This window comes from Cervus elaphus, chromosome 9, assembly GCF_910594005.1.
Source record: "Cervus elaphus chromosome 9, mCerEla1.1, whole genome shotgun sequence".
NCBI classification, from domain to species: domain Eukaryota; kingdom Metazoa; phylum Chordata; class Mammalia; order Artiodactyla; family Cervidae; genus Cervus; species Cervus elaphus.
The window spans coordinates 45,380,702-45,652,873 of NC_057823.1; the positions used below are offsets into that span (position 1 = coordinate 45,380,702).

At 56.6% G+C, this 272,172-nt stretch overlaps 16 protein-coding genes, 1 long non-coding RNA gene and 2 other non-coding genes across 53 annotated transcripts; 8 read left to right on the forward strand and 11 right to left on the reverse strand.

Moving 5' to 3' along the window:
* Positions 1-778: 778 nt before the first annotated feature.
* LOC122700084 (40S ribosomal protein S10-like) lies at positions 779-1,406 on the reverse strand. The gene has a single exon (XM_043912684.1). It carries the CDS (start codon positions 1,404-1,406, stop codon positions 867-869), a length of 540 nt encoding a protein of 179 aa, XP_043768619.1. The 3' UTR covers positions 779-866.
* A 16,605-nt stretch (positions 1,407-18,011) lies between these two features.
* On the forward strand, positions 18,012-35,636 carry PWWP3A (PWWP domain containing 3A, DNA repair factor). 3 transcript variants are annotated; one of them, XM_043912685.1, is made up of 14 exons: positions 18,012-18,122; positions 19,173-19,297; positions 19,869-19,954; positions 21,015-21,085; positions 22,658-23,350; positions 24,227-24,328; positions 26,030-26,100; positions 27,410-27,486; positions 27,954-28,014; positions 29,300-29,375; positions 29,662-29,712; positions 30,171-30,607; positions 31,663-31,751; positions 34,270-35,636. In XM_043912685.1, exons 2-14 carry the CDS (start codon positions 19,241-19,243, stop codon positions 34,322-34,324), a joined length of 1,926 nt encoding a protein of 641 aa, XP_043768620.1. In that variant the 5' UTR covers positions 18,012-18,122; positions 19,173-19,240; the 3' UTR covers positions 34,325-35,636. The 3 variants fall into 3 exon arrangements, with proteins under 3 accessions (XP_043768620.1, XP_043768621.1, XP_043768622.1); XM_043912686.1 differs by having other exon boundaries at positions 18,114-18,251; XM_043912687.1 differs by lacking the exon at positions 18,012-18,122 and adding an exon at positions 18,141-18,162.
* A 2,919-nt stretch (positions 35,637-38,555) lies between these two features.
* On the reverse strand, positions 38,556-38,628 carry TRNAF-GAA. Its single transcript has one exon. It is a non-coding gene; the product is annotated as a tRNA-Phe (tRNA).
* Positions 38,629-38,756: 128 nt separating this feature from the next.
* On the forward strand, positions 38,757-44,982 carry NDUFS7 (NADH:ubiquinone oxidoreductase core subunit S7). Of its 3 annotated transcripts, none has more exons than XM_043912690.1 (9): positions 38,757-38,806; positions 39,014-39,113; positions 40,765-40,798; positions 41,700-41,768; positions 42,128-42,245; positions 43,462-43,641; positions 43,726-43,772; positions 44,232-44,320; positions 44,819-44,982. In XM_043912690.1, the coding sequence occupies exons 2-9, from the start codon at positions 39,098-39,100 to the stop codon at positions 44,914-44,916; spliced, it is 651 nt and encodes a 216-aa protein (XP_043768625.1). In that variant the 5' UTR covers positions 38,757-38,806; positions 39,014-39,097; the 3' UTR covers positions 44,917-44,982. The 3 variants fall into 3 exon arrangements, with proteins under 3 accessions (XP_043768625.1, XP_043768626.1, XP_043768624.1); XM_043912691.1 differs by having other exon boundaries at positions 38,768-38,859; XM_043912689.1 differs by lacking the exons at positions 38,757-38,806; positions 39,014-39,113 and adding an exon at positions 39,120-39,303.
* TRNAN-GUU lies at positions 38,761-38,834 on the forward strand. The gene has a single exon. It is a non-coding gene; the product is annotated as a tRNA-Asn (tRNA).
* A 414-nt stretch (positions 44,983-45,396) lies between the features above and the next one.
* GAMT (guanidinoacetate N-methyltransferase) lies at positions 45,397-48,473 on the reverse strand. The gene is made up of 6 exons (XM_043912688.1): positions 48,215-48,473; positions 47,075-47,220; positions 46,894-46,957; positions 46,528-46,595; positions 46,217-46,327; positions 45,397-45,743 (listed from the first exon to the last, which is right to left on the reverse strand). Exons 1-6 carry the CDS (start codon positions 48,393-48,395, stop codon positions 45,603-45,605), a joined length of 711 nt encoding a protein of 236 aa, XP_043768623.1. The 5' UTR covers positions 48,396-48,473; the 3' UTR covers positions 45,397-45,602.
* Positions 48,474-52,004: 3,531 nt separating this feature from the next.
* On the reverse strand, positions 52,005-55,094 carry LOC122700091. Its single transcript, XR_006342723.1, has 3 exons — positions 54,862-55,094; positions 53,400-53,494; positions 52,005-52,338 (listed from the first exon to the last, which is right to left on the reverse strand). It is a non-coding gene; the product is annotated as an uncharacterized LOC122700091 (long non-coding RNA).
* Positions 55,095-55,360: 266 nt separating this feature from the next.
* Positions 55,361-74,452, forward strand: DAZAP1 (DAZ associated protein 1). 6 transcript variants are annotated; one of them, XM_043912694.1, is made up of 12 exons: positions 55,361-55,587; positions 61,906-61,946; positions 62,426-62,592; positions 62,872-62,937; positions 64,203-64,313; positions 65,102-65,150; positions 68,078-68,160; positions 70,303-70,456; positions 71,272-71,301; positions 71,408-71,548; positions 72,150-72,326; positions 72,913-73,520. In XM_043912694.1, exons 1-12 carry the CDS (start codon positions 55,559-55,561, stop codon positions 72,999-73,001), a joined length of 1,137 nt encoding a protein of 378 aa, XP_043768629.1. In that variant the 5' UTR covers positions 55,361-55,558; the 3' UTR covers positions 73,002-73,520. The 6 variants fall into 6 exon arrangements, with proteins under 6 accessions (XP_043768629.1, XP_043768628.1, XP_043768627.1 ...); XM_043912693.1 differs by lacking the exon at positions 72,913-73,520 and adding an exon at positions 73,541-74,452 and having other exon boundaries at positions 55,367-55,587; positions 64,206-64,313; XM_043912692.1 differs by lacking the exon at positions 72,913-73,520 and adding an exon at positions 73,541-74,452 and having other exon boundaries at positions 55,368-55,587.
* Positions 74,453-77,151: 2,699 nt separating this feature from the next.
* On the forward strand, positions 77,152-78,976 carry RPS15 (ribosomal protein S15). The gene is made up of 4 exons (XM_043912698.1): positions 77,152-77,290; positions 77,646-77,731; positions 78,510-78,744; positions 78,831-78,976. The coding sequence occupies exons 1-4, from the start codon at positions 77,288-77,290 to the stop codon at positions 78,942-78,944; spliced, it is 438 nt and encodes a 145-aa protein (XP_043768633.1). The 5' UTR covers positions 77,152-77,287; the 3' UTR covers positions 78,945-78,976.
* Positions 78,977-82,903: 3,927 nt separating this feature from the next.
* APC2 (APC regulator of WNT signaling pathway 2) lies at positions 82,904-104,413 on the forward strand. 4 transcript variants are annotated; one of them, XM_043912700.1, is made up of 15 exons: positions 82,904-82,982; positions 89,639-89,797; positions 89,950-90,040; positions 90,134-90,314; positions 91,108-91,216; positions 91,339-91,455; positions 92,012-92,089; positions 92,245-92,343; positions 92,816-93,206; positions 93,711-93,806; positions 95,726-95,865; positions 96,215-96,292; positions 96,428-96,544; positions 96,849-97,063; positions 99,210-104,413. In XM_043912700.1, the coding sequence occupies exons 1-15, from the start codon at positions 82,929-82,931 to the stop codon at positions 104,122-104,124; spliced, it is 6,840 nt and encodes a 2,279-aa protein (XP_043768635.1). In that variant the 5' UTR covers positions 82,904-82,928; the 3' UTR covers positions 104,125-104,413. The 4 variants fall into 4 exon arrangements, with proteins under 4 accessions (XP_043768635.1, XP_043768636.1, XP_043768637.1 ...); XM_043912701.1 differs by having other exon boundaries at positions 91,342-91,455; XM_043912702.1 differs by lacking the exon at positions 82,904-82,982 and adding an exon at positions 86,498-86,724.
* A 1,888-nt stretch (positions 104,414-106,301) lies between these two features.
* C9H19orf25 (chromosome 9 C19orf25 homolog) lies at positions 106,302-111,341 on the reverse strand. The gene is made up of 2 exons (XM_043912704.1): positions 110,970-111,341; positions 106,302-107,738 (listed from the first exon to the last, which is right to left on the reverse strand). Exons 1-2 carry the CDS (start codon positions 111,097-111,099, stop codon positions 107,512-107,514), a joined length of 357 nt encoding a protein of 118 aa, XP_043768639.1. The 5' UTR covers positions 111,100-111,341; the 3' UTR covers positions 106,302-107,511.
* A 5,634-nt stretch (positions 111,342-116,975) lies between these two features.
* Positions 116,976-123,284, reverse strand: PCSK4 (proprotein convertase subtilisin/kexin type 4). Of its 5 annotated transcripts, none has more exons than XM_043912708.1 (15): positions 123,094-123,284; positions 122,701-122,805; positions 121,242-121,334; positions 121,040-121,168; positions 120,879-120,955; positions 120,694-120,782; positions 120,333-120,505; positions 120,027-120,239; positions 119,592-119,692; positions 119,410-119,513; positions 119,203-119,320; positions 118,720-118,929; positions 118,424-118,548; positions 117,964-118,086; positions 116,976-117,818 (listed from the first exon to the last, which is right to left on the reverse strand). In XM_043912708.1, the coding sequence occupies exons 1-15, from the start codon at positions 123,151-123,153 to the stop codon at positions 117,349-117,351; spliced, it is 2,190 nt and encodes a 729-aa protein (XP_043768643.1). In that variant the 5' UTR covers positions 123,154-123,284; the 3' UTR covers positions 116,976-117,348. The 5 variants fall into 5 exon arrangements, with proteins under 5 accessions (XP_043768643.1, XP_043768642.1, XP_043768641.1 ...); XM_043912707.1 differs by having other exon boundaries at positions 121,040-121,132; positions 123,065-123,284; XM_043912706.1 differs by having other exon boundaries at positions 118,720-118,926; positions 123,065-123,284.
* Positions 123,285-124,534: 1,250 nt separating this feature from the next.
* REEP6 (receptor accessory protein 6) lies at positions 124,535-130,787 on the forward strand. Of its 4 annotated transcripts, none has more exons than XM_043912713.1 (5): positions 124,535-124,929; positions 128,046-128,139; positions 128,217-128,355; positions 128,526-128,694; positions 129,212-129,386. In XM_043912713.1, exons 1-5 carry the CDS (start codon positions 124,815-124,817, stop codon positions 129,247-129,249), a joined length of 555 nt encoding a protein of 184 aa, XP_043768648.1. In that variant the 5' UTR covers positions 124,535-124,814; the 3' UTR covers positions 129,250-129,386. The 4 variants fall into 4 exon arrangements, with proteins under 4 accessions (XP_043768648.1, XP_043768645.1, XP_043768646.1 ...); XM_043912710.1 differs by lacking the exon at positions 128,046-128,139 and adding an exon at positions 127,296-127,332 and having other exon boundaries at positions 124,580-124,929; positions 129,212-130,787; XM_043912714.1 differs by lacking the exon at positions 129,212-129,386 and adding an exon at positions 128,892-129,150 and having other exon boundaries at positions 124,583-124,929.
* Positions 130,788-137,117: 6,330 nt separating this feature from the next.
* Positions 137,118-144,176, reverse strand: ADAMTSL5 (ADAMTS like 5). Of its 4 annotated transcripts, none has more exons than XM_043912716.1 (13): positions 143,944-144,176; positions 142,801-143,122; positions 142,339-142,411; positions 142,140-142,231; positions 141,845-141,905; positions 141,592-141,700; positions 140,132-140,259; positions 139,724-139,835; positions 139,310-139,396; positions 139,020-139,183; positions 138,625-138,739; positions 138,480-138,551; positions 137,118-138,133 (listed from the first exon to the last, which is right to left on the reverse strand). In XM_043912716.1, the coding sequence occupies exons 2-13, from the start codon at positions 142,854-142,856 to the stop codon at positions 137,832-137,834; spliced, it is 1,371 nt and encodes a 456-aa protein (XP_043768651.1). In that variant the 5' UTR covers positions 142,857-143,122; positions 143,944-144,176; the 3' UTR covers positions 137,118-137,831. The 4 variants fall into 4 exon arrangements, with proteins under 4 accessions (XP_043768651.1, XP_043768653.1, XP_043768650.1 ...); XM_043912718.1 differs by having other exon boundaries at positions 137,118-138,125; positions 138,625-138,814; positions 143,944-144,098; XM_043912715.1 differs by having other exon boundaries at positions 138,625-138,814; positions 143,944-144,098.
* A 301-nt stretch (positions 144,177-144,477) lies between these two features.
* Positions 144,478-160,709, forward strand: PLK5 (polo like kinase 5 (inactive)). Of its 4 annotated transcripts, none has more exons than XM_043912719.1 (11): positions 144,478-144,805; positions 156,484-156,597; positions 156,750-156,866; positions 157,505-157,634; positions 157,731-157,818; positions 157,917-158,012; positions 158,637-158,892; positions 158,966-159,092; positions 159,250-159,326; positions 159,467-159,552; positions 159,789-160,709. In XM_043912719.1, exons 1-10 carry the CDS (start codon positions 144,677-144,679, stop codon positions 159,542-159,544), a joined length of 1,212 nt encoding a protein of 403 aa, XP_043768654.1. In that variant the 5' UTR covers positions 144,478-144,676; the 3' UTR covers positions 159,545-159,552; positions 159,789-160,709. The 4 variants fall into 4 exon arrangements, with proteins under 4 accessions (XP_043768654.1, XP_043768655.1, XP_043768656.1 ...); XM_043912720.1 differs by lacking the exon at positions 144,478-144,805 and adding an exon at positions 155,657-155,897; XM_043912721.1 differs by lacking the exon at positions 144,478-144,805 and adding an exon at positions 155,657-155,897 and having other exon boundaries at positions 158,637-158,835.
* Positions 160,710-172,389: 11,680 nt separating this feature from the next.
* MEX3D (mex-3 RNA binding family member D) lies at positions 172,390-181,043 on the reverse strand. The gene is given in 3 exon segments (XM_043912723.1): positions 172,390-174,642; positions 180,197-180,764; positions 180,766-181,043. Coding segments are annotated over 3 exon segments (1,962 nt in total). The 5' UTR covers positions 180,799-181,043; the 3' UTR covers positions 172,390-173,281.
* Positions 181,044-185,961: 4,918 nt separating this feature from the next.
* Positions 185,962-194,777, reverse strand: MBD3 (methyl-CpG binding domain protein 3). Of its 3 annotated transcripts, none has more exons than XM_043912725.1 (7): positions 194,436-194,777; positions 190,122-190,281; positions 189,451-189,588; positions 188,519-188,609; positions 188,076-188,253; positions 187,255-187,452; positions 185,962-187,169 (listed from the first exon to the last, which is right to left on the reverse strand). In XM_043912725.1, exons 1-6 carry the CDS (start codon positions 194,543-194,545, stop codon positions 187,260-187,262), a joined length of 870 nt encoding a protein of 289 aa, XP_043768660.1. In that variant the 5' UTR covers positions 194,546-194,777; the 3' UTR covers positions 185,962-187,169; positions 187,255-187,259. The 3 variants fall into 3 exon arrangements, with proteins under 3 accessions (XP_043768660.1, XP_043768662.1, XP_043768659.1); XM_043912727.1 differs by having other exon boundaries at positions 194,532-194,775; XM_043912724.1 differs by having other exon boundaries at positions 185,962-187,452.
* A 6,987-nt stretch (positions 194,778-201,764) lies between these two features.
* Positions 201,765-204,912, reverse strand: LOC122700103 (cytochrome b-c1 complex subunit 10). The gene is made up of 3 exons (XM_043912736.1): positions 204,756-204,912; positions 202,354-202,497; positions 201,765-201,920 (listed from the first exon to the last, which is right to left on the reverse strand). Exons 1-2 carry the CDS (start codon positions 204,803-204,805, stop codon positions 202,377-202,379), a joined length of 171 nt encoding a protein of 56 aa, XP_043768671.1. The 5' UTR covers positions 204,806-204,912; the 3' UTR covers positions 201,765-201,920; positions 202,354-202,376.
* A 2,663-nt stretch (positions 204,913-207,575) lies between these two features.
* Positions 207,576-240,471, reverse strand: TCF3 (transcription factor 3). Of its 8 annotated transcripts, none has more exons than XM_043912729.1 (19): positions 240,203-240,471; positions 238,230-238,353; positions 235,014-235,086; positions 222,944-223,017; positions 222,648-222,726; positions 220,280-220,347; positions 219,030-219,159; positions 218,723-218,772; positions 217,406-217,508; positions 217,163-217,326; positions 216,952-217,081; positions 216,560-216,618; positions 216,383-216,461; positions 215,585-215,658; positions 215,066-215,224; positions 214,871-214,973; positions 212,501-212,630; positions 212,110-212,345; positions 207,576-209,854 (listed from the first exon to the last, which is right to left on the reverse strand). In XM_043912729.1, exons 2-19 carry the CDS (start codon positions 238,299-238,301, stop codon positions 209,712-209,714), a joined length of 1,926 nt encoding a protein of 641 aa, XP_043768664.1. In that variant the 5' UTR covers positions 238,302-238,353; positions 240,203-240,471; the 3' UTR covers positions 207,576-209,711. The 8 variants fall into 8 exon arrangements, with proteins under 8 accessions (XP_043768664.1, XP_043768669.1, XP_043768663.1 ...); XM_043912734.1 differs by having other exon boundaries at positions 212,117-212,345; positions 215,066-215,227; positions 240,203-240,470; XM_043912728.1 differs by having other exon boundaries at positions 215,066-215,227; positions 240,203-240,469.
* Between the last annotated feature and the right edge of the window lie 31,701 nt (positions 240,472-272,172).

Genomic DNA, 272,172 nt, shown 5'->3' on the forward strand with positions numbered 1-272,172 from the left:
TTATAGTTTCTCAAAGGATATTAAATATAGTTCCCTGTGCTATACAGTAGGATTTTGTTTATCAATTCTATATATAATAATTTGCATCTGCTAACCTCAATCTCCCAATCCTCTCCCCACCCCTCCTGCCTTGGCAACCACAAATTTGTTCCTCTATACCTATGAGTCTGTTTCTGTTTTGTAGATAAATTCATGGAAATGATATCATATGGTATTTTTCTCTCTCTGACTTACTTCACTCAGCATGATAATCTCTTTTCTTTTTTGCTGCACTGCACAACTTTTGGGATCTCAATTCTCTGACCAGGGGTTGAGCCCATGTCCTCGGTAGTGAAACCGAGGAGTCCCGGGCACTGAACTGCCAGAGAATTCCCTAGTATGACAATCTCTAGGTCCAACGATGTTGCTGCAAATGGCATTCTATCATTTTTTATGGCTGAGTGATATTCTGTTGTACACATGTACCACATTTTCTTTATCCATTCCTCTTTTGATGAACGATGAATGTTTAAGGTTGTTTCCTTGTCTTGGCTTTTGTAACTAGTGCGGCTATGAACATGGGGTGCAAGTGTCTTTTCAAATTATAGTTTTGTCTGGATATGTACCCAGGAGTAGGATTGCTGGATCATATGGTAGTTCTATTTTTAGTTTACTGAGGAACCTCCATACTGTTCTCCATAGTGGCTGAACCAATTTGTATTCCCACCAACTGTGTAGGAGGGCTCCCTTTTCTCCACACCCTCTTCAGCATTTGTTATCTGTAGATTTCATAAAAGCAATTTTTTTTTTTTTTTTTTTTTTTTTTTTTTTTTTTTTTTTTTCTTCTCTTTACAGGTTTATTCAACACAAAACAACCTCTTACAACTTTACTGAGGTGGCTGACCACGTCCACGACCAAATCCGCCTCTAAACTGGAACTCAGTTGCTGACCCAGCCCCAGCCTCGGCTTTCTTGTCGGCACCAGGGGGCACGGCACTTCGTCTGTAGGTGTCTCTGTCGGCTTCCCCTCGCGTGAGTCTTGCAGGTCGCTCTCCCTCCAGACCTTTGGGCCGTGGCCGGCCAGTCTCCGGACGGCTGCGGCGCAGGGTGGCGGGCACAATCTCAGGGGGCAGGTGGAGGTAATCGCGGAGATACTGGATGCCCTCGTTGGTGAGGTACCAGTAGAAGTGTCTCCAGGCAAACTGTTCCTTCACGTAGCCTCGTGACTTGAGAGACTGCATGGCTTTCATGACATGAAGATTGGGCACATTCTTGTCTGCCAGCTCCGGGTGCTTGGGCATGTGGACATCCTTCTTGGCCACCATCACCCCCTCCTTAAAAAGGAGTTCATAAATGGCAATCCGGTTCTTTTTGGGCATCAACATCGCGACGGCTGCTGTGTCCGGGGCCGGCGCTGGAAAGGCCATAAAAGCAATTTTTAAATTACAAGCTTTTTAAGTGGTAGAGATTTTGGAGAGAACAAAACTCAGAAAAGAGAGAAAAAAAAATCCATCAAAGTAACTATACAAATACAAACATGTGTAAAATATAAACATACATATGTGTGTATTTTTAAAAATTAAACATATAATTTAAAGGTTGAGGCTGTAGCACAATACTGAATTAAAAAAAACAGGTTTATCAAAACATAATTTATATATCAGACAATTCACATATTTAGAATGCACGATTCAATGGTTTCTGGAAATATTACATTATCAATTTTTTTTAAAAAATTGCGTCAAATATATATATCATAAAATGTGCCATTTTAACCACTTTCATCAGTACAAATTCTTGGTATTTTTTTAAAAACCTGACAATTTAGAGTTAGTCCCTATTTTCAATTTCCTGCTGAAGATAAAGATGTCTTTCTCCCGAGTCAATTGAAAGTGCAAAGTGAAGTGTTAGTGTAAATCAGTCGTGTCTTACTCTCTGCGACTCCATGGACTGTAGCCTGCTAGGCTCCTCTGTCATGGGATTTCCCTGGTGAGAATACTGGAGTAGGTTGCCATTTCCATTCTCCAGGGGACCTTCCCGACTTGAGTTGGCTAGCCATTTGTATATCTCTTCTATTGGCCTACTGCTTGTCTTTTCCTTGGGGACCTCTGGCTCCCCATGGTAAGTGATGAAGCCTTTCCCAACCAAGCCCTGCAAACCTGCTTCCGTTCTCCACTCCGCAGCCTGGCTCCCATCCTGGGAAGTAGGTCAGGGTTTCAGTTCATGGTCTACTTCCAAGGACTCTGGCAGCTGTTGAGAGGAGGGTTGGAAAAATACCTTGGAAACGGCTGGACCATGAGGCTTGTTGGTTTCCCATCAGGTTTAGAGTGACACCAGCCTGTGTGTGCAGGCGGCTGGTGTGTGGGAGCCGCCAGCGCCAGCAGTGGTCCTCAAACCTCCTCTACCCCCCACCCCTACCCCACTGCCCTGGATCCTGCACTCCCAGCCTCTGGCTGGTCCCTCTGGAGCACCTCCTGCTTTCCAGATTGGACAGGAACATGTATAAAGTGTTCTGAGAGGCAGATTGTGTTTTTATTGTTCACGACGGGCCGTCATTGAAGTCTTAGGTCCTTGGAGCCAGAGGGATCTTGAGACTGATTCCTGGGGCTTCTCTCCACAGCCATTGGGTTTCCTACAAGGGCTGGAATAAACCACTGCAATCGTGGTGGCTCAAAACACAGCTTGATTCTCTGACAGTCCTGAGGTCAGGAGTCCAGCTCGGGCCTCATGGGGCTGAATCCAGGCGTGGGCAGGGCTGGTCCCTCCGGAGGCTCCTGGGGAGCACCGGCTCCTCCCTTTTCCAGCTTCTAGAGTCACTGCATCTCTGGCTCATGGCCCCTCCCTCCATCCTCACAGCCAGCAGAGCAGGCTGTCTCCGGTCTCTCTGCCTCTGACCCTCCCCTTCCCTTTTATGAGGGCCCTCACCGTGTGAGATGATGCCTTCACAGGCCCTGGGCCAGGGAGCCGACACCTCTGGGGGCTGAGTTCTAACACCTGCTCCAGGGGCTGGGGACATTCTGTCTGGGCTCTCGGTGCCCTGTCTCTGTGGCCTTGAGACAAATTGCATACAAGGCTCTTGTGAGCTGGGTGGGCCTGGGGTCTGGGGAATGCTGGTTGTGGCCAGCAGGCAGACGCGGGGCCCCTCCATCCCCTACCCTAGCCGCCCCCGAGGGGCCCAGACTGAGGCCCAGGCCTCAGAAGGTGGGTCCTGCCTGGTGTCAGGGGCACAGGCTGGCCCTGGGAGACTGGACGGGGCAGAGAGGCCCCTGCAGGCTGGGTCTGGGGATCCCACCCAGAGAAGGGCTGGAGAAAGCCAGGAGGTGCTGCAAAGGCATCAGTCCATGAGCCCAGGGCCGGGGGTTTGTGAGCTGTCAGGCCTCACACTATGCTCTTTCCTGGCCATGGTACATGACTTCAGGTCGGTCTTTGAGCTGCCCCAGCCCCTCAGCCATCTGGAAACTGGGTCATTTTAATAGGAGCCAATAACAAAGGAGCACGACTCATGGCTAGGTTGTGGGGATCAAGGTGGACCCTGGGGCCTCAGCATTGCTGGAATGTACATAGCCAGGGTTGGGGCCCACACAGGAGATCAAAGCTCCCCCAAAGGCCCTCTCAAATCTGTAGGGGCAGGGGCAGAAAGGTGGCCCCCGGGCAGGAGCCAGCCTAGGACCCCCTCAAAGCTGCAGAGCCCATGGGCACCTGTGGGGGAGCAGGTGAGCATCCTGGCCCAGGAGGTGAGACTGGGCACTAGGCGGGGTCCAGGCAGCAGGAAAGAGCAGGCAGGCACCTGGCCAGCCCTTGAGATCCCGAGCGAGATGCCCTCAGCCCTCATCACGTCACGGGGCCACGTGGAGCTGCGTGCTGGGGAAGAAGGGGAGAGAAGGCTCCAGGTGCCCACGTTAGCTCCCAGCACGTGTGGACCAGTGTCCTTAGAGTTCAGGTTCTGTTATCGGTTGAATTGTGCACCCCCCACCCGCCACCCAAAAAATTCCAAAGCTGAAGTCCTGACTCCGAATCTCAGCGCGGGATCTGTGTGTAATGGGGTCTCTGCAGGAGGCGTTAGTTAAGGGGGGGCTGCCCGGGAGCAGGTGGTCTTGATGAAGCAGGACTGGGGGCCTCATGCGAGGGATGCTTGGACACAGACACACGGGGAGGGGCTATGTGAAGGTGGAGGCAGAGGTGGGGTGAGGCCCTTTACAAGCCCAGGGTGACCAGCAACCCCCAGGAGCTGGGAGACAGTGGGGTAGGGGGAGAGAGGTGGTCCCCGGGCAGGAGCCAGTCTGGGACCCCTGATCTCCAGCGTTGTTCAAGTCTGTGCTACTTTAACTGAACACAGGTGTTGATTTTTACTGTTATTGCAGAAGACACACCTGTTGTCCATGTTCTTCCCTCAGGGGTCAGGGGAAAACCGAGTGTGGACACTGTCATCAGCTCGGTGTGTGGCTTCCCCAGGGGGCCGAGGGGCTGGGCTGAAGGGGACCTGTGAACCAGCCCACCCTAACGCACACCTCGAAGTCCTGGTCCCCTCATACCATCCGTTTGTCACAACCAGCAGACTAGAGATGTTTAGGACTCATACCCATGCTCCGATTGCATTGGCTTGGGTTCCCTGATGTCCGAGGGGTCCCCAGTGATGTCCGGGCCCCCCTAAGCTGTGATTTTTGGTGCCCTGGGCAGTTGGGAGGGGTTCATTGGCTGTTTTTCTTGTGGTTATCAGCCTGGGAGGTGGTTTTGGGGAGGAGTCCTTAGTCCACACCCACCGTTGTGGTTCTCCTGTAAACTCGGGTCACATATCCTCGGGATCCAGATCCTGGAAGGAGACCTCAGGACACACACCCAGCATCTCTAGTGTATTTCACATTGTTGATAACTGGGCTCTTCCGTTTCCTAAACTTATTTCATTCTGGTGTTCTGTATGTTTTACTCATATTTTACGACCTTTAAAAATGAAAGGATGCCACCTGTATCTGTAATCCTAAATGAAGCATCTCCTTCGTCCTGCTTTTGAACTTTAAAGGGAATCATACTATGAAAAAAAAAATTAAAGGAAAACCTCAGATCTCAGAATCTGAAAACAAAAAGTAACATTTTTGTGTCCTTAAAAAAATTACTCAAGTGTTTGGTCATTCATATTAAAAAAAAAAAAGTGCCCTTTCTCGAATTTCAGAAGTTAACACTGCTTTTAATCGCTGGTGGCCTCTCTCTAGGACATTTTAAAGGAAACTGCATGTTCTTCAAACTGAAAAAAGCAGCACTTTAGCTGAGATGAATTTAATAGAGGTTTACCCACAGCCATAGGTCTCACTTGGGCAGTCCGGCCCCCAGGGGATGCTAGGTGACATCTGGGGTGTCTGTGGTCAAGGGGGGCTCCTGGCATCAGGGGAGTGGGCCCAGGGAGGCTGCCCCACACCCCACAGTGGCCCGGATGTCCCCCTAGACATCCTGAGGGGGAGTTCGCAGGACACCAGAGGGGTCCAGAGGGTGATCAGTGGATGTCAGCGGCCTCAGGCAATGGGGCGACCCTATGCTGACAGAGCCCACCCCTGTGTGTATCTGTGTCCAAACGTCCCCTTTTTGTAAGGACACCGTCATGTTGGCTTAGGGCCCTAATTACACCTGCAACAGCCTTATAGCCGAACAAGGTCACACTGTGAGATTCCGAGGCTCAGGTCTTCATGTGTGGACTTGGGGGTCAGGCTCAAGCCCCACCACTGCCCTCTCTTCACACAGTGGACTCGCCACTGCCGAGGGGGTCTTTACCTTGTCAAAGTCACCCAGATTCTAGTCCTGTCCTTGCCAGCATCTTTGCATCAGCACCAGCAGCCTCAAGAGGCAGAAGCGGCATTTAAAAGCTTCTTTTCAACTTGCCACCTCCATCCTGGGGCTGGCACAGTCTCTGGAGTGGCCTGGTGCAGCCCCATGTGGCTGCCTCCCTGATTCCAGACATGGTGCCCCCAAGGACAGGCACCTTCAGGGAGCCCTGGCCATGCCCAGGCCCCCCCCTAAAGCCAGCATGGGGGTGGTGCAGGCGCTGCTTCAGTCAGGCACCTTGTTTTAAGCCTCCGAGGCGCCCAGCTGTGGCCTCCTTCTGGCTTGGAGTCCCAGAGTCCCGCAGTCCCATCGAGGTTACGTTTTCAGAACAGCGTGTGTCCGTTACTTCCGGAACCTTTGGTTGCCAGTAGAATATTGAAAGTGAAAGTGAGAGTTGCTCAGTCGTGTCTGACTCTCTGCGACCCCATGGATTGTAGTCTATGAAATTCTCCAAGCGGAATACTGGAGTGGGTAGTCTGTCCCTTCTCCAGGGGATCTTCCCAACCCAGGGATTGAACCCAGGTCTCCTGCATTGCAGGCAGATTCTTTACCAGCTGAGCCACAGGGGAAGCCTAGTAGAATATTAAGGCCCTCTTCCATCCCAACAAGAACACGGGCACTGTCTCTGTGTAGGGCACTCCGGCTCTGACACGAGTTTGCAGAAACATGACATGCTGCGGGGTTCTAGATGCCTTATGGGGCTTGGTCCCCATGGACCCTGTCAAGAATGCAGTCTGGGGCCCCTAAATTCCCTACTTGCAGATCTGGGTGGAGGTGGGCATACTGGGAACGCCGAGGAGGAAAGGGGCTGGTGGGGGTAGCCAGGGCTGCTTGGAGACCCCCAGTTGGACAGAAGGCAACTGGTCCTGACTTGAGTGTGAGGGGAACACAGTGTCAGAAATGGTGCATCCCCCGAAGAGGAAGGACCTGCCCGTGTCCCCAGGCATCCTGCTCCCCGCCCCACCATTCCCCTTGGGGTGGGGTCACACAGGTGTCCACTCACCTCTGTCCTCCTGCAACCCTGCCGGCTTGTAGAGAGAACTGATTTCTGGAGTGTTGTCCTCATTTTTTAAAAATGTATTTTCAAACTTTTTACTTGAAATAATTATAGTCACAGAAAGGTACACCAAAATACACAGGTATGTAAGGATATGTAAGTGTCCTTGGCACAGCCGCCACCAGTAGCGACACCTGGTAACCATGGCACCAGGACCCTACAGCATCTGGTACCAGAGCCTCAGAAGGAAGCTGATACCAGAGTAAGCAGAGTAACTAGATTAACTAGGTACTAGTATGTACAGATAGTAGCTGAATACAACAGTCGGCAAAGAGCTGACTCATTGGAACTGACCCTGATGCTGGGAGAGGTTGAAGGCAGGAGGAGAAGGGGGCAGCAGAGGATGAGGTGGTTGGATGGCATCACTGACTCAATGGACATGAGTTTGAGCAAACTCTGGGAGATGGTGAAGGACAGGGAAGCTTGGCGTGCTGTAGTCCAGGGGTTGCAAAGAGTCAGATAGTGACTGAACAACAACCGGAGTAAGTGGATGGCAACTAGATTAACTAGGTACTAGTGCACACAGATAGTAACTAGACCCCAGAGTAGCTGCCCTGCAGAGCATCATCAAGTCCAGGATGCTGCTACCGGCCCAACCCCAGAGCCCACTCGGCTCTGCCAGGTCCATGCACGCCTCTGTTTATGTTTCCCTGCCATCTGGTCACATGCACTGATGTAAGTCACAGCTCCCGGGGTCAAGTTACAGGAGGATGTGGGCCCCCTTCCTGCTCCCCCTGCAGGCCCACCCTCACCTGGGTGCCCTCCATCCTGAGCACCACTTCCACCAATGCCGTGGGTGCCCGAGGACCAGGCAGTTCCGGAGTGGCTGGCGGGAGGATTGAGAACACAGCAAACGCACTGTGTGTCTGAAAGTTTGTTCTGATTATCTTTCCTCTGTTTCCCTTGCTCCTTTATATTCTGATGTATGGTGCTGATTAAAGCAGGCATCAGAGCCTAGGATTTTCATACAAAAAAGGTTGGGGGGAGTGTTTATGGAAACATTCAGAGCTACACTGTACCACCGATGAGGTATGTGTTGATGAGCGGTGACCGGTGACAGGGGCAGCTCTGTGGCTGGGCAGAGGGCATTGTGATTGGTGCTAAACCCTCTAATGAGGACAGAGGCTCCCTAACAATGGGAGACGGTCAACACACAGATCCAGGCGGCCCAGGAGAGCTTTGCACACGGGAGATGGGAACGTGGTTGGTCCTCAGCTGGAAATGTGACTTTTCCTCCAGTTGCCATCACTCTGACAGGCGATCATAGAGTTTCACACTCTTCATTGATCAGTTTCACATTCAGAGAATGAAATTCTGGATGGTAGGGAGATAGACACCTCCCAGCACCATCCCACTTTGTTTTGGTAAGATTGTTGAGCGAAGTCGTCTGGTCCTTATCGAAAGAATTAAGAGCCTAAATACACCACGGTTCAGGTCATAAGCTGACCCGTGAACCGTGGCAAATACAAAATATGACTCGACTAAATTAACTAGACGCTTGCAGTTTTCATCTCTTAACCAGATTTATGATGGCCTCTTCTGTCCAATGACAGTTTTGGATGGAAACAAAAAGTAGAACCCAAGCTTCTAAACAGGCCCAGATGCGGGGGTTGGAGACAGGAGAATTTCATGGGGACAGGGTTACAGTTTGGGAAGACAGCAAGCTCTGGAGATGATGGTGGGGATGGCTGGCTGACAATGTGAATGCGCTGAGTGCCACTGAACTGTGTACTCAGATAGTAAATTTAAATTATGAGTGTTTTACCATAACTTTTGAAAACTGCCCCGTATAAGAATTAGACACAGAAATAAATAACCCTTCTCATCCACCCTGAATCTATACCACGGAACTGAGGTTTACCTGCCAGATGAGAGGCAAGTGACAGTCTCTCTGCCTCTGGTGCGCAGCCCGGTTCCTACCGGGGTCCAGCCTGGAGTGAGGACCTGGCCTGGTGCTGCAGTTCTGGGTCCTTCGTGCAGCTGTCGACCGGGAGGGGCAGCCAAGGTTCTAGGGGACTTAAAGAGGCAGAATCCTTATTTTTGCCCAGTGTGTCTTGTGAAAAGTGAAAGTGTATGTCGCCCAGTTGTGTCCGACTCTTTGCGACCCCATGGACTGTAGCCCGCCAGGCTCCTCTGTAGAATTTTCCAGTCAAGAAAACTGGAGTGGGTTGCTATTTCCTCATCCAGGGGATCTTCCTGATCCAAGGACCAAGCCCCAGTCTCCTGCACTGCAGGCAGATTCTTTACAGTCTGAGTCACCAGGGAAGCCACTGTGTCTTGGGTGGAATGGAAACAAGGTTGGGGTGACCCTGAGAATTTGAGTTTTTGGTGCCCCGTTAGAGGGCTGGCTTGGAGCCTGTGGGGATTGGAAGGGGACGGTCAGTGCTGTGTCCGTGTGGAAGAGCTGCAGACAAAGAGGAAAGTTACTGCCTGGAACAATGTGAGATAATATGATAGAGGACCTTGAAGAAAACAAATAAAAGACGGTTGTAGATTACCGACGTCTGGGAGAAGAACAAGGAAACAGAAAAAAAGCAAGAAAACAAACCCTCACAGCGGCGCTTGTTTGAAATGCAGATGACACTGTGCAGCCTGCCCTGAAATGCCTAATAGTTAAAATGAAAGGCTTTTTTAAAAAAATCAAAGGCAAACAGGATGGAAACTCAACGGGGCCTAATCCTTGACTCTTTGTTGAAGAGACACTGCAGTGCGCCGCCCTCTCCTGGTCTGGGGACGCGGGGATCTCCATGGAGTGGGGGATGCAACGACAAGAGAACAACTGAAGGGGGGCCGCGGTGGGGTCACGTTCCCGGCGGGATGTCTGCTGCCCTCTGAGCCGAACAGTGAACACATTGGGAGGTGTCCCACACGGTATGGGAAATGCTTGCTGGTAGGGATGAATTTAGAGAAAAAATATTTTTTATGTGGTAAAATATACATAACATAAAATGTACCATTTTTAAGTGCACAGCTCGGTGGCATTAAGCACGTTCACACTGTTGTGCAACCAGCCGCACTGTCATCTCCAGAACGTTCTCATCTTCCCAAACAGAAACTCTGTCCCTATGAAACACTGACTCCGCAGCCCCTGGCCCCACCATCTATCTACCTCCTGTCTCTGTGGATCTGACTCCTCTAGGACCTCCTGTGAGTAGAATCAGACAGTGCCTCCTTCTGCGTCTGGCTTCTCTCACTGAGCATCACGTCCTCAGGGTTCATCCCTGTTGTAGCAGGTGTCAGAACCTCCTTCTTTTTTATGGTGCAGTAACATTCCAGTGTGTACATGGACGACACTGTGTTTATCCGTCATCCGTCCGTGGACACTTACATGACGTCTACCTTTTGGCTGTCCTGAATGGTGCTGCTAAGAACATGGGTGTGCAGATATCTCTAAAAATTCCCTAATCTCCCTTACTTTGGGTCTGTACCCAGGAGTGGGACTGCTGGAGCATATGGCGATTCTATGTTTAAATTTTTGAGGAACCTCCAGACTGTTTCCACAGCAGCTGTACCTTTTTACATTTCCAGCATTCACGGAAGAGGTTTCCAATTTTCCTGCATCCTCACCAAGTTGTTATTTCCTGTGTTGTTGTTGTTGTTTAGTATTTGCCATCCTAATGGACATGAGGTGGTATGTGTTTTTGAACTCCAATCTTAGTAATATGACCAGGCTCAATATTTTTTACTTCTATAAAGATGGGTTTGGAAATAGGTTAAAATGGGGATTAGAAAGCATGGGTAATTTTCTTATTCCATTGTCCACAAAGGCAATTTTTTTCAAAGGCTTAAAACTACACACATTGATTATCTCATAGTCCTTTATAGTCCTGCAGGTCGGGAGTCTAACATGGGTCTCTCGGGCTGAGATCCAGGTGTGGGCAGGGCTGTGCTTCTTTCTCAAGGCTCTCGTCTGTTTCCTGCCTTTTCCAGCTTCTAGAGGCATCTCTGTCCTTGTCTGGTGACACACTTGTCTCTCCAGGGGTAGCCAGATTGCTCTATAGACAGGCTCTGTGGCCAGATACTGTAGCTGCTGCCCAGTTAGCATTTCATCTGCAGGGCTAGTCCTCGGTCAGGATAGCGCCGTGAGTGGCATTGAGTCCCGAGCCCCGTGAATGACCGTTCATGAGCCAAATGCACACGGCTGGTTACTGATGTGCTTGACTGGACCCGTCTCAGATCTCAGGAAGGAAGGTTTTGGGTGAAGAGGAAAATCAAGCTGTTTGCCAAAATCAGTTTGGGAATGCCGGGAGATGGCAGGTGGGGTGGCTGGGCAGGATGGGGGAAGATGGGGTGAGCTGACATTGGGAGCTGGCAAAAAGACGTCATGGGATATGCCACCTCACCCCAGGCTCTCCCCTCCTCCTGCTGTGGCCCCTGCCTGAAGGGCAATGCTGACCTATGAGGGAAAGTTCAGGGGAGATCTGTCTGCTACAGACGGCTGCCTTTCATTTGTTCAGACACCAGGTGGAGGGCACACACTGGATGCAGGCACTGGGCTTGTCCCGAGGACACCCCAGGGAGTGAGCTGACCCAGGCGTGGCTACTTCCAGGGCTCTGGCAGGGATGCAATTAGTCTATGGCTTCGGGTCTCCCCCGAGGGGCACTCTGCTCCCCTAAGACATGGGGCCATGTCTGGGGACATGTGTGGTTGTCATGTCTGAGGGTGCCCCCAGCATCAAGTGGGTGGGGGCCAGGGATGCTGCTCCATCCCCTATAGTGCCTAAGATACCCCACTCCCCTCAGAAAATGACAGGCCTCAGCATCAGCAGAACTGGGGGAGATGCCACTCTAGTATTAAACTGGTCAGCACACAATAGGATCAGTGCTGAGCAGGGCACACAGCTCCTTCACAGAGGTCAGTGGAGCCATGGATGACACCTGAGGTCAAGTGAGGAATCTGGGCTCCCAGGACAGCTGGCAATGGGGCAGCTGTGGGGGAGAGGGTTAACACAGTGTGGGAAACAGCTCAGTGGCACCTGATGACCCCTTGGGGCCTGGATGGAGGGAGACACGAATCACGGAAGAGCTAGCATTGTGTAACTGGTCTTAAAGCTTTACTTTTTTTTTTTTTTTAAAGAACAATACAGGGAATTTCCTGGCAGTCCAGTGGTTAAGATTCTGAGTTTTCACTGCCAAGGGCCCGGGGTTGGATCACTGGTCGGGGAACAAGGATCCCAGAAGTTTCGCATCAGGGCGAGCAAATAAATAAATGATTTTTTAAATAAAAGAAGAATAATACAGAAGTAACACAGGCCAAAGGCAATGGGACAAAAGGAACAAGGTGGAACCCCACTGGCCCTTCCTTCAGTTCACTCACATCACTCACATCAGCATGAGACAAGCTGGAGTCTATGGGGATGTGGGCACGTTAGGGTTTTGTTGTTTTAATCGGTAGCATGATTTTCCTTGAGCTTTCATGAATTGCAGGCATCTTCTAATCACCATGTTAATATTCATCTTTGTCAGACATGGTCATACCACACACCTGGATACCACTGGCCAGGGTACCTGGGTGCCAGGCTCCAGCCAGCTGGCTGACTGGGTCATGCAGGCTAGTTCTCTGCTTTAGCTGATCCAGTCTGGCTCTGCCAGGATCTGGCTGATCCTGCCATGTGGCGTAGGGCGTGAAAAGGGGACGTTGGAGGTCCCTGACCACACCTGCTCTGCCATCTCCCGGCTGTCTCTCTCTCTCTCTTGATCTCCGTGGGTCCCACCTCTCTCAGCTCCTCTTCCTCTCCTTTCAAATAACAGCTATTTTCTCACACAGAGGTGTTGAGCGGTCTCTCTGTGTGCCCTTTCATCTCGCATCCTCAGGGCCTCGCTCACCATCCCCGAGTACTAATTAAGGTATTTTCCTAAACAAGCCCAGTTGCATCTCTAAAATGAGTTCTGATGCCAGCCGGTAAAATTAATTTCTTTCCTAACCATCCTCTATGATACAATAACAAACGACATGCTGTCTCTCTTCGGCAGGAGGTTAGCGTCTGGGGAAGACGAGTGTGTAGACAAATAATTACATTACAGCGTGAATCAGCGAGGCTTCGCGCAATGGTGCTGTGGTGACAAATACCCCGAAGCTCACCATCTATAAACAACTAACGTCCATTTCTCACGGACACTAGAAGGACTGGGTTGAACATCGTTCTCCCCTAATTCACTTCTATCCAGAATCTCAGAAAGTGACCTTGTTTGGAAACAAGCCTTTGCCGACATTAATTTATTGAGAAGAAGCTGTACTGGATCAGGGTGGGCCCTAAATCCAATAGCTGGTGTCCTTACAAGGGGAGACACAGGGACACCAAGCAGGGAAAAGGGCCATGTGAAGATGGAGACAGAGAGGGAGTGGTGTGTCTACAAAGTTAAGGACAGTCAGAGCCCCAGTAGCTGGGAGGGGGCAGCTTCTCCAAGTTCCCAGAGAGAACCAGCCCAGCCCACGCCTCAATCTCAACATCTTCACAGATGTGAGGTCATGGATACTGCTGTCTGCATCCAGGGGAGCTCATCCACCAGAGCTGACAGGGTCCCTCTGCGTGTCACCGTCTTCCTCGATCTCAGGCCCAGCTAGTGAGGCAGCCAGCATCAGCAGTAGAGCCAGTCCCCAGGGTGGACAGAAAGGGGAAATGGGGACATGCATGCTTGCCATGGCGCTCTGCTCATATCTCATCAAAGCAAGCGCCCTGACCACGTCTGTATCAAGTGGGCAGGATATGGGCATGGAGGAGAGAGGACCACACAGATGAAAACAGTGCCAGTGAGCACCAAGCTTCAGGCTCAGACTGGCTGTGGTCTCAGAGGGAGAACCCAGCTCCCTGGGCTAGGCTCCCAGGAGGGTTTCCTGAAACTCGAGCTGGGATTGGAGGGGGATGTGGCCTGGGGAGCATGGAATCGGAGGAAGGCAGGTGAGGCAAGGAGGGAGCTCTGCCTCAGTGGAGCAAGAGACACCATGCAGCAGGCACCAAACACGGCAGCTTAAAACAACACCTTCTGAAAGTTTTTGTGGGTCAGGGGCTTGGGCACGCATGACTGGGTGTTCTGCTAGGGTCCCCATGGTGACTCAGGTGTCACGGGGGCTGTGTTGCATCCAAGGCTGGGGCCTTTTCCAAGCTTCACAGGTCGTTGACTGAACTTCTTTCCTGGCACTCGGGGCATCTTTTCTCCCTGTGAACCACAGGAGAGCCTCTGTAGCCTCTAGGGGACCCTAGTCTTCTCCCTCTTCTAAATGGCTCCTTCGATCTGGCCAAGCCCAGCCACGATAATCTCCCTTGTAATTAAATACAGGTCAACTGACTAGGGACCTTCACTCCGTTGGGAAAATTCTTTTGCCTTTGCCAGACTATCAAAGGATCACATCACAGGTTTTACCCACACTCAAGGGTGTGAGCCATTGTGGACTGGCTTAGGACTCTGCCTGCCACAAAAAGACACTGACAGTTGGGGGGGGCGTCCAATGGCACCACAGCTAGAGGTGTGGCTGCTGGCACCTGTGGTCCTGGCAGGAGCGTTTCAGGACGTGTGGGTGCCTTTCTCTTTGGGTTTCTTCCTCGGCCCCCCAGGGTCACAGCCAGCCTCCCCTCTATTTTACATGCTACAAGTAAGGGCCCTGAGTAACAAAATACTGCTCTGGGTTACACATGGGTGAGCTATGGATGGCTTCTGCTGTAACTTTTCAGCTGCCTCCCAATATCCCTTCTCCCCCAAATGGAAGACCCCTGTTCTTAATTGGGAAGGTGGTTCCCAGAATAAAGACAGCTCTCCCAGCCTGCCTGCCCCCTAGGCATTACTGGGAGGGTCTGTTTGGACCCTACGTGGGATGTGGGACAGAGTTGGTACAACGAAGGTCTAGGTGACTCAGGCCATCCACTGCCCCTCGACCCCCTGCTGTGGGCAGATTTGGGCCCCGAAGACGTCCACCCCTTCCTCTCTGGAAATTCTGTATATATCATGTGAGATAATAGAGGGGACTCTGCAAGTGGGATGAGGTTAGGCACCTTGATAGGGAGGTCACCCACATGTGCTCAGTATGGATTACTGCTCAGTAACAAAAAGGAAGGCAGTCCTGATTCACGGGTGGGCTCAGAGGCATCTCCCGGGTACTGGGCTGAGGGGGAGAGCAGCTCCAAAGGTTCCGGGCTGTGCTGTTACCTCTATAGAGCATCTCAGGATGACAAAGATGGAGAAGAGTCCTAGAGCCCAGGAGTAAGGCATGGCAATGGGGTAGGGGGCAGTCTATGTGGGCGGGGTAGGAGGAGGAAGCTATGGGGACAGAAACGTCCTGTAACTGGGTTTGTGGTTACAGGAATCTACACAGACTGTTCCCATGTCACTGTCCTGGTTTTTACACTATAGTTACGTAAGCTATAACCTTAGGAGGAAGCTGGGTGACAGGTACAAGGGACCTCTCTGTACTGTTTTTGCAAATTTCTATGAATTTATAAGTATTTCAAAACAATAAGTTGGAAAACCCCAAAAACCTTCCAAGAGCACATCCAAGCCCCAAGGGACTCTTGCGTGTCACTCCACCATCACACCTTGGTCCTGACATCACCAGGCTTCACTCAGTTCCTCTGTGCAGTTGGGCCTGATGCCACACCAGATCCATGCAGTTCCCTAAGCTCTGAAAGCTTGCTCCCAACACATTTAGGCATCAGGTTTCAGGGTTAAATGTTATTTCCTTTATCCTGACCCCCGACCTCCTCACTCCAGACAAAGTTGTCTTTGTTACTGTCAGGGTTCCCTGCACTTTTCTTGTATAAACTTCCTTACAACCTGTATTTATCTTATGGTGCAGTGGTTAACACTCTGGACTCTGCAGCAAGACTTCCTGTTTTTAATCTTAGCTCTGCTTTTGACAAGTGATTTAACCTTTTTCTATCTCGGTTTCCTTGTCTATACTATGGCTGGGCACAGTGATGACCAGTGATTCATGTCTGCTGTTACAATCCTTTCCTCTTTTATCTTAGCTGGGCCTGAGACTCACTTTCACCAAGAGAACATGGTGGAAGTGAAGCCGGGCCAGTTCAGAATTTATGCCTTAAAAAGGACCTGCAGTGTCCACTGTTGTGGTCCTGGGAAACTTGAGCAGTCGTGTAAACCAGAAGTCAGCTTCCCTGAAGGAGTGGGCACCTGGAGAGAGGCAAACCCCACAGGCCCAGGCTCTGCTGAACACAAGCACCCATGTGGTCATTGGCAAGACCAACAGAACAACCACATAGGCGAACTCAGGCCAGACTGCACACCTGTGAACAAACAAATCGGTTTTCAGCTAAGTGTATACATCATGATGCTTTGTTGTACAGTGATAATTCAACGGGGCTTATTATTACACCATCCTTTTAGGGCTCGTGTGTTAAATAACATTAATTATAAAGCACTTATAGTAGTGGCAGCAAAAAGTGTTACAATGTTACTTGTGATTTTATTAAATGTCTTCCCCATAAGGCTGGGATCCCCAAGTGCCATTTTCCTCACCACTGTACGCCCAGTTCCTGTCACCAAGCAGTCATTCAAATCTTCGTTTCAAGAATAAATACATGCCCCAAATCATCGAGACTCACAGTTGCACTAAAGGGCCTCCTTCTAAAGCAGCACAAATGACGCCAGTCGCTGAGAGAACATCCTTTAACAAGATCCATCCTTCTTGGAAGTCTGTTTGGCTTTAATTAAAAAATTTTCCCTTCTACTGGAAAGGTATCATAAACACTTCTTATGACTGAACACAATTTAAAAAATAGCTTCCATTGTGTTTTTGCTAACCAGACCTCTATTGCTGGACATTTCAGGGCTTCCTGATTTTTTTTCCGCGATACAAGTAACATTGCATAAAGCACTGCTGTACATACATCTTTGTGCACATCTGATTATATCCTTATGATATGTCTCTGGAAGTGGAAATTGCGCGGTTGGAGGGTCTGAAGCATTTCTGAGGAATTTGACAGATAACGTCAAGTCATTTGCCAGAAAGGTACCAATTCACATGTCCCAACAGCCCTGAATTAGTGCTGCCCATCTCACAGCCAGCGCTGGGGCAGGGCCTGAGTTCTCTCCTCTTTGTTAACTTGACGATGGGAAGAAAAACATACGAAGTTTGTTACCCGAATCAAAGATGAAAACGTATTTACACACACCCTAGCAAGGGAGCCTGTATCAGGACGGGATCTGTATTTTCTTTTCTAAAACATCTTTATTTGGCTGGGCCGGGTCTTAGTTGTCCCCACGTGGGATCTTCCTTGCAGCATGTGGGACATTTAGTTTTGTGAACTCTCAGCTGTGGCATGTGGGATCTAGTTCCCTGACCAAGGATGGAACCCTGGCCCCCGGCATTGGTAGCTCAGTATTAGCCAATGGACGACGAGCGAAGTCCGCAATCTGGTATTATCTAAAACGATGGAATCGGCGCATCCAAATCGCTAAAGGACTGAGACACCTGCCCCCTCCCACGATATTTCCATTAATTCGGGTAAGAAGGCCATGAAGGGACCCCACTGGTCACCCCGACCTCGTTAACCTGGACTCTGATCCCCGCGGGACGGGCCAAGCGGCCACCTGTCCCTGCGTGGGCTGCACAAGTGTCCACAGCCCCAGGGACCCACCACGTTTGACACAAAACTTCCCAGAACGAGGCGGGCCAAGCAGAACAGGCTCCCGAACGGGCCACCCCGAAGCCCAACTTCTGCCTTTGACGGGACAGACACACTTGGAGCTGAGGTGGGGCGGGGGCCATTTGTGGGGTCGCTAAGTCGCACATCTGACCGCACAGTGTCTTCACATCGACCCCACACGGCGGGAAGGCGGGCCCGAGCGTGGTAGCTGCTTCCCGGGGTCACCGCCCACACGAGTGGGTCATTTGCGAAAATGCACGAACCCTCGTCTGGTGGACGCTGGTCGGAACCGCCGTGGCGCCTCACGTCAGGCACCTCCGGCCTTTGAAAGTTCTGGAAGGCTCTCAATGGTTCCTCCAGGGCCTCGGCAGGAGGGGGCTCGAGGGGCGCGCGGACCCGACCGGCGCAGGCGGAAGGCGGCGGGGCCTGGGCCGGGAAGATGGAGGCCGCCGCCATCGCCGCCCACCCAGCGCAAACCATCGCGGCCCGCGCCCGTCAGTCAGCCTCGCGCGCGCGCGCCCGCTCGTCATTCTGCGCCTTGCGGGGCGGAAGGGGCGGGGCCACGACGCGAACGCAGGCGTCTCACTGGTCGGCGGCGGGGGTGGGGCTTGGCGCCGACGCCAGACTGGCCCCGCCCCCTGCCCGCGGGAGCGGCGGCGGCGGCGGCGGCGGAGGCGGTGAGCGGGAGCGCGGGCGCGGGCGGCGGCGCCTTGGGCGGTACGGGTGCCACCGCCGTTAGGCCGCCGCGGCTTCCTTGCCCCCAGCACCGGGCTCGGGGACGCCGCGCTGGGGAGGCCGAGGGCCTGGTGAGCCCGGCAGGCTGCGCCCCTCGGGCCGGCCGTGGCGGCGGGGCTGGGCCTGGGGGGAGGGGCGAACCCCGAAAGAGGCTCCCCGGGGCGGTGATCCGCCCTGCCGCGGATCTCCCATTTCTGTTCATTGAACCTCTCTGCTCTCTGAACCTTTGCTCGCTGAACTCCTCCTCTGCCTGAACCCCTTCCTCTGCGCCTTGAAGCCTCTCCTTTGCTTCTTGAGCCCCCTCCTCCCTGCCCTGAACCCAGTCTCTGTTGTCTGCACCCCCACTTCGCTCCGTGAACCTGGCTTCCTCTCTCTGAATCGCCTCCTTTCTGTCTGAATCCCAACCTCTCTTGCTTGAATCCCCTCCCCTGCTAATGGACCCACAACCTCCTGCTGTGGTGAACCCCCCCCCAACTTTGCCCAAACGAACCCCCACCCTCACCCCCCAGCTCCTCTTTTCTGTCAGCAGCCAGATAAAGGTTCCTGGTTGATGTAATGAATGGCCCGCAGCTGTCCTCGTCCTTTAAGAGCAGTCGTTTTCCTCCGATTTTATTTTTTTGCGCTGGGGTCAATTGTTAGCTCCCCAAACACGGGAGGGTTGTAAGCTTTGGCCGTTTAAAACGCCTCTTGTGCCGAGGTCAGAGGCAGGCCCTCAGCACGGGGACGATTTATTTAGGAGCCTTTTAAAAATAATCTAGGCGGAACCTTTGGGAGTGAATTTGGCTGAATTTTATTTGTAAAAATAATCCAGGCGCCTCCCCAGGAATCAATGCCAGTCATTTCTTTTTGGTACGGAGCCCCTCGGTACAGGATGATGGAATTGAACCATCTACTTGAGGATCAGCCCTGCTCACCTTCGCCCTTAAGGGTTGTGGCTGCGTCGAAGGGGGAAGCAAATGATGTTATAAACCGCCGTGCAAATTTTGTTGCAGGGCACATCGCGTCAGACCTTCAAGTACTTTGTGCCAAATCATTACCACTTGCCACATGAGTCTAAATCATGACGGATGCCAAGTATGTCCTCTGCAGATGGAAAAAGCGATTATGGCCCGCAAAGGTGACAGCCATTACTCTGTAATTTCAGGAATTAGAAATGACTTTACGGTGACAAGTAAAATCTTTATCAGGAGATACCTAGGAGTTGCTTCAGCAAAATAATTGAGTTTGAACAGTTGGTGCTCAGATCTGTTGGCACTGGTCCTTGCTCCTGGTCTAATGGGGTTTTGGTCGAGTGCTTACAAGGTTACACTTCCGGAAGTGTCTTTTTTTTTTTTTTCCTCACGCTTTAAAAAAAAAGAATTTTAGCAGTGTCAGCTATAGAAAGGCATGTAAGGCTGTAACTCAAGGAAATTTTTGGCAAGCAGCCCTGATAGTAAATAACAGGACTGTCTCGGGGATGCTTTCCAGCAGTGTGGTGGGAAGAGGGCCAGATCTTGAGGCAAGACCCTGCTTCTGGTCTCAGTCTGCTGCTGTCCCTCGTGCCTCAGTTTCCCTGTCTCTGCAGTCCTATCTTATATTCTTTAAGAATCATCCACTGCATTTATGTTTATATGTCGCTACTGCTTGCCAGGGTCAGCTGTGTTTTGTGGCTTGTAACAAGGTTGTGTGTTTTTTTTTTTTTGACATAGGTCCTGGCCGGAACTGAAAAGTCAGCCAAAAATAAGAGGAAAAAGGGATTTTTTCTAAACGTTCAGATACTCTCCCTAGACAAAAAGTTAAGTGTTGTGTTTTTGTAGTCCCCCTGCATGGGATTTGTGATACCACTCCCTCCCCAAAAAAGTGAAGTCTGCTCTTAAGTCTTCTCACCTCTTTGCTTATCAGTGTGGTCACAGTAACCCGAAGAGGAAAACAACCAATTTTATTTTATGTACGTTTGGAAATTGAAGAATCTCTATGTGGTATTGATGTCCAGGGAGATCAGTACAAAAATGGGATGGGTGTAAATTATATGCTGGTAGACTCTCGTTGGGGTTCAGGTAGGCCTGTTTCCTTCCTACAGATACGTTTGTGTGCCTTTCTTTCAGAAATGTGTGACAGCCCCCTGTGTTCTGGGATATTTGATGTTTGAGCCTGTGCTTGTAATAAGAAAGTGTTGTTTAGCATTCAGAAGACAGATGCATGGGGGGTGCAGGGTAGCACGTTACATCCCATGGTGGAAGGACACAGATGACTGGGGACGATTAAAATGGCCCAGGTTGCGCGTTTCTGATGGGCGAATTCCCGATTCTAACTAGAGAGTGAAATAGGGTCAGCCCCTGCTCCTGCATCGCCGGGTCCTCATCCTTTCTTTAGAGCCGATCCTAAGCCTGCTTAGTCCGCAGCTCACACTTTCCCTGAGGCTGGGAAAGTAATTGAATACTTGAGTTTAAAAGGGAAGCGCATCCTTTTAAACTAAAACACACCTGCTGGGCTGTAAACAGCTTTTAGTGACATTATCATCCACTCTGGTAATCTAACAAAGGAGTTATTTGTGCAGTTGAAAGTGGGATGTACCTCATAAAAGTCACAATTTGAATTCATTTTTACTCTTAAATCCAGCCAACCTTTTTCTGTCTTAAAAGGGGAAAGGGAAAAAAAAAGCCACATTCACAAGGGTCCTCGCTGCCTCTAACCTCAGGCGCTTGAATTCCTGGTTGGCAGTGACTCCTGGTTTGAGTGGAAGGGTGCAAAAGAAGAAAACGAATCTGATTCTTTTGTCGTCTAAAGCAAAACACGTTTGCGAAGGTCTCGGTGGCATTGCTGGTGGCGCATAACAGGCGTCCCTGTCCCCGCAGGATTAAGGTGAAGAGCGCGGAAGCCAAGGTCCTGAGGAAGGTGCACATCGAAGACATCGCCTCTTCGTTAGGTGAGAGCGTGTTTTTCCGTCCCAGTGAGGTCTGGCAAGAGCACGGGGCATTCTGGGAGAAAACAGACTTGGCCTTCTGGATGCAGAATGACCCCATTCCCCGTCTCCCCTTCCTGTAAGGAAACGTGATTTCCCTGAACTAGAGGAGCTGTGTCTGTCTGCTGTCTCTAACCTTCTAGAATCTGCCCCTCGAGCCCGTCCTGTCCTTGCCCCCCCCCCCCCCGCCCCCGCAATGGCCAGTGACAGCAGCATCAGGGCCCGCTACCTCCGTCCATGGCCTGCAGCACACTCAGAAGGGGTGCGCCTCCCCCAAGAAAGGGCAAGAGGCTTCTCCTCTTTCTGTATGGTTTTTTTTTTTTTCCCCACTTATCTGTAGTAAGACTGTAAAACGGTTCTGTTGCCGGTCTGGCCTTCGCCCAAGGGTTAAGAAGCAGTTGGGTGTATATTTACATTCTATCACCCAAGCCCAGGGGAGAAAAAAAGTGTGTCACTGCCACCAGACTTTTGGCCATTAGTGTCTGCAGGGCTATGGGGGCAAGGGCAAGGGCAGGGCGAGGCAGACTGGAAGTGGAGCCCTGACTCCCATCTCTTCGAGGGTCAGTGTCATAGGTGAGACAGACCTGGCTGGAGTCTGGCTGAGCTTAACCCCTGGTGCACTGCCCCCTCCCAGACCCACTGGGTGCCCACCTAAGAGCTTATTCCACGTGCAGAGAATTTTCTGTCTTGTGAAAAGATTGCCCAGGATTTCCTAGCAGCGACTGGGAAATAGGGTCTGTTTTCCTGCATTTTCGGGGAATGGCTTTGGCTCAGAGCAGGGTGCCCAGCTCAGGCGCATCCACCACCACCTCTCGGCCGCGCTGATTGTTCGTGCAGATTGTGTTGGGGGGCTGGTGTTTGTGGGCGCTTTTAATATTAAACAGGGCAGAGTCCTGTGCCGAAGGAGGTGTTATTTATGCCTGCTGAGTTCTGATATTGCGTCCGTCATCTTGTTCAAATAAAGGGCGCCAGAGCCGCGCATGGGAATGAATGAATAAACTGTGGTGGTGGGGAGGTCAGGCTGGAATCTCTGCACCTGCGATGCCGTCCATTGGCTTTGAAATGCCCTTGCAGGGAAGTGTGGACAATTTGCTGGCCCACAAAGAGGCTTTTAGGCAGCTGTTCTTACCCACCCCCACCCCCGCCGCCCCCACCCGAGAATACCCTGCCAGCAGTGTCCTTTATTTATTGACCCTGATTGAATTGAAATTGTAAGGCTGAGAGAGGATTTGAGAAATATTTGAATACATTTTGTGGGCGGTATTGTTTTGTAATCTGGAGGAGTATACCAGCCCAGGCAGGGCAGGCTCAGTCAGCATGCTTTCTGGGGAAAGGAAGCCTTGCAGCCCTGAACCAGCAGCTGTGGTTTGATGCCCAAGTCCTTATTCTGGGGAAGATGCCGGTGAGAATCATCAGCCCCTCTTCAGGTGTGAGGATCAGCTTTGGCGACACACCAGAGCTGGCAAGGTGTTGCCGGGCACTGGATCCCGGGACCAACTCATCACCAGGCTTTGTTCCTCTTCCTCTGTCCCACAGCCTCGCAGGACGGGGCTCCCGCTGCACCCCTGGAGGAGCTGGCCTATCGGCGGTCACTCCGCGTGGCTCTGGATGTCTTGAACGAAAGACAAGGGAGCTCTTCCAGGGAAGGAACGACTCCTTGGCCTCCGAGAGTGAAGCCCGTGGAACCAGCCCCCTGGCCTCCCAAGCCTAGCCTTTCCCCATCATTCCTCGAAGACACGATGGGCAGTCCGGGGCCCACAAGGAGGGAAGACGTGTCCCAGAGGCTGTCTGGCCTGCCAGCTGGTGAGGAGGATCTGGAGTGCAGAGTGGACCCCAAGGAGGTGCTCAGGAGAAGCGGGGGCCTGGATGCCCCGGCTGTGTGTTCAGCCAGCGGTGGCGCTCAGGACAGGGGGGCATCCAGGAAACAGCGGGCAGATTGGATGACGCCCCCCAGTAAACAGGGGAGGAATCCGGCACAGGGACCCTGCTCAGGTCAGCGAGCGGCTCCATCCTCAGAGGGAGCCAGCCAGGAAGATGGTGAGACAGGCGCCGGCCTGGCAGCCCTGTGCTCGCCTCCTGGAGGCAGGGACCCGAGTCCACAGGATGGCTGTCCCGCCGAGCGCCTGGGCCTGGATGGTGGCCAGAAGCCGAGGGCTCACATGGGTCCCCACAGCCCTGCTCAGCTCGGCCCCGCAGAGGAGGCGGCAGACACCCGGCCACTGGAGGAAGGTAAAGGCCCTGAGAGGGTGAGTTGGGAGAGGTTGGCAGTGGGTTCTCCTTTGGCTGATCCAGAGCCAGGCCCCAGATCTTAATGAGATCGTTACCAGAACAGATCCTGAGTAGAAGTTTCCTGGAGCCTCTCTCTGTGTCTCTTCACCACGCTCTAAGCACTTCAGCTGCCTCCCACACTTGTGTTTTTATTTTTGTTTGGCGGCGGAGGGACTGGAGGGGCATACGGTGGCCGCAGTACCGCCGTGTCTGCTCTCGGAGGATTAACTCCTTTCTCCTCCCATTGCAGAAGCCCTAGTGCATTCCCGTTAAACTGGCAGGAATCTCAGAAGTGATTAACTCACTTAAAGGCCCCTGACTTTTTCAGGATTCCCGCATGCATGTGTTTTTGTGTGGCTGCAGCCATGCGCTATGGTTTTCTCTGTTCAGATGCCTTAGCATCCCACTTAGTTTTGAAATGCTAATTTGGAGATCTTCATTTCTGCATGGCTAGGTACCTCGCTCTGTCTGCCCACACTCTCTCCGGGTGTCTGCCTTTCTTCTTCCCCTTTCAAGGGGCCCGCTCCCCAGCAGTGGCAGTGAAGCAGGGACTACTACTTTGAAGGGGGCCAGCCCCAGAGCCGCATCCACCCCATATGGCCAAGTGCACCCTAGGGAGGGACAGGCCCCTGGTTCGTTCATCTGCCCTCCGCGCACTTGCGGCCACTTCTGCCCTGTCGCCTCTGTTGAACATGCCTTCACTGAGCGAGGCTGAGGGCAAGTCCACTTTGCGGTGGCTTTGCTCTCTGAGCTGATGTTCAGGGATCAGGGGGTGGTGTTCCCTGGGTAAGTCCCCAGTACTGTGACTGGTCAGGTCTGATCTATCCTTGTTGGTAGCTCGGCCATTGTCTGAAGAGTTAATGGAGCCGAGCACTGTGAATTCTCTCCTGGAGGAGGACGAGGATGACGAGGAGCCCCCGAGAATCCTGCTATATCATGGTGAGTGACTGGCACCTTCCTGGGGTGAGGTCCCTGACGTCCCCGTGTCCTGGGGAAGGTCTCTTCGCTGTTTGGCTTTTGTCTTGAACCCAGACCTCACAGAGAGGGAGCCCTGGCTCCCGTCTCTCAAGGACAAACACGTGTGGGGGTTGGGGGAGGCTCCCAGGACGCCATTCTGAGGGAATGGCGGAGGGCGGCCAAGTGAACAGATAGGCTCTGTCGCCACCGTTGGGTGTGGCCTGGCGCTGCCTCTCAGCCCTCCAAAACAGTGTCCCCACAGCAGGGTGGGCACCCCCCAGGTGTACACAGGACCCCCGCCCCAGCGCTGAGCAGTGCACAGGTTAGCTGCCCTGTCCTCACAGGCAGGGGTCGGACACAGGCCCAAGCATCCAAGCCAGCCATGGGAAGGTTAGTTGCCTTGAACTAAACAGTTGAGGACTGGCTTCAGTTTTCCACTTACCCATTAACCATTCATCTTAATGTAGTCTAGTTTTGTTTTGTTTTTTAATTTTTTTAGCCTGAGATATTTGTACATTCAGAGACTGTGGCCAGAGCTGCACGGGGTGGTCTGGGGGCCCTTCCTGCCTGGCTGGAAGGTTGACCCGCTTTCTTGGGTATTTCCCACGGGCTCTTCCGATTGTTCTCATGGTGGCTGGTTATCCTTTACTGAGAGGGACAGTTGTGGGGGGAAGGGGTCACTCACCAAGCCCTACCCCGCTGTTGGGGGTCTGGATGCATCCAGCCTGGGGTTCTGCAGTGTGTGGGCTCTCCGAACATCACTGGGGTCAGTTCCTGCGGGCACAAAAAGGGGCGCTATACCTTCCTGCAGAGGGCGTGTCTGTCTGCCTGGGGGTCATTCAGTCCCCAGAGGCCCTAGAGTCAGCTCCTTTCTCCTGCTTTTGTTTTCCATTGGGTTTTGGTTGCTGGTGTTTGGGTTGACTGCACCTGTGACTGTTGTCCTGGGTGGCCCTGTGCTTCTCCCGAGGGTGACCAGCTCTCCACTTGTGCCCCAGGCGTCTCCCCTTCCTCCATCACGGCCCCCTGTCCCGCAGAGCTCTTCCTATTGTCTCATGCTGCAGCTCGGCCATGAGCCTCACTCTGGGGCCTGCAAGCAGCCTCTGTTCCCTGCTTGCTTTTGTTACCTGGTTTTTTAACATTGAGTTATTTACTTGTTCTGGGTTTTTTTTTTTTTTGGTTGAGGATATAGTTAAATTTTGTTTAGAAATCATTTGTAGTTACCTTATGATTATTTAAATAGTTCTTTCCCCCCACCCCCCACCCCCCCACTTTTTAAAGCCCTCCAGTTTCTCGGATGAGCTTCTCAGAAATTTACTCCCCGTGTGGGGTCCTCACTGTGTGCCATGGTCTCCTTTCTGTTTATGTGCTATGTTTAAAAAGTGCTTTGCCCTGGAGTAATCTGAGACTCAGAAAAGTGGCAGAGGTGGCATTGCGCCCCTGCTTGTACACGCATGGTCCCCACCAGGAAATCCACGTGCACCCCAGCCGCTGGTGGCCAGCACTTAGGTTCCAGGGTTAGGAGTACACCCTCCCCTCCCGACTCTTGGGTCTGTCACAAGAACCATGTTAACACTGGGCTTGAGCAGCATCTCTGTGGTTTTGTTTTCTCAAGCAGCTTTGTCTGGTGTTCGATATGGATCTAACATGTCTCTCTTTTGTTTTTTTCTTTCCTTTAAATTTTAGAACCACGTTCATTTGAAGTAGGGATGCTAGTCTGGCATAAATACCAAAAATACCCCTTCTGGCCCGCCGTGGTAAGAACACCTTTCTGCTTCCTGCTTGGTCAGTTGGTTCCCTAGCATGCAGCCCAGGGTGCCGCATTCTAGACACTGGGCCTGGACGGGGTTTTCACTGTTTTTGCTGGTGAAACGGTGGGTCCATGAGCAACAGTGTAGAGACGAGTTCACCTAAGCAAGGGGTCTCAGCCTTCCGGTGCTGCTGAGAATGAACCTTGTAGGTCAGGTTTTCACCAGGCAGCTTTAGAAAGTCTGGCTCTGAAAAAATGCCCACTATTTGCTCATTTTAAATATTGTATATTTGAGTTTTTCAGTTTGTAAGTTAGAGTAGGGGTCCACCACATGTGTAATTGCAAGTGTTTGAGGTTTTGGCTGTACCCTCAGTGGGATGGACACCCTTAAACATGGTCGTACCTCCTCCAAGTGCCCGAAGGGTGCTCACAGTGGGTCAGGTGGAGAATTTTTGAGCCAGGGGCACCACCCACCTGCCTTTGCCCCTTCTATTTCTGCCTGAATTTATCCTGTGTCCTCTTCCATCAGGGATAGGATTCTCAGGGTTCTAGCTATAGGTCTTTAATTTGGGGAAGAGGCAGTGAATTGGAAGGTCTCTGCCCTGTGGAGCAGCTTTCTCTGCTGCGGTGAGTCTCGGCTCACACGGTCAGCATGGCCTCCAGGCACGTGACTAGAGGTCTTGAGAAGGACAAGATTAAACCTGCGTGGTGTCTGTGGAAAAAGCTTGGCCGTGCAGGTGAACCTGGCTCCCCTGCAGCTCCTTGGCAGTTGGGACTTGACCATTGGGGCCACTCGCCTCCCTCCAGTGCTTGCTTGCCGGAGGCGCCGTGTCCCTCTGTGGTTGGCAGCGTTCTCCGTGCACCTCCCTGTTTACCAGTTCCTGGGGGAGCTTTTGGTTAACCAGGGCCAGCACTGTAAATGCCCAGTGAGTACAGGAAATGGGGTAGTCAGGCCAGCCACCCCCCGGCTGTGGACCTCCCCACGCTCGCTTTGTTTGTCCCCCAGAATGAGGAGGAATGCGCCCTGAGCCTGAAGAGACTCAGTGGGAGGAAGGGCGCTCACAGCAGCTATGGTTCCTCTTTTATAAAACTGACCAGAACCCACCCTACCCGCTTCTGCTCAGCTATTACAGTGCTGGGAGCCGGGTAGCGCTTGCTGAGCATTTCCTGGTGTCAGCTCTGCCCTGGTCACCCCGGGCCAGCCACCTTTCTTGTCACACACTCAACAAGGTGCCAGCACGGAAGTGTTGAAAATGCAAACACAGCCTCCTAGGTCCTAGGTGCTGGACGCCTTGTGTTCTTGGGTCTGCCTACAGGTCAAGAGCGTCAGGCGGAGAGATAAGAAGGCGAGCGTGCTCTTCATTGAAGGGAACATGAATCCTAGAGGAAGAGGGTAAAGCACCGTTATCTGCTCTGTCCAGTGCTCCAGGTGGGGGGGCCCTGAGGTTGACCCCCGATGGAGCACCCCCACAAAGACTGTATTGAGACACCTGGCCAGATAGTCGGGTTTTCCAGACTGCTTGTTGGCTTCCAGAATCAGCCCTGCCGGACGGCTATGGGCCCCCACAAACCACAGCACAGTTCGCTCCCTGAAGGCCTGTGAGCAGCACCCCGCCGGGTGACCATTCGGTAACCCCCACAGACCTTTATCATGGGACAGAAGCACCGTCTGCCCAGAGCTGATCTTAGAAACACCCCACTGCCAAGGAGGGGGTGCCTAGGGACCCCTGGAGGTACACCTGGGCCCAGGCCTGGCTCCCTGGGGCCGCCTCCCCCATGAGCGGGGGCTCTCCCAGAGGAGGGGGGCTTTTGGGTCATGAGATGGCACCAGTCCCATTAACCTCTGCCCTCTGCTCCTAGTATCTCCGTGTTGCTCCGACGACTGAAGCACTTTGACTGCAAAGAGAAGCAGGCACTTTTGGTGAGTGGGTGGTTCCTTGTGCTGCTCTGAGCTGCTGGCTTGGTGGTTGGTAACCCTGTCCCCATGTGTACGTTCAGACAGTGGCCATCCTGGGAGTGGCATTCGGCCCTGGCTGCTCTGCTGCTCTCCCATCACTTTAGGGTGATGACCTCCCTAAAGTCTCAGCCTCCCGCGAGGCTGCCCACCATTCCCCCTGACCCCGTGCAGGGCGGCTGTTTGGTGATGGACAGGGTGGCCCCTGGAGGGGAGGTGGTAGGGCTCAGGCTGAGGCTGAGGGCTATGAGCTGCTGCCCCCAGATGGGGCCGTGATTCTGTGCACTGTGCTCCTCAGGGAGGCCTCCCCATGGCCCTGTGACTGGCCCGCCTGTGCGGCGGGAGCTGGTGCAGGCAGAGCACTGTGTCTGATTTGAGATAGTGCTTTGTGTCAGCTCCACCTTGATGCCAGGGTCTGCTTGGCCCAGTCAGCGGGTTCAGGCTCTGTATGGGATGAGGCTTCCCTGCTTAGGAAGCAGCGTCTTGGCCATGGTCAGTGAGCTAGGGCCTGGGGTGTGTGGGGGCTGTTTGGAATGTCGGCACCTATGTGGAACCCATCCTTGGGCTCTCAGGAACAATGGTGGGGCGCAGGAGGAGAGCAGGAATTGAGGTTGAGATCATGTGCATTAGATACTGGGGGGACGCCTGGGTTTGCAAAGATGGCATGTGGTCCAAATGACCTGGTGTCTGGGCATCCCTTGGCATTCTCCTGTTTCCTGGAAACGGGCTATGGGAGTGGCTGCCTGTCCTGGGGCCAGACCCCAGTTGTCCCAAGTGCCTGTCAGCAAGCCTGGCCACAGCCCAAGCACTCTCCTCACCCTAAGCTGCCTGCCTGCTCCCATCAGACACCTGTGGGTCTTGGGCTGGTCTCACTGGTCCTCCCAGCTCAGGGGTCTCCCACCCTGGGGGCAGCACTCTTCTCCCACCAGCATTCTGGGAGGGGTGTGTGTTTGGAGTCGCAGGCGCAGAGGATTCTTCTGTGGGCTTGGTCTCATGCACCCCATGTCTCCTCCATCTGCTGGCCCATCGGCTGCAGTGGGGTGGGGTCTCTGTTCCTGTTCTGAGGTCTGTGTTTCTCTCTTGGCCCTGAGGGCTCGGCCCACAAGTGACGATTTTCTGAGCAGCCCTGGCCTCAGACGTGCCTCGGGAGCCCCGCTCAGGTTCCTTCCTGGCCAAGGGACTGAGGACACAGGACGAGGAAGGCACTGCCTGCGGCCTCCTGCTGACAACTGCTGTCCGGGTCTCATTGCAGGATGAGGCAAAGGAGGACTTCGCCCAGGCCATCGGCTGGTGTGTCTCCCTCATCACTGACTACAGGGTCCGGCTCGGTGCGTGGGGCTGGGGTAGTGGTGCGGGCTTCCCTTCACGCCCCTAGGGTGAGCACAGCCCGGCCCTCAGGTGGGCCTCTCCTCTCCGAGAAGCCTAGCTAAGGTCCATCCTGGGTCCAAACAAGACAGTTTCCTTTGCATGTCGCTGGTTTCCATCCACAGGGGCTCATTGCCCAGGGCGGGGTAGGAGTGCTCTGCCTGGTCCTGATCGCAGTCAAGGTATACACCTGGCAGACAACCTGGTACCGTCAGTGCTGTGTAACGGGCTCCCCTCCTGCCCTTGCAGGCTGTGGCTCCTTCGCTGGCTCTTTCCTGGAATACTACGCAGCTGACATAAGTAAGTCCACCAACTCTGCCAAAGCAGGACTTGCTTCCTGGCCCTCAAGAAGTGGCAGTTTCTCTGTCTGATCTCTGGACAGGGTGTGCAATGGGCAGCGCATCTCGAGCCTGAGGCTGACTGTGCAGCCATCCCCGGGTCTCTAGGCCCCACAGATCCCCCTGCTGAGGGGCCCCCATCTGTTGTCTGTACTCGCAGCCACTCACCAAGTGTGCAGAGCTGGGGCATCTGGGTGGCTCCTCTCCTCTACCTCATCCTGGGCATTTTCAGTGGCACTGGTCCTTATGGAGCAGTGCAGATGAGCTGATGCTGATTCTGTGGGGTGGGCGGTGGGGGGCAGAGCTGGGAAGGGCAGCAAGGGTCCTGTGGGGGTTCCTGCCCATGTCGGGTGTCCTGGCCCTTGCCCATGGGGCTGCTGAGGGCGCCCAGTTAGGGGAGGCTGTGCCCTTCCTTCACAGGCTCACCCGTCCGCAAGTCCATCCAGCAGGACGTCCAGGGGACGAGGTTCCCCCAGCTGAGCGGGGGGGACCCCGAGGAGCCTGTGGCTGGGAGCCCACAGGGCAGGCGGCCAGCCTGCAGGAAGGTGCTGCCCGACCGCTCGCGGGCCGCCCGGGACCGGGCCAACCAGAAGCTGGTAGAGTACATTGTGAAGGCACGGGGCGCTGAGAGCCACCTGCGGGCCATCCTGAGGAACAGAAAGCCGTCCCGGTGGCTGAAGACCTTCTTGAGCTCTGGCCAGTACATGACCTGCGTGGAAACCTACCTGGAGGACGAGGAGCAGTTGGACCTGGTGGTCAAGTACCTGCAGGGCGTGTACAAGCAGGCAGGGTGCCAGCTGCTGGCACGCGGGCACGGAGACGGCATCCGCTTCATCCTGGATGTGCTACTGCCTGAGGTGAGTGGCCAGCGGACGCCCTGCATGCGGGGTGTGTATGTGGGGAAAGTATCCCAGGGCGTGCAGGAGGGTGGAGGGGCCTGGTGTCGTTCTCCAGGAATCTTCCCTGAACCTGGTGCCACCTGAGCCTCAGTTCAGAGAGGGCACTGCCATATGGCAACAGAACGTGTGGGACTGTATCAGAAGGCTCAGGAACGCTGAGCTTTATAAGTGCAGAGAATTTAGAGTGTGTTAAAAAATAAAGCAGCGCTGTGAACCCTCATGTGTCCATTCCCATCTGCAGCAGTGGCCTTGCTCCGTATGCTCCTCCAGCCCCTTCTTCTGGACATACTTTATTTTTTTTTTGGACATACTTTAATGTGAGTGTAGAAAGGGTGACTGTGCCCCCAGGGGCACTGGGGCGTCTAAGGTTGTCACAAGTCAGGTGCTCCTGGCACGGAACAGGACGCTGCTCCACTCCCTATAGCCCAGGACAGCCCCATGTCAGCCATGCCCAGGTGAGGGACCCTGGTTGGAACGAGAAGGACTTTCTAAGAATTTTGAAGTAATTGCAATACTCTTTGACCTGGAGGGACTAACAGTGATCCTGTGATTCCAGACATCTAATGTGTATTCAATTTACCACTTTGCGTTTTTTTGTTTGTCTCAGTTAACTCAGACTTTTACAGTTGCTCTTTGTTTGGCGGCCTGCCTTTTTTGGGAGCTGGGGGAGGGCACTGCTTATTTTGCTTGTGGTATCTTAGTTCCTGACCAGGGATTGAACCTGGGCCTTGGCAGTGAGAGCACCGAATCCTAACCACTTGGCGTCAGGGACATCCTGGGTCCTGCTTTTCTTTGCTTTGAGTGCCATGAACTCTCATCTTGTCGATTTCATTTGGGAGCTTCGCTAGGAACAGAGCTTTTGCAGAGGGTGTACACGTGTGTGAGCCTGGCGCCGGGAGAGCCCAGCTCTGGGAGGGCCCTGGTGACTGGACTGTCTACCTTTGTGGTCTTCTCCAAGCCTGGTGTGAGTGGCCATGCACGGCCCAAGCCTGACCTGCACTGCCTTTTTGCAGGCCATCATCTGCGCGATCTCAGCGGTAGACGCGGTGGACTACAAGACGGCCGAGGAGAAGTACATCCGAGGACCGGCGCTGAGCTCCCGGTAGGTGGGCCACGCACTGTGTCCCGAGGGCTCTGTCTCTGCCTGCGGGTGGCTGGGCCTTGGGGCCGCTGGTCCGAGTGGGCAGAGCTGGCCCACCTCGTCTGAACTCATCCTCAGTGCTGACGTCCACCTCCCCCTTGTCCTCCCCTGTCACCTCGCTACCACGGCTGTTTGAGGAAACAGAGATTAAGCGGCAGCTGCTGCCTGCCGTCCCTGGCTGGCAGGAAGAATGCAATGATCAAGATGTTCCTCTACATCCATGGTGAGCTGCCCTGGGCTGGCCTCCCAGCCCCTAATCCTGGCTCTGGGCTGGCTGCCAGGCTGGCTGGGAGCAGGCCGGCCGCGTGGCCCTGACAGGCTGAAGACTCAACTAGGGTCTTGGGCCAGGGCTGAGCAGGCGCTCACAGTGGAGTCTGTCCCTGGTCTCGGTGATCAGCTGGCCACCCCTATAACCACATAGAGAGAAGGTGCTCCCGGAGACTGAGATCCATGTGGCCCCTCCCCAGCCAGCGCCTGCCTCATGCTCGGGCGCCAGTCAGAGGGCATCCTGTCTCTACAACCCAAGCAACTGCACACGTCCCGGGGCGGTGGGGGGCTGTGCGCTGCACCAGTCACTCTCTGCTGCTTCAGGGACATGATCCAAGCGGCTGAGCCTGGGCAGCCAGGGTTCCATTGGGCTGGGTTTTAGTTGTTCATCCCAATGCACCCACGTCCCCCGTCTTCATAATTGCATTTAGGTTCTTATGCACAGGCCATTGAACCTCGACACAGAGACAAGGTCAGGTCTCCTTGTGGGGTCCTTAGGCTGCTGTGTCCCATTTCCCTCAAGGGCATCCCCCTCAGGGTCCCATTTCTTGTTTAGCCTGAGAGGAGCGGCCAGTCAACTACCTGATAATGTAATTTTTTAAATAGATAGTCACTTAAAGATGACTTGATACTTCATTTTCTTTTCTTTGTAGTTTATTTTTTTTCCATTGTGGTGAAATATACATAATATTCACCACCTTCCCTACCTTTAAGCATACATCCTAGTAGCATTAAGCTCATTCACATTGTCGTGTAGCATCCGCGCCATCTCCAGGACACTGTCTCCAAACTGAAACTGTGTCCCCACTAAACACTCACTTCTTGTTTAAGGGATGAGGGTTGTTCGTTTTTGGCTTTTTTTTGGGTTGTTCGTTTTTAACAGACCTGTATTTGATTTACAATATTAAGTTATTTTCAGGGAAACAGCAATTCAGTTATATATGTATGTTTGTGTGTATATCTTTTCTTCTTTCAGGTTCTTTTCACGACAGTTTGTTAGAAGATATTGAGTGTAGTTCCCTGTGCTTTATAGTTAATCTTTGACGTTTATTTTATACATAGCACTCTGCATCTGTTAATCTTTAACTCCCAATTGATCCTTTCCCCAACCCTTATGATAAGCATAAGTTTGTTGTCTATGTCTATGAACTGTGTTTTGTAAAGAAGTTCTTTTCTGTCATATTTTAGATTCCACACATAAAGTGATATCACACAGTATTTGTCTTTCTCCATCTGATTTACTTCATTTAGCATGGAAATTTCCCTGGTGGTTGGGACACCACACTCTCTCTGCTGGGATCAGGTTCCATCTGTAGCTGGCAACTAAGATCTGGCACAGCATGCTGTGTGGCAAAAAAAAACTAGAAATATTTCACTTAGTATAATAATCTCTAGTTGCATCCATGTTGCTACAAACGACATAGTTTTATTCTTTTTCATGGCTGAGGAGTAGTCCATTGTGTGTGTGTACACACCTTTATCCAGTCATCTGGTGATGGACGTTTAAGTTGCTTTCACACGTTAGCTGCTGTCAGTGGTGCTGCTATGAACATTGGGGTGCATTTATCTTTTTGAAGTATAGTTTATCTGGATATTTGTCCAAGAGTGGGATTGCTGGATCATACGGCAACTCTGATAATTTTGAGGGGAGCCTCCATCCTTTTGTCCACAGTGGCTGCACCAATTTATATTCCCACAAACAGTGGAGGGTTCCCTTTTCTCCACACTGTCTCCAGCATCTGTTATTTGTGGACTTTTTAACAGTGGCCATTCTGACCAGTGTGAAGTGAGACCTCATTGTAGTTTTGATTTGCATTTCTCTAATAATGAGTGATGTGAGCATCTTATCATCTGCCTCTTGGCCATCTGTTTTCTTTGGAGAAATGTCTGTATAAGTCCTCTCCATTTTTCAATTGGGTCATTTGTCTTCTGGTTATGAAGTGGTATGGGTTGTTTGTATGTTTTTTGGTTATGGAGTGGTATGACGTGTTTGGCTATTTTGGAGATGAAGCCCTTGGCAGTCACATCATGTACAAATATTTTCTCCCAGTCTGTAAGCTGATGGTTTCCTTTACCATGCAAAAGCCTGTAAGTTTGATTAGGTCCCATTTGTTTATTTTCTGCTTTTATTTCTGTTGCCTTGGGAGACTGTTGACGTTTATTAAAGCACAATTACTGAGTAAAATGAAGTGATCTTCTTTTGTTTTTGCAGGGAAAAAGAAATATTTGATAACCAGCTCCTAGAAGAACGGAATCGGCGATGCTGAAGCAGGTGGTGGCAGTGCTGCATGCCTGCGCTCTGGGGGCTGGGCCGGCCGTTTGCCTCCTTCTGTCTGTGGGTTCTATTTTCCTGGCTCTTGTGGAAGGTATACTTCCCAACAGGCTTTTTAAAGAACAGAAATGCATTATTATTATTTTTTTTTAAACTTCACGTCGTTACCTGTGACTGTACCATGTAGGTTTATAGAAGGTGCACATTTGTTTTTTATGTTAAAAAACATTGTATCTGACATTCAACAGGAGTTTTAAAGACATATGAGTGTGCTGCTCCCGGCACGTCAGTGTGTTTCTCCGTTTGTTTCCCTCCTCTGTGCGGTTCCTCTCACACTGGCTCCTGAGTTTGCTGTGCCTCTGTTCTGTGTTTTTGAGAAAACCCAGTGTTTGTGAGAGGCAGACCAGAGACCTGCTGCTGTCCGCACTCTCCCCTCTGCTGGCACTCGGGCAGGTGAGATGCAGACCTTGAACCTCTCCAGCCACTTTCTCCTCGGTCCCTCTGCGGGTTTCTCCACCCAGCCCACTTCTGGGCCAGTGTAACAATCCCTAGTGGTCATCGCTCCCATCCGGCCTGGCCAAGGTCACTCTGTGTTTGGCCTGGGCTGTGGAGTCATGGCCTGGCACCTGCGAAAACCAGCCCTTTGTCCTAAAGCCAGATCATGGACAGGTGCCCTGCCGCCCGAGGGTCCCAGGCTAGCGGCCCCCACTTTGGAGACAGTTGCCTGAAGGCTGGGTCCTCAGTGCGGTCACAAATTCTGTACACCGCAGATTATTTATTCTAAGCTGACGCGGAGCTGCTTGTGGAAGGAGACAGCCAGGTCCCCACTGTGATGGCTGCACCACAAAGTCTGAGCCCGGCCAGTGGGGAAGGGTGGTTGGGGGGGTTGGGGGAGTGGAGGGGTGAAGGAGTAGGCCCTGGCCGGAGTGGGGTGGTCCAGGAGGAAGCAGGTACAGCCATCACTGCAGGCACCGGGCACCGGCATGTGACCTCTCTGCTGGTTTTGCATGACCCTGAGCAGAGGTGCAGCCGCTGGCCCGAGGTCCGGCTGAGCCACCCTCCAAGGACACCCCAGGGGTGTCCTGGCTGGGCTGGCTTGGAAGGACTCACCCGCTTTTGGAAGGTCCTTTGACACTGAGCCTTCTTGAAGCGGGTCAGGGTGAGAGCAATACGCTCTTGTGGGCAGGGGACCACATGAACTATTCCGTTACCGTTGGGTATTTTTATATATCTGTGTTCTGAGCTCTGCTTGTGAGCTCTGCTTGTGGAACTGAACTATTGGGACTGGAATTAAAGGCCGTTTTGCAGCCCTGCTTATTCTTTTCTGGGACCCGCCTGCAGTCCACCATGTGCAGGCAGTCAGGCAGCCACACTGTCCCCAACAACTGCTTCTGGAGGCCTGTACCCCACTGGGGAGGGGGTTCCCACACCAGGCTGAGTAGGGCAGGTGTCTATAGATTCGCTGTTCCGTGCTGAGCAAAGGTGCTGGGGGCTTCCGCCCCCCCACCCCCTCGTTACCTGGCGCCTCAGCTCTCACCGTGTCTTCTGCTCTGTGGATCCTGAGCATGTCTGTCTTCAAGCTTTGTCCTGCATCCACCAGGGCAGGCGGTGGTGGGTGGGACCTGCTGAAGCCCCCAGGTGGCATTGGGCAGCGGTGAGGAAGCTGGAGCCAGCTGACCCAACTGGCTCACCAGGTGAAGGATGTTCAGAAGTGCCTGCCAGGTGGCCCCAGCTCCCCACAGAAGTCAGCACACTGACTGCTTCTGAAGCATCAAGAAGACACCCAGCACGGGAGTGCAGGCAGGGGCCCCCACCAGCTGGCCTGTGGCCTTCTGCATCCCTGTCCTCCAAAGCCCCAGATACCCTGCACCCCCTCACCTGCAGTCCTCCCTCAGCCATCCTGGGCTCCAGCCAGCTAGAGACAGCTGCCTGCGCCTCTGCACGGCCACCTTGCTGCCCCCGGGTCTGGTCATCTCCCACCTGGTCACACTCCTGGTCTGCCCTCTCTGACCCTCCTTCCACCCAGACCCCAGACCTCATCCGTATGCTCTTCCTACATTTGCTTCACCTGTCTGGCTCCAGCCCGGATGGCGTGAGGGGTGATCAGACACCCAATGGAAGGAGCAGCACATTTCAACAAAACTGCTTTCTGGAGGGGAGTTCCCTGCGTTCACTTGGGCACCTCTTCAAGCCCATCATCATTTATTCGGGAAATTGATTAAAACGAGGAATGCCGGGCACAGGCGTGCGTGCTGAGAATCTCAAGTCGGCTATGCATGTCTGGGCAGTGTGGTCAGGGCCTCTCACCCCTGAGGCGGGGTTTCTCCCTCCTGGCTTTCCTGTCAGGGCACCCCCTCCCCCAGCCCCTGCTTGCCCTCCTCCCCCGCCCTGCAGCTTCCCTCCACCTCTGGCCCCTCTGCCTTCCTCCCTGCTCCTCCTCTAGCCCTGCTCCCCCTCTTCTTCCTCCCTCCTCCCTGCCTGCCCTCTGTTTACTCCCTACCCCATCAGACCTGCTTCTGGTGGGTTGCCCTTTTGAAGGTTCTTCCTGGACGCCCCAGGCTCCTGATCCAGGCTCTTCCCTCCCCATCCAGCGCCTGAGTTATCCAGCCCTGCATCAGCAGTGAAGCCAGCCCCGCCTGCTGGCTAGAAACTACATTCTCCTGTGCGCCACTCTGTGGTCTTAGGAGGTCTCCGGCTGGGGCTGCACCATCTGAAGGCTTGGGTGGGGCTAGGGGCTCGGCTCCCAGGTGCCTGGCTCCCAGGACTAGGACATGAGAAAACAGGAGCCTGAAAAAGCTGTGACATGATCATGTTGGCGATGTATCCACATTGGTTCCTGAATCGTGAACGTGAGTGTAAGATGTTAGCAATAGGGGACACTGGGTGTTGAGCATAGCAAGCTCCGTACTATGTTCACAACTTTTCTCTGATCAACAGTTTATTTATTTATGGCTGTGCTGGGTCTCCTTTGCTGTGTGTGCTTTTCTCTAGTTTCGGGAGCAGGGACCACTCTCTAATTGCAATGTGTGGTCTTATCACTGCAAGGACTTCTCTTGCTGCTGAGCACAGGCTCTAGGGCCCCCTGGGTCAGTAGTTGTGGCTCTCGGGTGCTAGAACACAGGCTCAATAGCTGTAGCACAAGGGCTTAGTTGCTCCAGGGCATGTAGGATCTTCCTGGACCAGGGATTGAACCTGTAACACCTGCATTGACAGGCGGATTCTTTACCAACGAGCCACCAGAGAAGCCTCCCCGCCCCACCCCCCCACCTTAAAATTTTTTTATTTATTTATTTTTGGCTGTGCTGGGTCTTCTTCTTCTTCTTTTTTTTTTTTTATTAATTAACTTATTTGGGTTTATTTAAATTTAAAAAACAAAAATCCAGCTCCACAGCCTGGCCAGTCGTGGGAACTGAGGACTTGTAGGGTTCCCCTCGGCCCCACCTGCTCTTTACTCCTGCATTTGCTGGAGATGGATGGTGAGGGTGGCCAGAGGCCACTTGCCCCTGCCCAGACCTTGATCGCCAGGCTCCCCGACACCCCTGGGCTGTTCCACGCCCGTCAGGAGGGGTCCTGCTGCTCACCTGAGTTCCCCCGTTTGAGCGTCAATTTCCCTATACATAAAATGAGTAGAACAGGTGCCCCACAGGGCTTTGTCAAAATTATGTCAGTCCAGAGGTAGATAGAATCTGTCTGCCAATGCAGGAGTCACGGGTTGGGTCCCTGATCGGGAAGATCCCACAGGCGTCGGAGCAGCTAAGCCCCTGCGACACAACTACTGTCCCGCTCTGCGAAAACAGAAAAGCCTGTGCAGCAACAGACTCAATGAAGCCAAATATACTTAACTTTAAAAACACACACATCGGAGACAAAGGTGTTTTTGCAAACTCCCTTTTGCCGCTCTTGGTGTTCAGCAGTGTTTCTTTTACAATTAGCATTCATTCTAAAAACAAAAAACAAAAAAAACCAATTAGCATTCGTTCTAATCCTACCACTTAAAATACTTTGGAAATCGAGGTAGGAGGGGGCGGTGCTTTGGGGCTGGAATCACAGTTTTGGGGATTGGCGGGACGGGGCGGGGCGGGGCGGACTTGAGGCCTTTTTCCATTCAAGCCCTCCCGCGTTGGCATAAGCCAGTGTCAACATCCACACATTCTTGGTAAACGAGCTGGGAGCAGCTGGATCAGCTCTGAGTCAGAGAAGGCTGATGCTAGCAGCGCCAAAACTTTTGCCGAAACCCGGGATCGAACCAGGGACCTTTAGATCTTCAGTCTAACGCTCTCCCAACTGAGCTATTTCGGCTAGATAGCAGGTGTTGCCCTCATCTCCCGACTCCGCCCCGCTCTGTGCGGCTCGCGCGCAGACGTAGCTCGGGCCGCCCATGCAGGCCGCGCATGCCTCGTAGGGGCGCGCCTGCAATTCAGCCGCAACGCTGTCTCTGTGGCGCAATCGGTTAGCGCGTTCGGCTGTTAACCGAAAGGTTGGTGGTTCGAGCCCACCCAGGGACGTAGCTTACGCTTTTTGCTTCCCCGGGTAAGAAGAGAGTGGGCTACCCTCTTCCTTTTGCCAAGACTCTCCGCGCGTACCTCTGTGTTCTATTTCCGCGTGAGGTGTCCGCAATCGCGCGGCGGTGGGGCGTCCACAAAGGTGGAACGTCCCAACCCGAGTTCCGGTTTTTCCGCACCAGCCGAGCCGCTTTGGGCGACGGCCCGGGGCATCCGGAGCGCTACAGAGGACGGACCGTAGAGGTTGTCTGAAGGCCGAGGCCAAGATGGCGGCGCTGGCGGGTGAGCGGGTTGGGGCGGCGGGGTCTGGGCTTGGGTCGCTCCGGGAGACTTTACCCCCAGCCGCTCGGGCAAGCGGAGGCCGAGTGTGATACAGGCTGCCATCTTTGGGAGGAATTCCAGGCTGGGGCAGAACGGGCCCACATTTCGTCCAGGATGCTGCCTCTGAAATTCCCGGGAAGAGGCGGCGCCGGTGGGTACAGCCCTGACAGGGAGAAAAGTGAGGCCCAGAGAGAGGCTGGGACCCCTGGAGGTCACGCGCCCTGGCAGGGCCGGAACGCGACTCAGGGCAGCCTGCCACTCTGGGAAGGGGTCGGTCACCGGCTGAGCAGGCGTCCTAACCCTGGCTGCTCCAGGGCCCTTTCCTCCTCCGATTAGCGATTAAGCACATAGGATGGATTCCCAGGATTGTAAAGGAAAGTGGGTATCCTGACAGCTGTCAAGATACTGTCTGGAAACCAGGAATCTGTTCGCAGTCCGGGTGCTTCATTAGTCATGCCTGGAAGGCCAGGGTCTAGTGGCAGTTCTGCCAACTGCTGTGTCCTTGAAGGAATGGAGTGGGCACTTTCCTTTACACATGGTTGGCAGCAGTCCCTGTGGCGTAGTTGAGAAATCATTGTCATTTCTGTTGGTGAAATGCCTGCGTCCTGCTAATAATGCTGTAGTTTTGGCTATACTCAGATTTTAAGGAAAGGCCAAATTTTTAGTAAGATGCGGGTGACCATAAAATGGGTATTTTTCCTTCCCGTGCAAGTTCACCGGCCTTCTGAATCCTTACCAGCAGCCTCTTGCTAAGTCTGGACGAGAGGTTGGAATTCCCTCAGCTTGGAGGTGAAAGCCATTTACTGTGCTGTGAATTTATCCAAAGCCCTAAGGTCAGGTTGAGGGGCTGAGGCTGAGAGAGAGGCAGCTCACACAGGAGTCAGGAGTTACCCAGCCTCTGGGACTCCAAAACTCCCAGCCCAGGGCCTGGAGCCTCGCTGAAGTCTGTGGATATGTTGACTTGACACACATCTGTCTGTCTGAGTCAAGGCCATGACAGACACTAAGGGAAGCCAGGGAGGCCCTCGCATCTGGGGCAGGTAGGCACCACACAAGAACATGTGGATGTGGCAGGATCAGGAGGACCTAGGAAGCTAGTGTAGACCCAGGCAGTTGAGCTGAAACCCGTCCCACAAGAAGGGCCGGGTGCTCCAGGCAGAGAGCATGGCAAGTGCAAGGCCCTGAGGCAGGTGGGACACTGATGTGCCTGAGGAAAGGAGCACTGGCCTCCAGTGTGGACTGTGTCGTTGGAAACAGGGGAATGACACTGGACACTGTCTAGTGTCTGCTTCATATTCTGAAAGATGGCTTTTTTTTTTTTGGCTATACCTCACAGCTTGCAGAATCTTAGTTCCCTGACCGGGAATCAAACTCGGGCCCCTTGCAGTGGAAGCACGGAGTCCTGACCCCTCGACCACCAGGGAAGTCCCCTGAAAGATCGCTCTGTACCAAACATTTGTTAAATGGAGTCTAGATAGACTGAGGGTGAGAGAGGGGGATGCTAGGTTCTGGCAGGCAATTGCCTGGCTGGACACTCCCGGCCGGTGTGGCCTCTGATGCTGTCTCAGCTCACTGCCCACTCACTGCCTCCACCCTGTGGTTCTCTCTGCAGCTCCCCGCCTGCTCCGCCCGATCCTTGCTGTGCGGTGAGTGCCTGCCTCCGACTCTGATCCTGACCCTCTACCCATAGCAGTGAGGCCCTGGCCGGGAGGGGCTTAAATGGTGCCAATAGGGTGCCTCAGACTTGGGAGGGTCCTCCAGCAGCACCAGGTTGGGGGCCGTCTGGCCTCCAGACCCATGTCTCCCTGCTCTCGTGCCCTCAACTCAGCCATTACCTGGCACTGGAAGGCTTCTGGTACATTTGCTCAGGCAGCAGCCCTGTGCAGACCTCCTTGGGACGGGAAGGCAGGTGGCTGCCAGGGCCTTGGTGCAAACAAAGCCCAGAAATCCAGCCCCAGCCCCGAGCTTTCAGGGACACAGCAGATCTCAGGGGAGGGTCTTCTGTTTTTTTTTTTAATACCAAAAACATTTTGTCTTGGGTTGCAGCTGATTAACAATGTTGTGATAGTTCCAGTGAACAGTGAAGAGGCTCAATCATATATATACATGTGTCCACTCTCCCCCAAACCCCAGGGGAGGGTCTTCTTAATGGAGGGGAGTTGGGGGCTCTGAGGACTCTGTGGATTTGGGCTGATTTTATTTTGATAGGCTTTTCCCCTGGGAATAAAATAGATAATGCAAAGCAAAGGGAAAGTGGGAAAAACAAGGAAAATTTCAGATGCAGAGCAGGTACTCTCTAGATCAGGGATCAGCAGATTTGTTTCTGCAAAGGGCCACATAGTGGACATTTTCGACTCTGGCTCTTTAAAAACAGCCATAGCCACCAAGAAAGTGAACGGGCATGGCTGTGTGTCAGTAAAGCTTAATTTACAAAAACAGGCGGAAGGCTATATTTGGCCCCTGGTCGGTCCCCCCATGCTGGTCCCGGGGTGACCCTGTCAGCAGGCGCCCCGGGCTCCCTGTCATGTGTGGTCTGTCTCTTGGCAGCTCTGGCATGGGTGCTGCTCTGCAGGTGCGCGGGGTCCATTCGAGCATGGCCGCTGACAGCCCGAGCAGGTAAGGCCGGCCTTCCTGGGAGCTAGCCCCCCCCACCCTTGCCTGCACAGCAGTGGCCTGTGGTAACCCTGGGGCCCTCCCACCACCCAGTGGGGCCATACCAGGGATCCCTGCCCTCAGAGTCCTGCCCAGCCCCCTCCTGCACATCCAGACTGATGGCTGCACATGTCCAGACCAGGAGCTTCCTGACAGAGTGTCAGCCAAACCTGTTTTCCAGTTGAGGAGACCAAGTCCTTGAGAGGACAAGGTCCCACTGGGACTGCAATGAGGCATGTCCTGCCCCAGGCCTGGGCAGCAGGTGGGGGCAGAGGGGGCGCCTGCCTGGCTGACGCCTCCCCATGCCATGTGTCTGTGTCCAGCACCCAGCCTGCCATATCCCAGGCCAGAGCCGTGGTCCCCAAACCTGCCGCACTTCCCAGCAGCCGGGGCGAGTATGTGGTGGCCAAGCTGGACGACCTCATCAACTGGGCACGCCGGGTGAGCCCCTCCCTGTCTCCGTCCCTCAGGCCCCTGCTGCCAAGTGTCCACAGAGCGGGCCAGGCCCCTCTGTGTGAAGACCTGAGGCTCTAATTCTCAAGATCTCTGCCCTTCCCCCTGCCACCTCCCAGAGAGGATGATCCACCTCCTTCCTGTCCTTCTGTCTTCTGTTCCTCTTTTTTCTCTTTTAATGTAAAACCCATGTTTTTAACTGGAAATGGGTGATGAAAACAGTAGCTCCTTCCCAGCAGATATCCTAACTTCCACCCCACCCCCCGTGTTGGCCTTGGGACAGTCTGCTATCCTTGTGCTCATCTGTGTCTCCCTCAGGACACGTGTCCTCTGCCCTAGGACAGGGGCTCCTTTCAGTGCCCCTAGGGCGCCCCGCTGGGGAACAGGCCCCTATTGATGGTGCTGTAAAATGTCCATGTGTGACCAGCAGGGCTGCAGTGAGCGCCCCTCCAGACCCGCAGCTCCAGGGTGGCCATGTCACTGTGGCCAGGCACTGTGGAGTCGGCCACTGTGGGCACCGCTTGGGTGCCCTGCCATGTTGGGCTGCCCTTGCCCTCTGGTGGCCTAAGCCCTGTCACCTGAATTAGCACATTTGCAGGGCAGCAGGGACCTTGGCCAGATCCCAGAATGGACACAGACAAGCAGAGAGAACAGCTAGGATGGTGGGAATCAGACACCACAAGTTGGAGGGAAGTCAGGATGCATCCAGGAGGCCTTCCTGGAGGAATTGGTCCTTTGAGTTCAGGCACTGTTGGGAACAAGGCCCTGCAGGGGCTTAATCGCAAGCTCTAAATCTGTGCCAGGTGTAATCACTGGGTGCTCAGAGCAGCATGTGCCATATTGGAGGCCAGATTTAGGGGAGACTGGGGTTGTGTGCACTGTATCATTAAAACTATTTGCACTTGGTTTTAGGGCTTTTCTGTTTGTTTTTCTTTTTGGTAATGTGGCTGCTGGGAAGCATGGACCCACTGGCCAAACTCACTTTCCCTTCCTGGCAGGCAGTCCTGGGCTGGGGCAGCATGCTCAGGCTGGTGACCAGCATCCAGAATGCCTTGGGGTTTGGAGGTCATGTAGTCACTGTGGGCTAAGGTGTCATCTTTGAAGAAAGGCTAGGCATTTGGATTTTTCTTTGTGAAATCGCCCAATTTCTTTAAATATGGTGGGCCCCTCAGTCTACTCACTGGCTACCCACCCTGCCCTGCAGAGCTCGATGTGGCCCATGACCTTCGGCCTGGCCTGCTGTGCCGTGGAGATGATGCACATGGCGGCACCCCGCTATGACATGGACCGCTTTGGCGTGGTCTTCCGTGCCAGCCCACGCCAGTCCGATGTGATGATCGTTGCTGGGACGCTCACCAACAAGATGGCCCCTGCGCTCCGCAAGGTGGGCCCAGCCCCAAGGCTCACCCTTACTCTCCATCCCCCACCCCCCAGCCTTGAGCCGCACACAGACTCCTGTCTCTTCCAGGTCTATGACCAGATGCCAGAACCCCGCTACGTCGTATCCATGGGGAGGTGAGTGCCCAGCAGGGCAGGGTCGGATGACAGACAGGCCGGTGACACACTGGTCTCTCTCCTATCTCCTTTCTGTGCTGCCTTCTGACGGGGGTCGTCCAGAATGTCCCCTTCTGCCCTGTGACAGCCATGCCCCCACCCCACAGCCTGTCCAGTTCCTGTCTGTGTCCATGGTAGGACCATGGGAGGTACATCCTGCTCTGGGGGGCTGCAGCCTTCTCCCCACCTGGCCAGCTCCTATTTCTCCAGGCTGTGTAGTCATCTAATTTCTTGGTGGAGGTGGAATTGACATACTATAAAATTCTCCCTTTCAAAATGTACTGTTCCGTGAGTTTTGGCGCATTTAGTGTTGTGCACCCATCGTATCTATGGAAGAGGTGTGGGCTGGGGGCTGGGAGGGGGGAGAGAGGTGGCCAGGTTGGTGGGAAAGGCCCTCACAGCCCCGCTCCCCTCCCCCAGCTGCGCCAACGGAGGTGGCTACTACCACTATTCCTACTCAGTGGTGCGGGGCTGCGACCGTATCGTTCCAGTGGACATCTACGTCCCAGGTGAGCCCCCACGGGGCGCACAGAACCCCGTCTCCCCCATTGAGAGGGCTCACCCTGTGAAGCATGAGCAGACCTAGGGTCCCAGAAGAGTGGCACCCCAGCCTTTTCCCCGTCGTCCGTGGAAGGTCTTCCCAGCTGTAGGTCTTTGACTTTACCAGGATTCAGCTCGCTCCAGTCTGCCCCCAGCTCTTTGAAAGGGCCCTGGGGGGCGGGGCAGTGTGGCCTGGATGTCAGCAGGCCGCCCACACTTGTCTCCTGGGTCCCTAGCCAGGTAACGTGGGGGTGAGGGCCGTGGACAGGGCAGATCACCTGGGTGGGGCCCTCCGGGCCTTCCCCCACCTATGTCTTGGCCTGGAAGTCAGTCCTGGGTTCATTCCGTCTGGCGGGCCTGGACCCCGAGGGTGGCCCCGCCCACCTGCCCACCCCCAGGCCCATCCCAACTGGTGTTGGTTGAAGGGGTCAGGAGCTTGAGACACCACTCGCACCGCTCCGCTCTAGGCTGCCCGCCTACGGCCGAGGCCCTGCTCTACGGCATTCTGCAGCTGCAGAAGAAGATCAAACGGGAAAAGAGGTTGCGGATCTGGTACCGCAGGTAGTGCTGGCGCCCGGCCGCCCTGTACATCGTCCCCCCAAGAGGCGGTCAATAAACCCGATCAACCTTCCCTGCGCTCCCGCCCAGCGTGCTCTGTGGGCGGGGCTGGGGGCCTGCGGGGAGGGCGGGGCCTTGCTCTCGTGTAGGGGGAAGCTGAAGCCCCGGGAGGGCGTCGAGTCAGAGGAAACAGGATGATGGGAGAGTTGGGGTGCAGCCTGACTGGGTGGGACCAGAGGGTCTGGATCTTGGGGCTGCCACCCTGTGTGGCCCTGACCTAGTTCCGCCTCTTCTGAGGACCTCAGGTGCCCACCAGCGGGAGGGCGGGACGGGCCATCGGTGATTGATTGTCAGTGTCTGCCAAGGGCGGGACGGGAGATCGGGAAACTAGTGGGGAATGGCCACCGGCTCCTAAAAGCCCTTGTAGCAGATTTCTTTCCTTTTACCATTCTTTAGAGAGGCAGGAAAAGTAAAAGCAAACACACACTTGTGTCCCACTGCTGATGGGCCAGACCAGCATTAGCGTTTATTTCATCCCCAGGTCCTCTGGCAGAGAGGGACAGGGAAGCTGGCGTGGGTCTGGACCAGGGCTGAGGGCTGGAGCCCTCAATTCCGGTCACAAAGGCACTGAGTAGGGGTAGGGGTTCCCGAAACCCAGGTCCCCCAGGCGGCGTGGGCAGCTGGCCCTTGGGCTCAGTGCTTGGTGACCAGGGGCGTGATCATCCGCGGGAAGGAGTAGTAGCGGCAGTCGGCTGGCGGGACCAGCTCCAAGATCTGCGTGCGGATGTTATCCCGCCGGAAGCCCGCCTCCAGCAGGGCCGGCACCTGCGTCTCCTGGCCAGAGGGAGGCGCCAGGTCACGGGGAGTGGGGGGCAGTGGTGACCTCTGCTGACCGCCCTTCTGCCAGGTACCCTGGGGCCTAGGCGGGGTCGGAGGCCTGGGTGTGGGTGTCTCCCGGTGTTCAAACACCACTTCCAGGCTGTTAGGGTGTATCGCCTAGTTCGTCTTCGCAGATAGAGGAAACCAAGTGGGCAAAGGCCCGAGACAAAGGTGGCCAGAAGAATAAAGAGAAGCCTGGGTGCAGGAGGGCAGAGGGAGGGGTGCGGGGACTCTGGGCTGCATCCCTGTATCCCCAGGGCCTGGGGGAGCCACCAGATGTCAGTCTGGAGAGACTGACCTCTCCTGATGTACAAGTGGGCACTGAGTCCACCGAGATCAGCCCCTAGGGCCGGCGGAAGCCAGGGACTCTCCCCAGATCACAGCTGCTTCCCCACCCAGAGTCACTGCCCCGGATGGGGGTGGGGCACCTCAAACATGGTGGTGATGTCCGAATACTTGGTCTTCATCAGCTCCCCCCAGGAGGTGAGGTTACAGTAGGTGAGGACACCCCCTGGCTTCAGCAGGCGGAAGGCATGGTCCTGGGAGTGGGGGTGAGGGTGAACAGTGGTCAGGAAGGGATGTGAGGGTGGGCAGAGGTGTTCCCAGCAGACCTCCCACCTCCTGGCAGGTCAGGGGAATAGTGGAAGGAGAGGTGACCCTGTATGGACAGCAGGTGCCCCCCACGGGGCTGGCCCTCCATCCTGGGGCTGGTAGCCCACATTCCACCATCAGGCCCTACCCGAATGAAGTTGAACTGGTGAGTGTGCCAGGTCTCCTCCGACAGCGGGTACGTATCGTACAGGATCCCTGTGTGGGAGGATGGAAGTCACATGGTTGGGGGGGGCAGCCTCACCGGGCAGGGCTGCCAGTAGGAGCCTCAGGGAGGCCCGAAGTGCCACAGCCACTTGTACGCATCATGTCTCTTCCGTCCTTCAGGAGGTATATGCACACCTGCGTGCCAGGCTCCTGGACGTGCATCCGTCCGTGCCTGCCTCTTGGCTCTGCACCCCAGTGAAACGTCGAGGCTTCATAAGCAGGCAGAGGGGCTGGCAGACCCAGCAGAGCCTCCCCCACCCCCCCCCCCCCAGCTCCCAGAGCCCCTCACCATCAAAGTGACTGTCTGGCAGGGTGGGTGCCACCTCCTCCCACAGGCCTTTCAAGGGAACCACCTTGGGGCAGAGGAGAAAAGAAGGCTAAGTCAGAGGGGGCCCAGAACTCCCATCTGTTAGGAGGGAAGGGGCAAGGCCTTCACCCTGAAGACAGGGACCAAGGGCAGAGACAGGCACCTTATGTGGCTGCTGCAGGGCCCAATCCTGGAGCCGCTGGAAGACGCCCTCGTTGCACTCAATGATCCAGTGCTCCTCGATGGGAGCCTCCTGCACCTTTGTGGCTGCGATGGCCATGCCGAAGCCCACTTCTAGCACCCGGCCCCCTAGGCAGACAGAGAGCCCAGGTGTTAACCCGCTGGGTGGGGCTGATGAGGCCACCTGGAGGAGGGGGCACGGGGGCAGGGCTTTGACGGGGAGAAACATTTGCCACAAGGACCGGGCGGCACAGAGCAGAGGTGGGACAGAACACAGCAGCTCTGAGAGGGAACAGCGTGGGCCTGGGCCAGCAGCCAGGGAGGGTGGCCTACCAGGGAGGCCCCGGACAACGGCCACTGGGCTGGCCAGGCCAGGAGGCAGGACAGACCCTGGACTTTGAGCCCTGGCCCAGGCTGTTTACACTGAGGGTGCTTATCTGCCAATTTGGGCAGTCCCCCAGCCCCGCAACAGTGAAGTCAACAAAGGACAAGGAAGAACCAGGATTCAAGGCCCAGGCCTGGAACAGGAGGGCAGGGACTGATCCCCTTTGGGTCAAAGACGGAGGCAGAGAAACACCCTAACTAAGCAGGGACACTGGCTGTGCCCATTTGGTAGATGGGGACACAGAGGCCCAGAGGTGGCATGCACAGCCTCTGGGGTCGTGGGGATCCCTGAGCACCCCATGGGCTCTGACACCTGGTGCAGGGCCACCTTCGACAGCTGTCTCCCGGCCTCAGCTTTCCCGGAGCTATTCTTAGCTGAGGCGGGCCTCCCGCGACTCCTAGGCAGACTCCAAATCCCTACGTGGGCTTGGGCAGCACCTCGCCAGGCTGCCATTCCCCGTCCTCGACCTCGCGCGGGGTGGGGGTGGGGGGGACCGGAGGCTGAGTTCCGCATCTGAGGACCCATCCCCCGATTCACCCCCATCCCCGAGTCGGGGCGTCAGTGCTCCTGGAGAGGGCTTTCCTGGTACTCAAGGCGCCCGCAGCGCCCCCGGGACAACCCCGCTGCCCCAGCGAGCGGCCCTACATTCCAGGCGAGGAAAGAATGCGCACAGAGACTCCGCCGCGTCGCCGGAGAGCGGGCTGGCCTCGGTCGGCCCCGCTCGCCGGGCCGGGCTACCTCTGGAGGCGGCGGCAGCCGCCAACGCGTGCATGTAGGGGGTCTCCCAGCGCTCCATCACCGGCTTGCCCAGGATCTGCAGGTGCGTGTCCGACGCGTCGTAGGCCGCGGGCGCAGCCCGCCAGGCGGGGCTGCAGTTCTCGCCGGGCGCGAAGATAGGGGTCGCGGCGGGGGCGCTCATACTGCGGGATAGACCGCACACCCTGCAAGCTCCGGAGGGGCAGAGCCGCGTCCCTGCAGGGCCTTCTGGGCAGGGGGCGGGGCGGGGCGGGGCGGGTGGTGGGCGGGATGAAAGGCCCAGGGCACATGGCGCGAGCTCATTGCGCGGCGGCACGAGCGGCCTCTAGCGGCTGTGGTGGAAAAGGCGGCCCTCGGTGGGTCCCGGATCCCTTCGACGGTCCCTCCTCGCTAAGTCTCCAGCGCCTGGCGGGTAGACCAGGCACTGGAGCCCTCGGGGTCCTCACCCTGTCGCTTTCCTGCCTCAGTTTCCTCATCTGTCACCACCGACTGCATCAACATCCCCCTCCTTGCTGGAGTGTGAAGGTCTAAGGATTTTCCAGGCAGGTTTGGAAGTGCTTTAAAGTGTTTACAATTAGTCGTCCTTCAGAAGTGTTGCAGTGGCTTCTTTTATCCTTTTATCCTTATTTAATTTTTAGTTTTGGGCGTGCCACATGGCTTATGGGATCTTATTTCCCTGACCAAGGATTGAAACTTGGATGCACAGTGAAAGCGCCACCAAGTCCCAACCCCTGGACTACCAGGGAGTTCCCTTATCCCTCCTCATTTTACAGGTGGAGAAACTAATGCTCCACAGGCAAAGCTGGCAACCTCACGGCTGTGAGTGCACGGGTGCAGGGACCCAGAACAAGCCCTGACAACCCCTCCTGAGCTCAGATCATCCCCCCCCCCCCCCCCCGCATGCCACCTGAGACCCCAGAGGCCTAATGAGCAGCTCAGGGCACAGAGGCCTCTAGCGCTGGGACTGAAACACCCACCCCAGCAGTCAGCAGTTGCCAGATCCTCCTCCCCAGGACAGTAGGCAGGACAGCCCACCCCTGCTGTCTCGCCCCAGGGCAGCCTGGGAGTCAGCTATGTCCTCTGCCTGCCATGCTGGGACCCGGCCCCAAGTGGAGCTGGGATGTCCTCCAGGCTCTTCCTTTTCCTGTCTGTCTGCACACCGGGGGCCCCTGGGTGTGAATCTGGAACACTCCATCCCTGCCAAACCTTTTGCACATCCCAGTGAACATGTGGGAAAACTGAGGCCCAAAGAGGCTGAGGTCTGAACAAAGATCCATACAGCCAAAGCTATGGTTTTCCCAGTAGTCACGTACAGTTGTGAGAGTTGAACCATAAAGAAGGCTGAGGGCGGAAGAACTGATGCTTTTGAACTATAGTGCTGGAGAAGTCTCTTGAGGGCCCTTTGAATTGCAAGAAGATCAAACCAGTCAATCCTAAAGGAAATCAATCCTGAATATTCATTGAAAGGGCTAATGCTGAAGCTCCAATACTTTGGCCACCAAAGAGCTGACTCATTGGAAAAAATCCTGATGCTGGGAAAGATTGAAGGCAAGAGGAGAAGAGAGTGACAGAGAATGAGACTGTTAGATAACATCATCGACTCAATAGACATGAATCTGAGCAAACTGTGGGAAATAGTGTTGGACAGGGAGCCTGGCGTGATGCAATCCACGGGGTCACAGAGAGTTGGACATGACAGCGAATGAACAACAACAAGCCACGCCCTTCTGTGTCTGCCTCTGGATGGCTGCTAACAGCCCTGACCTGGCTCCAGACTCCTCCCCACAGGCCCTGCCCACCCCCTGCAGAGCTCCTGTGTCCTTCCTGCCCCCAGTCCTTTGCACACACACTCTCCCCTGCCTAGACAGCTTCTCTACTCTCCTGGCCTGGTTGTCTTCTCTTTCTGCTTCATGGCTGCAGCCACACCTCCTCTGGGAGGCACCCCCCTTCCAGGCTGAGTACAGCCCATTTGAAGCTGTTTTATCTCTGGTACCTCTCTTTGGTATTTTACTCACTGAAGGTATTTCTTTAAGGTCTGTCTGACCCACCTGGTACACAGAAAGTGCTTGATTAAATCTTGGGGGTACACTGGTTCTCATATGGTCTGGATGGAAGAGACTCTCAGGAAGAGGCACGGTGAATAGATGTCCCAGGCACCAGGCACCAGGGCTTGGCTCACACTGCTTTTTGTCTCACGTGAGTTCATGTTGTCTAGTTACGGCTGTGCTGGGCACTGTGGTGGGGGCTTTGCAGGCATGCACCCCAGTATCCTTGAGCCACCCATGTACACAGGAGGCACTCACTAATGTCACCCATCAAGCAATGCCCCAGAATGCCTAGCCAGAGACAGGGGAAGGCAGGCTGTATTCATTAGCTATTGTTGTTGTTCAGTCACAAAGTCATGTCTGACTCTCTGTGACCCCATGGACTGTAGCCCGCCAGGCTCCTCTGTCCATGAAATTCTCCAGGCAAGAACACTGGAGTGTGTTTCCATTTCCATCCCCCAAGGGATCGTCCAGACCCAGGGATCGAACCCACGTCTCCGGCATTGGCAGGTGTGTTCTTTACTGCTGAGCCTCCAGAGAAGCCCTCATTGCTATTGCTATATAACAGACTGCCCCAAATGTAGCCGCTTAAAACAACCCAGTTTAGCATCTTTCTGTGGGTCAGATTCAGGTGCAGCTTAGCAGGTCCTCTGCTTCACAGCCTGTGGCATGGCTGCAACTGAGATGCTGCCCAGGGCTGGGGGACTCATCTGAAACCCCAGCTGGGGACAGGTCCACTTCCAGGGTTGCTCACCGGAAGTTGGCTGCATTCAGTTCCTGGCCACCTGGGTCTTCCTGAATTTTCACCTTGGTTTCCAGCAAGACGGAAGTCAGAACCGTTTACAGTCTGGTCACAGGACATCCTCATACCCTGGTCATGTCCTATTGGTTAGAAGCCAGGTGCACAAGGGTAGGGACCCCAGGAGCCTATGAGGTAGGGGTCACTCTCAGAAGCTGCTGCCCACTCAGACGCTAAGAGGAAGCCATGGGCAGAGGAGGGAGTCAGCACTGTCACCTGCAGCTTTGCTGTCAGGAGACATGGAACCTCCCGTGTCTGGTCAGGCTGCCACTTCCCAGTAGTTGCCGGCAAACAGCCGGGACTCCATCCCCAAGAGTGGCTGAGAGCATAGCACAACCTGGCTGGCAACTCAGCCCAGGGGTCTCTGTTCCAGCCTCAGTGGCTGGTGTCCTCTTCTCTCAGTGGAGTGACTACTCTTGCCCCGCTGATGTCTTCAAATAAACGACACATGGTGGTTCCTTGTGTCCACTTTTCTCAAGAGAGCCTAGCGTGCGTGCCCTAGTATCTGCATTTCACAGACTTGGACTCAGAGAAAGAAGGTGACTTTCTCAAGGACACACAGTGAATCAGTGGCAGAGAGGATGGGAACAGGTGTGTACCTGACTCCAGACTGCAGTCTTCAAAGATGTTTTAAAAGAAGGAAAATATTTATTTTCTGATTAGAAAGGTGACACAGTTGAACAAAAGAGTCCAACGTTATAGAGTTGGCAAACTCTGGCCTGCGGGTCACATCCCCTTTCTGTGGTTTTGTTATAGCGTCAGTAGATAAAGAATCTGCCTGCCAATGCAGGAGACACAGGAGATGCAGGTTTGATCCCTGATGGGGAAGATCCTCTAGAGAAGGGAATGGCAACCCACTCCAGTAGTCTTGCCTGGGAAATCCCATGGACAGAGGAGCCTGGTGGGGTACAGTCCATGGGATCATAAAGAGTCAAATACAACTGAGTGACTAAGCAGGCAAGGATGTACGTGAGCTAAGAATGTTTTTTTTACATCTTTAAATGGTTGAATGAAAATCAAAGTATTTTGAGACACATGGAAATTATATGACAGTCACATTGGTGTGGCTGTAAATAAAGTTGATAGTCAAAAAAAAAAAAAAGTTGATAGTCACAGCTATTCGTTTCCATATAAACTCTGGTGCTTTCCGATTATAACAGCACAGAGTCATTGCCACGGACGTTCAGAGCCGAAAACATTTACTGTGTGGCCCTGAACAGAAAGCTTCCAAGCCCCCTTCCAGAGCAGCCCGCAGCTCCTTCCTGGAAAATGAAAGTCACCCAGTTATTCAGCACATATCAAGTTCCTCACCCTGGGGGTCCTGCCCTGGCCCCACCCAGAGCTCAAAGCATATTGAGAGATGGACCAGAAATAAATAATAAGTGCATGTCACCTGGCAGCTATGACAAAACAAAATCCCCATGATCCCTGCCCCCTGTCCAGGTCTCTCCTCTACCAGGCAATGTCAATGCCATATGTTTTCTCTGTACACAATGTTACATATAGTTTTTAAATTAAAAGGGTCCAGTGGGCTTCCCAGGTGGCACTAGTGGTAAAGAACCCACTTGCCAATGCAGGAGACATAAGAGACGTGGGTTTGATCCCTGAGTTGGGTAGATTCCCTGGAGGAGGACCTGGCAACCCACTCCAGCATTCTTGCCTGGAGAATCTCATGAACAGAGGAGGCTGGTGTGCTATAGTCCCTGGGGTCTTGCACAGAGTCAGACACAACTGAGCGACTTAGGACACACAAAAAGGCATTTGTACATCCATGTTCATAGCAGTATTATGCACAATAACCAAAGGGTAGAAATTACCCAAGTGTCTGTCAATGGGTGATGAATAAACAGTATGTGGTCCTTCCACACATAGGGGACTATCACTCAGCCATGAAAAGGGATGAAGTGCTGCCACTCGCTGCCACATGGATGGACCTTGAAGACATGATGCTCAGTGAGAGAAGCCAGACACAGAAGGACACACACTGTTTGATTTCACTCACAGGAGGTCCCTAGAAGTGTCAGATCCAGAGACAGGAAGTAGATAGTGGGGCCAGGGACTGGGGGAGGGGATGGGAAGTCAGTGTTTCATGGGGACAGAGTTTCAGTTTGGGAAGATGAGAAAGTCAGGAGATGATTGGGGGAGGGGCTGCATGACAGTGTGAATGTGCTTAATGCCACTGAGCTCTGTACTGATACATGGTTACAATGGTAACTGGTATATTTTACTGCAATTGAGAAAAGGGCAAAACCTATATTCTGTGTATTGGGTATGCCTAAACCAACCCATGTTAGGAGTTACATTCAGGAAAGTGTGCACATACCTGTTTTTGATTCACTGTTCGCCCTTGGGTGGGAAGAAGGAAGTGAACGGGGAGGAGGGAAAAGCAAGCCGTCAAGTTCATCTCTTCAAAAAGATCTGAAGCAAAAGTTACAAAAATGCTAAAATGTGTTGGTTTCAGTGACAGGTACATGGCTGCTTGTTTTATCTTGAGTAAATGTCTGTGTTTTTATTTTTATTTATATATTTATTTTGCTGCATGGAGGATCTTAGTTCCCCAACTAGGGATTGAACCCCTGCCCCCTGCAATGGAGGGGTGTTGTCTTAACAATTGGGCTGCCAGGGAAGTCCCTAAAAGTACATTATTTTAAGCGATTTATGTCTGCCTTCCTTCATTTGACCACATCCTGTGCATTTCATTCACGCCCTTGTGGTTTATTTATCCAATCAACAATGGACGGACAGGTGAAGTGAAGTGAAAGTTGCTCATTCGTGCCTGACTCTTTGCAACCCCATGGACTATACAGTCCATGGAATTCTTCAGGCCAGAATACTGGAGTGGGTAGCCTTTCCCTTTGCCAGGGGATCTTCCCAACCCAGGGATTGAACCCAGGTCTCCCACATTGCAGGCGGATTCTTTACCAGCTGAGCCACCAAGGAAGCCCGGATGGACACACGGGTTGTTTCCCATTTTCTGATCTTCTAATAGTGGGGTGTGTGCATTAGGGCATGTCTATCTGTTTTCCCACTTGGGCCATGCTCCTCCCTCTCCTGCCAAGTGTTACAGGTTTCTTCTGACCTGAAAAGCTTTGCAAAGTCCCAGGGGAAGGACAGAACACCTCCCTGATGCTACCTGAGCTCACTGCTTTCCCCCTCCGCTGAGCCTCTGTTTCTCACCTGCAAATGGGGACTGATAAGTTACCCTCCTCCCATGGAATCGATTATGCCAACGTGCTTAGCAAATTGTAAAGTGACCTAAGTGAGGTATATTATAAATGTTTTATGTTATACTCTTGGCCTGACACCTGGTTCCTTCATTCCTCACAGTTCATTTGATTTTATGGTGAATCAGTTATATTGTTAGGCTACCAAGAGGCTGAAAAAGTGAGTGAAAAGTCACTAGGCAGCAGGAACCACCATCTGACAACAGCATACAGGTCAGTTTTTATCATATCATGGTCTATGGGTTGCTCCACCTCCCTTGTTGACGCGGTGGGCAGATTATTCTTTGTTGGGGGACTCTCCTGCCCATTGTAGGGTATTTAGCAGCACCCCAAGCCTCCACCCACTAGGTGCCAGTAGCACCCACAGCCAGTGGTGATAACCAAAACTGTATCTCCAGACATGGCTCAGTGTCCCCAGAGGAGGCTGAATCACCCTGGATGAAACCCACCCCTTGGCAGGACCATCCTTGGCACATGGCAGGGGCTCAATGTGTTTTCATAATCATTGGATCTACAGCCAACTGTTGGGTTTGATTCTAGTTTTTCCCCTGAGTGAGTGACCTTGGGCCGGTGATTCAGCCTCTCTGACCGTCGGTATCTTCTGGGGCAGCTGGAGCAGCTGAGGTGAGGGAGCTGAACGTAGGGCCCCCGCCTCCTGCGGTCTGGCGACGTGAGAGCGTGGCCAACATCCGGAGCTAACTCCACCCGCGTCCGCCGGCCCCCACTCGAGACCGAACAAGGAAGCCGCAGCCGCGCCTGCGTCCCGCAGTGCCTAGCCCAGAGCTCCCGGTCGCGCACGCGCCCCGCGCGGCCGCGCATGCACACACGCTCTCAGCACGCGCACGCACGCAGCTTGGCCCGCGCCCCCCCTCCGCGGGGCGGGGTCGGAGCCGGCGCGCGGGACTCCACTTCCCAGCATGCCCCGCGGCGACGCTCGCAGCCGCTGAGGAAGAAGGCCGAAGCGCGGCGGCCGAACGGCGGCGGCGCGGGTCCCGCCGCACGCACGCACGCACGCACACGGGCGCACCCCTGGCCCCGCCCCCGGAGGCCCCGTGCGGGAGCGCGCTCGGGCGTGCGCAGGGCGGCGGCGCGGGCGCGGGGGCGCGCGGTGACCGTTGGCGCTGAGGGGAGGAGGCAGCGCGGCCGCCGCCGTTGCGCAGATCCGGGCCGCGGCTGTGGGGAGGGCGCCGGGGCCAGTGACCTTCCGGAGGCGGGAGCGAGCCAGGGGGCCCGGACTCCGAGCGCCGCCGCCGCCGCCATGAACAACTCGGGCGCCGACGAGATCGGGTGAGGACGCGCCGGCCCGCGCCGCCGCCTCGGCCGGCCCCCGCCCAGACCGGCCCGGCCCGTCAAGGTCACGCCGCGGGGCCGCGCCGAGCCGGCGGCCGGGGGTCCGGGGGCGCGACGGGCCGGGGGTCCCTGGGGTTCCGGGCGCCCCGCTGCCTCGTGGCCTGGGACCTCGAGCAGGAATCGGAGGTCCAGGGAGTCCTATGGGTCGGGTCTCCCCGCCGCCTCGTGGTCGGAGACCCCGAGGTTCAACCGGAGAATCCGAGGAGTCTTGGAGGTCCAGGCGCCCTGCTGCTTCCTGACCAGGAACCCCGAACCTGACCTGGGGGTTCTTGGGGGTCCCCACTGTTTAATGCTTGAGGGAGACCCCGCCGCCTAGCCAGAGTTTACCGTCGGGGCCCCTCGGTCGGAAACCTAGGGGGTCCGGGGCATCCCGTCTGCCCCCGCGCCTGTACTTCCCACTGGCGGGGGGCAGAAGCTTCCCCGCGCCCGTGTTTTCCCTCGGGGACCTCGAACAGGAACCTGGGGGGTCCAGGACGCCCCCAGCCCGTGAGCGAACTTGGCGGCTCAGCGCACGTGGCGGCCCGGTCGCGGGGGGTTCCAGTGCTGCCGCCGCCCAGCTTTCCCCACCCAGGACTCACAGCGGCGGCCCCTCCACCATCCACTCCACTACCAAGTGAAGGTTTGCAAACCGAGGGCCCGAGGGCCAAGGTCATGGGGGCCGGTCCCCGGTCTGCTTGCCGAGCACCCTGAAGCGTCCACCATCTCGGCGCCTCCGCGCCACCTGATCGGGTGTCTGCAACTGTTGTTTTCATGTTGCTCGGGCCCCTTCCTGCTCAGCCCCCATCTAAGCCCCATAGGTGTGTTTGAGATAGAGACCTGGAAACTTGGGCGGTGGACTGGCGGTGGTGTTTCTGAGGTCTTTCTTCTCCTTGGTGCAGCTATTAGTGAGAGGAGGTTTGTTATAGCTAAGTTTTCCCTTTTAATTATAGCCTTGCCTAATGCTAAACGAGCGGGAGAGCAGGGAAGCGCTCCCAGAGGAACCAGAAAATCCATTTCTGCCCTAGTCGAGGGGTTTGGTCTAGTTTTCTTTGCAGAGGCTGGCTCCTATAGCATCAGCATAATTTTACAGTTAAATCCTTTTTGCGAAGATGGCAAAACAGCCTGGGCTGGGTTTCCGTGGCCTTGTGTACATTTCTGAGTGCCTTTCACTTTGAACAGATGCGGTGTTTACAAAACGCTTGATTTGGTGAGTAAGTCATTGTTTGCCGTTGGGTGGCTGGCCAGGCTTTGGCAGCAGGTTACACCAGAAGACAGAAAATGTGTTTGTGGGGTCCCGGATCCAGAGTCCCCACGGCTCTTAGAGCACCAGAAAGAAGGCACTTAGCTTCTAGCCTGGTCTGTTTGGGAGAGAGGTGCAGGCCCTGGCAGTCTGAGTTGTGTGTACGGTAAATGAAAAGTTGCAGCACTTCCGATGGGAAACTAGCCTGTGGGCAGAATGAAAGTTGTAGCCCAAAGGGCCGGACTTGAGGGGGGCCAGCAGTCTCCCTCAGCCAAACGGATTTTTTCCTGACTTCCTTAGACCTGGAGGGGAGGGAGCCTCTAGATCTAGGAGACGTGCCTCTTGTTCTTGAGGAGATAGTCAGGCTGGGCTCCCTGGCAGTTTCCCTCTACAGCTTGTACCAGCCCCTGGGTGAGGGCAGAGCCAGGATCCCCACTGGTTCTGGAAGGTCCCACCCTCTGTACTGTAGACCCACCCCAGACCCACGGGCAACCTGGAGAGGCCACAGAGTTGGTAGCAGAACCAGGATGGGATCAGGGACCTGCCTGGCTGTGTTCCCTGCCCCGGCACCCCAGCGAATCCAGCCAGGCCACCTGACTTCTAAAGCCGTAGATCTCGGGTGTCCCAGGAACTGGTCATCACTTTGCCCCACAGCATCGCTCAGTTTGTTTCCTGTGGGAGCCTTGTTTCTGGCAACTATGGGGAGTGCAGGTCCACCTTAACTTCCTTGTTCTGTTGGCTGTTCCAATGCAGTACTTGTGACCTCGCTGGCTCCCTGACCATGGGCCCTCTTGTGTGTGGGGGGGACCACGGTTGCCCACTCAGGGTGGTTGCCACATGGTGCTCAGAGGAAGCAATCGCCTATGTTGCGGGGATATAACGGTCTGATTGGTCACTGGTGGCACCCTCCGTCCTCTCTGACTGCCTTCACTGTGCTGTCCAGTCAGCCCCTCCGAGTGGCTCTTGGGGGGAGGTTGACAGGCCATGGGGCGGCTCCCCTCTTGGATGGGGACCCACATCCTCAGGAAGTGTGTGATGCGTGGGTGCCACCCCACTGGAGAACTGCGCTTCTGCACTGGAGTCTCTGAAGGCAGACCTTCCCTGCATCTGGATGTGATGGGCTGGGCTTCCAGCATCCTGGTTGTCAAAATGGCCTGGTGGCCAGAGTAGAACCAGGGCAGGTCTCAGGGCAAAGGGCCAGGGGGAGTGGCCACTGTTACATGTAGCCTCACAGGGAGCCGTCGGTGCAGTAGCCTGGTCTCTGCTATGGCCTTGGAGAGTCAACTTGAAGGAGGGTCTTCTGACTGAGGTTCCTGGAGCTGACAGGTTGTGGAGACAAAGAGGAGTGAGTGGGGCTTTCATCTGGTGAATGCAGTTCTGCTGGCAGCCCGTGGGCTGGTGAGGAAGGACCCCGATGTGTCTGAGGAGAGGGTTTTATGGGGACCTGTGGGGGGAGTAGCACTGGGTGTGGGTCTCTGGGAGAGAGACCTGGGCAAGTTGGGGGGCGTGTAGTCAAAGGCTGGAGGTGGGTGGGGGTGCAGGCCATGTGGGGCTCAGGTGACTTAGCTCCAAGGGCTCCAAAGGTGAGCCGACGGTTCCGTGGGCCAGCTCTCTGTGGAGTGGTTGGTGTGGAGCTCTGGCTGGGTCACAGAGTGTGGACCTGGAGCATGCCAGGCCGGCTTGCCAAGGCCTAAGGGAGTGAGCACCCATTGGTGGGGGGTCGTCTTGTGGTGGGAAGGAGGTGTCTCGCGTTCTGGACCTATCCTGGGCACTGCGGGGTGGAACAACATCCCTGGCCTGATGCCCCTGGCGGGCAGGACTGTCCTGTTCAGGTCTCCTGTTTGAAAGAGAGTGCTTTTTGAGACCTGGTTCCCAATGTGTCCAGGCCGCCTGCTCCTGGGGGCTAGGACATGGGTCCAGGGCTGCTTGGACCACCTGCACGGTTGGCTGTGAGGATTGGGGGCTGTTCCACTTGATCCCTGTCTGGTTCCAGACATTGGGGCAGAGCCTCCTTGGTAGAGCAGACTGAGGCTTAGGAGGGTCAGGGAACCTGGCCAAGGTCACTCCTGGCATAGCTGAGCTAGAGTGGAGAGCCTGCACTCCTGGTGAGCTGGCCTGCTGCACCTTGCACCCCTGATGCTCCTGCAGTGCTTCCTCTTGGGGGGTGGTGCTGTGGCCAGGTTTTGGTGAGAGGTCACTGTCAGCTGGGGGCAGCACTCTGGCCGGGGAGAACACACTGGTCCTGTCTCAGGGCACCCAGTGAAGGCCAGGCTAGGGTCTCGTGTGTGCAGTCCCCATAGTCCATGAGAGGTGATCTCACCTGCAGGTAAAGGAAAGCCCAGACTGTGGGGCGAGATCCCTGCATCACCCCTTGTTTTCGGTCATCCAGTCTGTCACAGAGGGCCCAAAGTGGGATGGCCCCCTGGCTGCAGGAAGGCGTGAACACAGGCTGTAGAGGAAGAGAGGGCCTGCCAGTTCGCGTGATGGACCTGGCCTCAGCCCCCTGCCCTCCTTCTGGTGGTGCCTGTCGTCCACCGGGTGGCGCCTGCTGTAGGCAACCCGGTTGAGGAAGCCCCTGAAGGCTGACTTTCTGGCATAAGTGGCACATGGTTGCCCTCAGGAGCCATCCAGGACCAGGTTTCAGGTCAGCAGGCAGAAGACGGGGCATGCTACTCAGAGCCTGCCACCCGGTCACCCCTCTGCCGTTGGGGTACAGGCCCAGGAGCCTGCACTTATCACAGACTACCTGTCTCCAGTCCCAGGGGTGGAGGAGTGGGGTGCAGGGTCTGTGGGGGCCCCCAGCTTCAACTGCAGCTGAGGGATGAATGACACTCTTCAGAGTAGGGCAGCGTTGGAGGGGGAGCCACACAGGGTTAGCTGATCCTTTCACCTGCTGAATTGCGTGTAAACGCCCACCAAGGTCTCAGGTCACCTGGTGCCAAGCAAGTCTGGGCTGGAGGGTGGGCACAGGCCGGTTCCCACGCAGGTGTGTCCGGCTCATCCTGCTCAGTGCCCCTGAGACCGCCCCCGCCACCGCGGATTAGTGAGATCTCCTAGGACCTCCTGTCTGCAGACGGGGAGCAACAGGAGAGAAAATAGATGAAGCCCCAACACAGTGCTGGGCCTAGGCTCTGCAGTTCGTTCCCAACATTGTGCCCTGTGCCAACCAAGCCCTGGCACTTCCTCAGTTTTCACCTCCTAGTTTCTGTAACTTGGGGCCTGCAGAGCAGTGACAGGAACAGAAGTGCAGTCCCCCGCCCTCCTCTGGTGGGCCAGCGTGCCTCTGCGGACACTCCACTGTGTCCTGTTTTCCAAACCCAGTGAGGTGATAGCATCAGAAAGCCCCAATGTCCATGTTGGCTCCCTGACCAACTTGCAGTGCGAGTTCCGGTGTTGTCAGCTTCACAGAGGATGGCCTTTCTCGTCCTTTTCCACTAATGTCTGATTTTGAAATTTAAACACGGGCTGGAGCCTGGACTGGTCAGACCAGTTCCACCCTCTGCAGCAGCGGGGGGTTGGGTGGCTTGGAGGGACACCACTGAGGCCTTCCCATCTTGGTCAGATGCAGGCTAAGCAGGCAGGTATTCCTCTCAGTTGGGGTTTGTCCTGAGTGTTCTGAGGATGCTCAAGATTTTTTTTACTCTCCAAGCTGCTTTTCCACAGCAAGCCCATTTGTGCCTATGCCAAAGGTCTGAGCAGAGAGGTGGCCCACACCGGCCTGGGCCAGCTCAAGTCCTTCTGTCATTTGCCCGCCTTGGTGTCAGGCGCTGGGGTAGTGGGGCACAGATGGGACTTATGCTCCCCAGGGTCTTAGGGAGCAGGAGGAGCCTGCCTGACCCCCCAGGGGTGTGTAGGGGACGGACAGAATGGTCAGGAGGCTGGGTGTGAGCCCCCTGGCCTCAATCCAGGAACGCGCCCTGAATGTATATGGGCGTGAGGGGCTACCACCCCAAGTGGGGTGGGAAAATTGTTTCTTCTACCCTGAGCCTCTCTCCCCCAGGGAGAAAGCTGCAGTGGGAGGGACCCCTGAGTACAGCTGAAGCCACTGCCCTGGTGGGTCTGTCCCTATGCCCCGGCTGCTGGTTCTGGGGGCTCAGTGCAGCCAGCCTCAAGGGGCTGTTTTGTCTCCAGGCTGTGATCCAAGGGGGGATTGGCTGTGGACCAGATAGCGCCTAGGTGCCACTCTGAGAGTGCCAGTTTCTGGGGCACTCCTTTTTCTGGGGCAACAGGCAGGATGGAGAGTGCCCTGCCTTGCCTACTGGTCACACCTGCCCCAGTTGGAGCCCACAGCCCAGGGCATCTCTCCTTTCAGCCAGCCTAAGCGTGGCACGCACTGGTGGGCTCCCAGGTTCTGGACCCAACCTGAGGTGTGTAGACACCAGGCAGGGAGGCTCTGGGAACTGTGGTTTCAGGAAGGCCACCAGTATTTTCCTCTCATATAGTAGGGCTCTGGCTTGAAAGTACAGCCTAAGCCACTCGGCTGAGTCCGAGCTCCAGGGGCCTCCCCAGCGATTGGTGATGCTTCTTACTCATGCCCATGTACTGGGTACCCTCGCTTTCTCCTAAAGCCCCACCTCTGCTGCCCCTTGAGTTTGCCATATGGGGTCTCAGATGTGGACCTTGAAGGTGTTCGGTGTTTGCAGAGCAGTTGGGAAGGGGCTGCGTGATCCCACTCCCGCACTGGCAGGGTTGGAGGTGGCAGTCTCTTACTGTGGTTGAGGTCAAAATTTGTGTGCAGCTCTGGATGTTGTGACTCATACTCCGGCCGTTTGGGCAAATTCCGGTGGCATTTTTCATGCCATACCATGGCCATGCCCCCAGGTGACCACCCTAGGGTGAGCCCGATACGGGCAGCCCCGCAGGCAGATCCCTCTGTGGCCGTTGGCTGTGCCATGCACCTTGTGGGGTCTTGGTGCCCTGACCAGGGATTGAACCCAGGCCTTGGCAGTAAGGGTGCGGAGTCCTAACCACTGGGCCGCTAGGAACATCCTGCACAGAACCCTCCTGACCCTGAATGTTTTCTTGTTGAATTGTAGGAAGCTCTTCGTGGGCGGTCTTGACTGGAGCACCACCCAAGGTAAGTGCAGATGGGCTGTGGGCTTGTGACCTTGCCTTCAAGTTGTGAGAATTAGCTTTTCAATTCTTGACTGACTTACTGTCTGGGTTGCGGGGGGCACTTGATTGGGAGTAGACTGGGGCAGCGCTTTGGAACTTGATCTTGTGCTGATGCTTCTGGTCAGGGAGGGTGGAGACCGGCTTTGAAGGCAGAGGCTGAAGGTGGAGCCAGCAGAGTTAGGTGTTTGTGGTGGTCGCTGTGTTTGGCCTTAGGCCTTGCAGGTGTCCCTCCTTTGGCAGCTCATTCTCCTTCCCGGGGAGACGTGGTGCATATTCCCTTCCTTGGCACTTGTCCTTCCCCCTTTCCCTATCCACCGCCCCCACGTCAGCAAGTCAACCAGTGTAAAGGTTACTGGCTGCACACTCTCCAGGTCAGGCTGCCAGGCTAGTAGCCTGTGACCTGCCTGACTCCTGGCTGTGTGTGTCCTGACCTCTGAGCAGAGACGCTGCGCAGCTACTTTTCCCAGTATGGAGAGGTCGTGGACTGCGTGATCATGAAAGACAAGACGACCAACCAGTCTCGAGGCTTTGGCTTTGTCAAATTCAAAGATCCAAACTGCGTGGGCACGGTGCTGGCCAGCAGACCACACACCCTTGATGGCCGAAACGTGAGTGCCCGGCCCTGAGGAGGCACCTGCCGCCTTCCTGCTTGGTGCCCCTGTGCCCCAGCACTGCGTGGGTGCCAAGGATGGCTTTCCCCTGGGGTTGGGTTACAAGAGTTACAGCTCCAAAAAAAAAAGTTACAGCTCTGCACTTAGACTGGATGCTGGGCCAGGATGTGGCCCGGGCGACCTGATGGGCCTGTACCCCTGACTCTACTGCCAACACCCCCTCTTGTTGGGAAACGAGCCTCCTGTTAATAGCTGGTCCTTTGAAACTTTCGACAGATTGACCCAAAGCCATGCACGCCTCGGGGGATGCAGCCGGAGAGGACGCGGCCGAAGGAAGGCTGGGTAAGGGGCCGGGGCCCCCTCCTGCATGCTTCCCTGGGGCCCTTGCTCAGTCAGACTGAGCGATAGCAGGCCTTCCTGTGTGGCGCTGAGCCTGAGCACTTGGATTGATTCAGTGCTGGAAGCTTTTCATCTTGTAGCCAAGAAGTATCTTATTAGTCTACCTAAGAATCCGTCGCTCTTGGCTGTTTGTTGTCAGGAACCTTGTATTCATCCGCACCGACTGCTCCCACTGCCCCCACTCAGCACTCTGCTGACTGCTGCCCTCCAGGGCTGAGGCCTGTCTATTTTAAAACGCACCTCGGGGACCCTGTGAGCCTCCTGTGCCCCCCAGGGCCTGGCCAGCTGTCACCAGAGTGTTCCGTTCTCAAGGAGAGCCCTACCAGATATGGTGGACTGGTGCTGTTGAGGGCTAGGACCTGGGAACCTTCATTTCTGGCAGGATTCCCAGCTGTGATGGTAGACAGGGCCTCAGACCAGGTGTGTGTGTTTTTGAGTCTGCTAGGAAACATCAAACACAGAAACAGTGGTGCAGCGAACACCTGGGTAGAAACACTGCCCAGGTCCTTCAGTATTCTGCACAGCCGTGCCTCTGTGTGCTGTGTGGGCACTGAGGCCAGGACGCCCAAGGAGACCAAAATCCATAGGCGCTCAAATCCCTGAGCGCCTACAGTTGCCTGATACAGTGTAAATTGCTGGCTGGCGTGTGGCAAATTCAAGGTTTGCTTTTGAAACTTTGGACTTCTTTTTCTCCAAGTGTTTTTGATCCGTGGTTGGTCGAATCCCAGATGCAGAGCCTGTGGCTGTGGAGGTCGGTGTGTGTGTGCGTGCATGCATGCGCGCACGTGTGTGCGCGCCTGCCCACCTCTGCTCGTGTCCCCACCACCAGCACCCCTGCCCACGGCCCCCCAGCAACATAGTTGCTGAGTTCTCAGCTGTGGTGCCTGGGGGAGGCAGCTTCAGGGGTTGTTCTCAGAGGGCGGGATCTGGCCCTGAAGAAGAAGGTGGCGAAGGTCCTCAGTTTAGGAACTTCCCACCAACCTTTGGTCACCAGTGGGGTTGGTGCAGGCCCCGCTGCTCATTCTCCAAGCTGGAGACACTATGTTTGGGGCACTTGGGCCCCTGGGCCCTGTTGGCCTGTGAGGCTCTCCTGGACTCTTTGGTCCCCCTCTGGTGTCTGGTCTGCCTTCAGGGACTGTGCTCTGTATAGCAGGGTGTGTTTGGAGGGTTCCCCACGTGGACTAACCATTCTCTCTTTGTTGAAATAGCAGAAAGGACCCAGGAGCGATAACAGTAAATCAAATAAGATATTTGTCGGAGGAATTCCTCACAATTGTGGTGAGACAGAGCTCAGGGAATACTTCAAGAAATTTGGAGTGGTGAGTCCTCGCCCTGCCCACAGCCGTGATCGGGGCGGGAGTGGCAGAGCCCTGTGTCCTGGGGAGGCAAGACGGCACAGAGCACCCCACATGGCCAGTCAGGAGTGGGAGTGCTTGCTGCAGACAGGGCCGGCTCCCCTCCTAGGAGGCCCTCGGCTGGTTGTAACCCCGCAGTCGAGAGCACTTGACCGCGTCTGGAGAAGTGCTGGACATGGCTGGGTCCCATTCCCTGCCCACACACACACCTGCCCCAGGACAGGGTGTGAGGGGATTGTTTTCCAGAAGAGACTAAAATCTTTCAGAACTTCACGGGGGCTTATATAGGAACTGAATTCTAATAAGGCAGACCGGAGGCAGGCAGAACCTTGGGGGCCTGCAGGTGTCAGGAAGGGAGGCTATCCTTTGTCCTAAGCAGAGGCACGAGGTCACCTCCAGCTTCCACTCAGCACGTGTTCTCTGGCTGCAGTGTGCTTGTCTGGGGGGTGCCTTTGTGTGCCCAGGGCCTGGCAAGGAACTCGTGCTGCCGTGCATGATGTGGGAGTGTGGGGAACATTCGGGCCCAGCCAGGCCAGGGGCACTGACCCTGAGTGGGAGGTCCTGGCACATGGAGCCCTGGGCCCCTGGTGACCCACCACTGGTCCTGCCCCACCTATGAGCACCCCTCGGCCTGCTCGCGGCCCCAAGGGTCTCACACCCCAGGAAGCGGGCCTTTTGCCTCGGGACCTCCTGGCTGTGGGCAGACATGCTGCCTGCCAACCAGGGCCCTCAGACGCCTGTCTCTGTTACAGGTCACAGAAGTGGTCATGATCTACGATGCGGAAAAGCAGAGGCCTCGAGGTAAAAGAGATCGAGTTTGTCCTTATCCTTCCCCCTCAGATGGCAAACTATTTCACACTTAGGTGGTGGTTGTAGCGAGCCTGGCCTCAGCACAGGGCGACTCGAGACTAGCGTAGTCCTTCCCATGCAGCCCCGGCCTGTCTGCTTCCAAAGGTCAGGCGGTACAGTCTTGGGGTCCTTTCATTTTTGTTTTGTTTTTTAAGCTCATTCTTTGGAAGTTTTTCCAACTTGACATGAATTTCAGCATGGTTTCTGTTTTTAAGCGTGTCCTGAAAGATGAGTGGTTTTGTTAAATGGTGAACTTCCTCAATTATGATCATCTCCTATTTGAAGTTCACTCAGTGAAGTCGGGGGTTTCATTTCATGTTGTCAGGCTAGGTCTCCCCCAGCTCAGCTTGAACGTGGAGTTTCTTTGGTGCGTCCCATGCTTTTTTCTTCTTTTCCTGTTCTTTTTCCTGAAGTCTATGGGACAGGCAGGAGGGCGCGAAGCTGCCCCAGCCGCCCACACCTGCACGGCCACATTGGTTTGCAAGGCTGGGACACTGGGCACCCAATTTGTGATCCCTTTGGTTTTTTTTTCTTTTCCTTTTTTTTTTTTTGGCTGCTGCTATTTGTCCCCGCCTCTGTGTTTTGGTTCCTGAACCGCTTTTGGACCGGCCTCGTGAGCCAGTGCGTCCAGTCCGCGGCCCCTGCCCAGCCCCTGGAGGCACTGCACCAGCCGCGCGCCCGCAGCATGCGCCCGCCATGCTGGAGAATAGTTTGCCATTTGAACCTCACCCTCCTCTTCCTCCATGGTTAAGTAACGTACTTTCACCTCATGTTGATTAAGCTGTTAAGTCTTAGTCTTAACTTTACATAGACGTACTTGCTTAGTGATGCACTTAAGTGTTTTCATAGAAAAGTACAGTAATGTTAAGTAAGTTGTTTCTCCTTTTCTCTCTGTGAATTATTTGTGATTAACGATATCTCTTTAGATTTCTCTTCTCCAGGTGCTAAATTATATCACACAGGTACAGGCCAGTCCCGCAGTCAGAGGAGGGAGCGGGCTTTGCTCCAGTGGGGTGTAAACGAAGTTTCAGTGTGTTTCTGTTCCGCTTCCTCAGCGGTGATGTCGCCTTGACAGACAGACGCATCCCTAGAGGGCCCACCCCGGGGTCCCTCCCCACGACTCACCGCCTCTTGCACTCTAAGGACCGCGAGCCCTGTGGCTTCAGACCCTCCTGCACTTGGAGAAAACGTTCACTTTCTCACATGCCGCTCATCACCCATGTTGTGCTCCACCACTTGCCTCCGATTCGGGGGCATCTTGGGACATGGGGTCCTGAGGCTGCTCTTAGATCCCCTGCAGGGCTGCCTGCCATCCTTGGCCTGGGCCCCGGGGTGCGCCGGGCTGCCTGGGCGGGGTCTGGGCAGGAGGGGTTGGCAGGAGGGCACTCCAGGCTTGACCCGCGTATCCGCGTTCTGTGTGGGTCCTGCCATCCTTAGCCGTGGGCCTTGGCGAGTCCCCGTGGGTCCCCCAGCGCTAGGTGGGCAGAGGGTGGGCACCACACCAGGAGCAGCAGTTGGTCAGCAGGTGCCCCAGATAGCTTGTCCCCAGTTTCTCTTCCTGAGCCTTCCGTGCAGCCCCTGTTCCCCCTCCCTCCCTGTCACACAGTCCATCTGAGCATCCGTGCCCCTCCCAGGGCTCGATCCCCATGCACCCGGCTCTGCCTCTGCTCCCTCACGCTGCCCCTCCACCCCCCACATCCCTATTGCCTGGCCTGTCTTCTCTGGTCTGTCTCTTGTTTCTTCTCATGTGGTGTGCGGGCTCAGGCTGTGTGCGTGTGTCATGCTTGGACACACGTATGTGCTAGAAAGCTGGCCCACCCCACAAGGCTGGCGCCCACACTTCTGAGCTAAGCTGCTATTTTTCCCCGTCTTTGTCCTCTTCCCACCTCGGTTCTGCCAGGAGTCTTTCCCCACGGTCCCTGCGACCGTGGACCCACATCCCTCTTTGTTCAGCTTGAGAGGCCAGGATCCCAGGGCTGCCCCATCCTGTGTCCACATCCCTGGAAGCTCTGAGCCCCGCTCCTCCCCTGCACCCTCGTCCCTCCCCTGCGCCCCTCTTCTGACCCTGCTCGGCCCTTCCCTGGCCTGTCCTTTGTTCTGCGGGGTTTTCTGGCAGTTGCTGCCATGAGTGGTCTTAGTGCTCAGCGCAGATGGTCCCCCAGGGACGAACAGCAGCCCGAGGGCTGGAAACGCAGGCTAGCCAGGCGGCCCACCCACCAGACCAGCAAACTTCGTTTATACTGCACTCTCTTGTGTTTGGGAAGCACTAAATTGTCTTTCCCGTTAAAATTGTCCTTTTGATGACATGGTGCCTCTTGCTCTTGCTGCTGACAGCAGTGTTTGAGCTGCTGGAACCCCCTGTGGCCTGTATCTCTGTGTATTTAGTCCGTAGATATGTACAGATATAGACACTGTGTGCATACGTATGGTACTTGGGCAGGACTCCTCGGGCTTACCCAACAGTGTTGGGCAAGCTTGGCGAGGCTCTCACTGTGGTAGAGACGTGCCTCCGTTAACGCTAGAGCAGTGTACGGCTGCTGTCAGCACTAGCTGCCGAGCGATTGCCAGCCGAGGGGGAGGACCCTGGGTTTCAGAAAAGCACAAGTGCACCCATAACACATTTGGGGCTGCCTGCCCGCTGGGCCCTCACCACCCCACTGTCCAGATGGTGGCTAAGATGCGCCCAGGGGTCCCAAGGTCGTCTTTGATTTATAACTGGCCCCAGCGTCTGGGCTGAGATCAGCTCTTGCCCCGCAGCCTCACACACCAGCTTCGCTGAAACCCTTGGTCGATCCCTCGGCCCGTCCCTAATACTGTTCATCATCCTGTTTTGTGTCACAACACCCTGCTACCTTGATTCACTCTTCGTCGTTGGCTAGGTTTTGGATTTATTACTTTCGAGGACGAACAATCAGTGGACCAGGCTGTCAACATGCATTTTCACGACATCATGGGCAAAAAAGTGTGTAGTTGTAGTTTTATTTTACCTTAAGACCAAACCAAGTCTTAGGCAACCTAGGGATTTCACTGGAGAGGAGATCCCTTGGCAGGAGAAGGGCCGGGCGAGTGGTCTTGGGACCCTTCTGTGGGTCGGACCTGGTTCAGGAGCCCCTGGCTCTAGAGCCCCTGGGGATGGCCGGGGGGGTGGGCGGGCTGCGTCCAGTGAAGTCGCGGGTTGCCTCAGGCTTGGTTTCAGTGACCTCTCCTTCAGATGTGTGTCCCCTCCCTGACTGTCCCATGCCGGCCCGGAACGTGCCGGGCCGCGAACCTTTGAGAACTGGTTCCGTGTAAAACTGAAGGCAACGTAAACATCCTGAAGGATTGGTTTCCAAATTGGGTCACTTACTGTGAACTCGGTCCGACCACATGCTCCTGGTAGTTCTTAACTCCATGCAGTCAAGTGACCTCTGGTTGTTTCATCTTCATACTGTGTTGCTGCCTCGGAGGGAAACTCAGAAAGTGGCCTGACCCCTCCTCTCCCCATCCCCCAGGCCCCCGGCTCCTCGTCCCTGAGGCAAGCCCAGTCCCCTCTGCCAGAGCCCCGGCTACCCCATCAGCTGAGACACAGAGGGAACATGGCCCAGGGTGGCCCCTCTGTCCCTTGCATCACAGATGGGCAGCTGGGTCAGCTCCACCTGAGCCTGCTTTGCAGAAGACACAGGCTGTTCTAGGCGTTCATCAATGGCTAGTTTAGGGTTGGCATGTAGATCTCCGGGGTGCGTGCCGTCATGAACGCAGGTTCCGAGGTGCCTGTGTACCCTGCTCAAGGTCCTGTGATGGTTACAGCTGGGGAGCAGTGAGGACCTCCTCAGGGCGGGGTCTGCTCCCAGGGGCAGAGTCCAGCCTCAGCCCTGTCTCAAAGGGCAGGGGCCCACTTGTAATTAAAACCTGAGTACAGGCCAGGAAGAGTAGGTTTGTTTGTTTTTTTTAATCACAAGGGCTGCTTTGCTTTGTAAGCAGGAACCTTATTCCCTTAAGGAAAGTGTGAAGACTCATTAATTTGAGTTCTTTGAAATGTCCTGCTGTCACACCGCCCCGAGCTAGCAGGGGTTTTGTTCCCCTCTGTGGAGCGTCCTTGGGGCATCGGAAGGCGGGGTCTTTGTGCCTCTGTGCTCTCCTTGTCCTCTTACAGAAAGGGGTTAGGCCAAGCTGACGGGGTCCTGAATACACAATGTTTGTCAGACTCCGAGACCCCAAGGACTACTCCAGTGAATTCATTGTCTCTTTCTCATTAAAATTTATCCTACAAACAAGAGCACCTGGGGATTCTTGAGTGCTGATGGAGCCCTGGAGTTGGGGGTCTGCTGTCTGTGGGCCCAGACTGAAAAGGCTGTGTAAGGGGGGCATGCAGCCTTACAGGGCGGGCACCTGGTCCTCCGCCCGCCTTCCGCATGCAGTGGCTCCTGGCACCTCCAAAAGGGAAGGCTCCTGGGCTGCTGACCTAACACAGTATGAAGATTGCTTACTGATTCAAATGTCCATTTTATTGCATGTTTGTTTACTTTTTTGTTAGATGTAATGTAAGATTCTCTTATCACATCCATCCCCTCTGACATTATTTTGAGTTAATTGAGATTCTTTAAGCGTTAGCCTGGGGAAGGTAAGTCTTTTATCTTCCATTAGACATTTTAAATACAAAACCTAAGTAAACCAACTGTGTTTCTCAGGTATGAGCTGGAAGCGCAGGCAGGTGGGGGCTCTGGAGAGGGCCTTCCCGCCGGAGCGGCCAGGAGGAGGGCTGTGCTTGTGGGGAGGAGCCTGGCCTCTGTGTCCCTGGGCCTACACCGTCCCTTACCTTGACCCAAAGACCCCTTGTCATACACAGAACTCTGCAGACTCTTGGTCCTCAGCCCTGTCTGCAGTGGGTGGGGCCTTACATGTTTTATAGTTGGATCTGTTGTACCTGAGAAACATTTTTTTAGCCAAAAAAATTAAAAATTTTTAAGAAAAAAGTTACTAGTCTAAATAAGGTTTATAGTTAAGTATTTAGTTTTAAGTCATAATAAGATGCTAAGTGTAGTCGTAAGTTACCTGAGGGTGTGTCTGAAGGGAAGGGGGCTTGAGACCCCTGACGTCTCCCTAAATCAGAGCTTGGTTTGTCCAGGTGGAAGTTAAACGGGCCGAACCTCGAGACAGCAAGAGCCAAGCGCCGGGACAGCCAGGTGCCAGCCAGTGGGGCAGCCGGGTCGTGCCCAATGCCGCCAATGGCTGGGCGGGCCAGCCCCCGCCTACGTGGCAACAGGGATATGGCCCACAAGGTAAGGGTGCTGCCTGCCCGCCAGCCCCAGGAGCTTCCTGCAGCTCTGGCACCTGGGTGGGCCATGTGGGATACGGGAGCCAGAACGGGGAAGCATCCTCGCCCGGGGCCGAGTGGGTCTGTCCCCTCTGCCACCCCCAGGCGCCAGGGCTGCTGGGGCGGTACCTTCAGGGGAGGTCAGGGGTCATGCCCAGCAGCCAGCTTTGCCCCCAGGGCAAGCACTGAGGCTGGAGTGGACGTGGTCGGGTCAGAATGTCTTCAGAGCTCCACTTGTATCCTCAGAGAAGCAGGGAGGAAACATGAGCCCTGCCTTATGGGCCCTTTGGGTCTGTTCCAGCTCCCCTGGCTTTGGGCTTGCCATGTAGCATGGGTGGACCTTTTACAGACCACTTAGGATGGCCAGGAGCCTCCATGCCCTTTAGAAACCTAGAGAAGGGCCGGCGTCCAAGGAAGAATACCAGTATCCTGAGCTGTAGAGCTGTTTCTGCCTGGCTCCAAGCTTCACCCTGGTCTCTTCAGAGCTGGCTTTAAAAGTGTTTTTTATTGCAAAATGAGCCATAGCTATAGGAAACCAGCTAGTGAGACCGGATGCTCTCACGCCCGTCGCAGGGAAAGAACCAGCACTTGGCCGGAGGACACCCCGAGTCCCCACTCTCCTGGCTGACAGCCTCCCCATTGGGTGTCCCTGGAGCTGCTCTGACGTCTTCCCCCTGCACCTGAGATGTGTCAGGAAATTGGGTCCCTTGGGGGGGCAGGGTCTCCCAATCCATACCTGGTGCTGATGTGGCACACCCCACCCCCCCTGTCTCCTTGCAGGAATGTGGGTGCCGGCAGGACAGGCGATCGGTAAGTCCCTGTTGGAAGAAAACCTAGAAGAGCAGGATCTGAGCAGGGTGGGGCAGGGCAGGCGGGAAAGAGGGCTTCTCTGCCTCACCTGTATGCTGTGTTCCAGGTGGCTATGGACCGCCCCCCGCAGGAAGAGGAGCCCCCCCACCGCCCCCACCCTTTACCTCCTACATTGTGTCTACCCCTCCTGGAGGCTTCCCACCTCCCCAGGGCTTCCCCCAGGGCTACGGCGCGCCCCCACAGTTCAGTAAGTGCCTCGGGCCCGTGGGGGTGGGCCTGGGGCATATCAGCACAGAGAGCCGGCTCCCCACACCTCAGGTGAGGGCTGGACTAACCTTGTCCACTCGGCTGGATTCTTTGTCCCCAGCAACCTGTGTCCACCAAAAGAGGAGTGTCCCCATTGACCCCATTGGGCCGGCAGGTGGGGTTGCTGGGGCATGTCGTTCAGCTGGCAGGAGCAGTCCTCCCCCTTCCGTCCTGCTCCGACCCTGGGCTGAGTGGCCATCTGTGACCAGGGACCCAAGACACTGCAGTTTTGTAGCCCTGCCATGGCATGAGAGCCACCCGACAACCAAGTCAGGCTCCCACTCCCGTCCAGCCCTAGGTCACTTTCATTTCTAATAGGAAAGAGCAGGTCTTTGTTCATGGACACCCACACTTCCAATCCTCCTGGGACCCTGGGCTTGGAACGCGGCCCCACTCACTCTGCCAGGCCACTGGCTGGTCGCTGTCTGCCCAGTAGGGTCATTCCCTGGGCTGCAGGCTGGGCAGCTGCAGTGGATGCATGTGGTCCTGGCGGCTGAAGAGTGTGAGCACCGCGTCTGTGTCTGTCTCCTGTCTGTCCACAGGTTTCGGCTACGGACCTCCACCTCCCCCACCAGATCAGTTTGCCCCTCCGGGGGTTCCCCCACCACCGGCCACTCCCGGGGCCGCACCTCTGGCCTTCCCGCCACCTCCATCTCAGGCCGCCCCGGACATGAGCAAACCACCAACCGCCCAGCCCGACTTCCCGTACAGCCAGTATGGTGAGTGCCTTGCTCCCCATCCACCTGGGGGGTGGGTACCACAGGGCTGTGGGATTGCTTGCAGGGCCCAAACTTGAGCAGGCCTGAGGTGGGCTCTTGGCCAGGGTGCTGGTGTGGAGGAGCATTTGTGGCTCGGCACCCGTGTCGGGGCCTGTGGGGGTGGGGGCCCCAGCGGGCCTGCGCCGTGGGTGTCTGGATCTGCCATGCGCAGGGTGGGCTTGGGGGCCGTGCGGCGTCAGTGGGCATCCAGCTTCACCAAGGGGTGCTCACCAAGTAGGTGTTGGAGACCAGGGTCTGCGGCCCGTGAGAGCAACTCGAATGGGGGTGGGGTGGCATGGGGCTCTCTTGTGCTGAACAGATGCCCCCCCAGCACCCCCACATCTCGGGCTCTTGTGCCTTCGGGGCCTTGCCCGGCTGTGGTCATGTGGGTTCTCGCCTCACCCAGAGCAGATCACCGCGGTGGCGGGTGCAGTGTTGCTGACCCCTGGGGGGGTGTACGAACAACTGAGCAAGCATGTGCCCCCCCACCCCCTGCTCCTCTGCCAAGGCCGCCTGGGGCAGTCACCCTGGTCTCATCTCTCGCCAGGCCTGGGCACCTCTTCTCCAGAGCCGCCAGGCTTCGGCCCCCACTTTGTTTACACTCTTTTGGTCAGGCTGAGCAGTGATGTGGCCTAGGTAGGTGGTGCCTCCTCCTCCATGGTCCCCACTGCCTGCGCCCGGGCCACGGACGGCACCTCCTCTGCCGTTCTGGGCGGGGGTGGACTCGGCGGTGCCCTCGGGGACGGGCCCTTGCCAGGGTGAGGATCTCAACTGGTCACCACCCCACTGGCCCTGGAGCTCTGCCCCCACGGTCGGCACCACCGACCCAGGGGGCCTTGTGGGGCGGGTTGGCCCTGCTCAAAGGAGGGGCAGCACTGTTGGGGTCCAAGCTCTGCAGCTCAGCCTGATCTGTAACGTTTCTTCAAATCCTGGAATCTGCCACGTCCACCCTGAGTTCCACTGGAGAACAAACTTTGTAGGAGTCCGTGGTCCCCCAGGTCTGGCCAGGTGTCTGTGTTTCCAAGCTCGAAGGCCTCGCCAATCGCAAGGGTGCGCCGCAGGCCCCCAGCCCCGAGACAGGGCAGGAAGTGTGGGAAGGGGTCTCGGAGTTACTCTCTTTTCTGTGAAGATGGCTGCCCGGGTCCCACCCCAGCTCACCGGGCTCTTCCCCGCAGGTTACGGACAGGACTTGGCCAGCTTCGGACAGGGCTTCTCAGACCCCAGCCAGCAGCCCCCCTCCTACGGGGGCCCCTCGGTGCCTGGCTCAGGGGGTCCCCCCGCTGGCGGAAGTGGCTTTGGACGCGGTCAGAACCACAACGTACAAGGATTCCATCCCTACCGACGCTAGCCGCGGCCCCTCCTTGCGAACGGCAGGCGGCTGAGACCAGGATTCAAACTTGTGAACTCGTGACAATCACAAACTTGGTGGAAATACCGACTCGACCGTGGGGGGAGGGGGGGAGGCTTTTGGAGGTGGCTGTGGGTACCTGGACTGAGGTTTTTAAATATATTTCTTTCTCTAACCCATCAGCACAATAAAAAAAAAGTCACTGGTTCAACAACAGGGTTTAAAAAAAATTCTTCAGCTTTAATTCAAAACTTCAGGTTTCTTTTTCTTCCTTTTTTTTTTTGGAAATTATTTTCCTGAGCCTTTATTTTACCGTATATTGTAAACTTTTATGTTAAAGAAAAAAATATACATTTACAAATTGTGAGATTTTTAAGAGAAATTTTCTACGATGTATACTCGCTTATTTTTTAATTTAAAACAGGGTTTCCGTCGGCACTGGTGGAGGTGAGGGGCGTTTTTAGTCCCTCGCTCCTGGCTTTGAGGGTTGGGACTTGGTCCAGAAACTCTGGGAGCATAAAGAAGAAATCTACTGAGTGTGTTTTGTTTTTTGTTTTCTTCTCTGCTTTTGTCGACTGGCGTGCCTGGCCATATCTGCAGGTGCGTTGTGGGGCCACTCCCGCCTGTGTCCGCCCGCCATCCAGAACCAGGGGGCCAGGCTGGCCCATCTCCCGTGCTCGGGGCTTCAGGGCATCCGCGCTGACCAGTTTGAATAAAGAAAGTGCGTTTGGACTAGAAACCCACGTTGTGTCCGTCTTTCCCTCTGCTGGGAGTAGCCCCTTCCCGTGCGGGGAGCCGGGTCCTCCTCAGCAAGTATGGGGGTCTTGAGGTCTGGAGCCTGGGGTTGGGGGCCTGCTCAGAGCTGCAGACACCCTGTGAGGGGCCTTGGGCGCTGGGGTCCACTGAGCCACTTGCTGGGTGCCGAGGAAGAGGAGTTTAGACAGATCTGGGTGGGGCTTGCCAGGTCCCTTGCACCCCTGCAGAAGTGACACCTGGACTGTGGCTTCAGGCAGGCTGCTCACCTTTCCAGGCATTGGCTGTGGGCAGGGGTGGTGGGACTCCCAGTTTGGGGCCTGTGGGGTGCAGCTTGTGGAGCTGAAGGTTGTGGTGGTGGGCCAGGAACCTGGGGGCAGGGAGGTGGGGTGGGATGAGCTCCCACCTGCAGAGTTCCCCCTGCCATGTGAAAGGATGGGGCTGTCACTTCACTGTAAAAATCACAAGCAAGATTTTAGGGAAAAAGTTATTTGAAAATGTCCTAGATGGCTCCAGTGTGCTGGACTGGAGATAATGCAATGAACTCAAATAGCCAGAAAGCCCTGCCCTAACCAACAGACCAGCTCAGAGAGCCGGGGAGAAAGGCACCTTCTCCCCTAGACCCAAAATGCCCCTCTTCCTGTCCCTTCTACATGTCACATCTCTTTTAGTCCTCAGACTACTGCTTTCTTGCATTAAATGAATATTTTCTAGTGTAATTCTTTCAATGATTTTTTAAAATTCTTTCAATGATTTTTAATTCTTTCAATGATTTTTTTTCATTGTAGTTTTGAGGTTTTTAGAGTACCATATGCACCTGTTTGGTTGCTTATCATGACAAAATTTAAGATTGGTCATTTTTAACCATTTCTAAGTACACACAGCTCAGTGGCATTAAGCACACAGTCACACTATTGTGCAGCCATCCCCACCATAATCTCTAGAACTTTCTCATCTTCCCAAACTGAAATCTCACCCTCCTCTAGGGACCTCTTCTGAGTGAAGTTATGCAGTATTTGTCCTGTGTTTGGGTTCTCACAGTGATGTCTTCCAGGTCCATCCACATTGTAGCAGGTGTCAAAATGTCCTTCCTTTTCAAGGCTGTGTGGACGAACCACATTGTTTATCCATCATCCATGGATGGGCACCAGTTGTTTCCACCTCTTGTCAATCATGCTGCTGTGAACAGGCATGTGCAAATCTGTTTGAGTCCCTGCTTTCAGTTCCTCAGGTGCACTCCTGTGCACCCAGGAGTGGAATTGCTGACATCATGGAACAACACACATCTTAACGTACCGGAATCACCTTCGGATGGACACTGTTCCACTGAATATTGACAAAGTATGCCTGGCATGTGGTTCATGGGGTCACAAAGAGTCGGACACGACTTAGTGACTGAACCGAACTGAACCCCTATATAGTTCTTGTCTCTTGTCCTGTTCTCGGTATTGTTAGATATATCACCCCTCTATGTGTTGCAAACCTAACACTTTATATAATTCTGTCTGTTAAAGGCTTGCAGGTTCTAATCAGGGATGCCATTTCTAACCATCTGTGCAAAGCCAGTGTCCCACCCTCTTGGCTCAGATATCTGTATGACCTTGTCTCTTACAGGTCTGCCTCGTCTGTGCTCCCTGTTGAGCCAGCCAGAACCCCAGACAGCGCCTCCTGCAAACAGGCACTCCGTAAACACTTTTTTTTTTTTTTTTTTCGTAAACACTTTTAAATATGGGTTTTATTATAGAGGTTATGCAGCACCAATATGAGTTTTCAAAATGGGCAGTGACGAGTCACACGTGCCCCAGTTGAAGAAGGGGCTCCCATACACTAGGCAGTCAGCTCCAGCCTGGGGGTTCCAGCAGTGGAGGGCAACTGTTGTTCAGTCACTCAATAGTGTCCGACTCTGCAACCCCATAGACTGCAGCACGCCTGGCTTCCCTGTCCTTCACTATCTTCCAAGTTTGTTCAAATCCATGTCCATCAAGTCGGGGTAGTATCCAATCATCTCCTCCTCTGTTGCCCGCTTCTCCTGCCCGCAATCTTTCCCAGGATCCTGATGCTTTTCCAATGAGTGGGCTCTTCGCATCAGATAGCCAAAGTACTGGAGTTTCAGCTTCAGCATCAGTCCTTCCAATGCACAGAGTTGATTTCTTTAGGATTGACTGGTTTGATCTTGCTGTTCAAGGGATTCTCAAGAGTGTTCTTGGAAAAGGCAATGGCACCCCACTCCAGTACTCTTGCCTGGAAAATCGCATGGACCGAGGAGCCTTGGTAGCCTGCAGTCCATGGGGTCGCTAAGAGTCGGACACGACTGAGCGACTTCATTTTCACTTTTCACTTTCTTGCATTGGAGGAGGAAATGGAAACCCACTCTAGTGTTCTTGCCTGGAGAATCCCAGGGACGGGGGAGCCTGGTGGGCTGCCGTTTATGGCGTCACACAGAGTCGGAGACGACTGAAGCGACTTAGCAGCAGCAGCAGCAAGAGTGTTCTCCAGCACCACAATTCGAAAGCATTAATTCTCTGGCGCTCAGCCTTCTTTATGGTCCAACTCGCACATCCGTACATGACTACTGGAAAAACCATAGCTGTGATTATGCAGATCTTTGTCTCTGCTTTTTAATTCGAGGTCCAGTTTTGTCATGACGGCGGGGCTCTTTTATTCTTCGGAGACAGAGTTCTGACCTCCGGGCAGCAGACGGCGCGCGTCCTCTGTCGGGAAACCGGAAGCGCCTGCGCGCGCAGGCCGGGGGCGGGGCATTGAGACCCCGCGATAACTGCGCTGGCGCAGAACGAAAGATCCTTTCTGAAGAACCGGCAAGATGGTGAGTGTTACATCCTCCATGTATGTTCCGGGTTCATCCGGTGCCATCCGAGCTCTGGCCCGCAGCGGAGGCCGAGGTCAAGCCGCGAGGCTGCGGGCCTCTCCTGCAGGCCTCTGGAACCGCCGGATATGGGGGTGCGGGGCGGGCTTGCTGGTTGTCAGGATGATTCGGGGTAGGGAAGGCCTGTCTCTGCCCGTTTGACTCAGCCGAGCCCACGTAGCCCGGTGCGTGCCCACAGGCTCCCATACCAGGAGCGCCGCGCGGTTTTCCGCGGGAGCCGCGGGCCTATTGACCTTGCCGTGGGGACTGGGGGTGGATCTTGGGGCCCCGCTCACCCCCGGCCCGGCCCGCGCAGGCGGAAGTGGAACAGAAGAAGAAGCGGACCTTCCGCAAGTTCACCTACCGCGGCGTAGACCTCGACCAACTGCTGGACATGTCCTAGTAAGTGGCGGCAGGACAGGGGGTTGGCGGCTGCAGGGGTCCCCATGGTGGGCTGGGGCTGCAGCCTGACCTGTGTCCGTGTACCGTGTGTAGGCGAGAGGGCGGGGCTGCGTGCGGATAAAAATGAGTCCTTGAGGATCGAACTGAACAGGTTTCCACGAGTCCCTTTTGGACGTCTTGGCGTCCACTCGGACATGTAAAAGCCGCTCTAGCCCGCGAGCCTTACAAGATAGGCTAGCCGCGACTGGGATTTGGCACGTGGGCGGGATTTGGCGACCCTTGCTCTAAGGTTTGGCCAGAGCTGGAAACTTCTAGGCAGGGTGGGTGCGAAGCCCGAGCCCCGGATGGGAAGGGAAGCTTGTGACGCAGGAACGCCCTTTCTCCTAGAGGTGTGCGCGGTCTGGGGCGGAGGGGCCGGTTTCGTAGGGGGCACAACATAGGGTCCTCATCGGCCGGGGGCTTCTCAGGGTGGCCCCACTGCTGGGTTCTTGAGGCTAGCAGAACAGAGCATGGTGCCCGCGAGTTTGCAACTCGCCGAGTCACCTGTTTCCCGGCTCGGCTTCCTCGTTTGTAGATAGCGGAGCGGGGATTCTAAAACTGGAGGGCTTTTCCCGCGCAAACGTTCGAAGCGGGTGTTGTGGGCCCCGGCCAGGCGGGGAACGTTGCTCTCGCAGCTCCTCGTCAAGCCAGGAGTGTTCCTGGTGGGCTCTGAGGCTGGGCCGGGGCTCAGACCGCCCGCTCTGTGTGCCCTCGCCCTAACCCTAACCCTCGCCCGCAGTGAGCAACTGATGCAGCTATACAGTGCGCGCCAGCGACGGCGGCTGAACCGCGGCCTGCGGAGGAAGCAGCACTCGCTGCTGAAGCGGCTGCGCAAGGCCAAGAAAGATGCGCCGCCCATGGAGAAGCCCGAGGTCGTGAAGACGCACCTGCGCGACATGATCATTCTGCCCGAGATGGTGGGCAGCATGGTGGGCGTCTACAACGGCAAGACCTTCAACCAGGTGGAAATCAAGGTGCGTGTGGGCTGCGCTGGGCCCGGGGGTGGGGTGGGGCCCCGCCACCGACCCTCTGCTGACTATCCCGCACCCTTCCTCTGCAGCCTGAGATGATTGGCCACTACCTGGGCGAGTTCTCCATCACCTACAAGCCCGTGAAACACGGCCGGCCCGGTATCGGGGCTACCCATTCCTCCCGCTTCATCCCCCTCAAGTAACCTGCTGGCCAATAAAAGCAGAGATTTCTCTAGTCCTGAGTGCGACCTGTTTTTACTTCCCGTGGGTGCTGTGACCCATCAAGGCTCCCAGGAATAGCGCTGGGCATGATCACAAAATCTGGAAGCTAAGGTGAAAAATGGGCCAGAGCCAGGCAGCATGTGACCTGAGCTTTCCTGGTGTAGACACAGCCGGTCTCAGATAGGTTGAGGCTAGGGATCAGGTGTACTGGGTTCTGTGACAAGTCCTGGGATGTCCAGGGACCTGTGCTGCCTTCCCTATGCTCCAGCCACTCCTGGACTGAAGGCAGCATTTCCCCTTCTGGTGCCCCTCTTCCCAAGTTCCCCCAGTGGGCCCACCTGTGGACAGTGACCTGACCTCCCTCCCCCATGCTCCAACTTCTCCCACCTTGGCCACAGTTCCTCAGTGCCCTGGGCACTCAACCATGCTGCCCATGTCTGTCCCTCTTCTTGACTTCCTTGCACTCCTGATCAGCTTCTAAAGATCTTCCAAAGTAACTCCAGGGCCCAGCCTGTGCATTGAGGCTTCCTGGGGTGTTGTGTGGGTGGGATCACCCCATCTACGATGTTCCCTAAAGTGTTCTTGTCAGGTGTTACTTCCTTCACGATGGCAAAGAAGACAGGTGCATTGGTGAATAGACAGGGTGGGTAACTGTCCAGGCAGCAGTGAGGCCCTAAGGGGTCTGTAACTGGCAGGATGAGGGAGAACATGGACAGGACTCCCAGGTTCAAGCCAGAGCTGGTGGAAGGTGGACACAGCAGGGGTGTGTCCTGCAGATGTTGAGGTGGCCTTGAGACATCCAGGTCTGCTTGGGTTTGGTATGTGAGGGATAGCCAGAGTCTGGGTGTGGAGATGGAGCACAAAGGTGCCTCCCTCTCCCCTCAGTGGCCGCTGCTCTGCGCTCATTTATCTCAGTTTTAACATAATTTGTTCTTACTGTCTGGGGGTGCGGTTGGCACAGCACTGTGGAATCCTAGTTCCCCAACCAGGGATCTAACCTGCTCTCCCTGCAGTGGGAATGTGGACTCAACCAGAGGACTGCCACGGAAGCGTCCATACTGTTAATATCCTGATCTGGAGTTTAGTTGAACAGAAAGCACGGGTCACTTAACAACCTATTGTGGAGAAGGCCGGAGATAGTGTGACAGCACTGAGACTAGTGTCTGCAGTTTGTCTAGTAGTGTCCCTGATTCACAGGGTGCTCCTGTAACTAGGGAAAGGGGCAACCTGGAAGGAACAAGGCTGATAAAAGTAAGCAATGTCCAAATGCTGCAGGACCTCCAGTCCATGCCCCCATCCCACCCAAGCTCCCGTTGGCTGAGTGGGGACCAGTGGGCCTGACCTACACCTGGCAGGAGGGAAGGGTGAGGGGAACGAACACCTGGGTGGTGGTGGTGAAGAGCAGTGAGGGGCTGCCCACTGGTTCATGGGGTAGAACACTCTGGACGGCCCCCTGCACCCAGTCAGGCTTCAAAGGGACCAACTAGAAACTTGGGCCCGTCATGTGAGGCTTGGGTGTCAGGTGAGATCACTAGCTGTCTGCTTCATGGACCTCTGTCAGCGATACAGCCTGGAAGATCTGGGCCATACAGGCCAAGTTCACTTCAGACCAGCAACTGCCTGCCTGGCCCCACGACTCGAGAGGGAGGGCAGGAGTGGGTGAGCATTTGCTGTACCCTTGATTGTCTGTTTTGGGGGTTTACATAATTCAGAAAAACACATGTGCTGAAGTAAGCATTGTTTTTCACATTGAATTCAAAGCGTATATAGAGGGGTAAGTAAGTAAGTGTTAGTCATTTAGTTGTGCCCAACTCTGCAACTCCATGGACTGCAGCCCACCAGGCTGCTCTGTCCATGAGATTTTCCAGGCAAGGATACTGGAGTGGATTGCCATTTCCTTCTCCAGGGGGCTCTTCCCAACCCAGGGATTGAACCTGGGTCTCCTGCACTGCAGGCAGATTTTTTTTACTGACTGAGCTACAAGGGGAGCCCCATATAGAGGGGTACACCTCAGAGCAAATTTGCCCCTTTTTGGAGAGAAGTTTTTTGACCCTGAGCTTGAAAAGCTGTACAAGTGCAGTTTTGGAGCCTCCAGGCCCCTGCAGATGCAAAATGCGGGTACCAGGACTGTGGGCCCCTCCACCCTGCTGGGTGGAGAGGCCCTGGTAGAAGTGGTGATGGGTGTGGTGTCGGGGTGGGCAAGCATTGCCATCTGGCTTTGTAAATAACCACGTATAGATTAGGGGACAATGCAGATTAGTACCGCAAGGGGAACACCTTTTCCTACGCAGCCAGTGATGCTCGCAGCAGCAGCCAGGTGGCGCCCTATTCCGGGAGAACTTATGGAGGGCCAGGGGGCGGGGCAGGACTCGGATGGCCTCTCTCCGGTCCGCTGGCTCAGGCCAGGCCACGCTCCTGCTTTGTCCTGTCTCCTGAACGTATCCTATTGGTTCCGCCCCCCGTACCCCAACCCTGCGCGCCATCTGCACCATCTCAGAGGCAGTTCCGTCACTCGACCCTCGGTTCCTTGTTGGTCAGCCAGCTGCCTTCAGAACCGCTTCCCCAGTGCCCCACTCCTACTACCCTGGCCGTCAACCTAAATGCATGTCATCCTCCTGGAACTTCCCCAGGTTCCAGAAGAATGCCTAGGGTCCGCCGTGGTCCATGAAGTCCCTCCTCCCCACCGCTCCTCATCCTCTTCCGACTAGCTCCCCTCTCCCAGCCTTCCCGCGGGCTCCGCTCTCCGCCCGACGCCCTTCCTGCAGAATCCCAGCACCTGCTTAATGAGGCCAGCCCTCAGCATCCCGGCCACAGCAGCGCCCTCTACTTCCAGGAGTACAGTAGGACATATTGTTCTCTACTTCCCAAGACTTAGCAGAGCTCGCGATAACGTCCCCTCCACCACCCTCACCATCCTCCCTTCTCCACCATCTTTCCCCAACTCCCACTTATCCGGGACCCCCGCAGTCTCCTGCGTCTCCCAGCGCCACTCACGGCCGTTTTCCCTGAAGACACCAGAGGGCGCCTATGAGCAGCGGGCGGGGCGCGTCCCTGCTCTGACCACTGCCCTGGGGGCTTGCGCGGCCTCACCCGCCCCTCCCCCTCCTCTCCCTCACCTCCAGCTCCCTCAGTTCGTTCTGGTTGTTCCTCCTGCCCTTCAGATCTCCACTCAAGTGCACTTTCCAGCAGCCCCTCAGCTCCCGGGCTGTTTCCTCCTCGGCACCCTCCTCTACCCAACATGTTCTCTTGCTGACTGTCGGCCCCTCGCCACCCGATGTCAGCTTCCCACAGACAGGGGTTTTCACTGTTTTGTTCCATGCACAGGGCCTAGCACACAGTAGGTGCTTAATAAGTATTTGGTAAATTACTGAAACCTTGTTTACTAGTGGTGTCGTCCCACCAGTTCCCCCACCCGCGCCCCGCCCCGCCCCGGCCCGTGCCCAGCGCCCAACTCAGAGCTCGCAGCCAGTGTTTGCTGAATGACTAATGAACCGAACGCGCCGTCCGGCCTCTGCGGGGACACCTTCCAAGCGAAGGGCGGCACCACCCCCGTGCCTACGAGATCTCCATCCTCCGTGGGACCCCTCCTACCGCGGCACTTCCCAACACCAACTTCCTCCGCAGCTCTCGTGAGAGCCCCTCCCGGCCTCTAGGGTTTCCCAACCCCGTCGGATCCCTGCCCCTCCCCCCTCCTCCGCTCACGCTGGTCCCGCCCCCACCTCCCTCCCTCCGGATCTCACACCACCCCTCCCAAGTCCTCAGACCTCGAGACCCCAGCCGCCCGCGCGGGTCCTCCAGGCCTCCCCTCTTTAGCCCCCTCGGCTTTAGAGACCCCGCCTGCTTGGATGTGTGACCCTGCCCCGCCCCTTGCTCCGCGCAGGCGCAGACGCCCTGGTCCTCTCCTCCCACCCCACCCCCAGCAGTCTAGGGGCGGGGCGCGGGCTGGTGGAGGTGGCCACAGCTCCATGGGGCTCCTGGGGCTGCTGAGCCTGCTGCACTCGGCCTTCTTCCGGGACCAGGTAGGCCGCGGGGGTCCAGGTCTAGTGGGTGGGGTCTGGCCGTGGGTGCGGCTGGGGCGCGTAGAGCCGCAGCCGGGGATGCAGTGAGGACGGCGAGGACTGTGGTCGTGGCATCAGGAGGCGTCGGGGCACGCGCAGTGAATCTCCGCGAGTCTGGGGTCTTGCGCGATCGCTGTGGAGACCGTTGCCAGGGAAACCGCCTCAGGTCTTTCTCAGGGCTGGGAGCCCCTCCCCCGCGCCGCAGTCAACCTCCCCCAACTCCCGGGTTTGCGCAAGCGCGGTCACCTCGTGCCCAGCGTAAAGCCTCCAAGAAAGACTTCCTCCAGACCCCTCCTCATTGAGCGGACCAGGAGACTGGTGGGAGAGGGAGGCTGCGGCTGGGGCGCGCTGTGCTGAAGCTCGACAAGCACAGGCGTCTGGAGGGACGTGCCACGCCCTGCACCTTTCCAGGCCTCAGTTTCCCCCTCTGGACGCCGAGCGTATGACTAACATCGCCCATGCTGATGTTAATACTAATGTCCATCCCACCGGGCCCGAGAGCTTTGCTACCTCTGACATCCGAATCCTGGGGCTCTAACATCCCCTCCTTAGGAGGAAACTGAGGCTGGGGGATGCAGCGGGGAGCCCCCAAGGTCATGCCTAGAGTTGGGCTGGAGCCTGAGCGTGGAGCGGATACGCCAGCACATGACACAGCCAGGAGGCCGGCGGGAGCTATCCACGGTGCTGACGGGCCGCGCGCCCGGCCCCTCCACTCCCGGGAAACTGAGGCCCAGAACCGCTGTCAGGAGACCGGGATTCAGGGACGCGGCCTGGCCCGGCAGGCTCCACCCCTCTCCCACCTCCAGTGGCATTTTCTCCTCACCTGTCAGGGCCCTGTTCAGTCACCCAACCTGAGCCCATCTCTGTGGTCTCATGACCATCTGGTGTCTTCCTGTTCCCACGCCCCTATCATCCAGCTCTGAGTCGGGGGCCACTTCTGGTTCCGTCTCCAGCTCCTGACACAGCTGAGGCTCAGTGGGGGAGGGCAGAGAATCAAGGCGGCAGAGATGCTCGAGGTCAGGCTCAGAAGATCCAAGAGTGAACCTGACTGTGTGCCGGACCAAGTGCTGAGGTGGGGGGTGGGGAGAAGACAGCCCTGTGCACTAGGGGGTGCAGATGATAGCAGGGATGGAGACTGGGAGGGGACCCCCCCGCTAGACCTGGGCACTGCTTCTCAGCACCTCCCAAGACTGAGCCTGGGGTTCTGGGAGCCTCTGAGGGTTACGAAGGCTCTTGTGGTTCTAGAATTTCCAGTGATGCCACATTCTGGCTCTGCCTCAGAGATTTACAGGGTCAAGTCTTGGGTGATGTCAGCGACATGATGTTCCAGAGGCTTGGGGACAGGGCATTTTGCCTTGGGGTCTCAGCCCTCAATACTTCAGCCACCTGATGCAAAGAGCTGACTCACTGGAAAAGACCTTGATGCTTTGGAAATTTGAAGGCAAAATGAAAAGGGGGAGGCAGAGGATGAGATGGTTGGATGGCATCACTGACTCAATGGATATGAGTTTGAATAAACTCTAGGAGACAGTGAAGGACAGGGAAGTCTGGCGTGCTGCATGCAGTCCATGGGGTCGCAAAGAGACAGACATGACTTAGTAACTGAACAACAATCCAACCCTCATGTGCTCTAGCCTTCCAGGTCAAAGACACACCCAGAGTGGTGAGAAATGCCCAGGGAGGATCTAGTGGGACTCCTGCATGAATTTAGGCAACATGCTTCCTGCCCTGAGCCTCAGTTTGCCCCTGTGTATGAGGATAGGACTGGTCATTGGACCCTCCAAGTCCCTGCCAGCTCAAATGTTCTGGCTGAGGACAGTGCCATCTGAAACTGGGTGGGGGAGCTAAGACTTCATCCCATGGGGGTGGGGGCAGTGATTCTCCAACCCACCTCCCAGTGAACCAAGTGGGAAACTGAGGTCAGAGAGAGATGTGCCCAAGGTTGTAGAGGGGAGTCAAGGTGGAGCTGAAGCTGAGGTCCTGGGCTCTGCCTTCTCCCCACCCCCACTCAGCCCCAGGACTCCTCCATGGGGACTGCCCCTGCTCTAAAGGCCTCATCATTTTCCTGATCCAACCCTACCACCCTCTGTCCTCTGTGGCCCCACCAGATGCCTGTATGCCTCGAGTGGGCTCTGATCTTTCCTGGCTCCAAGCATCAGACCTGCTGTTCCCTCAGCCTGGAAAGCTTTTCCCTTCCTTAATCCCATGCCCAATTCTGATTCATCCTGAAAGGGCCCAGCACCCATGTCCTCTTCTCAGTGCAGCCTCCCCAGCCTCTGGAAGGACTTCTTCTGCCTGCTGCACCCCTCTTCTGAGCCCTGCAGGCTGGGGACAGCAATGTCCAGCTCTAGAGGCTCTGGGACAGTCAAGGTCTGCATCCTCTCAGGGCCCTCAGCATTGTCATCCCAGGATGGGGCACACGGGGCCTCCTGCAACTCACCCAACAGGAAACAATGTGGTCCTTGTGTCCTTGGCTGCCCCTCCTGTCCTGGCCTTCCTCGCACCAGCCCTTGCAAGGGCTGCAGCCACCATCCCATTTTACAGAGAAAGAAATGGGAGGGTCTCCAGGTGAATGACTGTTTGCTCTGGTCCCCCAGCCAGGAGAAGATGGAGGCAGGCTCGAAGCTGTGTTTTGTGGCCCTGGTGCCTCCTTCATAACTTTGGGCACCAGACAGCCTCAGCCGCAGCTACAGATTCAGCTTCTGGGTATTAAACCCTCAAGTGGCCTCCAGGGACTCATTGAGGATCTGATACAGCTGGGGATGGGTACTCTGGGGACCCCAGACCTACCCCTCCTCTGGCTTCCCTTATGCAAGGCTGAATTGTGGATTCTACCTGAGACAGAGTCAGAGAGATTCAGAGAAAGTCAGGGACAGAGGAATGTGGGGAGGGACATGGAGTCACGGAGGTGCTGACACACTCTGCTAAGGAAGCGGGGAGAAATACAGGGTCCCAGGTGCTCCCCAGCGTGCCTGCCCACCCTCCAACTCACCTCCCTATGCTAGTCAGGACCCTCGAGGCCCTCCAGCTGTGTCCCCAGTCCTGGCCTGCCCTGACCCATTGGAACAAGGCCAGGCTGGATCCGTGGGGAAGGGCTTCCTGCCCCACCGCCCCTGGGGCGGCCCTCCCTCCACCCTGAGATTCTGATGTAACACCCAGGACTGGATGCTTTACTCTCAGATTCTTCAGATTCAGCCACTGCAGGTTCTAAGAGGCCATTTCACCCGGAAATGGAGTAGAGGACAAGAGGTCATGATCATTGGGGCGCTCCCTTTCCTTAGGGGGGTTCACCCACACACATACACACCCCCCCCCCCCCGAACCCTAGCGAAGGTCCGACGCCCCGCAGCCAGAGGCGGTCTCCGCCCCGGGCCGCCATTGGCTGTTGCCATGGCACCAGCCCATCTTCCCGCGCCGCCATTGGCCGCCGCGCCTGCATCCATCTCGCATCTTCCCCCGCTCGCGGTGGTCTCGTCCAGCGCCCTGAGCGGCGGCGCCGCCTGGCGAGGCCCAGACCGGGCTTTGTCCGCCCCGGAGCCCCCTGTCAGAGCCGCCGAAATCCCGGAGCCCTGGAACCTGGGCCCCGCTGCCGCCCCAGCCCTGAAAGACTGGGAGCTTGGGCGGGGCCGGCGTAGCAGCGCGGAGGGAGGAAGACCCAAGCCCTCCGCACCGCACCGCAGCCAGCCCAACCCAATGAAATAAAGTAAGCGGGCGCCTTCCTTGGGTGGAGGGCAGGGAGGGCAGCCTCCGCCTCGCCAGGAGTCTCCATCCTTTTCTCTCTGCCTTGCCTGTAAATACACAATGTGGAGACTCCATTTCTTCAGGGTGGAGCCAGAGGAGAAACTGTGTCCCAGGGAGCTAGGCGTCTGCGTCTCTGCAGCTGGTCCCATGCAAACACCCACTCACAGGTTTCAACACCCAGGCCTCCCAGAGTCTGCGGGCTGGCCAATGTGCCTAGGGGGATGCTGCTGCCTCTCTCTGGGTGTCAGTTGAATCAGAGGAAATGCGGCCTCTCGCTGCTCATTCAGACAAACCCCTAGCTGTAGGTGCTTTCCTGTTGGCGATGGAGATGTCTGATGCAGTCCCTCGAGGCAGCCTGGGATGAAGGGCAGGCAGGAGGGCTTCCAGGAGGAGGCTGCACTGTGAGGGATGGCAGGAGTCAGGAGAGGTGTTCTGGTCAGGAGAACTGCATGTGTCAAGGCCTGGGGTGGGGGGAGAAAGAGCTGCCAGGGGCAGTGACGTGGGGCCTCTGTAAAGGAGTCACAGCTTATGCTGAAGGCCCCAGGGAGCCCTGGAGGCATTGGCACAGGAGAGAAATGGGGTCCAGCTTGTGATTTTCCAAGTTCCCTCTGACTGTGTGTGAAAAGTGGATCGTGGGAGGCCAGGAAGGGGCTGGCGAGGATGCCCTGAGAGGGTCCCCCCAGGGCAGAGCTTGGGGTGGGTGATGGGAGTGTGGGGTTAGAGACCCAGGTTGGAATGAGAGGGGGGAGCCCAGCAGGTAGCCCAGCTGCCACGTTCAGTCTGATGGGGACATAGCAGTAATTACTGGGTGTGAGGGGAGTGAAAGGTCTGAAGTTCCACTGGGCCATTCCAGAAGAGCCCGTGAGGGCAGCCTTGGGAAGGGGCTGCAGGCGGGTTCTGGGTTTGGGGAATGGGAGGGTTATGCCCAGGACTACTGCTCCCCCTGGGTGGGCACATGTGGTGGCCTCCACCAGGACACAGGGCCCCCACTGGACCCCAGGGGTCTCACCGAAACTCCAGTCCTTCCTGATGCCCAGCTGGGACTCCTGGCTGAGTCATAGGCAGGATCATTACTGTGGTGGGAGGGGAAGCTGTGGTCTTCGGGCACCAGTCTCCCCCACCTGACATGCTGTCTCACATAGGACTGTCTTGTCTGCCTGTCACTTGTGGTTTGCTCCATGACAGCCATCCCACCTGGCCCTCTAGTCTCCCACAAGACAGGCCTGGCAGATTGAGTTCTCCCCATTTGTCAGATGTGCAAACTGAGGCTTGCAGAGAGGGCAGGGCTGGTATACCTCCAGCACTACCTGGACTTGTGAGCACTTGCAGGGCAGTGTCTGAGTTCCATGCATGCCTGGTGCATCCCCCACCCCCCGGCTCAGCTTCTCTTTCTGGGAACAATCTAATGGTGGTCGCCGAGACTCAGGACTGTGACAAGGTGTCAGATGACAGAGCCAGGCATGCAGTAGATCCTCCGAGTGATTAGAAAGGACTGACTCCATGTCCTGCCTGGGGCCAAGCCCCTGCACCCCTACTCCAGGCTCAGCTGTGCCCTTGGGATCCCTAGGGTGAGTGGGGGGCTCCTTGGTGGGGGAGAGAGAGGAGAATGAGTGAAAAAGTGAATGAATGGATGCGGCCAGGTGGTGGAGGGGGAGGGGAGGGGGCAGGTGTGCCCCCCCCCTGCTGTGGGCAGGGGTGGCTGACTGATTGACTTGGGGAGGGGGCTCCTAGGGAGGAGGTGGCGGAGGAGATGAGCTGCCATTGGTGTGCCTCAGACAAAGGCGGAGGGAGGGGGCATGGGCTGATGGGAAGGGAACAAAGAGGGAAGGGGGGCTGGTGGTGGGATCGCACCGTCAGGAGGGCGAAGACAAGGGAGGAGGCACTGGACAGCTGGATAGACGGAGGAGGTTGGGCCGAGTAAGGAAGGACAGCCAGACACACAAAGAAGCAAGCGGCGGTGGCCATGTGCTGGGGATGGGGCTGGAGGTCCTGGGGGCGACAGGGGCTAGCAGAGGGCTGACCAGAGGGGCACCGGGCCGAGCAGGTAGGTACTCTGGATCCAACCACTGCTTGAATGGGTGTTGGGGCTGCAGGTGTCCAGGTTCCAGACCCCTAGGTGATCCTCGCGGTTCTGGGTCTGTCTGTCCAACTGTACAGTTGCCAGGGCTCCACCATCAGCTTGTCCACCACTTTCTTAGAACCTTCATGGCATTCTTATTGTCCATCATCTGGGCCAGCTGGCAGTCTGTCCACTCAGCCTCTGGGCACCTGTGCTCATTCAGGAGAGGGTCTTGGTTTATCATCTGTCTGTCTGTCTGTCTCTGGCTGTGTGTCTAAGCCTGGTGGCATTGGGCTGGAGAGCCCACCTGCAAGTTTAAATTATCAGGTTGGGGACTACCTTGGTGGTCCAGGGGTTGAGACATAGCCTTGAATGCAGGGGGTGTGGGTTCAATCCCTGGTTGGGAAACTAAAGTCCCACGTGTCGTGGATTTGGCCAAAATTAATAATAATAATAAAATTAAATTGTCAGGCCATATGTCTGTCTAGCTGACTGTCTGTTTGTGTGTCCAGAAGCCCCCACAGTGAGGGCCAGCATCTGTCTGTGTGTCTTGTCTATTGGTCACTTTGGCTGTCTGTCTGAAAACCTGTCCAATGGCTCTGTCCCTCTGTCTCCTGTTGTCCCTGCCTGCCTGTGTCTGTCACCCCATCTGCCAGGTGGTCAGTCCCCCAGACTCCCTGGGCTAGCACCATTCTGCCTGCAACATCCAGCCACCCTGCCTGAGACCCACCCAGGGCTGGGTGGGAGGGCCAGAACCTAGGTCAGGGGCTGCCTCCTCCCCAGACCCTTGGATGATCCCTGTCTCCCACGGCCCCAGGCACTGCAGGAGCTGAAGATGACGAGCTCCGTGGCTCCCTATGAGCAGTTGGTGCGGCAGGTGGAGGCCTTGAAGGCCGAGAACAGTCACCTGAGGCAGGAGCTTCGGGATAATTCAAGTCACCTGTCCAAGCTGGAGACAGAGACGTCAGGAATGAAGGTGTGAGGGGGAGGCGAGGCGAGGCAGAGGACACAGCCTGTGGCACAGGGACAAACACAAGGGATGGGTGGGCAGGACGAGGGCATCTAACAGATGGCCAGACCTGGAGCTCCCAGGCATCACCGACCGCTCTTTCCTGCCTCCATCTTCAGGCAGTCCTGCAGCATTTACAGGGCAAGCTGGAGCAGGAGGCCCGTGTGTTGGTGTCCTCCGGGCAGACTGAGGTGCTGGAACAGCTGAAAGGTGAGGCACTGACCTGGGACTTCCTCTGCATACTGCGGGGAGGGGAGGCAGGGAGAGGTGCTTATCTTCACCTCTCTCTCCATGCCCACTCAGCGCTGCAGATGGACATCACCAGCCTGTATAACCTCAAGTTCCAGCCCCCAGCTCTGGCCCCCGAACCCACTGCCCGGACCCCTGAGGGAAGCCCAGTGCATAGCTCTGGGCCCTCCAAAGAGAGCTTTGGGGAGCTGAGCCGGGCCACCATTCGGCTCCTGGAGGAACTGGACCGGGAACGGTGAGATGGGGGGATCTCCACCCACCTTGTGAGCCCTCCTGCCCCCACCCCACCCCACCCACTGCCCCCAGGGGGCTGGTACCTCAGCCCCCTTCCCTGGCCCAACTGACCTCAACTGGAGGACAAAGAGGAGGGGGGTGTTCCTGCTGAGGGGAAGACTCCTGGGAGACGTCCCCAGGGGTCCCGGACACACAGGCATTGCCAGGGACAGGGCTGTGTCCGGTGCCAGGGCTCAGAGTCAGGCCTGGAGCCAGGGGGACTCAAGGCAATCTTTGTGGAGAAAGGGCTGCTGCCCAAGAAACCTGGGCCTGAGGCCAGAAGAAGGCAGGGTCTGGGTGCCTAGCTCAGCTGGGTCGTGTAGGGTCAGGTAGAACAGCTCTGGAGCAGGCTGGAGTTAACTCTATGCTTTGCTGTCTGACCTCAAGCAGGAACCCTAGCCCCTGCCAGCCTCAGACTTCTGCCCTGTAGAATGGGAATAACAGTGTCTCCGCACCAGACATGAAGAAGTCTGAGCCTCAAGTTTACCCTGTGTAGGCTAGAAAGCCATTATCCAGTATTGCAGAGGTGTTAACCTCTTCAGAGCCTCTCTCCGAGGATCACAGTTTACAAATGAGTTGCCTTTTTTACTTTCAATTAATTTCTGCACCCCATCCCCACCCCAGTCCCAGGAGTGCTATGGGCGCTGAGACTGCCACACTGCCTCTTAAACATGGCACCCAAGAAGTGTTCATTAAAATCAGGGTAGACAGCTCCCGGCCTGTGAGCCCGCGCCCACCGACCTGCCCTCCCCCAGGTGTTTCCTGTTGAATGAGATTGAGAAGGAGGAAAAGGAGAAGCTCTGGTATTACTCGCAGTTGCAAGGGCTATCTAAGCGCTTGGATGAACTCCCGCACGTGGAGACGGTGAGCTCCCCGGGCGGCCCAGGGGTCCACAGGGCCCCGCCTACGGCGGGGGGCGTGGAGCGGAGGTGGAGGCCCCTCCCCTTCCCGGGAGCCCCCTCACGGGGCCCGTCCGCCCCTCCCAGCAGTTCTCGATGCAGATGGATCTGATCCGGCAGCAGCTGGAATTCGAGGCTCAGCACATCCGCTCGCTGATGGAGGAGCGCTTCGGCACCTCGGACGAGATGGTGCAGCGGGCGCAGGTACGGCGCGGGCGGGCCAGTGCACCAGTGGGCGAATCAGAGCGCAGACCTTGTGGGAGGAGTCTGGGTTAGTGCGGGGTTATATACCTGTGGGCGAATCAGAGCGCAGAGGCTCCTGTGGGTGGTGCCTGTCGCAGGGGGCAAAGCCACAGCTAGAGCGGGTTTAGGCCGGACCCAGCACAGAGGGCAGAGTCCCCGGGCGATGGGGACGGAGAGGACAGTGCGAGGAACCGAGTCTGAACAAGACTTGGGCGTTGCCAGTCAAATTGCGGGACCAAGTCAGAAAGTTGAGTGTGTCTGGAGGGTAGACAGGGGTCTAAGTTTTGGGCGGGTCAAGAGTCCGGGGTTAAGGGGTGGACCTTGGGTGGGGCCAGGAAGTGAGTGGAGTCAAGTAACTGGGTGGGGTTTAGAGTGGGAGGGCCACATCGAGGAAGAAGCCCAGGGTCAGAGCCCAGGGGCTTTGACAGTGGGTGTGGCCGATTTGAGCTGAGGGCGGGGCCATATTGGGACGTGCGCGGAGTCGGGATTTCCACAGCGTGCATTTTCTCCCACTCAGATCCGTGCTTCCCGCCTGGAGCAGATAGACAAGGAACTGCTGTCCGCGCAGGACCGGGTGCAGCAGACTGAGCCCCAGGTACCAGGGCGGCGGAGCTAGAGCCCTAGTAGGTGATGACAGCCAAGGCAGTAAGGGAACCCCCAGGGCCCTGCCCCCACTACGTTGTCATGGCAGCCTGAGAGCTTTGTATGGTGCCCCTGGGCGGAAACCACAGGCCTGGCGCTCTCCCACAGGCCTTGCTGGCAGTGAAGTCGATGCCCATGGACGAGGACGCCGAAAATGAGGTCCCCACGCACCCTGAGGATGGTGCCCCTCAGCCGGGCAACAGTAAGGTGAGGGGGAGTCCAGGTCGGGGGATGCTCACAGGCGGGGTGGAGGGATGGCGGCAGCTTGGTTGGGATACACTGTGAAGTGGGTCCTGCACCCCTACTGCATTTGAAGGCCCTTCCTCCCCAGACCGCCATAAAGCTTATCCAGGTGTGGGATGGTCACCCTGAGTTGGAGTGCTTGGTGAGGCTGGGTTGTAGTCTGGAGCCTGGCGTTGGTGTGGCTACCTGTCCTATATATTTGGAGGGCATGCTAGCTTAGGAATACCCGTGATGCCGGTGGGATGGGCCTTTGGCCCTCACGGACTGGGGGCGTCTCTGCAGTAGGGTGTATGTGTGTGTTCTCTGGGAGGATGCAGGGTGAGCGAGGGCTAGCATGATGGGACTCCCTTGTTTAGGGGGAGTCACCAGGGGTTGGGGGACTGTCCCTGGCTGGGGAGTGCAGGCTCCCCACCCTGACATCTCCTGCCCCTCGCAGGTGGAGGTGGTCTTCTGGCTCCTGTCCATGCTGGCAACGCGGGACCAGGAGGACACGGCGCGGACGCTGCTCGCCATGTCCAGCTCACCCGAAAGCTGCGTGGCCATGCGCCGCTCAGGCTGTCTGCCGCTGCTGCTGCAGATCCTGCATGGCACTGAGGCCGGGGCTGGGGGTCGCAACGGGACCCCCGGGGCTCCGGGAGCCAAGGATGCGCGCATGCGCGCCAACGCAGCACTGCACAATATTGTCTTCTCTCAGCCCGACCAGGGGCTGGCACGCAAGGAGATGCGCGTGTTACACGTGCTGGAGCAGATCCGCGCCTACTGCGAGACCTGCTGGGACTGGCTGCAGGCCCGGGATGGCGGGCCTGAGGGCGGCGGTGCCGGTGCTGGTGAGTGCGCATCCTGGGCTCCCCGCGGGGCAGGGCAGGGCAGCACCCTGGGGTGTCAGGGGCCTCTGGCTTCTCCTGGGCACCTGCTTTGTGCCTGGTGCTGGCTGAGGTCTCATGGGAACCTGTGAAGATAGACTGGTGAAGGGACAACCACGAACAACCCAGGCCGCAGGGTAGATGTTCAAGAAACCATGGATTGTAGGCAACCCTCCAAACGTGAGTGCAGAGTTTGAGATTCCTAGCTTTTGTGGCTGATTGCAAAGTTAATTTCCAATGCTGAGCACCAGACTGGGTGAGGCAGGTCGCTCCTTGTTCACTTTAGAGGTTCTGTGAAGGAGGCCCCTCTACTCCGGGAGTGACTCCCACAAGCCCAGCGCACAGCACTTTGAAAAACTCTGGGGTTTTGGCAGGCCTGCAGAGTGCAGACCGCAGGGAGGGGCGGGGACGCACCAGGTAACATCTCCGGGAGTGGGAGGGCTCTGACCATGGTCCTTGTGCCTACAGCGCCGGTGCCCATCGAGCCGCAGATCTGTCAGGCCACCTGCGCCGTCATGAAGCTGTCCTTCGACGAGGAATACCGCCGTGCCATGAATGAGCTGGGTGAGTGTCCCTCATCTACCCTTGCCCCCGATCTGGTCCAAGGTCTCCAGGCCTCCTCCAGTGCAGGGCAGGCTCTGGGCCCTAGTGGTCCTGGGACTCAGGCAATGGGGGTAGGGCTGGGAAAGTCAGGAGCTGAGGTGAATCTAACCTACCAGTGGTCAGGGCGGGGCGACCCTGTGAAATTTTAGGTTTGGGAATATTACATCTTTTTCCTAACGAAGGTCCGTTGAAATGTTGGAAACAGAAATACCAAGGGCACAAATTACATTCATCTGCTTCATTTTACTCTAATACAAAATGAGGCACATACCTCTCACCTGGCAGGTGATCGGAGCACTCAGAAGTTCCCTAAGGTCTCACATGGTATGACAATGTGGGGTGAGGGGCAGGGTGGGGGGCATCTGGAGCAGTGGCCACTTTACAAGAGGGCACAGCTCTTGAGGCTTTCCTCTCTTGGCTGTTCCACAGACCCCTGGGGGTTACCAAGTCCCCTCCAGGAGGCCTGAAAGGTCACTTATTTGATGAAGTTAAGATATGATTTACCTTCTCCCCTCTTGTGGGCATGGTGTGTGCAATGCAATTTAACAGGCACTGGTACTCTGAGGACCCCTGGGCTGTGCATTCTGGGCTTGTAAGATTTCTCCATTTTAATTTATAGTATGGTAAATATTTGTTATTGGAGTATGGTTGATTTATAATGTGTTGGTTTCAGGTGTAAATTGATTCAGTTATATATATTCTTTTTTAATTCTTTTCCATTATGGCTTATCACAGGATATTGAATATAGTTCTCTGTGCCATAGAGTAGGACCTTGTTGTGTATCCATCCTGCACATGATAGCTTACCTCTGCCAACCGCAGCCTCCCACTCCATCCTTCCCCTTTGGCAACCACAAATCTGTTCTCTGTGTCTGTGAGTCTGTTTGGTAGATAGATTCATTTGTCATATTTTAGATTCCACATTAAGTAACATCATATGGCTTTTGTCTTTGTCTTTCACAGAAAATCTCTAGTTGCATCCATGTTGCTGCAAATGGCAATATTTTGTTCTTTTTTGTGGCTGAGTAATATTCCACTATATATATAAATATATAGGCTCCTAGGAGTGGATTTTTAAGATTAAGAAGCAAAAAGGCTTTGGATACCCCCCTCAACTTTGAATTATGTATCTCAACATTTTTTTCATTCTGCTATGCACATTACACACACACAGGGTCCCTTTGGAAGCTTGTGGGTTTGTGTTGCTGAGCCCCTTCCCCAGGATGGCCCCCACTGCTGTGTTCATGAGCAAAAGCACTTCACAGTCCTGAGAAGGATCCCATTGCTGAGCGAGGGGAAGGGCCGTGTGTGTCTGGGTTCCTGTACCTTTTGACCATCACCGTCCACATTCGTGAGAACCCTGTGTCCTAGTGAACAGAGGGTTGTGTGTGGGGGCCATCAGCAATGGCTCCTGAGCATATGCCATCTGGTCCGTCCTGGGGACGTGGCAGGGCACAGCCTCCCGCCCTGCCCTCAGTGGTTCGCCGTCTAATGGTTTTGAGACTTCTTGTTTGGGAAGTTGGGGGGCTTCCCTGAGGAAGTGAATCTTCAACAGAAGGGGACGCAGGAAACTGGGTGGACAGTGGGGAAGAGCACCCGGGCAGAGGGAATAGCACATGCAAAGGCTCTGTAGTTGGACCACGTGTGACTGGAGACTGAGAGTGGAAAGGAGGCAGGCGTGGAGGCACAGGGCACCGAGGGGAAAGGCAAGCCTGCCAGCAGGCTATCTGGAGGAGGTGTCCTCAGAGTCAGGTTTCAAAAGTAGGCTTGAGGAGAGCAGACTGGGGGTGGGAGAGAAGGGAGGGTGTATAGCAGAGTGACCTGTGAGGCGGGATGGCTGGGGGCACCTGACCACCCTTGCACTGCCGGGACCCCCACAGGTGGGCTGCAGGCAGTGGCGGAGTTACTGCAGGTTGACCATGAGATGCACAAGATGACCCGGGACCCTCTCAACCTGGCCCTGCGCCGATACGCCGGCATGACCCTCACCAACCTCACCTTCGGGGACGTCGCCAACAAGGTGCCTGGGTGGGCGGGTCGGCCTCACCAGGCCCAGAGTAGCACTGAGCTGTGGGACAGGTGGGGAGACTGAGGCCCAGCTTCTCCCTCAACCAGGCCACTGTCCTCTTGGCCACACTGCCCTGTGGGCTAGGGGGCCTCTGGGTTGTGGATGGAGGGCTGCGGGGGAGACCAGTATTTGCACCTGCCTGAGCCTCAGGCTCATTTGGGCAATGAAGTGACTGCTCCCCTCCCTCCATGGTGGTGAAGATGGGGGTGGGGTTCAAGCTCCAGCACATTGCAAGTGCTTGGTTAACACTCGCCCCACCTGTCCCCCCCGACATGGCATGACTTCCCTGTGCCCACCACAGGCTGCACTGTGTGCCCGCCGGGGCTGCATGGAGGCCATTGTCGCCCAGCTGGCATCAGAGAGTGAGGAGCTGCACCAGGTATCAGGAGGCTGTGGGAACACTGCGGGGGGAGGTGGAGGGCATCCCCTGCGCTTTGCTGTGTGCCGGCTGCTGCAGGCCTTTAGGGTGGGAGCCTGGCCCAGGCCCACCCTGCCTGCCCTGCCCCGCCCCCAGGTCGTGTCTAGCATCCTGCGCAACCTGTCCTGGAGGGCTGATATCAACAGCAAGAAGGTGCTGAGGGAGGTGGGCAGCATGACTGCCCTGATGCAGTGCGTCCTGCGAGCCACTAAGGTGGGTGTCGAGTGGGGCGGCTGGGAGGCGGGGCAGCCAGGGTGGGCAGGAGGCACTGGCGGCGAGTTCTCCACCTGGGGGGAAACCAAGTCAGACAACCCACTGCTTGGCAACAGGCCCACACCTGGGGCTTCCAACATTGCCGCTCAGAGAACCTGTCATAGCTGACTCCATTACTTGTTAGTTAAATTTGAAAACGCATCTGGGTATCTCACGTGGGTGCCTCTGGGGAGAGGGCCTGGTGAGTGGGCTGTGTTGTCCCCCCTACATTGTTGACCCCCTGCTGCTCCTGCCCTGCACCCAGGAGTCCACCCTGAAGAGCGTGCTTAGCGCCCTGTGGAACCTCTCGGCGCACAGCACGGAGAACAAGGCGGCCATCTGCCAGGTGGATGGTGCCCTGGGCTTCCTGGTGAGCACACTGACCTACAAGTGCCAGAGCAACTCGCTAGCCATCATCGAGAGCGGTGGCGGCATCCTGCGCAATGTGTCCAGCCTCATCGCCACCCGTGAGGACTACAGGTCAGCTGGGGGCAGGGAGAGGGGGTGGGAGGGGTCCCCGTTGGGAGGGGGGAAGGAGGTGTGGGGGAAGGGAGTGGGGAATGCTGGGGTCAGAGGAAGGAGATGTGGGGGGCACTGGGGCGGGGCTTGAGGAAAGAAGGGAAGGAGGGGGGTGCTGGGGGGTGGAGGAAGGTGTAAGGGGTGCTGGAGCGCTGGGGGTAAAGAGGTAGGGGGAGGGAGTGGGGGCATTGGAGTGGGGCTGGCAGCTCCCCCTCTGCAGTAAACTCCCCCTCTGCAGTAAACTCCCCGGGGAGCCTTACCTTCTCCTGCCAATGAGTCATCTAGATGGCCCCCTAGGTGCTATTTTTCGTATAAATATATCCCCAATACTACATGGGATATACTTGTACTACATCTTAAACTAGCTTTGTAAAAATAAACATAATATTCAAGTAATATTAATAATACTTGTTCTTTATTAAAATGTTATTCACTATGTAATAAGTAACTTACTAGGTAACATTAACAACAAGCTTCAATACTTCAACAACAATACTTCACTATGTGAACAGACATAACTTTTAAAAGTATATCCCAAACTCTGCATGTGATATACTTGTACTAAATTTTAAATTAACTCAGTAAAAAATACATAATTTTCTAAATAACATTAATAATAAATACTTGCTCTTTATTAAAATATTCATTAATATTAAGTAAAATAATACCTATTCTTCATTAACATATTTATTTCCTACTATAACATATTGCATACTTATATTGAATTTTAAATGAATTTATTAAAATAAAAATGCACCACTTTCTAAATAATAGTAATAAAAACTTGTTCTTTATTAATTTCACTTATTAATATTACTAATAAGCAATGCTTCTGATATATGAAACTACATAACTTTTAAAAAGTATACATCTAAGTATATCCCAAATATTGCATGGGATATACCTGTGCTGAAGATTTTATCAGTTAAAACATTAAGAAACAATACTTAGATTTCTGTTTCCTTTTAATACTATCTTTGTGTGTGTGTGTGCTTAGTCACTTAATTGTGTCTGACTCTCTGAGACCCCATGGACAGGGGAGCCTGGTGGGCTACAGTCCATGGGCTTCTCTGTCCATGGGATTTCCCAGGTAAGAATACTGGAGGACATTGCCATTTCTTTGTCCAGGGTCTCAATCCAGAGGTTGAATCCACCTCTCCCATATTGGCAGGTGGATTCTTTACCACTAGCGCCACCTGGGAAGCCCCCAATACTATTTTCAGTATATCCCAAATATTACATGGGATAAGTAAGTGTAAGCATTAGTTGCTCAGTTGTGTCCGACTGTTTGCGACCCCATGCAGTATAGACCTCCAGGCTCCTGTGTCATGGAGTTTTCCAGGCAAGAATACTGGAGTGGGTTGCCATTCACGTCTCTAATTACATGGGATATACTGGTGCTAATGACCTTACCCCAGTAGAGAATTCCCTGGCGTGCAGTGGTTAGGACTTGGTGCTTTCATTACCGAGGTCCCGGGTTCAGTCATCCCTGGTGGGGGAAATAAGATCTCACAAGTCATGGAGTGGACAGAAAAAAAAAAAAGTCTTATCAAGCAAAATAAAACATTTTATCTACTACTAATGCTAATAATAAATAGTACTTGGTATCTTTAGAAACAAACAGAAATCTCTAGTATAGGTATATAGAGATATACTACACACTACTATACGTAAAATAACAAGGACCTACTGTATAGCACAGCGAATTCTACTATAGTAACATAGATGCGAAAAGAATCCGAGAAAGAATGTATAAAGGTATAACAGAACCACTTTGCTGTACGTCTAAAACTAACAACATTGTAAGTCAACTATACTCCATTATAGAATAAAAATTTTTTTAAATGAGTTAACTAAATTTGACTTTACCTGAGTATTAATAACGAATTAATAGTACTGTTTAATAGTTTGATATTAATAAAAGCTTTGGCACAAGTACATCCCACCCAATGTTTGGGATACACTTACACTAAGAATTTAGCCCTGTTTTTGAAATTCGAAGTTACCTGGGCATCTTCTGTTTGGATTTGCCCCATCCTGCCGGGGAGGGTGGTGGGCCGTGTCCAGGTTGGGCGGGGCCTGACGCGCTCCGCCCCGCCTCCCGCAGGCAGGTGCTGCGCGACCACAACTGCCTGCAGACGCTGCTGCAGCACCTGACGTCGCACAGCCTGACCATAGTGAGCAATGCGTGTGGCACGCTCTGGAACCTGTCGGCCCGCAGCCCTCGCGACCAAGAGCTGCTGTGGGACCTGGGCGCCGTGGGCATGCTGCGGAACCTGGTGCACTCGAAGCACAAGATGATCGCCATGGGCAGCGCCGCCGCGCTACGCAACCTGCTGGCTCACCGGCCTGCCAAGTACCAGCCAGCGGCCACCGCGATCTCCCCGGGCTCCTGCGCGCCCAGCCTGTACGTGCGCAAGCAGCGCGCGCTAGAGGCCGAGCTGGACACACGGCACCTAGCGCAGGCGCTTGACCACCTGGAGAAGCAGGGCCTGCCGGAGGCCGAGGCCGTCTCCAAGAAGCCCCTCCCGCCCCTGCGCCACCTGGACGGCCTGGCCCAGGACTACGCCTCTGACTCGGGCTGCTTTGACGACGACGATGCGCCCTCCCTGGCCGCTGCCGCCACTGCCGCAGAGCCCGCCAGCCCCGCAGTGCTCTCCCTCTTCCTGGGCAGCCCCTTCCTGCAGGGCCAGGCGCTGGCCCGAGCCCCGCCCACCCGCCGAGGAGGCCTGGAGGTGGAGAAGGAGGCCTGTGGGGAGGCAGCCGTGGCAGCTAGGGCCAAGGCCAAGCTGGCGCTGGCGGTGGCTCGCATCGACAGGCTGGTGGAGGATATCTCGGCCCTGCACACCTCCTCTGACGACAGCTTCAGCCTCAGCTCCGGGGACCCTGGGCAGGAGGCCCCGCGAGAAGGCCGTGCCCAATCCTGCTCACCTTGCAGGGGACCTGAGGGGGGGCGGCGGGAAGCGGGCGGCAGCAGGGCTCACCCACTGCTGCGGCTCAAGGCAGCCCACGCCAGCCTTTCCAATGACAGTCTCAACAGCGGTAGCACAAGTGATGGGCACTGTCCTCGTGAGCACTCACGGCCCTGCTCACTGGCTGCTCTGGCTGAGCACCGAGAGGGGCCCCCACGTGGCCAGGCGCGGCCCAGCCGGCTCGACCTCAACCTGCCCGGCGGCCAGGCTGAGCCTGAGGCCCGGGATGCCAAGGCCACAGACGCCCACGTGCGTACCATCAAGTTGTCGCCCACCTACCAGCATGTGCCGCTGCTGGAGGGTGCCACCAGGGTGGGTGCAGGGTCCCTGGCCCCCGGGGCCCGGAAACAGGCCTGGCTGTCCACAGAGGGCCTGAGCAGTGTGCCTGAGAAGCTAGCAGTCGAGAAAGCACCCCTCTGCCTGTCCCGCTGCAGCTCGCTGTCCTCGCTGTCCTCAGCTGGCCGCCCGGGGCCCAGCGAGGCTGGGGACCTAGACGAGAGTGACTCTTCCCTGGAGGGGCTGGAGGAGGCTGGCCCTGGTGAGGCAGAGCTGGATGGGGCCTGGAGGGGTCCGGGGGCCACCTCCCTGCCCATGGCCATCCCGGCACCCCAGAGGGGTCGGGGCCTGGGGGTGGAGGATGCCACACCGTCCAGCTCCTCTGAGAACTGCATACAGGAGACACCGCTGGTGCTGAGCCGCTGCAGCTCAGTCAGTTCACTGGGCAGCTTCGAGAGCCCGTCCATTGCCAGCTCCATCCCCAGTGACCCGTGCAGCGGACTGGGCAGCGGCACGGTCAGCCCCAGTGAGCTGCCTGATAGCCCCGGGCAAACCATGCCACCGAGCCGCAGCAAGACACCGCCGCTGGCCCCAGCACCACCAGGCGAGCGGGAGGCCACCCAGTTCAGCCTGCAGTGGGAGAGTTACGTGAAGCGCTTCCTGGACATTGCCGACTGCCGGGAGCGCTGCCGGCTGCCCTCCGAGCTGGACGCAGGCAGCGTGCGTTTCACCGTGGAGAAGCCCGACGAGAACTTCTCGTGTGCCTCCAGCCTCAGCGCACTGGCCCTGCATGAGCTCTATGTGCAGAAGGACGTGGAGCTGCGGCTGCTGCCCCCTGCGTGCCCAGAGCGTGGCAGTGGAGGAGGCGGAGGCCCGGGGCACCGCCGACGGGACGAAGCCAGTGGCTGTCTGGAAGGGCCGGTGTCCACTGATCAGGAGCTGGAGCTGCTGCGTGAGTGCCTGGGTGGGTCCGTGCCTGCCCGGCTCCGCAAGGTGGCCTCGGCACTGGTGCCTGGTCGCCGCGCGCTGCCTGTGCCGGTCTACATGCTGGTGCCTGCCCCGGCCCATGAGGACGACTCCTGCACTGACTCGGCCGAGGGCACTCCAGTCAACTTCTCCAGCGCCGCCTCCCTCAGCGACGAGACCCTGCAGGGACCCCCCAAGGATGGTGGGCATTTGGATGGGCAGAAGCCCGCGGGTCGTGCCGCCCCCACCAGGCAGCCTGCTGGGCAGCGGCACAGGGTGGGGAGCATGGGCCGGAGCACAGAGCAGCCCCGGGGGGCTGGCAGGAGCCGGGCAGGGCTGGAGCTGCCCCTCCGCCGGCCCCCAAGCACCTGCAGGGACAGCCTGCGGGACAGCTCCCGCCCAGGCCGGGAGCATGGGGATGGGGCTCTGCAGTCTCTGTGCCTCACAACGCCCACTGAGGAGGCTGTGTACTGTTTCTATGGCAATGACTCAGATGAGGAGACGGCCACAGCAGTCACAGCAGCACCCCCACGGCGGGCATCCGCGATCCCCCGGGCGGTGAAGAGGGAGTGCCCAGCTGGTGCCAGGAAGGAGGTGCAGGCTGTGCCCAAGGCTGCACCCAAGGCGGCACCGCCTGCCCGGGCCCAGCCCAGCCTCATTGCAGATGAGACACCACCATGCTACTCCCTGAGCTCCTCCGCCAGCTCCCTCAGCGAACCTGAGCCCTCCGAGTGCATGGCCAGCCGGCCCCGGGTCCACAAGCCAGGGCTCACCAAGGACCTGGGCCCCGGGGGCAGTAAGGATGGCACCCTCAGCCCGCAGGCCGAGGCAGAGCTGCTCCAGCGCTGCATCGGCTCAGCCTTGCCCAGGCGCCAGCCCCAGGTGTCTGGCCCAAGGCGCCGCCCACCCCGAGAGGCCCAGCCAAAGGAGCGTGCAGCAGAAGGGCCCCGGGAGCGCAGTGAGGAGGCGGCCAGCTCAGACCATGCCTCAGACCTGGATAGCATCGAGTGGCGTGCCATCCAGGAGGGCGCCAACTCTGTTGCCACATGGCTGCACCAGGCCGCAGCGGCGGCTGCCCGCGAGGCCTCCTCAGAGTCTGATTCCGTTCTGTCCTTTGCAACAGGGCAGTCGGTGGGTTCCACCCTGCAGCCCACCCTGCATAGGAAGGGGCGTCAGCCAAAGGCAGAGAGCCAGCCAGGTGGTGCCCTGCGGCCAGAGAAACCAGAAGGGGCCCTCACCCAGCGCAGCAGCAGGCCGGAGAAGCTGCGTGGCACTCAGAAGGCCCCGAATGGGGTGCCGGCGGTGCTCCGGGGACATACAGTGATCTACATGCCCAGTCCGGCCACCCGGGCACAGTCCAGAGGTGCCCCTGGTCCCCGCATTGCGGCAAGAAAGATGGGAGCCCCCAGCCCCGTGCAGCCGGCGGCCCCCACCAAAGCCCCCAGCACAGGGCAGCAGCGGTCTCGGAGCCTGCACCGGCCTGGCAAGATCTCAGAGCTGGCAACGCTCAGTCCCCCGCAGAGAAGTGCCACACCACCAGCCCGCCTTGCCAAGACCCCGTCGTCAAGTTCCTCTCAGACCTCACCGGCCTCCCAGCCTCTGCCCAGGAGGTCGCCCCCTGCTGCCCAGCCTGCAGGGGCCCTGCCCGGCCCCAAGGCCTCCCCAGTGCCCAAGACTCCAGCAAGAGCCCTGCTGGCCAAGCAGCACAAGACGCAGAAGTCACCCGTGAGAATCCCCTTCATGCAGAGGCCCGCCAGGCGGGGGCCGCCGCCCTTGGCTAGGGCAGCCCCGGAGCCAGGCCCTAGGGTCCGGGTGGGCGCAGAAAGGGGCCCTGCAACCCGAGGGGGCCGCCTGGGCCTGGTGCGCGTGGCCTCCGCCCGCTCTAGCGGCAGCGAATCCTCCGAGCGCTCGGGTTTCCGGCGGCAACTGACCTTTATCAAGGAGTCGCCGGGTCTGCTCCGCCGCCGACGCTCGGAACTGTCAGCACCCGAGGCCACCAACCCGACCACCCAGGCTGCCTCGCCCTGCCGCGGCCGGCCAGCACTACCCGCTGTCTTCCTCTGCTCCTCGCGCTGCGATGAGCTGCGGGCAGGCTCCCAGCAGGCCCCGGCCCCGCAGCGGGCCCCCGCGGCCCGGCCCCGCCCCAGCGAGCGGCAGCCTCGGCGCACCAGCTCCGAGAGCCCGTCCCGCCTGCCCGTCCGCACGCCGGCCACCGGGCCCGAGACGGTCAAGCGCTATGCCTCCCTACCCCACATCAGCGTGGTCCGCAGACCGGATGCCACCAGCTCCGAACCTGCAGCGGACGCCACCCGCCGCAGCAGCGCAGGGGAGGCCGGGCCGCTGCCCAGGGTGGCCGCGCCGGGCACCACGTGGCGCCGCATCCGGGACGAGGACGTCCCGCACATCCTGCGGAGCACGCTGCCCGCCCGAGCACTGCCGCTGCTGGGCTCCCCGCCAGAGGACGGCCCGGCCGGCCCGCCGCAGCGCAAGACCAGCGACGCCGTGGTCCAGACTGAGGACTTCGCGGCCGCGAAGACCAACTCCAGCACGTCCCCGTGCATGGAGAGCAGGGCTCCCCCCCAGGCCACGGTCGGCGGCCCCACCTCCCTTCTTGGCAGCGACGTGGACGGGCCACCCGCCAAGGCGCCCGCCCCCACCCCCTTCGTCCCCGCCAGCCGGCACGGCTCCCCCAGCCGCTCCGCCCGCGTCCCCCCCTTCAACTACGTGCCCAGCCCCATGGTGGCGGCCACCGCTGACTCCGCCGTGGAGAAGGCCCCCACCCCCGTCCCCACCAGCCTCCTGGACTAGTGGCCAGGACTGGACTTCCAGAACATCCTCTCCTGGCCCAGGGCCGTCTGGCTGCCCCGAGGGTGGTCCCAGGACCCGCCTGCCACCACCCCCCCAGGGCCCCGCCCTCCGAGCCTCACCCCTGCCCACACGGGCCTCGCACTCACGCGTAGACGCTTGCTTTTGAGCTAAGGAAGCTTCTGGAGGAAAGTAAGCTGCGGGCTGGAGCGCGCGTCACCGCAAGGGGGCGCCCACGAGGCGCCCGCACGGAGACCACCCTCCTGGCACGGGCGGTCCTCAGCGGTGCCCTTCTGGGTTCCTGGCCCTGCCGGGCCCGGCGTTAGCACCACACTTGCTCCCCTCCCCTCTGGGGAACGCATGGGGGTAGGGAGGGAATGACAGTGCCCGCCGAGGTGGGGACGGGGCTGAGAGGGTGGCGGCTGCAGGAGCCTGCCAGGCGGGGGGCGGGGGTGGGGTGGGGTGGGGGCGGAGGCGGCTGCGCATGCGCAGGAGAAAGCCTGTAATTACAGGCAGGGCCGGGTAATTGGTTAACTACGACTTAGCTGGTATGTTTTCCGTCTCGGCCTCAGCTGGGGGCGTGCGGGAGGGGCGTGTCTGCGCCCGGCAAAAAGCCCACCCCAACCCCAGACAGACACGCGCAGGGAGCCTGGAGCACCCCGAAACTGGTCGGGGCCGTTGGGGACACAGGGCGTCCCCGCAGTACTCGTAAGGAACCAGTAGAGGCAGGCGTGCCGGGAGGGTCGTGGCTGAGGAGACCGAGAAACGGAGGGGAGGCCGGGGCCTACCCAACCGCCCAGTAGCCAGGCCTGGACCACGGGACCTGGACCGCACTCTGCGGGAAGTGCTCCCCGCGGGCGCTTGCCCGGTCCCAGGCCTTTGCCTTTCACCCTGAGTCCTTTTCCTTGGATCTGCGGGCTCCGTGGGGCGTGGCATCCTCCCGGGGGCCAGCACACCTGCCCGAACAGCCGATCTCCCTTCCCTGAGGAGCCCGGCTGTGGGCGAGAGCCGGGAGCTGCTCTCAGCCGTCCTATGAATCTGCAGTCACACCGCCCTGCCGGGCTGCTCTGGGGGCCGGGGACAGTGTGCCGGTTGCTATCCCTTCTCTGGGAGGAGGGGGGCAGAGCCAGGTGGAGAGGAGGTGCTGAAGGAGCCCTGCCTCCGCCCTCCTCGGACGCCGTGCTGCCGCTCCTTAAGACACACGCTGCGACATCGAGTCCCGCAGGCCAGGGGCTCGGCTTGAGGGCCAGGGGCGGAAGCAGGACTCAGGAAGGGCTGCACCACGTACTACTCCTGCGGAGTGCGGTGGGGACTGAGCAGGCACTAGAACAGCCACTGCTGACCCTGAGGCCCCTCTCCAAGGCGGATAAGACACTCCTCTGCAAACGGCTGCTCCCATCCTGTCAGTAGCCAGGAGGGGAGGAGGGAGTGGCCTTCTGAGCTCCTTCTCAAATGGGGGGGAGGGGCTGCAGAATGCTGCACCCCATCATCATAGGCGAGCCACCCCTGGAAATGGAATGCTGCCAGCTTGCCAAGCTGTGGGGGCCTGGAGTGGAAGCCCCCGTACTGAGTCCCAGGCTGTGCTCTGGCAGCTGCATGCCTGCTTCCCCACGTGGGCCGTGGGGAGAATTCCCAGAGCTACCTCTGGGTTGAGCATGTCGGCTGCCATGACTGGTGGCAGAGGACCGTCCAGGCTGGCTGCCCCTAGCCATTCTCTCTACAGGCAGGGGCAGGGCCCGAGCCATCCCATCCTGTCCAGCGCTCACCCTGCCACCTTGATCCATCACAGCAGCGGCCCACGCAGCCGTTGGGCTGGTGGGAGCCCGAGACCCTGATTAGAGTGGCTTCCTGGAGGAGGCAGTGCTGGCCATTGCTGGACAATCAGCCTGAGGCCAGAGCTTGGAGGAACAAAGTCCGAGGACCCCAAACACTCCTGTGAAGCCCTGACCCAAGAGACATAGGGCACCCAGGCCAGACCTCAGCCCAGAGGAGATGGACACCACGAGCTGGGTGCTGACTTTGGGGCACTACCTCACCACGCTGCCGCAGCCTGAGCCTGGTTGTCTTGGCTTGTCCCCCTCCCCGCGTCTCCATCCCAGGTGCCCCAGGACACCTGTAAATACGTACAGCCCCCACCCATAAAGCCATCACCTGGCGGAAAGAGGCCGCAGAGCCAGGCGTCTCACTGCACCTTTAATAAACAGCTGTTGAATCGCGCTCCAACTGCCTGCGCCTTAGTCTCCAGAGGGGTGAAGCAGGGTGGGGGTCAGGAGGGGGCTTTGCAGGCCTTCCATCCGGGTCCATGTGCTGCCTGCACAGCCTCACTCCCCACAACCAAGTGTACTTGAGTTTGACACAGGGTTTGTTGTGTGCAAGAGTGCCCTCCCTTGGATGAGGAGGCTGCTCGGTGTCCACTGCTGCTACTGGGGCTGCATCCACACTCTCTCAACACCTGGGCCCCCAAGTTTCCAGTTTTAGAGTCTCTAGGTGTGAAGAAGACACCTTTTCCTCCTGGGATATGCGAGGTGTCCCTCGTCTGCTTTGCGGAGTCCCAGCGCCGCCCTGAGCTTTTGGGACCCTGGAAAGGAGGGGCCCATGGGGGGACTGTCGTCGGAGGCGCTCAGTGGGCTCACCACCTCCTACTGGTCTGCTGCTCTGGTCTTCACGGGACTGGTTTTTTAGGGTGAAAGCCCTTTTCACGGTCCTCACCTGGCCCACCGCCCACCTATCTGCGGGTGAAGGTGGAAAGAGGAAGGGCACTGGGTGAAAGCCGGGGTGGAGACTGACTACCACGTCCTCTCACAGTATCCCCATGTGACTGAATCCCACAGGTGACAGACAGATAAGAGCCTGCCCTGGGGGAGCACCCAGGTCCAAGATGGGGAGCCAGGGGCCCCGAGAGGTGGCACTCACCCTGAGAGCTACTGCTCCTCACACAACCACAGCCACTATGGGCTGGGGAGGACACTGAACACCCCCACACTCTCCTGGAACCTCTGGGCCCCCCTCAATTCACATGGGGATGGCAGAACCAGAGGGGTGGGTCCCACCAGCTCAGTCTGATTGGTCAGTGAAGCAGGGTCGCCAGAGGAAGGGAAGGGAGGATGGATTGACGGTCCTGGACCCCGGGCCTTGAAGGAAGTCCAGTCTGGGCTCCTCAGGGCAAGAGGCCTGTGCACAACCTGGATCCCATCCTCAGGGAGGGGTCTGTGTCCAGTGAGGCCCCACACCGACTGGGCAGGCTGTGTCCCCTGGGGTCTCTGGGTGCCAGGGCATACCTAGGCTGCAGAACAGACAGCCAGAAATCTTCTGGGACCCAGGGGCCAGGTGTCAGGTGAGGTGTGCCAGGCCAGATGCTGAGTGGAGGACCCGAGGTTCTGGTGGGCGGGGTTACCCCAAGGAGGCGGCTGCTGTGCCAGGCAGAGCCACTTGGCCCACCTGGCTGATGTCCCGCTCCAGCTCCTCGCCCGCCTGCTGCAGGTCTGCACGCTTCTGCTCCAACTGGGCACCCGCCTGCTGCAGCCGCTGGTTCATGGCCACATAGATCCGGCTCTGGAGGTAGAGTTGCTCTTGCTGGGCCTCGGCGTCCTCGGCCCTCCCAGAGGGGCCCAAGGCGTCTATGGATAGGATACGGCAGCATCACTGCCCGTTAACCAGAGGACTCAGTTTACCCTCCAGAGAAAACAATGGACTAGAGGGGACAGGTCACAGGAAAGGCTGGATTCCACTGACCCACAGTCCCTCCAAGGGGTGGGTCCTGGCTCCTGGAAAGGGCTCTGACCCTGATCACAGAGCACAATGGCTCTCACCAGCACTCTGAGCACTCAGGGAGATGGGAAGAGGCCAGGACGCACACTTCCCAGTGACCACACTTCCTAAAGGGTACAGGAGAGGGGGGGAGTCAGGACAGAAAAGGCACAGGCTCCAGGGTCACATGGACACACATCAAGGTCCTCCTTGCTCTGCCTGGTCCCCTTGTCCACAAACTGGCCAGAACCTCTGCATTTGATTCAAGTCACTTTACCACCTGCCTAACACCAAGGTGGGAAAGGCCAGACAGTGCAGGTGCACACAGAGGCGGACACAGGCCAGCAGGGGAAGCCCCCTGCTCCATGAATGGCCCCAGCACTGGCCACGCCTCATGGCCCCAACCTCCAAGTGCTGGGGACCTAGGCCTGTGATCCTTAAGCTGGGGCTCAAGCAGCCGCCAAAGACCCAGCTGTGGGCTGTGGATAAATAGGTGCTGTGGTTCCTCAGGCGGCCCCATCCAACACAACGTTCCAGGCGACAGAAACATCCCCAGCTGAGCCCCCCAGCACAGCAGCAACAACAAGGATCTCCTGAGCCTGTAAAATGTGGTCATGTGCAGCAAAGAATAGAATTTTTACTGTTACTTAATTTAAAAACAAATTGTCCGACAGCCACATGTAAGTCAATGAAGTTAGAACCCTCTCTCATACCCTACACAAAAATAAACCCAGAATGGCTTAAAGGCCTAAATATAAGACATGACACCATAAAACTCCTAGAGGAGACCACAGGCATAACATTCTGACATAGATCTTACCTATGTTTTTTTAGGTCAGTCTCCCAAGGCAACAGAAATAGAAGCAAAAACAAACAAATAGGACCCAATCACACTCACAAGCTTTTGCCCAACAAAGGAAACCAGCAGCCTACACACTGGGAGAAAATAATTGCAAATGATGTGACTGACAAGGGCTTGATTTCCAAAACATACAAACAGCTCATACAACTCAATATCAATAAACAAAACAACCCAGTTGAAAAATGGGCCAAAGACCTACATAGACATTTCTCCAAAGAAGACATACAAATGGTCAAGAATCACACGAAAAAATGCTCAGCATTGCTAATTATCGGAGAAAGGCAAATCAAAAACCACAATGAGGTACCACCTCCTACAGGTCAGTATGGCCGTCATTAAAAACTGTACATTAAAAACTGGACTTCCCTGGTAGTCCACTGACTAAAATGCCATGCTCCTAATGCAGGGGGTTGAGGTTCAAACCCTGGTCAGGGAACTAGATCCCACATGCTGCAACTAAGAGTTCGCATGACACAACAAAGACCTGGCACAGTCAAATAAATAAATATTAAAAAAAAAAAAAAAAAACCAAAACTCTACAAATAACAAATGCTGGGGAGGGTGGAGAGAACAGTAAACACTCCTACACTGTTGGTGGGAATATAAGCTACTGCAGCCACCGTGAAAACAGCACAGAAGTTCCTCAAAAAAACTAAAAACAGAGGTACCATATGATTCAGCAATCCCACTCCTGTGCAAATAAATCCAGATGAAACCATAATTCAAAAGAACATGCACCCCAATGTTCACTGAAGCACTAGTTACAACAGCCAAGACATGGAAGCAAGCTAAATGTCCACTGACAGATAAATGGATAAAGAGAAATAAAAAGGGTATGGTAAGAAAAAAAAAGGATATGGTGTATATACACACAATGGATTACTACTCAGCAGTGAAAAAGCACAAAAATATTGTCACTTGCAGCAACATGGATGCAACTAGAGATTACCATACTAAATGAAGGAAGTCAGAAAGAGAGAAATACTGTATGATGTCACTTATTTGTGGAATCTAAAATATAATGCAAATGAACTTATCTATGAAACAGAAACAGACTCAGACATAGAGAAAAGACTTGTGGTTGCCAAAGGGGAGGGACAGCAAGGAAATCAACCCTGAATATTCACTGGAAGGACTGATGCTGAACCTCCAAACTTTGGCCACCTGATGCAAAGAGCCGACTCACTGGAAAAGACCCGACTCATTGGAAAAGACCCTGATGCTGGGAAAGATTTCGTGCAAGAGGAGAAAGGGGCAACAGAGGATCAGATGGTTGGATGGCATTAGCAACTCAATGGACATGAGTTTCAGCAAACTCTGGGAGATGGTGAAGGACAGGGAAGCCTGGCCTGCTGCAGTCCATGAGGTCACAAAGAGTTGGACACGACTGAGCGGCTGAACAACAAACACAAAGGGGAAGGGGGATAGTGGAAAGAATGACTAGGAGTTTTGGATAACCATACGCAAACTATTATATACAGGACGGATCAACAACAAGGTCCTACTGTATAGCACAGGATTTTCAATATCCTGTGATAAACTATAACGGAAAAGAATGAGTATGTGTAACTGAGTAACTCTGCTATAAAACAGAAATTAACATTGTAAACCAACTATAATTTAAAGAAAACAAAAAGACACAAAGAGAACCCCCCCAAAAAGTCCCAATGTGTTTCTCACCTTCTGATATTCCACAAGCCTTATACTGATCCTCTCTACTCACTAGAATGGCCTGAGGACAGGCACTTTCATCTTTTTTTTTTCCCTTTTCTTGGCTGTGCCACGTGGTATGTAGGATCTTAGCTCCCCGACCAGGGATTGAACCCATGCCCCCTGCAGTGGAATCGCAGAGTCCTAAGCGCTGGACAGACAGGGAAATCCCAAGGACTTTCAACGTTCAGATATCACCTCACCACCTCAATGATTAGAATAGAACCTGGCCCATAAGAGGTTCTCAATAAGGTTGAACGAATAAACGAACCTCATAGAGAACACAGTATTCAGACTACAACTGTATGTCGGACCCTGCAGTCACTGTTTTCCGTTTATCTTCTGAACAAGGGGTGGACACTCTTTCTCTGCAAAAGGCCAGACCTAAGTATTTTGGGCACTGTAGGGCCAGACAGTCTCTGTCCTGACAACTTAACTCTGCCAGTGCGTCTCAAAAGCAGCCAGGTGCTTCCCTTTTTGCTGGGGTCTCGGGACTGCCCCTCCCCTGCACGACCCGGGCTCCCCCTACCTTCCCGAGCCAGTGCGGTGAAGACCGGGTCCTCGGCGGGCGCCCCCCGCACGTCCTCCAGGATCTGCTCTACCGTGGGGGGCGCCGGGCGGGTGGGCAGCACCACGCGCTTCTTGGCCTTGGAGCCCATCCCTGCAGGCTGGAAAAAAGAGCGTTGACCGCGCAGTTCTTGCCACCCAGCAAACTCCTACACACGCTCCGGAGCCCCGCTCCCGGCGAAGCCGGTACTGCCTCGTTCCTCCCAAGGCGGAACAGCACGCTGTCTGGGGCTTCAGTGTCTGGCTCCACTCAAGACAAGGTTCCAGGAGAAACTCCACCTGGTCGCGATACTCAGCCGCCACAGCGGCCGAGAGGCCACTTCCGCTTCCGGTCGGCCGGCGGGCCCGCCCTGTAGGCACGTGAGGCGCACTTCCGGCCTTCTCGGGTTCCCGCCCGCCGCGAAGCCACCCCCGCCCCCCTTTAAAGGGGCCACGCCCGAGAGAGTTTCGGTACCTCTGGACCAGAATGGGTGGGGCATCCCTGATAGCTCAGTTGGTAAAGAATCCACCTGCAATGCAGGAGACCCCGGTTCGATTCCTGGGCCGGGAAGAGCCCCTGGAGAAGGGATAGGCTACCCACTCCAGTATTCTTGGGCTTCCCTTGGGCTTCCCTTGGGCTTCCCTTGGGCTTCCCTTGTGGCTCAGCTGGTAAAGAATCCGCCTGCAATGCAGGAGACCTGGGTTCGATCCCTGGGTTGGGAAGATCCCCTGGAGAAGGGAAAGACTACCCACTCCAGTATTCTAACCTAGAGAATTCCTTGGACAGTATAGTCCATTAGGTCCCAAAGAGTTGGACAAGACTGAGCAAGTTGAAGTGGGGTAGTGGACCAGAATGAGGAAGGAAGCAACATCAGCCTCCTCGCGCAGGGCCTAGAAGCACAAAGGGTGGGCGTAGGGTCCAATGCTGGCTTCTCTCACTGCCTAACAAAGCATCCTCCAAGCATCCTCCAAGCCAGTCTTCAACAGTACAGGTTAACAGTATGTGACCCGTGAACTTCCAGATGTTCAAGCTGGATATAATAAAGGCAGAGGAACCAGAGATCAAATTGCCAACATCCATTGGATCATCGAAAAAGCAAGTGAGTTCCAGAAAAACATCAACTTCAGCTTTATTGACTACGCCAAAGCCTTTGTGTGGATTACGACAAACTGTGGAACATTCTTACAGAGATGGGAATACCAGACCACCTTACCTACCTCCTGAGAAATCTGTATGCAGGTCAAGAAGAAACAGTTAGAATCAGTCATGGAACAACAGGCTGGTTTCAAATTGGGAAAGGAGTAGGTCAAGGCTGTATATTGTCACACTGCTTATTTATCGTATATGCAGAGTACATCATGTGAAATGCCAGGCTGGATGAAGCACAAGCTGGGATCAAGATTGCCGGGAGAAATATCAATAACTTCAGATACACAGATGACACCACCTTTATGGGAGAAAGCAAAGAAGAATGAAAGAGTCTCTTGATGAAAGTGGAGAAGAGTGAAAAAGTTGGCTTAAAACTCAACATTCAGAAAACAAAGATCGTGACATCCAATCCCATCAATTCATGGCAAATAGATGGGGGAAACAATGGAAACAGTGAGAGACTTTATTTCGGGGGGCTCCAAAATCACTGCAGATGGTGACTGAAGCCATGAAATTAAAAGACACTTGCTCCTTGGAAGAAAAGCTATGAACCTAGACAGCATATTAAAAAGCAGATCTAGTCAAAGCTATGGTTTTTCCAGTAGTCGTGTATGGATGTTAAAGTTGGACTATAAAGAAAGCTGAGCACTGAAGAATTGATGCTTTTGAACTGTGGTATTGGAGAAGACTCCTGAGAATCCCTTGGACTTCAAGGAGATCAAACCAGTCAATCCTAAAGGAAATCAGTCCTGAATATTCATTGGAAGGGCAGATGCTGAAGGTAAAACTCCAATACATTGGCAACCTGATGCAAAGAACTGACTCGCTGGAAAAGACCCTGATGCTGAAAAAGATTGAAAGTAGGAGGAGAAGGGGACGACAGAGGATGAGATGGTTGGATGGCATCACCGACTCGATGGACATGAGTTTGAGCAAGCTCCGGAAGTTGGTGATGGACAGGGAAGCCTGGTGTGCTGCAGTCTGTGGGGTTGCAGAGAGTCGGACAGGACTGAGTGACTGAACTGAACAAGGCATTTGAGGCCAAGTTTTCTGCAAAATGGGGACACGACCTCCAACCCACATGGCTATCATGGGAACACAAAAGGTGGCAGGCACACAGGGAGCACTCAGTAAATGCCAGCTGTGCCAGCCCCACTGAGGTGACCAGGGGCGCAGCATTCGCGTCTGGGCTCTCCTCCAAATCCACGTCATGGTCGCCTCTCCAGTCTCTAAAATCCCTCCCCTCAGGGTGGGGTCATAGCGCTGGAGGCTGATCTTGGCCTCTCCCCTCTTAAGTAGGGTGGGAACACCTGCTCAGACCAGGGAGGTTTTTCTGTGTTTAGGCAATTTTATAGAAAGTAAGTTAAGGCTTCCCTGGTGGCCTAGCGGTAAAGAATCCACCAGCAATGCAGGAGACCACCAGAAATGCAAGAGACTCGGGTTTGATCCTTGGGTCAGGAAGATCCCCTGGAGAAGAAAATGGCAACCCACTCCAGTATTCTTGCCTGGGATATCCCATGGACAGAGGAGTTTGGCGGGCTACTGTCCTTGGGGTCGCAAAGAGTTGGAGATGACTTAATGACTAAACCACCACTACCACCACCTACCAGTGGTTAGGATTCCTTGTTCTCTCTACCGAGGGTTTGGATTCAGTCCAAGGTGGGAGAACTAAGATCCTACATCCCATAAGCTGCTCTGGCGCAATAAAAAAAAAAAAAAAGCAATTTACATAATTTACAAGTAGTAGTATTAGTAGTATTAGTCACTCAGTCATGTCAGACTCTGCGGTCCCATGGACTGTAGCCCACCAGGCTCCTGTGTCCACGGAATTCTCCAGGCAAGGATACTGGAGTGGGTTGCCATTTCCTATTCAAGGGGATCTTTCGGACCCAGGGATTGAACCAGGGTCTCCCTCATTGCGACCAAATTCTTTACCATCTGAGCCACCAGGGAAGCCTGCAATACCATAAAGTCTACCTCTTTAAAGAGTACAAGTCAGTGTTTTGGGAATATATAGACTGCCGGGGTCCAGCCTCGGCAGGATCCAGGGGGTACCCTCAGGATGAATGGCGTCGGCGAGAGAGAGAGAGAGAAAGAGAGAGAGAAGACACATGAGACCAGCCTTGATAGGGCCAAGTCTGCGAGGGAGAGAGAGAGAAAGAGAGAGAGAGTCACTACAGAGTCTGGCAATCTTTTATTTTTTACCGTGGCTTTTATACCCTAAGTTAGTACATTTCTAAGGGGAAGATAGTTTAACATTATGTCAGCTTGTCCTTCACAAAACCAGGGTGTTTTCTGTATACTTCTTTGTTTATGAGGGTCTTGTACATTATCTTCTGGCCTTGGGGCCTATTAACATTTTATGCAGGTCAGGTGAATGTAAACCTATTTTCTGTTTCTATGGTGACCTTAACTGAAAGGTAGCAGTCTCACAGGGCAACAGTACAGAATAGAAGTATAACCTTGTTAACACAAAAATTAATCCTTCTGCAGAAGTGGTCAGTTGCGTATATCTGAGAAGTTTACCCCACACAGACTCTGCAGCTTCGGTGAGGCAGCCTCTGCCTAGCACTCCTGGCTGACAATTAGCAACTGTCTCATTGGTACCACACTAGGGCTAAGCTCTTATTTTTCTAGATCTATAACTATACTAACAATGGTTTCCATAACACAACCTTAGCACATTAAGAGCAAAAACACAGCAAGCAAAAAATACCAAGGGCATAAACGCATTTGCCAAACAAACTAAAACTAAAATACCCCAAAAAAAAAAAAGCAAAACTAAAATACCAGCAAAGGAGTTTAAATTAAAACACTCCTTTCATCCTGGATAATCTCATAAAATACCACCACCTGCGAAACTTATTGATTAAAGTTCTAAATTTATTTTTATTTGGGAAGAGATTGGGGAAGGCCTTCTGCCTGTGTCACAGAAATTAGGGAGTAGTCTATTGAAGCAAGCATCAGAAAGACAGATATCATCTTTAAGGTGAGCGCCGGCGGCAGCTTTTCGAAGTCCCTGAAAATCTGATCTGCCTTGCCTGTCAGGTTTTCTCCCTCATGACCTTGTCATGGGTAGGGTCTCGTGTGTTGGCTCCCGGCAATAGACAGTGGACGTTTCACATCAGCGGGATCACACACCCTGTGTTCTTTTATCTCCTGCTTCTCTCACTGAGCATCGTGTTCTTAAAGTTCATCTGCAGTTGTCCAGAGTGTCAGTGCCCCTCTCCTTTTCATGGCTGAGTGATGCTCCCGGGTGTGGAGGGACCACCCTGCATTTATTCATTCACCCACGTTAGTGGACATTCAGGTTGCTTCCACATTTTGGCTGCTGTGAATCATACTGCTGTGAACATCCTGGCATAGTTGTTTGTGTGAATGTATCTTTAGTTTTCTTGGGCATTTGCCTAGGAGTGGAATCACTGGGTCCTTCAGTAACTTCATGTTTGTCTGTGGAACTGTTTCCCAAAGTGGCTGCCCCAAACTGGCATGATTTGGGCACTTACCGTATGTCAGGCCAGAAAACTACTTTGGATCCTCAAGAGTATTTGGTGAGGCAGGTGCCAGGTTTAATGCTGTTGCACAGGTGTGGTCACTGAGGCTCTGAGAGGGAGGCCAGATGGCTCTGGACTCACAGTCTGGAGCTAACTCTGGAAGCAGGGGCTGAGCTGGGTGGGACTCTAGGGGTGTGGCTGGGACTTTAGAGGTGAGGGCAGCTGGCTGCTGCTCCTGCTTACAGTGGGTCCAGCTGCAGCCCTTGACCTCATTCCCATTACTTTCCAGCTTGAGGCTGCCCAACCTGAGCCTGGTGGCTCAGCAGGTGCCCAGGGTCCCTGGAGAGGAGTGTCTCTGGGGCTCCTGCAACAAACCAGGACTGCCTCCATGGAGTTCAAATGAAGCCTGTGGTCAAGGCACAACCAGCCTCCACTTCCTTGTGGAAATTGCCTCTCAGCTCTGAAAATCAGAAGGAACGAGGAAAGTGTCCCCACCCCATAGATGTGTGTGAGGGCAGAGGAAGGACTCTCAATAGCTCCATCCATGCCCTCCCTACCCCAACCCCACCCTCCCTGCACTTTGGGATCCTCCTTCAGTTCCAGAGAGGTGGAGAACCCACTTTCCAGATGGGGAAGTGGAGGCCTGAGGGAGTAAGAGCATTGTATCTCCAGTTCATCATTCCCTCAGCCTCCCAAGGACCTCAGAAAAACAGAAAAGTGCAATTATTGGAAGCCGGTAGACAGGCCGTGTGGGTAGATCTGCAATTGTCATTTGCGGCTCACACTCCTGTTAGTTCTCAGCCTTAAAGAGAAACTCATGCATAAGGATGGAAAAGGTGGGACTTCCCTGGTGGTCCAGTGGTTAAGAGTACGCTTTGCAGTGCAGGGGACACAGGTTCAACCCCTGGTCCGGGAAGATCCCGCATGCCATGGAGCAACTAACCCCATGTGCCACAACTACTGAAGCCTGAGCACCTAGAGCCTGTGCTCCACAGCAAGAAAAGCCACCACAATGAGAAGCCCATGCACTGCAACTAGAGAAAGCCTGTGTGCAGCAATGAAGACCCAGTGCAGCCAAAATTAAATTAAAAAATAAAAAAAATTTAAAAAGAAAAAAGGATGGGAGAGCAGTAAGAGCAGGCCAGGACACTTCCAGGGCTCTCAAGGCTTTGCCGCAGCTATCATTCAGGAGCCCACCAGCCCCCACCCCCCAGGGCATGGGCTCTGGACTCCACTGACCCCGACCCCTTCTCCAGGGACAGACATGGAGTGTATGGGACACCCCCCGCCCCCAGCAATCACACCGTGGGGAAGAGAGTGGTACCCCAAGGACCCCACAGACTTGCACCTTCTATTCAACCTTTATTTGCAAATTCTGCGCAGAGGAGGAGGTGCCTGAGAGGAGACTCTGGACAGTGTCGTCTGCTCTGTCTCTCCCTCCCTCCACTCTTGGGACAGGGAAGGGATATCGGCCTCCCGCCTAGTTCCCCACCTCCCCACCCACACCACCCAAACTATGCAATGAGACTTCTCTCTCTTTCTCTCTTTGACCTTGACTTGCCAAGTCCGGGGTGCAGGATCCCACGTGGCCACCCCTGGCCTGTGCCTCCGAGGCTGCCAGGGCCTTCCCGGGGCAGGTTCCTATGGGGCGCCAGTCTGGACAGTAGGATGGGGGTGCCCACCAGGGCTCGAGCAGAGGTGCATGCTGGCTGTCCTTGTCAGCCGGTTCTGAGTTCCAGCCTGCTGCGGGGTCTGGAGTGGTGACTGGAGTGGTCCCCTGTCCTAGGGGGTCCCATCCATGGCAGCAGGCAGCCCATGAGCAGAACATGGCAGAGGAGGGGGCTCCCAAATGCCATGGCCAGCAGGGACAGCACCACAGCCTGGGCTGGGCCATGGTGGCAGGGGCGGGCAGTTGCCATGGACTGGGAATGGCCCTCAGGGGGGTAGGGTCCCGAGCAAGAGCCCTGCTGCTCGTCCAGCATGGACTGCGGAGGGCAGGCAGTGCAGTCCAGCGGGGAGCTGCCTCGGCAGGTGTAACAGGACGAGTGGCAGCTGGAGCAGACCTGCATGGCAGGCGCAGCTGAGCGCCCGGGTCCAGCGGTCACCGCCTGCTGGGTGTGGTTGAAGTATCTTGGCGGGCAGTAGGCGAGGCAAAGGTGGCCCAGGATGTAGGCGGGGCTGTGGCACTCTGCATGAGGGACAGACACGTCCATGGGGCTGTGAGGCTGAGACCTGCCACCCCAGCCTGCCCGCCCCTTCACCCCAGGCTGCACACGCACACTGCCCCTGCTGCCACCTCCCGGCAAATGGGCCATGCCACGCCGGGCACTCACCCTGGCACAGCCCCTCTGTGTCCCTCTGCACGCACGCGTTGCTGGTCACCTGGGGGCCAGAGGGCCGCGCCGTCATGTCCTCAGCCGTCCCATAGAGCAGCAGCGTGTAGCGGTACAGCGTCCCTGGGCAGGGGTTGTAGTGGGCATGGGGAGGAGGGGGAGAGGCTGTTGGCAGCCTGGTCCTGCCATTACAGGCCCCCCACCCTGCCACCCACACCCCATCCTGGAACCCTGGACACAGACGGTGCAGAGTTGCTCAGTACCCTCTGTGGGCTCGGAACCAGACACCTGCTGTGTGCTGGTAAGTGAGCACCTACTTCGTGCCAGTCCTGCCTGCTCAGTCTCTCCCAGGAGACCAGTGGGAGCCCTGTGAGGTAGGGGGGCAGCTAAAGAGGCCACGGGCTCCAGTCTGCAAGGTGGGTAGGGGTGGAGCCCCAGCCAGCACCCAGCTGGACCTCACCTGTGTTGAAATAGTAGCCCTTGTTCTCCAGCCCCAGGATCCACAAGCCCCGCGGGTCTTCGTCCCAGAAGTGGGTGGACATGAAGATCCAGTTGTTGTAGCCTTGACTGCTGACGTCAAAGGGTCTGGGACAGACAGGTGAGGGGGGGTTCATAACCAGAGTCCTGACCGGCACGGCCAATGTGGACAGGGCTGGGGTCCAGCTTGCCTGACCCCAGGGTGCTCAGGCTCCTCCACATGGGGGCACCCAGAAAGGAGGGAGAGTTTGCACCTAGGGCCAGCCTCTGCCCCTGCACCTGATGGCCACGAGGGTGGAGCGGGTGCCCATGGGGCTGGTGAGGGAGATCTCCAGGTCCCCACGGCGGCTGTAGGACAGGGACAGCTGCACCTGCACGTGCTCCAGCGAACGGATGGAGTTGGCGTCGCCGGCGCAGGCCGACACATTCTTCCTCACGCGCATGACTGGCAGGATGGGGCTGGGGGCCAGGGCCTCTCCTGCTGGCCTGCTGGTGGGGGGCCAGGCAGAGTTTGGGCTCAGATCCTGAAGCCTACCCTCCCTCTCCTTGTTCAGACGGGCACACCTCCCTGTGTCCACTCCCCAGGTAGCAATGGGAGGTGTAGGGAGAAGGCAGGTACAGAAGCAGGTGGAGGAGGGCTGGGGGAGGTGGCAGGTAGGGGGAGGGAGAGATGGGCGAGATGGCAGGAGGGAGAACAGCTGTGGGGAGGTAGGCACAAAGGCTGAGGATGCAGGCATCCTGCAGGCAGAGGGGCGCGCTCACGTGCGGGTATGCACGATATGAATGACACATTTCTTCTGGGGCTGCGTAGGCAGCCAAGAGCGAGCCATGCCCACCAGCAGCGCAGCGTCCAGCAGCCCGTAGCCATAGTGGTGGCTCACTGCAGGGGGAGGGGCCGGCGGTCATGGCCCTGTGCGTGAGGTGGCCCCACCCCCCCCAACCCCCCACCCCCGTTGGGCCCTGCCACACCTCGGCGCCCAGCGCCGTTGGTCCTCCAGTCCTCCGCCTGCAGCTGCGCGGGCCTGGACGCTCGGACCACCAAATGCTGCATGTCCCTCCATGTCAAGAGTGGGCTGCAAGTGGGCGAGGGTGGGTGAGCCAGGGCCACGCTGTGCGGCACGGGCAGCTGGCGGGACCCCACCGTCACCTACTTGGCCTCCAGAGCCAGAGCGATCATGCCCGCTGCCAGTGGGGCAGAGGCCGAGGTCCCCGTGTGCTTGTCCGTGCACTGATGGTGCAGGTCTGTGGTGACCTGGGGGGCACAGACAAGGGCTTGAGACCAGTGCCCGTAGAAACCCCACCCTGCTTCAAAAGTCCCAAGGGCTTCAATAAAGAGGCGCCGCAGAGCACAACAGCAGGCCTGGGGCACTGAGGAGGGCCGCCTGGGAGACAGGAGGGCGCATGAAGGGGTGCCAACCCATGGTCTGGGACCCCACTCTGTGTCCGGTGCCAACAGGGCAGCCCTGGGAGGAGGCCAGGTGGGGAACAGGAGGGAAGGCGAGAGACAGGCGTCTGGGTGGGGCAGGCAGAGGCAGGAGGCCTTGGGAGTCTGGCCGTGGGAGGGTGCAGGGGGCGGGGGAGCTCACGATCTGAGGGTCCGTGGCGACGCCGCTGCTGTAGGTGGTGGTGAGTGTGGAGGCGCAGGCCTCGCTGTACCAGGGCACATGGCCTTGCTGGGTGGTGCTGCCCACCGACAGTGTGTGGATGCTGTTGGTGTAGCCGTCGCAGTTACAGTTGTCGTAGTGCAGGCCTCCATTGCCTGACGCCCAGATGAAGAGGGTGCCCAGCCCGCCTCGGCCCTGCAGGAAGGGACCAGCACAGAGGCGGGAGTTGGGGTGGAGCGGGAGCCTTGTGTGTAGGCCCCAGGCCCACCATGCCTTGTACCCACTCACCTTGGTCACGCCACGCCTGAAGGCTTCTCGGGTGAGGATGCCTGGGCCGTCCACCGTGCGGCCGTCGTCCTCGGGGCCCCAGCTGGCGCTGTAGATGTGGATGTGCTGTGGCTGCAGGCTCAGTGACTGGGCCTCGATCACGTCGGTGATGGTGCCATCCAGCATGCGCACACCTGCATGGGCGGCAGCTGCGGCCTCGCTGGACACCCTGCCTGTGCCCCATGTTCTCCCCGCCTGGGGGTGAAGGTGTCGACGATGGGGGGTGCTCAGTTCTCCTCCACCCTGGGCCTGGCACCCTGGCACCACTGCTCAGCAGCAAGGGCGTGAGGCCAGGAGGCTCCCCACCCCCCAGCCTGAGTACCTCCGATGCGGGTGTTGTAGGCGACGCCCGCACCACAGAACCTGTTATTTGCCATCGCCGCCACTTCCCCGGCACAGCGGGTCCCATGCCTGGCACCAGGGCAGAGACAGGAGCCCATCACATCCCCCTGGCTCCTCGTAGGGAACCAGGGTCTGCCCCCACACCCCTGGGAATGCCAGGCTTACCGGTTCTCATCGCTGGGTGTGTATCGAGGTTGGGGGTCTGGGTCATAGTCATTGAAGTCATAGCTGGCCAGGGGATCCTGGGGGAAGGGGGTGGAGACATGAGGGGGCTCCCACCAGCCGGAAGACATGAGGCAGCCCCCACCCCAGCCCTGCAGGCTCACGTAGTTGGCCCAGAGGTCTGGGTGATCTTTCTCGATGCCGTCATCCAGGACGGAGACCACGACGCCCTGGCCCGACAGCCCCTGGCTCCAGACCTGCAGGATGTTCAGGTCTGACTGCATCTCATTGTTCTGTGCAAGGTGGGGTCAGGGTCAGGAGGGCTCTGACATGGCCAGGCCCCACTGCCCGGCCCGGCCAGCTCACCATGTACCACTGCTTGGAGAACCAGGGGTCCGTGGGCACCACCAGGGAGCGTTTCACCCGCCTCTGCAGTGTCTGCTGTTGGAACCACTGCACCTGGTGGTGGGTGGGGGGCAGAGGAGACCACACTGTGGGAGGGACTGGACCTATGAGCAGCCCGCCCTACTCCCAGCTTCCTGTCCTCACACCAGGATGCTTCAGAGGGCCCTGCCTCTTAGCCCTTCTGCAGATTCCAGGCCAAGAGGCCAAAATCTGCTTCCAGGGTTTGGGCAGGCCTCTTCCTGGGTCTGCTGGGGTGGGGGGAAGAGGTGTGTGGGGGCTGAGGGTTAGGAGGTTGTGTGTCTGGGCTGTCACCTCCTTGTCCCATGGGGACCCATGTGATATAGGATGGAGCCAGGGACCCTGTGTTTGCTGGGGCTGCTCTAGGAGGTTCCCGTGTGCCTGAGGCTCTGCCTTGGGAGGACGCTGAAATCCTCAGAGCACCCATTCCCAAGGGACCCCCACACATGTGGTAGTTGCTGCCCAGGGCCACTGTGGCTCACTCTGCCTTTGTCCACATTCTAGAATCCCTCTCCCCAAGACACGTCCATCTCCCCTTGCAGCATCCATTTCTCTCAACCACACTCTTCTGGGTGCAGGACACACCTGTATGGCCATACCCACCTCCTGCCTGGTCCTCTAGCTGCCCTGTCCCCACCACCTCTCTGCAACTCACTCTAGGCATGCTGCAGCATCACTGTCTATGAACCTTCCTGCCCCACTCTCTCTGAGGCCCGAGAGGCCCCCTGCCTGTCTGGCCCCCACCAGCCTTCCTCTGCTGCAACCACAGTGGCTGCTGCACCCAGGGCCTTTGCACATGCCCTTTTGCCTGCCTCGGGCCACTCTTTCTCAGGCCTTTACCCTTACCCCCCTTTTCCTTGTTCTACTCCCACCCCCTGCCCAAACTAGCTCATGTTCCCCCTCCCACCCCTATCTCAGCAATCAGGTCCATCTTCTGCCCATTTGCTCAGCCAGACATGGAAGCTGCCCCTGAATTTTTCTCTGCCCCCCACACCCAACCCATCAGCCAGATCTGGCCTCTATCAAGACCACATCTCCAACCAGCCTCTTCTCTTGGTAACAGTGCTCCTGGCGGGTTTCAGATTGACTCTTGCGAGTCAGCCCCCCAGGCCATCCTCTTTATACTTGGGGACCTTGATGTTTCTGGGTGAGATACAGGAGAGAAGGGGGATGACAAGAAACGCTGACAGGGCACCAGGCCATGGGGTGAGTGCTGCACTCACACATGATCTGTTGCTCTCCACAGATCTTCCCCATCTGGCTCCCGACTGTAGACTAGGGAGCCAAATCCATACCAAGACTCAGAGAGAGCTGGTGACTTGCCCAAGGTCACACAGCCACTCATTACAATTATAAGAATAATAGGAGGTGGTGGAAACCTTTGAGGGAAGGCCAGGCTCACCTTAGGGTCTTTCTTTAGGCGCAGGCGGTGGCCCCAGTGCGGGGTCAGGGACTGCTGGACCACGCCCCGGTGCCGCAGATGGAAATACTGCCCGTCAGGGAAAATCTGGGAATGAAGGGGAGCATGGCTGAGACCTGGTTCCCCTGATGGAGCTCTTTCTCAGGCTGGGGCCAGTCCCTTTCTTACATCTTCCCCCAACCAGGTGGCCTCTCGGGGTCCCAGAATCTGAAGTTAGACAAAGTAGGGGTGAGCTGGGGGTCTTTGATATATGGGGAACGAGGGGGCCCCTCCCATCTGCAGAGATCTGGGGTCGTCCCCTTCTTACATCTTCCCGCCTCCTCCCGTCAATCTGGGTCCCGCCCACCTGCCCAAAGTTGACGAAGCCGAATTTACGCGCCAGGCGATCGACCTCCTGGTAACCCTGGGACACCCGCACTGCCCAGCTGCTGACATAGATGGGGGCCCGGGCCGAGGCCCACCCCACAGCCATGGGGCCAACGAGCGCCAGGCCCAGGGCCAAGGTCAGGTGCAGACAGAGCGCAGTACGGGCGGGCCGCATGGCGGCGGGGGCGGGGCCGGGGCGGGGCCTCAAAAAGCCCCTCCTCCTGGCCAAACCGCCGAGACGGCCCAAGCGCCCGCCCCGCCCCCGGCGCCATAGCAACCCCTGAAAAGCTTCAACTCCCAAGGAGCCTTGCGGCTCCCCCAATGGAAGGGCGCAAAGCTCTAATAGAAGTGTGGGGGAGACACATGCCCAGACCGGTCTTCTGTAGACTCAAACCCTCTGGAGCTTCAGTCTCCTCGTTTGTACAATGACCCGCAATTCTTTTGACCTAGAGGAGCGAGTTCATTGTTGCTATAATTGACTCCGCCCCATATTGGCCCCGCCGACTCCATATACACCCCTACCCCTAGAATAAGCCTTACCTCCTTCCTAATCCAACCAGAATTACGCTTTTGAATAAACCCCGCCTCCTACATTTAGCCCCATGTTCTTGGGCTCCAAAATCACTGCAGATGGTGACTGCAGCCATGAAATTAAAAGACGCTTCCTCCTTGGAAGAAAAGCTATGACCAACCTAGACAGCATATTAAAAAGCAGAGACATTACTTTGCTGACAAAGGTCCATCTAGTCAAAGCTATGGTTTTTCCAGTAGTCATGTGTGGATGTGAGAGTTGGACTATAAAGAAAGCTGAGCGCCAAAGAATTACGCTTTTGAACTGTAGTATTGGAGAAGACTCCTGAGAGTCCCTTGGACTTCAAGGAGATCAAACCAGGCAGTCCTAAAGGAAATCAGACCTGAGTATTCTTTGAAAGGACTGATGCTGAAGCTGAAACTCCAATACTTTGGCAACCTGATGCAAAGAACTGACTCGCTGGAAAAGACCCTGATGCTGGAAAAGATTGAAGGCAGGAGAAGGGGATGACAGAGGATGAGATGGTTGGATGGCATCACTGACTCGATGGACATGAGTTTGAGTAAGCTCCGGGATTTGGTGATGGACAGGGGGGCCTGGCGTGCTGAAGTCCATGGGGTCGCAAAGTCGGACACGACTGAGCGACTGAACTGAACTGAAGCACCGCTTTTCCGATTCCCTCCCTCCTCCTTTATGTTCAGCCCCACTTCCTCTGTTTTCCCTAATAAACATCTTCTTGTTTCTCCAATCAGCTCTGAACTTTCTCCAGCCCCGCCCACCAGCTCCACCTCCCCAGCACTCTTCTCTCCGCCCCCAGCTCCACCCACAACCGCTCAGCCAATAATCCCCCAGCCATGACCCCGCCCCTCCAATCAGCTACGTCCCCCTCCCGCTCAGCCAATCGGTGCCCTCAGTCACCGCGCCCCGCCCCCTTCCTCCAAAGTCGCGGCTGCGGCTGCCGCGGCCCTCCAGAGGGCAATGCGGCGGAGGAGACGGGGCAGGCCCCACCTCCTTTGTCCGCCCTGCCCTCCCATTGGCCAGAGCGGAGGGCAGGAGGCGGAAACCAGCCCGGGGGCGGAGACCCGCTCGGGAGTTGAGCGGTGCGGCTCGCGCCGAAGGAAGGCGGCGCGCAAGCAGTCTAGCCGGTGCACGGGGAGACGGTCAAGTTCAAGCTGCCAGTCCCGGGCGCCCAAGTGCCATGGACGGCCTGCGCCAGCGCTTCGAGCGCTTTCTGGAACAGAGGAACTTGGCCACCGAAGCGCTAGGGGCGCTCGAAGCCAAGACAGGTGTCGACAAGCGGTACTTGGCCACGGGTGAGCCGTCGTGGGCAGCGCTTGGGGCTGCCGCCCCATTTCGCCGACAGGCATAGTGAGGCCCTGGGCTCTCGGGGCCTCGGACCTCTCCCTTTCGGCCGCCCCGGCTGCGGGTTCCAACTCAGGCGGCGGGGCGCTCCCACAGTCCAGCGAGGAGACCGAGATCCTGGGGAGGGGTCGTGGACCAGGACCTTGGTTCTGGCCGCAGTCTCTTCTCGCCCCCTCCGTGAGACCTCAGTCGAGGACCAACCCCCTCTCGGCCCTGCAGCCGTCCTTTGCCCCCTCCTCCCTCCTGGCTCTGGGTGCCCTCCAGGCAGAAGTCCGGTTTTTCCGGTTGTTCTTCTGGTCCTGGGGGAGGAGAGGGCAGGTAGATAGCAATGCCCTGCTAGTCTCGCCACCCTCTTCCCAGATGGACTCCAGCCTGGAAGCAAGCGTAGAGAGCTTCCCGTTTTCCCAGAGGATGCTCTGGATGACCAGGAAGGGAAGGGTCACTCCCACCCCCCCTCCCGAGGTTTTCCTGCTAGAATCACCCCACCCCAAGCTCAACCCCTTGGTCTGCCCTCTCACTCTGCCCCCCTGAGCTGGATTGTTTGACTGCTGCGGTTGGCTTGCAGAAACGTTGGCTGGCGCCCGTGGATAGGGAGTCCAGTCACCCCTAATTGTCACTTCCATTCCAGTCCCTCCTCTGCCTTTCCTCCTCAGTGACCTTGGGTGGCTTCTGCCATTCTCTGAAACTGTCCAGTAAGTGCCCTTTAAGTGCCTCCCCTCTTTTTTGGTGCTTCAGACCCAACCCCCTTCTGCCACCTCTTCTGAGAAGCCCGCCTAGAATGAGTCTCAGGACAGTTAGTTTGGACACTGGGGGAGCGGCTCTGGGTGAGGACATGCCATGTTTTTTTAAGCACCTGTGTACAGATCCCGAGAGTCCACTTTCCTCCCGTTTCCCACCAGCTGGGGGATTGTCATGCCAGGCAGCCCAAGGAAGGATCCAAACCTGTCCCTCCAGGTTGCTGGTGCCCAACCTGGGTCAGCCCGGGACCTCCCCTGGGAGCAAGCCCTTTATCCCCTGCCTGGCTTTCCACATCCCTGTCACCAGTGGGTGGGGAATTTAGGTCATAGAGCACTGGGGAGGGGCCCGTTGAGAGAGGCCTGCTGAGGAGACTGGGGGTCACAGGGCAGAAAAACGGCCCAGAGCAGCAGGGGCTGCATGGGAGGCTGCCCCTGCAATCTGCCCTGTCTAGAGCACCCCACTCCACCCCATCTGCTGCTGATCTCGGGGACCACCCCCGCCGATGCCCCAGGTCATCCTCCCGCTGCTGAGGCTGCAGAAATCCGGATTGAGGGAAGGGAGGCCCTACGAGAGCTACTGCTTCCCAAGTAGCAATCTCCAGGGAAGGGGTGCCACTCCCCCACCCCTGTTCCCAGATGTAGAAACCCTCAGGCCCCACTTGCCTGAGATCCTCTAAACCCTCCTCCCCTCCCAGCTACCAGAGGAGGAAACCCAGAGGAAGCAGTGAGCAGGCTGCCTAGAGCCAGCCATATATTCCCCTATTCCTCTCCTGATGCCAGACCCCGGGGATAAAGGCTAACACAGGTGGGGGGGGGAGGGGGAAGGGAACTCTGCCCTCTGGTCCACTGGTGGCCTCTGTTTCTCTCTGCAGATAACAGCCTGGAGGTGGGGGAGGGATTGTAAGTGCTCCCAGAAGTCAGAGGCTCCCCAGGTGACCTAGTGTGAGCCTGACCCCCGCCGTACCCTGCCCCCCCCACCCGCTTCTGTTTCACCTGGCTGTTGAATGAGATAGAACAGGGGGAGGATAGAGCCCTGCATACAAGAAGAGCTTAATAAATGTAACGGCGACCATTCTGATTTCAGAGTGGCTAACACTCGTGGCTCCCCCCCCCACCACAATGTCCTCTGAACCCTCATTGCTGAGAGTGTGTTTGGGCTACCATAGGGCTCACTGTGTAGGGAGGGGTCCCCTCTTTTGTCTTATTTAGTTACCCCCACACCAACCCTCAGAGACTGGGCCACTACTGCCCCACTGACAGATGAGGAAACTGAGGTTTCAAGCAAAGAGACGCTCACTAGGGGTCTCATAGTGGGTGAGAGTTCTCCGTCTGAGGGACTCTCAATATGACCTTTTGCATCCTGCCACGAAGACAAGGGCCCCCCAGGGACACTGGACAGTATCTGGGACATCTGGTGGTCATGACTCTGGGTGTTCCTGCCATCAAGCAGGGGAGAGGGCAAGGATGCTGCTCCCTGCCCCACAGTGCCCAAGATCCCGCAAGAGTCAGCAGTAGCAAGGGGAAGAGACCCTTGACTAAGATCAAAGTTACAAACTCTGTTGCCTTTCTCCATTCTCCAGGAATCAAGTATTAACAACAGAATGGCCTCACTTTCAGGTTCTTCTCCCATTGTTGTTTTTGTTTAGTTGCTTAGCTGTGTCTTGGTCTTTGTGACCCCATGGACTGTAGCCTACCATGCTGCTCTGTCCATGGGATTTCCCAGGCAAGAATAGTGGAGTGGGTTCCTATTGACCCAGGGATCAAACCCATGTCTCTTACATATGCATTGTCAGGTGGGTTCTTTATCACCGGCGCCACCTGGGAAGCCTCTTCTCCCACTGAAAGTAGAGTGTTAGTCACTTAGTCCTGTCTAACTCTTTGCAACCCCATGGACCGTAACCCACCAGGCTCCTCTATCCATAGAATTCCTTGGTGATTCAGAGGGTAAAGAATCTGTCTTCTCCCATGACTTCTATTCAAATTCTAGCCCCTTCAGCTCAGTGACTCCTGTAGGACCTGGAGTGAGATGGTTATAATCGTAGAGATCCCATATTCATTCAATAAACACTGGGCAGGTACTTGGTACAGACCAATCCTGAGGTGCCCACCTGCCCTGGGTGATCTGGCAGCCCTGTGGGGGAGATGGACATATTAGGGCACTACAGACACAAGAGTCAGGGTTCAGAGCCATGATGGGGTTGCCCAGATGCTACAGGGGCTCCCGAGGCTTCTGGGAGGCTTTATGGTGCAGGATGCGTGGGCCAGGCCCAGGGGACGCTGGGGTCCGGGCTCTTCAGGCGAAGCCCACGCCTACCACCTTCTGTCTGCAGGAGCCGCCACTCTGCTAAGCCTGTATCTTCTGTTCGGGTACGGGGCTCCTCTGCTGTGCAGTCTCATCGGCTTTGCATACCCCGCATATGCTTCGTGAGTGCCTGCTGGGGCAGGGCCGGGGGTGCCGGGCACTCTCTGGGCAGCCTCTGACCCTGCCATGCCTCTCCCAGGATCAAAGCTATCGAGAGCCCAAACAAAGAGGACGACACTGTGTGGCTCACATACTGGGTGGTGTACGGCCTGTTCGGGCTAGCCGAATTCTTCAGCGATCTACTCCTGTCCTGGTTCCCTTTCTACTACGCGGGCAAGGTTGGCACCACCCGGGAAACACCACTCCATCCTGGGGGCGGGTACCCAAAGGAGTGTCTGATGGGGGAGGCCAGGCCCATCCCTAAGGGTCTCTGATGGGGGAGGCCAGGCCTATTCCTAGGGGTGCCTGATGGAGGAGGCCCAGTGTGACTCCTGACCTCTGCCTGTAGTGCGCCTTCCTGTTGTTCTGCATGGCTCCCGGCCCCTGGAACGGGGCTCATATGCTGTACCATCGCATCATACGTCCTCTGTTTCTAAAGCATCACGAGGCCGTGGACAGCATCGTGAGCGACATCAGCGGGCGGGCCCTGGACGTGGCAGCCGGAATGACGAAGGACGGTGCGTGCGTGCAGGGCGAGTGGTGTCCGTATGCCTGGTCTCTGTCTCCCGGCTTCCCCAGCCCCACTTACCTTCACTGCAGCCTCCTGTCCTCCTGATTCTGTCTGGCCTCCGTCTGGCATCCCTGCTGCCTCTGACAGGCACTCCTCCTCCCCGTCTCACTGTCCACCTCTCTCTCCCACGCTCTCGGGAACCAGTCCTGCAGGCCTTGGCCCGCAGCCGGGCTCTCATCACCCCGGCAGCCACAGCAGCGGGCCCCTCACTGCCCTCGGAGTCGACTGTACGTAAGCACCCACCCCTGGAAGGGGGCTCCTAGACGTGTGTGAGTGCACATGCGTGTGTGTGAATGCCTGCACCTGCTTCTATCCCAGCCAGGGCTGGCTGCCGGTCCCTCAAGTGGGCCCCATGCCGGTCCTCAGTGGCCTGCGCCCAGGTGTTACTGGCCGAGCATGGCCCTCGGGCCCTCGGCACAGGCAGACCCGCCTCACTTACCCCTGGCGTGCTCTCTCCACAACAGGGAAAGTAAGCGTGACCCGGCTTCAGAAGGCCGAGTAAAACCCCCAGCCAGCCCGAACGCGGACGCACTGGACCGTGAAACAGAGGATGCGCCACAGCACAGGTCGTCTGCGGATTCCTCCGCCGACTCACCAGCCGAGCCCACCACCAGCCCCTCGTTCCCCACCAAGCCCGCCCTCAGGAGTTCTACCAGCCTGGGCCAGGCCCAGGCTCAGGCCGCAGCTGCCACCACGGCCACCGGCACGCAGCCGCCTGGCAAGCACCGGGGTGGTCTCCGATCTCAAGCCAACTCTTCCAGCCAGACCCAGGCCCCCGGGCAGCAGCGCGCCCGGCCCTCCACCACTTCCTCAGGCCCTTCCCAGGGGCCCTCAGGCTCCACACCTCGGCCCAGCACCACCTCCAGCCAGGGCCCCGCCCTTGGGCAGTCTCCCAGTGGCACCACCACCCCCACGCAGCCCCCCAACGAGACCCCCAACGGGCCAGATGCCTCCGCCCCCAAGTCCAGCAGACGGCACCAGAAACGGCCCACGACAAAGGCCACCAGCAGCACCTCGGTGCCAGAGCTCCCCGCTTCCGGCCAGCCTGAGTCCTCCCCAGAGTACAGCTCAGAGTCCACCACTGAGGTCACCTACAGCTGGCCTGACTACAGACACAGGCTCCGCTGCCTGCAGCACTGCTGGCGGATGAAGCACCTGGCCTGCTAAGGAGGGCTCAGTAAAGCTCTCTGGACCAGCCTCGTCTCCCCTGTCTGTCCTCCGGCTCTGGGGAGGGGCTTCCTGGGGGCGGGTGCTGGGCCAGCCCCACTTTACAGATGAGAAGACCAAGGCTCAGAATGGAGGTCTCACCAAGTGGCTGAGATGGACTCTGAGCCCATATCCTTAAGCTTTCTCTCCCCTCCTTCAGGAGCTCTCAGGCCTGTTCACCACAATCTCCTCCTTGTTTGGCCACACCAGGCAGCATGGGGGATCTTTGTTCCCTGACCAGGAATTGAACCCGTGCTCCCTGCAGTGGAAGCAAAGGAAGTCCCCTTCTTTGAAAACTCTTCCAGAGGAGCCAGCTAAAAGCAACAGTCCCACCTCACAAGAATCTGAGTTCAAGCTCTTTATTTGGGAGGGAACCCAGGAGGAGCCTATAGAAAGAGATCGAAGTGGGAGAAGAAAGAGGCCGAGAAGGCGGGGGTGGCTAAACCTAGCACACCTGCTGGCACCTGGCGCTCTGTCCCCTGTCGAAAGCATACCTGAGATTTTTCCTGCCCAGGAGCCAAGAGAGCTGGGCAGGATCCACCACCCTGCTGGTCACTGGGGAAGTAGTGGCCATTCACTCCAGCCAGCGCCCCCTACAGGCACCTCTGGGGCAGGGCCAGGCTTGCAGTTGTTCAGTGGCTAGTGAAGTGAAAATGGCTCAGTCATGTCCACCTCTTTGTGACCCCCATGGACTGTCGCCTGCCAGGCTTCTCTGCCCATGGAATTCTCTAGGCCAGTATACTGAAGTGGGTAGCTGTTCCCTTCTCCAGGGGATCTTCCCAATCCAGGGATTGAACCCAGGCCTCCCACACTGCAGGCGATTCTTTACCATCTGAGCCACCAGGGAAGCCCTGTTCAGTGACTAAGTTGTGTCCAACTCTTTGTGACCCCCATGGACTGCAGCATACCAGGCTTCCCAGTCCTTCACCATCTCCTGGAGTTTGCTCAAACTCATGTCCATTGAGTCAGTGATGCTGTCTAATCATCTCTTGCTCTGACGCCCCCTTCTCCTCCTGCCTTCAATCTTTCCCAGCATCAGGGTCTTTTCCAATGAGTCAGCTCTTTGCATCCGGTAGCCAAAATATTGGAGCTTCAGCATCAGTTCTTCCAATGAATATTCAGGGTTGATTTCCTTTAGAAATGACTGGTTGGATCTCCTTGCAGTCCAAGGGGCTCTCAAGAGTCTTCTCCAGCACCACAATTGTGAGAGCATTCATTTTTTGGTGCTCAACCTTCTTTATGGTCCAACTCTCACATCCGTACATGACTACTAGGAAAACCATAGCTTTGACTGTATAGACCTTTGCCAGCAGAGTGATGTCTACTTTTTAATATACTGTCTAGGTTTATCATGGCTTTCCTTCCAAAGAGCAAGCATCTTTTAATATCATGGCTGCAGCCACTGTCCACAGTGATTTTGGAGCTCAAGAAAATAAAATTTGTCAGTGATTCCACTTTTTCCTCTTCTATTTGCCATGAAGTGATGGGACCAGATGCCACCAGGCAACCTTCAGCAGAGAGGCCGGGAGGCTGGCTGTGGACGTCTGCCTGGCCTCCTAGGAAATTGGGGGGCGGGAGCTGGGTAAGCAGGGACAGGACCCTCTACAACCTGCCTTTGGTTTCCTCTGTGAGGCCAGCGCCACCCTGATCATAAAAACAGGCAGAGACAGGTCAGGTAAGGAAGGTGATGTGCCTGTTGTGTGGATATAGGTGCAAACACATCTGAGCAAAAAGTAGCAAATCCAATCCAACCAGAGAGAAAGCCAGGACACCCTCCTTCTCCCACTTGTTAAAGTTCACATCCCTGGAAGCACAGCCTGAGTCGGAAGGTAGGGGGTGAGGGGAGCTGAGTGAGGCAGTGGTCTCAGGGGAGCCCCTGGAGCAGTTATTGCCTCCTTCTCATGAAAACTGTCTGTGATGGACAAGCCACCACCAACTGGGGACAGACTGGGCCTATAAGGAGGGAGAGGGATGATGTGTCCTGGGATTGCAGGGGGCTTCCCTGGTGATCTCCCACAAGGCGGCTGCAGCCACAGATGGAAGGACCATGGTGTCCCTCACAGTTTGCCCCCCACCAGAGCTCTGCACACCCCTGATTCTGGTCAGTCACACTTCTGGTGCAAGAGGAGTGTTAGGAGGAGAAACCAGGGACCCCAGTAGGGCGGTGGCTCCACGGCCAGCTCAGTGGTTCCCAACAGGGGATGTTCCTGTCCCGGGGCCACTGAGCCACGTCTGGAGATACTTGTTTGGCCATGCTACAAGGCTTGTGGGATCTCAGTTCCGCGGCCAGGGATGAAACCTGCCCCCTTGGCAGTAGATTTGTCTTTGTATGACAGCAAGTATCTCCCTGGAGATGCCCTCGAGGTTACGGCCCCCTTCTTGGGAGTGGGCTGGAGTCAGTGACCGACAGCTGTAGGGGCACAAAACATGGGCCCCTGGGCTCCTGGTGGGGTTGATTCAAGGTGGGGTACCTGCTTCAGGGGCTCCCCTGAGACCACCACATCGCTCAGCTTCCCCCGCTCCCCACCTTCTGACTCAGGCTGTGCTTCCAAGGACCTGAATTTTGAATGGCTGGGAGAGGGAGGGTGTTCTGTTTTTCTCTAACCAATACACCGCCAAGGAACTTCCCTGCAATCCCAGGACACATTATCCTCTTCCCTCTTGTCGGCCCAGTCTGCCTCCAGCTGGTGGGAGCTTCTCCACCACAGTTTTCACAAAAAGGAGGCAGTTCTGCACAGCCCCCAACCGGGCAGCCCTGAGTCCTCATCCTTGAGAATTCCAGCAAGGCAGGAGGAGGAGGCACGGCGTGAGAGCTACCAGTGAGCAGTGGGTCCAGTTCATTCAATCAACCTCTCAGCAAATGTTGAACACCTACTGTATGCCTGGCCTTGCTCCAGGAGCCAAAGGTAGAGTAACAACGCAGAGAAACTAAAACCCCTGCTCCTGAGAATTTGGGGAGGTCTCAGTTGACAGGATAAATGCATAACAGGTCAGAAAGAGTATCATGGGAGAATATACAGGGAGGAGCTACAGGGCTGGGGGCAGGAGCTGGAAGCATTGGAAAAGTGCCTCTCTGTGGCAGTGATTTTATGTGTGTGGGGGGGGGTGCCATGCAATGTGTCATGTGGGAGCTTAGTTCCCTGACCAGGGATTGAACCTGTGCCCCCTACAGTGGAAGCGCAGAGTCTTAGCCACTGGACTATGAGAGAAGTCCCTGGAAGTGACTTTTGAGTAGAGACATGAAGAAAGTGAGGGCACAAGTTTTGTGAACATGGGGGCAGGAGTGGGTCAGGCATGGGGGATGTGCAAAGGCCCTGAGGCAGGACCATGCTTGGTGGGTTAGAGGGAGAGCAGAGAGACCCATGTGCCTGGAACCGCGAGAGCCAGGGCAAGACAGGAGGTGGGTCTGGGGGTTGGGCCATGCAGGTCCCTGGAAGGTGTGGTGAGGACTTTGGCTTTTACTAGAGGGTGTTGGATTTGTTGGGAGGAAGGGATGAAGGCTAATTATTAATGAACCCCCACCCTACTGAGAAGTCCATGTTGGCTCTAGGGATGCAGATCTTATTATCTGCTTATCACTGGCCCAGGTGTTTGAGTTGGCGGTGTGACCTGGGTCTGGGGCAGGAGATGGGGCCTTGGCTCGCTCTGCACCTGGCCTTGCCCTGCCCCCCATGCCCCTTGAAGTTTGTCTCTGGGCCTTGCCTCTGCCACCACCCCATCAGCTCATCTGAGAGTACAGGTGAGCGGATACACACCTGTCTCCCAGGTGGAAGCACTGACATTTATTTAGCTCTTCAGACTTGTTTTTAATTTAAATGTATGGAAAAGTATAACCAGCAACTTTTGCTGGGGGCAAATAACACAACAGGACAGGCCCCACCCAGTCACTTCCCACCCAGGGAGCCCCCACCCTGCCGCGGTCCCCACTGTCATTGATGGTCACTTGCATCATGTCCATGATATCTTCTATCCCCTCCTGTCTGACTCAGACTCGCCCTGCTGCCGCGGGGAGTGACCTGGGTGTCATTCTTTGTCATTGGAGAGCATGTCATTTTGTAGAAAGGCCAGAGAATGATCTGGTCCCCTGATGACAGGCATTAAAGTTGTTTCCAGTCAGGGCTATTGTGACGACAGCTGCTCAGAACATTCTAGAAGCAGCCTTTGGTGAGTGGCGCTATCGACTCTCTTATCTGTCAGAGACTGCAGGGTGTGGGGTGGAGCTTCTGAGTCTCAGGGGCTGCTGCCACCAGTTACCACCAGTGAGGCAGCTTGGGACAACCAGAATTCTCCCTTTCACCATCTGGAGGCTGGAAGTCCAAGATCAAGGTGTCACTGGCCTGTGCTTCCTCTAGATGCCCCAGCGGAGGGTCCTTCCTCCCTCTTCCAGCTTCTGGGAGTCCCCAGACATCCCTGGTCTTGTGGCCACCTCCCTTGGTTCTCTGCCACTGTCTTCACACGGGTATCTTCTCTTTCTGTGCCTCCTCAAGGCGATTGGTTGTTGGATTTAGGGTTCACCCAGGTACTCCTTTGAGACCCTCAATTACATCACAAAGACCCTTTCCCCAAAGGTCCTGTTCACAGATTCTAGAGGGTAGGACACGAACATGATAATTCAACCTTGTACACGAGCATTACTTCAACTGTAGCAGAAATAGCCAAACTGTTTTCTCAGGTGGTCACACCATCCTAACCCCCATGCCCTCAACTAATGTGGGTGTGAGACAGTTCGGGGGTTGGGGGCAGCCCTTCAGCTGGATGTGTGTCCTCCTGTGGGCCAGCCAGATGGTACAGGGTCAGTGAGAGAGAAGTACAGCCAACAAGAGGCGTGATCTCTGCAGAGAATTCAAAACAGTAAGAAAAGCATCATACCCCCTTCCCCACAGCTGGCATGCTGCAAGATTGCCGAATACAATCTTTTTGTGGGGGGGGGAGGATGAATTAGCTGTTGTGATTACTACAGTTTTATTAACAGGAACGCAAGTTCCAAACTTGCCTGTTTTCATTCTTTGTGTGCTCAGTCGTGTCCAACTCTTTGTGGCCCCCTGGACTGTAGCCCACCAGGCTCCTCTGCCCATGGAATTTTTCAGGCAAGAATACTGGGGTGCGGTGCCATTTCCTTTTCCAGGGGATCTTCCCAACCCAGGGATAGAACCTGCATCTCTTACGTCTCCTGCACTTGCAGCTGCCTTCTTTACCATTAGCACCACCTGGGAAGCCCCATAATAGCTCCTTATTTGTCTCAAATCTGCTAGATGAAGTCCAGATAGCTTCAATATTAGCCTCAAAATATTACTAGGAAGTTTAAGTCCCAAGAACTTAGCTTTAAGTGACACAGAACCAAAGACCAAGGAGTTGTTATTGTTTAGTCATTAAGTCATGTCTGACTTTCCGTGACCCCACACACTGTAGCCTCCCCAGCTCCTCTGTCCCTCGGATTTCCCAGGCAAGAATGCTGGAGTGGGTTATCATTTCCTTCTCCAGTTTTCACCCTTTATCCTTTAATAAACATTGCCTCCTGCGGGAAGTCCATTTGAAGAATTCCCAGCACAGGAGGCTTGAGTGGACTCAGTTGTGCATGCCTCCCTGGAGAGGGAGTTTCCGTCTGTAAGCACCTGTGGTCCCTCCGGGCAGCGATCCAGTCACTAACCCAAGTGGACCCAGTCAATAATAAACCCGAGGATGGTAAAGACTCAAAGAAACAGATCTTGAGTCACTCATTTCCTTTGTTGCATGTAACCACCTGGCCTTTTTTATTCATGTTTAAAAGGAAAGAGTCAAAGCGGTGTGGAACTTTTGCTGGGCAAGCGCTAATGCTAGTTTGGATCAACGTTGCTGATTCAAGTATCTTTAAAATTGCAATGTGTTCTCTCTTTAAATGGCTCCATCGATCCCTGGTTACATGGTCATTTCCGGAAACAACGTTGCCGCCTGAAAGAGTGGCTTCGGGAAGTCGCGGCTGGTGGGGTCACAGGCCATGCCGTCTGCTAGTGAACCCTGCACTGGCGTCTTTCTCCCCCCACCCCCAAACCACCCCGGGGCAGGCTCCTCGCCCTGGTCAACCGGTCCAGCTAGCTGGGGAGTAGATGGCAGCGCTAACCCGCAGAGCTCCGGGGAGGAGGAAGCCAGAGACTCAACTTCCCCGATCCATCCCCGCACTGCAATGAAGCACAGGGACCCTTGGGGACTGCAGGTAACACCCGGAGCGCTGAATCCCTTCTTCCCCATCCTGCCTCCAGGGGGCGCGCGGGCACCACGCCTCCCTCCAGAGCTGCGACCCGCTCGGCCTCGCGGGGTTGGGGGGTGGGCGGTCCTGAGATTCTCCGGCTTCATCACTTTGCAGAATGAACAGGCGTGGGCTGCCCCAGGAGCTGCTGGTCCCAGGCGTACAGTAGGCGCTCAATAAATAGTCTTTGGAGGAACGCACGAGTGAACCGAAGGGGTAGGGCAGGAGTCCCAAAGGGTGTGGTTCCCATGGTCAGGGCTGAGTGGGGCTGAAAGGGTATGCACAGGTGGGGAAACTGAGGCCCAGAGAGCTGCAGGGCTTGACCGGAGGTCACCCACAAGGTCAAGGGTTGAGTCCACTGAGACCTGCATGACCTGAACCCCTTGCACACTCCCACCATCCTGCGCCCCAGAGGAAAACAACCACAGACGGTACAGATGAGCAGATTGTCTCATATGATGGCATGAGCCACCCCACTCAGGGTGGGGAGGCAGAAGGAGAGGTTTGTTTGCTGGTGCCCCGCAGACACTTCCAATCCACATGACCTAGGCCTACCCTCCTGGCTCTAGAGTCTATGAGGAGACCACATCCAGAACACATGAGGACAGGGCACAGGCTGAAGGTGGGGCACTGACCTGCCTACTCTGCTGGAGGGGTCCCCCCCCCCGAATTGGCCTGAGAGGTATGTGTGGCCCCAAGGGGCATGGGGACAGGATTGGGACCTAAGAAACCCCCCACCTTCCCTTATCATCTATTTCCTGTCATCACCGTCCTCCCAGGACCTCCCTCAGTCATGCTGGAGGGAGTTGGGGGCTGGAGCAGGAGGAGGAGGGGCAAAGTGCACATGATCACATGTGCACACGGGGGTTGGGGGGGGGGGCAGTGAGCATGATTGTGGATCTGACTACCAGCGCATTCCAAAGTGTCTGCGGCCAAGTGTGTGTAACTGGGCTTGTTTTTTTATTTTTTAAAAAAACAGCTCTTGTAAAAATTAAATAGGAATAAAAAAAGGGGTGAACAGGAGGGTTGCCTGGAGGAAAGCCCACCCCACCCTCAAATTGCTGAAGCTGTTAAGATTATCTGTGAACTTCCTGGTAGCAAGGGCAAAAGGGGAAATTGGTATGTTACAGTGCCTGGGTAGGCATGTTTTCTGGGGGTCATGCCTGTTTGTGACAGTGTCTCTGAAAATATGAGAGTGCGTGTGTAAGTAGCAGCCTGAAAGGAGAGAGTGTCGGGGGTTAAACAGTGATGAACTTCCTGGTAGGCAGGACAAGAGGGAAAACCATTACCACGTCTCTTTAGGCATGTTTTCCTGGGACCAGGCTTGTGTGTGACAATGTCTCTGAGCACATGAGTGTGAAGCAAGGGGAATAAAAGCAGACACAAATTCTCTGGGTGTAGAACAGCTATGCATTTCCTGGCAGCCAAGGTGAGAGACGAAACCAGAATTAAAAGTCTGTTCATTGAGTCCTCACCAGTGTGGACCTGCTGGTGACAGTGGCTCTGAAGGTAGGGGTATCTGAGTGTGATGATGGGAGTCATAGAGCTGCAGGTGGAAGACAAACAGTTCCTAGCTCCCTGGAAGCTATGGAAAGAGGAGACATATGCTGACTTAGACTAGTCACCCATGTGTGGCCAAGGTCTTGTCTGGCGTCTCAGAGAGGGCAGTGCCGTGCAGCCAGGCGCACGCGACTGTCCTCGGCGGGGCTCCAGAGCCGGGCATAGCCAGCATGGGGGAGAAGCAGCCGGTCCTGGGTGCCATCAGGGCTAATGAGGCGCCGGGCAGCCAGCAGGTAGTCCCGATGGAGGGCCAGCGGGGGGCAAGGGCAGCGGCTTGGAGCCCACACGTACTCCAGGGCCCTCAGTGGGGAGCGGTTCTTGTAGATGAGCTGCACGCGCACCTCATAGCGGGTCTCCTGGGCCTGGCGGACGCGGCCCAGCACGTGGGCCTGGAACACTGTGGGTGGGACCATGCTGAGCCCTGCTGGACAGGGCCTGGGTCCCAACCATGTACCCATTGCAAAATGACAGAACTGGGGGTCAGGTGGGGCAATGGAGGCTCTTGGGGACTGTGGTCAGCTGTGGCCTGGGGTCAAGGTCAGCTTAGGGAACAATGAGGGGTCAGGAGTCAGATTAGGGCAAAGGATCAGATCAGGGAGTCAAATTAGGGTCAGAACGGGTCAAGTTGTAGTCAGGTCAAGGAGTGAAGGGTAAGGTTGGACCAGGGTTAGAGGTCAGCAGGACAGGGGTCAAGTTCAGGTCAATTGGGGGCCAGGTGAGGGATGGGGTCAGGGACCTCTCACCGAAGTCACTGCCGCAATAGTGGAGCAACCGGTGGGCACGACCGCGGGTGTCCGGGCAGGGTGGACAGGGCTCTGCAGGGGCAGTGCGGTCAGGGGTGCGGGCCTTGCCCCTGCTGGCCCCCCACCCAGGCTGTCCCCAGCTCACCTGGAGTGGGGATCGGGGTCCTTGGAGGGATGACAGTGGGGGACTCAAGGGGCTGAGGGTCTACCTCCCGAGGCTGAGGCTGCCGCGGGGACCAGCCCAAGACCTGAGCCTGCGCCTGGAAGGGGCCATAGCGCTCCCGAGGGAGCCAGAACTCGAATTCAATGCCTGGGTTGGGCTCCTGCAGGAGGACCTGGGGCGGGGGCGGGGCGGGGAGAGTGTTACACACTAGGGAACTGCACTAGGACCTGATAGCCGGCCACTCCCCCCACGCACACTCTACCCAGCCTCCTCCCTCTGACCGGTAGTCCCCAGCCTTCCCCCTCTGACCACTGCTCCCCCCCAGATTCTTTGACCCCATCCCCAACGCCCAGCCGCCCTCTCAGGCCCACCCCCACCTGCAGGAGCAGGTCTTCGGAGGTGGGCCCGGCGGCGCGCAGTGTCTCCTCCGGCCCTGTGGCGCGGGTGTAAATCACGCGGGTGCCCGCTGCCTCGTAGGTCCCGGCCGGGCTGACCGCCCAGTTCCCGTTGAGCACGTAGCGCCCGTCTCCCCCCATCAGCGCTGCAAGAGAAGGGTCAGCCCAGGCTCCCTAGAAATGACCTTGCCCACCTCCCCGACCCTGCCATCTCCCTCCCCGCGGGATTCGGGGGGCCAGCGCGGCGCCTCCTCCCTCGGACCCTGCGATACCCAGGTGGTTCCGGCTCCGGTGGGCGGCGCGGATGTGTCTGGCGCCCTCGGGGATCAGGGTCACGTTCCAGTACCCAGCGAAGGCACCTGGGCGGGAGGGAAGGAAGGTGTTGGGGAGCAGCTAGGGTGTATTTGAAGGATGGTTTGAGGGTTAAGTGAGATGCTGCGGTAAGGAGATTAGCCAAGGCCCTGGTCCTCCGAAGACCAGTACTAACAGATGGGTTGGAGTTAGGATTATTACCACCGTTTAAGTGCGGAAGCAAAAGAGTTAAACCCATGTCTGTTCAGGGAAGGGCGGAATAATCTGGCAAAGACCAATCAGAATGATGGGGGGGGCGGAGACTGTCCAATCAGCGCGGCACATTAAGGACAAAAAGGGCTCTGGGAGAACTCGAGGACGGGGCAGGCGGTCACCGGCGTCGCGGAACACGCGCTGTACGAAGAGGCACGAGTCGTTGGCGCCGCCGCAGCGGCCGCAGCGGTCTTCGCGGGCGTCGGAGCCCAGCAAACCGTCACAGCCGGCACTCTAAAGGGGTGGGGTGGATACGCGCGCCGTCAGACGGTCCCCGCTCGCCTAGGCCATCAAAGGGGCGGGACCCTGGAAGAAGGGTGAATCAAGAACTAAAAGGATGGAGCCTTGGGGGCAGGTCCTCGTGGGAGGAGGCTGGGGATGGAGTCTAGTGATAGATGGGGCAGGGGAGGGCGTGGACTTGATATGCCCAGGTTTGGAGGCGTGGTATGGAGGGAAGAGGCGGGGTGGAATTTAGGGGGGCGGGGCCTTGTTGGAAATGGGCGGGGTGGGGCGGGGCCTGGAATCCTCACGAGGCAGCGGCCAGCCACGCAGAGTCCCTGGGCGCCCGGACTGCAGGGGGTACCGTCCAGCACGCGACCGAAGCTGTGATAGAAGTCGTGCCCCGCGGCTAGGCAGTTGAGGTCGCACTGGTTGGGTGCTGGGGATGCGAGAAGTCGGCGGGCGTGTGGGGGGATTTATATTTGAATTCCAGCTCCCTCCTTGCCAGTCTTCCCCAGGCAGCCATCCCCTTGGGCATATGAGGCTCAGAGACTCAGCCAAAGCCACAAATGGAGGCTGAGGCAGAGCACGGACTGGACCTTAGGCATTCTGCTTCCTGCTCCCTGGGATTGTCCCAGACTCATATACTGGGCCAGAATGTATTCATTCGTTCATTCATTCATTCATGTTAAGTCCTAGTACTAGGGACCCATTATTAACGTCATCTGAAGAAGGAAATGGCAACCCATTCCAGTATTCTTGCCTGGAAAATTCCATGGACAGAGGAGCCTGGCTGGCGGGCTACAGTCCATGGGGCTGCAAAGAGTCAGACACGACTGAGCATGCACACACAATATCAACGTCATTACCTAGTCTTCACTCATTCTTTAATATATTCATTCCACAAACAGTCATCAAGCACATTTCCCAGACAATGTTCTAGGCTCTGGGTAGAGTGGTGGGCAGAACTCATTCAGCACTTGGACCCTGCACCCAGCAGGTGCTCAATAAAAAGTATTTACTCAGTGCTGAGCCCTGCATATCCTGAGTATGTTGCTGTCCCTCCCTGGGACTCTGTTTCCCCCTCTGCCTGGCAGCGGGGCACAATGGATAGTCTGATCACACCCACAGGCTCACAGCCCCGATCCCTGCCCCCTCACCCCACCCCCGCTCAAACTCCCTCCATCTCCCAACTTCCTGAGGCTGGCTGGCAGACCCTGCCTGGAATGGAGCCTAAGCTGGCCCTGGCGGGCCTCTGTGGGGGTGAGATCATGGCAAGTTTCCTCCAATTCTTAGGGTGAAGGGAAAAAAAAAAAAACCCATGAGGTTGACGGTTGGAACTTTCTCCATTCCAGGATTTTCTTATCTGTGTCTACCCCCACCGTGGCGTCTGAAGCTGCCTGTTTCCCTTAAATCTGGAGGCGCGCTGCCCTGGGCACACAGTTATATAACTCGCTATTTTCAGCTCAACAACATTTCCTGCTACTGGTATAAGTTTGAGAACTCTTGGCCTCTGGATACAGCTCCCAGTAAATCCTCAGCTTGGTGTTCAACCCTGTGCAGAATAGACCCTTCCTCCTTCTGCCCCTGCTTCACAACTCCCACATGCTTTCTCGGCTTCACTTCACCAACTCCTACATATCCTGCAAAGCCCCAGTGCTAATGCCCCCTTCTTGCAACCCTCCAAGTTCCTCTTCCTTTTTAGAAGCTAACTTTTTCTGGCCAGTTTTGAGTTGTTCCCTCTGGACTAACAGGAGGCTGGGCTACTCACCACCATAGAAGGGCACCCATTGGTAGGTCTTCTGGGTGCCTAGGATGGGGTGGCCATTGTAGAGGGCACATTGGAGGTCTCGAAATGGCATGGCCCCTGGGGGACAGTCCTGGGGACAGAGATGGGTGCAGCAGAGGCTGGGACAGCCCCTAGAGCACCTGGTATGGTGGTAAGCATATTTGGGGGCTTGAGCAGGGAAGCAGGAGGGCTTCGGGGAGAACCGAGTTTAAGAGATGGGGTGGGTAGTACATACAGGCTGCTGGCAGAGGCGGTACTCATGGGTGTCCCCCCAGCACAGTTCTTCCCTTGGAAACCTATGAGGAGCAAGGGGGCCAGACTGTTGTCAGCACCTCCGGGAACCCCCTTCCCCAAAACCAGCCTGCCCATCAGTCTACCCTCGCCAACCCCACCCACATTCCAGCTGGATCAGTGGGATTAAAAGTCACAGCATGTGTGGGCAGGCCAAGGGTGCGGCCAGGGGCTGGGCTGGGCTGGCAGGAGAGGAGGGGCAAGGACCCCCCTCCCATTCCACTGGGCAGCCTCCTCACCGGATACATCTCCGGCTGCGCACTGAGAGCCCTCGCCCGCAAGAGCTGGAACAGCGACTCCAGGAACCCCATGGCGTCCACTCACCTGGACCCTACTTGGGGAGAGAGAGTCACAGTCAGCCTGGACGGGAGGCTGGCTAATCCCATGCGGCAGCCGCCTCCCCATCCCTGCTGCCCCAGGGCCTATGTCCCCTTTTACCTGAGCGTTGCCCTCCAAACCACAATTCAGGAAGGTCCACAGCAGAAGCAAGAGGTTCCAGAGGGAGCGGGGTCTGGGGGGGCAGAGGGTGCATGGAAGTGGGGGTGCCAGCAGGCCAGGGGTTGAACCCCAGCTCTACCCCGACTGTCTGATTTCAGACAGTATCTCAACCTCTCTGAGCTTCCCTTCTCATCTCTGAAAAATGAAGTCATAATAGAGCCCACCTAATAGAAAAGTTTTGAGGGCTCCGTCAAATTAGGTGAGAAAAATGGGAGGCACAGAGCCTGGTATGGGGAAGGAAAACATAAAAATTATTATTATTGGTTGTTTATTGTCATGATGCACACAGTAGGTGCTTATTTAGTGTCTCATCATGGAAAGAATCATTCATTTCAGGGATGTGCACGGGTCTCTCTAGGGTCCCAGGTCCTTCCCCAGTCTCCCCACCATCTTTGCACTTACCTTCTGGTATAGCCGGGGGCCAGGTGCTCCTCTTTCTCTGGCCTCAGTTTCCCCATTTGTGTAATGGGGACCAGCTCAGTTCTGTCCAGTATTCTATGAGACCTTGCAGAGGGTGTGGCTGGTGGGAGCTGGAGCTGGTGCCCGGCAGAGGCACCCCCTCACAGGCAGGCCCCCAGCCTCCAGGGCTCCCTCAGCTCCCAGATGTGAGACAGCAGGGAGCTCCTGGATGGGGTAAGGGGCAGGGAGGGGTGACCTGGCCCTGGTCCAGTGGGTGCCTCATGGCCTCATGTGCGGAGGGTGTGGGATGGAGCCCCCGAGCTGCCTGCAAGAGGGAAAGGGGCGGCCAGTAAGGATGATGGAGGGAAGAGGGAGGCAGCTGCGTGGGGGTAGGGGAGGGGGTGGCAGAGAGACTTTGCCTCCTTGGGCCTCAGTTTCCTTATTTGTCAGGGAAGGATGGAGTCATTTGTCATCCCCACCCTCCACATGACCACAGTACTGGATGAGGAAGGGGAGGGAAGCAGCCACCTAGTGAGTCCTTTCTCGGGCCAGGGCCATGGCACCCGGCAGCCAGCAATGCCCAGAGGACACACAGGACGTTGGAGGCCTGCAGCCTGGAGGTCCTGGCGCTGGGTGGGGCAGGCCAGCCCACTAGACCAGCCTGAGCCCGTTTCCCTGGTTATCCAGTTCTCCTGGCTCAGAAACACTGAGGAACTGGGCGGGGGGGCAACCCCGGGGTGGGACCCCGTCTGATCAGAGCCCTGTGACTCGCTGCATCTCTAAACCCCAGCCCTGGCTGGCTTAGGCAGCAGGAAAAAGTCCGGGCTGGGGAGCAGAGGGAGGGGGAGGGGGCTGGCCCTTCTGACAACTGCTTCCCACTTAGCACTGGCTTGTTGCGGTGGGGGGGTCTAGGTGATGGAACATGAGGGGCCAGAAGGACCACCGTTCCCACTCTCCAGGGTTCCCTACCCGAGGAGTCGCACGGTGGGTACAATCTCAGGGCATCCACGCCTCCGGGCCTCAGTTTCCCCAGGAGGAAGTGGCTTCCTCCCACTCTATGGATGGCTGCCTCATCCCCCAACCCCAGCTTTGGGTGGGGGAGAAGACGCTGGCCGCGATAGTGGGGGGATAGAAAGAGGGACTTACCGGCTACGCAAAGCCCAGGCGGCTCGTCCTGGCTCCCCGGGCGGCCCCTGGGCGAGCGGAAGCGGCGGGGCCCGCGAGGAGGGGCGGGGGGAGCCCGGCGCGGCCCCTCCCACCCGGCCTCCCAGGGCGCGCCCCGGCCGGGGTCCGGAGGGGCTGCGGCGCCGTGCGCCCCCGCGCGGCCGTTGCGCGCCCGGGCACCGATCTGCGGCAGGGGACTGCCCTGCACGAGCAGTGCCCCCCCCACTCCCCCCCGGGGCTGCGGCCTGGTGTCCGACCGTCCGCGTCCCGGTGACCTTGGGAAGCCCAGGGCGGGGGAGCCACGCGGGGACTGACCCCCACCTCGGGGCTGCTATTCCGGGCGCCACGCTCAGGGCCCGGGAATGTGCGCACACCGAGGGCGCCCTGCTGCGGCTCCTGGAGGGCGCTGCCCTCTCTCCACCGACGCCCAGATCGCGTCGCCCCTAAGGTTCCTTTTCGCGGCCACTACCCCTCCCCAAATCCCTTTCCCTACCCCTCCCTCAAGGTCACTCAGGGTTGCGGTTGCGGGGTTCCCGCCCCTGGTCCCGACCACCCCCTGCGTAGGGCCCCAGAGCACTGGGGAGGGGCCGGGCGTGGGGGGCGGAGAGCCCCTTCCCAGCCTGGCGCATTCCCGGGCGCTGCTGTCACCAGAGGACGCGCCCCACCCTGCCTCCCGCCCTCCTTGCACGGCCCGGGGAGGCGAGCCGTGGCTTCGATGCTAGCCCTGGTCGAGGAGGTCCCCCTCTCTTATGGCTGCGGACCCGCCCTCCTCGACCTCGGGTTCCCCAGCCAGACAATGGGGCCCGCGGGGACCTGTCTCTACAGCGATACTTTGTGCGGACCGGTAAGGACAGGGTTACCCCAGGGCTCCCCACCATCCCAACTCTTTCCTGGTTTAGCATCTGCGTACCCTTCATCTCCCTCCCTGGCAGGGACGCCGCAGGCGCCCTTCACTAGCCCCCTCCCCCTGGCTCCTCCCCGTCGCCCCGGGATGCCCCCTGGCGAGCGGCTTGAGAAGACTGGGTCACCAAGTGGGCGAAGGAAGGACGGCCCTTCTTCGTGGGCTCGGCCCGGGCTCAGCTTGAGCGCTGCCTTCTCCGGGGAGCCCGCTATGGGGTCTCCCAGCCCAGACCACAGGGAGGGCGCATTGCAGATCCCGCTCTTTTCTCCAGCCTGGAGCAGCTCAAAGCAGGGCTATCCAATGCCATTTATTTGTCCAAAACTTATTGAGCACTTACTGTGTGCCACTGCGGGCTTCCTGGGTGGTTCAGCGGTAAAGAATCTGCCTGCAATACAGGAGACTCTGGTTGAATCCCCTGGGTTGGAAAGATTCCCTGGAGGAGGTCATGGCAAACCCACTCTAGTATTCTTGCCTGGAGAATCCCATTGACAGAAGAGTCTGGAGGGCTACAGTCCATGGGGTCAAAAAGAGTGGGACTCGACTGAAGACTGAGCACACATGTGTGCTGCTGCACCTGGAAACAACCCCATCAATTAGGCTAGTGAGGTAGGCATCCCCTAGAATGGTGTAAGGCCACCTTCTGACCTAGAGGCTCTGAAAAAATAGCCCAAGCCCACTGCAGATGGGGTGGGGGTCAGGAAGGCCCTTCCCCAGAAGGTGATTGCCACAGGGAGGTGGCAGAAGGGGACATGGAACAGCACATGCAAAGGTCCTGAGGCTGGAATAGAGAATAAGGTTCCACAGGGAAGTTGGTGTGGTTGGAGCAAATAGCCAGGGTTGGGGTGGAGATGTGGTCCGAGAGGGGTGGGGGGTGGCAGCCATAGGAGGTGGGGGGGGGGGGCGCTCTGGTTTGGGAACACCTGCCTCTGGCATTCTGGGGGCAGGAGGGGGCTCCAGAAAGCAGTGGGGAGGCAGTGGCAGGCATGGTGGGGCCAAGGGCCGGGGTGGGGGAGGGGACAGCACTGGGTGGTTCCCAGCAGTCTGGGAGTGGCGTCTGCAGGCTGTGTGACAGATCCCAGGGGGATTGGATGGGAGGAGGCAGGCAGGAGCCTGGCCTGAGCAGCCAGGGAGGGGAGGCGCCCTCTTCCCTGAGGGGTGGGGGTGGGGGGCAAGTTCAGAGGTCAGCTGGGGATGGGTCTAGGCATGAAGCACGGGAGAGGCTGGGAGTCCAGGGGCCACATCTGGCCAGAGAGGGCCACGTGGGCATCCACTGCACACAGCGGTGGTGAGAGTAGTGGATGAGGTCATGGGGTGTGCATGTGGACAGAACAAAGACTGGGGTCCCCTCAGGTCTCCAAAGAGTGGGCGCCTGGGAGGCGGGAGTAACCTGTGTGGGTGAGGTAAGGATGGAGCTGGACTAGTGGCTGGTGGATCAGCATCGATGGAGGCAGTGACCTTGACAAGGCTGAGCCTGGTGGGTCAGGGCTCGAAAGGGTGGCAGGAGGAGGCGAGTAATGGTGAGGGCAGCTACCCTCCGCAGAGCACCTACTGTGTGCGAAGCTGGGACCTAGGGCCTGGGCGGTGTCAGAAAGAAATCAGGCTTGACCAGGAGCGCCACCAAGTGGACAAGCTCATCCCCCTCCCATGTGCCTCAGGCCCCAAGCCCCAGGGGCTGGAGACAGTGTGCCTGCAGGAAGGTATACAGAAGGCTTCGAGGACTGCATATTCCAAGCATTGTGCTCAGCAGAGTGCATACAGCAGGCACTGTGTCCTGCAGGGAGCATATACAGCGGGCTTTAGGCTTTGGAGGGGATATACACACCAGTCACTGCATCCTAGAGACACGCATCCAGCAGGCCCTTTGTCCTGCAGGGAACATATACAGTAGATACTGCAACCTGCAAGGAATGCATTTAGTAGACACTGAACGTCCTGAGGAGTGTATGCAACAGTCCATGTAGCCTGCAAAAAAATTTATACAAAAGTCACAGCACACTGCAAGGAGTGCACACAGCAGGCACTGAGTACAGTGTCTATGGCAGGCATTGTACTCTGCAGTGAATGTATACAGCAGGCACTGAGTCCTGTAGAAAGAGCATACAGCAGCCCCTGTGTCCTGCAAGGACATCTCACAGCGCTTACTGGATCCTCCAGGGAGCGTATACAGTAAGCCTGTGCCTAGCTTGGGGACACAAGCGCTTGAGAGCTGGCGAGATGCGACTGGGGTGAAGGTGTGGAGTCCTGTGCCTGCCCGTGCCTCCCAGCCTTTGCTGCCCCCCAGGTTTCCAGCCTCGCATACCCAGCCAGGATGAAACTCAGCTGGGTTCAGCTGATTCCCGGAGGGGAAGGCTGAGCACTCAACTCACAACACCTGCTGCAGGTGGAGGGGTGGGTGTGAGGTTTGGCGGCTCCAGGTGTGGTGGCATCTCACCACCCCCAACTCATGCACTGGCCTGGACCTAGGCCCAGGGGTTATGGGGTCCCCCAACACTGAACTCTATCCTGAACCCCACCCTTGAAGCTGGGCTTAGACAGGATCAGGCCCAGTCAACATGGGTCCTGACGGATGTGGATCAGCCAGGCTCCCTCTGTGGCCTCACAAGCTTGAACTTCCCAAACGCCCTCCCCGACCCTCTGCAGCCTCCCGTGATCCCTCAGGCCTGGCCACGTGGTCCACAGGACCCTCCAGCCTCCTGTGTAGACTAGGTAGGAGGGGTCCTGTCACCCTGCCCCAGAACTTGGGTCTCTGAAGCTGCCCAGCTGTTCCTGGCCATGAGTGGAGCAGGATCGGGGCCCCACCATGGCGAGGGTGGCCCATGTGAGCTGGGATGATACTGCTTCTCTGCCCTAGGGAGATGCCAACAGAGGCCAGAAGCAGAAAGGGCTGGACTTCTGAGACAGTTGTTTGAGTCCCTGGACAAAGCCACACCTGAAGCCATCCATTATGTTTCACTTGAGCAATTTTGAGTTTCTGTGACTTCTCATCAAGGGGTCTCCACTAATAGAGAACAGCATTTTTTCCGTCACCTTCACCCCCCAGACAAGTCCTGTTTCTTAGGTCACTGACCCTGTGATGGAGTAGTTCACATCTACAGGTCACCACTGCCTTGAAGGCCTCCATATCTGATGTGACACCCCCCACAGCCCCCATGAGAGAAATCCTCACCCCACCTCATGGGTCAGGACTCTGGGGAGCAGAGGGGAACAGTCACACGCAGCAAGACTTGGAGGGTGTGGGGTGACTTCACACTCATATCTGAATGGGTGTCCTGAGCTCCTTTTTTAAATTTTTCTTTTTTTTTTTTAACAAACTATTTTCTTGACATGTACACACTGCTTTATTTATTTTTGGCTGCAGTGGGTCTTTGTTGCTGCACGTGGGCTTTCTCTAGTTGGGGAGAGCGGGGGCTACTCTCCAGTTGTGGTGCATGGGCTTCTCACTACATGAGCTTCTCTTTTTGCAGAACACAGGCTTAGGCGCACAGGCTTCAGTAGTTTTGGCACGTGGGCTCAGGTGCTCTGAGGCATGAGAAATATTCTCAGACCAGGGGTCAAACCCTTGTCCCCTGCATTGGCAGGTAGATTCTTACCCACTGTGCCACCAGGGAAGTCCCTAATTTAATTTTTAATTTTTGGCTGCACCGCAAGGCATGCGGGATCTTAGTTCTCAGAACCCGGGCCCCCTGCAGTGGAAGCCTGGATTCACTATTTGTGTGTTTAACTTAATTATTTTATTTTTAATTGAAGGATACTTGCTTTACAATATTGTGTTTGTTTTGGCCATACATCAACTTGAATCAGCCATAGTATACATATGCCCCCTTCCTCTTGAACCTCCCTCCCACCCTCTCCCACCCCTTTCCACCCCTCTGGGTCGTCCCAGAGCACGGGGTTGAGCTCCCTGGGTCACACAAGAAGCCTGGATTCTTAATCACTGGACCGCCAGGGGGGTTCTTCCTGAGCTCCTTTTGAGGCAGTGGGGTGGGGGGGCACTCTTGAGCCAGGGGATGCTGGAGGCAGGACCTGGAGAATGAGGGGGAACTGAACAGAGGAGGGTGTGAGAGAGGGTGTTCCTGGCTGACGGAACAGCACGTGCAAAGGCCGAGGGGCCAGAGGAGCCGGCTGAGGACCAGGCCCTCTGAGGAGGCCTGTGTAATGGGGTGAACAGGAAGCTGGGGAGGTGGGGGGCAGGGGCCTCACAGCACCTGGGGGCTAGGAGCATGGGAAAGTTACACAGAAACAGCAAGAAGCATTAGGTGAGAAAGTTAGAAAAGTTATGCAGGATCCAATGGCAGGTATATAGAAGAAGTATCTATGTTAGCATTAGCTCAGACAGGAAGGGGATAGGAATAAACCCCCATGGTCACCCACAATGATCTGGGGGTAGAGGTTAGAGGTGACTCTGAGTTACTTACTGCCTTTAAGGTTTTAATTTCTCGGTCACCTTTTAATTATTTTTTAAAGAGAACTTTAAAGAAATTTTGGCCACACTATGGCGATTATGGGATCTTATTAACCTGACTAGGGATTGAACCTGCACCCCCTGCAGTGAAAGCACAGAGTCCTAAGCACTGGACTGCCAGGGAAGTCCCTAAAGAGAAATTTTATTTTGGAATAATTTTAGATTTACAGAAAGTTACAAAAATATTATTATCAGTTCTGTCTATCCTTTGTCATCAGTAGTATAATCCCCACCCCACCCCTTAGGATGTCCACATCCTGGTCCCGGGGCCTGTGACCATGTAACAGGGCAGAGGGGACCCTGCAGGTGGGATTAATGCCCCTGAGATGGGGATGACCCTGGATTCCCCAGAGGGCCCAGTGTCATCACAGGGTCCTTATAAGAGGGAGGGGGAGGGTCAGAGGCAGAGAGACAGGAGATGCTGCACTGCTGGCTGTGAAGATGGAGGGAGGGGCCACAAGCCAGGGATGTAGTGCCTTTGCTGCTGCTGAATCATGTCAGTCGTGTCCGACTCTGTGCGACCCCATAGGCGGCAGCCCACCAGGCTCCCCCATCCCTGGGATTCTCCAGGCAGGAACACTGGAGTGGGTTGCCATTTCTTTCTCCAGTGCATGAAAGTGAAGTCGCTCAGTAGCGTCCGAGTCTTCGCAACCCCATGGACTGTAGCCTACCAGGCTCCTCCGTCCATGGGATTTCCCAGGCAAGAGTACTGGAGTGGGTTGCCATTGCCTCTAGAAGGTGGAAAAAGGGGGAACCAGTGCTCCCCAGGAGCCTCCAGAGGGACCAGCCCTGCCCACGTCTGAGCTCCAGAACATGAGATATATATGTGTGCTTTCTTTTATATTTATTTGTTTATTATGGCTGTGCTGGGTCTTCCTTGCTGCTCAGGGTTTTCTCTACTTGCGGCGAGTGGGAGCTTCTCTCTAGTTGTGGTGTGTGGGCTTCTCATTGCAGGGGCTTCTCTTGTTGCTGAGCACAGGCTGTAGGACGCTCAGGCTTCACTAGTTGCAGTTCACAGGCTCAACAGTTGTGGTGCACTGGGCCCCATCGCACCCCGTCGCTCTGTGATACGTGGGATCTTCCTGGACCAGAGATCAAACCCATGTCTCCTGCATTGGCAGGCGGATTCTTTACCACTGAGCCACCAGGGAAGCCCCATGTGTGCTTTCTTAAGCCAACAAGTTTGTAACTCATTACAACAGCCACAGGAAACAATGACTATTGTGATGTCTAAGGAAATGACATTGGTATATCACCATTTCTAATTAATAATATTAGTAATTACTATAACAACAGACTAAACTCCAAATGTTATTTGGATTCCTTTTGTTTTTTTTCCAACTAATTTCTTTTTTGTGTTCGAGGATTGCATCCAGGAGCCCACATGACAATGAACTGTTTCTCTCATAATTGCTCAAAAGGCCCAAACAGTTAAAATATGAATTATTCCTGTGGAAATCTGGCTGCTTCTGATGCTCACACAGCACTCTGCTTGCAGCCAGACTTGATCAATGTCCCTGAACAGAGGTTGAGACGGTGTCCAGCTGAGGACATGGTGGGAAGAGCGTCCACCCAGGGTGAGCAGCACGCACTTGGGACCCTGAGGGTGCCCACCCAGCAGGTGGGGTCCGGGCCACTCGGGGGAAGGTGTGAACTCGCCCAAGGCCTCCCCAGGGAGCGGGTCAGCACCTGCAGGGAACACAGCAAGGAAACACACAACCTGCTTCTACTGTGGAGCCCCTGGTCCTTGGGGGGGAACCCAGCGAACCAACAAGGAAACAGCATGATTTCAGGTTGTGTGGGACCACAGAGGGGCTTTTGGGGTGTGGGGGGGCCCTTGCCTGGAACCCAGAAGATGAGAAGGAGTTACTGGATGAACACCGGGGTTGGGGAGACAGCTTTGGGCTGAGAGAATGGTGTGTGCTAAGGCCCTGAGGTGGGATGAGCTTGGTGTGGGATCTCAGACCGACAGAAAGGCCAACGTGGCTGGACCAGGGTGTGGGTGTGGGTGTGTGGGAGAGACATGGGGACCCACTAGCAGGCTTTTAGATGCAATCCAATTTAGTTCTAGAAGACTTCTTATTGTCAGGAAGAGGCTGGACTGTCCTCTGAATCCAACTCTCAGCCAGCCCCTGGTTCTGTGAGCCTCAGATGGCCCAGACATATTGTGTCCCCTGACCTGGCTGTGGCTATCCGTACTGCTCCTGACCCAGGGCCCTGGCTGGTCCTGGGCATCATGACAGGCAGCACCCACTGGTGTCTTCAGCTCCATCTCCTCCTCTGGTATCCCTTCTCTGACCCTGTCCACCCCCCAATCTGGTGTGGACATGCATCTTAGTGTCACAAGTCAAAGGGGAGAGGTTGGAATGATTGAGTCCAGGCTCTGCTTTGCTCTGGGTTAGGCAGCGAGCCCCTCAGAGATTCCCACCCACACCCTTCCTGTCCCAGCATCACTTCATCATTCTCCAAGCTGCAGTCAGACCACGTGTGGGAGACATTCCAAGTTGCACATACAGACAATGAGCATCCAGGGTGGAGGCCCCAGCTAATGAGGGGCTGAGGCCAGGGGTCCACACACTCCCCATCCTCCCTGTGGACAGGCAGCTCTGGGGAACCATCTACCCTATTCCTCAAGGGCCCATAGTGGCTTCCGAGTCCTGCCCTGACTCATCCTCCTGGGCCCTTTGCTCCTGCTCTTCAAATCAACTCACTGCACTAAACCCTTGCTTCAGGCTCTGCTTTTGGCAGAGGCCAGACTGAGACAGGGGAAGAGAGACAAGCTGCCCACGTCAGTCTCCTGCTGGCCTGGACCATGCCAGAAAGAGGGGGTAGACAAGGGGTGTGGGGGCCTCTGAACTGAGCCCCAGGCTCCAGGAGGACAAATAGGGCTGTCAGAGGAGAACCAGAAAGATGGGGTGAGAAAGGTGAGAGAAAAGCCTACAGAAAGGTGTCTGAAGGACGCGAGAGGACAGAGCTTCTAGAAGGAGTCAATGACAGTGGGCTCTGGGAATCTGGGAGAGACAAGGACGAGGTCTGCTCCTGTGGAAACTCAGGGGACATGGCACCTGGCCCCCACCACCCCTGCCAGCTGGGCCAGTCTCAAGGCAGCAGGCACTGCGGCCATGGGGTCCCCTCCTGCCCTCTCTGCTCATGGGGCCTGTCCCTGGAGACCTGCAAGGTCTGGCTGAGGGCTCCCAAGTACAGACAAGCAGGAAGAAGGGAGCCCACTGCACTTCACATCCAGGAGACAGGAGGCTAGAGAGGGACCTAGGAGCTGGGCTGAGTTATGCCTATGCCTGTCCACCTGCTCCCGCACTGGTTCTGGATGGAAGGAGTCACACCACTGTGGACCCCAAAGCTGACCCAGCCCACCCCCCGAGGAAGGCCTCCCTAGCCCAGCCCCGATGCTGTCTCAGCAGTCACCCCCTCCACCTGCGGCAGGTATTATATTTTGAGCGAGGCTCCGTGGCGCTTCTCCCAGGAAATCTGCTGAGTCTGGGGAGTTATCTCAGGTCAGAGAAAGAACAGACTGGAGACAAACCAAGCCTGTGGCCTGGAGCGAGGGGTCTCAGGGGGCTGTGTGGCCAGCCTGGGGCCCCAGCCCACAACTCCTCAGCTTCCTGAGCCCCAGGCAGGTGTCAGCACGGGAGGGTCAGGCTGCCCCACTGAGCCTCCTGCCCCAACACCGGCCCCTTTGCAGAACTACAATTCTTAGCTTGCCACACATGTGAGGCTTCAGTTTGCTCATCAGTAAAATGCGGGTCTTAGTCAGCCCCTAAGGCTGAGGGCTTCTTGGGGTGTGATATCTAATACGGTTTTCACTTTTGATTGTGGCAAAATATACATCACGAAAAATTTGCCATCATCACCATTTTTGAGAGAAGAGCTCAGTGGCATTAAACACATTCACACTGTTGTGTAACCAGCCCCACCATCATCTCCAGAACCTTCTCATCTTCCCAAATGGAAACTGTGACCCCATGAAACACTGACTCCCCCTCTCCTCCCTCACCCCGTGGCCCCACCATCTACTTCCTGTCTTTGTGGATCTGACTCCTCTAGGGACCTTCCATGAGTGGAATCAGACAGTGTGTGTCCTTCTGGGTCGGGCTTATTTCATTGAGCATCATATCCTCAAAGATCACCCATATTGTGTCAAGCATCAGGATTTCCTTCCTTTTTAAGGCTGAATAATATTCCCCTGTGGGCTTGGAGCACATTTTGTTTATCCATCACCTTTTGATGGACACCCACGCTATTTCCACCTTTTGGCTGTTGTGAATATGGCTGCTACGAGCATCTAAGTTTTTCCTTTTATGATAAAGTTTTCCACTCTAGAGTGCTGGGGGAGGGCATCCCTGCCCGAGAGGGTGCAGGCTGAGGATGGAAAGTCTCCCCAGTCCGGTGGAGGAGGCTTAGCCAGGAAAACAGCAGGCTGCCGGGCGACTGGGGCAGAGTTGCTGTCTGCAGAGGGTGTCAGCTGACAGCCCTGCTGGGAGGCGCTGGGCCAGGAACTTGGGATTTCTTTCCCCCAGGAGGCTTCTAGGGGTCCAGTGGGCTCAGCTGCCTGCCCCAGTGTGAGAGCTCTTCCTGTGCTCCTGGGGCCACCAGGGAAGGAGCCAGGGGTAGTACTGGGGGGGGTCAGGGGCTCCGGATCCCCTAACCTGCACTCCAGGCTGAGCACAGTTACAGTCTGGTGACTGGCTCACATATGCCTTCCTGAGCCTCGGTTTTCTCATCTGTAACATGGGGCTAAGAACAACCCCAGCCTCTGGGATGAGCCACTGTGTGGAAGGGGTCTGGGTTTCTGATGCTGACCTCCAGAACTGGCCCAGACCCCTGACTTTGGTTAAGTCTGGGTGATCTCCTGTCTACAGATTCCTGAGGGCTAGGCAGGTCTGTCTTGGCCCCACAGAGCCCAGCACAAGCTCCACACGCTAGTAAGTGCTGGACAAATACCTGAATTAGCAGGTGGCGGAGGTGCGGCCCTGAGAGGGACCTGGATTCCTGCCTGCCCATGCAGCTTCCAGGGCGACAGTGGCATGACAGCTCAGACCCACGGGCCCCCAGCTGCCTTCCTCCGGTCACACTGCACCTGATCCTCATTAGCAGGGGACTCAGCCTCCCTGGCCACAGTCAGCTGGGCCCCCGCCCCTGCCCCTCACTGGCCTGGAATCCTTGACCCTGGCACTGAGGCCAGCCCCCCTGGAAAGGCGCCAGAGGCTGGCTCCCATCAAATGCACTGGGGCCCCCTTAGAGTCCCCCATGCCCTGGGCACCCCCATTTGACATGCCATCTGACTACACAGAAGGTGCTTCCTATCCCTGGTGGCTTGGCTGGGCCGGACTCTGAAATCTGGTCTCTGGAAAATTCCAAGGCCTAATTCCAGCCAAACGGAGCCCTTCTAACCCCTCCCCATTCATTGTGTTATGTAAGGTATGGGTATTAATTCTGAAGCATCTGGAGGCAGCTGCCTGGATTCAAACCCAGCATTGCCCCTTCCTGGCTGGGGAAGTGAGTTCACCTCCCTGGGCCTCAGTGTGTTCATCTGTGAAATGGGGACAAGGCCAGTACCTGGGTCTCAGGATCAGTGAAAGGGTGACTTGAGACAGCGGAAGTGTGAGGCACAGCTCAGAGGTGCCACCATAGTTCCGCAGGGCCCAAGCCTGCCTTTTTGTCCTCTATCCGCCTGCCTCTCCATGGCTGCCCAAGCCAGAGCCAGGAGTCACCACCCCTAGTGCCTCTCCTTTAGTCCTCAAATCCTGCTCCTGATGCCTAGTGTCCATTATGCACAGCAGCTTCCTAGCAGTGCCCCTCTGGGCTGCACTGCCCTCCCCACCAGCCCCAGTCCCAGAGATATTAGGCTTCTTCCCCTTTCTCTCTCTTCCTCTGAACTCTGATGTGGCTCCCCAGGGCCAAGATGATCAAGCCTCACATTGCCATACAGGCAGGCCCCAGGGACCTACCAATCTGCAGCAGTCCCACGTGTGTATTCAGGAGGATTAGACTCAAACCTCAAGTGCACCTTGCGGGGAGCCCCGCCAAGCCCTCATTCCCACCCACCCTTCCTTTTGAGGCCTCGAGAAAGTGAGACAAACCTTCTGACCTCAGTTTCCTGCTCAGAGAAATGGGCGCGTGGACAATTCACAGCTTGGCGGGAGGCGCAGGATCGGAGAAGCCAGTGAGCTGAGCGCGCGCGACTGGCGCGGGGTTTACGTGCAGGATGCCAGCGCCGCTCTGGTCCCTGGAACTCCCGCCAGCCCGGCCTCCCCGCATGCCCATGAGCCCCCACGCGCCCGCCCCCTCCCGCACCGGTCGCCCGGAGCGTCTGGACTCCACCCCTCCCCCCTCGGCCAATAAGAGGCGCCCCAGTAGCGCGCGGCCCCCGGAGCAGCCCTGTGCGCGGTGGTCGCGCCCGAGGCCGCGCCAGTGCGCCAGCCAGGCCCCCGGGGAGGGATGGATCCCCGGCCGCGGCGGCGGCGGCGGCGGCGCAGTTGCTGCCCGTTGGTCTCCGTCTTCCTGCGAGACCCGAGCTCAGGGCGCGTGTACAGGCGCGGGAAGCTGATCGGCAAGGTGGGGACTCCAGCACTCCAAGTCCGCGGCAAGGGGGACGGGCGGAGTGGGGGTCCCAGCCCGGCTGAGCGCAAGCGAAACCCCGACCCGCAGATGAGCCAGTGTGCGCCCTGGCTTTTGTCTCTGCGTGTCAGCGTGTCTGCGGGAGTTTGGAGGCTGGCGCGGGGCTGGCGTGGGTGGACGCCTGGGTCTGCGATGAACTCGCTGTGCGGCGCGTGTTGTGTGGCGGGAACCAGTGTTGGGCGTGCAGTGCTGTGGCGTGGGTTATGTGTCCAGGGGATGGGTGTGTGGTGTGTTTTGGAGCCTTGGTGCGGACTCCCTGAGCGTGTGTGTCTGCGTGTGTCAGGTCTGTGCTTTCTGTGTGCGGGCGTCGTAGCGTGTGTCTGGGTACTGTGTTGGGGTTCTGTGGCCTCTGCGTGTCCAGGTAAGGAGGTGTCTGTGATGTATCTGTGTGCCTTCGCGTTTATCTGTGTTGTGTTGCTTTGGGATTCCAGGTAGGAAGGTGTGATCTCTCTGTGTGTGTGGGGAGGCCTGGCCATCTGTCCTCACACCTGTATGCACCCAGCTTGTCTTTCCTGCCCTGCAGGGCGCCTTCAGCCGCTGCTACAAGCTGACCGACATGTCCACCAGCGCTGTGTTCGCGCTCAAAGTGGTGCCTCGCGGAGGGGGCGGGGCTGCGCGGCTACATGCCCGCGGCAAGGTACTCTCTGCGCGTCAGTGCCCGGGAGCCCCAGGACTGAAGCGGGTCCCCAGAGAGGTCCCTGCCCTGGGGTGGGGAGCTCGCCTGTGGGGGTAAAAATGCCTCGGGTGTGGGCGCCTACCGGGTGTATACACATGGTGCCCTGCCTGCAGGTGGAACGCGAGATCGCTCTGCACAGCCGCCTGCGACATCGCAACATCGTGGCCTTCCACGGCCACTTCGCTGACCGGGACCACATATACATGGTGTTGGAATACTGCAGTCGCCAGGTGCGGGGGCGGAGTGAGAGGGAGGCATGTCCCCTCCCACCCGTGTCTGCTGAGCTCATCTGTGTCCTCCCACCCTTGTCTGTCTCTCCTTACCTGTTTTAACCTGAGACCACGCCAGGCCCACCTGTGCACCCCTGCCCACCCAAAGGCTCTCTTGACCCACCTAGGAGCATCTTAGCCCATCCGTGCCTCTCCTGTACTCAGCCAGGCCCCACTTACCCACACCTGTCTCCAGCTGGGCAGCCCCGCCCCCTTCCCCAGGTTCGGGGCTCCCAGGGCCACTCACATGGTGCAGTCCAGAGCCCAGATGTCTGATTGGCAGGGATGCCCGTTCCTGGACCCAACTGAACTTAGCTGCACCTTCACAGCCCACTTAAATAAACTCAGCCCACTTAAATAAACCTAAGCGCACCTGTGCCCAGCGTGCACCCACCTTGTGTTTATCTCTGGCCTACAAGCTCATCGTGGCCCCTCCGTTCACTGAACTCCTGTGGGCTCGGGCTCAGAGCTCACCTCTGCCCATTCCACAGTCAGCCACGTCCACCTGGGCCTGGCTGAATTTTCCTTTGCCTTCTTGGGCCCCTGGAACTCACCTGTGTCTCCTCGATGGTGGTGCGGCACCTGTCGGGCCCCTGCAGTCGCTGGCCCACGTGCTGCAGGCACGGCAGACGCTGACGGAGCCCGAGGTGCGCTACTATCTTCGAGGCCTGGTCAGCGGCCTGAGCTACCTGCACCAGCGGCGCATCGTCCACCGGGACCTGAAGCTCAGTACGGGCCGGGGCGGGGCTTCGGGGCAGGGTGAGGGCGGGGCTTCCACTCAAGCCACGCTCCTTCCTCACCGCCCGCTGCGTTTCCCTCCACAAGGTAACTTCTTCTTGAACAAGAACATGGAGGTGAAGATCGGAGACCTGGGGCTGGCCACCAGAATGGGGCCAGGGGGCCGCTGCCACAGGTGACTGCAAGCTCTGAGCGGGCTCTCTGGGTGGGTGCAGGTGGGCCTGGCCTGGTGTGGGGGCTCCCAGTCTTCCTGAGCCCCTGTTATGCCCCCAGAGTGCTCTGCGGGACCCCAAACTTCCTGGCTCCAGAGGTAGTGTCCAGAAACGGACATTCCTGCCAGTCGGACATCTGGGCTCTGGGCTGCATCATGTGAGTTCCCCTGGGAGCCCCTGGCCTGGGGAAGGGGGTTAGGAATGCCCAGGTGGGCACAGGCAGAGGCAGGTAAGGACGGGTGTAAGCATATACGGAGGAGGTTGAGTGTGGGGACAGGCAGCCATGAGCAAATATAGGACCTCAGTGTGTGCAGCTGGGGGGCAGGCAGGAGCAGGCACCTGCCATCACTTGAGCCTACAGGTATGAATAGGGATACAGGAGGGTGTATGTGCAGCAGAGAACGGGTTTGAACATGCCCAGAGGTGTGGACAGGTGTGTGCAGGTGTTAGCTACACAGGCAGATCAGGACATCTGTACAGACATGAGGCATATGCAGGATTGGGACAGGTGCGAGCAAGCATAAATTAAAACTGGAAAGGTCTATGCAGGTGTCCGGGTGTAACCCAGGTGCAAGCAGGGGTACAGACAGATGCTGCTGTCTTCTGTGCAGACAAGAATGACTAGGTGACAGTGGACGCAGGGCAGGTGTGAGAAAAAGGGTGTGAAGCGGGAATGGTGTCAGGGATTGAGGGTAGGTGTGCACAGGTAGGTGTGACCTGACCCTGGATGCCCAGAATAGATCCAAGCAGGTGCCCTGCTTCCTGCCCCCGACCTGGCCAGGTACATGGTGCTGACTGGCGTCCCTCCCTTCGTGGCGGCTCCTCTGTCGGAGATGTACCAGAATATCCGAGATGGCCGCTACCCCGAGCCTGCACACCTGTCTGCCAACGCGCGCCGCCTCATCGCCCGCCTGTTGGCCCCCAACCCAGCCGAGCGGCCCAGCCTGGACCACCTGCTGCAGGATGACTTTTTCACACAGGTGTGGGGTGTCAGCGGGACAGGGCGGCCCCTCTCCGGGGTGTCTCAGCAGCCCCAGGTGAGGGTCAGCACCCCCAGGTAGCACAGGTACTCAGGAGCAGCCTGCTGACCTCCAGCTCCCCACTCTGAAGGGCTTCACCCCGGACCGGCTGCCACCCCACTCCTGCCACAGCCCGCCCATCTTCGTCATCCCCCAGCCTCTGGGCAGACTTTTCCGAAAAGTGGGCCGGCTGCTACTGCCCCAGTACCGGGCACCCTGTGAGTACCTCCCCTTCCCCCATCACCTGCTCCTCCCTGCCCTGCATCTCACACACCTGCCATATCCCCTTCCTGCTCTGAAACCACCTCCATGGCAGATGCCCTCCATGTGGGGCCAGGCTCTGCCCCCACCCCTAAATCCTTGCGCCCCCTGCAGGCCTCTTGGCTCCTCAGGAGGCCTCAGGTTCTGGAGAAGACGGTTCAGACCCTGACTCCATGGAGTGGGGCAGTGAGGTGAGGACTGGGAGGGGGGAGGTAGTGGGGAATGCAGAGGGTGTCCTCACAGCTGGCTGGGCACGGGGAGAAGTCATGAGGTCTCCATGGGGAGGCCGGAGCCCATCACCAATTCCCAACGTCTGCTACTCCCTCCCCAGGACTCCCTGTTGGAGAGCGGGGCTCTGTGCCCCCGAGAGACCCATCCAGCTGTTGGCCCAGGGGACACTCCAGAGTGACCCCGCGGGTGAGTACGCTCCATCTTAGACAGGAACTGTGGGCAGGGGTGAGGGTGGAGAAGTAGGGGGTGAGGATTGTGCCTTGCAAGCATCACAGCCCCTCTCCTGGCCTCAGTTTCCCCACCTGTAAAGTGGGGACAGTGTCTGGATTCCTGGGTTGAAGATGGGACTTTTCTGGATGTGGGAGGGGGGCTGGGGTTGCTCTCCAGATCCTGTGCACCCCAACAGAGATCTGTCTCCCCAGGGCCCGAGGGAAGTCCAAGGCAGGAGGTGGAGGCAGCCATCAGGAACCTGCAGCTCTGCCTGGATTCGGGTCCCCCAGGTAGGGGCGGCACAAGATAACGTGAGATTTGCTGAGAAGCCCGGAAGACAGACTTCCGGCTTCCCCTGGCTCTCCCTCTGGGCTGCTGGATTTCCCTAGGCTCCCCATTCCTGCCTTTTTCCTCTTCCAAGCATTCGCTCTGGGCTGCCATGTGGACTTGAGCAATTTTATTTTTAATTAAAAAAAAATGCTTAATGAAATAAAGCAAAGCCCTGCAGTGTTTTGGACCTTACAGGCATTTCAGATTTATTGATTGCTAAAAGCGGCTGTGACCCCAGGGTCCTCCTCAAGGCAAGAGTTGCTTGCGTAGTTTTTTTCGGCCACCCAATGTGTTATGCAGGATCTTAGTTCTCCCTACCAGGGATTGAACTGGCTCCCCCTGCAGTGGAAACACGGAATCTTAACCACTGGACCACCAGAAAGCCCCGAGTTGGTTTTCTATGCCCTGGACCTTTCTCCCCATCTCCTGTGCCTCCAGCAGGCCCCTCCAGGAACTCCCGCTCATGTCACTTCCTCCTTGTGCCCAGCCATGCAGGACCCCCCAGGAGAGGAGCAGCCTGTCTTCTGGGCCCCCAAGTGGGTGGATTATTCTAGCAAGTATCGCTTTGGCTACCAACTGTCAGACAGTGGCAACAGGGTCTTGGTTCGGGATAGCACCCACATGGCCCTGCACCCCCCAGGGGGATAAATCATGGAGTTCCTACCCCCTGTGGGGCCAAGTCCTCCCTGCCTTCACCTTTCTTCATTCACTCAAGTATTTAATAAACACCGACTGTGCATACGTACAGGTGCTTACTGCCTGTTGGGGGAGAACAATGCTAAATAAACGAATCACTAAGTTGATTTTGGTGGCAGTTTTCTGAAGAAAACAAAGCAGATGAGGTGACAGATTGGCGGGGTGGAGGCAACTCTATAGAGTGGTTGTGGAGGGAGGGGATTTGTGGGGGAGTGATGCTCAGGTGAGACAGGAAGGATGAGAAAGGGCCTGTCAGGAGCAGCATCAGAGGCACACAGAACAGCATGCGCAAAGCCCCCAAGATGGGACCCAGTGTGGTGGATTTGAGGAGCGGCATGGAGGCAGACGTGAAGTTACAGAGCCTCATAGGCCACTGCTGGGCTTGGGGCAGGAAGGAGGAGTCCAGCAGGGAGGTGGCTGGACTAGCTGGGTGGATAATGGTGGTGACTTGGGCTGGGGTAATGGCTGTGGAGGGGTGAGCAAGGGCTGCAATCTGGGTGTAGTTTGCAGGTTTGAGGCGGGGATGGAGCAGCCACCAGGCAAGAGAGGAAGGTGGCAAGAGGGCAGATGTGGGGAGCCATCAGGATCTCAGCATGGACAGCCAAGTCTGAGGAGCCATGGGTCTGGAGTTTAGGGCCGGGGTTGGGACTGGATGGACAGAGAGGGCTTGGTTTCAAAGCCCTCTGTAGAGCTGGTTTCAAATCATGGTCCAAGGGGCTATAGGAGAAGGTGTCCTCGGGTGTGAGGTGCCCAGGATGGAGCCCCTGACTCCATGCTCACCACCCTGTGCCCCCCCGAACAACAGCCAGGTGAGCTATGTGCCCCACTTGGGAAAGCTGCAGATGTTTACCCTGAGGAATGTGCCCAGCCTGCTGGGTGCCCTGCTGTTCCCCAGGGCACAGGGTTCCCTGCTGGCTGTCCTGCGGCTCTTTGCCTGGTACATGCAGCAGCAGCTTCAAGAGGTGAGGGTGGAGGTGGGGGAGCCAGGGGGCCAGGCGGTGGGGATCCCCGGCCCTGAGGCCTCCCAGCTGGGTCTGTCCACAGGAGGGGGGCCTGTCCATGCCCAGCTGGCTGGGAGCACCTGGCCTCCGCCTGCTGTGCTTCCTGGTGTCCGAGCAGGTGGTGCTGCTGCTCTTCAGTGACAGGATGGTGCAGGGGAGCAAGGGGCCCCCTCAGATGCGCCTGGTGTGTTGCCTGCTTTTGGGAGAAAGCCCTAGGAAGCAGTTGGTTCCTGGTGGAGCCAGGAACTGAGATTTATGACTCCCAAGCATAAAACTGGAAATAAAATGTGTTCGAATGATGGCAGAATGTCACTGGGGATCATGGTCCCATGTGGTCACCGGTAGCAGCTGGCAAAATATCATCTCACTGCAGAATCAGTTGTAGGTTTTCCTGAGCAATTCTGGCAATCTCTAAGAAATTGTAGCCGCTCCTAAAACAGACTTCCAACGCAGTAGTATACAATCCTTACTATCATCTTAGAAAAATTAGTATGATTTTATTTTACAGTAAAAACCCCATCTCTGTTTAGACCAGAGTGCCCTGACCTGGGCTGGGTCTCAGAGGGCAGGATTGGCTTCCAATGGCCATGCCCAGCAGCGGGGAGAGCTGGCATCAGTGAGGAGCTGCTGTTCCCCAGGGCACAGGCTTGAGTAGGAGGTCTCACTGGGTGGTTATAGGCAGGGGCTCCCATCTGAGCCTTGGTCTCCCTGTCTGTGCGGTACAGCCCTGGCTCCTGGCCTGGAGTCCCCACGGCGGGGGGAGGGGGGGGGGCCGCAGCCACTGAAACTCAGGTCAGGGCACCCTCAGTTTCCTGTCCACTTGCCCCCCAAGGGCCGGGGCCTCTTCTCCCTTCCACCCCAGCTTCTCCCCACATTGGCAGTCAGTGGCAGCGGAGATCAGGAACAACTCGTGCTGAGCAGGGGTGGTGAGGAGCTGCTGCTCACAGTCTGGGAACTGGGCCAGCCTGGCACCTCCTACCCACTGGGCATCCTGCGGGGCCATGGCTGTGCCCCAGGCACCCACCAGCACCTTCAGCATGCCATCCTCATGCTACAGAGCATTTAGCGATCCCAAGGGTCAGAGTGGACCTCTGCATGTTGATACCCAGGACCCAGGGTCCATTTCTGCCCCTGTTGCCCCCCTTTCCTCCCCGAGGGACGTCCTTGGGGACAGCATAGGGAGTGTGCAGGGGGTTGGGGGGGGTCCTCGTCTAGCATCTTGGCATGACTGTTCAACCCAGACTTGTGTCTGGATTTGTTATTTTTTCATTAAAGGAGACTTGACTCTGCAGCCTGCCCCATCTGCCTCTCTTTGGGGCATTTGAGGAGCTTTGGCAAGGGGGCACCCAAACCCGGTATGATCTGAGCCCACTGCTCTCTGTGACACAGATAGGTGGGCCAGATTTTCACCAACACAGAAATCCTTAGCAGAGTGGGGTTCTGCCATGACCAAAACTCTCAAGTATGGAACACTGCTTAATGGATGGGCAGGGAGGACACGGATGGGGAGGCTGGGAAAATGGTGACCTCTGTCATGCCAGGGCAAGACAGAGGGTGGGGCGTGTGTGCTCCTAGAGCTGGAGGCTCTGGTTGATGGACAGCTGGCCGTTATGTGCAAGAGGATAGTGTCAGAAGATGAGTTCAGGAAAGAGCTGGCTGGTGAGCCAACAGAAACGAGAGAACTCAGAGGCTTCAGTCTGGCTGGTCTGGAAAAGACAATTGCTTCCTGAACCCAGATTGTAGGGGGCAGTGTTCTTCAATCCATCAGGCTCCCTGTGCTGGGTCAGGATCAGGTCGAGTGAAGCAAATCCCAAGGCTTTTTGTTTTGTTTTTAAGATTTTTTTTTTTTTTTGATGTATACCATTTTTAAGGTCTCTGTTGCATATGTTACAATATTGCTTCTGTTTTATGTTTTGGGTTTCTTGGCCATGAAGCATGTAGGATCTTAGCTCCCCCACCAGGGAGGTTCCAATCCCAAGGTTTTGAACAAAGGTTCTGAGCCCTTTGATGACATCCTTGCAACCTGGCGTGGCTGCCTGTGGAGGTGGGAGGTTCAAGCCCATCTGCTGTATTCAATGGGAAGATGTCTCAGGGGTTGGAGACGTGGCCCAGGCAGAGCTGCAACCCTCACTCAGGTGACCCTTCACAGCCCTGGGAAGGATCCCAGGGCCCACAGGCACCCACCTGCAGGCAGGGCACAGGGGCACCTGAAGAGGGACGAGACCTGCAGCAGGTCACCCAGCAGGTCAGGGTGGGGAACCTGAGCCCACCCCCCAGCAGGTTTTCCCTTTGAACTGCCTGCTTGGAAAGAATCAGTGCAGGAGACCCAGGCTCAGTCCCTGGGTGGGAAGACTCCTTGGAGAAGGGAATGGCTACCCACTCCAGTATTCTGGCCTGGAGAATTCCATGGACTTTATAGTCCATGGGGTCTCAAAGAGTCAGACAACTGAATGACTTTCAATATGTTCCTATGGAAAAAATTAAACCATCAGTGTTGCTCTGTCTCTCAACCCTGTGACTGGGTGCATTCCTGCCTCTGGGTGGAAAGACCCACCTGGTGATTTTGTGAAAGAACAGGTAAAGGGAGGGAACGAAGGGGCTGGGGGCCCATCAGGGGAGGTCACAGGCCTGAGTGTGGTCAGGCCCGGGAAGAGAAATTGTTCTGCATAAAAGAGGGAGAGTTTAGAATCTCCCTGGATTCCCTGGAGAATCCAGAGGAATGGGGTGTGAGCAGAGAAGTACACAAACCATGTGTGATTTGTGGTTTTTTTATTTTTTTTACTTTGCTACTATTATTACTACTGAGGTAACATAACATGAAATTCACCATTTTAACGTGTACAGCTCCATGGCACTGAGTGCATTTAGTGTTGCACAGTCACCACCCCTGTCTAGTTCCAGAACAGTCCATCACTCCAGAAGAACACCTGTCCTCATCAGCAGTCACTCCTCACCCCCTCCACTTCCCCAGCCCCTGACAACCAAGAACCCACTCTGTGCCTGTGGATCTGCCTGGAGATCCACATTTCCCATTTTCTGTTCTGGACATTTCCCATCAACAGAATCACATGCTGTGTGGCCTTTCATGTTTGACTTCTCTCACCGAGTATCATATTTCTTTTTTTTTTTAATTTTAAAAAAAATTTATTTATTTGGCCTTGCTGCATAGCAGGTGGGATCTTAGGTCCCAGACCAGGGATGGAACCCATTCCCTCTACAGTGCAAGCCCACAGTCTTAACCACCGGGCCTCCAGGGAAGTCCCGAGCATGGTATTTTCAAAGTCCATCCATGCTGCAGTGTGTCAGAATGTCACTCTTTTTCCTGGCTAATACTCTAATATATAAATGGATGTTTCAAGTCACTCAGTTTGGGGGTGATGCATTATCCAGCAATAGCTAACTAACACACATGCCAAAACATGAAAGGACCCAGCCCCTTTTCTACCCAGAACATTTGTTTCTGGGAGTGGGGGGGAGGCAAAACATCCACGGTCCATTTAACTGTGCATCTTGCAAAATGACCTACCTAGAGTATTTATTTCCATCTGTTTGTGGGCGTAAGAACAGCAACAATCTGTGAGAATCGCCCACACCCTGAGCCTACAATGGTGGTTTATTAAAAATAAACCAACCACGGAATATATTAATTTCATAACCTCCCAGGCCGATTCTTATTTCTAGGTATGAGAACTTCGAGAGATGGCAAAGTGCCCACACCACCCTCACACTGAAAATTTCTGGAATCTTCTTCAGAGAGGTTAACTGTGTGTCGTAAGAAATGAAATTACTAGGAGAATTATTAGCCTCACCTTTTGGGGCATTTACAACGGGCTGGAGCTTCATGAAATGGAAATGAATTCATTCCAGGGATGACCAGGCCGTTTTTGTGTGTGTGTGTTTTTTTTTTTTTTAAAGAAACCACGGAAAGTCTATTTAAACCTGAAGAGTGAGGGAAAATTTGGCTTCACTCAATTCTACCTTTTCCTCCAATCTAAAGCGTCGGCAGACCCCAGCCTCTGGACTACCTCTTCATTGGTCCGTGGGAGCATGTGTCACGATGCCTCTTCCAATCACCAGCAAGCGAGGCGGGACCAGGGCTGTAGCATCCCGGGCAGGCAGGTTGGTTGGTGCCATGGCAACCTGGCGTGCCATCACAAAGCCTCGCAGGCTCCAGGTCCTGACTGCGGGCACCTGGTTCCCCATCTACTCTAATCCTCAAAGCTCACCTGAGTGCTGGGGGCTTTCCTCTCCCCATTTAACAGATGAGAAAACTGAGGTACATGGGTTGCTAGGGGAACAGCTGTAAGTAGGTCAACCTGAATAATATCAGACCGCCTCACTGAAGAGTTTAAAAAATCCTGATGACTCCGGGGAATCATGCTGAGCAAAAAACAAAAACAATATCAAACATACTTACAGTCTCACATACTGTAAGATTATGTTTATACAACACTTTTGAAATGATATCCTTTTTGAAATGGAGGACATTTGAGTGGTTGCCAAGGTTAGGGAAATAGGCCACTGTGGTGGTGTATACATGTACCTACCCTACTGATAAAACTGTAGACAACTAAATACACACACATACACAAATGCAAGAAAAACTGAGGGACCTGGAAATCTGATTTAGATATAAATGTATCCTGGTTGAGGTACCGACTGTCGTTTTGAAAACGCAAACTTTGGGGGAGACTGGACAGAATGTATAAGGGATCAGCATTATTTCTTAAAACTCCAGGGGGATCTACAAGATCTCAATAAAAATTTCAATTAAAAACTCTGTTTTGGACTTCTCTGGCAGTGCAGTGGTTAAGACTCCTCGCTTCCATTGCAGGGGTGCAGGTTTGACCCCTGATCTGGGAACTAAGATCCCACATGCCAGCGTAGCTCGACAAAAATTAAAAATAAAATAAACCCAAAAAACTCTGTTCCTTGGTTCCTCAATAAATTAAACATAGAATTACCAAATAATTCAGCAATTTTATTCCTAGGTCTCTATGCAACTAAGTCTGTGTGCCTCAGCTACTGAAGCCAGTACTCAGCAATGAAGACCTAGCACAGCCAAAATTTTTTCCTTAATTTTTTAACACAAAAACATTTAATTAAAAAATTCATCCCTCAAGGATGAATGGATAACAAAAGGTGGTCCATATATACACTAGAATATTCTTCAATCATAAAAGGAGAGAAGCCCTGACACTCCCTACACTATGGATGAAACTTGAGAACACGATGCTCAATGAGGGAAGGAGACTCACAAGGACACACAGGGTGTGATTCCACTGATGGAATGTCCAGAGCAGGCCGATCCACAGACACAGATCCTGGTTGTCAGGGGCTGGGGGTAGGGAGTGACTGCTAATGGAGGTTGGATTTCTTTTTGGAGTGATGAGAATATTCTGGAATGAGATAGGAGTGATGGACGGGCCAAATTGTGAATATACTCAATGTACACTTCAAAGTGGTAAATTTTATTATGCTTACCACAATTGAAAAAGAATCCTGCTGCTCACGTGGCACCCAGACTAATTACAGCATAACTGGGGGGACTCAGGCTTTGATATTTTTTAAACCTCCTCATCCACTCTGAGGATCTGTGTTGGGAACCGCTGGTTAGAGTACATGAACAAAACATGATAGCCAGATCTGCAGGGAGTATGCGCCGGATGCAGATTGAAACCAACTGACTTGTAAACAGTAACAATACACTCGAGGAAAGGGAAATGCTGCCCAGAGAGTTACTGTTAAGAAATTAGCCTTACCGTGAGGACTCCCCTGGTGGTCCAGTGACTAAGACTCTGCACTCCCAACGGAAGGGGCCTAGGTTTGATCCCTGGTCAGGTAACTAGATCCCACATGTCTTAACTTTTTTTTTTTACAGTTATTGTTAACAATTTTAAGTTCTGATGGTGACATTGTGGCTACGTGTGTTACTCAGTAAGCATCCTGGCCTTGTGGACAAATGCAGTTTGCTACAGAGCCTGGTGGCGGTGGGGCAGGTGGAGAGAAACAGCCAAGAATTGCTGGGAAATTTGAGAATTGGTTATTTGCTGAAGCTGGGTCCTTTGGATTGACCCTCTCTGCTTGGATTTACACGTGACATTTCCAACGCTAAAAAGTTTTACGAGTCAAGCATAAGTCATTTTAGCTGGGACATGAATCCATCTTAAGGGTTGCTTGAAATAAACCAAAATCAGATGTTCCAACTCTGCAAGTGGAACCCTCCATGTGGGTGGGTATGTGGGGAGATTCCGGGACACAGCATGTTCAGGGCCAATTTGGTCCAATCCCTGAAAAATGGGATGAACTGTTCTCACTGGGGGAGGGGAGGTTCCTGCCCCCAGGGGAGACTTTAGAACATTTTCATCATCAGAACTGGGGAAGGGGGGCTCCTGGCATCGAATGGGAGAGCAAGGATGCTGGTCAACCCCCACAGTGTCCAGGACACCCCGCAGAGGATGATCCAGGCCCCAAATGACCACAGTGCCTAGGGGGAGAACTTACATTAATTATCTGGAAGAATAAACTCCAAGCCCTACTCACTCTGGACACCAGGGTAAATTCCCAATGGTCAGATGGTGTAAAGCAGGTGGCCTCCAGCGTCTGTGTCACCTCCTCTCCCACTCAAGTATGTATTTAAATGTGCTCAGTATCTCAGGACCTCAGGAGGTCAGGCAGTTAGGGATCTGATTAGGGTAGAGAAAAAACCCTCAGTTTTATTTGGGTGGGGTGGATCGGTCCCTGTCTTGTATTCAATCAGCAAACATTTAGGGAGGGTCCACTGCGTGCCAGCGCTGAGCTGCTGAGCGATGGATGGTGGGCTGTGGAAGGGGACCAGTTTGTGTCCTGAGGAGCCCACAGGCCTGGGCCAAGGGCAGTTATGCCCACTTGACTACATAAATAATAAGGAGCGGCCTCTGCAGCGGTATCGGGCAGAGTGCAGCTCTGGCCACACGGTGGCGACAGAGGACAAGCAGTTCTGGTCCCTCCCAGCCGCTGGAGGGGCCCGGCTGGGGATGGCGCAAGGGGTTAATAGCAGCAAAAGTGCTTGGGGCTTTCTGGCTTCCTCCTGGCAAAACCGCTCCTGGAATGGCAAGGATCAAGGCGCTCAGTCCATATCCATAAATGTGTGGGGAATTAATTCTGCTCCAGGTTCACGAACCTGCCAGTCGCCACCCCGTATCCTGGCGTTGTTCAGTCCCTAAGCCGTGTCCCAGCCTCTCGGAACCCATGGACTGCAGCACACCAGGCTCCCCTGTCCCCGGCTATCTCCCTGAGTTTGCTCAAATTTATGTCCAATTGAGTGGTGATGCCATCCAACCATCTCATCCTCTGCTGCCCCCTACTCCTCCTGTCCTCAATCTTTCCCAGCATCAGGGTCTTTTCCAATGAGCTGGCTCTTCACATCAAGTGGCCAAATCATAGCTTTGACACTACAGACCTTTGTTAACAAAGTGAGGTCTCTGCTTTTTAATATGTTGTCCACATCCTGTTAGGCTGCTCTGCATCTTTAAAGTCAGGGTGGAATTCAGGAATCACAGGAGGGAACTCTCCAGCATATATGTATCTCCCTGCAAATCAGTGGGTTCTCATTCCCCTCCATACCTCATAGAGTTACCACATGAAGCAAATAAAAACATAGTACATTCTGTCAAATCTGAATTTCAGGTAAATAACTGAATGATCATCAGGTCAAGGGGTGTCCCAGGCAATATTAGAGACAGATTTTGACTAAAAGCATGATCCACTGTGTATTAGAAATTCAAGTTCACTAGGCGTCCTCCATCTTCTAGGATGCATTATTTCAGCTCTGGCATCTGGCTTCGGTGTCCCTTGGATGTGCCCTCATTCTCATGGGGTGTTTTGAGGATGTCCTTACTTTCTGGCACTGCAAGATGTCTAGGCTCATTTCGTAGTTTCCCTGCACAGAGCATAGAATCAGCCATTTCTCCAAGGTGCTGGGGCAGCTTTTAACACAGCTGTGTGAGTTTCCTATATTGAAACAAAGCACCACACATGTGGGGGCTTAAAGCAACACAAATTTATTCTCCCTAACAGTCTTGGAGGGCAAAAGTCCTCAGATTCACACGTGGGCAGGGCTGTCCCCTCCGGAGGCTCCCGGGGAGCACTGGTTCCCCCCTTTTCCAGCTTCTAGAGGCGCTGCATCCCTGGTTTGCGGCCCCTCCCTCCATCCTCACAGCCAACAGTGCAAATCTTCTGTATCTCTGCCTCAGACCCTCCCCCTCCCTCTTATAAGGACCCTGTGATGACACTGGGCTCCCCCTGGGGAATCCAGGGTTGTCCGCATCTCAGGGGCCTTAATCCCACCTGCAGAGTCCCCTCTGCTGCATGAGGTGACACGTCCACAGGCCCTGGGATCAGGATGTGATGTCTTTGGGATTATTATGCTGCCGACCGCATCAGCCCACAGGTTTTCCCTCCCCTGTGGCTTTGTCACCTTGGGGCCACTCTGATCAGGACCTCCACTCCCTGTTACTCTCACCACAATCTCTGGGCACACTGGCCGTCCTGTTTCTCTGCTTTAAAAGAGTCTATATAGTAAACAGCTTCCCTTGATGCTATCTCAATTTAAATTAAAGCCAAACAACATTTAAGATTCAATCTCTTGGTTGCACAAGTCACATTTCAGATGCTGGATCACCCATGTGGCTGATGGGTTCTGTACTGGTCGGTACAGGTCTACAACAGTGCCATCATAACAAGATGCCCTATGGGACAATCCTGGACTGGAACGTTCCAGAGAGATGTGGCCCACAGAGGAACCTCTGGCCACCTGGGGCTATTTACATTTGAATTCTCTTGGCCAAAGTCCAGTATGGGATGGTGTGTCTTTCTCCTTGTAAAGGGGAAGGTCCAAGGGTGAGGAAGACTGTGGCAAAAAGGGGGACCCAATAAAAGTCCTGACACAGGTGGGAGAGATTAAAGGAGGAATTCCAAGGCCTGGCTCCAATTCACCTTTTCAACTCGTCTCCCATTATTCTCACCTGTCCCTCTGATCAACCACTCTATGTCCCCTGGATGTGTCCTGGGATCTCATCACCTCTAAATCTTTGCCATGCTATCTGCACCTGACTGTGCCATCCAGTCAAGCCCTCAATCTAGCCTACCTACCATATCAGTTTCCCAGGGTGGCTTTAAAAAATTACCTTAAAGTGGGCGGGTTAAGACAATAGGTATATGTTCTTCCTGTTCTGGGAGGCCAGAAGTCAGGGATCAAGGTGTGGCAGGACCGTGATTCCTCTGAAGACTCCAGGGCGGGTGGTGGGCAGTCCTTCCTGCCTCTTCCAGCTTCTGGGGACTCCAGGCGTCCTGGGCTTGTGATTGCATCAACCCCCGTCTCACCTCCAGTGTCACACAGTTTCTCTCCCCATGTCTGTGATCCTGCTGTGTCTCTTACAAAGACATTAGATTTAGGGCCCCCCTAATGCAGGATGAAGGTTTTTCTGATAGCTCAGAGAGTAAAGAATCGATCTGTGATACAGGAGACACGGGTTTGATCCCTGGGTTGGGAAGATCCCCTGGAGGAGGAAATGGCAACCCACTCCAGTATTCTTGTCTGGAGAATCCCATGGACAGAGAAGCCTCCAGAGTCACACAGCTTCTCCGCCTGTCTGTGACTCCTGCTCTCTTATAAGGACACTCTCTTACAGGGCCACCCTGATGCAGTATGATCTCAAGATTCTTGACTATAGCTGCAAAGACCAGTCTGTAAGCTCTTACACATAGGTTCCAGGGCTGTATCTTTTGGGGGCCATGTACCAATGCACTCCAAGACTGGAGCCTCACCAGTGCCAGGAGTGTGGACCTAGGTGTTTCCTTATTTACAGATGGGGACATTCCAGCAGGACTGGACTGGAACCCTGGGTGCACAGGGTCTGTCCTGAGACCCACCTGGGTTCCACAGCCTGGGGTGACTAATCCCAACCAGAGGGTCTGAGGTGGCCACCACTTGCTCTTGGGGGTGCCCTGTCCATCTCTGGCTGTTTCCTCTCTGTCCCTGTTGCCCCTTCAGATGCTCCTGTCATCCCAAACTCTCGGCCTTCTCCTGAAAGCCCTCCAGGCTGCTCTGTTCTCCAGGTTCCTCAGCGCCTGTTCCCCGAGCCAGCAGCCTGTGGTCGCCTGGCCTCTGGGCTTGTCCCTGGAGCAGTCCTGGGCCCCTCCCTGTCAGCACATCCCATCCTCAACTCACTCCACAGCTTCCTCCCACCTCTGGAGCTCTGGTGGCCCCTGCCAGCTGCCTGTGGTCCCTCAGTCCTCGCCTCTGGGCCAGTCCCAGTCCTCAGGAACCATGTCTGGCAGCCCTACACCCCATAGTCCTCTGCTCCCAACTAGATGCCTGGGGGACAACACCTGAGGCTTATTACTCAGATGTTCCTTGGGCCCAGGAGACCTCAGGACCCCTCCTGGGAGGAAGACCTGCCCCTCCTTTTTACAATGTCATCCTGCTGGGCATGGGAGTGCCACGGCAGCAGGTAGGTACCCCAGGAAGCAACCAATATCACCACTCCCCCACATGGCTCACAGCTGTCCCCATGGTTGGTTGTCCCCTAGGATGTGGGGTCCTGAGGATAAGAGGACCTGGCTGGACCACCTCTCTGTAGAGCCCCGATAAGATGCCAACAGCACCTGGATTGTGGAAAAGCCTAGACGTGGAATACCCTGAGCCCTAACGCTTTGACCTGGAAAACTAGGTGGGTGGGGCTGGATCTGAGCCCCCACCCCCATCCCTCCCCCATGCCCACCCACTCCACACCAGGCCAAGGTCTCACGTGTAGTAAAAAGACTTTATTAAGAAGGCTTTGAAGTCAAAAAATAAAACTCTTGATACAATTTTCTGAACCCTTAGGTCAGCTCAGCAAATATATAATCAGTAATTTAGCTGTGTAAGATTAAAGGTCCGTTACTTTATTTAAAATAAAATATATTTTAGTCTTAAAATTTATTCCATAAAGTACATATTTCCCTATAAATTCCCTACATATACACAAGAGGTAAAAAGTAAAAGTTTTTCTTTTTTAAAAACAACAAAAATTAAAAACTGTGAACAGAAACCACAGCAGAAAGGGATTAATAATTAAAAAAAAGTTAGAAAGTTCCGGACGCCCCTCGCCCCTCCCCCCCACCCCCCTCCGGCCTGCGCGCGGCATACATACTACAGGGTAACCATATGATCCCCCCAAAGGGAGCCATCCTCCTCCTGGAAGTTTCTGCAGAGGTTGAGACCGTGGGAAAACAAACACTGTCAAATTGATATCCGCTACATACAAAAGTACACCCCAGAGTTGTAAAAATCGTGTTTTGTTTTTTCTTCTTAAAAAGATCACCTTGGGCTGGGGGCGGGGGGTGGGGGTAGGGGGTAGGGAGTGTCTTAAATAAAAAGTGCAAGCAGGCAAGCAGGCCTTTTCTCTCTGGTTTATTTTAACCTGTCGACTCAATACTGTCATTTGTTAAGAACTGAGGTGCCGCTTGGCCGCGTCGTCTCCACGCCTGGGACCGGAAGAGTTAAAGCTCATCTGTAAACACTGGCCGCGCAGCCCGCTGCCCCGCCCCCTTCCTCCCCTCCAGGCCCTGCGCACCCACCCTGCGCCCACTGAAGGGCCCGGGGGGGGGGGGGGGGGGGGGGGTGGGACGGACCGCGGCGCGCTCGAGGGGCCCAGCTAGGAAAAGATATGAATGGCCTGGGTGGCGGGTGTGCGGCAGGCCGGACACTCCGGCTCGCTCTTGCCGCAAATACGGACGGCGCAGTCCATGCAGAAGAGGTTGTGGCCGCAGGGCACCAGCGCGGCCATCACCTCACCCTCGGCGCACACCACGCACTCCCGCGCCAGGGCCGCAGGCGCTGGGGCCGCTGGGGGCTTACGGCCGCTCTCTGGGGCGCTGGAATCCAGCGCCGAGCAGGAGGAGGCCGACGAGCTGCTGGGCAGCGAGGTGGCTGTGGAGAAGCTGGCGCTGCTTGAGAAGGACGTCAGGGAGCCCTGTGGGGGCCGCCAAGGCAGGGCGCCCACTGGGTCCGGTGTAGGCCGGCGGGCCAGCGGGAGCTCCAGGCCCAGGCCACCGGGCTCTGGCAGCGTGGGCGAGTGGCGTGGTGTGCCGGTCCCGCTGCTGCGTCGGGCACCTGGGGCTGGTGGCGCGGGGGCCCCATTGACCGCCGAGCAGCCGCCGAAGGCCGGCAGCGGGGTGGCCCGCTCGAAAGGCGCCCAGATGGTGGTCGCGGTGGGCACGGTCAGGTCCAGCGCCAGGAAGTCGAAGCCAAAGTCGCAGTCCTCGGGGGCGGGGGGCCCCGTGGGGGCCCCGGGACCGTCCCCGCCGAAGGTGAAGCCCCCGTTGCCAGAAGCGCTGTAGGGGCTGGCCGGGCCAGCGTCTGGCACCGGCACAGGCACCGGAGGTCCCCCGCGGCTGCCCGCGTAGAAGGACTCAGGGCCTCCCGGGGCACCTAGCGCAGTGTCCCCACGGAGGCTGGCTGGGGGCCGTCGGCCTGGGTTGGGGGCTTTGGCCCAGAGGCCCGCGGCCGCCCCGAGCAGGTCCAAGCAGACATCTGTGCCGTTGGAGTGGAAGTCGCTGTCAGGGCTAGCGTCGGTGAAGGCCCCCGTGCGCAGTGTGATATGGGCCTCGATCTCCTCGCGCGCCCGGTCCACGTTCTCGGGCATGCCCGTCACGGCAAACACCGGCTCCTTGTCGCGCCCGGGCGTCACGATGTATGTATGCGTCCGTTGCTGGATGCGCTTGATGGTGGCGCCCTTAGGCCCCACCACCAGCCCCACCACGCGGTAGGGTACGCGCACCTGGATCGTGGTCTGTCCGGGCAGGTTGGGTGGGCCCTGCGCGGTACCCGGCAAACCGCCCGCCTTGCTCCGCGTGGCCCGGATCACGGAGAAGTGCTCGGCGGCCGACAGGATCTCTCGCTTGGCCATCTCCACGTCCTCCTTGCGGCCAGTCACGATAAAGACTGGCTCCTCCCCTCGCACTGGAGTCTTGATGTAGGTATTCGTCTTGGCTCGCAGAGCCTTGATCTTGCACCCTGGGGGTGGAGGAGGGGGAGACATGGTAAGGGCGTGGACCCCTCCCCTGGACAGCCCCTCCAGGGCTGCAGCTGCATGAGACAGCCGGTGACCTGGGTGGGAGCCCCCACCTTCCAGCTGTAACATCAGACTGCCACTCTACATGTCCTTCGTCCTCTATAGAGACACTGGTCACTGGATTCAGGGCCACCCCAACCCATCATGACCGCACTCTTAACTACATCTGCCAAGACTCTTGCCCAGTAAGGTCACATTCTGACATTCCAGGTGGACATGGATTTGGGGGGACACCTTTCAACCTACAACAGGGCCTCTCTTTGCCTTTTTGACAATCCCCCTGCTATGGGGCAGGGATTTGTAGGACCAGAGGGGACACTGAGGCCCAAGGATGGAGGGAGGGACACAGAGTGTCCCTGAGATTACAGCCATGTAAAGACAGAGCCCAGGGCTGGAGGGAGGTGGCCACAAGCCCCAGGACACCAAAGCTCATGAATACCACTAGATGTCAGGAGGCCAGAGAAGACCCTCTCCTGGAACCTCTGGAAGGAGCATGCCCCCCGCCGACACCCCGATTTCAGATTCCCACCCTGCAGAACTGTGAGCATTCTAGTTTTAAGCCATTTGGTCACTGTACTGGACAGAGGATACTAACACAGACTCTCTGACACCAAATCCCAGACTGCCTGGAGGGGAACCCGAGGCCTGGGTGGTGGGAACTTCTGATCACATGACCCTCCCCCAACAGCAGATCCTGTGCCTCAGGTCAAAACACCTCCACAGGCCTCCAGTGGTCCCAGCCACTGAGGGGAAGCTGGGGACATGCCCTGGGGGTTCATCACTGCTGCCCAGGTGGGCTGAGGGTTGACCCTGCAAAAAAGGGCCGGGATATCTGTTGAGGAGGGTCAGTCATGCAGGGTCCTTGACTTGGCACCTCACCCAGCATCTAAGCAGCCCTCCCAGGGCTAAGGGGAAGCCACCCACGAGAAATCTAAATGCCAGGTGTGGTTTCACCAGGCCCCTGACACCCCACCCCGACTCCAGGGCCTTCTGAGACATTTTGAACTGGGGCCCAGGAGACTGGGAGACCCCCCACCCTCTAAGCACTGGGAAGCCAGAAGGATACAGGAATATTGTTTCCATGCACACAGAGGGTAGCTCTGAGTGGAGTTAACAGTGTGGCTAAGTTCTCAACAAGAAAAGATACAAAGTTAGCCGGCAAGCCTTCTGTGCTGATGAAGTCAGACTGATGGAGCCTGGGTCCCGGGCAGGCGCCCCTCACCCACAGCTGAATAAAAGCAGGGCAGGGGAGCAGGCATCTGCCATCTCTCAGCCTCGCCTCCTGGTCCCTGGCCATCCCCTTCATGCCCTCCTGGGGTCCTCCCCTTGGTGGCTGCCTGGCCTTTCTGGCAACTCCAAAGGCACCCTGACCCATGGCTGCCTCCATGCCTGCCCTGATGTCTCCTCCCTACTTGGCAGCTGGGAAGGCCCTGTCCTACAGTCCCCTTGCACCTGACCTTTCCCATCCGCAATGTTACTCTCATATCCTCTTCCTTCTCTGCATCACATCACAGCCTGGCATGCCCTCCTCCGGGGAAGCCCATCCTGACTATACTGGGCCAGGCCCCAGTACACACTTCTCAGATCTTATGTCTAATTTTCAGAACTCTCTGAGGCTGGAGGACTGTGATATAAGGCTGATGCGCTGGGGATACCCTGGGCATCTGAGAGACCATTTCATGCCTCAATTTCCTCATCTGTCAAAAGAGAGCAGAAACAGACCCAGCCTCACAGGTTTGGGGCAGGATCTGATGGGCCAGGGACTGGAGCCTGCCCTTGTGGGGGAGCCTCAAGGGGGGTGGAACCCTGCAGTTTCCTGTTCATGGGACCCCATCCTGCCCTGACCTGAGAGCAGCCTTGGGTGGAGCCCTCAGTGGCCAAACAGAGCCCAGCTCACCACCCCCACTTCAACTGTGACAGCCACTGGCCCCCCAACCCCACCTACACTAAGACCCCTAGAGATGGCAGAGCTTGGGGGCGTGGGACCGGGGCTCCAGGAGTGACCCTGGGGGCCACTGCCAATTGGTGGGCACAGCAGAAATGCAGCTTCCTGGGCCCTGCCCCAACCAGGATTCCAAATCAGAGAACCACAGAGGGCAGGTGACTTCCCCCGGCCCCAGCAAGCCCCATAGCTGCCGGACCGGCCCTCAGAGAGGCAGGGCCTCGGGTCCCCACAGGCAACCTAGTTGCAGGCAATCCTGCTTCCTGCTGCTCACATGAGCCTGGACCAGGATCCAGGCCACCCCCGCACTGAGTGCAGTAGGCATTCAAGGGAGCAGGCCCCAAGAGAGCCCATGCAGGTGACCACAGACCACACTCATCCAGGGAACCTCAAGGCCATGTGGGGGAGCCAAGGGGACCACCCTGGGAAGGAGGCTGTGCGCTGGGGGAGCACTCCTGGCTAAGGGGACAGTGGGGACAGCATTCCACAAGCAGGCGGGTGCTGGGACAACCCAGCGGGGTGCTGTCCCAGAGCAAGGCTGAGTCACAGTTGGATGTCTGGGCTCCTGTGTGAAAGAGGGACCCATTGTGCAAGCAGGGAAGGCTGTGACCCCCAACCTGGGCCTGGGGATGGCTCTCTTCCTATGCTCCCCACTCTGGGTGGGTAGATAAGAACATCAAGGAATGGCCCCCCATCACCCTAGGACCATCCCACAAGAATGGGGCCACACACAGGCAGAGAATAGCAAGCAGAGGCCCTTCTCACCAAGGGACAATGGAGGGGACCCTAGGTGGCTGGCAGGTCACTTGTTCCTGATTGTGACCTGTTGTGCTGCAGGCCAGGCCTGGTGCTGAAGACCCAGCCCCAATACCCCAGTCATGGCCACACTGCAGACTCTGGCAAGGGGAACCAGGCAGGAGGGCACTGGGGTGGATGGGGGCGGGTCTCGGAAGGAACTAGGCCAAGGTCAATGGCAGCAGATGTGTGCCATCCCTGCCCACTTCTGATGACGGGCTGGGGTGACACCCCCCCAACTGGTCCTTCTGAGTTCCCACTTTCTTGTTTGTGGAAAGGGGTCAGCTCCTGATACACCCAACCCTGGAACTAGTTCTCTCCCAGCTCACCTTTTCTCCCCACAGTGCAAGAAGAGCCCCGAGAGACTAGAGTGCAAATTCCGGCCCTACCAGCTGGCTCTGGCTGCACTTCCACTTCTGCCACTTTACCCTCCTGGCCTGGAGGTGACAGGTCCTCAATAGGGGATACCATGGGGCAGGCTGAGGCCCCCACTCCGTGGGTCCTCTCAGTCCCTCAGGCCTCTCAGCCTCAGAGACCAGGGAGCACCCAGGGGTCACGGTTCCCTACCCCTTGCCGAAAAGGTGCACAGACCTAGGGGGGAAAAGACTGAGGCTTCCGGAGCAGCATGGGGTTGTCCAGGAAAGGGAGAGCCTAGGTCTGTGGCTCTGGTTGCCAGAGGAGGCTGGACAGATGCACACCCCCTCCATGAACTCCAGGGAAGGGGCGGCCTTGCACCATCGGCCAGACAAAAGAGTAAGTTCAGGGCAGGCCACGACCCCTGCACTCGAGCCAGCAGAGCAGGAAAAAGGGACAGGCTCCATGTTCAGGGACCCACAGGGTAGACGGGGCAGGGTGGGGGATTGTGACCGGAGAAAGGGCATAGTGTGTCTTCGAGGCTGTGCTTGAGAACTGGTGAGAGAAGATGGGGGTCACAGATACTTCAAGAGTGGGGAGCAAGGGCTGCTGAAGCTGCTGACCTGTCCTGGCATGCGTGCTCCACCCCCTGAGGCCCTACACCTGACTTATTACGGGGCGGCGACTGTGTGCTGGCAGGGACTGGGTGAACCAGCATCTTGCTTGAGAATTTTCACAAAAACCTCCAAAAACCTCTCCCCCCACCCCCCATCACAGAGAGGAGCCACCCTAGATGTGGGGAGAGTTCTGGGGGTCCCTGCCTTGCTGCCTGCCGTCAGTGGGAACCCAGGGGACACCTAGTAAACGGGTATCAGAGGCACAAGAGACAGGGCGGAGCCTGACGACTCAGCCACCAGACCGCTCAGATGAGACCAGGGCTCAGGGCCTTCTGCCTGCTGCCCACACCCCCAGGTGCTGCTGCGCGCATCCACGGGGACTTGCCCTCATGCTCCACCATCCACGGAACAGCCTAGTGACCTTGGGCGGCATCCCTGGCCTCAGTCTCCACATCTGCCCCCAACGGGCTTCCGGACACTTGGTGTGGGGTGGCTGTCTTCCTCCAGGTCCCAGTGCAGTTACAGGGGGCAGGGAGGGGACAGCACAGGGAGGGGAAGTGTCCAGTTGGGGTCTCTTGGCACCTGCCCATAGCCAAGGACCCCCTGATGGCAGTCCTCTGACCTAGCACCACACCTGGCCGTTCTTGTGTCCACATGTAGGGTGGACAAATGAATGACTGAATGTACCTGCAGCTGAAGCAGCAGGCTTGCTGGCCCCAAGGCCCCACCCACCCGGAACTAGTAGAGGGTGGTGTCCAGGCATCCCTGTGGTCCTCTGCCCATGGCAGTTAGGGTGACAGGTCATCTCGCAACTCAAGCCCCCCACACCATTCTCTAGCTCCCGTGACTGAGGTCCCAGAGGCAAGGTCCCCCAACCCCATCTCAAGCCCCGCCCAGGCCCCACCCCAAGTTCTAGAACCTGGCTGACCAACAGCGAGGCCGAAGCCCAGAGGTGCCGGAAAGAGAAAGTTGAGGCTGGTGGGCAAGCAGCTAACAGGGTGGGTGGGTGTGTGCTGGGCCAGGCACTGCCCACCACCCTCCCGCCCGCCCGCCCCGCAGCTCCAGGGCCAATGAGCGGCCGCCGGCCTGATGTCACCCAGCCTGGCTCTCTAACAAAGAGAACAATGGGGAGGCTGCAAAGACCTCCGACAATGCTGCTTTGGGACCCCCACACCCTGGCCAGAGGAGAGCTGTGGGGCTGGATCCCCCCAAGTGGCTTTCACAGGGGGTCCTTGTGCACACCCCGGATCCTTGACTGGGGGCTGACAGCCGGGAGGGATACTCGCTCACCCTGTCCTGTTCCCCACCCCCAGCAGGGTGCCCAGGCTGGCAAGTCCTGAGGTGTACCCTCTTTGTGCCACCAAATCTCTCTTCTGACCCTGCCAGAATGCCCTCGCCCCTAGTCCCCCTCACACCAGAGCGAACCACCCAGGGCCATTTCTGGGTGTGGAGAGGGCACTGCCCCGACCAACCCCCTTAACCCTGGGATGGAACCTCCGGGGGCCCAGGCCCCAGGCAGTGAGCTGCACGCAGGGCGCTCTCCAGGCTGGAGGCACCCAGACAAAGGCGGCAGCGGGGCCGGAGCGCCGAGGGGAGGAGCGCGGGCCGCGCCCAACTTTCTCCCGCGGCCAGCGGCAGGACAAAGGCGCACAGGCGGCCACCGAGGCCCGAGCCCACGCGGGGCGTGGCCGGGGTCTGGTGTCCAGCCGTGGGCTGGGCTGGGCGGCCCCTGTGGGGGCGAGTCGCGCGGGAACCCCTGGGGCGGCGCCCCCGACGGCGGCCACTCACCCTGGCGACCCACGATCTCGGCGACGTGCTCGGAGCTGGGCACGGGCACACACTCGGTCATGTTCACGCTCTTCTTGCGGCTGCCGATCACGCTCATCTGCTCGGCCAGCAGCGTCGGGGGGCCCAGCGCCGCGGGGTGGGGCGCGAAGCCAGCGAACACGTCGGGCGGCGACGGCCGAGGCGGCGGCGGGGGGCTCACGTCCGGCTCCAGCAGCGGCAGCGGACCGGGGGCCACGGCCACCCCGGGCGCCCCCGTCTCAGGCCCGTCGGGGGGCGCCGGCTCCGCCGCGGCCCCGCCGTCTGCGCCCCCAGTCGCTGCACCCGCTCCGTCTCCGCCGCCTGCGGTCGCCCCCTCCTCGTCCTGGTCGCCCGCGCCCCCCAGCCCCAGCCCCGAGAGCTGGTCCAAGGCCAGGCGCAGCGCCGCAGCCGCGTCGTCGGGCTCGGGCGGCGGCCGGGGCGCGGGCGCGGCCTCATCGGCGCCCTCGGGCGGGGGCGGCGGCGGCGGCGGTGGACCCGGGCTGGGGTCCCCGCAGACCGGCGTCCCGGGTCCGCCGCCGCGCGCGCCCCCCGCCGCCGTCGGGCTGTCCGGTGGAGCTAGGCATGGCGGCGCTAGCTCTCGGGCCCGCGCTCCCGCCTCCCAGCCGCCGGCCGCCCCCGCCGCCGCCGCCGCCCGCGCCGCCGCCCTCCGCCTCTGGGAGCTCGGCCGCCGGCCGCCGGCATCCAGCGGCGGGGCGGGGCGGCGGCGGGGCTGCTCGGGCGCGGGCGGCGGCGGCGCGGCGCGGCTCTGCTTGCTTCTCGGCGGCGGCGGCTAGTCGGCGGCGGCGGCGGCGGCGCGGACGCTCCTTCCCTCCGCCCTCCCGCCGCCTCCCTCGGGCCGCCGGCCGCCCCGCCCCGGCCCCGCCCCCGTGACGCGGCCTCCGCCAACAATGGGGCGCCGGGCAGGGCGCACGCGCGGGGCGGGCGGGGCGGTCACGTGGCGCGGACACCCCTGCCGCGGGCGCTCGGGCGGGCCGGGCGCGCTGGCACGTGCGGGCGCGGCCGCAGGTAGGTGCCCGCGGCGGCCTGGGCCCAGGGTGCGCGAGGGCGTCCGGCCTCATCCTCGCCTCTGCGCCGGGGTCCCGGGCTCCCCACTCCGAGACCCCCAGCGTCTCTGCCGGACTGTGTACTCCAGCCCCCTTCCTTCCCGTGCACACCTGGCCTCTGGGCACCCCCGGGAGGTCACGGGCACCCACATCCCCTAAGTGGTGGTGTTTCCGGGCTTGGGCTAGTTTCCACAGGCCAGAGCCCTCGGACGTGTGCGCCGCTGGGTAAGAGAGCGGCCCCGCGTGCTCACGCCTAAAGCCATCCGGTCCTAGTGGCCTCCAGCGGTCCTTCACGGCCTTCTTTTTGCCTTTGGGGCGAAAGAGCCTTCCGGTTTCCCTTTACAGGTAAATAGATGGGCTGGGAGGAGGATTGGCCCGCCGAGTCGCCAAGGGGACCTTGGCCCCAGTCCCTGGCTGGACGGAACCTCAGGACAGTTGCATGGGCTCTTTGGGTGGGAGAGGGGACGGCCTGCTCCTTTGCCCAACACTGGTCTCTCCCTTGGGTCTGCTGCCATCCTCACCGGACTTGGGTTCCTGCCCCGAATTCCATGGAGTCCCTCAGCCATAGCTGCTCCCATGACTAGATGGTCCTTCACCTGGTCTCTTCTCTTCATGGACTCTTGTCTCTCCTGGCAGGTGCCCCTGCCTCTTGAAGCCCTCAGCTCCCTGCCTTCTCCTCATGCCTTTCCCGACCCCAGGCTGCATTCCACCCAGTTTCTCTCTTGGGGTCTGAGAGGAACTTTTTTCTTTTCTGTGTTTGAATGCTCTCAGGTATTGATTACTTCATCCTGACTTATGTCTGTCCCTTCCCTCCTAGTACTGGGCTCCTGGAGGCAGGCACTGGAGCTACAGAACTGCTGGGATCCCAGGAAGCACTCAGTGTGACCCCGGCGCTCCCTCCCATGCCTCCCTCTGTTCCAGCCACAGGCTTTGTCCTGTTTCCTCACCCAAAGTTCTGCTGGCTGTAGCTGGTGTTCAGGGCACAGGGGGACCTGCCCTGGCCCTCCTGGCCAGCCTCAAGTCCCCCTGGGGGCAGGGCTTGGTGCCTGCTCATCCTTCCCCCTTCCTGGGATCCCACCCAGGGTGGCATGCTGGATGCTGAGAAGGGGGCTCAGGTGGGGTGAGGAGAGGTCAGGAATGGAGGAGACAGTGTTGGAGCTGGGGCAAAGTGGTATCCAGCCCTTACTGGTGACAGATGGGGAACAGGCCAGAGTGGCTTGTCCTGGGTGCACCCCTGTGGGTGGTCGTGCATGCACATACGTGTTCTTCAGACAAGCTCAGACTGGTGAGAGTTAACAGCACAGTAGCAGGAGTTCACCATCAGCAGGAACTCTCCCAGAAAGTCAAGCAGAGACAAAAGGTGGGGGAAGAGAAAATAGAGGAAAGGAAAAGTGGACGAAGTTGTCCAGGAAATAATGGAAGGGATAGTGGAGCCAGAGCCTCCAAACAGCTAGGACCTCACAACTTGTTCTGGGGACTCAGGTGTCCTGGGACCACTAAGGGCTTTCAGGTCACATTCCAAAGGATCAGGAAGAAAGCCAAGGTTCCTAGGGAAAGTGATGACTGACCCCAAGGTCCCTATCAAGAGGGAGAAGGAATCAGGATGTTTCAGGCTGGCAGGTCATCACAGTTTAGCTTAGTATACTGCAGGATGCACTCCAGCAAAACAAATAAGTAAATGAAGAAACAGGTGCTGCCCCAGGAAGGTGAGTAATGTGGGGCTGGATGATCATCTGAGGGGTTTGACTGAGGCCACTGAGGGTGTGAGGGGAACCGATCATCAGAAGCAAAGACTATGGTTTTAAAAGAAGGCTGTCAGGCAAGAAATGGACAAGAATGAAGAGAGAAAAGGGGGAATGGGGACTCTGGGGCCTTGATTTCAACGTGTAGTTGGAGACACCTGAACAATGACCTGTTGTACGTACATGTGGATTTGTTCATGATGGCCCTGTGGTGATGTGCTTTAAAAGTCCTTTTAATAAAATAAAAATTAAAGAGATCTACAGTAAAAATAAATAAAAGTCTTTGTAGAATTGCAAACCACCAATCTCTTAAAGTTATTTTCATGCCGAAGTATTTAGGGGCAGGGGGTGGTCTCTCCTTCAAAATGTATCAGAAATAAGATGAAGGGAGGGATGGACAGAAAGGTGGATGGGGGTTGGGGGAAGCTACAAATTAAATGGCAGTCCTGGACCCCTGGGCAGGGTACTCCCCTTGGCACTGTGGACATTTGTGGCTGGGTCTTTCTTGATGACTCAGAGGTAAAGAATCCACCTGCCAATGCAGATGTGGGTTTGATCTGTGGGTGGGGAAGATCTCCTGGAGGAGATAGCAACCCACCCCAGTATTTTTGCCTGGGAAATTGCATGGACAGAGAATCATGGAGGGCTATAGTCCATGGGGTCGCAAAGAGTTGAACATGACTGAGCAACTAACCAACAACATCCTCAGGGCATGGGGGGTGCTGTGGGGTATGGAGCAGCCTTCCTGGCCCTACCCACTTTATGTCTGGAGTCACCTCTACTCCCTGGAGTAGTTTTCTGTGGTGCCATCTCTCCAGCCTCCACCCGTGAATCACGGTGTTCATCTCCCTGTGTGGCTGTGTCCTCACTTTTTATGAGGGCACCAGGCATTGGCTCAGGGTCACTCTACTCTGTGTGACCTCATCTTAATAGTGACATCTGCAAAGATCCTGTTCACACAAGGTGCTGCTCACAGATTTAGGGGCTGGGATCCGGATCTTTTGGGGGGACAATGTGATGCACCAGACCTCCTTGGGTGCAGAATCACCAAGCAGAGAACCGCTAACCCCCCTACACCCACACATCTGGCATGGAGGGCCTGGATGGTCACTTAAAATGCTCTCAACCCTGCTCTTAAAGTCTAGTAAAACATCAGAATGATACTGTTGCAAAGGGTCCCTGATGGGTGGCTGACACCCAAATTGGTGAGGATGAATTTTTCTACTCAGTCTACTGAATCAAATGCTCATCTTTTCCAGAAACATCTGTGTAGACACACCCAGAAATGTTTTACCAGTTATCTGGGTGCCCCTCAGCCTGGTCAAGTTGACCCCTAAAATTAACATCATGGTGTGGTTATATCTGGCTTCTCACTGACCATCGTGTTCTCAGGGCCCATCCACACCCATGGTAGCAAGTGTCAGGGCTTCTCTGCTTTTTGTGGCCAAGTGACGCTCCTGTGTCTGGAGGAGCTGGATTTTTGTATTCACCAGTGGATAGACACTTTGGCCATCATTAAAAAAAAAAAAATTATTTATCATGCTGGCTCTTCATTGCTGCAAAGGCTTTTCTCTAGTTGCAGAGCAGTGGCTACTCTTTAGTTGTGATTCAGGGTTTTTCATTGTGGTGGCTTCTCTTGTGGAGTGTGGGCTCCAGAACACGCCAGATTCAATTCTGGTGCAGGGGCTTAGTTGCTGAGGCATGTGGCATCATCCTGGATCAGGGATCAAACCCATGTCTTGCGCATTGGCAGAGGCATTCTTTACCACTGAGTGATCAGGAAAGCCCTGGCAGTCACTTTTTGAAAGGCCTCACCTGATCTTAGGGGTGTCACCCCCCTGACTCCAACCTGAGGATCAGCACCCCGATTTTGGACAGTGTGAATATGTTCTCTGTTACTCTGTCCAGTCATGGCCCCCAGTCCCATGTGGCCAGGGCAGCTGAGGTGCCTAAGTTGTCACCGATTTCTATATCCATGGCCACATGTGACTGGTGGGGGTCCCACTGCTTCCTCTGACCAGAAAGTCCCAAACTGTTGCGAGGCATCACTGTCCCAAGTCATCCCCGGCCCATGAACCTGGGGGATCCTGAGGTGATGAGTTTCCAGGGCTTCTGTAACAACTGTTTATCCCCTGAAGAGACAGCAGCGACAAGGCCCAAGAGGCTACAGTGAGCTGGGGGAAGCTGAGGTTGCAGGGGCCTGGCCACATGGCCAGGCAGAAACTGCCTCCACTGAACAGGAAACTTATCTTCAGGTCCCCCAAAGTCACCCTGGGGCCTGTGGACACATTACCTCACAGGGCAGAGAAAACTTTGCAGGAGGGATTAAGCTAAGGCCCCTGAGATGGGGATGACCCTGGATTCCCTGGGGGTCCCAGTGTCATCACAGGGTCCTTCTAAGAAGGGGGCAGGAGATGCTGCACTACTGTGAGGATGGAGGGAGGGAGGGGCTGCAAGCCAGGGATGCAGTACCTCTAAGAGCTGGAAAAGGCAGGAGCAGGTGCTCCCCTGGAGTCTCTGGTGGGACTAGCCTTGCCCACGCCTACAAGAGCCACAGAGTGGGACGGAGGAGGGCTCAGGCCACCAAAGCCCTGACAAGTTGTGGATGCGGACAGAAGCTCTGAGGGTCCAGGCTAGGTGGCTGGGCAGCAGAGGAGGCAGGGTTCTCCCAGCTCCTGAGCCTGGCTTTGGCTCGGGAGAAAAGCCAGCCATGACCACTCCACCAGGGGTGGAGGGGCTGCTGGAGTTGGGTGGGTGGGACCAGCTCTCTCGCTCGTACTGCTGGGGCCTGATCATCAGGAGACCCTGCCTAGGGCCATGGGGAAGCCACCCACCATCCTTCCCACTCTCTGGCCCGGGGAGATGATGAATTTGAGGGAGGCTCCCGGCACATGGACACAAAACCCCTGGATTTGGACTGACACAAAGCCCTAGGCCATACTCGCCTGCCACGCTTTATTCGACGCCACCCACAGAAGCCTCCCGCAGCCTCCTGGCTCCCCTCAGGGCTGCAGCGGAGGGGCCTTCCTGGGGCCTGCGGCTTCCTGGGCAGTGGTGCTGCAGCCTCCACGGGGCAGTGCCAGTCCTCAAGGCTGTGTGCTTTGAATGAACTTGGGAGGACCGGGTCAGCCAGCCTCCCGGGCTGGTGTCCTCAGAGGGAGCCGGCAGTGTGACCCGGCCCCCGGAGGTTCCCAAGGCCGCCACCACCCCGCCAGCAGGCCACCACAGCCCAGGGAGTCCGGACAAAAGAGGCAGTGACCCGGGCCTCTCCGGACAGTCATGACCACAGGTGCGGCAGGCACGGGACAGGTCTGGTGTTCACAGGCCGCACTGGCCGTGGCTCAAGCCTCCAGGCTGATGGATGGGCTGTGGCGAGGGTGCTGGCCAGGTTCAACTCAAGCAGCAGGGTCTCCCTTCGCCCAGGCCCTCCGGCTGTTGGGAGTGGGGCAACACGACTCTGCTCGCCTTGCTCTGTGGAGGCTGCCACGCAGGCTGGCAGGAAATGCACCTGGTGAGACCCAGGCTCGAGGGTGGCGCTATCCTGGAGCCTGGCCCGAGTCTAGCTGTGAGCAGTTAGTTCTCCGTCCATGGTGCTGACCACTGGGCTAGGCCGGGTGGGAGACAGCGAGGTCTTCAGGTGCTGAGGCCCGAGTTCCCGTCTGTGTGCAGCCAACAGAAGGTTCGCAGCAATGGAGACGTCTGGCCCCCACGGGACCGTGAGTTTATTGCGGGTGCGCTGCGCCCGGCCGGTGGGCCTGGGGAGCCATCCTGCGCTGCCTCTGGGAGCGCTGACACGGAGCCCGGGACATCACCCCTCACGGGCACAAGTCGGAGGCGAGACTGTTCCACACAGGTTTCTCCAGTCCTGGGGAGCCTTGCAGGCAGCCTGGTGGCAGTTGTCCTGTGTGCGGAGCTCAGGGCACTGGCCGTGGGGACCAGGCTGGCCTGAGTGCGGCGTGGAGCCACCACCTGAGCGGGGGCCTCCCTGCGGACGGGCTAGGCCCTTCAGAGAAGCAGATGTGGGGGGTCCGTCAGGCGAGGGGCTGTCCTTCAGCCGAGCTCCTGTGGCCCAGGGGAGGGGGCACGCCAGGGCAGGGTGAGGGCCGAGTCTGAGGTGGCCCCATGCGGGCGGGCTGGCAGGCGGGGCTCCTGCAGAGACAGATTGGGTGGCATGAGTGCCTGGCCAGCCCAGCGCTGCCGCCACAGGCACAAAAGGCCCCAGGCCTGGTGGCACCTGCTCTAGACATGCTCCATCTCCGGGTCCTGGTCAGGCTCCTCCTCCTCCTCCTCTTCGTCGTCCTCCTCATCAGCGCCCGCCCTGTCCAACGGTGCCTCACCGTCCCGGGCCAGCTCCTCCACGTGGGCCAGCATGTCAGCCATCAGTGCCTCCTCCAGCCGCTTGCGGACTTGCTGCACCAGCTCTTCCTGCTTCCTGGGGACACAGGGACCCAGTGGCCAGGGTTTCCTGGTCTCAGACAGACCCCAGCCCCACGCTGTCCCACCTACAACTGCTGTTGCCCCTCCCCAGACTAGCTTTGCCGAGTGGGCCGCAGTCAACCTGGGCCCTCCCTGCCTCCTCCATGCCTGCCCCCTCTCTACGCGGACAAGACTTTCTACCATCACCAGCCCATCCTCGGTGCCCCCACACTGATGGCCAAGAGCGCCCCCTCCGGGCAGGACCAAGGCCACAGTCCCACCTGGGCCCTGTGGTCCCCACCTTGCTGACTCTATTTCTCCAAATGGTGCTTTAAACGTCACCCAGACTCTCACACAGTTGCGTCTTGACCTATCACTTCTGTCACCTCCTGCCCACTCCCTCCATGTGACGCCTGTGTGTGTGTGGTCTAAGCGGGGTCCTCACCTATCATGGGGCTCCCCTCTCGCCAACCCCCAGCACTCCAGGTGCGGCTGCTCTGCCGTGCAGTCTCCTGCCCACCCCCCACCCAGGGCCCCTTGAGGGGCTCACAGCCCAGCAGAGAAGCTACTGCATGGCCAAGAGACCTGGCCTCTCTGGAGCACACAGCCTGTGGGGAAGGAGGAAGAAGGGGCAACTACCTGATGTCCTCATCAGTCACCATAAAGGCCTTGCAGAGCGGCTGGGCTGTGTTGAGCCACACCCCCGGGTTCTTCTCCACAGCAGCTGAGAGCTGCCCGGTGATGGGCGTGGTGCTGGTGTGCAGGGCACTGGCGATGGCCGACAGCAGTGTCTCATCTGTGCAGCCGGGACCCACTCCTGCTGGGCATGGGGGACAGTCACTAGCCTTGCCCTCTCAGCCCTTCTACAGGTTCGTCCCGAACCTCTCTCTGCGGGTGGGCAGCCCGCGGTGACACAGGAGCACAAGCTGCCCTTGCAGTGACAGCAGGGAAACCAGACCCCCAAGGCTTCTCAGGACCAGTGACTGTCCCGTCCCCAGGGTCAAGTGCACCCTGGCTGGCCCCAGGCTGGGGGAGCCAGAGCCTTGTCCCTCCTGTCCCCTGCTCCCCCTGTGGCAGGTCACCTTGCAGACCCTTGGGGAGGTCCATGGTCTTCACCAGCTCCTCTGCGATGTCAAAGGCATTCAGGCCGCTCAGCTTCTTCTCCCAGAAGAGCTGCCACCAGACACATATCAGGCGAGGGGATTCCCAGGCCACCCGCCCCCACAGCAGGCAACACAGGGGCTGGGCTGGGGTCTCAGTGTGACCTCTGACCCCACACTTGCTGGGGCTGTTTGCACCCCAGGGCAGAGAAACCCCAACTCCGTTTCTAGCAGGATGAACACCCCAGACATCGGACTTGCTGCTGGTTGGTCTGTGGTCCCTTCACCCCGGGGTTGGAGGTCAGGAGGCCAGGTCTCCACCGGGGCTGAGCCACGGGCCTGAGGCCCTGGGCATGCAGTGAGCATGCACCCTCAGGCTTTACCTTGAGACCTGGGAAGGCTGTCTAAGGGGTGAAGACCTAAATGGCGGGGGGGGGGGGGCACACAGAGGTTTCTGACCTGTTACCCGGAGGGCTGCAGCCCACAGGGCACCGAGGGCACTGCCCACAGTGGGACCCCTGCCCTGCGGGTCTCCCGAGCGTCTCCCCTGTGCCAGCCATGGCCTCCCGACCCGGGCCAGCACCCCCACACCCCGCTATCTACCAGACGTTTGTAAACACAGGTGAAAATGTGATAAGTCTTGGTTTTTGGAAAACAGTTCACAACACTGCATATGTGACACATCATTGACCTGCTTGTGACAGTGGCGGCTCAGGAGGCCCCTTGTGTGTGGGGGGGAAGGTGGGGAGACTGCTTCCTGTGGGACTGCACTCCAGGACGATGGCTCCCGATCACAGTGCTGGGGGCCCCAGGCCCACCAACTGGGCTCTGAAGAGTGGCTCGGGCTCCAGAGCCCACCTGGCCCAGAGCCAGGCCTGCTGCCGCGAGCAATCAAGGTGTGTGCGCGGGCTCACCTGCCGGGGCTGCTCCACAGCCTTCTGGGGGTCACTCTTCACCTTGTTGCTGGGATGGTTGGTGATCTTAGTCACTGGCTGCTTGAAGATGGATGCTGTTTGCCTGACTGGGAGGGCCGTGTTCAGGTCAGGCTTTCCCTGTGGAGATGGGATGGGGCAGGTCCTCAGAGGGCCTTCTTGTCAGTGAGGAAGCTGTGCTCCAGGGCTTCAGGGTCCCCAGTGGACCCCCCAGCATCCCTGAACCAGAGGCAATGCTATGCCCAGGCCTGGGCTGATGTACTGCCCTTGGTGAGCTTGGTTGGGGGCTGTGGACACACACCTGCCCCCTCCTGCCTCATGGTCCCGTTCTCTGCAGAGCACGGGCCTGGCGCCCTTAGCCACCTCTGTCCTGCAATCAGGGCAGGGGCCAAAGTCCCTGAACACTTGTTTACTGGAGACTTGTAGACATTCCAGGTGCCAGGTGCCTGGTGCCCAAGCACAGACCACAGCTGGGCCTCCCCTGGGCAGGTGGCGGGCGGGTCCCGATCTTCCTTCTGCTTTTCCATAGCCACCAAGTCTCCCCCAAGGAGCAGCCACGCATCTAACTCCAGGATGAGGGGGGGGAGGGTGGTGGTGGTGGCGTGAGCTCCCCGCCCCCCAACTGCCCCCAGCAGCAGCTCCCACGGGCTCACCTTGACCTGGCTTGGGGAGTCGTAGCGCACCCGCTGCCGGCCCTTGTTCACCTTGCTCATTAGCATCTTGCCTGTGCGGAAGTCAAAGGTGCTCAAGTCCATGGAGCCGCCCAGGTAGCGCGCCAGCTGAGGCTTGCTTCGGAACTTCTTCCCGCTTGGGCTGCGGACACAGAGGGGTCAGCGGAGGCCAGGCACCCACTCCCCCAGCACAGCAAATGCCAAGACCAAGAACAGGGACAGACGCCCCCGCCTATGGCAGGATGGGGCCAGCCCTGGGAGCCTGGCTGACATTTCTGGAACATTCTGGAAGCAGACCATGTTGTTGGGAAGCCTGAGCCCTGGCTGTGAGGCTCTGCAGCTCTGCAACCTGCACAGCCCGTGGACCAGGCCAGGCCTCGCCTCGCCTCTCAGAGCTCACACCGCAGGTGACCAGCATGGGACCCTGCACCAGTAGTAAGGACTGGTCACTGGGGACAAGGACAGGTGCAGCCACTTTGAGAGACAGTCCAGCAGTTCCTCTAATGGTTACAGAGCAAGTCCACCTCTAAGTATCCAAGAGGAACCATGACACACGTCTACAAAAACACTGATGCCTTGTCACTCACAGAAGCTGACTTACACTGGCCAAGGGAAATGGCCTGGATGTCCCCTGACCAGGGAACCTCACTCAGCCACGAAAATCCCAAGAACTAGTGAGTTGTACATGTGAAGCCTCCAGCAGGCCTGGCACCCATCCAGAACATCCTTGCTGCTCTCTGTCCCTGCCACTCTCCATCTGAGGCTGATGAGGGCTGCATTTTGTAGACCTCCCCTGAAGGCCTTTAGTCTGAGTTCATGCCAGCGCACACCTGCCCCCTCCAGGTGTCCCTGAGTACTGCAGACCAGCGACAAAAGCGGGCAGCATGGAACCCATGCTGAGTATCAGCTGGGCAATGCCAGCTCTGCCCTCCACACCTCCCACCCCAGGGTTCCAAGGCCGCCGGGGACTCTTCTGGAAGATCTGCTTTTCCCTTACTCCCTGTGCTGGCTGACGTGAACAGAGTTCACGTCCTGACTCCAGCTTCATGGGCAGAGGCAGGACCTCGACAAGCCCTCACCCTCACCCACTGCTGTCCTGCTCACACAAGGCCAGGGAAACAGAAACCCAGGCTGCAGATCTAGGGCTGGGGAGCAGGGGTATGGGGCAGAGGTAGTTGAGGTCTAGGGCTGTTTCTGGTAGAGCAGAAGGGTCTAACTCTGACCATGGTGATAGCTGCACTATGTGTGATCTGTATGCTTTACCGCGTGACAGTACACATGTCTCCCACCTCAGTAAAGCTGTCACAATAGTGAAAGTGAGGCCAAGTAGGTGGGGGCTGCCAGCAGTTGGAGAGCTAATGGATCAGGTCTCTTCTGGGTGACAAGAACGTTCCAGAACTATAGTAGTGATGGCTGCACCATGTGTGTGAATGTCCTAAAAACTGCTGATCTGGACACTTTTAAAAACTGAATTGTGCAAAACATGAACTATATATCCTTTTTAAAAATAGTTTTTGCAGGCTGGTATTGGGACATAAAGATGTCTGAGGTATTTTATCCAATGAAACAAAAAAAATCTAGATTTGTTAAAACCTGACATACAGAACAAGAGTGGCCTTTCTACGGAACAAGGCCAGAACGGTCTGCTGCCCCGGGGAGCAGATGGACAACCAGAAGCCAGATGGAGGGACCCCTGGAGGAAGCACTGGGGTGTTGTGGGGGTGGGAGCCAGTGCCCAGCGTGGACACAGGGCTGTGGGAGGGGTGAGGAGTGGGCAGCAACCCCAGGCCTATAAGGGGGCTTGTGACCCAAGATGCCTGGTGAGGCCTTAAGAGCAAGACACAGCTGGTTCCAGCCAAGCCGAGGTTGCTGTTCAGGGAAGGGGGCTGACTTGCTGAGCACCACCTGCTTTCCTAAGTGTATTCCCACCTTTAAAATGAGCTCTGAAAGTCCTCTCTGTTCCACTCACCCCAAAGAGTGATGCTAACTGCCAAGTCCTCAACTTCCTGCCTGGACTGTAAATGACAGCCACAGCTGTAGCCAGCTGCTTCATCCTCATCTCCCAGTCCTCAGGGCCCGGTTGCCAAGCTGGAGGCGGGTGTGTGTGTATAAGCCCTCCCCAAGTATGTGAGGTGACACCACCTCTCCTGCAAAGAACACACTGTCTCCCCACCACTCTGTGGACCAGAACACCGAGGGTCCATGTGCCTAGGGGCCAGGCTAGGATCCAAGGGCACCTATGTCTGCTATGTCCTGAGAGCTGCCTTCCCTCTGCGAGAAGAGTACCAGGGAAATCCACGTGCTCCTGCCCAAGCACTTGGCTCCACATCGGGGGCTGAGAAGGCCAAGGACCCATATCCCAGAGAACACTGATGGTTTCCTATCACAGCCCCCAGACTTCCCACTTCCTGGGCCCAGGCAGATCACCCAGACCAGAGGCCTGGGAGAGGCACTGGACCCCACACTCCGATCCTGTCTCAGGCCCTCACCTCTCATGGGAGCTGCCTAGTCCCACTCTGGAGGCTTTCCCTACCACCAGATCTCAGTGCTCAGGACCAGGGCCTTGGAGCGGGGTGCCACTGTCGGAGGCCCTGAGAGGCTCCCAGGTAGGGAGCAGGTGGGGACGAGACCTAAGATGATGGCAGTACGGGGCCCTTCAGCCACTCTGGCCATGGTTCAGCTCCTGAGCCTCCTCACAGGCTCCTCCCACCGCCTGGACACTCCTCCTGGCTCCAAGGCCCGGCTCAGCTCTGGACCACCAATCCAGACAAGCCCTCACTGACCCACCCCCAGCTTGGCTAGGCACCCCGTCATTCACCCCTCACAGACCCCTGCATCTCTGCGTATGTCATCACCTGTAACTATGAAAGCAAGGGGGCACTTGATGACTGGGGCACCAGCTGTCACCCAGGAGAGGAGACCCAGGTCTCGTTCCCAGCTGAATGGCCAGCAGTTGTTACAGAGGCGTCTACCAAATTAACAATGGATTAAAGGCACAGAGACCTGCCTCAGTCTTTGGATCTAAAAGGAAGAAGCAAGCACACAAGTGTGCTTGGAATTACATGAGGGCACATGGTTCCTAGCCAGAGGCCACTTCAGGCACCTGGGAGGACAGAACCAGGATTCAAGTTTTCTAAAGAGCCAGCCATGCAGTCGGATACAGTGAAGGGGAATATACATACAGGTCCCTAAGAGATGCTTATCATAACCCCACTATCTCCTGCTTGACCTTTCAAGACGACAGCCAATCACGGTGTACACTGGAGGGCCACCAGCGCTTTTCCGACGCGAGATCCTGAGCTTGTCCCGGGCGAACTGCCATCCCTTTCCTGCTCACTTCCCTCACTCCTCCCAAAAGGCGACTAGCAAAGGCCCAGGACCTGCTGCACACTCCTCACCACCTGGCAGGCATTCAACACGTGGCAGGTGTCCTGCCTGCCTGCCTCCCTTTTGCCAGGGTCCTGAAGCAAAGGGGAGGGAGCCATCAAGGCCGGCTCAGAAACAAAGCATCTTCACCAATCAGGAAAAAAAAGGAACAGAAAAGCAAACCGCAGGTGGTTGACGGTCTGGGGCTGGGCTTCCAGCCTCTTAAGGATTGTTTCACAGAGGTGTCGGTCCGTTCTACCTAACCCGGGCCAAGGGCAGGTCTCCCTCCAGTTTGGGTATGGAGGGTTCACAAAGGCTGCGTTCCCGGTCTGGCGACCGCAAGGGCCACTACCCACGGTGCCCAAGGACAGAAGGGCGGATCTTAAAAGACACGCAGTTTGGAGCCCAGTATCCCTGGTAAGGGGCCAGGAACCTGCATCCCTAGGCAGCCCTCCCTGGTCCCCCAGAACCAATGCTGCTTCCGGAAACCCTGGCTCCCCACCCGCCCAGGCTGCGCCCGGCCCGGGAGAGCCCCACGCGGACCAAAGGGACAACCCAGCCCCCACCCCCGCCTCCCAGCGGCATCTGGCTCGAGCCGGGGTGCCCCTTGCCCAGCCGGCCGCTTCGCTGCGGCCGCCGAACAAAGGCCTCCGCGCGCCCGGGACCGGTTCCAGGGCCATGCGGCCGCGTGGGAAGCGCAAGCGCACTGAGACAGGGCCTCGCCGGGCACGCACGCGCACCGGGATCGGCCCAGCCGGGCACGCACGCGCAATGGGCAAAGCGCCCGCCGCGCGCCGGCACGCACGCACGCATGCACACACAACGCACGCGCGGGGCCCAGGCCGCGGCCCGGGTCCGGGCGCCCAGGCCGCCGCAGAGGCCGCTGGGAGGCGCCCGTTGGGGCCCTGCCCGGCCGGCACGTTCATTCACCTATAGTAAAAGACATCCCTGTGGCCGGCCGACAGCCCCGACCTTCTGGGCACTTCTTCCCTCTCCCAGCCCTGCGGGAGCGCCGGGCACTCCCACCTCTTCCGTTCCATCGCGCCCGGGTCCTCGGCCCGCTGCCGCCGCCGCTGCTGCCCGGACCCCCGCTCGCCGCCGCCGCCTTAGCTGCCTCCGCCGCTGCCGCCGCCACTTGCCGCGGCTGTTCCGGCCCTCAGGCCCCCACCCTCCGCCCCCAGCCGGGCGCGCGCCGGCTTTGCCGCCCTCTCGGCCCCCTCCCCGCGCTCGCCAGCCCCCGCTCGGGGGGCCCGCTCCGCCCACCCGCCCGCGCGCGGGGCCCCGTGCTGCGCAGGCGCCGCGCAGGCCCCGCCCGGACCGCGGCCTCTGGCCCCGCCCCCTAGCGGCGGCTCCAATCAGCGTGCGTCATGGAGGCGGGGCCTGCGGCGGCGCGCGGCTTGTCTGCTATGCGCGTGCGCTTTGGGAGGTCCACGCGTTCCTCTTAGGGCCAGCTCCCCACTCCTCTGCTTGAGTGGTCTTTTCCCCGAACCTCCTCCGCGGTCCCTCTGGTGTTTCGGGATGCCAGTCCAGTGCTGGATTGCCATCCTGCTGCTCCCCTAGTCTCGTCATTGGCATCCACGTCTAGGCGCATTGTAGGTGACCACCCACCCCCACAACCCAAGGCCCACCGGAGGCTTTATTTATTTATTTTTTTTTTTCCACCGGAGGCTTTAATGACACCTCAGAACCGAGGCGCCAGCCCCTTCTTCCGTCTCCTCCTTGGTCCACCGCTTTCTGTTTCCGTGGGCTCTAGGACCTTCCTCGGAAATCTCCCGTCCTTCTTATGTCCCCTCACATTCCTCCTCATTGTCCTCCTCTGCTCCCCCAGGGCTGAGCCTGGGCGGTCCAGGTCAGGTATTTCAGAAAAGACTTCAAAGTGAGTGGCCGAAGCTGTGGTCAGTGCCAGGAGTGAGCTGGGCCTCCCGTCAGGCTTTTCCGGGCTTCCGGCCCCTGGGGGATGGGAGGATGCGGGTGGGAAGGGTATGGGCTCCCCCGAGGGCAACCAGCTGGGTCCTCACGCCCTCAACTCCGTGCAGGTGCAGCCCTGGGTCCCCCGGTCCCTACTCTGGTTGGAGGCGGGGCCTGGGCGGAACCCCAAAGATCGCGGCGGACAGGTGCCACTTGTTTATTTAAAGTCCCCGGGTAAGTGCAACTTACCATCCCTTTCTCTTCTGGGTTCCCCAAGGCGGGTAACTGGGCTGTTCTCCCACAAAAAAAGGGCAAGGTGGCCGGGCAGGCACCCTGATGGGCGAGCGGTCATCCCGTTACAAAGCTGGTTTCCAGCATTGGATGCTCGTGTGCAGTTCAGGCCCAAACCCAGGCCTCGAGGATCCTGGACTTCCAGGGAGGGCAGTGCTGGTCACTGTTGTATTTTCTCCCAGCGTGTGTGACTTCATTTTTCTTTTTAAAAGCGTAGTTGCAAATATAGACACGTGCATTGTAATCCGTGGAAGCACGGGTGAAGACACTTAAAGGAAAAAGTTGTTATCCTACCTGCCGCTGGAGCCCCCAGCCCTGCTTTTACTTCTCTTGGGTGCACATCAGCTGGAATTACTAGGTCACCTGGTGATCCTGTGTTCTTAATTTTTTGAGAAGGGCAAAACATTGTTTTAAGCTTTTTATTTGTATACGATTTTCAAAGGTTACTTTGCTTTTGAAGTTATTACCAAATATCAGCTGTATTCCCCTTGTTGTGCAGTACATCTTTGAGCCTGTCTATACCCAACAGTTTGTACCTCCCACTCCCCCGCCGGTATATTGCTCCTGCCCCCACTGGCAACCACTAATTTGTTCTCTCTTTATATATGTGAGTCTGCTGCTTTTTAGTTATATTCACTAGTTTGCTGTATTTTTAGATTCCTCCAATGTGAGATAGCATACAGTAACTTTCTTCATCTGACTTAATTTTGTTATTTTTTATGGCTGAGTAATATTCCATTGTATTGATATACACACAGAGACATCCATATATACCACATCTTCATTATCCATTCATCTGTCAATGGACATTTAGGTTGCTTACATGCCTAGGCTATTGTAAATAGCCAGAGCAGTAAATAGTGCTGCTCTGAACACTACGGTGCTTGTATATTTTTGAATTACTATTTTTATTTTTGTTTTGTTTTTTGATATATACTCAGGAGTGAAATTGCTGGATCTTATGGTAGTACTATCTTTAGTTTTCAGAGGAACCTCCCTGCTGTTCTCCACAGTGGCCGCACCAATTTACATCCCTACCAACAAGGCAGTAGACTTCCCTTTTCTCTACATCCTCACCAGCATCTGTTATTATTGGTAGACTTTTTGATGATAGCCATTGTGACAGTTGTGAGGTGATACCTCATTGTGGTTTTGATTGGTGTTTCTCTGATGATTGATCATGCTGAGCGATTTTTTCATGTGCCTACTGGCCCTTTGTTTAATTTTTGGAGGAGCAGCCAGGCTCTTGTCGACTGTGGCTGTGCCTTTTCTGTTTCCCACCAGGAGTGAACAAAGGCTTTGATCTTTCTACACCTTCCAGTGTTAGTCTTCGGTCTTTGACAGTCACACCGACTGGTGTGTGGTGTCAGATCACAGCGTCTGACATCAAGAACCAGCCCCGCCAGCCTCTTGCCTCTCAGGGAAGCTGACCCCAGAGCATTGATAGTGGGCCTGTGGGTGCTACTTGGCCCAAGCCAGGCCCCTGGGATTGTCTTTGAGGGACTGTCCCAGAGGCCTGACCAGGAGGGTGGCTGACCCAGGGTGCTCGTGGCAGATACAGAGGGGAAAGGCCAGGAACACTGCATGAGAGGGACAGGAGCTGGCCAACTCTTCTTTTGTTGGGTGGGTGCTGGCTCTTTGAAATGAACTCTGTTTGCCTTGGCCTACTGGCCCAGTCCCTAAGCAGATACCCTCTCCTGCCCATCTCCACAAGGTGAACGGTAGAAATCAAACCAGGAGACTTAAACCACATGAGGGCCTGAAAAGCCCCTACTATGGAGGGGCTGTCCCAGGCGCTGTAGGGTATGGAGCAGCATCCCTGCCCCCCCTGTCCTGACTCATGCCAGGAGCACCCTCCAATCATGACAACTACAGACATCCCCAGCCAAGGGTTCCTACAAGCTGATACAAGGTATGCGTGGCACTCACCTGAGGGAGAAAAGTTAGTGAGCACCAAAAACATCAAGATTAATGGTGCTTAATGTACTATTTTAACATTTCAAAGTGAAAAAAATCCATGATGAACAAAATGTCAATATTTTTTCCTGAAGTATAGTTGATTTATAGTGTTGTGTTTATGCTGCACGGCACAGTTACATGTAGTTATACTGCACACTCAGTTATACGTAGATATATTCTTTTTCATATTCTTTTCCATGATGGTTTATCACAGGATGTTGAATAGAGTTCTCTCTGCTATACAGTAGAATCTTGTTGTTTATACATCCTATATATAATAGTTTGCATCTGCTTGTCCCCAGCACTCCCAGTCCTTCCCTCCCCACTCCCTCTCCCCTTCAGCAACCACAAGTCTGTTCTCTATGTTTGGGAGTCTGTTTCAAAGATATGTTCATTTGTCTCATATTTTATATTCCACATATTAAGTGACATCATATGGTATTTGTCTTTCTTTGTTTATTATGCTCATCTCTGGTTGCATCCATGTAGCTGTGAGTGGTATTACTTCATTCTTTTTGATGGCTAATGTTCCGTTTTGTGTGTGTGTGTGTGTGTGTATCATGTCTTCTTTATCCATTCCTCTGTTGATGGACATCTAGGTTGCTTCCATGTCTTGGCTGTTGTAAATAGTGCTGCTGTGAACTTGGGATGCATGTATCTTTTCAAATTATAGTTTTTGGTATATGCCCAGGAGTGGGATTACTGGATCATATGGCAACTCTTTTTTTTTTGGCCACACTATGGGCTTGTGGGATTTTAGATCCCCAACCAGGGATCAGATCTGGGCCCTTGGTAGTGAAAACACAGTCCTAACCACTGGACTACTAGGGAAGTCCCTATTTTTAGTTTTATAAGGAACCTCCATACTGTTTTCCATAGTGGCTACACCAATTTACAATCCCACTGACGGTGTAGGAGGGTTCTTGTTTCTTCACATCCTCTCCAGCATTTATTACCTGTAGATTTTTCTAGTGATGGCCATTCTGACTGGTGTGAGGTGGTACCTCACTGTGGTTGTGATTTTCATCTCTCTAATAACTAGTGATGTTGAACATCTTTTCATGTGCTTATTGGCCATCTTTGGAGGAATATCCATTTAGGACTTTGCCTATTTTTCAATTGGATTTTTTCTTTTGTTACTGAATTGTAGGAAATGTTTATATACAAAATGTCAAAACTTTAAATACAGATTGAACAGTGCTATTTTAAAGTCTGAGACAAAATGAAGAAGATATGCCCTTTATATGTGTTTTTATATAGTTTTTGATGGTTTATTTTCCTCTCCCAGAATATTAAAGTGGTTGAAAAAGTTAGCCTAAGTATTGTACTTAATCCAAACCTGCATTTATTAGAATTTTACTTTTTTGGCTTTCACAGGAGCAAACTCTGATATTTTCATTAAAACTATTAACCATGATGAAAATACATAAAAATTCATGTGTGGTGGGTTCACATTTCCTTTTGTCTCAGGCTTTGATGGGGGCCTATGGGACTGTCCACACCTGCAAGTTAGGAATTGTTAAAAAAAAAAATTAAAAAAAAATTAAGTGTAACTTGTCTCACATTCCATCACTTATAGGTACTTAAGTGACATCTATTAAACACAGAGATTTAGGTGAGGTCTGAAATCACATCACTCCACAGATAGTTATAATGGCAAATGACAGGAACAGAATGTCTCTCATTCTTCTCTCACAGCTCAGTTGGTAAAGAATCCGCCTGCAATGCCGGAGATCCTGGATTGATTTCCTGGGTTGGGAAAATCCTCTGGAGAAGGGATAGGCTACCCACTCCAGTATTCTTGGGCTTCTCTTGTGGCTCAGCTGGTAAAGAATCTGCCTGCAATGTGGGAGACCTGGGTTTGATTCCTGGGTTGGAAAGATCCCCTGGAGAAGGGAAAGGCTACCCACTCCAGTATTCTGGCCTAGAGAATTCCATGGACTGTATAGTACATGGACACACCGAGCGACTTTCACTTTTCACTTCAGTAGACTGGTTGAGCTTCCCAGGTGGCACTAGTGGTAAAGAACCCACCTGCCAATGCAGGAGACATAAGAGATGCAGGTTTGATCCCTGGGTTGGGAAGATCTCCTGGAGGAGTGCATGGCAACCCACTCCAGTATTCTTGCCTGGAAAATCCTCACGGACAAGGAGCCTGGTGGGCTACAGCCCCTGGGATCACAGAGTGGGACACCACACAAGCAACTGAGTGTGCATGCAGTAGACTCGTTAATAAATGTTGGTACCAGGCAGCTATTTAAAAACTGAGGATGCGGTGTGGGTTTTAATTGAAGTATAGTTGATTTATAATGTGGTAGTTTCAGGTATATAGCAAAGTGATTGAGTTATACACATGCACGTATATATTCTTTTTCATTATGGTTTATTATAAAGTGTTGAATATAGTTCCCTGTGCTATACAGTAGGTCCTTGTTTATTTCATATATATTAGTGTGTGTATGTTAATCCCAAACTCTTAATGTATTCCTCTCTCCCGCCCTTTCTCTTTTAGTAACCATAAAGTTTGTTTTCGATGTCTGTGGGCCTATTTCTTAATAAGTTTGTATCATTTTTTAAAGATTCCACATATAAGCAATATTATAGATTTGTATTTCTCTGTCTTGTTTATTTTACTTAGTATGAAAATCTCTAGGCCCATCCATGTTGCTGCAATACTTCATCCTTTTATGGCTGAGTAATATTCCATTGTATATACAGACCACACTACCCATTCATCTGTTGACGGACGTGTAGGTTGCTTCCACGTCTTGGCTATTGTGAATACTACTGGTATGAACACTGGGATCCATGCATCTTTTCAAATGAGTGTTTTCATATTTTCCAGATATATGCCCAGGAGTGGGACTGCAGGATCACATGGTAGTTCCACTTTTAGTTTCTTAAGGGACCTCCGTAACCGTTCTCCACCGTGGCTGAGCCAGTTCACATTCCCACCGTCAGTGTGGGAGGCTTTTCTTCACACCTCTCCAGCAGCTATTATCTGTAGACTTTTTGATGATGAAGCTGGGTTCCTTCTGAAGTTCCTAGCCTCCAGGAAATAAACAGTAGGTGAAAAAGGCTGGTGCAGAAAAGTATGTAGCACACGCCACTCCTTGTGTTAAAACGTGTAAAGCTGATGTGGACTGAAAGTATGTGTCAGTATGTCTCCATGAAATGTGTGTGTATATTGACACCCCAACCCCCCAGTGTGGCTGCATCTGCAGATGGGCCCCCAAGAATGCCATCAAGGTTAAATGAGGTCAAAAGGGTTCAGCCCTGATCCCCTAGAAGCAGCGTGTCTGAAGAGTCCCCAGAGAGCTCCCCTGCTCTCAGATCAAGGAAAGGCCACATGAGGACGTGGTGAGGAGGCGGCCGAACCAGGAACAAGGCCTCCAGAAGCGAGCTCAGGCTGCAGCCTCCAGAACCCGGAGAGGTTCACTGCAGCCTCGGCAGCTGGGCCTCTGTTCTATGGTGGCAGAGTCATGAGATGGCTGTTTTCACAGAGAGGATGTTTCTAGCTTCCTCCGGGACTTGGCAGGTGTTACGCAGTCCATCCTCCTACACCTGCTCATGTTTGTATCTGTGCCTATACAGATGGGTTCTCAGGTGCCTCCCTTCAAGACACAGTCTCCCCCTGAACGAGATGTGGAGGAGATGGCCTGAGACTTCTGAGTGGCTTGTAAAAGGCAACTCCCCCAACCTCGCTCACCATGTAGTAAGGAGGCACAAGTCACACCTGAGAGGCCCACATGGGGAGGAGCCATGTGAGGGGGCCTCATGGAAGCCCCAATACCTGCCCACCCCCACCCCCAGCCATGAAGCTGATGCCTCTGCTGCAACTTCGTGAGGGACCCTCAGCCAGCACCCCTCAGACAGATCACTCTCAGACTCTCACTGTGAGGTAATGTTTGTCCTCAGCCACCAAGTCGAAGTAACGTGTTTAGGCAGCAAGAGATAAAAACACTGTGCAGGTATCACCCACCACACATCTGAAATGATCAAACCATGTCTGCCAGCCCCTGGGAACCCCAGATCTGTGCAGTTCTGGTGCTGAAGGGATCCCCAGGTCACCGCACCCCAGCATGAGCACGTGCAGGCGGGCAGGTTTCAGAGTGAGGTTTAATGCCGTGTGTGTCCACACACGAAAGCTATTTCCACCAAAAGAGGAAATGAACTCGTGCCAGGGACTACCTAGAGTCCATCCAGAGAGCCTGGGCAGTTCCAGATGCAGATGGCAGGAGGCAGTACAGCAGACACCTGGAGGGGGTATAGAGCAGGGTGAGCAGACGCCGCTGCCAGGCTCTAGCCCCAGACCTGGCCTTGCCACCTGGGAGTCTGAAACAGGGATGTACGCACACTCTGGACTATCCGGTGTGCAGCACGGTGAAGGGGTTGTCAGCGCTCGCGGTAGCACTCCCAGGGAGGCCAGTCTCCGCTTTCCCATCTGTGAGATGGGCATCCCTCCACCCCGACTAGGCCCAGGCAGGCTGAGGCTCCAGGATGGAGCCCCAAGGGGCCATGCCCACTCCATAGACCCAGGCTGCCATCCTGTAGCTCTGTACTACCGGGCAGGGGGCTTGTGCAGGGCCCTGCCCTCAGGTAGGGTTGTCCACGTGAGCTCCCCACACCTGCCGCCCCGCTGCCGCTCAGGGATCCCAGGCTACCCCCACTGACTGCTGCTGAGACTCACCAGAGGGGCCTGAGGTCGTGAGTTTAGTCATCCTTCTTGAACTTGCCGTTGATGTAGGGCACCCAGTCCAGAATCAGCCGCCAGTCAGTGGCCCATACCAGCCCCACGGCACCTACGGCGCCCCATATGCTTGCTGTGGGGACCCTGCAAGGACAGCAGGGGTCAGGCCTCAGCGCCCCTCCCTCGCAGCTGTTCATCAGGTGTCCGCCTTGCAGGGACGTGTGGCCCTGCCCCATGTGTAGGCGGGACACATCCTGCTGATGACCCGGAGGCAAGGCCATTCCCATCTGCTTTCATATCAAGATCTGCTAAAGGTTTTATTTGAGGAATTCTGCTAAGAAAAGAAAAGCCCAATTCCAAGCTTGTAACTATAAGGATAGTAAAAACTTGCAGGCAGGCACATTAACGAATGCAGTTTACCGCAGCCCCATCCCCGAGACAGCCAATGGACTGAGGTGAGAGTTGTCAGGGACCCGTCTTACCGATGAGACCATGGCACAGAGAGGGCAAGCCATGTCCCTGAGACACACAGCCCGCTGGGTGCAGAGCCAAAGCAGGGGCTTCAAGACCACCACATCCCACGTTTACATCCAGCAATGGGCATGGTCAAGGACGTCCCCAACAGTCCCACCTCCTGGCTTGCATACCCCTCCCTTTGAGTGTCAGCAGGACCCAGTCACACCCCTAATGAATATAATATGGAGGGGGGGGATTTTATTTTCTTAGGTTCCAAAATCACTGTGGATGGTGACTGCAGGCATGAAATTAAGACACTTGATCCTTGGAAGGAAAGCTATGACAAACCTAGACAGCATATTAAAAAGCAGAGCCCTCACTTTGCTGACAAAGGTCCATATAGTCAAACCTATGGTTTTTCCAGTAGTCATGTATGGATGTGAGGTTAGACCAGAAAGAAGGCTGAGTGCCGAAGAATTGATGCTTTTGAACTGTGGTGCTAGAGAAGACTCTTGAGAGTCCCCTGGAATGCAAGGAGATCAAACCAGTCAATTCTAAAGGACATCAACCCTGAACATTCATTGGAAGGACTGACTCTGGCCATCTGATGTGAAGAGTTGACTCATTGGAAGAGACCCTGATGCTAGGAAAGTTTAAGGCAAAAGGAGAAGGGGGCAACCAAGGATTAGATGGTTTCATCACCACCTCAATGGACATGAGTTTGATCAAACACCAGAAGGCAGTGGAGAATAGAGGAGCCTGGGTGTCCTGCAGTCCATGGGGTTGCAAAGAGTTCACGACTTAGCGACTGAACAACAGAATCAGAGCCACCTGCCGTCGACCCCAACGTCCTGGCCACTTGCCTTGGGGCCTGTGGACGCTCAGAGGGAGGTGGCAACGAACCTGACCTCCAAAGGGCACCCAAGGTGGTGCTGCTGAGAGTCCCTCATGGGCCTTCCTTACACCCTCACCACCTCTCCTCCACTTTTTCAAAGGAAGACACCAGGGCTCTGAGAGGGGCTGAGTGCAGGATCCCCAGCTGGTGAGCATGTATGCTCCGAATCTGAGACACAACCGCACAGTGCCTCCTGGCGGTGAGTCCTGCTTCCCGGCCTCCGGAAGCCAGTGTAGAGTGCAAGGCTGCACCCATCCCCTTTAATATTTTACATCAATCTCATGTCATGGATCATACCGTTTTAGTTTTTTCTTGTCCAGGGACTACAGCGTCAGCCTGGAAGTTTCCGTTTATCGCTGTCTCTGGCACCCAATGCAGTGCTAGGTGAGAGAACACACTGGTGCTCAGTGGGTGCTGCCAACTGAATGAAACCCTGGATGAGGGTGTGGCTGCTCTGATCAAGGCAGACAGGGACAGACAGACGGTGCCCGAAGGCTCGTGCTGCCCCAGGGGAGGGGCGGTAGGGGTCTCAGGTGGTCCCACCCGACGCCAGGGACCGCCTTTCGGCCTGAGTTGCCCCAAGTGTAAAGCGCCACTGTCACTGTCCACCCGAAGGTCCCTAGCAGCGCCGCCGTCCAGGGACAGTCCCCACTTGTCACTCTCCCTGGCAGAGCTCGAGGACACGACTGCCGAGTACAGGCCCCTGTTTCTCAGCGCCCCACATTGTGGGTTCCCCAATCCCGCTGCCACGTGGGGCCACACCCATTCCACCCGTCTCCCATGGGGAGCAGGGACAGAGAGAGATGTCGGCTTCACAGCAACATCAGGCAGAAGCAAAGCCAGGAGCAGCACACAGGGTCAGTTTCCAGGCTCCAGGAGCTGAGCGGGGGCTCTGAGCCCGGACCGGGGAGGGGCACCATCGCGGCCCCCAGGTGGAGCGGGCCCAACACACGAGTGTGCGCGGGGAGACCACGCAGCCGTTCCGTGCCTCAGTTTCCCCATCTGGGACCCGGAAGGACAAGGGGCTCGGGGGCGGGGGCTACGTCCTCACCAGTTTCTGGCCAGCTGGCGGTAGCGCGGGCCCAGGAACCTGGTCAGCATGGCGGCACCTTCCCTGCTCAGGGTGACCCGGGCCCTGCCGATTTGGGCGCACTGCGCAGGCGCGCTAGCCGCAGTGCGCAGGCCCGCAGGGAGGCCCCGCCCCGTCCCCTTCAGGGAGGGCTGACAGCGGGACCTTGAGACCGCCGCCGCTGCACACGCAGATTCGCAAGATATTTACACTAACTTCCGGGAAAGGTCTGAAGAACTCAGACTGGAATGGGCGGGCCCTGGAGGCCGGGCCTTGTGATCACGTGATGCGCAAAGCAGGCTCGGCCTTTGGCTGTCAGAGCGTCCGGAAGGTGCGCAACTTGCAATCCGCGGCGTTTTGTGAGTTTGTGTCCCAGTTAGGTGCTAGAACTTTACTTTTAGTTGAAGAAACTGAGACCTGACGGGGAAGGGACTCGCCCAGAGTCACACAGAGGGGAAGGGTGGCGATTTGAACTCTCTTTTGGAGGAATTGGGCGTTGTCACTGGACTCGCTGCGTGTGACACCTTGGCCAGATGATAGTGCTTCCTCTAGCCTCGGTTTGCTGGCACTAAGTTGTGTGTTGCTGGGAGGCGGGTCCAAAATTGTTTGCACGTTTCGTTTGGGAGATATTCCTCATTCCAGCAGCAGTGGGAGGCCTGGCTCCTTGCGCTGTGTGCATTCAGAATACCACCTTTTAGCTGGTGGACCCAGGACAGGTGAGTCCTCGTCATTCTGGGGCTCCAGCGGCGAATGTATGCTTGGAAATGCGGACTGGACACCTTGGAGTTTTTCTGGCCAGCCCAACTCATCCTCCTGGGATCCGCCCTGGGCACCTCCTGAGACTCTAGCCTCAAACCTGCCCCTAGCCTCTGACCAAAGGGTTGGTTAGAGACCACGGTCTGGGCACAACGGATGCTCTTTGCTACTGAGTTGGACATAGTTTCTCTGCCTGTCCAGATGCTGTAGGATTTCTTACGTTGGGATCAGAGAGGACCTGAAATAGGCTCTGTCCTTGATGGAAAACCTAAAAAGTGGGATGGAGGGGCCACCCTGAAGATTGTATAATCTGAGACAGAGATTAGAAGCCTGAAAAGATGAGCAGACGTGGGGCATAGCGGCCTTGGGGCTGCAGGTCCTGGATCCAGCAGTTTCTGAAGGTCTGCCATGTTGCTCCTTGTGCTTAATGCACTTCAGCTCAGGGGGCAGAATGCTTTTTTATTTCAAGTGATAAACAAAAATCAGATTAAGAGGAAAGAAGTAAGGCATGTTGGGTGGCTTCAGGCTCAGCTGCATCCAGGAGTCTAGTAATATCATTACATGTTTTCTCTCCGTCTCTCAACTCCTACTTTCCTCTGTGTTGCCTATACTCTCTGGTGAACTGTCTCTGAGCAGAGGCACTCAGAAACTCCTGGTTGACATAGAACCTCTGGGTTGACATTCCAGCAGCCCTTGTAGGAAGATAGCATCTCTTTCCCAATAATCTCAGAAAATGCCCCAAAGCTGGTCCTTACTAGCGTGTTGTGGAAACAGAAGAGCCGGCCCCTCTCATTTGAGGATGTGGGCTAAAATTGGAGGAGGATCCCTAAAATAGAATACTAGGATTCTGTGACCAGAGAGATGGTGGATAAGCAAGAATGGTTGCCCCCCCACCCCCATCCCCAGCTGCCCCTGGGTTCCATGTAGGATCCCTGTTTGACCCTCAGGAAACCGAGCTCTTTTCTCATGTTAAATTCACATTACATACAGTTAACCATTTTAAAGTGTAGAATTCAGTGGCCTTTAATATTATGATTGTGTGCCCACCACCTCTAATTCCATAACATTATCACCCCAAAAGCAATCCCATCTCCATCAGTATCCCCCCATTCTCCTTGCCCCCAGCCCTGACAACCAGGACCCCACTCTCTGTAGATCTGTCTGTTCTGGACGTTTCCCATCAATGGAATCACATCCTGTGTGTCCTTCTGTGTCTTCTCTCACTGAGCATCGTGTTCTCAGGGTCTGTCCATGTAGTACCAAGTGTCAGGGCTTCAGCCCTTTTCAGGACTGAGTGATGCTTCCACGTGTGGAGGGACCACATTGTATCCATCATCTGTTGGATTCTTTTAAAATTTTTTTACAACTTTACTGAGGTATGTTTGGGTCATATATACACTTAAAACATACAACTTGGACCTGTGTACTTACCCATGGACCTACTGAGGTCCAGGTCAGCCTATGACTCTACTGACCTTACTCACCACCCCCGTCAAACCGGGGTTGAGGGTGGAATTGTGCTCCTGAGGACTTGCTCAAGTCTTGACACCACCCCCCTCCACCTGTGAACAGGACCTTATGTGGAAATAAGGTGTCTGCAGATGTGATTGGTTAAGATGAGGTCATGCTGGAGATTTTGTAGCCCTAATGCAATGGCAGGTAAGAGGGGTACCAGGACACAGACCCACAGGGAGAGGCCACCTGAAAATGGAGGTGGCGATCAGGGTAATGTGGCTGCAAACCAAGGCACACCCTGGGCCCCTGGAAGCTGGTAAGAGGCAGGAGGGACCCTCCTGGGAGGGCCAGGAGGGAGCATGACTGCCACACCTGAAACCCCCTGTACCCACCCGGCCCCCCCAGGCCCGCACGGAGCTGTTTCAGCTGCCCTGGGAGCCATGCACGCGCACACGGAAGTAGCGCCATCCCTGGAGCGCGCATGCCCAGTGCCATCCTTGGTGGGGTGTGCTGAGGCACCCCAGCACCCCTTCCTCAACCCCCTTTTCATCCGTAAGCACACAACAGCTGAAAGATCAAGGGAGAGCCAAGTATTGTCATAAAATGTCATTTATTGCTACAGTGCTGTTATGTACAGGACAGGTCGCCAAATCGACTCTTAGAGGATCACTATTAAAAATTCCAAAGAATCCAGCCAGCTGTGTTGAGTTGTATAAAATTATTTTACTTAAAACTTTTTCTTTTTTTTAAAAAAAGTCAGTTATCCTGAGGCACTCAGAGCACAATTTTCCTGTAACTGTGATTCTTCCCCCTCCCTCAAGGCTTTTTCCCCGGGCTGGGTTAATCTCATTTTATATATATATAACATATAAAACTTAAATTATATATGTGATACAGAGTTCAGAAATCTGTGGGCCTCAGGGAGCTGCAGAGGGAAACTGAGGCAGCTTCCCCAAAGAGATAAGACCCATAGACCAGGGGGGTCACCAAGGAGTGTGACTCAGTCTTGGGGGAGAGCCCAGGGGAACCCCAGGAGTCCAGAGGCGACCCCCGCAAGCTGGGATATCCCACCCATCCTGGTCTTGGGGTTTCCTCAAGATTCTCATGGGATACCCAGTCACAGGGGCATTCCAGTCTTGGGGGCCAGGCCCCCCAGTCCTTGGGGAATGAGGGTGGGAGTCTTAGGGTAGATGCCTGGGATGCTGGTGGTGTGGGGTGCCCACAGCCAGCTTGGGGGTCCATAAGGCCTCTGTGCAGGAAAGAAGGGAGGGCAGGTGAGATCCCACTAGGGCTGACTCCATGCCCAGGTGATACACAGAGTGACCATCCTGGACTTTCAGTTTAAGCCTGGGATGGTCCCAGCAGTTCAGGTCAAATAGGCCCCCTTGAACACAGGTGAGAAGGGTACCTGGGGAGGCTTGGGGACTGGCACTTAGAGCCTGAGGGCAGCCCACCCTCCAGGGTTGTAGACATGCAGACCACGGGCCTTTCTAGGCAGGGACCCTGTACAACCCCCCCCCCCACATCAGGACAACCACTTGGGGAGCGGGGGTTTCTGTGCTAGAGTTCGAAGCAGGGGCTCAGGTCCCCTGGCCAAATAGGTGAAGATGTGCAGGCCCTGAGCCTGGGAATGGTGGTTCTCACAAAGTCCTATCTTGGAGAGGTCCACAGGCTCGGGGCTCAGTGTGGGGCTGTGCGGGGAGGGAGGGACAGAGCTGCTTACAGGGGAGGAACCTTGACCTTCTGATTGGGGATCATCCCTGTCTCCACTGAGATTCCCCACCAGGGTGTCGCCCTTCCTGAGGATGGGGATAGCAGATAGGGAAGGGAGGTCCCCATCAGGGTGAGGCCCACCCACCATTTCACAGAGAGCATATTTTAGAGAACAGCCCCCCCCCACCACGTTAGAACCGGAACAAGATGGCAGCAACCACCCCCAGGACCAGCAGCTCCCAGAGAGGATGGGAGACCTCAGGTCTACATGAGGTCTTTATTTTTTTTGCCATGCTCCACTGCACGTGGGATCTTAGTTACCAGACCAGGGATGGAACCTATGTCCCTGAATTGGGAGCATGGAATTTTAACCACTGGACCACCAGGGAAGTCCTGGGGTCTTTTTAATACAATTTTTAATAATCTGGTTGATAATGAAATGCAATGCTCATTTCTAGAAACAGCAGCAGAAATAGCGACAAGAGACTTTTATACAAAAAAATTTGTTGCTTACAAAACATATGCAAAAAAGCTTAAAAAAAAAAGGGCATTCTAATTTCCTTCTACGTTATATATATATATAAAAAAATCTCCTAACTAAGGTTCCTTTTATTTTCCTTAAAAACAAAAACAAAAACGATTAGGCGTAGGCACGATTTGCTGCTGGCTCCGCACAGCTTCTCCCTCCCATGAGCAGCATGTTTGACCTCACGTTTAACTTAAGGCATCTTGTTTTTCTTTTCTGACAAAGTGTATATATTTCTGGCTTGCTTTCTTGCTTGGTTTCAGGTTCTATTGCCAAAAAACAAAACAAAAATGCTCCTTTAGGCCCAGGCCCGGGCGGCAGGGCCTAGACGCAGTTTCAGGATCCATCCGACAGGAGACCTGGTGGCCGGGCCCAGGGCGATGCTAGCTCGAGGTTGACCTCGGGCGACGTGGGGTGGGGATCTCGCGTCTGGCGTGACCGTCTCAGGTAAGACCGAGGTGGGGTCACTTATCCGGGCGACATTCCCGTCACAGGTGCCCGGCGGGGTTGTGGGCCTCGCCCAGGCCGGGGTGGGCAGCCGACAGCACCATCTGGGGGTCTCCAACCACGCCCGATACCTTCTCCTCTTCCCGGCGCTTCAAGCAGGCCGCTTTGGGGTTCAGGTTACGCTCTGAGGGGAAGGGAGAGCACTGTGGGAGAGGGTCCCCCGGGGAGCGAGGACGAAGTGCGCCTCCGTTTCTCTGCCCGTCCGCATAAGGCCGCGGGGTCGGGGGTCCGCAGCGGGCAGAGCGCCGGTGGACAGGGCGGGGGCGGGGTCCGCAAAGTGGGCGGAGCGCCACCGGTGGGGAGGGCGGGGCGGGGCGGCTGGGCGCCTACCTCGCACCTGCTGCTCCAGGCCCAGGATGACCTGCACGGCCTGTTGCAGGATGAGCAGCTTGGTCTGCGCCTTGTCCGACTTGAGGTGCAGCTGGCACATGCGCCCCAGCTCCCGGAAGGCCTCGTTAATGTCCCGCACGCGCACCCGCTCCCGCGCGTTATTGGCCATGCGCCTCTCCCGGTCCCTCAGGTCTTTCTCCTCCAGGGATAGCACCTCCTCCGTACTGCTGAGTCACAGTACCGGGGGCCCCATTAGTCCCGGGCAGGGTCGTGGGGAGGGCACCCGTTGGCTGTGTGGGCACACGCCCTGGGCCAAGCTCCAGGGGCGCACTGTGCCTGGCTGCAGGCAGGGCCTCGACCCCCACCCCAGGGTAGACAGGGAGCTGGGGCGCAGTCTTTGCCCCCTGCCTGCTCCCCGTGCCCAGGATGGCCCAGGAAGCAGGGGAGGCCCCGTAACCCCTCCCGGGATGACGACCTTCCCCTTCAGAGCAGTTGTTTGCTGAATGATGGAGCTGGGCCTAGCTGGACCACCTCAGGCACAAGGGGCCTGGAGCCCCTGAGAAGAGGGGTTCACAGCGTTGAGACCCCTCACCCTGGGTCCCCAGAAATGTCTCTCCCCAAGTTGGACTCTGCCTGCCTGACAGCCACCCTGAGTCCTGCCCGCAGGCCCCTGGACCCTGGTACTTGCACTGTGAAAGCTGTGTGCTGGATGTGGTGTTGAGCCCCGCCCAGTCTGTAAAGGGCTCAGTCCACCACCCGGGGACCATGGAGTCCACACCCAGCCCAGGCCCCTGCCATGCAGCAGGGTGCACTGCACAAGCCATCTCTGCCTGTTTCCCAGCACAGGGCCAGTCTCACTCGACACCTGCCTTGTGGTCTGGGGGCCCTATTCTACCTGCCCACCCTGCCCCCTCAGGCCTAAGTGACCCCTGTGGGTGGCGGCGGCGGCCGGAGCCCAGGACAAGCGCGCAGACCAAACTGACAGTCAGGCCTTGGGTCCCCTTTCTTCCCTCAGGTCCTGGCGGGCAGGGGCCATGGGGGAAGAAAGGCCTGGGCCATAGCCCTGGCGTCCAGTGCTCCAGTGCTTGGGCGCAAGTGCGAGGTGAGGAGGGCGGCCAGGGGAGGGGGAGCACAGGAGGCAGAGAGCAAAGGGGCAGGCGTGGGGGGCGGGGACAGACACACACACACACAGTGTGACACCCACATCGCCAATGGAGACGTGGAAACCTCAGAGCTGAGGGGACAGAGGGCAACAGGCGAGGGCCCTAGCTCCAGTCCAAGCGACAGCACTGCAGGAAAGAAAGGGTTAACAGGGCAGCAAGGGTGGGGTGGGGGAGTTAAGAAGGCAGCTGTGGGGGACAGTCACAGGGGGTCCCTTTCTGAAATCCTCGCTCAGCCTTCGGGATGGGGGTGAACCCCCCTGCAGGTGGGGCTGATGGGCTCTCATGGCCACAGAGTGCCTACTCAGAGTGACAGAGAAGCCTGTGGGACCCAGGGGATGCTAGTTGCTGCCAGCCCAGCTCTGGGCTTCGTGAAAAGGAAGAGCTGAGCAGGTGGGGGGTTCTCCGGGGTCTGGGGACACAATTCTGCACCCAAGTGCCCAGGTCTAGAGAGCTAGGGATCTGGAGTCTGTTCTTCCCATCTCAGAGGGGACAATGAGGCCAGGCCAGGCAGAAGGCCAAGATGAGCAGCAGGGTATAGTCACTGGGGGTGTGGTCACTGCAGTGACAGTCACTTTCAGGGAGGGTGGTCACTGTCCGGGGAAGGTCACTGGGGGCGATGGTCACAGCAGGGAAGTGGTCACTGAGGGAGGGATGGTCACTGCAGGAGAAGGAAAGTCAGCGGGGGGGTGATGTCAGCAGCAGAGAAGTCTCTGCAGGGAAGTCACGGGATGACATCACTGCAGGGGGGAGCTCATAGCAAGGGATGACATCACTGCAGGGGGAGGTCATAGCATGGAAGGTCAGGGGATCAAGGCAGGGGAGGTGGGCTCCAGGAAAGGGGGGGCGAGCGAGGGCAGCGGAGGGGAGGGAGCGCGCCCCCACTGACCTCGCACCTGCTGCTCCAGGTTCAGGATGACCGACACGGCCTGGTGCAGGATGAGCAGTTTGGTCTGGGGCTTCTCACTGTTGAGGTGCAGCTGGCACATGCGCCCCAGCTCCTTAAAAGCCTCATTGATGTCTCGGACCCGCAGCCGCTCCCGTGCGTTATTGGCCACCCGGCGCTCCTTCTCCCGCTCAGCCTTCTGCTCTGGGGGGAGAAGGTCGTCCTCGTCCTCGTCTGGGCTACGGGGCCGGGGGCCAGAGGAAGACAGTGAGGCAAGGCCGGGCATGGACCCGCCGCTGCCATGGGAGCGGGCGTCCCAGGCGTGTGCGCGTGCGCCCCCAGGAGGCCCTGTGCACGTGTGTGGCGGGCCCGTGGGAGGGGGGGAGAGCGGCACCTGGTCCGGGTGCGCGGAGCCTTGAGGTCCTTTTTCTCATCCTCGGCGGTGTCAGCCGCCACGTTCTCTTCGTCCTCTTGCTCTTCCCGCTTGATGTCGGTGGTGCCTGGGGCAGTGCCGCGCCCGAGATCTGCAAGAGGCAGGGGTCAGCGGGCCATGCAGAAGCCCCCGGAGAGCCAGTCCCCAGCCCCACACGGGCATCCGTTCCCAGACCCCGAGGACCAAAAGGCCTTGGGAATAAAGTGCACGAAAAGGTTATGGCCACTCAGGGCCGGAGAAGTCTCCTAAAACACTGAAGTGCTGTCCTCGAAACAGAAATCGATGAACTTGAATATATCCAACTTGAGAACATCTCATCACCAAGAAAATAAGCAGCTGAGCCACAGAACAGAGACTCCTCACCCACAAGCAGAGAAAGGGAGCAGTTTCAGTGAGAGGAGGGCGGAGCGTCTAGGGAGCAGGCAGGGCACTTGGGCACCGCAGCTGCTCCATCACCCTGAATGGAGGAACCACTGTGGGTCTTAGCACCGGTCCTGGGTGTGACCTCTTGGGAAAACCCTCTGGCCTGACCTGGAAAAAGCGGCAACACACAGACCTGGAAATCCCAACCCACACCAGAAGACACTGCTCGGGAGATTCTGTAAAGTGCCAGCACAAGGGCCCAGGGATGGGAGGGGCCTAATGTCCTGTGAGGCCGGGGTAGTCCTTGCATGGGTGGGAAGGCCACCCAGCAGGATGGCGACATAAACCAACCTGCAGCTGAGGGTATACAGCTGCTTGAAGCCACTGTGGGTCCCAGGAAGGTCTGGGCTGTCCTGTAGGAAGGGATGACCCCCTGGGAAGAGACTGACTCGGGCCTCTCAGCACTGCTGGCACCAGGCTGGGCGTCCTGGGCCCTGTGGGGGCTGGGTAGCATCCCCGTCAGACACCACCCCTCCTCAGGGTGAGATCCTGGGTGTGGAGAGATGAAATTTAGACATCCAGGAAGCACAAATCAGAGCCAGGCTGGTTCTGGGGGTGGGGGTGTGCAGGCAGGCATGAAGGTTGTATGGTGGGGGCCTGGTCAAGTCTGCATAGCACACTATGTCACCTGACAACCTGTTTTTCACAAGGTTGCTGAGGGCGGGGTGGGTGGAGCAGCCCCCATGAGATCCAGGACCCCAAGCCCAAGTGGGCAGCCTGCCACAGTTACCCCTTTCTGCTGACAATCTGCGAAGTAGACGGCTGTCCCCTGGCTGACTGAGGGACACACAGCATGCTGCCACTCCCTCAGTCTTGAAGAAACCCTCTTGACCTCGCCCCCTCCCGCTACTGATTTCTCTGCTTCCCAGAACAATTAACACCCCAGAAATCCACTGACCTTGCCCCCGCCCTAGCGGGGTCCTCAGCTCAGCGTCTGACACAGTGCGCCCTCCTCCACAAGCCTCAGTGCCCGCCCCGATGCACAGATCCAGGATCTGCCCTGTCCACACTCCACCTGGGACCGTCAACTTCACCATGTGCCAAGGACACCTAGATGCCATCTCCAAACTGGAACCCCACCTCATCTTCCATGTCTTCACATCCTTCAGAGCCCCTGGAAGTTGCCCCTCATGGCCTCTGCCCAGGCTGGTCCCTCAGCAGCCACCCACATCCTCCTTCCTGGAGGAGCAATCTCTTCTGCCCCCAGTCTGTCCTCCCAGCAGCAGTCACCAGAGGGCGCCTGTGAACACCTGAGCAAAATCCCAGGCCCTCCTCTGTCCACAGCCCTCCAGGCTCCCACCTACTCCGAGGTAAAAGCCTAAGTTCTCCCAGGGCGCACAAGGCCCTGAACCACCTGCCTTCCCCTCCTCCCTCTCTCCCCCTCCTCACTTGGCTCCAGCTGTTCCTCCAACATGGCAGACACGGTCCTGCCCCAGGGCCTTTGCACGTAACTCACCCTGGCACCTGCCTGCTCACTCCTAACTTTAAAACTGCAGACGCTGCAGTGCCCCTCTCCCCACCCACCAACTTTCCCCCCAGCCTGTGTCCCAACATGCTCACTTCACCTTCCGACTTCCACACAAATCACCCCCTTTTTCTGCTCAATCTGTTTTGTTCCCCAGCTCCCGAAGCAGCAGTGCCCCCACCCCAGCTCTGTGGGACCCCAGGGCCAGGCCCAGTAGGACTTCTCTGGCGAGGCTGAAGGTGGCACTGATGTGGAGAGTGCATTCCTCTGCCCCCTCCTTAGTACCCTGGGGCCTCAGTTTCCTCAAATGGAAATGGGGGTAGACAGTCTTGAGCCCACACGGGAAGGTCTGGAGGGTGGTTCAGAGCCCCCTTTTCCCGAGCAGCAGCAAGGGGTCAGCCCACTGGTGGGCCCTCAGCACGGGCAATGTTGCTGGGACTCACCGCCATAGGAGTCAGGCGGCCGGGAGAGGTCAGGGAGGGCCACATGGTTGTGCACGAGGCCACTGCTGCCAGACAGGCCGTCCTCTGAATGGCCACTTCCCACCTGTGGATGAGGGGGGTCATCAGCGCCAGCCTGGCCCGTGCAGCCCACCCACCACCCACCCACCTCCCAGGTCTGCCCTCACCAGCACTTACCAGGCCTGCATGCCGCCCACCCAGTGGCATGACAGGGCCAGTGAAGCCCGAGGTCAGTGCCCCATGGCCAGGTAGCATCCCGTGCGCGTCGCCTGCAGTGCCCACGGCGTGGCTGCGGAGTACGTGGATGGCCTCATCCAGGTGATCCTCCACTTTGCTCTGCTGCAAGAAGGGGGGGTGAAGGGCTAGGAACAGCCGCCAGTGACCTTGCCGACCATTCCCTTGGACCTCATCCCCAATAAGTTAGCTGAGACGTCCATTCTAGTCAAGGGGCACCCGTCCTGTCACACATTCTGCTGTTTCCACCACACCTGGGGTTCTTACAGGACATGGTTTCCACGCCCTGTGAGATGTCACGTGACCACGGCAGAAACAAAATGCTGAGCCAGCCTGCCCCCCCCCCATCAGTGGACCTCCTCAGGCACCTACCATCCTTGGAACAGGTGTTCCTGTCTGTCCCTGTGCACCTACCCCACACTCCCACCATGGCGCACCCTCCTCAGACCCCAGGACGCTCACCAGGCCATGGAGACCCCCATCGTAGCTGGGCGATAAGGCACCAGGGGCTCCTGGTCGGGGCCACTGCGATGTCCCTGGAAGGGGTAGGAGACATGCACGTGAATGGGCACAGATTTGAAGTGTGTGCCACACAGCCTAACACAGGAAGCAGGGCTGGATCGGGAGTCCCAGGCTACAATGCTCAGACTGGCCACATGGGGGCTCCCATGCCCGCAGGTCGGTCTAAGGGCCTGAGCCTGGATCTGGGCCCAGCTGACCTGGCAGCTCCTAGTCTGGGGTGTGCACCCAGTGGATAGGTCACCTCTTTGCACCTCAGTTACCACTTCCATGAAACCCATGGGGAAGGAGGCTCCTTCCAGTCCCGCCGCACCTAAGCCCCGAGAACACCATACAGGCCTATGGGTACTGTTAAAACTGCCCATACACTCCAGAGCCCTTGGTCCGCTGTCCTCAGACCTGAGCCCCATTCCAGGGCACAGCATGAGGCATACAGTGGGTGTCTAACTAACAACCGTGGCGGTGAATAAACGCCAACAGGCCCATGTCTGCTCTGGCTCTTAGGCACCCCAGGCCTCTGCTGGATCCCTCTGCCTCTGCAGGACTTGCAGTGCATGGAGCACTCCCTCCCAGCTTTGGCCTGTTTTGTGACCTGAGATCCCCCTCCTCCAGGCTGCCCTCCTCGACAGCCTGGGAGACAGCCATGGGAACATGAGCTGAGGCAGGTGGTCGGTCCAGCTCCCACCCAACAGGGGCTGCAGTCACCAGCCCCGGCCCCCTCCCCCAATACCCAGCACAGACCTGCCAGGCCCTGTGGGGAGCCCACGGGGGTGGAGGGGCTGGAGGAGAAGTTATTGCTTGAGTGATCCGGGGAGTAGATCTGTGATGGGACAAGAAGAAACAAAGCCACCAGGTGGCTTGTCAGGGCCAGCTTCTCGGTGTCACTGGCTCAGCCACCCACCACATCCCACGCCTCACCGAGGCCAGAGCCTTGCCAAGGGCATCTCCGGAGCTGCTGGATGTGGTCCCACGGGAGCCTGTGAGTGGAGAGATGTGAGGCCCTGGCCGACAGAGACTACCACACAGATGCTCCGGCCTGGCCCTGGGCAGCCCAGCCAGTCGGGGTCTGCTGCCGTCCAGCACCAGCCTCCGCAGGGCTCTGGGGCCAGGTGGGCTGCAGGGCTCTTGAGTGAGCAGCACCCTTTGGGGGCCTCAGTTTCTCCAGTGGGGCCCCCTAATGAAAAAGCCCCTTTGAAACACCTGAGGGGGATTGAGGAGCTGATGGTAACAATGATAACCAGGATCACAGTGATAATGATACCAACAATGCTAATCTTGAGCCCAGGGGGGTGGGGGACAAGGGGCTGTACCCAGGAGGCTGTCGGCTCCGCTCACGGGGGGCGTGTGGCTGGAGATGCTGCTGTAGGTGCCTGTGGGGCCTGAGAAGGTGGATGCGGCTGGAAGCCCACCGTTCACCTCTGCTCCATGCAGCTGGTAGCCCTGCAGGGCGGGAAGGATGGGTCAGAGGGGTCACACCAGGGCGCTGCCCCCCACCTGCCAAGGGCCACCCACATAACTTACCATGCGTTCATGCTGGTGCAGGCTGCCAAACCCGCCACTGCCCCCCACAGAGCTGCTGCCGCCTGCTGGGAGGGGCAAGGGGGACGAGCCCCCGCCCAGCATGGGCCCAAAGCCTGCCTGGCCTGGGGCACTCCAGAGCTCGGCGGAGGGGTGGAGGCTGCCATCTGTGGAGAGGAGGATGGTAAGGTGGGTGTGCACAGGGACCCCTGGCCTGCTCCAGGCAGCCTGGGTGAGCCCCCATACCTGCCATGTAGAAGGGGGCGGGGTAGGAGCTGCCAGGCGTCTTGGCGGATGGGTAGGCCGTGGGGTCCCTGCCGTAGTCGTCCCCTGAGCTGGGGGGGTACACCTGCAGGGGCCGCGGGCATGGTCAGACAGGAAGGACTGGGGCTTAACTCTGTCTCCCCTCCACACCACCCCCTTGTACACTATACAGCTCCAACCCCTCCCTCCAAAACTGGCGGCCAGTGTCTGCGGCTTGCTGGTGTCATCACCTATCTGCAGTTCCTTCTTCACCCCATCTCCTGCCCACTCTGCAGAGTCCCAGATTCAGACCTGAGGCCTTTGTAGACTAGACCCCTCACCCCTACCCAGACTACGTTTTCCCTTCTTAATCCAACAAACTCCTATTGACCCATCAAAGCCCAGCAGTGTTTTCCCCAGTGTTAGAACCTCCCTCAGACCAGCCCTGATCACAGGAGACCTGGGAGCCTCAGAGGCAGGGCCCCAGGTAAACCTTCTGCCCCAGCTGCTCCAAAGAAGTAAGATGCAAAGGCCTTCTAGGATGAGCACCAACCCTGATTAGCTGGCACTGTCTGGAGAGTGCTGGGATCGACTGGCAACGTCTGCCCCAGCAGTGGAGCAGAAAGCAGGGAGCAAGTGATGAGTCAGGGGGGATGGAGTGGGCTCAGGGGCCTCTCACTCTGATGTTCCAGATGTGACATCATGAGATGAGGCTTAAAACAACCTCTATTTTCCTGCCCCCCACCCCTAGGCTGCAGGATTTCAACCTCGGATGGTGACCCTGAGCCTGGAGTGGGCTGGGTCAGCCTCGGGGGCTGTGCTGGTGGCCAGTGAAGGAGGCAGGCAGAGAGGGCAGTGGCCAATCCAGGGAATCCAGCAAATTGCCTCTTCTCCCAGCGTGATTAAGTCGCGGGAGCTCAGCACTGGAAGCCACTGACGGCTCGGCACCATCTGCTGGGCCTGGCTCTCTGCCAACCACAGGCAGAGGGGCAAGGATGCAGAGTGGCTCCAAGCCAGGCACAGGGAGCGGGAAACCCTGTGAACTGCCCCCACGATGCCCACCTGCTCCCGCTCCCAGGACGGACTCCTGTTCAAGCCCTTTCTGAAGAGCCTCAGCCACAGGAGACCACTTATCTTAAAACACATGGGACCCAGGCTAGACCCAAGGAAGGACTTCCTGACTCCCTCAGAGCTGGGGCCTCAGGGCAGAAGTCCCCCGAGCCCCTGGGGCTTTCACCAGAGCTCATGTGGGGCTGGCCCACCCTGGGGGGGTGTCACAGAGGCACTCAACCCATGGGGCCCATCTGTCCCACGACTCACTGAGGACGGGAGGCCAGGCGGCACCTTCCGGACCTTCTTGGGCTGCGAGTCTGTCAGGACAGGAGGAGTGAGAACCCCGGCCCGGCTCCCACCCTCACCCTGGCCCTTCCCACCAGACGTGCCTGTCACCAGGGGTGAGACACAGCCTCCTCCACCACCCACAGCTCAGAGAGGGGACCTGGGGGCTTTTCTCTACTAAAAGAACAACTCAAGCCTCTGTCCACACACAGAACCCTGGGGGCAGGCATGTGGACTTCACAGGACGCGACCGCTGGGCCTCAAGGGGACTGCGCCCTGGCCCACTCACCCAGGCTGCTGTCCGTTGCTCTCCGCCGAGAGTGCCCAGAGTAGGAATAATACTGGGACCCGCCCTTGACGCCCGAGGGGGACAGAGGCCCTGGGCTGCTGAGGGCCAGCTCGCTGGGGAGGAAGCCCACCTGGGGGAGGGAGGGAGGGGTCACCAGTCAAGCCCCGCCCCCCAGCCAGTTCTGGTTAAACAGTAAGTGCAAAGGCTGAGGCCAGGTCCTTGGGTGATGGCGACCTGGGGAGGAGCTCCCTTCTGGCCAGCACCTGTGGAGTGTCTCTGATCAAGGCGTTAATGCAAAAGACAAAGAAACACCGTCAAACGTGAAGATGCCGCGCGGTCTGGGCGCTAACACACACACAATTGCGTCTAGGGAATCAGCTCGGTTTACTCTGTATGTATCCCTCCACTCTGCGTTTTTAAGGCAAACAGTTTAAACTCACAGACACTGGTATAAAATGGGACTCTTCCTCAGAGAGCAGGCTTGATTGGGGCTGAAGGCCCACAGCTGCAGCCTCAGCCTTCCAGTCTGTAAAATGGGCATGCCAGCCGCTACACGGCTCAGGAGTCATTGTGGGGACTGACAGGGCCAGGCAAGGTCTCCCCGGGCAGGGATCCTGGTGCCTAGCAGGCGTCCTGTGGCTGTGATAGCTGCCACGTTGGCTGCAGCCTGGTGTGCACATGGGTGGTGCTGTCTGCAGCAGGGCCTAAGACTAAAGCCCCCAAGGGATGGGGGAGAAGGCCTAGAGAGGTGACCAGGACAGGAGGCCACAGGGGACCGCTATGCTGGGCCCCTGCCCCATCAGCCTTGCAGCAGGGTGGGTAAGGGCGACAACCTTGCCCAGGAAGGAAGCTGTGGGCCGGACCACAGGGCTGGGCTGGCCTCAGGTTCCCTGTCTGCCATTGGGGCTGGATGGGCGGGTGTCTCCTGAAGCCCCCTCAGCTGTGTAGGGGGCCTGCAGGCTGGACTCAGCCTCTCCTCCACACGCACCCGGCCTGGTCCAGGGCCCTGGCCTGTTTTAGCAGCTGCTGGCGAGTGACCAGCACTCGGCTCAGCCAAAGCAGCTTCACAGATCAGGAGGAAATTGGGATGAATTTGTTTAAAATTAAAACCAAAGAATGTGAGGTGCTGACGAGAGATCAGGTGCCCCCCCCATCCCCACCCACCTGCACACCCCACCCCCCCACCCGTCTGGAGCGCGGGGTTCTCCAGGCTCTGCAGTCCCACGTCCTCCCCACAGACACTGCCTCACCTGAGTCAGGCTGCTGACCCCAGCATCTCTCCCGAAGGCAGCGTATGCGCCCCGCTCACTGCCCTTGCCTGTGGAAAGGAAGGAGGGTCACCCGGAGCTGCCTGCACAACGCTGAGAAATGTGGTGGGACACTTCTCTCCCTGCAGGGTAGTGAGGGCCCAAGGGACAAGCGGGCTCCAGCCAGATGCTGCCCCCAGATAACCTGCAGAGTATCCTGCAGACATGCCAGGCCCTCCTCGTCTCACCCCCGAGTTGGGACAGCACCAATTCGCCCCACCCCTCCAAGCTTCGGTTTCCTCTGTTCAAGGTCATGAGGTGTCAACTCCCCAGAATGCTGGGTTCCCAGGGGACAGGCTGGGGTCCCCGCTGCTGCCTTAGTTCAGCACCCAGACCCTGGGCTCCTTTACCAGCCTCCAGCCAGGGTTAGCTAATGAGTGAGCAAGTGATGTCCCTGAGGACGCTAAGTCAGGTGACTCGGTGAAGGGGCCCTCCCTCTACGTGGGTGGGGAGGCCCCCGCTGTGGGGGGACAACCTGTCAAGAGAGAACTGCTGGTGTGAACGGACTGTTGCAGCTACACAAACACCTGGATCCAGCCTCGTCTGAAGCAGGTCCCTGGATCAATCAGTAGCTGAGCCATTCAAGTCTGTTTCTGGCTTCTGCTGAGCACCAACTTTGACTGAGGGTGGACCGTACCCAGCCCTACTGTAAGTAAGGAATCAGAATGTTTGACTGACTAACATGATTTATTCTCAAATTGCGGGGGGGGAATCTCCCTTTTATTTTAAAAGGACAATTCCAAGTAGACTTCTGGAACAAACACTGTTTAGGGGGCAGGCAGAGGGACCATGCTCCTACCAGTATGCAGATACCCCACAGGCTGCACCCGGCAACCTCCCATGACCCCTCCAGGCAGGCAACAATGGGCCCAGGTAGGGATGAACAAACTAAGGCCTGGAGGCCAGAAGGACTTGCCCCACAGTCCAGAGAGTGAACTTCCTTCCTCCCAGGGCGGGTGGCTGTGGGCAGCAGAGCTGGTGAGCCCAGCCAGGACTCCAGGTGCCTGCCCCTCCACCCCCCATCGAGTATGAGGCAGGCACTAAATAGGGGGTATCCTGAAAGGAAAGATGAGACAAGGAGAGGAAGCAGAGGTTCTGGGATGTGACCTGCAGTGACCAGAGCCCTGTGGGTATACAGCAGGTGCCTAAGCCATGCACCAGGCCCCTGCATCAGGGCAGGACCACCAGGGCTCGTCGAGGAGCCTGACCAGGTTGGGGGCCACACTGGAAGACTGACCCCACTCCCAGGGCCCTGGCACTCACTGCCCACGCCCCACCACGGCCACACCAGCCCTGGTCCACAGGTGAGAAAACCAGGGCCCAGGGAGGTGAGACCTCGCCCACATCACCACTGGTTCCCTGGGCATGTCCTGGGCTCCCTGCTGCCCTCTCTGAGCCCCTTGGCCACAGGAGTGTGTGGCAGGCGCGGACACAGCTGGGCTCTGGGCCCCGCTGACCAGGCCAGGCCGTGGAAACTGCCCATGTTGGAAGAGGCTGAGGAAGGAACCCCCCGCGGCAGGCGTAGAGGTGATCCCAGGCCCCTGGGTCAGGCCCCACCTCCCAGGCTGGGAGATGCACACAGATGCCCACTGGATACAGCAGGTGCTGGATGCTGCTCTCGCCACCTCCCTTCCCACGGTTGCACCCAGGCCACATTCACCCATCTGAATACATTCTTCAGTGTATCCAGCCACACAGGGCTTGACTCCAAAGCCCGCACGCCCTGGCTGCCCCCTGGCTGGTCGGCTGGGGACCCCCAGTTCACCCACCTTCCCAGTTGCTGCCAATCCTGCCATAACTCTTGGCCTGGGAACCACCACCCACCCCTCAGCCCCTCTCAACCCCCAGAGACGCCAATGCCACCATCAGCCCCAGTGCTTCCCTCAGAACAGGGAGACTGGGGCTCATGGGGACAAGGATCCTGGGGGCCGGGTCCTTTCTTGGTGAGCAAGATGGGGGTAGGCCTTCGGGTCTGGGGAGCTGCAGAGTAATCACTGCCAGTTCTTGGAAGGCTCTGTGACAACCCCATCCAGAGGGTCAGGAAGCCAGGACTCAGGATGGGGGACCCTCATCCGGATCCTGATCCCCACAGTCAGGACGTGGGCACTCCAGGGAGGGCGGACGGGCCTCAGCCAGGTCCTGAAGTGATTAGGACTTCACTTCCCAGCTGCACTTGGAGGGTCCCCACCCATGTCCTCTCTTCCAGGATGCCCTGGAAGCCCTGGCACTCAATTACATTGACCATCTCCCGGACCAAGTGGGTGTGCGGGGAGGCGTGGGGGGCATGGGTGCCACATGTGTAGACACTCACCTCCGAGCCCAGGACCCAGGAATGTGGAAGAAGGGAGGCTGCTGTGGGACTCACCGAAGTGGGCGCCGTCACTATAAGTCTGCGGGGAGACAGCAGGGGTGAGGAAGGCACCCCCACTTCAGGGCTGGGAGACAGGCTTGGGGAGGGGCCTGGGTCAGGACACAACCCTGAAATGCAGAGCCCAGAGCCCCTGCAGATCAGGCTGGCATCCAGCTTCACTGCTCTGGGCCCATCTCCCCATGCAACACGACCCCAGGGAAGGAAACCAAGAGTCTCGGCCTCTAGTGGCCCCTCACCCGGCCGGGGTCGAAGGAGGAACTGTCTTGCTCACTGGTGCCCCATGAGCCTGAACTTGGCCGGTCCTCGAGACCTGTAGGGCAGGAAGGCAGGGTCAGGGGCCTCACCTGCCCACTCCACACCAGCCCCCACCCCTCACCAGAGATGAGGGGTGGGGTGGCCCTTACTCAACCTGGGATGCTTTCCAGGCTGTTCTGACCCACCCTGGAGCCTGTCCAGATGCACCCAACCCACTCTGCCCACAGTGACACCACCACCAGTGGCAAGCACCCTGGGTATGCGGCTACCAAGACGACAAATTCCACCAATCCAGGACTGGCCCCCATCCTGCCAGGACAGATGGAGCCCTTGACTGGTCTCTGGGTCCCTCGGGGGTCAGGGTGGGTAACAAGGGATGGCCTCTCATCTCCCCTTTCCCGTAGCTGCCAACTCAAAAAGGTGGGGCTGTGCCTTTGTTGAAACGAGGAGCAGCAGCAGCCACCACTGACTCCCCGCCAAGCAGAGGCTGGCGCCTGGGAAGGTGGAATCCAATCTGGAAGACAGGCGCTTACCTCGCTCACCCAGTCCAAGGTGTGGCAGGGGTTAAGCATGGTTGGGACTGGGGACAAGGACCATGGATGGAGGGGTGAGCAGGGTGGGGCCCTTATCTCCCTGAACACTTGCCAGGCACGGCCCAGGACTCTCCCCACCTCATTCAGGGGCAGACAGCACGTGCTCGTGCTTTTCATGGGGGAGGGGTGGGTTGTCTCCAACACTGCCCATGGTGGGGGCGGGGGAGGGGGAGGGCCTCAGGGCCCAGAAGAGCAAAAATGAGCAGTCCTGGGACCCCTCCCACCTGTTTCTCTTCTCAGTAAGTGGGGTCATGAACACATCCCACTTTGCAGGACTGGGGGTGTCCACATCTGACACTGAGTCAAAGCTCCCCAAGCTAGGCTGGGCGAGAGATGGGGGGAGGGCCGTGCCCAGCACTGCAGGCTGTGCCAGGGGACAACCCCTCCCCCAACCCTGACCCTGCATGGTGGACATCCAGAACACCCTAGTTTCACCCAGCCCTCCTTTGCTCATCTGTACCAGAAACTTACTTCAAACTGCAGCCTCCTATTTTGGTGCCTTTGTGTTAATCATCTCCCCTGGAGAACTGGTGTTTAATTACTGCCTAATTTGCATAATTGTGCATATTAATCTCCTGATCTAATGAATATTCATACAGCTCACTTAAGATTTTGTTTTCTAATCAAAAATTTCCAGTGTGATTATGATGCAGGGCTGAGACCCACCATGGTGGGCAGGGGGTCACACAGGGAGCTCCCCTGGTCTCCATGAGTCCATCCGGCATTAGCTGTCAGGTTTGGGGTGTCTGCTCCCCAAGGTGCTGGGCCTTCACCTGGATCATGGGAACTGGAGCAGCTGGTGGTGGGGGGTGACCTCGGGCACGGGGCCAGCACTTGAGCTCCAGTTTCCCTCCACACCCGCTTACCTGTCGTCCCCTTGCCCTCTGGCACAGCCCCTCTCCTAGATGAACTCATTCTGCTCTGGGTCCCCCACTCCTATGGGCATTCACAACAGGCCCCAGGAACTTCAAGCAAGAGCAGGAGGCCAGGTCCAAGGCCACATGCAAGCCTCCCTGCACCCCAAGGCCTGGCAGGGCTGAGGGGCACTCCTGGGGCCTGACACCCAGGGACCCCGCCAACACAGGCCCCACAAGATTTAGGCAGAGGCAACCAGGCCCTGCTCTTCCCTTTCAGGTAAAAATCTCCTCCCCCAGCCCCAGCCTCCCCACTCCTAGAAACGACAAAAATAGGGATGACCCCTCCCCCACTACTCCCATTAAGTTATTACCCCCCCCACTGGTTAATTACACATTTTAATAAACCATCATGAATATTCATAACATACCCCTTGTTCATGTTCCAGTTAATATGTACTAATAGAATAAGACTTCACAAACTGAATGTATTTTTTTTTTTTAAACAATCGCACTCTTTTTTTAATAAAGCTGGAGATGAAGTGGTGGCGGGGCCGCACCCAGAAAAATCACCCCTCTGCTCACTTCTGGCCTACCACCCTGGCAAGAGGCGAGAGATGGACAGAGCAGAAGGCTGGGGGGTGAGGTGCGGCACAGAGGGATTTGCCCAGCCCACACCCCAGCTGGCTGCCCCCTTGGCCAAGTGACACGGGGTGAGGGCTCCTTTGAGGGGCCTTGGTACCAGGTGATTCCTCCACAGCAAGTCTGCAGACTGGGACCTTGGACCAAGTCCAGCCCTTGCGTCCTTTTGTCAATAAAGCTTTATTAGTACAAGGTCACGGGCATTTGTTCCCGCACTGTCTGCAATGGTGTTTGCCATTGTAGATTAGTTGCACATACTGCCTGGCTCCTTATCAGAAAGGTCAGCTGACCCGAGCATCAAGATTCCTGGAGCCAGTGCCCCTGTATAAAGCAGCCAGACCAGCGGACTTTGGTACCTGGAGTGTGGGGAAGATGGTCACGGCAGTGCCTCCACCTCAAACCTGCAGCTGTACAGCCATGGTCGCTGTCGGGGGTTCTATCCTGCAGCCCCAGGCCTCGGGTCCCAGGCTAAATCCAAGGAGCTATCCTCTCCCCACCTCACTCCAATGCTCGCTCTGCAATCCACCCCTGGCTCAGCCAGGGTGTGTCCCCTGGGTCAAGCCACCACCCTGCACCAGTGTCCCCCCAGGTTCCCTGCCCACACACCACGCAGGGCAGGCTGGCTCTCCTCCCTCCCTCCAGCCTCTGCCACGGCTCCCCACTGCCCTCAGGGTAGAGACCAGACTCCTCCCTGACCACAGTTCTCTCCCAGCTCACTCCTACCTGACCCCCAGCAGGTGAGCAGATCTTGACCCCACCCAAGCTCTGCCCGGGTGGTCCCCACACCTGCTGACCCTTTGTCCCCTGACAGGGAGGTCGCCATGCCGGCCCCCTCTGTCCCCAGCGATGCCTGCACAGGGCTAGCCCCCAAACAACCTCCAGAGACACCTGTGGCCCCCATCATTGATCTGATAGCTACTGAACCCATCAAAATGTCATCTGCCGTGCCATCCTCCTGCGGTCATATGGGCAACTACCTGACTGCAATGCGGCCTCCAGGACCAGGGAAGAGCTCCCACCGCCACCAGGGGCTAATTAACACACACTCAGATGGACATAAGTGGCTAGCGACTGCTGCACTGGACATGTGAACCACCCAAATAAAAACTAAATAATAATGATATAAACCACCACACACCATGATCACACCTGAAAAAAAATTAACAGCACCTAAAGGGCTCCCACACTGCCCCCAAACAAGGAGATTTCAGGCTAAAGAGAAAGTCAGTGGGGATAACACCCCACCCACTTCCAAACCAAGGCTTCACTTCAACCCAACCTCTCATGAACCCCTGGAGAGGAAACCCCTAACCCCAGGGGCTTCCCCAATGGAAGGAACTGGCCCTCAAGTGGAAGAGGGGGTGCCACAAACAGATGGTAATACAGAGAAATGGGGTCCCTCAGGTGCAGAAGTTGCCCCACCCCTCCTATGAATTTTGGATTCGTGACAAAGCGACAGCAGAAAGACCCCCTTCTGTTCCAGTCTCACAGACCGGGTGGGGAGACCACCCCACCACCAAACCTAAGCTCAGAATCCCAGTCAGGAACTCCCTGCAAAAACAGGCACAGGGCAAAACAAAACCAGAACATGGAAGACAGCCATGTTCACGGATTTAGGATCGATCCCAGGAAACAGAAGGGTATCTAAGACCACCACTGCCACGCGTGTGCTCCCAAGGAAACTGCAGAGCTTGTGGGGTTCCCTGGAAAGGATGGAAGATAAGGCTTCTGGGAGAGAAGAAAACAGGAGAAACTAATAATTTTGCAGCAAATTCGCAAAAGCAGCATCAGAGGCGGGGAGGCCGAAGCGACAATGCAGAAGTGATCAAACACAAGGGTGGGCTCTGGAGATGCCCCCAAACACCAAGGAAGGGGGCATTCTGAGACCCCAGGCGTCCATAGAGAACAAGAGAAAAAACGCCCAAACTCAAAAACACCGAGTCAAAAACAACCTAGGTACTCAAAGGGAAAAGTGAGGAGCTGGAGGAACGCGCACACCTCTCGGACACCACGCGCTCGTGTCCCCACGCAATAACACAATCCACAGGATTGAAGCTCAGGGAGGTATATAGCGGCCTCCCTGGGGAGTACCAGCCCCAATCCCATCGCCAACCCACTGCCTCTCACAGGAGGCAGGTGCCCAGGTGCTGCTCACCAGAAAAGCAGGAGCAAGGTGACATCAGCTGCGGCCCCTCCCTGTAGAAGATCCAGAAGGAAGCACTCCAGGCAGGAGGGTAATCCCAGCACAGGCCACTCCAGTCAGGAGAAAGTGATGAGCGGGCACCTTTGACCCACACGTTAAACAATTTAAGACACTATCCCACCAAGAGTGGGCACCAGAGTGCACAGGTGCTGCACTCCCCGGGGGACTCCCCGTGGTTTCCTCCAAGGAATCCTTGAGCAGCTGCCATCATCCCCACTTCAAAGATGAGGAGACTGAGGTTTCCTAAGTGGCAGAATTAATATAACAAGGACACGTGTTTCCCAGCTGGATACACACACACAGGACAGGACTTGAAAAGAGAAATGACGTTTTTAAAAAGTGGCAACGTATTCAAACCAAACAGGAGGACTGGAGAAGGTCACTTTCCCGCAGGGCACGAAGATGTGATTTCACTTCTGGAGAGCAAACAGCCTGATCCAGGAGGACCCCCACCAGCAGAGTTGCAAACCAGCACAGGCTGCCAAACTCAACCCAAATAAGTACACCAGACCCGGGTGCAAGAAGGAAAAACTACCATCAGTGTGTGCAAAGTGTGAGAGGGACACAGACTCGACTTTTCTGAAACCTGAAAAGCGCTCTGGAACAAGTGACTCAGGAAGACGATCAGATGCACACAGACATACCAAGTAACACCAGTGAAACGGAGGGGCCAGAACATTTATACACAAGTCTGAATTCAAGGCGCAAACTCTTACTGGAATGGAAGGTGGGTTTTTGCTGACAGTGGGCAGGACCCACAGAGAATATCCCACTGTCCTGTGTCCTTGACAGTGGACAAATGAAAAGCCTGACTGCGATGAGGAGGAGACAAAGATCTCACAGTTATGGGTCAAAGTGCCCCTCAAGGCCTCAGGAAGAATGACAGAGGGCCATTTCAGGAAAGCAGGAAGACCCTGCACCTCCCCAATAGTGGCAACAGGCCAAGCCTTGGTTACTCATTGAGTCACTGACCCAGAAATAAGCCAATCGAGGAACAAAACCTCCATTCCCCAACCTGGAAAACTGGAAATCTCCGAAAGAACTTGACCAGAAGGGAAATTTTTGAAAAAAATATTATCAAGAATCTACATTGAAAAAATAATGAAAATACACATTATTGAAACCAACGAGATAGGGCCAAAGTGGTCCTCAAGGAAATTTATAACTCTCAAGAGAACAGAAGTAAACAAGTGAGACTTCAATTCAAAAGTAAAAAGAAAAACTTAACAAAAAAAGAGGACTTAAACAGAAGTAGTGGGGAATTCCCTGATGGTCTGGTTAGGACTCCAAGCTTTCATTGCCAAGGACCTGGGCTCGATCCCTGGCTGGGGAACTAAGATCCCACAAGCGACGTGGCATGGCCCAAAAACGAAAGAAACTGACAAAGTAAAATAAAACAATACAGAAATAGTGCAGAGAAAAGCAGTCAACTGAGAAACATCAATTCCACGATGAAGTAGACTCCTTGGAAGAAAAGTCAATAAACAGATACAAGGAGACTTCCTTGGTGGTCCAGTGGTCAAGACTATGCCTTCCAATTTGGCAAGACTCTGCCACCAAAGGGAAGGCGGGCTTAATCCCTGGTCAGGGAACAAAGACCCTGTATGCTTCGGGGCAACTAGGCCCACGTGCCACAATTACTGAGCTCATGCACCTCAACTAGAGAGCCTATGTGCCACAACTACCGAGCCCACATGCCACAACGAAAGATCCCTTGTGCTGCAACTAAGACCTGTAATGCAGCCAAATAAATAAACATTAAAAAAAAAAAAAGCCTGAACCCCATATGACATGCAAAATGCAAACCTGAGGCTGGCAGATCTGGTCTGGCAGTTAAACAAGGATATAGACCAAACGCGAAATTCAGGATGCTTCAGGTTAAGAAAAACTATTAATTTCTGGACAGAGTCAGGAGGTGGGGAAGGAGGACAGCAGGGGCCATCCTAAGATGCCCAACACACCACGATGATGCCAATGACTCATGTGGATAGTTGCATAGGACCAGAAGGAAACACCCGGAACATGATAAACACAGTCAGAGAGATCTCGAATCAACAGCCATAATCAGGCCCGGTCCTGCTGACAACAGTCAAACAGCACACCAGCACACACCTGCGTGGTTCCAGAAACACTGGCTGATGGGAAAAGGCACATGGCATCCTCACCAGGATGGAGGAAGCTGGGTGCCTGCAGGTGCTTTACCTGGAAAACCAAGCCAAGGGAAGAACCTAATTAGGGGATGTCAGGAGGCAACCAGGTAGAAAATATGATGAAAAAGATCCCCAAACAACAGTTGTTCAGTGCAAGTCATGTTTGACTCTTTGTGACACCATGACCTAAAGCACGCCAGGCTTCCCTGTCGTTCACCATCTCCCAGAGTTTGCTCAAACTCACATCCATTGAGTCCGTGACTGCCATCCAACCATCTCATCCTCTGTCGTCCCCTTCTCCTCCTGCCCTCACTCTTTCCCAGCATCAGGGCTTTTTCCAAGTCAGCTCTCCAACCACAGTATGGAAAGTCCTAAAACATCTAGAAACAACCTTCACTGCAGAAGTATGTGACCAAATTAAGAAAAAAATGAAAACTGTAAAGTGATTAAGTGCCTTATAATTTCAGTTTTCAAAGTTTATCTTAGAAACTTAATATTAAGGGTCAAAACTTAAGGGAGAAGATACCAGGTTCTTACAATGTAAAAATGCAACACCATAAAAACAAACAGTTCTTTCTAAACTTATCTATGAATTTAACATAAAATCAAAATCCTGACAGGTGTTTTTTTGAAGGGATATGGGATGGGAGGAGACATAATTATTCTAAAGATCAAAGAAAAGAATCAGCATATCTCAAAATATGTGGGTGGGGGACCTGGAAAACAAAAATTGAGGTAAGACTATAAAAATCACCAGAAAGCTATACTAACTAACACTGGGTAGTACTGAAGTAAAATATTTATATTTTTACAGTAAAGTAAAAATATAAGGCAAAAATTCATGGCTAAATGGCAATTTAGGAAATGCTCTGAGGCATATCGAACCACCAAGAAAGATTTTCTTGAGTTTATTCTGTTCTAAAACTTCCTAAATTAAATGCTTACTCCACTTCTTTCCATTGTATCTGAAGACTGTCAAAGACTATGATTCCTCTCCAAGTACAGCTTTGGCTGCACCTGTTTGTGTGTGTTTACATTATTGCTGATTTCTGTCTAGCCTGGCTGTGTTTTACTTTCCTCTTTAACTCAAGAGGCAGACAAAAAGGAATTCTGTTATTTCCAAGTATTAGGCTTTTTGTTTATTTCTGCATTTTTGGTCTTTTATTTCTAATTTTACTGCATTGTTCTCAAAGGAATATGAGGAATTATATTTTGGTCACTTTTTCTTGTTACATCCTTTTATTATCCCTGGTATGTGATCAATTTTTATAAGAAGTGTGATCTCTATTTACAGGGCATGGCCTTTGAAGAATAAGTGCTTCTAACTGAAGGTGCCTTTCAGGCTTCATTCCAGGCTTTTCATCAGTATCTCTGGGTCCAGGGCCCAAGAGTGTGTGTTCTGAGCAGTGCCACAGGTCAGCAGGATGTGTGCCACTGGCCAGGAACAGCTCTGTAAGTTCAATTTTGATCACTCCATCATTGAGGTTCTCTACCTCCCACTTATTTTTCACTTCTTTGCTCTCACAAAAGCTGTAAAGGCATCCTTTTCTGCCCTCCAGCATCTTTTCCTGAATATTCCTCAATTTGATGGAATGAGGAACAGGCACATTCATGACCGTCACATCTGCCCTGCAGAATGGACTGTCATCTAATTCTTAAAAATTTCTCAGAAATGGCACCAAGGCTAGAACAAATGGAAAGACTTGACAACATAAAAATGAAACCTGTAAACCACTGAGAGGAATTGAAAATCTACATCAACAGTTATAAATGAAAACCTAAGAAAAAGGCTGCAACACAGATAACAAAAGACTAACATCCTTCCTATAGGAAAAGCTCTTGCAAATCAGTAAGACCAGTATAGGGCAGGGGCACAGGACACTACAAAGAGCATACAGCACTGGGTGGTTAGCTGGGATGTTACTAAACTCTCGAAGTTTCAGCTTCATCCTAAGTATAATGGGGGAGATAACTGCACCTGTCTCACCACCCCGGGAGGACTGAGGACTCAGAATGAATGATCTAGGGTTGGTTCCTGGAGTACAGCGCTTGAGAAATGCTGATATAAGTTGCTGGTAAGTGTTACTATTGCTGTTGTTTAAAAGTTCATCAGGCAGCCATAAAAAGGAACAAACTGTTGATCCAACAACTTGGATGGGTCTCCAAGGAAGTATGCTCAGTGGAAAAAGCTGACCCCAGAAGGCTCCGTGCTGTGCGGTTCCATGTACACAACACCCTCAACACAGCAAAGTTGGGAAGATGGAGAAGAGGAAATCAAGGGTTGCCAGGGTGAGGTGGGGGTGGGGGGTGAGTGGCCGCAGGTGGGAGGTCGTGGGGCGATGGAACAGTCCTGAAGAGACCATGGGGGTGGCTTCATGGTGCTACACGTGGGATACAACTGCACGGAGCTACAGACACACAAATGGGTGCACGCAGGACTCATGAATAAACTAAAATACTGAATAAACTCTGTGGCTTGTACCACGGTCAGTCTCCTGATTCCGTGTCATATGAGAGGAGGCTGGGAAGGGGTAGGCTAGGGAGGGGCTTGGGGCTGCCCTGCACATTTCTTTGCAACTTCCTGCGAATATATTGTGATTTCAAAATAAAAAGCTGACTAAATCCAAGAAAAAAGGGAGGAGGGCTCAAGACAGTGATCAGAAATTCATCAAAAAATAACCCATCTGACCAATAAGGTTTTGGAAAGATAATCACTCATTAACGAATTAACGCCCGCTGAAGAGGCAGATTTAGAACAGGTGGGGAAGAGCCGACCCTGGGATGCCAGAGGGACATCCTCACCATGGACACAGGTCCACGGCCAGTGGTTTTGGTCTGGAGCTTAGGCTGAGGCTGTAACCACACATCCGTGCTGACCTAGGGTGGACGCCGCCTTGCCTGCCTGTGAGGTTTGTACCAAGAATGTGTTACAAACATTTAGAAACACACAAACCAGGAGAGCTGCAGAGACTGACAACAGAGAAGCCCTTCCTCTGGGGTCAGCCAGCGACTTCTGATGTTTCTGGCTAGGGGGGCCCTTGACCCTATAGTTTTTGGCAGAGGAGGTGCTGCCATTGAGACAGCTGTGTCTCGGGGTTTCCCAAAAGGGAGGGGGTGGAAAAACTATTCTCATTCTACAGCCTTCTGATCTAACACAAGCAAGCCTCTGCCTCAGGTTAGCGTGTCCTCAATGTCTCCAACAGCGTCTCTAGACAGACTGGCAGGGCAGCTGCTCAGCCCACACACTCAAGAGACCCCCTCGCTGGAGACCCCTCCCCACGGCCCGGGCAGCTGCTCTTCTGGCGCTCTTTCGGAGCAGGTCTAGGAAAATGCAAGTGGACTTGAGGGAATTCTAAGCAGACACTGAGCCAGGATGTACACAGCAAGAAGGGAGGACCCCCTGGAGCTCTCAGGACCACCTGGAGCTCTCATCCCCTTAAGGCGACTCTGCCCATCTAGAGGGTGGTGACCCAGGCTCAGAAAGCAGGGGGCTTCCCCAAGCCCCGTCCTGCAGTTGGACCACCAACACTCATCCCCGGCCTCTTCCTGGGGTCTCCAGCTCCACCAGGGAAGGAGCAGGGGAGACCCCCCAAAGGGGCCAGTCTCTGTCCCTGGGGCTCTTGTGTCTGGAGCAGGACCCCCCCTTCACTGTGAGCTCAAGGCAGACATGGAGACAGCCCCACGCCTCAGGTCTTAAAGCACTTTCACGCCCAAGGACTCATCAGATCAGCTGACAGGGAGACTTGTTTTATAGATGAGGAAACTGAGGCATGCAGGCATGTCACCTGGGTCAGGTGACACAGCCTGCCCTGTGTCTGACAGGACAGCAAGGAGGGGGCCCCTGAGCCCAGGTCTTAGGTGTCCTGGCCCTGTGTCCCCTCCCTCACTCCTGGCAGCACTAATGGCTTGAAACGAACTGGGGACCTCTGGGGCTGGTCCAGCCACACCATACCCTTGTGGGCAAGAAAACTTAGCCCTGACATGCAAGGGGTCAAGATCAGACCCCCTCCCCGCATCCAACATGGTCAGGTGGGGCTGTAAGTGAAATGGGCCCGCAGGAATCATGGAAAATCAACCTGAAAAACCCACAGGGGGCGCCCCCAGGCTGGGCCAGGTGTGGGATATCTTGGAGGACTTTCCTTGGGGTCTCCTGGCCCCAAGTGAACCCTGGAAAAGGGAAGAGAGTCAGGAAGAGGCCTGGGGGAAGGTGAGGGAGCCACCTCACCTTCCTGAGGAGGAAGGACAGCGCCACCTCCTCCAGGAAGCCTCCCAGAGCCTGGCCTTCTGCTTGAAGCAGGAAAGCAGCAGCACCCCCAGCTCCTGAGGGTTGTTTGGGGGGCAGGGTGGCCGGTGGGGATTTCCACAGTTCAGGAGGACGCCAGCCAGCCCTGAGGCCACTTCCTCCAGCGGAGAGGAAGGCCAGTGCCGGGCAGCAGCAGACAATACCACCCCCCCTTCAGGGGCTGGGGATGAGAGAGCACAAACCACCCTCGAAACCCCCTCCACCTCCAGCCAGCTCCCCTCAGCCACCCCGATGGAATCTGGAGAAGACAGAAACTTCTATCGTGACCCCAGAGACGTGAAAGGACACAGCCTCCACCCCAGGACCCCAGAAAGAGACTGAAGTCCACAGAGAGCGCCAGCCTTCCCAAGGAGACGACCCCCAGCCGGAGCCCCAACATGCACTGAGCTCTCTCTCTGCCCACAGCCCTCCAGGGCTCCCACCTCCCGGGGGAAAAAGCCTGAGTCCTCCCCTGAGCCCACCAGGCCCTGCACGACTTGCCCACCCTTCCTGCCTCTGCTCCTCCAGCACCCCAGGAACTGTCCCACCCCAGGGGCTCAGCATTCACAAGCCTCAGTTCAGACATCTCTCTGGAGACGGCCCTTCTGCCCGGCTGTGGTAGCTTCCCCCCAGCACTCTGCTGCCTAACCCCTGATGTAAGCTTCTTGCAGCCTGTCTGTCCTCCCTGTCTACCCTCTGTACTCGGTGCCACAGGGGTGACCAGCTCATCCAAGAGTGCCAGGGACAATCCTGTGTGAACACTCAAACCCCCGGATCTAGAGCACACAGGCCAGTCGCTCACCCCAGAGCCTGGTCTCGTATACAGAAAAGTGCCAAATACACACTTGACCAAGAACAGCCAGGAGCTGGGCAGGATGTGGACAGCTGGGGTTCCACATCACACCCCTTCTGGCCTCAGGTTCCCCCCCTGGGGAGGGACTGGAGACCCAGAACCCACTGGGGCCAGGGAGACCTCGAAGGCCCAAGTGCCCACCTTAGCCCGGACAGCAACTCTGCGCTAACCATTGGACTCCTTCCCCTGGCCCCAGGGCAGATCACAAGACCATGACAACGGCTGGTTTTCCAGCTTCCCTCAGGCTCACTGTCTCCCCATCCCACGTCTAGCCGGGAGCCTGGAAACATTGCCCCAGGCCCCTCATCCCCACACCACCTGGTGGGCCTGAGCACTGCCCCCAAACACTTCCTCCCTTGGTGCCTGGTTCACCAGCCCTACCCCACAGTGGCAGTCCTGGGCTGCCTGGCCCACCCTCCAAGCAGCAATCTCCTCCCTCAAACACAAAGCTGGGAGGCAGTGGGGTCCTCCTACCTGAGCTTCCGAACTGGGTCCCGGCCAGGGAGGCGGGCCGGCTCTTCCCGTTGGTCACAGGCAGCGGGAACATCTGCAGGGAGGGAGGCAGGGCGGTAAGTGGGGATCACAACTCTGCCGGGGTCCTGTCCCACTGGGACCCCCACCCCCAGGGAGCACCTCCCAGATCACAGTCACCAGTGGGATTTGAAAACTCCTGTTTACCGCTTTCCAGAGATGAATTAACCTATGGAACACTTAATATAATCCCTACTCTTAGAAGGGATACACTTTTAAGTTCCAGTTTTAAATAAATGAGATCATTTATACCTCAGGTGGATCCCCAGGCATTGGTACTCCAGTCTCCAACCCTGACCTTCCCTGACGAGCCTGGCTCCTACCTCTCCTTTTGTCCCTGACCCTGCAACTGGCAGGGTGAGGGAAGAACACCCAGGCTCCACCGCTGGGACAGGGAGCAGCCCCACGTGCTGGGCTCTGCTTCGAGGCTGTACCCCTCCCTGCCAGTAACTGGGCAGTTCTCCTGAGGGTGGGGGCACCCAGTGTGGGAACATCACCCCCCAACCCCCACCAGCCTTCCCACTCACTCACCCAAACCCACAGTGTTAAGTCCCTCAAGATTAAACAGCTTAGCAGCATTAACTGGGAAAACCCAACATCAACAAACCCTTGTGCCATAGAAAAAACAAAACACAGTCCTGCCCTGCCCCAAGGGTCTGAGTTCAGAGGTTCTTTTTGGGCCCCAAGTGACTCACACTGGCCTGAATCAGGGCTTAGGACTTAACTGGGGAGTGGCTGATGGCCCCCCAAACCCTCCCTGGCCAACCAGGAGGTGAGGGTGTGGGGTCTGTGGGTGTGACTGTTGGGGGTAGCACCACAAGCCTGGGGAGAGACCAGGAAGGGGCTTCTGCCTGCAAACCCCATTCTACAGAAGGGGAAACTGAGGCCACAGGCTAAGCTGGCAAGGTGAGTGCAGAGGCTCATGGCAGGTAAGCACCCAGGCTGGATGTGGGTTCTTGGGGTTTGTGTCCCCTCTGGGAGTGGTGCGGTGCTCACTGGACCCAGGGCCCTGTCCTCAAGGTGGGCCCCTTTCCCGCTGGGGACCCTAGGCCTGCGCTGGGGGAGGGGCAGGCCTGGGGGTCATCAGTCAAGCCCCCCCGGAGGAGCAGGGGATCAATTCCGTTTCTGTTTCATCCTCCAGGGTGCTGGGGGCCGCTGACGTGGCACTTGCCACAGGGGGCACTGGGCCGTGTCCTGTAGGCGCTTCAAGTCTTGTGATCAGCCCAGACAGGCCCCCACACTGCTCAGAGCCTCAGTGTTTCCTTCTGTGAAACGGGACTCAGGGTTCAGGACGCGTGGGCTATTGTGAAACCCAAGCACACGTGGGCATGCACAGGGCTCAGAGGAGTACAGTCGGAGCACTGTGCCAGCGCCTGCCCATAGCACCCTCCCTGGCCCCCAGTCGTTCCAGGCCATCATCAGGCTGGGGATCACCTCAGGCCCACCTGGGAGACAGCGCTCAGAGCCTACATGCGCTCAGGACCACCCATCTAAGAGGAAGCCCCAGACCAGGAGACCATGGATCGTAACAGCTGGGGGCAGCTTTCTTCTCTGGTGTTTAAGTGACAGTTACCTCATTTCCTTCACATGGACCTGCCCCAAAGATACGCTTCCCTTTGAAACCTTTTGTTTTAGTCGAAATTAGGTTGTTTTAAGAAAACAAATTAAGTCAACTTCTATGGGGCAGGTGGGAGGCAGAGCTGTGAGCCGCAACCGGGGCTGTCTCTGGGCCTCTCTCCCCATAATGACAAGGAGGGTGAAAAAGATCCAGTTCTGGGTTTCCCCGGAGGATAGACACTGGGCACCTTTCCCACTCCACCTCAGTCTCCTTATCCATGAAGTGGGTTGCTGGCTCTGAGCTGGTAGGGGACGGGGCGGTCTGGACCCTCCAGACAGAAAGGGGAGGTGGGCAAGTGGTTGGGGCTTTTGGGTGGCAGGGGGAAGGGGCCACCTCCTCCCCTGACCCCTAAGCTGGTCTGTTCCAGCCCAATAGTCTGTGACTTGTCAGTTTAACAAAAAAACAACTGAGTAGCACCCCTGGTTACTCACCCGGGGAGGAAAAAATAAAACGGGGCTTAAAAATACCAGCCTGGCCCTTCCGGAGCCGCGGCCGCTCCGTCCCGGGGGCTGTTTTTCCGCAGAGTGGCTTCAGCTTGGGGACTTTTATTTTTGACAGACCTCAGTGGCCTAGGCCTCATACCAGCAGATGATCAAATTCAGACCGAAAGAATCAAACCAAAATGGTGCTCAGTGGGGCAGGGAGAGGGGCAGGATTTAGGAAGTCCACATACAGTTCCCAGGTTTACTTCTGTCACAGGCAGCCCACCTTACAGATGGGCAAACCAAGGCCCCCACTCCTCCAAGGGAAGCTCTAACTTCCAGCCCCCACCCCCAGGCCTGTCTGAACTATGTGACCTCTGGAAGCCAGCACCCTCTCTGAACCTCCATCCACCTGGCCAGGGAATGGGCTTGGCTGGTGGAGCACACCACCTGGGAAGTGTGGAGACATCCTCTGCCACACCCCACACTCCCATCCCCTCAGATTCCTATGCATTGCTCTCAAGGTCTCCGGTCACTTGTGGCCCAGCTCCTGGCGACACTGCGCACTGGCTCTCATGTGAGTAAATAAATGAACAATTACAGGTCCACTGTGTGTGTCCTCTCTCTCTCTCCACTCACAGAAGACCCACACACGGGGGCACTGAAGCATTGGGCACTCCCATTTTTTGCACTGACAGTGCTGTGAATAACCCTGATCACACCATCCTATAGGTCAGAAGCAAGATCACTGTCAAGATCACTGCATGCCCAAAGCAAGCTGGGGTCTTAGGGCGGAGCCTCCGCAAGGAGGAACTGCAGGCCCTGGGCAGCCCCGCCCTTACTCTGGGCCTTAGTTTCCCCATCTGTAAAGGAATGGGCTGGACCCACTCTGTGCCAAGGCATACAGTTGGGTGACAGGTGCCCTGAAGCTGTACCCTGCTGTAGGGGTGTCAACCCATCCATTGGCAGCTCCCCAAACCCTCCAGCCCCACCTGGGGTCCTTTGACCCAAACAAGTTTGAGGTCCAGATACTGGGGGTGTTTCTGGCAGAGGCTTCTTTCCATAGTCCTGGGGCCGTGGAGAGCTGGGCGGACAGGAAGGGTGGGTAGGGTCACTCACCATGCTAAAGTCCAGGAGATCACTGAGCTCCTTGTCCGTGCCTACAGGCGCCATCCTTTGTGACTGGTTCATTCTCCAGCAGCAACGAGGGGCCGGGGTCAGCTCCTTAGGCCTAGAGACAGCCCTGCGTGGTGGCCACCACGGGTGCAGGCAGAGGGGAGGAGGAAGGAGAGAAGAGGCATGAGTGAGGATGGCCGAGGTGGACAGATGAGGAGGCTGTTTAAGACCCCCTCTAAATGCTCCCAGGGTCTGAGTCCTTCGCAGCCAGGATTCCGGGATTAGGGCCCCTAGAGACCCCTCCCCAGGGCCATGGGGGAGTTTGAACAACGGGGTTCGGGCATCACAGAGCAGATCCCTTGAACTCCCTCAGCAACCACTAGGGAATCAAGTTGCAAATGTTACGAGGGATGCGGGGCGGAGTGGTCCCTTCCCAGATGGGTCAGAACCCGCCCCTTTCCCCGCCACCTCTCCTATTTCCTCCCACCCGCACGCTTCCCACCGGCCCTGGCCCCGCCCCCGCGAAGAGGGAGGGGCGACCCGGCCCCGCCTCAAAGGAAACTTGGTGACCCCCCCCCCAACAGCTGTCAGAGCACGTTGAAGGCCTGGTCACCCCCAAATTCAAAGCAAAATAAATCCACAAGTAAGACTGCGAAGCCCCCTTCCTGTCCCACGACTACACTGGCAGGGGGGGTGCCCCGCGCAGGGACCGACCCACAAAGCTTCCCACCACGAAAAACAACCGAACTCTGAAAAGAGAAACACCACCCTAGGTTGTTTTATTGTCACGACGTATCCGGCAATTATTTTTAAGCAACTTTGAAAATATCTCTTGCCCTGGGGGAAAGGGGTCCCAAGACCCGAGTCTCCCCCACCCTACAAGGTCCCTAGGGGCTCCATTCTAGAATGAGGGAGAATCCACCTGCCAGGCACCATCCCACACCCAGAAGAGAGAGGAGAGCACGTCCCCGTCCCATAGTCAGGCAGCGAAGCCCCTCCAGGGTCTCCTCCAGGGTCTCCTCCCGGGCCCCCAGGGGGGCGGGGGGGGGGCAAGCAGAAACCGTGGGGGCCACGAGGGAAGCTAGGGTTCCGAGGTCGAGGGAGACCCGACTTCAGAAGCGGAGAAACCCCCGCTTTGTTTGCCAACTGGAGACGGGTGTGAAACGGATGCCCCGGCGCACCCCCTCCCCCGCGAAGCTTTTTCTTTTTTGGAGGGCGTGTGAAACTGACTTTTTTTTGAGGAGTACGAAACCGCACTTCTTCGTAGGGTGGCTGAAACCGATTTTAAAGCAGACCTGAGAGGGGGGCTGAAACATGCTTCTCTGGGGGAGCTGAAATACTTCCAGGGTGTCACGAGGACTTTTAGGGGTTCGAAGCCACTTTGCGAGGAAAGGGGCAGGACCGTCGACCTCGGGGGGGGGGGAGGGGGCCCGGGAAACCAATCCCCACCCCACCCCCCGCAGCCGGTGCGGGCGGCGCGGCGCGGCCCGGGAGCCCTTTGAAGCTCGGGGCGCACCCGCCGCCCGCGCCCGCGGAGCGCATAGCAGATGTGTCCCCCGGCCCGGCCTCGACCCGAGCCCGCAGGCGCGCGGCGCACCTTCCCCGCAGACAAAAGGACGCTCCCTCTCCCTCGCTCGCTCCCCTCCAAACTCCGCCGCCGGCCGGGCCCCCGGGGAAGGGGGCGCCCGCGGCCCCCGCGCCACTGCCCCGCCGCAAAGTTGGGCGGCTCCGCGTCACCCCCGCCCAGCTCCGCAAACTTTCCCGAAGTGCCGGTCGGCGGGGGCGCGCGAGCCCGAGCGCGCTCTCCACGTCGTCGGCCCCCTCCGGCGCGCAAAGTTGGAGAACAATGACTCCGGCCGCGCCGCCCCCAGCCCAGCCCGCCCCCGCCCGGCGTCCCCGGGTCCCGGCGTCCCGGCGCCGCGCGAAGAGGCCGGGTCCGCCAGGCGCCAAACGGTGGAAGGTCCCAGCGCGCTCACCTGCTCGGTGCGGCCCGGCCCGCAAAGCGCGGGGGGCGGTGGCATGAACGGCCCCCCCGGACAAAGAAGCGTCGCGGCCCCGAGGGGTGCGCGTGGGCGGCGGCGCGTGGCCCGGCTCCTCGCGCGTCCGCCCCACGGGCCCTGCGCGCGGCCCTGGAGTTGGCGGAGACGGCGTGCGAGGAGCCCGCGATGCCCTCCTGCCGCGTCGCTGGGCTCGGTCCGGCCCGCTACGCCCGCGGCCGCTGCCTCATCTTCCTGCGGCGGGAGACATGTTCCGCCCCCTGCCCCGCGCCCGCCCCGCCCCCTCCAGGCCCCGCCCCGAGCGCCCCGCCCCGTCGCTTCTCGCGGATCCCTCCGCCACCGCCCGCTCGCCCGACCGCCGCCGCCCGCCCATACGCGCACGCTAGACGCGGCTGCGGACCCGCGGAGCCCGGCGCCTGGAGCGGGAGCGCCGGGGATCTGTTGGCCAACGGCGGGGGCTCAGGGGCAGGAACTATCTTTCAGCGCGGAAGCGCACGAGAGCTGGGCGTATACTTGTGACGCAAGCGGGAAGGGCCGTGAGATGGAAAGATAAGGCGGAGAGACTGGGGCCAATCGAAGGTAGCGGAAGCATGATTGGCAAGGCTGCCTGCCGTTCGTGGCTAGGCCCCGCCCTCGCCCCGCCCACTTCGCTCGGCCTAACGAAGAGGCGGGACTCTCCGAGCTGAAGGCCGCGAGAAGCTGTGGGGGGCGGGGGACAGCTGGTGTTTTATTCTCGGGTTTGCGTGGCCGCCCGCACAGTCTCTTTGGCTTGGTTGTATCTGAGTTTCTAGGTCTGGCCCCTAGTTCTGGGTGTTGCGAGCGGGCATCCTATGCCCGGAGTGAATGAATCTGACCCATTTTACCCTTGCGGCCACGGCTGCTAGCTTCGTTTCAGGGTCTGAGAGCTCCGCGTGGAACCCGCTCTATGCTTCTGACTTGCTGGTTGCCTTTGGCTGCCTGAGACTCAATTTACTCATCTGTTAAATGCGATTTGGGCCTGAGTTTGAGCTGGACTGAGACCTCACAGTCTCAGCTGCGGTTCTGGGGTCGCAAAGAGTTGGATACGACTGAGCGACTGAACTGAACTAAATTGAGACCTCACAAAGCTTTCTGACTCTGTGAGTTCACTTGGCTCCCAAGTTCACCCCACAGCCAGGAGATCTTCAGCTTTTGGGAACCGTAGACCCTACAGAATGGAAATAATAATTATTATAAAGGAAAATTAACACACTTTAACACGATTTGTGGCCCCCCCTGTGTCCGCAGAGATAAAATCACAGTCCCTTCCAGGCTGGGAAGAAGACAATGTTCCCCCGTCCCAAGAAGCTCCAGCCACCATGGCCCCCAGAACCTTCCAGGCTCACTCTCACCTCCAGGCTATTGCCTTGGCTGTGGCCTCTGCCTGGAAGGCTCTTCTACCCCATCTGGAGCCCCAAGTCCCCACAGCTCAGGGCGGTCAGGGAGGCCCTAGATCCAGGGAGCAGGACTGAAAGCAAGGGAGAAAAGCGGGAGCCCTGGGGGAAGGGGAAGGGGAAGGGGAGACGACTCCAGGGCAGGCGGGAAGTTCAGGCAGCTCCTAATAAAGCCTCTGCCTGCCACATGGGGACCGGGCTGACCCTCACCGCCAAAGTGTTGCCATGTGCCACAGGTCTCAGGAGGGGACTGAGGGTTTGGGGTTCTGGGTTCAAATCCTTCATCCCTCCTGGCATCACTTGGGCAAGCTCTTGCCGCTCTCTGGGCCTCAGTTTCCCCATCGGGAAAATGGGAGAGTGTAATGATGGTCGCTGTGTAGGTGCCAAGAGCATGTGCCTCCATCCTGTGGCCTCTTGCCACTGGAATACCCAAGTCTCTGGAGTGAGGGCTCCCAGACCACAGCCTTTCCCCAGACCAACCTTGATCCCACAAGTCCGGGGTCTGCTCTGGCTTGCCCCTAGCCTGGGGGGCTTTCTTGAGGACCAGGCTGGGGCTGCAGTCCCTCTGGACCCCCACCCGACTCAGGGTGGGCCAGTACCCTTTTACCTGACAGTGCTAAGGGTCTAACCTGTACAGACAGAGCTGGGGCCAGTATTCCTGGAGTTGACACACCCCATGAAGGGGGTAAATGATCCCTTCATAGGCCATGCAATTATTGAGCACCAACAGTATGCCAGGCTTGGTGTTGGATCACAGTGGTGACTATGACCTGTCTAGTCCCTTTCCTCCAAGGCAAGATGAACTGTCAGAGGCCCCTGTTTTAGTGCCAAATGTGCTTCTTCTGTCCATATGTTCAGCTGTCAGGTCCTCATGCCTGAGTGATTAAACCCATAAACCCATTGTACAGATGAGGAAACCGAGGTTCAGAGAGCTCCTCCCCAGTCCACCCTGGGTCTCACACCTGCCAGGAGGCTTTCCCAGCACCCACAGGCCACCATTGTCTTCCCTGGGGAGGCACAGCCTGGGGCTGAGTCACTGGGTGGAACAGCCCATGGGGGACCACCACCCCTCCTTGGCTGCTGCCTCTGCCCAGCCCTGAGGCCCGGGTGTGACCTACAGAGCACTGGCACAGGGACAGGCAGCCAGCAGCTGGTGCCAGGGGCCCCTCGAGGGCAGCCCACAGCCCGCCCACCCCCGCCTGTCTGACTATGGCCTTTGTTCTTCTCTGGTGCCCGCCAGGGGCCTGGGGCCAGGCAGGAGCAAGGGACCTGCTTCCCCCCAGTGGGAGCTTCCTCCCTCCACCCAAGTCACACCTACTGTGTGCTGACCCAGGCTGTCCCAGGTTCCTGAGGAACCTCAGGAGGAAGACGACCCCATCTCTGGCTGGGAAAACTTAATGCCGAGGACAATCCCACTAGTGAGTGGGTTGCTTGGGGACAGAACACAGGAATGGTGATGTAAACTTCCAGAAGATAGTAGATGGGCACGCCTCAGTTAACCATGGATTTAGGACTTGGGGGCCACTCTTCTGACATCATTTTCATTTGTCTCCAGAGTAGGCACCTTCTCCTGGGTGTGAACGGACCCCCCAAACACACTCTCCCACTCCCACCCCACCCAGCCCCGCCCTACTGTTTCTTAGCCCAGGAGGAAGGGAGAGGCCCTTATCAGTCAAGCCAGACCCCGCACACAAACCTCGGTTCATGGTCCCTAATTGGGGGGGGGCATCAGGGTGGGGAACAACTGCCTAGAGCTGGAGTCTTGGTGGGCCATTGGACCCCCTGGAGGGGCCTGGCCCTGGCTTGTCCATGCTCTCCGTGACTCCTCCCACACAGATCTGACTGGGGTTCCCTCACTCACTCATTCATTCTCCCTTGGCTTCTGGGAGGGAGGTCTCTGCAGGGTGTGCTGCTTGGGCCTGGGACCAGGGGCTCTCCCTGGATATGGGGTGAGGGGCTTCTTACCCTTTGCAGAGGAGGGAGGATGTGCTGGCCATGGAGGGCACAAAGTGGATGATGGACAAAGCAGCAGCTCTGCTGGCCATGCTCCCACCCGCCAGCCTGCCTTCCCTGGTGCTCAGAGCCATGGACATAAGGAGGGGAGGGGACCCAGTGATTGGACCCGGTTTGTCCTGGGGAGTCAGTGGGCCAGGAGCCCCAGCCTCATGCTTTCCATTGTCGGGTTATCAGAAGAGGTGAGTTTTGGGGTGAGTTCCCTTCTCTGGTGTGGGTTCCCTGGGGCAACGACACTTGGCTGTGACCAGAAGGATGAATGGTCAGTGGGCAAAGAACAAGGAGCCTGGGGGGCAGGGGATTGTGCGGTGTACTTTAGGACTCCATGAGGCTGGAGCCCAGAGAATTGGAGCAGAGAGGAGCCAAGGTCAGGGGCACCAGGTCTGCACGGCAGGTGCACTATGGAGTCACGGTGGGGGTCTGAGCAGGAGAGGGACGTGATCCCCATGGCTACATTTGGAGGTGGATTCAAAGGGTTGGTCCTGGGGGTAATGAGCTGGGTGGACTGTGGGTAGGTTCGAGGGGTGAGGGAAGGCTTACCTGGGGGTGGGGGTGAGAAGGCTGTCATCCATGGGCGCTGGATGTGGGCTGGGGACCTGGGTTTGTGAATAGTGGTGCCCTTTTTGGAGCAGGGGTATCTTAGGGCCAGGGACCAGATGAATGGGGCACAGGAAGTCTATATTCCCTCCCTGCCCAGACCCCAGGGGACAGAGCCTTGGCTTGGCCACGAGGGACTTCATGAGTGAATGAAAGAGTGCCCACCCTAATCTAAACCCCAGCCCCAAGCTGAGCCCCAATTCTGCTCTGAGCCCCTATTCTAGACTGCACCCTGGGCCCAGGCTGAGCCCCCAACACTGGACCAAGCCTGACTGCCCTGCACCTCTCCCACCTGGGCCCCCCACTACCCCCTCTCCCCGCCCTGTACCCGTCCACCCCCAGGGCTGGTGCCACCTGTCCAGGGCAGCCCTTCCCCTTCCTGGACGGGTGCCCACAGCTCCTGACTCAGGGCCCCCGGGGGCCTGTCCCACCACATTCCAGGGCAGCTTGTGCAAACATGGGGCACCTCCCGACCAGCCCCCGGGCATTATTTGGCCCAGTTCCCCCCGGGGGTTGAAGGGGTGTGGGGGCAGGGCAGGGGACAAGAAACCTTGCCAGATTCCCACTGCCCACGCCTGTGGCCCCTCTGACCTCTGCCTTGGAGGCATGGGGGTTCCTGAGCTTCCTGCGGGAGCCAGTGGGAACCACCCATTGTTCAGACAGGGAAACTAAGGCTCCAGCTGCTGCCTGAGGCGGGCCAGCCTGCTACACCTGGCTCACATGCCCGCCCAAGCTCCTTCACCTGTTCATATGTGTGTGTGTGTGTGTGTGTGTGAGTCACTCAGTCATGTCCAACTCTTTGCGACCCCATTGACTATAGCCTGCCAGGCTCCTCTGTCCATGGAATTCTCCAGGCAAGAATACTGGAGTGGGTTGCCATTTCCTTCTACAGAAGATCTTCCTGACCCAGGGATCAAACCCAGTTCTCCCACATTGCAGGCAGATTCTTCACCATCAGGGAAGCCCTCACCTGTTCCTTGGCGCCTTTCAGAATTGAGAGCGTCCTGGCGATTAGCACCTTGCCACACTAAGGTGTGTGGGTTTTACTCAAGGATTCTGGGGAAAGTCATGGGGGTAATGTGGTCTCCTTGGAGACCGAGGAGCTGAACCTGAAATGCTGAGGTGGTCCCAGGCTGGCGAGGGTGCTCAGGAAGAGGTCATGGAGCTGGGGCTGGGAGTGGCCTGGGGGGTCAGAGCCATTCCGTGGTGTGTGCTGGGGGCCCTGGAGAGCACTTGGCAGTGAGCGGCACTCACCCCAGTCCTGGCCACCCTGTGTGGGGCCAGGACCCTACACTGGTCTCTCCTTCGCCCTTTTCCACCACAGGTTACCAGGCCTTTGCCCTGGCTGTACCCTCCTTCTGAGTCACCCTTTCTCTCACTGTGCCTGACTCTCTCCTCATCTTTCGACCCTCAGTTTCCGTGTTGCCTCCTCCAGGAAGCCTCCTTGGCCTGCAGAGCAGGCCAGGCCCCCTTCCCCTCTTATAACTCCTGTCACCATTCATCTTTTTGCCATTTCTGTCACCCTATCAGTCGAACCAGATCAGGGGTCCCCAAGGGCGAGGCCCAGGCTTTCTTGTTCATTGTTGCCCCCTGAGGCCCAGAGCATCCTGGGGACAGCACAGGCCCGGGGAGTGGCAGAGAGACAGCTGAGGTCCAGTGGGGCTCCTGGTTCTTGGGGATAGACATGGAGCCAGGCAGGTGGATGTCTAGGGGAGCACACAGCCCATGAGCTCTGCTCCCAGCCCCTTGGCCCCAATTGCCAACAGATTCAAGTCCCACCTCCCACTCCCCACCGTGAGTCTTGGCTGTAAGACCCCAGGGTGCATGGCTGGACATGTCATCTTGGAGCGCTGCACCCCAGGACCCTCCGAGGGCTGGGTCCCTAGGTGGGTGTTTACAAGGGGCAGGTTGATGGGGTCACCCATCAACATGATGCAGTTTTTCTTCTGGGCATCTCCTGGGATCCCTACTGGTGTTGCACGGGTGCCAGAGATGTTGGGAGGAGGGGGATCTGTTAATCAACTGAGCTCCCTGTGCTCCAGGGATGGGAGGAAACTGAAAAGTTTGGCTGCCCACTTCCCTTCACCTCCTTACCTTCCTTAGGGGTGGAAAAGGCACAAAGGAAATGGCTACAAAAAGACAAAAATCTGCAAATGCGACTCTGTAGATGTGCTTCTGACATGTAACAAACCCACAGACAAGATGGGACTTCCCAGGTTGTGCAGTGGTGAAGAACCTACCTGCCAATGTGGGAGACACAAGAGATGAGGGTTCCATCCTGGGGTTGGGACGATCCCCTGGAGTAAGAAGTGACAACCTGCTCCAGTATTCTTGCCTGGAAAATTCCATGGACAGGGGAGCCAGGCAGGCTACAGTCCATAGGGTCACAAAGAATCAAACATGTCCGAGCGACTTAGTGCACACACATGCACTGATGAGATGTGACATATGTGAGATGTGAGAAACTATTTTCAACCTAGTAACAGAATAAGGATTTATGTCCTTCATATACAAAGAGTTGCTACAAATCAATTAAAAAAACCACCAAAATGGAAAACTGGACAAAGAAAGGAATAATTAGTTCATGTGTGAAGCCACACAAATGGCTGCTGGAGAGACAGAAAAAGAAGCTTAAAGTCACTCATGATGAAAGAAATGTAAACAAATATGCAAATAAGAAACCACGTTTTGTTCTGATAGTTGGCAAAATGGTAAAAGATTGGTCACATCCTGCAATAGTGAAGGTAAGTGTGGAGATCCTCTGAGGGGGTGCTTATTAATAAAGAAGCTCTGCATCCCTTTGGACTACCTCTTTAATTCCAGCCCTAACACTCAGAAATCTATTAAAAATGATAGTGCAAGCAGGGGTGTTCATTAGAGTGTGGTTTGTGGCAGCTATTACTCGGAAACAGCACATACCAACCACTAGGGATGAGAGAGAAGATCCCAGCCGTGGCTGAACAGGGAAAACGTAACTGCTTAATGGGGCAGGGGAGTGTTGCATGTGTGTTCTGAGCCAAGGACATCTGAGGTGGACTGTTCGGATTAAATACAAGTTCGAGACCCACAGCACCATTTTGGGAGCACAGTTTGTGTGAAGCAAAAATGTGTGTATCGAAAAAACACAGGAGGAGGAAATGCCCCAAGGGTTCAGCGGTTACTCTGGGTGCGGAGTTGTTGGGGGGGGGACTTTCAGTTCTTATTTTATATTTATATTCATGAGATGGGATGAACTTAGAGGTTGGATTGTGTTTTCGGTGTGAGTGTGTATGTTCTAGCATTTTTTTAATTAAAAGAAAGTTTAGTTTGTCAATCCCTGGTTGAGGTTGGGTCTCTGAAGAGCCATGGGAGAGGGTGGGGTGGGTTTCCACTGGGGAGATAGAGATTCCTTTCAGGAACTGGGTTCACTGAGTTCCCTGGAGGGGGCAGGCTTCCAGCTGCCCCTTGGGTCCTCTGGGGAAAACCCCTGGTACTCCGGGGAGGGCCCCCCTGGGTGACCTTGAGCCTGAGCCAAGTACAGGGACCACTGCAGAGAGAGTCTGGCGTGGGTACTTCCTCACTCAAAGCCTAAGTTCTCATCAGTTCAAGGGGACTGGAGATCCCACCACCCACCAGGGGCCAGGTTGGGCCGCCTGGTCTCCAGGCAGGTGCTGGGGGAGCGCTGAGGGGCAGCCCCTTCCCCAGGGGCAGGGACGGCCCCCGGGCACTGCCCAGAGGAACTGGGTCATGCGGGTCATAGAACTGCCCCTTTAAAGGTATCGGTTTTCCCCGCTTTGCGTGGAATCTGGAGAAGCGTGGAGGGCTTTCCTTGGACCCAGAACCGCCAGGTTCTTGGTTTCTCATGTTTGGCCTTCCCTTGACCCTGTTGTCTGGGCGGAGCCTGGCCCCTCAGTCCTCCTAGGCTTCTTCCACCCCCTGCCAGCCTAGGTGGCTCCTAACCCCTCGGTGCATCACCTATAAGGTCTGCACACAGGCACAAAGAATAAGAAATTCACTCCCCAGCTCCTAATTCCTTCCCTGCCTGGGGGTCTGGCTGTGTCAGGCTGGCAGCAACATTTGCAGTCAGGGCTGGGGTCCAGGCAGGCCCTGGGGTGGGGATATAGGAGGAATCCAGAGCAGGAACAAACTGGAGTCACCTACAGGGTGTGCTCCAGCCAGCTCCCCCCCCAGCCCCTCCAGCCATGCTGGCGTCCCCCTCCCTGCTCCTTGGACATCATGACTCATGCTGACCTCAGGGCCTTTGCATGGCTGGCCTCTTGGCCCAGAGCACCTCTCTCCCTCACTCTCTCCTCAGCCCATCCATCCCCACGACTGTCAGCTTTGCTTGCTCAATGTCCCTCTCCCAGTTCCTGCAGGGCAAACCCCCAGTCCCCACCAGGCTGTCCCCAGAGTCCAGCCCACACAGTGGAGAGGCTGGGGAAGACAGTGGTCCCCATTTCATAGGTGAGAAAATTGAGACTCAGAGGGATAGGCCTGAGGTCAGACAGGGAGAGGCACTTAGAAGCGCCCTCCCAGCCCCTCTCCACCAGGGCAAAGGCATTTCCTTCTGCTCAGGGGGCTGTGGGGTCCTAGGGCAGCTGGCGGGGCCCTAACGGGTCTTGGGGCCTGTGTGTGTGGCAGCGGCAGCTGGGGCTCCTGGGGCCCAGCCCCCACTCAGAGTGCGAGTGGGAGGTGGGGGAGGGGGAGCCGCAGCTGGCGCCTGGCCCTGTGCCAGTTAGGAACCTCCGCGGGGTGGGGCTGCCCCGGGACTGTCTCTCTCTGTCTCTCTCTTTTGGCCTCTGTCTCTATATCTCCCTCTGCCTATCTTCCTCTGTCTCTTCTCGTTCTGTTTCTCTCTTTGCCTCTGTCTCTCCATCTCCCTCTGTGTGTGTCTCTCTTGCTTGGTCTCTGCCTCTCTGTTCATTAGGATCTCCCCTTTACCTCCACCTGCTGGATGTGATCACCTGAACAAAAGGACCCCCCACCTCTGCACCTCCACTATGGTCTCTATCCCTCCCAAGATGGGGAGCCTGGGACACCCCTCTTGTGGGATGGGGGACCCTGGGCAAGTTTCCCAGCTGCAAAGTCTGTGGCACCCTCTCTGGGCCAGGGGTGGAGTGGGCCACAGCCAGTCTGGGAAGAGACAGTCACTTAAGGAGTCACTTTATATAGGCATCTGAACCTGTCCTGGGCGGGGGTGGAGGGGGTCCCTTACCTTAGTGAGAGAACCGGGGACTACTTAGAGTCCCAGGGAGGGGATACAGAGGCCAGGAGTGATCCTGCACGGGGGTGGGGGGTTGGGGAGAGGACCAGCTAATGCAAAGGCCCTGATGCCTGGGGCAACCCTCAGCCAAGTTCCTGGGTCCCCAACCCCAGGTCACGAAGCAGACTGATCTGCCCATCGCCCCACGTGAAGACCCCTCCCCAATCCCGGAAGTGTGCAGGCAGCCAGGAGGGCACTGGGGGTGAGCAGGGAGTGGGGTGACTGCCTCCCCAGGGCCCTGACTGCCCAGGCTCTACATTCCCCCACGTCAGCCAGTACAGCCATCCCCTGAAACCTCCCTGACAATAGACTCCAACACCGCGGAAATATCCCCAGGGGGCTGTGGCTTGAGCACCCCTTGATTTGCATTTTTGCATATTAATGAGGGTAGAGCTGCTAATTCTGCCACGTTGTTTTAAAGGTGCAGAAACGCTGAGGAGTGAGGAGGGGCATTCCTCCCTACGAGTGAGGAGGCGGGGGCCTGGGTCCCCAGATACAGGATCCCTGTCCCTCCGTCTAAACCGTTGCCCCTTGGGTCACAGGGCTGGGGTCCCCCAGTTTCTGTGTCTCTGCTCTTGAAATTGGGGCATCAGCCTTGGGGGCAGCAGGGCAATAGGGAGCCTGGAATTTTCTGTGGAAGCTCTATCCTGAGCATCCCATGGTGGGAAAGTTGAGAACTGAGGATCAGGCTCTGCCCTAAAATCTTTGGATTCCGTCATAGACTCTGGATCCAGCATCACCTCCATCTCCTGAGTTCAGGCTGGAACCGCCCCCCCCCCCCCCCCCGCCCGCAGGCCCGGTGGCGGGGCGTTCTGACCCCACTTGTGGCCCTAGGCTCTCTCAGCCCAGCCTCAGGACTCCTTCCAGTTCCCCCTTGCCCAAGTGGGACCTTTGCACATGCTGCTCCCCCGGCCAGGTGCTCCTCCTCTCCCTACAAGTTCACCTCTTCTGTGGCCCTCCAGGCCACCCTGCCCACGCGCCTGTTTAGCCCTGTCACCTTCAGGTCCCCATCCCGAAACCCGGAAACCGAGGCACAGGCTGGCGAGGCCGCCTGCTCGGGGGTCACACAGGCTCCCCCCTCAGACCACTCCCCTCCCACTGGCCGCGGGGGTGGGGGCCGGACCCTGGGGGCTTGGGGTTCTTGCGGCGGTTCAGGCCAGAGGCGCGCACTTGGGCGCGTGCTGCCACCTGGTGGTGCCCTGAGGTGGGTCTGAGGTTTTCCTCCGGCCTCGGAGCCCCCACTCCAAGGAGCACATCGCGCGCTGGGGGACCCAGGAAGTCCCCGGATGCAGGGATACCGAGGCGGGCCAGAGTCCCTGGGCCTGGGGGCGCGGGCAGCAATGGGCAGTATGGAGAGATTTCAATGATGAGGAAGGAAATGAAGGCCCGACCCTGCTGCCCTGTCCTGACCCTCTCCAGACTCCTCCCGTCGGGCTGTGACTCCCTGTGACTGCTCCAAACCTTCCCGTTCCATTGCCACCCTAATCTGAACATTTTACGTCCACACAGACCCCTGGCCTGACCCGGTGCGGGGTGTGAGCGCGGGGCTGGGGAAACTTCCCTACGCTGCCCGGGACAAACGCACTGGGGTTGGGGGTGAAGGTGGCGGGGTGGGGGGGAAATGGGACCAGAGTCCACCAGAGGGCGCCCGCCTCCCAGAAACCCGCGGAGGCCTGCTGCGCCCGGTGGCCGTCTGCGCACGCGCGTGCCTGGTGCAGGTGGGCTCTGAGTGCTCGCTGCGCTTGCAATGTCCACGCGTGCCCGGTTGGGATGTCGCATGTGTGAGCGCACTGTGCTCGCGTGTACGCAGCTCTCAGCTGTGCTCACGCGCTCGGTCCTACCGGCACGCTGGCGTGTTCATGTGCTCAAACGTGTTTACGTTGCCCTGCAACAGCTTGGTTGGGTACCGTGTACTCAGGCCCTGGCGCGTCCGGGCACAGGCGGGCATAATTTTGTTTGCACTTGTGAGGCCTGTTTGTCCACGCGTGTGCACATGGGATTGCCATAACCACACGTCCACGCGTGTGCACAAATGCATCGATCTGTCTGCCTGCCCTCGAGCGGGGTCCTACCTGTACGTCTCCACGTACTGCCCGGCATATCTGCAGATGCGCAAGTCTTGGCAAACACGTGACCACATATTCTGGCATGTTCATTGCGTGTTTACACATGTGCACGCTCGCCTGTGCACTGTGATGGAGCACGCACACACACACGTGTGCTCGGAGGTGTTAATGTATCTCTCCATGTTAGGGCTTCCCTGGTGGCTCAGACAGTAAAAAATCTGCCCGCAATGCAGGAGACCCGGATTTGATCCCCGGGTAGGAAAAATCCCCTGGAGAATCCCCATGGAGAATCTCATGGACAGAGGAGCCTAGCGGGCTACAGTCCATGGGGTCACAGAGTCGGACACGACTGAGCGAGTAACACACACATGCATGCACCAGTGCTTACAGCCACAGTCCACACTCAAGTTCCTCCTCAGAGATATTGCTCCCAGCAGGACCCCTTCCCACCAGTCAGCTGTCAGAACGCCTCTCACAGGTCCTCCCCGAGGTCCTGACATGCGTTTTGCCCCCTCCCTGCTCTCCCGCTCTTGCCTCTCTGGCCTCCACCCAATCTCCTCCCGCTGGTGGTCACAGGCTCTGTGTCACCTGCAGGTGTCATGTGTCACCTACAAGGAGACAGCGAGCTTCTGGTTGTGTTGATATCTGGGCCTTTGCTGTGGCCCTTCTTTCTGGACCCTGATGACATGTCCACAGCTCAGTGTCACCTCCAGCCAGTGCTGCCCTCCACAGGTCCCCCAACTTGTTTCTTTCCTTTGTTGTCCTAATCTGGCTCTTGGCTATTGCCTGTCCCCCATGAGGAGTCATGCTCTGTGATGTCACCCCTGATTTCTGGCATTCTGAGAAACTAGCAGAAGGACACGACCCACGGTCCCCTTGATTATGGGAATCTGTGCCGTGCTCTGACAACCCAGCCACTGTCAGCCAGCCCTGGAGAAGCTCCATCATGGTGGAGCCTGCCTGATATCCAGCCTCCCCCTCTTCCTCTCTACTCTACATCACTCTCCCTTATGATTTCCTCTTCACTCATCAAACTTCTGTTCATCCTGTAGGGCCCTATTCCATTGGTCCCTCTTCTAGGATGCCTCACCTGGTCTCCTGGGGGTGAATGGACGAGAGGCTGCCATGGAGGTAGGGTGATCGCGGGTGGTCCAGGCCAAGTGTACGGACAAAAGCCCATCAGTGGTACATCAAAAGTGGACCCCAGGGAGGGGTGAATGCCAGTTCCTGGGTGCTCTGCAGCAGTTGGCAGAGCTGACAAGCTGCCCAGGAGGTTCTGATATGAGCAGTGTGTCCCTCTACTGAGTTTCTCCCCTGTGCCTCTGTCCTTCCCTCTGCCTGTCGGTCCCCTCCCTTCTATCCCTACCTCCCTCTCCTCCCTCCCTCTGTCCCGTGGTCACCCCTGGCCTGGCCATACCCCCTGCCCCAGGGGGCCATCTCCTTGGCAACAGTGGCCATGGGGTCAGTGACTGGATCAATCTCCTCTCACCCGGGTAGCCCCGACCCTGGACCTGGAAGGTGACAAGGAAGTGGGGTCAGGCCTGGGGTCTGGGCTGGAGGGATGTTGTGGGGTTAGGACAGGGGTCCCTCAGCTGCGGCAGGGGTGGCAAGGCGTGGAGAGGGAGAGAGGGTCTCTGGTGGTGTGGTCAGCAGAGTAAGAGGTCAAGTGAGCCCTGGGCACATACTGACTTCAAGATTTGCCCAGGCCTGTTCTTCCTAGCACTAGTCACTATGTGCAAGGACTTGGAGGAAGGCTCAATCCTTGTCCCAGTTTGCAGCTAATAACAAGGACGCCTGACTGGGCCCTGGTCACTGCTGACCCTGAAAACCAGGGCTGTGTCCACAGCACGCCGGGAAGGTCCACCTTCCTGAGTTGGCTGCCATCACAGCTTCTGGAAGATTCCATTACTGCTACTGAGCAGTCTGCCATCACTGTTTCTAGAATATTCCCCCCATCACCACTAGAATAGCCCACTGTCACAGGTTCTAGAATATCCCACCATTACTGTTTCTAGAATATTCTTCCATCACCACTTCTAGAATAGCCCACTGTCACAGCTTCTAGAATAGCCCACCATCAGTGCTTCTAGGATATACCCCCCTCATCACCACTTCTAGAACATTTTACCATCACTGTTCTGAAAAGTCTACCCCCAGGGGCCTTTAGGTTTTTCCCCTTTGGGCTCAGGCCATGGAAGTTTCCCAAACACTCCAGAAGGAATGGGCTCTCTCCCTTCCTCAGCGGCCGTGGGGACAGCTTAGCAGAGCAGCCACAGGGGTAAGGGCCACAGGGGGCCCTGGGCGCAGGTCGATGAACCTGGCCTGTGAGAACATTGATCACTAAATGCGTTTGTATAGATCCTGGGACAGGTAGTTCTGGCCCTGGGGGAAGCGAGGCAGGACCAAAGGAGCCATGGGGGGTGGGGGGGGGCCCTCCACAGGCTGACTGGGGACGCTAGGGGTGCAGTACAGCGCAGAAGACAACCTCATTTGTGTCCTCCTCTTCTCGAGCCTCACTTTCCCCATCCAGGAGGTGAAGACGTGGAGGGGGTTTGTGGTGGGCCTCCTGGGCCCCTCTAGCCAAAGGAGGCACCTCCGGCTCAGAGAGGTCAGGCTGCTGGCCCAGAACCACACAGCCTCAGGGGTGGGGGCTCTGCGACATGCTCTGTTGAAGCAGAAGACTTTCTTTACCCAGGGCCTTCCCACCCTGAGGCAGGCACTAGGGGGCAGCTGGGGACCCCCTCCCCGCCGGCCGGGGCTGCTGGCCCTTTAAGAGACTCGTTTTGGCGCGGCCTAGGGGTTATCGATTGCAGCCTTGGAAACACGATTAGATTATCCCGGCTGGGAACGGCAGCCTGGCGGGGCCGCGTTGGGGGAAGCAGGCTTCTTGTAAACGGCTCCCCGAGGGTCTCTGGGGCTGGGTCTCCGGGGCTTGATGCTGGGGGCTTCCCAGGTGCCGGCGGCCCTGTGCTCCAGATCTAGGGGTGGATAATCGATTCCTCCGTTTTGTGAGTAGGAAACTGGGGCGCACAGAGGGGTGCGCCATTGTCCAGCACATTTATTGAGTGCCTCATGTATGCAAGGAGCGTGAATTCAATAGTCACTATATAGAAAAACGTCATTAAGTAGTAGTATTATCAAAAATAATCATCCCTGCTGTCGTAGGAAGCCTTTATTTGAGTCCACTCTGATCACTGCGACAACTGGTATGGGGTGGGGGAGCCTATGATCCCATCTTGCAGATGGGGAAACTGAGGCCTGAGCTTTTGCAAGCCTGAGGGGCTGAGCCAGAACATGCAGCTTCCCCCCTCCCTTCTCCCCCCTCTGATTCCTGGAGCACCTCCCAGGTGAGTCACTTATAAAGGGAAGAGACTGGTTTGTGGGGACAAGCCCTTCCACCAACCTTACTTTGTACTGCAACCCCAAAGGCCTCTGGGAGGCATTTGAGCTTGGTGGGTTCGTCTGAAGGCAGATTTACACCCCCCTCCCCAAATGTTGGCTGAGCAGGTGGTGAGTGGGGAGGAAAGCGTGGGGAGGCCACTGAGTCTGTGGCTGGGGCACCACCTCCATCACCGAATTCTGAAGCCTGGGGAGAAAATTTCACTCATCCAAGCCTGCCCACTTGTGTGAGTAGGATTCGCGAAAGGCCCACCCCTCACACACTCCTCTGTGCATTCCAAAACCTGAGTGACTTCCTTGACCACCTACTGTGTGCAAAGGCTTTACCCCCACCTGCCCTCACCTGAGTGCACCTGCAGGACTTGCAGTAAGAGCGGATCCCTGAGTCCACCCACGTTCACCCTGCCCAGTTCCAAATGCTCCTACAGTGAACGTTTGTCAATTGACTAAATAATAGTACTTAGCAATAATGGTAACTGTGCTTAGTCACTCAGTTATGTCCAACTGTAGCCCATCAAGCTCTTCTGTCCATGGGGATTCTCCAGGCATGAATACTGGAGTGGGTTGCCACACCCTCCTCCAGGGGATCTTCCCAACCAGGGGATCAAGCAGCAAATTAAATAACAACAGTTTAGACAGGATGTAGCTTCTTTTTAAAAATTTTTATTTAATTATTTGGCTGAGTTGGGTCTTAGTTGCAGCACGTGGGATCCAGTTCCCAGGCCCCCTGCATTGACAGGGTGGAGTCTTAGCTGCTGGACCACCAGAAAGTCCTTGGATGTCACTTCTTGATTACCCTCCCAGCCTCATCATTCCAAAAACGTCTATTATCCAATCATTCCCAGCATTTATTGAGTGCCAACTGTATGCCCCAGCTACCCCCTTCATCCCCTCAACATCCCTGTGAGGCAGGAAATATGATCAACCTGGCCCACAAAGTAGGAAATGGGGTCAGGGAGGTGGGGGTGCTTTTTCATAGAGCTGAGAAGATGAGATTCTAAACCCAGATCCATCTGTGTCTGACCCTCAGTTTATCTCTGAGGAAACGGGTTGATCATCTTGTCCTGAGGTTCTGAATGTGGGGACATCCCACATATCTCTGAGGAAATGGGTTGATCATCTTGTCCTGAGGTTCTGAATTTGGGGACATCCCAGAGCCAGGGAGAGGCCCAGGTGTCTCCCAGAGCTTTGAGGAGGAGCCAGGAGACAGTTCAGGCAAAAGTGGGACGAGCCAGGTATGGGCTACAACCAGACAGTGTGACCTTGGGACCACTCACAGGGAAGGGGCCTGATCCTTGTGGGAGGGGTCTCAGGAGAAGGAGGTCCAGGGAAGGGAGCATGCCCCTGCCCTCCCACAGGGGAGGGGACCCCAGACCAGCCAACCAGAAGGGCCCTACACACACACACACACACACACATGCACACACTCACACACACAACACACATAGAGCAGGCACTTAATAGATGCAGGTGGGGGACTTCCCTGGTGGTCCCATGGCTGAGACTCCAAGCTCCCAAGGCAGGGGCCCAGTTCCATCCCTGGTGAGGGAACTAGATCCCTAACTAAGACCCAGTGCAGCCAAATAAATAAATAAATATTTTAAAATTATTATTTTTTTAATAAATTAGAAATGTAGGGTCAAGGCCCAGGGGTGACCATGGGAAGGACTGCCTGGGGGCTGGGCCACAGGAGGGGTGAGGGGCCCACTTGTCCTCCTGGAATCACCCCTGCAAAGCGCAGCATGGGCCTCTCCCAGCTGCCTTTCCTGTGCCCTTTCGTAAACCTGTGTCTCTCTGCCTCTCTGTCTCTCCCTGTCCCTCGGCCTCTCTGCCCCTCTCTCTGCTTCCCTGTCTCTGGGCTTGGCTGCAGTCACATCTCCCTACCTCTCAGCTCCGGCTCACCCCCTCCCCAGGCCCTCCCAGGTGCCCGTGGCCGTGGCCTTTCCGGGTGCCCAGCCCCCGGCCATGAAGAGCCTCTGGGGGCAGGAGAGGACAGCCCACAACCTCCCGGCCACGACTTGAGAAGCTCCGCAGACACCCCCTGCCCCTCCCAGAGTGGGGTCTGAGGCTGCTGGGCCTTGTGGCCTTGGCCCAGCCCCTGCCCTCTCTGGACAGTGTTACCCGGCTGTAAACTCCCAAAGGGTTGAGTTTCCGGGAAGCCAGAGACTGGCTCAGCCCTTGCTCGAATGCAGGCTGGGAGAGTCTGTTGTCTGGCTGTGTCCTTCAGCCCGGGGTCCCAGGCAACCATGGTGAGCAGACACCAGATGGGGGGAGAGGAGGGAATGAATGAATCCACCAGTCCCTCAGGTATGATGCCTACCTCGCGCCCTCCACTCACATCCTGCTGGGGCAGTGGCAGTCAGGGGTGCTGGACCAGAGGAGGGCCAGCACCCTGGGGCTGGGTGACCCCTAGCTGCCTCTGGGCCTGGGCTTGGGGCGTTTCCACCCCACAGATCCATCAAGCTGCATCCCAGGTGCTGCAGGCTGAGGTGATCATGGTGGCCTGGGTCCGGAGCGGGCAGCAATGGGGCAGGAGGTGGGACAAGGAGGGAGACTGTGACACCATCTGAGCTGGGCTGTGGGGACCCTGTGGGCCGTGGGGAGGTCTGCGGTCTTTTTGTTGAGTTCACTGGGGAACCCCAGGAGGCATTAGAGTGATGGAAGGGTGAGGCTGTCTGGGCACCTTACCAGACAGGGGCGCCCAGTTGGGGAGGGAAGGAACCCTGGGAATAGGAGGAGGCCAGGAGGCTGGGATGAAGCTGTTCTGAGGCCATGTGAATATCTGAACTGCGTAAGGATGGAGAGATAGCATGATCTGCCTTCCTGCCCAGTCCCTGACACCCAGAGGAACGGGGTGCCAGGAAGGAGCCCAGGGCCAGGAAGGGGTGCAGGGCAGTGGCCATGGCCCTGCTGGCCCCTCAGAAGCAGTAATTAAGGGCTCCCGGCGTCCCCGCGGCGTGATGTATGTGCGCCTTAACTAATCATTTATTAGGTCACTGATGGTTCGTCAATATTAATTCATTTATTTAAACAACTCGGCTCTGTAATGAAGATGTTGCCTGAGAGGGGACGCCGGTGGGTGGTGGGGCTGGGGTTGCAGGCAAGGGGCTCAGGCCTAGGTCTAGGGGTCTCTGGGAGCTGATGTACAGGTGACATGTCCCAGTAGCTCAGGGTTACACCAACATGCCTGTGCCCAAGAGGAGACCAAGGCTGGAGCAGGAAGGGAGCTGCCTGGAGGCCTTGTAGCGATCGGGGAGGGTGGGGAGAACTCAGGCTGACCCCTCGGGACGTGCTGACCCCTCAGGACATGCCACTGCTCTCCAGCCCTCCTTCTGTAGCCCCACCAGCCAGCCATGGGCTAAAATGCTCAAGGCTGGCTTGCTCCCTGTGTGTACTCTGCCCTCTGCCTGGGGAATCCTTTCCTTACTCCTGGCCTGCCTGCAGACTTGGACTTGTTGGGGGAACATTCAAGAACAAAAATCAGATCACACTCCTCTTCTCTCTGCTCAAGAGCAGTCTATGGCTCTCCAGTGCCCTGCAGAGGAAATTCAGATGCATCTGTCTCCGCTGACCCCTACCGACCCTCCCCACCCAAAGGAGTCCCCGTCACATTTCTAGCACCCATGATCCTGTCCTGGTCTATCTGTTTGTCCTCTCTTTTCCCTGCCAGCCTCACCTCATTGAAGGAAGGTACCTTGTCTGTCCCAGAGTGTGGGTGACAGGCAGCAAATGCCACCACCCCCCAACAGCAGACACTTTGGGGGCTCAGGTCGTGGCTTTGGGGCCCCTGTCACTTGAACACAGCTGCAGCTATCTGTCCCCAGTGAGCCTGGGGGCCCCTCTGTGCTCTGGAGGGACCAGAGATGAGGGGCGATGTCCCTCCACACCCTGATGGATAAATCCTGTCATTTGTCCTTGGCAGTGACCACTCTGGGACGTGTCCCTCCAGCTCCCTCCCAGGAGGCCTCCTGCATAACCTGCCCTCACTCAGCTGGTCTTGGGCTCAGCTTCTGGGGCCCCCCACTCTGAGACACTGTGATTGGAGTCTCTGAAACAGGTCCAGGGACAGGAAGTCCACATCACAAAGCTCTCCAATCCCCTTGCTCCAGACTGCCATTGTTAAAAAAAAAAAAAAAAGAAAAATAAGGTAATTATTGAAATCTGCATGGAGATGGCAAAGACACAAGAATGAGGGTGTAGAAGGTGTACAGACTCCAGGGTACCCATCTTATTACTCATCCCATTCTCTGGCATTCTGGGATCTCAGAATTCTGGGATGCAGGGATTTGGGGATATCAGGATCTTGGGATTCTGTGACTTTCAGGGTTTGCAGCTTTATTCTCTTCCAGGGGGGTGTGGCAGCTGCGGAGGGAGGCAGGCAACTCGCCCCTGAGGAATTTCTAGGTCCCTGCTGGCCTGGGGCAGATTTTAGTCCCTCCCCTTCCACCAAGAGCCTGGTGGTGTGTGTGTGTGCTTAGTTGTGTCAGACTCTTTAGTGACCCCATGGACTGCAGCCCACCAGACTCCTCTGTCCATGGGATTTGCCTGGCAAGAATACTGGAGTGGGTTGCTATTTCCTCTTACAGGGGATCTTCCCTATTGGGGATCGAATTTGGGTCTCCTGCATTGCAGGCAGATTCTTTACCACTGAGCCATCTGGGAAGCTCACCAAACTCACCTGGCTGACCTATTTGGCCAGAGGGACCTGAGTGTGTCATGGACATTGTCTCCTTTCTCCAGAAGGGGACACTGAGGCGCCGTGTGACTAGGTTACACAGCAGGTGAGAGTCAAAGCCAGGATTCGAAATCCTGGTCTCCATTTCTCTCACCCAAGATACTTCTTTTTCTTAAAAGATTTATATTTATTTATTTGACTGCACTGGGTCTTAGTTGCAGCATGTGGGCTCTTTTGCTGCAGCATGCAGGATCTAGTTCCCTAACCAGGGATCAAACCCAGGCCCCCTGCATTGGGAGCATGGAGTTCTTAGCCACTGGACCACCAAGGAAGCCTCCCACTCAAGACTTTTCTAACAGTCATTCATCCAGGGCCTGCTCCTGCTCTACAACCTCCCTGCTGCCCACAGGGCCATGTCTTGTGGCCTACACCCTCCCTGTCTTGGCACCCACAGACCCCTTCTGTCTGTTGCTAACTCTGAAGGCTGAGTTCCAGCCCAGCAACCCCTCCACACCCCCACTGCCGAGCCCAGGACTGTGTGAGATTTCAGCTGGTCCCCTCAGTGGGCCTGTCCAAGGGGCCCTGGGGAGGCCAGCCCGCAGCTCCCTGCACCCTCCCAGCTGTGGCCTCTATCTTGGTTCTGGTCTGGCCTCTGATGGCTGCAGTGCCCATTATACAGATGGGGAAACTGAGGTTCAGCCAATGCAGCAGGCCTCCCTGGCAGGCACACATGACAACAATAACAATGAGAATATCTCACTGCGGGGGTGTGGTAAGAACTGGTCAGTTTATTCATTCATTCACATCCCCCAGGGTGCAACTCTCTGATCGCTGGGTGACCTGGGGCCCCAGCTGGTGAGTCTAGATGGGGTGGAGAGAGAGCAGGACACAGTCATTCCCAGCCCCGTGGAAGTCAGGGTGGGGCAGAGAGATCTGGGGGTAGGGCAGGGGGCCAGGGAGGGGCTGAGAACCAGACCTGGGGTAGGGCTTGAAGGATGAGGAAGTGAAGAGGAAAGGAATTCCTGATAGGAAGACCAGCACTTGCAAAGGTGCAGAGGTCTGGAAAGCCCTCCTTTGCTTAGAAATCTTGCCCGGCTGTGGCAAAATGTGTGCTTGTTCTGTCTCTTCAATCATATCTGACTCTTTGTGACCCCATGGACTGTAGCCTGCCAGACTCCTCTGTCCATGGGATTCTCCAGGCAAGAACACTGGAGTGGGTTGCCATGCCCTTCTCCAGGGCATCTTCCCAACAGCGAGGCTCAGATTGCAGCCGAGGTTCCAGGACCCACTGAGAGCTCTGCTCTCTTGCAGGAGGAGGGCTTTTGGTGGGGTGGGGGGCTCTCAAGCTGGGGAGGGCACGGCCCCTGATTTGCCTCCCAGATTTATAACTCCACTTGGTGCACGTGGGAGCTAGAAGCTCCATTGAGGATCAGCGACATTGTGAGCATTAATTGAGCACCTACTGTGTACCAGCCTTTGGCCTCATGCTCAGAGGTGACAGCACAGGGCTGGAGCAGGCATGTGGTGGTTCCACCCACATCACATCCAGACGGCTGGGCCCGCCTCCCAGGCCAGCGGAGTCTCCTATGGTGCACCCAGGAGGGCCTTCACTGCCTTGGTGAACAGCTGGAACAGCTGGGGCTTGCAGGGCCAGGAGCGGACCGGTCGTGTGTGGCAGACCAGCGCGGGTCCACGTCTGGGGTCTCCACGGCACCTGAGGAAACTCCTGGCCACTTGGACAGTGCGCGAGGTGGGCGGTCAGGGCATTAAAGTTAACTTCCTTTTAAACAGACTTAATTAGTGTTCTCCAGTCCCACATAAATTAATCGTGGCCGGCCACGGAGGCTGGAGCGCCCGATCGATGGGCCGCTGGACGGCAGTGAGGAATCCTTTGGCTCATCCGTCAAGTCGCTCTGGCTGATAACGGCTCACGGCTTTATCTTCTCCAACCAGGCCGAGGCAGCCAGGGGAGTCTGGGCGGGGGCGGCCCCTCTCTGGGTCTCCGTTTCCACATCTGTGAAGTGGGGCGAGGCTCAGATGAGGGGAGGCAGGCAAGGAGCCTGCAAAGGAAGGAGTAAGGTAATAGCAACGCCCCAGTGGGCCATGGGACCATCCTGGCCCCAGTGGGCCATGGGACCATCCTGGGACTAAGCATTACTTAATTTAATCCTGGTGAAGGGCTACAAGACTCCAGTTTTTGAATGTGTCAGCTGAGGGCAGAAGAGGCCATGTAAACTGGGCATCAAGCTCCAGGATGTAGTTTACCCATGTCTCGAGGTGTCTCCTGCTCCAAGGGCTGGGACTTTGGGGGTGGTCACCTGAGGCATTGATTATGCACCGGTTGTATTGGGAGAGGGGCAGGGAGGGTTGGAGAATCCCCCAGGAGACCCTGTATCCCAAACTCAGATGAGGAAAGAGGGCACCCCAAGTCTTCTGGAGTCAGTGCTCTTGAATAGGGTGGAGGGATCCTAGGACATGAAGGTGCTGGCAGCTCCTTTGCCCTGCCAAGGCCAAACGGCCAGGCAAAGGTCCCCAGGAGCCCTACATTCCTTCATGTCTACACAAAGGTATCATGAAAACCTCCTGGGCACCAACCCGCCCCCCCACCCCCTGCACCCTGGGTCTGGGCGGTGGGAACATTATGGTGAGGATGTGGGAAGTGGCCTCTTTCCGAGATAAAGACAAACAAATGAATGTCTACTTAGAATACCATGGAGGGTTCAAGGAGGGCTTCCTGGAAATGGGGGCATTGGGCTGAGACCCGGTGGAAGGGCTGAGAAGGAGGGGTGGCTGAGGGCAAGTCGCAAATCGCAGGTGGAGACTGTGAGAGGTGTGAAGAGGTTCCAGAAAAACCCTAAACCTGGAGCCATTATGGAGTTGGGAGGAAGACAGTGAGGTGGGGCATTTGGTGAGGGCCTGGCGTTGCAGCTGGAAACTTCCCTGGGGGCTCAGACGGTAAAGTGGTAAAGCGTCTGCCTTCAATGCGGGAGACCCAGGTTAGCGGGAGATTCCGGTTCGGTCCTTGGGTCGGGAAGATTCCCCTGGAGAAGGAAATAGCAACCCACTCCAGTACTCTTGCCTGGAAAATTCCATGGACGGAGGATCCTGGTAGGCTACAGTCCATGGGGTCGCAAAGAGTCGGACACGACTGAGACTTCACTTTTCACTTGGCTTTGCAGCACACCGAATTTACGCGGGGCGTGGCCTCTGTGGGCGTGACCGCTATGGGGCATGGCCTGGCAGGGTCACCCCTGAGCGCAGAGCTTCGGTAGCAGTATTTCCTGACAGGGGAAGGATTTGGACTAAACTGAGACCCCAGAGACTTGTCTAGAAGTCGGGGAGGCTCATGGTAGACAGTTGGACACGGGCTGCTAGGCCTGTGGGGTAGAGTGGGGCCCGAGGGAGGAACAGGGTGGGGAGGGGATGGAGCCTAAGGGGTATTGGAGGCTCTGCCTGGGGCCAGGGAGGGCTCCCCAAGGAGAGGAGTTATTTTTTTGGTGGTGAGGCCAGCGCTTATGGAATCCAGGGATCGAACCCATGCGCCCTGCAATGGACGCGCAGACTCCTAACCACTGGACCACTAGGGAAGTACCGCAAGGGGAGGACTTTGAGGAAAGAGAAGGGACTGGCTGGATGACAAGAAGCCTCGGTTCTGCATGTGTGTATAAGGCCCCGAGCGGGGTACAGCAAAGAAGCTTGCTGTGTGGAGGCAGAGTCGGCGGGGAGCTGAAGACCCCTAAAACCCGGGTGGAAAAGTGGTCAGGGCAGTCAAGGATGTGGGTTTTACTGAGAAGGGAGGAAACCAGGAGGAGCTCGGGGGCAGGAAGTGGGGGGGGCTTTCATCAGGTGAGGGGCTACAATACACTTGTCGTTTTGGAAATCCTTCTAGTTCCCCGTGGAGGTTGTCCCAGGAAGGAGGAAAGAAGGGTGGAGGTAGGGGACTGAGTCCAGGCAGGAAACAGGGGTGCCATGGCCTGTAGGGGTACAAAGGTGGAGAGAGGTGGCCAGATTAGGGTTCGTTCTAAGAGGGGGTTGGAGAATCCCCGAGCAACGCTCCCCGCCCCAGGAGAGGCATGACTTGGGGGGGGGGACTCCCTCTCCCTACCCCTCACAGCCGCCAGAGCCCAGACAGAAGGCTTCGATCTCAGTGACTGGGGGCTGCCTGGAATTATTATTCATAAACATATTTCAGGCCCAGCCACTGAGCTGGGATCCCAGCCCTGTGTGTCTGCCGGCCACGTCTGCTGTGCTGTGAGCTTGGCCAGGTCTGGAAGCAAGCTGCTTCTCCTGGCCCAGCATCAAACAGTCACCCAGGCAGGCAGGTCCTCCACCTGGCTGGCCTCAATCCATCCTTCTGTGCAGTGGGGCTTCACATGGACTGGCCTGGAAAAGAGGTTGTTAATGGGGGCTCTGCCGGCAGGGGAGGGAGGCTGGGAGTGACCCCCCCTGCCCCCCTCATGAGCTCCACCCTGGGGAGACTGCAGACAAAGTCCCAGCCAGGGGAAGGATCAGCATAGGGAGCCCCCTTCAAGCTTCAGATTCCCCATCTGGATCTGGTTTTTGTTCAGTCACTCAGTCATGTCTGACTCTTTGTGACCCCATGGACTGCAACACGCCAGGCTTCCCTGTCCTTCACCAACTCCTGGAGTTTGCTCAAACTCATGTCCATTGAGCTGGTGATGCCATTCAACCATCTCATCCTCTGTTGCCCCCCTTCTCCTGCCTTCAACCTTTCCCAGTGTTAGTCTTTTTCAATGAGCTGGCTCTTTACATCAGGTGGCCAAAGTCACCAAGCGAACAATACTAATAATAATAATACATGTCTAGTGCAGCTGAGAGGGGCTTCCCAGCAAACCCTGTTGCTTGGGTCAACTGCCCTTCCTCTCTGGGCCTGGTGGATAGAGAAAAACGACGCCTTTGGAAAATGATGGTCAAGGTGCAGCTGGTTGAGTAGGGTCTTGGGCAGACACACCCAGTGACAGCCAGCCCTACATCAATGTCCCACCCGACTGGTCTGCTAGGGGCCTGAGGCCAGCCACTGGGCTCTCTGAACCTCAGTTTCTCCCCCTGTGAAATGGGCATGGTTTGTGGCAAGAGGCTGGTTTCTGAAGGTTGGAGCCATGGACTGGGTGTGAGGGAAGAGAAGACCCTTGTAAAATGAGCTCCACCTCCATTAGAACCTCACCTCCTGGAGGGGAGGTCAGATTCCCTCTCCTGGGTGTGTCCCCAGAACCATTAGGCAGGCAGGCAGGAAGGGGCTGCTCCTTCCCTTTAGGGGACCAGCGTCTCTCTAAACTCCCTGAATGTACAGTAGCTCTGTGTACCTGTGAGCCTCAGTCTTCCCAGCTCTGAAATGGTCATGCTGACTGGCCTGCCCCGTTTGAGCTGAGCCCCTGGCTCTGTGCTGCACCCCTAGAAGGGCAGGGAGCTCACCTCCTCCCCAGAGCCTGCAGTGGAAGTTTGATGTGCGTCAGGCTGGGGCCTGGGGACAGGTCTGGGGGAGGCAATTCTGAGAAAAGGTGGAGACAGTTCTAAGAAACCCCAAGACCCTGAGGGACTCCTTCCCCTTCTCAGAAATGCTTCCCCCACCACGCGGGAAGATGCCTGAGCAGGAGATGCTGGCAGCCAGACACGGGCAGGGGGCTTGGGCCACTGTGGACGCCGGCCCCTGACAGTCCCCCCTCTCCCCCTGCCACTCCCCATCTTCCCCATCTCCAGTCATAACCCCCCACCCAGGCCAGGGTCTCCCACCTCCTGCCTGTCCCCAGGGGGCTGCCATCCTTCCCCTCCAGGCCCTGGACCCACCTCCCCTTGGCCCAGTCCTTCAAGGTTCTGAGCTGATAGCCCTCTGCCCTGCCCTCAGCCCCTTCCTCCCTGGGTCCACTCACTGCTTTGGGCTGACAACCCCGTGAGCCCAGAATTCACATCCACTCAGCACAAATCTGGGACTGCTTCCGCCCTGCCTGCCCTGCCCACTGTCTCCTCCCCATCCTGCAGAGGGGGTGGCACACTGACCTATAGCCCCTCCTCCCCAATGTTCCCCGGCTGCCCTGGCCCGGGATCATGCTAGACACAGGTGACCCTCCAAAGTTCAACCTCTCTGGGTGCCACCCCCAGGAAGCAGACTCAATCCTGGGCCACCCCTCCACCTTGGTGTCTCGTTGGCAGCCCTAGGGTGGCCGGGCCACCCTGATGTCAGGCTGGGAGTGAACGCCACAGGCTCCAGGCTGACCAGCTTGTTTATTGTGCACAGCTGGGGTCCCTCCCAGGGCCCCCTGGGAGGCGAGATGCTGATCCTTGCCCAAGTACTCACACCTGGGTCCTTACATCTCCCAGGTGGCCCAGAAGGAAGGTGGGCCTCTGGTGGGCAGTAGTGGTGAGCTGAGATACAAGGGGGGCCTTGCCCTGGTGTTGGGAGAAACTGCTCAGAAAAGGAGGAAGATTCCTTGGTCGGAGAGCCCTCCCCCCCATCCTCCCATCCCCATCCCCACCTGAAAACCAGTTCTCCCAGGATTCAGAGCATGTGGGTGGAGGGTGGGAGAGGGATTAGACTCAGGCCCACAGCCAGCCACTTAGGTGTTCCTGAGCCCCACTGGAGGGGTTTCTGTGGGGCAACCCTCTCCATTAAGGCTCTGCCCCCTCTGCCCTCAGGATGTTGTGTCCCTAACTTCTGGGCATGCCAGCACCCCCTTGGAAATTACTGATAGGTCCCTTTAGCTTTTGAAATCCCCAGCCCTCAATTTCTGCCACAGATATCAAAGGTTTCACATAGATCAGAATGGTTCCAAGAAGCAGACAGGGAAAAAAAAAAAAGAGAAATAAGTTTTGGAGGCAGAGGAACCGGCGTCCTCAGGCACGGTGGGAGAGGAGGGGAGACAGGGCAGTTGAGGTGGGATCTTCCCTGGATCCCTGGGAAGTTACAAAGTCGTCGCCCCTGGCTTTGCGGTCCCACCCCCAGGGCAGCCACAGCCTCAGGTTGCCTGGATTTTTTAAAATTGAGGTAAAATTGACTTCAGGTAAAGCTAACTATTTTATAGTGAACAATTCACTAGTTTTCAGTACATTCACAGTGGTGAGCAAACATCACCTCTGGTTCCAGAATATTGCACAACCCCAAAAGATGGCCGTTCCCATCAGCAGCCACCCCTACCTGCTGCCATCCTAGCCCCTGACGACCACTACTCCTCTGTGTCTGTGGATCGGCCTGTTCTGGACATTTCCTGTCAGTGGAATCATACCCTGTGTGTCTTTCTGTGTCTGCTTCTTTCGCTGAGCATCGTGTTCTGAGGCTCTGTCGACGCGGTAGTGAGTATCAGGGCTTCTCTCCTTTTGACAGCTGAGGGACCCTCCTGTATATGGAGGGACCACAATTGTTTATCTGTTATCTGCTGATGGTCACTTCTGTTGCTTTCACCTTTGGGTGCTATGAACAAAAGTCCCCAAATTTCTGTTTGAGTCCCTACCTTCAGTTCTTCTGGGTGTACCCCGGGCAGTTGGACTGCTGGATCTCATGGTAATTCTGTTTCTTTTCAGGAACCACCAAGTTGTTTTCTACAGGGGCTGCCCCATCGCAGCTCTTGAATTTCACCTTCATCTTCTGGGAAGAAATGGCCACCTGAGAAAGTGGGGCTGTGAAACCAAGAGGGTTGAGGAGGTAGATGCCCAGCTCAGCTCAGCCAGACCATCGTTCAGACCCTCTCACTCCCCCTTTGACCTCAGCTTCCCCATCTGACAAGTGGGGTCAGACCGGGACTTCAAATCTTTACATGCAGCAGCAGAACAATGTTTTATCAGACAATCACTTTGCAGAAGGCTACCTGGTGGCTCAGAGGGTATAGCATCTGCCTCCAATGCAGAAGACCTGAGTTTGATCCCCTGGAGAAGGAAATGGCAACCCACTTCAGTATTCTTGCCTGGAGAATCGCATGGACAGAGGAGCCTGGTGAGCTATAGTCCATGAGGTCACAAAGAGTCGGACACGATTGCGAGACTAAGACTTTCACAGTTTCATTGGTTTGGATGGATGAAAGTGGGGTCATCTACTCCAGGTGGGGCTGCTGCTTGAGGATGTATGAGTTTCCTGTTGTTGCTGTCATAAACACTACAAACTTAGCACTTTAAGCCACATGCATTGATTCAGTCCTGGAGGTCAGAACTCTGACATGGGTCTCACAGGCATGGGCAGGGCTGCTCCCTCTGGAGACTCCAAGGGAGCACCGGCTCTGGCCTTTTCCAGCTTCTAGAGGCGCCACATCCCTGGCTCATGGCCCCTCCCTCCATTCTCACAGCCAGCAGCCCAGCATCTCTCTCTACCTCTGACCCTCCCCCATTCCTCTTATAAGGACCTTGTGATGACACTGGGTCCAGCGGAATCCGGGGTCATCCACATCTCAGGGGCCTTAATTTAATCTCTCATTCAAAGTCCCCTCTGCCCCATGAGGTGACTTGTCCTTAGGGCCTGGTGGTTAGGGGTGGATGTCTTTGTGGGCCACTATTCAGGCCATCACAGAGGACACCCCCTGCCCGGCATTCAACCTCCCTCATCCTGTGCCTACCTTGCTACCAGGACACCCTCTGAGACTGCAGGAACATTTTGTGCCCCCAGGATTAGATGATCTCCAACTTCCTCCCATCACTCACGTACTCAGCAAGCTGTGTACCAGGGCTCTCCAGCAGGGCCAGCTTTGCAGGCAGGAGACCCATGCAGTCTCCCAGGCCTCTATGCTTGGTTTAACGCTCTGCTGCCACCATCTTGAGATTCCTGATCATTTGATCTCTGACCTTATGTTTGGTAACTGACATCTCTGGGGACCATGGAGCAGGGCATGAGCTCAGGATGCACATACAGACCACTAGCCCCCCAGTTCCTGCCGCCCCGCTTGCACCACCAGCCTCTGCAGCATTGGCAGAATATTTCCATGTCCAGAAGAAAACACCCAGTGTGAGGTGAAAACACCAAGGTTTGGGGCTGTTTCATCTGTTCTGATGAGAACAAAACATTCATGCACAGTCTGTGAAATCCAGTGTGTCTTTGGTGTGATTCTGGTGTGAAATCCAATGTGTCTTTGATGTCTTCAGTGTGGTATCTGTAGGTGTGATTCTGCACCTACAGGACACACAATCTGGTATCTATGTGTATGACCCGTGTTGCACACAATATATGGTCATGTTCCTGTTGACCATTCAAACTTGTAATTTTTCTTTACTTAAAAGACACCGACAAGCCACCAAGATTTACTGTATAATACAGGGAACTATAGTCAATATCTTGTAATAACCTATAATGGAAAATAATTTCAAAAACAATATACATATATGTATAGCTGAATTACCTTGCTGCGCACCTGAAACACTATAAGTCAATTATACTTGAATAAAACATCTATGTTAAGAAAAAACAAAAATTAAGTAATTATGGATATATTTTTTAAAAAGACACTGAATCGCAAGTGGAAAAAACCATGACAAGTAGAGATAGAGAGAGAGAGAGACCGAGGGAGAAAAGAGAAAGCTACACGTTTTAGCACCTTGAACAATACTTGATTTCTTGCTTTCAGAACGGTGGTCCTGCATTTTCATTTTGCAGCAAAGCCCCACCCGTTATGTTTTGGGTCCTGCATTCTGGGCCCTGGAGACGGCTGTGAACAGACAGGCATCTAATGGGAGGGACACTCAAGGAATAAGTGAACATTTCCAGTGTAAGTTAGACAAGATAGTGATAGGAGTTGGGGAGGAGAATGGGGAGGAAAGGGAACTGTGGTTATGTATTCGTTACATCTGTGAAATGCCTACTGTGTATTAGTGCTGACGGTAATTTGATTTCAAGTTGTCTGATTAAAAGAGGGTCCCACTTCATTCTCCCAGCCCAGCTGACCTGCAAGTGTGTCCATGGTGCCAAGCACATAGCCTTCTATTTTCTCAGCAACAGAGGAAAGGATTCCTCCTTACTACCTCTAACTGAAAAATCCCAGCGAAGAACTTTTACTGGCCAGTTTGGGTCACATGCCCATTTCTGGACCAACCAGCACAGTCATGAGGAGGAGACACTACACAATTGGCTGGTTCCAGTGAAGTACTCCCACTAGCCAAGTCATGGTTTTAGAAGGTTCCCTGAGATTGGGAGGAAACAAGCCTGGACACAGATATTTTTAGGCCCAGGTGGTAAGGGCTGGGGTGAGGGAGGCCAGAAGAGAAGGTATGATCAAAAGCTATACTGGGGACCCAGATGAGGATTACAAAGGACGGAGCACTGGAGCTGGGGCTTTGAGGAAAGAGTCAGAATTTGCCTGGCGATGAAAGTGGAGGGCAGAGGAAATACCATCAGTGAGAAAGAAAGCATGGCTATAAAAGGTGGCAGTGATGGAGGCGGGCTGAAGAGTCTTCCAAGCCAAGTCAGCAGAGTGGGACCTTTGCTCCACCAATGACGAGGCAAAGAAAATGCTTAGATCCAGGGTCTAAACTGGATTTGAGAGTGAGAAAGAGCCCCCCGAGGTCAGTGTTGGGGTGGTCTAGACCAAAAACCAGCAAACTATGGCCCGAGTGCCAAATGTGGCCCTTGGCCTGTTTCAGTAAAGTTTTGTTGGCACACAGCTGTGCCCACTCATTTCTACATCACCTATGGTGCTTTCACTACCAGAGTACAGCTGAGCTGTCCTGACAGAGACCGGCTGACCCGAAAGCTGAACTTATTTACTCTTGGCCCTTTGCAGCCTGCTGCAGAGGCGAGAGAGCAGCGTTGGGGGCCCAGGAAGAGGTGAGGCTGTGGGGAAACTGAAGAGGGGGCCCTTCCCAGGGAGATCAGGAGGCAGAACGGAGGACGTGGGAAGGCCTGAACGTGGAGGCGGAGGAGGCTGAGTGGACAGTGTCTTTAGCTGGGAGGTGGGTGGCCTGCTGGGCCCTCGGTGATGGGGACACAGGAAGGACCCTGAGGCTAGTGAAGCTGGCTGAATTGGGGGCCTGGGGCAGTGGAGTTGGCTCTCAGGGGAGGAATGCAGTGGCCCATGGGCCTAGAACCTTCCATGGGGCCCAGAAGGCTTGGGCCAAGTTCCCCGGTGGGCCCCGTGGCCCTGCGGGCTGTCTTCAAAGTGGCCCCTGTGTTGCCAGAGGTCACCTGGTGACTGAAGAACAGAAGAAGGCCCCCCAGCCGGAAGTCCGGAGGGTCCGGAGCTGCGCTGCCCACAGGCAGTCATCCATCACGTGTGGAAGTCCTCCTGGTGGCTGCCTGGCTGGTCTAGAGGGAACTGCAGTCAGGAAAGTTTTCCCTGAGAGGAAGCCCCGGAGCCCCTGTCCAGGGCATTTCTGGGGTGTGTGGAGACACTGTAAGTGACCAGGGGAGAGCTGTCCACAGTGTGAGGGGAAAGGGTGGCCTGGAGACTGAGTCGAGCTCAGACAGAGCTGCAGAGGACAACCAGAGGCCTGAGGGCTTCATCCCACACAGAATGGGGCCCTCGAGCCTGCACGAAAGGCCCGTTGGCCAGGAGAGCACCCTGAGCAGGCCTATGACTGGCGCTGGGCTGGGCCCCTGTGGCCTCCGGTGCTCCCCGGGCCCCCGCCTGGCACAGACCCCAGTGTTCTGAGGATGTCCGGAAGGATGGGCCGTGGGGAAGGCCAGGCGATCAATAGCTCCATCAACGGCGGGGGCGGGAGGAAGCCAGGCCCCGGGCGGCTGCCTGCTGTCCCCCACCCCACCCTCCAGGAAGGCGGATAAAACTCAGGGACCCTCTTGAGCGAAGCCGGGCACCAGCCTGCCACCCCGGCACCCCTATCTGCCGCGGAAGGACCCAGTTCCTGAATTGCTTGGATGGGCCGCATCGCAGGCCTCCACCGAAGCCTTTAATAGCCTGGGCCTAATGTTTTATTGTTGGTTTTAAAAGTGTAATTAGTTCAAGTGTAAACAGAAAAAACCTGCTTAATTAAGAATTTTTAAACAGGGGCATAAAAGCACTGGCGGAAACACTGTGAACCCCTAACTGCTTTCATAAAATCGATCGAGAAGAGGCTCCGAGCGCACGGGCCGGGGGGGGGGGCGGGGGCGCGGGGGACTGTGGGCGAGCCTCCGGACTGATGCCTTTCACCCGACCAGGCGCAGGCCCCAGGGACCTGCTGGTTTACGATCGGGGTCTGGGGACCCGTACCTAATGATTTTTACGCATTAGTGGAGATGAGAGTTGGCTAAGACCAGACTGTTTAAGAAGCCTTTATGGGTGTCTTAGAGCCGAGTCCCGTGACCCCAGGGCCGCCTGGGTGGTGAGAACCCCCACCCCCACCATGGAGGCCCTCCTCCTGACCCCTGCTTGGGCTGGTGGCCGGTCATCCTCTCCTCGTGGACCATACACACAGTACGGTGGATGGGGGAGCTCGGTGGTCACTGGCTCACCTCTCTGCCTATCGGGCCAGTCCCCTGCAGGTATGGACACCTGCCCTCTGCGTCAAGTGCATGGGCTTACCGCAGAATGCTGGCGTGCCTGCCTTCCACAGGGGCGGGAGGTGTCCACAGAGGTGCTTTGGGCTTGAAAGGAGCCAGGGTTCAAGGCGAGATCATCTGG

Excerpts from the sequence above, each read along its gene's own strand:
- GAMT (XM_043912688.1), bottom strand. The coding sequence starts at position 48,395 with ATGAGCGCCCCCGCCGCGACCCCTATCTTCGCGCCCGGCGAGAACTGC. Across the intron at positions 47,221-48,214 it reads GGCTGCCGCCGCCTCCAGAG|GGGGCCGGGTGCTAGAAGTG; the intron begins GTAGCCCGGCCC and ends CTGTCTGCCTAG. Across the intron at positions 45,744-46,216 it reads ACATCACCACCATGTTTGAG|GAGACGCAGGTGCCGGCCCT; the intron begins GTGCCCCACCCC and ends CCCTCTGGCCAG.
- LOC122700103 (XM_043912736.1), bottom strand. The coding sequence starts at position 204,805 with ATGCTGACCAGGTTCCTGGGCCCGCGCTACCGCCAGCTGGCCAGAAAC. Across the intron at positions 202,498-204,755 it reads CGCCAGCTGGCCAGAAACTG|GGTCCCCACAGCAAGCATAT; the intron begins GTGAGGACGTAG and ends CTGTCCTTGCAG.
- APC2 (XM_043912700.1), top strand. The coding sequence starts at position 82,929 with ATGGGGCTCCTGGGGCTGCTGAGCCTGCTGCACTCGGCCTTCTTCCGG. Across the intron at positions 90,041-90,133 it reads GGTGCTGGAACAGCTGAAAG|CGCTGCAGATGGACATCACC; the intron begins GTGAGGCACTGA and ends ATGCCCACTCAG. Across the intron at positions 92,090-92,244 it reads TGCAGCAGACTGAGCCCCAG|GCCTTGCTGGCAGTGAAGTC; the intron begins GTACCAGGGCGG and ends GCTCTCCCACAG.
- REEP6 (XM_043912710.1), top strand. The coding sequence starts at position 124,595 with ATGCGGCGGAGGAGACGGGGCAGGCCCCACCTCCTTTGTCCGCCCTGC. Across the intron at positions 127,333-128,216 it reads CAGAATGGCCTCACTTTCAG|GATCAAAGCTATCGAGAGCC; the intron begins GTTCTTCTCCCA and ends TGCCTCTCCCAG. Across the intron at positions 128,695-129,211 it reads AGCCGGAATGACGAAGGACG|GGAAAGTAAGCGTGACCCGG; the intron begins GTGCGTGCGTGC and ends TCTCCACAACAG.
- PLK5 (XM_043912719.1), top strand. The coding sequence starts at position 144,677 with ATGCTAGCCCTGGTCGAGGAGGTCCCCCTCTCTTATGGCTGCGGACCC. Across the intron at positions 158,013-158,636 it reads TGGGCTCTGGGCTGCATCAT|GTACATGGTGCTGACTGGCG; the intron begins GTGAGTTCCCCT and ends CGACCTGGCCAG. Across the intron at positions 159,327-159,466 it reads CCATGGAGTGGGGCAGTGAG|GACTCCCTGTTGGAGAGCGG; the intron begins GTGAGGACTGGG and ends CTCCCTCCCCAG.
- TCF3 (XM_043912728.1), bottom strand. The coding sequence starts at position 238,301 with ATGAACCAGTCACAAAGGATGGCGCCTGTAGGCACGGACAAGGAGCTC. Across the intron at positions 216,462-216,559 it reads TTGGCAAGGCTCTGGCCTCG|ATCTACTCCCCGGATCACTC; the intron begins GTGAGGCGTGGG and ends GTCCCATCACAG. Across the intron at positions 215,228-215,584 it reads ATGGGGGTCTCCATGGCCTG|CAGAGCAAAGTGGAGGATCA; the intron begins GTGAGCGTCCTG and ends CCCTTCTTGCAG.
- RPS15 (XM_043912698.1), top strand. Across the intron at positions 77,732-78,509 it reads CAACTGCTGGACATGTCCTA|TGAGCAACTGATGCAGCTAT; the intron begins GTAAGTGGCGGC and ends CCTCGCCCGCAG. Across the intron at positions 78,745-78,830 it reads TCAACCAGGTGGAAATCAAG|CCTGAGATGATTGGCCACTA; the intron begins GTGCGTGTGGGC and ends CTTCCTCTGCAG.
- LOC122700084 (XM_043912684.1), bottom strand. The coding sequence starts at position 1,406 with ATGGCCTTTCCAGCGCCGGCCCCGGACACAGCAGCCGTCGCGATGTTG.
- NDUFS7 (XM_043912689.1), top strand. The coding sequence starts at position 39,267 with ATGCTGCCTCTGAAATTCCCGGGAAGAGGCGGCGCCG. Across the intron at positions 40,799-41,699 it reads CGCCCGATCCTTGCTGTGCG|CTCTGGCATGGGTGCTGCTC; the intron begins GTGAGTGCCTGC and ends GTCTCTTGGCAG. Across the intron at positions 44,321-44,818 it reads AGTGGACATCTACGTCCCAG|GCTGCCCGCCTACGGCCGAG; the intron begins GTGAGCCCCCAC and ends GCTCCGCTCTAG.
- C9H19orf25 (XM_043912704.1), bottom strand. The coding sequence starts at position 111,099 with ATGGGCTCCAAGGCCAAGAAGCGCGTGGTGCTGCCCACCCGCCCGGCG. Across the intron at positions 107,739-110,969 it reads CACCGCACTGGCTCGGGAAG|ACGCCTTGGGCCCCTCTGGG; the intron begins GTAGGGGGAGCC and ends TCCTATCCATAG.
- PWWP3A (XM_043912685.1), top strand. The coding sequence starts at position 19,241 with ATGACGGATGCCAAGTATGTCCTCTGCAGATGGAAAAAGCGATTATGG. Across the intron at positions 19,298-19,868 it reads AGCGATTATGGCCCGCAAAG|GTCCTGGCCGGAACTGAAAA; the intron begins GTGACAGCCATT and ends TTTTTGACATAG. Across the intron at positions 24,329-26,029 it reads GAGAATCCTGCTATATCATG|AACCACGTTCATTTGAAGTA; the intron begins GTGAGTGACTGG and ends TTTAAATTTTAG.
- DAZAP1 (XM_043912692.1), top strand. The coding sequence starts at position 55,559 with ATGAACAACTCGGGCGCCGACGAGATCGG. Across the intron at positions 65,151-68,077 it reads GGAAAAGCAGAGGCCTCGAG|GTTTTGGATTTATTACTTTC; the intron begins GTAAAAGAGATC and ends GTCGTTGGCTAG. Across the intron at positions 68,161-70,302 it reads ACGACATCATGGGCAAAAAA|GTGGAAGTTAAACGGGCCGA; the intron begins GTGTGTAGTTGT and ends TGGTTTGTCCAG.
- PCSK4 (XM_043912705.1), bottom strand. The coding sequence starts at position 123,259 with ATGCGGCCCGCCCGTACTGCGCTCTGTCTGCACCTGACCTTGGCCCTG. Across the intron at positions 121,335-122,700 it reads GCCTAAAGAAAGACCCTAAG|GTGCAGTGGTTCCAACAGCA; the intron begins GTGAGCCTGGCC and ends ACCCACCACCAG. Across the intron at positions 117,819-117,963 it reads CACAGAGGGGCTGTGCCAGG|AGTGCCACAGCCCCGCCTAC; the intron begins GTGAGTGCCCGG and ends TCCCTCATGCAG.
- MBD3 (XM_043912725.1), bottom strand. The coding sequence starts at position 194,545 with ATGGAACGGAAGAGGTGGGAGTGCCCGGCGCTCCCGCAGGGCTGGGAG. Across the intron at positions 190,282-194,435 it reads AGGGATGTCTTTTACTATAG|CCCAAGCGGGAAGAAGTTCC; the intron begins GTGAATGAACGT and ends CTGTGTCCGCAG. Across the intron at positions 188,610-189,450 it reads CTGTGGAGCAGCCCCGGCAG|CTCTTCTGGGAGAAGAAGCT; the intron begins GTGAGCCCGCGC and ends GTCTGGTGGCAG.
- ADAMTSL5 (XM_043912715.1), bottom strand. The coding sequence starts at position 142,856 with ATGGGGAAACTGAGGCCAGAGAAAGAGGAGCACCTGGCCCCCGGCTAT. Across the intron at positions 140,260-141,591 it reads ATGGGTGCCCTTCTATGGTG|CACCCAACCAGTGCGACCTC; the intron begins GTGAGTAGCCCA and ends TCGCATCCCCAG. Across the intron at positions 139,397-139,723 it reads GCGCGTGTTCCGCGACGCCG|GTGCCTTCGCTGGGTACTGG; the intron begins GTGACCGCCTGC and ends CCTCCCGCCCAG.